Source organism: Lontra canadensis, unplaced genomic scaffold (genome assembly GCF_010015895.1).
Source record: "Lontra canadensis isolate GAN:19392208 unplaced genomic scaffold, GSC_riverotter_1.0 scaffold50, whole genome shotgun sequence".
NCBI classification, from domain to species: Eukaryota; Metazoa; Chordata; class Mammalia; order Carnivora; family Mustelidae; genus Lontra; species Lontra canadensis.
The window spans coordinates 8,144,816-8,433,173 of NW_022631044.1; the positions used below are offsets into that span (position 1 = coordinate 8,144,816).

At 37.1% G+C, this 288,358-nt stretch overlaps 2 protein-coding genes and 1 pseudogene across 12 annotated transcripts; 1 reads left to right on the forward strand and 2 right to left on the reverse strand.

Moving 5' to 3' along the window:
* The first annotated feature begins 19,956 nt into the window (after window positions 1-19,956).
* On the forward strand, window positions 19,957-122,200 carry VPS54 (VPS54 subunit of GARP complex). Of its 8 annotated transcripts, none has more exons than XM_032873788.1 (24): window positions 19,957-20,326; window positions 36,459-36,551; window positions 37,738-37,893; window positions 39,621-39,862; window positions 55,490-55,568; window positions 57,752-57,786; window positions 66,955-67,086; window positions 70,854-71,239; window positions 79,126-79,252; window positions 80,240-80,347; window positions 82,306-82,361; window positions 83,376-83,472; window positions 86,980-87,320; window positions 90,503-90,632; window positions 91,241-91,422; window positions 92,016-92,128; window positions 96,058-96,121; window positions 97,295-97,400; window positions 98,324-98,411; window positions 99,173-99,294; window positions 99,394-99,474; window positions 115,843-115,950; window positions 117,854-117,948; window positions 121,561-122,200. In XM_032873788.1, the coding sequence occupies exons 3-24, from the start codon at window positions 37,758-37,760 to the stop codon at window positions 121,664-121,666; spliced, it is 2,934 nt and encodes a 977-aa protein (XP_032729679.1). In that variant the 5' UTR covers window positions 19,957-20,326; window positions 36,459-36,551; window positions 37,738-37,757; the 3' UTR covers window positions 121,667-122,200. The 8 variants fall into 8 exon arrangements, 7 of the variants coding, with proteins under 7 accessions (XP_032729679.1, XP_032729682.1, XP_032729680.1 ...); XM_032873791.1 differs by having other exon boundaries at window positions 39,657-39,862; XM_032873789.1 differs by having other exon boundaries at window positions 36,515-36,551.
* On the reverse strand, window positions 33,665-33,791 carry LOC116877250 (annotated as a pseudogene).
* Window positions 122,201-122,975: 775 nt separating the features above from the next.
* Window positions 122,976-197,158, reverse strand: UGP2 (UDP-glucose pyrophosphorylase 2). Of its 4 annotated transcripts, none has more exons than XM_032873797.1 (10): window positions 196,956-197,158; window positions 179,866-179,993; window positions 178,926-179,033; window positions 134,490-134,675; window positions 133,142-133,275; window positions 131,218-131,515; window positions 129,924-130,121; window positions 129,136-129,378; window positions 125,743-125,847; window positions 122,976-124,030 (listed from the first exon to the last, which is right to left on the reverse strand). In XM_032873797.1, exons 2-10 carry the CDS (start codon window positions 179,977-179,979, stop codon window positions 123,923-123,925), a joined length of 1,494 nt encoding a protein of 497 aa, XP_032729688.1. In that variant the 5' UTR covers window positions 179,980-179,993; window positions 196,956-197,158; the 3' UTR covers window positions 122,976-123,922. The 4 variants fall into 4 exon arrangements, with proteins under 4 accessions (XP_032729688.1, XP_032729687.1, XP_032729689.1 ...); XM_032873796.1 differs by lacking the exon at window positions 196,956-197,158 and adding an exon at window positions 195,943-195,985; XM_032873798.1 differs by lacking the exon at window positions 196,956-197,158 and adding an exon at window positions 195,623-195,714.
* Between the last annotated feature and the right edge of the window lie 91,200 nt (window positions 197,159-288,358).

A 288,358-nucleotide genomic window follows, 5' to 3' on the forward strand; every position in this document is an offset into this window, starting at 1 on the left:
TTATTCATAATAGGACAAACCTGGAAACATTCCAAATATCCTTCAACTGTAATACCTCTACACCATGGAATACAACTCAGCGATTAAAATAAATGAACTATTGATACATCAAAATATGGATGAATATGGGTGCATTTGAGAGTGCATTATGCTGAGTGAAAGATGCCAGACTCAAAAGACTATGTATTATCTGATTCCATTTATGTGACATTCTGGAAAAGGCAACACTATAGGAACAGAGAACAGATTGGTGGTTGCCAAGGATTTGGGGGTGAGGAGGTAGGCTAACAAAGGGATAGCATGAGAGAATTTTCTGAATGATGGTGCTGTTCTGCCTCTTGATCATGTGATTATGCATTTGTCAAAATTTATAATGCTATGCACCAAAAGAGTAACTTTTATTGTATGCAAAAAATATTAAACTATCCCTTTGTTTTAAAATCATAACAAAATATTTAAATTAGGAGGAGCTAAGTATTTCAAAAGGATCCTATACATGGTTCCTCCAGATAGCAAGATTCCTATCGCATTAAAATATAATTAAATTTAGAGAATTCATGAGAATTTTGGACTATATCTATTGTATGCTGTATGAACACTGGCAATTTGTAGCCCATGGAGTCATAAGAATTGTATCTTTAGCCTTTGAAAAAATGAGACATTGGTCAAAGCCAATCTAGATAAGACAAAGTTACTTCTATGCAACTTCATCCCTACTATCTCATTCACGAAACACATGTTTATAATTATTTACAAATATTTGTTGGTGCTTACTGTATATAAGAAAGAAATGATAATGTAGAAAATACAGAGATAAATCATGAATCTTATGCTTCAGGTCTAGTAGGGGAGACAAACCACGTACTATATACCATTTACAAAGCAAAAAGGGACAGTGTGGCCTGAGGTGTGGAAGAGGGATGAAGGGTAAAGGCTTGCTTTTACATAATAGAGAGGTCAGAGACCACTTCTGAAATTTGGATATGTAGAATTGGGGGTAGAGAGGGTTGGAAAGGGCCCAAGGAAGGTAGACCAAGGAACAGAGAAAAACAAAACAAAAAGAAACTCAGAGCTTTTTTTTTTCTCCCCACAAATATGGGAAGTAGTTGTGAACACAGCAGCTATCATCTTCATCATCATCATGTGAACAGATTTGTCGTATTGACTGTTTTGCTCACCACGCTAATTTGCTGCCAGTCTTGTTATAATAGCTATTATTCTGTCCTTCCAGTGTATGCCTTCGAGTTCTTGTGTTCTAATCACTGGAAACTTGATTTTGTTGAGTTTGTCATTCAGTGTTAATATGTGTGATTACTCAGTTAAGAAAAAAAATACATCTTATTCCAGTGTTTTTCTTCACACTGCCCTTTGCAATTGTGAGTAGTTCCTCTTTAAAAATGCCACATGAGGGTGCCTGGGTGCCTCAAAGGGTTAAAGCCTCTGCCTTTGGCTCTGGTCATGATTCCAGGGTCCTAGGATTGAGCCCCACATCGGGATCTCTGCTCAGCAGGGAGCCTGCTTCCTCCTCTCTCTCTCTGCCTGCCTCTCTGCCTACTTGTGATCTTAATCTGTCAAATAAATAAATAAAATCTTAAAAAAAAAATGCCACATGAGGGACACTTGGGTGGCTCAGTGGGTTAAGCCTCTGCCTTCGGCTCAGGTCATGATCTCAGGGTCCTCGGATCCAGCCCCGCAGCAGGGAGCCTGCTTCCTCCTCTCTCTCTGCCTGCCTCTCTGCCTATTTGTGATCTCTGTCTGTCAAATAAATAAATAAAATCTTAAAAAAAAAAATAGAAAAAATGCTGCATGAAATCACTTATTTCTCTGGTATTTCCATTAGTATTAAACTTCATTTTAAATTCTCTCATTCCTATATCATTCAACCAGATAAAAAGGATGAACTGATCAATTTTCAGGTGCCCTCTGTAATTGCAATTTTCAGTACTTCAATCATGTCCCTTTATAGTCTTCATTTTTGCAGGTTAAATAATCATCCTGAGTCAGCTGCTACAGTGAAACTTGAAACCTGATCATTGAAGAAGCTTGCAATTTAGCAGAAAACAAGACACACCAGGATCTTTCACTTTAGCTACACCTTGACGATTCTGGTCTCTTTTTGAAAATGGGCTGACATGTCTGGTTAGTTTAGTTGTTATAATTCTTTCCTTCAACAAGTTTGTAAAGTGGTTATATTTTAAAGACTATTATACTTAACAACTCCTAGGTAGCTCACTATACCTTATGATATAATACTGCTTAACCATACATAATTTGTAGGAAAGAACATATGCTGGATAAATGAATTTTCTGGTGAAACCCTTATATCTTTCTCATGGCACAATTCAGAATTTTGAGTTGCTTCATTTCTGGAAATGATGCCTTATTGAGATGAGACACATGCTGCTAGTTGCTGTTTTGAATGCTCCTCTGACAACATCTTGTTACTGTTGTCATCATTTGTCTCTTTCTACTAAGGACAAATCCTCCCCTACCCTCGGCTCTGTGTGTATGTGTGTGTGTGTGTGTGTGTGTGTGTGTGTGTGTGTGTGTGTTTGACTGGAAATGGCAGTTAATGCCAGTTAATTGGGTCTGGTTAATTTGAGGTTTTACTGTTAGCAGACCCAATTACCTCAGCTCTAGAAACATCCGAAATAAATTCTCTTATTTTTCTTTCTCTTAGTCACTAGTCCTTCTAAACTGAATATTGTTCACAAACCATATCTTCAATCTATTTGTGAAGCCATGTTGTTAACAACTATCAAAAGCCCTTCAATTTGCCAGCTTAAGAGCTAGTGGTTCTGAATGCATAAGACCCCTTTGAGTATCAAGAGAGAACGCAGGCTATGGGAGATGAGGAATATATGGGATATGAGGGCAGATTTAACGATGAGTTACACAATCATAAGCCCTAGACAGCATGGAAAATGGGTACCATACCAAAAAGTCACCACTACCCGCATTAAGTCAAGGAATTTTTTTAAGTTTACCATGTGCAAGTCACTATACTAGAGCCAAGGAAAAGACAAACCATGCTGTAGTAGTCTAATGTGGAAACTAAGAGGTCCACTAATGGTTTGAACATGAGCTAGTATGTCAGAAATGTTATGTCCATGGTTCAAGAAGTAAATGACAGCTGAGAGGAGGAAGATGTCACTTCTGATTAAATGATAATGGAACATTTAGTAAAAGAGATGGTGATATCTGGGATGTTCTTGAAGAACAGATAAGTTTTGAATAGGCAGAGGAAAACCCAAGTCTGTTTCGGGGTAGTGAGGAAAAATGTATGAAGGTCAATAATGACAGAAAGGCTTAGGAAGGCAGGTGGGATCCAACTAGGAGAAACTTTTCCTTTGCCCATTTTTTTGTTTGTTTCTTAAATACCACATATGAGTGAAAAAATATATTTGTTTTTCTCTGACTGACTTATTTCCCTTAACATTATACTCTAACTCCATTCATATTGTTGCAAATTACAAGATTCATTCATTTTCATGGCTGGATAGTATTCCATTATGTATGTGTGTGTATACGTATATATACATATACACAATTATATATATATATATATATATATATATATGACATATAATACATATATAATACAATTATATATCTCTCACATCTTTTTTGTTTGTTGTTTGTTTATTGTTGTTTTTAAAGTAGGCTTCATGCCCAGTGTGGAGCCCAATGTGAGGTTTAAACTCATCACCCTGAGATCAAGACCTGAGCTGAGATCAAGGGGAGGAGGCTCAACTGACTGCACCACCCAGGCACCCCAACCCCCATCTTTATCCATTCATCTATCAATGGACACTTGGGCTGCTTCCATAATTTGGCTATTGTAAATTATGTTGCTGTAAACATAAGGCATTTACCCCAGAAATACAAAAACAGTGACTCAATGTGATACATCTTTCAGGATTATTTCAAAGCCAGAGAAACAGAGATGTGGTGAGAGAGAGTACCCTATTTCTCAGCTGACAAAAGGGAAAAACAGAGTCCATTTGCCATTACATTAGCAGTGCAAGAAACAAGTCAAATCCCTGAAGCGTGTGTGGTAAATGAAAGAGAATAAAAGGAAGTTGACCTCACACAAAGTAACAAATCTGGGTTTTCACTTGTAGGAGATGGGTGGTAGACATATGCTAGGTTTTCAGCCCCCGTTTATTTCCTCTTCTGAAATGGAGCCCAGTTTTGTTTTGTTTCTCTTTCGGAAGAATCACATCTTTTCTCATCCTTATTTTATATATTCTGGTTAAATGGACTCCATTACCTTCTGGTTTCAGAATTGGCTATGATTCCGGTCCAGGCAATTAGAGCCTCACACTGGTCACAGTGATCGAATGGATGCATCGTCACTCAGAGCCAGGAAGAGGCAATCTGGGATTTTTGCTCAGCCCAGAAATGTGCCTTGGCTTCTGCTGGTTTGAACATGGGAAGTTACAGAGTAGGAGCTGCTGGCAGCCATCTTCCTACTACCTCTCACCACTTGAAGCCCAAGATTGAAGCCAGATGACATGGAGGAGAGCAGGGGTCTTCACAGTAGGATATAAAGCCCATGAGGACAGGAAGCTTGGCTTTGTTTTAAAGTCTTTTTCACCGATGCATCACTCACATAACAGGTAGAGGTGGGGAGTGGGAAGGTACAAAACAAATGTTTGAGTAAAAAATTACTACATGGTGACTACGCATATTTACTTCTCCCAATCACTACCTGCTCTCTCCTTGTGACTATTAATTAGCACCATAGTTTCAAGTTTTTAAATTTTACATAAATGGAATTATATAATAACATTATTGTGTGTCTGCCTTCTGTCTCTCAACGTTCTTGTAAATGTCTTTGATGAACATAAACATGCATTTCTATTGGATATATATATATATATTTTTTTAAATATTTATTTAGTTAGTTAGTTGAGAGATAGAGAGAGTACAGGGTGGAGGAGCAGAGGGAGAGTGCTAAGGAGACTCCGGGCTGAGCGTGGAGGGTGATGCATGGCTCAATCTCATGACCCTGAGATCATGACCTGAGCTGAAACCAAGAATTGGACACATAACCAACTGTGCCACCCAGGTGCCCCTCTACTGGATATATTTTTAGGAGTAGAATTGCTAGGTTACAGAGTACACATATGTTTCACTTTAGAAGATACTGCCAAATTATGTTCTAAGGTAATTACTCCCAATTTTCTCTTCTCCCCTAGGATGTACCTGTTGCTCCATATCCTAGGCATTGGTATTTTCAGTCTTTTAAATGTGAATGTGCACTCTATGCATTTTTCTTTTTTCTTTTTTTTAAGATTTTATTTGTTTGACAGACAGAGATCACAAGTAGGCAGAGAGGCAGGCAGAGAGAGAGAGGGAGGGAGGAGGAAGCAGGCTCCCCACTAAGCAGAGAGCCCGATGCTGGGCTCGATCCCAGGACCCTGAGATCATGACCCGATCCCAGGACCCTGAGATCATGACCCGAGCCAAAGGCAGAGGCTTTAACCCACTGAGCCACCCAGGTGCCTCAAGTCTATGCATTTTTCTAACTAATGAGGCTGAATATCTTTTCTTATGGTTATTTGTATATCCTTTTCTGTAAAGTGCCTATTCAAGTGTCTGTCCACCTTTCTATTTAGTTAACAGTCTTTTCTTTTTTAATTTGTAGGAAGTTTAAATTTTTTAAATTTAGTTACTACACCAGTGCCATACAATATTATATTGTAGTATTATAACAAAACTTAGTAACTGATAGAATATGTCCTCCTACCATGTACTTTTTAAGTGTTGGGCTATTTTTGGTCCTTTGCATTTATGTATACATTTTAGAATCAGGTTACTACTTTTGTTCCTTGAACACTTTCCATACAGGAAAAAAAAAAAAAAAAAAAGAATCAGGTTACTACTTTCTGCAAGTACACCTGTTGGGATTTTCACTGGGATTGTATTGAATCTATAAATTGATTTGGTGGGATTGACATATTTACAACATTGAAACATCTAATCCACAAGCAATGTACATACTTCCATATATTTAGGTTATCTTCAATTTTTCTCAATAAAGTTCTCTAGCTTTCTGTGCAGGGGTGGGTCTTACAGTCTTTCATTAGATTTATTCCTAGGTATTTTTGATATTTTGTGCAATTTTAAGTAGTGATATTTCTTTTAAAATTTTGTTATATAGAAAAACTATCGAATTTTTATATAATGACTTAACATATTGGTTTTCTATTGCTGCCTAAGAAACTATCATAAACTTTAAAACATCTTAGAAAACAAGTTCATTATTTTACAGTTTCTATGAGGCAGTAGTCTAAATATGAGTTAGCTAGATCTTTCCTTAGGCTAAAATCAAGGTGCCTTCAGGGTCTCTGATCTCACTTCAGGACGAGGGTCCTCTTGCAAGCTCACTGATTATTGTTGCAATTCAGTTCCTTGTAGTTGTAGGACTGAGGTTCCTCTTTCATACCAGCTGGCTGTCATCTATCCACCACTTTTAGCTCCAAGAGGCCACTGCAATTTCCTGTCATGTAGCGCTCTCTGAAATATGGCATTTTGTTTCTTTAAAGCAGGAGACCATTTCTTTTGCTTCAAATATCTCTGACTTATGATATCTTTGACCTCTAAGCCCTCTTTTAAAAGAACTTACCTGATTATGTAAGGCCATCAGAATGATCTCCCTTTTACTTAACTCAGGTTCAACTGATCTTAATTATATCTGAAAAATTCCTTCACCTTTGCTATACACCATAACCTAATCAGGCAAGTGAAATCTCATCATATTCACAAGTCAACCCACACTTAAAGGGAGGGGATTACTTAGGGCATGTACAGCAGGGGGCTGAAATCTTGGGGGACAACTTAAAATTCTGCCTACCACATTTTGTATTCAGCAGCCTTAATGGTTAATTAATTCTACTAATATATCTGTACATTCATTGAGATTACCTTGATACACAGTTGTATTATCTAAATATAATAAGTTTTTTTTCTTCCCAACTTTTATATTGTTAAAATTTACTTTTCTTAGCTTATTGCATGGGCTAGAATGTCCAGTACAGTGCTAAAAAGAAGTAGTGAAGGTGGCCTTACTCTTTTGAATGAATAAATGGGTGACAACAAAGCTGGTGGCTGGGGTTGGGGGGCTGGGGATTAGTTCATGCTTGATCATTTGAGCCTCTAAATCTTACCTTGTCTGAAGTCATCCTTAACCATGGACTTTTTTAATGACATGATGGCAATAAATAGCAACAAATTATTCCCTCCTTTTTTTCCCCCAAGCTAGATTCTTTTTGTTATATTCAAGCTAAATTTTAAATATTAGATCTCCTGAGCCACAGAATAACATGAGCAAATAAATATTTGAGAGAAAAACAGTTACCATGCTCAGAGGAATTAATTTTTTTTTGGAAGAGCACTTACAGAATTCAAATATGTTCATGTATCTACCACATTAAAAAAAAAAAGATTTTATTTATTTATTTGACAGACAAAGATCACAAGTAGACAGAGAGGCGGGCGGCGGGGGGAAGCAGGCTCTCCACTGAGCAGAGAGCCTGATGCGGGGCTCAATCCAGGACCCTGAGATCATGACCCCAGCCGAAGGCAGAGGCTTTAACCACTGAGCCACCCAGGCACCCCATGTAGCTACCATATTAAGATAGTCCTCCCTCCACATCCACTTCTACCTACCACTTCATCTACCCATCTTTTTTTTTCTTTTTCCTCTTTCTTTCTTTTTTTTTTTTTTTTAAGATTTTATTATTTATTTATTTAACAGAGATCACAAGTAGGCAGAGAGGAGGCAGGCAGAGAGAGGCGGGGGTAGGGTGGGGGGCCCAGCAGAGAGCCCGATGCAGGGCTCAATCCCAGGACCCTGAGATCATGACCTGAGCCGAAGGCAGAGGCTTAACCCACTGAGCCACCCAGGTGCCCCTTTCTTTTTTTTTTTTTTTTAACAACTAAGCTTCTAGCACCTTTTGTTTTTCTCCATATTAACAGTCCTCAACTCATCACAGTCTGCTTCCAATGCTACCATCTACCAAACTTATCTTGCTAGGATCAGTAGTGGCCTTCATGCTGCCAAATCTAATGGACAACACATATCTTTTTTTTTTTTTTTAAGATTTTATTTATTTATTTGACAGACGGAGATCACAAGTAGTCAGAGAGGCAGGCAGACAGAGGGGGGGGGAAGCAGGCTCCCTGCTGAGCAGAGCCCAATGTGGGGCTCGATCCCAGGATCCTGAGATCATGACCTGAGCCGAAGGCAGAGGCTTTAACCCACGGAGCCACCCAGGTGCCCCTGGACAACATACATCTTATTTGCTATAATAAGCAAAGTCACTCCTAGCTTTAAAAAAAAAAAATTACTTCCTTTGTTTCTGTGACCCTGTAGTCTCCTGACTTCTTGTTATTTCTCTGGTTCCTTTTTCTAGTCTCCCTTGTTTGTTTTTCCTCCTCTCAGAGCCTAGTCGAGTTGACCAGAGAAAATTATCATGACCACCTGGAATCGAAGCAGCACTAACTGACACATATCAGTGAATCAGTGAGCTAGTTTAATCATAAAGACAAAGCTATTTATGCAAATGTTCTGTTTGCTCATTGATTTGATATATGGTGATATATGCTTGTTGTATGGATCTGTGGCCAGTTACATGCCCTTTTTCCTTTCCTTCCTTTTCTTTCTCTTTTCTTTTCCTCTCTATACTCTCAGAGATCTCATATACATCCAACCTTTCAATTATTAACTACATGTTGACAATCTTGGAATTTATATTTTCAGACCTCTCTTCTGAGTTCCTGACCCATCTATGTGTGTCTCCTTAATATTTCCAGATAGCTCCTACCTAGATACCCCTAGTGGGACACATCAATTATTGAACTTATGATGTCAAATCTTTTTATTCTCCAGTGTTTCCTACCTCAATAAATGTTTCCACCATCCCCTCAGTTGCTCATGTCAGGAGCCTAAGAATCATCTCTGACATCTACCCATTTCTTAGACCCTATGTCCAACCAATCATTGAGTACTTTCAATTATGTCTCCTAGGATACCTCTCAAACTGTCTACTGTTCTTTATCTTTAGCACTACCATCTTACCCCAACACCTGGACCACCTGGACACTATCTTAGTCAGCTCAGGCTGCTGTAACACAGTCAATAGACTGAGTAGCTCAAAAAACAGACTTTTATTTCTTGCAATTATGGAATTTGGGAAGTCCAAGATCAAGCTGCCAGCAGACTCAGCTCCTAGTGAGAGGCTTCTGGCCTCCAGATTGCTGCCTTCTTACTGTGTCCACACATGATAGAGAGAGAGTGACCTCTCTCTTCTTATAAGAACACTAATCCCATCATGGGGGCTACACCTCATGATCTCATCTAAACCTAATTGCTGCCTAAATGTCCTACCTCCAAATACTATCCCGTTGGGGGTTAAGTCTTCAACATATGAATTGGGGGCAGAGACATAAACATTCAATCCGTTAGAGATACCCAGCTGCTCTTGGTAACTTCTCTTGCTTACCTCCAGGAACTCATTCTCCACAGAGTGGTTAAACTCACGTTTTTGAAACCATGCTTATGTCATCTCCTTACTCAAAGCCCCATCATAGCTTGCAATAAACTTAAACTCCAACATGACCTATTACTCCCTCTATGATCTGGCTTTGTTCTACTTTTGTCTCATTGCCAGCCATAATGGCCTTTTCTCTGTTAACCTACTTCCTTTGTGCGTTCTTTCTGCTGGCTGTTTCTACCACCTGGAACTCCACATGACCATTATTCCCTTCTCTGGCCAATTCCTATTCATTTTTCACTTTAAATTCTGCTTCCTGGGGCAAGAACTCTCTGTTCACCTAATATTAAATTACACTCACCTTTACAGGCTCTCAGCTTCTTTTACCTTTCCTTAACACATATTTCAACTCTTGTTGAACAATTCCTATAATTATTTGCTTTATGTCTCTCTTGTGTACTCCCTCTCCACCCCAACCCAGGAAGTCAGTGGTATGAAAGCATGAACTGAATCAGTCTTGCTTCAGACTAGCATCTGGACCCAGAAGCATCCTTGATAAATATTCATTGAATGTGAATGGATGTCTGGATGTCTACTTGAGAATGAGGATGAGTGCAAGGGGTTAGGGAATATTGGTATAGAAATATTTTTCCTATATCTCCATTATACCACTTTTTAATTTTTTAATTTAAAATTTTTAAAATATTTTATTTATTTGAGAGAGAGAGAGAGAATGAGAATGAGCAGGGGAAAATGGCAGAGGGAGAGGGAGAGTCAGACTCCCCACTGAGTAGGGATCCTAGGACCCAAAGATCATGACCTGAGCTGAAAGCAGACACTTAACCAACTGAGCCACTTGGGCACCCACCTCTTCATTATGGTAAGAGATTCAGAATGAGAATATTGGGCCCACCATTAAAAGAAATTGTGATTTTGACCAAAATTAACCTCATTCTGGGGGCAAGTAATGAGTAACCGTGGTAGCCTCTACCATACTGAGGCAAAATGCAGGCAGCCCAGGCAGGCAGCAAAGAATCAACTGGAGAGGAGAGCAATTTCCCTCTGGATCCCATTTACCAGAGAGGTATGCTGACCACCTGGAATCCAAACACCACTCACTGGCATGCCTCAGTAAGCCAGTGTAATCATGACGACAAAGACATTTATACAAGCTTTTTCTTTGCTTGCTGATTTGATATATGTTTGTTATAGGGATCTATGGGGGAAAAATTGTCAGTAGTCTTTCAATTTGTAATAGACACAAGAATCCTTAGGTTTTGTGAATGTGTCCTTTATGCTCATTTTACCATTTCTTTTGCTGTGTATACTGAACTGCAAAGTAAAGTTAGGATAAACTTAGAAGAATGGAAATAGGCTTTTGCATATTCAAAAAGGAGGAGTACACAAAAATAAACTACACATTGTTTAAAATACTGCATTCTTTCAACCAAATATGGAAACTGTCTCTTGGATTTGTGAACTAGTAATGAGTACTTAAAATAATAAATTAATCTATAGTGTTATCAAGATTTTTTTTTTTTACAAGTAATGAGAACCTCCATATTTCATATGTTAGAGAAAGCCTTCACTTTTCTTTGGAAGAGAGAGGGAATATGATATGTTTTGGATTCAAATAATAAGCAATTCTAGTTAACATGATTTTTCACTTTTATGGTAATTTCTTGCTGTAGTGTTCCCACAGAATAGTGAGGGACAAAGAACATGGGATTAGAAGTCTTTAAAAACTGGCTTCTAATTTGAAATCAGTTGCCACCACTAAGCCATTATCTGTTTCAGCCCTTTGGACCTCTATTTCCTTGTCTGTCAAGTTATAGCCTCTTCTGTTCCAAAAATCTTTCATTTCCACTATGTTTTCCTTCTTTGAGTTTATTATTTTTGTTTTATATAGAACCTTAAAAGCATGGAAGGGAAAAATACTGTTCTGAATTAAAGTTAGATTTTTGGAAATAAGACTTCTAGATTAAAATCGGATTTTGATTGTGAACTTTTTACAACAATTCATAGATGAGAATAAGGTGAGAAAACACATATGTTTTACTTTCTTCTAGAATGGGAACCAAAAATACCAGAGAGTGGCATGAGAATTAAATGGCCATTCTAATATATTTTGGTATTCGAGGAAAGTCCATTATATAATTGCAACCCACTGTTATGTTGATTTTTTAAAAAGACTTACTTATTTGAGAGAGAGAGAGCATGAGCCAGGAAGAAGGAGAGAGAAAGAGAGAATCTCAAGGAGTCTCCCTGCTGAGTGAGGAGCCTGACACCGGGCACAATCTCACCGTCCATGAGTTCATGGCCTAAGCAGAAACCAACCAAGGGTCTGACACTTAACTGAGCCACCCAGGCACCCCTTATGTTGCTCTTTCACTTTGGATTATATTGTGAAATTGTCCTAGTTTCAGGATACCCAGTTTTTTTTCCCCTCTGTTTATTTTGCTTGTAAAATATTTGACTTGTCCCCCACTATTTAAAAATATTACATAGTAGGGGTGCCTAGGTTACTTAGTTAAGTGTCTAATTCTTGGTTTCAGCTCAGGTTGTGATCTCAGGGTCATGGAATTGAGCCCCACATCTGGCTCTGTGCTGAGCTTGGAGCCTGCTTGTGATTCTCTCTCTCTCTTTCTCTCTGCCTCTCCCCTGCTCCTGGTGTATGGGCATGTTCACAGGCTCTCTCAAATCAAATAAATATATAAATAAATAAATATTACATAGTGGTGTAAGAACTTCTATTCCTGCTGTTTAAGAGTTTCTTTCTGTGATGGCTGGTGTTGAGACACAAACTATTCCATGTAGAAGGTGGTTCTTGAGAGGCCAACTGTGGTTTCTGTTTCTCTGGAAATATACATGGCTTTTAAATTGCCCATAATTTTTCCAGAAAATTTTTAAATAAGATTTCTCCTTTTCCTAGAGAGGTTTTAAATGAATGGTTTTCCCCTAATAAATCTTTAACCATCTGTCCTTACAGTTCTACTTCATTATAGAATTGAATATTCTAAAAATAACTTCATATAGCTATTACTTAAAATATTCCAATTATAAAATAAACTAAGACTATCATCTTTATCATAAATCTAACAAATTAATGTGGCTTACAAAAATCTTGAGCCCTATAACATATCATGGAAAGTTGTTTTAAGACATTACGCTACTTGGTTATTAATTATGCTTAGTATATAGAAAAAGTGGTTTATGTTTATAAGCACTAGACTATATCTTTCATTCATTATGTCAACAAGTATTTATTGAGCTCTCAACTTGTCCCAGGCACCGTTCTGGACGTTGTGGGGTAAGGTGGTCAACAAAAGAGACAAAACACTCTGCCCTCATGAAGTTTACATTCCTGTGGGAGAAAGACAGACAACAAATAAATAAAATGTGGGGAAGGGGGTAGATGATAATAAAGACTAAGTAGAAAATTAAGGTAGAAAAGCATTTTGGGCATGGTGTTGCAGTGAGAAATATGGGTGTCATGGAATGTCTCCTTGAGAAGGTAAAATTTGAATAAAGACCTGAAGGAGGTGAGAGGGTTAGCCATTTGGACATCTGGGAGAAAAGCATTCCAGGCAGAGGGAAGAATAAATGTCAATGCTCTAAGGCAGGAGCATGCCTGGCATGTCTCAGGAGGAACCCAATATGACTAGAGGAGAGTAAGAAATGGGGAGAGCAGGAGGAGATAAAGTCAGAGAGGGAAGATTGGGATGACATCATCTAGGACCTTGTAAGGACTTTGTCTTTTACTATGAATGAGCTAGAACCACTTGAGAGTTTCAAGCAGAAGAATGATGTGATCTGGACCTATGTTTTAAAGGATAAAGCTGACTGTAATGTCGAGAAGAGGCTGGTGGGGGACAAAGACTAGGAGACTTTTGCAATAATCCAGGTAGGTAGGATCATTGTACTAAACACTATAGAACTCCAAGAAGTATCATTCACCCCACAGTTTCTGAATGGTGCTTCCTGTAATGAGCAGTACAGAGTGTAGCTAGGGGCCCTGTGGACAAGATTGCTTGTAGCAGGGTAGATGCGATGTGAGTGGGAAGAAACGTTTAGTCAAGATATATTTTGGAAGTAGAACTAATAGTATTTGCTGACATAGTAGATATGGGATATGAGTCAAGTATGATTTAAGGTCATCCATTAATTTCATGAATTCAGGTTAATTACGCCAACTACCATTTGCTAAGGGGAAGTAACTCACATTCATTTTTTAATTCAACAAACATTTGCTTAAAGTTTGTTATATAGTATATTGTCCCAGATTCTGCAGGGAAATGTTTTCATTTTTGTTTTTGCTTTTTTGAGCGGGGAGGGTCATACAGAGAGGGAGAGAGAGAATCTTAAGCAGGCTCCATGCCCAGTGCTGAGCCCCAGGTGGGGCTTGATCTCAGGACCCTGAGGTTGAACCTCAGAACCCTGAGGTTGTGACCTGAAATGAAATCAAGAGTCAGATACTTTATGAACTAAGCCACCCAGGAGCCCCTTGCAGGAATAGTTTCTATTTTATTTATTTATTTATTTTTAAAAAAGATTTAATTTTTATTTATTTATTTATTTGCCAGAGAGAGAAAGAGAGAGCACAAGCAGGGGGAGCAGACAGAGAGAGAAGCAGACTCCCACTGAGCAAGGAGCCTGATGTGGGACTTGATCGTAGGACCCCAGGTTCATGACCTGAGCCAAAAGCAGGCACTTAACTGACTGAGCCACCCAGGTGTCCTATTGCAGGAATAGTTTTTAAAGTACAAAAGCAGCAACAACAAAAAATCCTGTTCTGGAAATACTTATAACGTAGTTTGTTAGACAAGGACTCTATAGATAAAAGAACCAAAGGAAACGAGAGAAGAACCAAATACTGTATAAAGCAACATAAGAAAAAATATGACAATGGAACTAATAAAATGGGATATATATACAATTCTCTTCTAGGGAAATGGTCCAATTTGAAAATATTTTACATTTGTCAGGATATGCCTGTATTTCTGATTGCTATACTCCTCTAATCTATTCAACAACTTTTTCACTAGTTTCTAATAGCATCATGACTCATGTGTTTCCTATTCAAAATGCTGGACTAGATATGCTGTGTGGTTAACTCCTGTTCGGGGTGGAAGTGTAAAAAAGTCTTCATGTGTGAGCTAAGAATTATCTTTTTCATGTTCTCTTCTCTTGCTGATGTGTTAGATTGTATTGCTCACAGCTTGATTGAGAATTCAGTCTTACTTTGGTCCCTAGTTCCTATTAGCCCAATTTCTGACTTGCAAATTTTCACCACTTATCTTATTTGTATATGTATTTGTGCATATATATATATATATATATATATATATATATATATATATATAGTTATGAGGATTTTTGAGGTCTTGTGGTTTCTCATGGCTCACCTCCCCGCCTCATTCAAAGCCATGTCTTGCTGCTTCCTGCTCTGTGATATTCATTCACACAGCTTTCCTAAAAATAATGAGACAATGGAGAGTATAATAATGAGTATGATAGTTAACATTTTAAAGTATTGACTATGAGCTAGGTACTAAGTTATACCATTTAAGTACATTTTAAGTATAATCCTTACAACACATCTGTAAAATGGGTACCATCCTTATCCCCATAAGGAACTGAGCTTCAGAGAGCTTAACATGCCTGGGGCTACTCAGACAGAAAGTGACAGAGCTAGGATGGCAACTCAGTGCTCATGAATACTACTATGCCACAACATGTCCTTTTGTACCATATGCATATTGGACATTCAGAGGGAGAAAAAAGCCAATCCCAACAAAGTTCTCTAAACTCTCAAAGACTCTATGTCTAATAATTATCTTTGTAACGTCATGGATTTATCCTTAAAAATTTTGCCAAGTTCATGTTGGCAATAACACTTGCAATTAAGTCCTATTGATACTAAAGTTGGTTTTGCATGGCCCTAGATACACACACACACACACACACACACACACACACACTGGACGCAAGCTAAAGAAGTAACAGTTGAAAGTAGAAATGCCAATGGGACCTCTATTAGACCAAGATCAAACTAAAAAAGAGAGGAGAGAAAAAGAAGAAGAGTAACAGTGCTTACTGAGCTTTTCATGTTATCGGTTAATGTATTAAAATGCTTATTTAATCCTTACAACAACTCTATTATCATCCTCACTTTACATGGGAGAAAAATAAAATGTGAAGAGGTTATCACTCTTCCTTGGGAGATGAAGAAATAAAGGACTAGAAACTGAGATCAAAATCACATAGCTAAAGTGTCAAAGCTGAGTTGAAAACCCAGGGTCAGCTAAATTCCAAAGCCTGTGGAATTAATCACTGCAGGTGGTAGACAGATTCTAGGGTAGCCTCCTGGTACTTACATCTTTGTGTAATCCCCTCTCCTTGAGTGTGGGCAAACCTTGTGACTTGCTTCTAAACAATGAAACGTGGCAAAGATGATAGAGTATCACTCTTTCTTGCTAGCCGACTCACTTTAGAAAGTTTAGAGACACTCTTCTCTGGTTTGATAAAGGAAGCTGACATATTGAGAAAATTGACAAGACAATGAACTGCAGGTGGCCTCTAGGAGCTGAAGGCAGCTTCCAGCTAGCAAGAAGTCAGGGCTCTCAGTCCTACAACTGCAAGAAAAGGAATGTTGCTAACAACCTGAGTGACCTTGGAAGCAGATTGTCCATAGTCAAGCTTCCATATGAAAGCACAACCTGACTCATGCATTAATTGAAGACTTATGAGACCCTGAGTAGAAGACCAAGCTAAGCTGTGGGTAGACTCCTGACTCACAGAAAATGTAACACATTAAATATGTGTTATTTTAAACTGCTAAGTTTTACTAATTTTTACACAGCAATAGAAAACTAATACACCATGCTACCTTGGTTTTCTCTATGCTTGGAGCACAGTAAATTCTTAGTAAATGGTAGTTGCTATTATTATGATAATCAAAATGGAATTTGGATGATCTGAGTCAAAGAAAAATGTAACAGAGAAATTAAACAAAGTTAAAGAATTGTTTCCATTGTAATCAAGGCAACTGATTTAGGAGATATAGTTGATGGTATGTCAAAAACTTTTATATTACTCTCAACAATTATTGAGTGTATTATTATCACATGAAATATAAAATTTCTAGTGGTGTGCTTATATCCACATATAGCTTTAACATCTTACACCATATTCAAAGTAAATTAGAAAGTTTCCTACATTAAGATAGTCCTACATAGATATGAAGACTTAGCAAAACATAGTTTGGGGTTCTAATTATATTGTTATAAAGTGTGATTTTTAAACATTGTAACATTTTTAAATAGCTTAAATATGATGGAAAAAATAATTCATGGCATTGGATCAAAAAACAAAACTGTGATGAAACTACTATCAGGGTAATACTTTCGGTTCATGAATGCAGGTATATTCTGCTTATCAAGGATAATTTGTACTAAACACATGATATAATTATATGTATTTATAGAGTAGGTTAGAGAACTCAAGTGGGTTTCTATTTGATAGATTTAAAGTTTGCTATAGTGGGGAAAAAAGACAGGTTAGTGTTTATGTCTGACTAAATTGCAAAATTTTTCTGATTGTTTCTTCTATCAGTGCTCCCTTTCCCTTCTGTATTTATATCGGCATGTGAATGTATAGTTTCTGTCAAACAAGTCATTAAAGATGGTGTTCATTGATTGAATAGACACATTAATCTCACTACTGCTACCTGTACAAATATGCACTGAACATATAGTAAATATAAGCATAGATCTTCTATGGGAGTTACAGCATCAGAAAATTTGCCCATTCTCTCGCTAGTGAGAATATGTGACCCTAATGAGCATAACCATTCATAATTCTTAATAGGTTTAATAAATACTATGCCAAACATAGTGTTAATAATATGGTAGCTAATATCTTCTTCATATTTGCTTCTTTTGAGGGTAATCATGATTCTATCAGTTTTTCTTAATTTTCTGTAATCTGTTTTCTGGAAATGAACACTAATAATGGATCTATGCACATTTATTTGTTGTTGGGCTTTTCTAATGATTGACTCAATGAAATTAAGCTTTTTTTTTTTTTAAGATTTTATTTATTTGACAGAGATCACAAGTAGTCAGAGAGGCAGGCAGAGAGAGAGGGAAGTAGGCCCACTAGGACCCTGAGATCATGACCTGAGCTGAAGGCAGAGGCTCCAACCCACTGAGCCACCCAGGCTCCCCGAAATTAAGCATATCTAATGAAGTGATTCAAGAGTTAACAAATGAACATATTAATTAATTTGAAATTTATCTAACTTTAAATAACCTGTCCAGTTAACAGGGTTTTTTTTTGTTTTCTTTTCGGCAAACTTTATCATCAGCATTTACTTTTCTGTTTAGATTCATGATTATGAATTGTTCTGTGGCAAAGTAGAAGTAAACACCTTGTTAAATCCCTGAAAAAATTAAGCATTTCTTTCTATGGGATGTTATCTACAGATGGATAATGAGGAAAGCAAACCAGTCTGTCTTGTTCTAGTGTCTAGGAGATATCTCACGGTTATTATTTAATTCAAGTGCCAACTAGAGCAACCTGGAATCTTTTTTGGAACAAGGTGGGGTATTAATACAAATATTTTTTATTTTTAAAAATTTTTTTAAATTCCGAGACTTTTTTTTAAATTTTTTATTTCTTTTCAGCGTAACAGTATTCATTGTTTTTGCACTGCACCCAGTGCTCCATGCAATCTGTGCCCCCTCTAATACCCACCACCTGGCTCCCCCCCCCCCCCACCCCCCGCCCCTTCAAAACCCTCAGATTGTTTTTCAGAGTCCATAGTCTCTCATGGTTCACCTCAATACAAATATTTTTTAAAAGGCCAAACCACTATGTTTAAGACAGCTTTTGAGCTATTGTTGACTTCCTGTATCAGGTTCAAAATATGGGAAATTGATAAGCTAAATACATTTCTCAGTATAATCTGTAAATCAATTCTAGACTTAAATTGAAATTATTTTCTTTTCTGGCCTTGAATGAAATTTGGTGAAGCTTTCCTTAATATTTTCATAATAAAAACTCATCTGGTTTTATATGAGGTCAGGGATCTAGAAGGACTTCTTTATTACTTTGTAGTTAAATTTATTTCATACTGGGGGTTGATATCCTTCCTCTCCTTATAAAATTGTAGAGAATGGATTGAATTTAGAAAAACATAAGGTACGAATTTCCTTTCAACCATTTTTGTTGAATCTCTTTTGTCTTCTCTTCCCCAACTTTAGCTCTTTAGTGGGTAAAATATTTCACAAAGTTGTGTTTGCAATTTTTGAAGTGACTTCTTGGAAATGAAACGTGCATCAACTTTTTTTTTTTTTTTAAATCCCCAACTGTAAGAGCTACATTTTCACTTTTGATTTGTTTAAACAGACGAGTTTATAAATGCCTGAAACTTTGGTGGATATTTTCAGGCAAGGAATAGTTTCAAAATTGAGAGAAATCCTCCTAAAACTAAGACATAAGCACAAATGATTGAGAGCCCTTTTTTCTCTTTTTAAAAATATTCTAAGACATTTTTTTTGCAGATTGCTCTTTTATTGAATTAAAATTGCAAGCTCTCAAACACCAGGCTGAATTGTATTATTGTTAACAATCACAGTGAGAAGGTATTAATACACAAACACTTTAAGTATCTCAGTCCAAGAGCAGCAATAACCGGTTTACGTGCCAGGATAGTGTGATAGATGGTAGAAAGGCCTGGAACTAGGGGAAAATTTAAGAGAACGACTCGGTGGGGGAAGGTATCAACAGAGAGACAATACACTATTTTCAAAGTCCAGTGGCTTGTTGGGGAGGGGATGACCTTTAACCTTTTAAAGGACATTTATTTGGGAAACTCTGAACAGTATTCACTTTGAGGGGGCGAGAGGAGAGGTGGAATGTTGTGGAAGTATCTACTTTAATAGGTCCCGGGTGGGTTCAGGGACGTTTGGAGTCGGTTGGTCTGGGGGTGGGCTAAGGCCCCGCTGAGGGATCGCGGGCCAGTCCCAGGGCAGGCAGAAGGCGGCCTCTGGGTGCTCTTGAGAACTCGGGTGGGGGAAGGGTCGTGGGGAAAAGTAGAGTTCAGCGTGGGTTTCGGTCTTTGCGTATAGGACTATCAGAGGAGGCGCAGAGGAGTCGCGCGGGGGTATTTCCCGTTCCCGGGGAACGCCGGCTTGGCCCGTGGCGTCCGCGCCGTGGCCCCTCTCCCGAGGCGGCGAGCGCTCCCCCCCTGGCCCGGGCCGCGGCCCTCCCGCCCCGGCGGAGGCGCGCGGTGGATTGTGGGCTGGGGGCTGCGGCGGCCTCGCGGCGGCCTCCGGCGCTGTTTCCCGGACCTAGCCGGGCCGAGCCGCGCCGGCTGGGTGAGGGAAAGCAGTGGAGTAGGGAACAGAAGCGCTAGGGGTAGTGGTCGCGGCGCGGCGCGGCGGCGGCGGCGGCGGCGGCGGCGGCGGCGGCTCCTCTGGAGGCCGGGGATGTGGGAGAGGCGGTGGCAGCAGCGGCGGAGGCGGCGCTGCGGACCCGGGGGAAACTGCTGGCTGACAGGACACCCGGGAGAGACTTGAGGGAGCCGCCGCTGCCGCCTCTCACCCGCCGAGCAGAGCTGGGCTCGGGAGGGCGGCCCTGTGCTTCCCCGGCCGACGGGCCAGCCGGCGCTGGGCGGGGGCGGGGGCGGAAAGCCGGGCTCGGGCCCGACAGGGCTCCGGGCGGCGGCGGCCGCGGAGCAGCCTCGGTACGACGTGGAGGGCTGGAGGCGGCGGCGATGCACTAGGCCTCGCTCTGGGGCGGCTGCCCGGGACCCGCAGGTAGGTGTCGGGGCGGCCCCAACCGGCCCCCAGCGCTTCGCGGCCCACCCTCGTCCCGACCTCCGGTGGAGAGGGCTCGAGACCCCACCCCCTGTGTCTCCTCCCCGGCCCGAAGCGGACAGAGTTTCGGTCACAACTGACGGGCGCTGAAGCTTCCATTCCCCTGTCCGCCGCCTCCTCTTCCTTGTCGGTCCCGCTCTGGGATCAGGGCCCGCAGCTGTTCTCCTCACTTCCAGTCTGCGGCCGAAAACGCCGCTGTCCCCGGTCTCGCCCCTTTCTGGGATCCGGGCTTTGGAACTTCCATTACCGTCCTTGGATGCCGCCCCCAAACTTTGCATCCCCCGCCCCCCCACCCCCAGCCGGGCCCTTAACCCCCTTTTGAGCCTACTGGAATAATTTAAATGTAAAACAATAGTTTTTCTTGCTAAGGAAAAAAAGGAAGGCTACCCCCCCCCCCCCATAAAAACTCCATGTTTTTCAGTTTGACGATTTAGCTCGCAATAATTTGTTCGGTAATTAATTTTCTTCAGTTCTGTTTCTTTCCATCTGTGCATTGGTACAAAAGCAGGCCTCCCCTCCTCTCCCGTCGTTGACAAGGGAACTTTTGGCTACTCATTATAACTAACCACTTGGTCTGTCCGTGTGTAGAGTTCAGGATGGTGTTTTAGAATTTTGACTGACTGACCCGGCATTGCAAGTTTTGTTTTAATTCGCTTTTAACCGGCTTTATTTTTTGGCTTTTATTGAGTCAGGCTCCCCTTACTTTCGAGGAATTAAATTGTTTGGACTGTTTTGTTTTTTGTTTTTAATTGGCAAACCCCAGGGCAATCTTAATAGTAAATGCTGACAAGGCAAATGATATCACGATATAGTATGCCGAGAAATGCATTATTGTGGTAACTTAAACTGCAGATTTTGGTGGACATTCAGGTTGACTTTTATAAATCTGGAGAGTTTAATTGGAAAAGTACTTTGAATCAACCTAAACAGTTTTGGTGGAACAGATGGAATGATGGGATTTGTCTATATTAGTCTTGCAGTCAGAGTCTGATTTCCTAGAAACAGGTATTACTTGATGGTTCATAGTGGTCATCATTGCTCATGAAAGGTTTTGGTAAAAATGACCAATATATGCAAATTTTGGGTGATTGATAGTTGTGGCTTGGGGTATTAGATGTTTGCAGTTTTATTGTGATTTGGCTATTTTTAAATTATGCCCTGTTAACTTAAAAATTATTACACTACCAGGACAGACATTACAGGACCACTTTTAAAAGAAATGAAAAATATTGTAATGGTTTTCTTTGTGAAGAATGAATCACAGAATTATAAAGACTTTTCATGTTTTCTTGGTTTTACTGATGTATTTTAGTCTTGTAGAGGCATTGCTGTTCTAGCATTTGGCTTTCTGAAATGTTTTTCTTTGTTTTTAAATTATTGAAAGTTTGCTAGAAAAAGATGATTAAATTTTTGTATGTTTTCTGGAAAAGTTAAAATTTATTTCTGGATAGGTACTAAATTTTTATGTCAGAATTAAAATCAAATCTTATATAACTCATGAAATGGCAAACTTTGCAGAATTTGTTCTTAATCACATTCCTTTTCCTACCAATGAAAGTTGCTTAAAATTCTTTTTTCCTACTTTTAGTTTTTACAAACAACTTTGAGTAAAGCACACTCACTTAAAGTGTAAAATTAGGGGTGCCTGGGTGGCTTGGCCCAGTCGTTAAGAGTCTGTCTTCCCCTGAGGTCATGATTTCAGAGTCCTGGGATCAAGCCTGGGGCTGCCTGCTCATGGGGAGCCTGCTTCTCCCTCTCCCACTATCCCTGCTTGTGTTCCTTCTCTTGCTGTGTCTATCTCTGTCAAATAAATAAATAAAATATTAAAAAAAACTGTAAAATTAAATGATTTATAATATATATACAGAGTTGTAAAACTGTCATAGTCTAATTTTAGAACATTTTCATCATCCCAAAAAGAAACTTGCTCCTTGATAGTACTCCCCCACTCTCCCCACCCACCCTCGACCTGGGCAACCACTAATCTTTCCATCTTAATATTTTTCTGTTGTGATTCATGCATGTAAATGGTATCAGCTCATAGTTTTTTGAAGTGTTTCTTTTAAAATCAGCTTACATGTTTAAAATATTTTGAGTCAGAGAATAAGCAGATGATCTCTGGTGTTAATAATCCATGTTCTAAACAACTGACATTCTATTTGGTTATATTCAGCATAGATTAAAGTGTGGAGAAAGAAAGTTAGTGTGAATGATTTCAGTGATCTCAAGAGGTATTCTCATTAGCTGGGAGTCAAGTAAAAGTTTGAGTATCTTTGCCCTGGAATATTAGGATATCAGGATTAGAGAAGACCTTAAAGGTCATGAGCGTACTTCCTGCTTGATTCACAAAAAGGTGGCAGGAACCATATGAAGAATTCTGGAGTAGAAGCTTGAATCTAGGACTGTGGCTCAGGAACCACAGTGTGGCCATGTAAGGCAAGAAATGGGGATTTCTAATTAGAATTGTTAGGTTCTCTTATGTGTGCATGTGACTGACATTTTTCTAGCAGAGTTGGAAAAGAACTGGACGTTTCCCCATTCAGGATGGAGGGTTGTGGGGAGACTAATGTATCCACATAGATGAAATACATCTTAGAAAATTCTCTAAAAATGCTTTAATTTAAAGGAGGATGGTATATACTGTATATTATTTAGGCATATTCTTGTACTGTTACCATTTTATTCTTAAAAATTCATATTTTGAAAACGAAATTAATTTGAAAGCATTAAGATTAACAAGGCTGGTTGTTGGCCTCCTCTTTCAAAGATCCGTGGCCCTCATATCTAAACTCATGGTTCTCATTAGGGGTGAATTTGCCCTCCAAGGGATATCTGGCAGTGTCTAGAAATGCTTTTTCGTTGTCACAACTGAAGTTGGGGTGCCATTAGCCAGGAATGTTGCTAAACTTACAATGCACAGCATGCATTCTATGTCATCCCACCCACCCTATACAACAAAGAAGTATCCACCCAAATGTCATTGGTATTGTTTTAAACCTGTAGTTGCATTATTTCAGTGAGTGTCTGACCTATTGTTCTTAACTCCCACCAGGTGGGAAAATAAGTCTCACTGGGTGCTGTTTAGTATGTTAGATTAACCCTTTAGGTCCTCTAGCAACTCTCTTTTTGCAGTGGGAGGCAGTTAAGGGAAAAGTAGAAGGCAATCTAATTATGACACAACACAGGTATCTCCTAATCTGAAGAAAAAATTTTTTTTTCCTGAAAATGCAAAAGCCTTGTTTTACTACAGATTTGAACTGTTATTATATTTTGAATTGTTAGTTACTGGTAATAGTTTTTTGAATTTGAAATAGAAAAAGTTGTATTTTCTTTATGTAGACGTAATTTTTTTTTTTCCTGGTAGTTTCAACTACCAAAAAAGGAGAAAAGTAAGCTCTTTTAATTAACTACTTAGTAATGTATATTGTGAATGTCCAAAAAGATTCAGAGGTCATATATGAATCACATCTTTTTTTTCTCATTCTTGTGGGCCCCACTTTTGACTCATTTAATTTGTTTTTAAAAATTATTTATTTACTTATTTTCATTTAATTTGTTTTTAACAAGCTTAATTTGGTGATGAAAGAAGATAAGATTGACAGTTGGGATCACTTTTGCTATTTACCTGCTTTATTATCTTAGATAATTACTCAACCTTTCTGAGCCTTGATTTTCTCATCTATGAAGTAGGAATAGTGATAATTCTTATATAGTGATTATATAGTGATTGTGAGAATTAGATGAGGGTTATGTGTGTTTAGATGCTATGTCAAGTACAAGAATTAGTTACTACACCTAAAACTAATATAATGTTAAATGTCAGTTATACCTCAATAAAAGTTACTTGTTTCAGAAGAATCAAATTAGAATGGGATATAGAGGGTACCAAAGTCGGAAATATAGACAGTGAGGCAGAGAACAGTGACTGCTGATAGTATCTCTAGGGAGAAGAGAGAAATTCTAAAATATATTGATAACAAAATAGTAAAAGAACTAGTATGATCACCAAAATTTCCAAAAATTCCAAATTCTTTACTCTAGGAGCAAATTGACTTCCTTCAGCAGCGCCTGAAAGTATCACTGTTGTAGCACAGTATAATAACTGATTATAAGGGTGAAATTAACTTATCAAGAAAGGGTTACCTGTTTTCAAAATATGCTATTTGAAAAGTTATGAAAATATATAATTTCAGGATTAGAATTTTCAGCAGTGACTTATTTGTATAAAAAGTTTTAGTCTTTTCAAGAGTAAGCTATGGTTATCTGGATTAATTTCCTTGATGGGAATAATTCCTCTATTCATGTCTTATTTTATAATTACAGGGTATTCTACCACTAGTAATTGCTCTTCAGATGTGAGGATTTAACTGAATAAATAGAGTTTTAAAGCCTACTCACTATTTGTAAAATCTTAACCTCTTTCTAGATTTGTTTCTTTTTCTGTTATTTTTCAACATCTTTTTGCAAAAAAAGAAAGGCTTTGATTTTTCTACATGTCCAGTGGTCCATAGTTGTGCTCTAGTGTTTAGAGTTGAATTAACTAAAACACATGAAGTAAGTGGGGAAGAATGTAATCTCTTAGAATTTTGTTAACTGGTCAACTTCACAATCATACAAAATTAAGACTTGAGGTAACAGAACTTGAGCAAGCCAGTATTTTTACAGGGTAGCATGAGGTTAGAATAGTCAGAGACAATATTAAGAATAAGTCATGTAAGTGTGCCTGGGTGTCTCAGTGGGTTAAAGCCTCTGCCTTCGGCTCAGGTCATGATCCCATGGTCCTGGGATAGAGTCCTGCATCCCGCTCTCTGCTCAGCAGGGAGCCTGTTTCCCTTTCTTTCTGCCTGCCTCTCTGCCTTCTTGTGATCTGTCTCTCTGTCAAATAAATAAATAAAATCTTAAAAAAAAAAAAAAAGTAAGTCATGTAATGATATTGGTAGTTTTTTTGGTATTCGTTTTTTGTTTTTTTGTTTTTAAATATGGTGAACTTAAAAAAATGGGATTTGGGGGAATTTTCATGGCAAAAAGTGTTGTTGATTTGGGGAATTTTGTATTCAAATAGTTAGCTTTTTGACTTGAAGTTGTGTATTTGTATATGTATATTGTATGCATCATATTTTATGACATTTTATGGAGTGAATAAAGTAAAATTTTGAAGTCATGTATTATGTCAAGAAAGTTCTTGTTCTGTTGTTGTTGATGTTGTTGTTTCAGTTTGGCTAAACTGAGGGTAGATTGGGCCTAGGTTGTGGAGTTTTTGGACTTGATAGACTTGATATATACACCACGATCGAAGAATACTTAAGGAGAGTGACCTGATCAAATTTGAATTTTAAGAAAGATGATTTTAAAGTTGAGTGAGGTTAGGACCAAAGAAGTACTTTTGGTAGGAGAGTCTCACAGCAGAGGCTTGCCAGTGAAGGGGAGGCAAGAAGTAGCCTGAGGAGATAGAGTTTAGGGAAAGAACTTTTAATTTAGCACCTGAACCTTTTTTTTTTTTTTTTTTTTTTGGTGAAGATGGGGGAGGTCAGGGAATAATTAATACAACAGGGTCTCAGATGAAGTAGGAAGAGGTAAGATCAAGAACAACTGGTTGAGGGATTAACTCTAGACAAGAGTACACAACAGTATTATACCCCAGAGGTTAAGAATTGTGAGGATTTGGTATGTGTGGATATGGAGGGTAGAATCTTATATGAGAACTTTTTTTTCCTTTGGTATGGAGTAAAAAGACAATTACTTTTTGAGCATGGGATTGATGAAGGTAAACTTGGGGACGTGAGAAGAGTAATGAAGGTTTGTTATAAATACTGTGAGGATTGGGAAAGAGCAGGATAAATCAGTGAAAAGACTGCTGAGTAGTGCCTTATTTCAGATTAGAATTTATACATTTATAATCTGATGTTCTATATAAATTTTCTCTGATGTTCTGCAGCTAGGAACAAAGCAAAGATAGATTGAAGTTGGATGAGAGAGGAGAGAATTGAACATGCAGGGGAGACTGTTGAAGTAATTGATTAGCAAATAAATTTATAATCATTCATTCAAAGTTACTGGTATTGTATATGTCTTAAATATGTAAACTATCAGACATATTAAAATCCTTAACAAAAAGTAAATTTAAAATAAAATTTGTATAACCTACCCTACCTTAAAAATGTTAGAAGAAATTATATATTAATATATTCCTAAGAACAAAAATGACAGTGTTATTTATTTATTTGAGAGAGAGAGAACAAGAACATGCACGAGCAGCGGTACAGACAGAGGGAGACAGGAAGTATAGAGATTAGTTAAATACATTAAAAAAATTTAAAAGAAGTCAAGTCTTAAAAAAATCTTATCACAGTCAGATGATAATTATTGCTATATTTATTTTTAATATAAGATGAACAGAAATATTTGTTAGTGTAAATAATTGTTATAGGATCAGTAATTGATAAGGAGAAAAAGAAGACAGAAGAGAAGAAAATACTGGGTGCCTGAAATGGATGAGAGGCAGTATAGTGAAATAATTTAGATTTTGGTGTTTTAGAGAGGCAGTATAATATAGAGACAGAGGCATGGGATTTAGAATCAGAAGATCTGAGTGCAAATCCCATCTTCACAATTTATTAGCTAAATGTCTGAAACCAAATTACTCTTGAATCTGTTCTTCATCCTCATAATGAGGATCATTGATTCATCCGTTCACTGATTCATACAGACATGTTTTTCTAGACTGTTAGACCAACAGAATAATCTGAATGAAAGTAAGCAATTAAGAACCGTAGTGTTTAGTCAGATATTAGTGAAATGTGATCCTTTCTCTCTCTCTCTCTCTTTCTTTCTTTGTCTTCCCTCTCCCTTGCCATCCTTCCTTTTTTCACTGATAACATGTTTCCCACATTGGGTGGGAGTGTACCCAAGTCCCAGCTGATTCCACTCCCTGCCCCCTTCTCCTCTCTGTCCCTTCGCTCCCTGGAAGAGAATTAGAGAAGTAGTATGGAGTGCAAATTTTCTGTATTGCTTGTTCATTTTCTCACTGTTGCCTGACAAAGTCCTGTCTTTCTCAAGGTGGGGCATAAAAGTCCCCAGGTGTGATTGTTCTCTCTCTGCCTTCACCACCATACTGCCAATCCCCATGTATATCTAACTCTTCTTTCCCCTTCCATCTTCTCTCTCCAGTACCTTTTCTTTTTCCTTTTTTTTTTTTTAAAGATTTTATTTATGTATTTGACAGAGAGAAGCACAGCGAGAGAGGGAACACAAGCAGGAGAAGCAGGAAAGGGAGAAGCAGGCTTCCCGCTGAGCTGGGGTGGGGCTCCATCCCAGGACCCTGGCATCATGACCTGAGCCGATGGCAGACGCTTAACAACTGAGCCACCCAGGTGCCCCTTCTTGTTCCACTTTAATCTCACCCTTCAGTTGGTTTCTTGCTGTTTGCCTACAGATGTGCTCCGGTCTCCCATGGCCTAAAAAAATTCTTTCTCAACTCTTAGTCACTTTTCTTTCACCACCAAAGAGATGTTGATCTTGTTGCCTTTATTACTTCATCACTTACTTAATACTTAACATCTTGGAGTATGGCTTCTGCCCCAACCACTGTCCTAATACGTTCTAATTCAATATCCTTACTGAAGATAGTCGAGGTTACTTGACTACTGCATCATGTTGACACTGCTGTTCACACTTTCCTCCTGGACACTTCTCCCTTGCTTCTATTAGGATGGTATTTCTGATTTCTTTTTCCTATCCTTGTAAGTGCATTTGCCCTTCCTCTTTCTCTGAGCTCTCATTAGCCCTCTCTCTCTCTATTTCTTTTTCACACCTTTTCTTTGTAATATTATCTTCCTATGACTAGAAGTATTTTCTTTTATTCCTATAATGTAATTGGACTAGGAATAGCAATGGAAAATTAAGGGAGGCAGGATTCTGTACACTACAGGAAAGAATTATTTTCCTAAAGCAATTATAGTTGTTTTATAGTAAAAATCTGCATTTGAAGTAATCAGTTCTCCATTGTTAAAAGTTTTCAAATGAGGCAAAAAGCTCTTGTAGAAAGGGTTCATAAATTAGGTAGAGAGTGGAGCCAGATTATCTTTTAAAGTTCCCTCCAACTCAGAGATTGTAATTTTTATCTCATCCACTTTACTCCCATGGATTCAACTTTGACCTTTATCTAGATGTTTTCTAAATCATTACTTCTAGCCTCTTTGCCTTCTCTCCCTCCTCCTTTCTCTCTCGCGTAGTATTGTCATTAAACTTGCTTCTGTTCCAGGCCACATGTTTTCTAGTTTCAACATCATTTTCCAGTATTCTTTTTTCTCTCCTTTTACTAGCATGGCTTTGAGGACCACTGTTCTATACTTTGGCAACTTTTCTGATAGTAAATTATATCTGGCTGTATAAATTTGCTGCCTCCTCTCTCCAAAAACTAAGGGCACTCAAGCAGAGGACACTGATAGAGGAGGCTCAGGAACCTAAAGTTTAAATGTCCAAATGTTAATACTTAAGATATTTATAATAATAAATAGTGATAGTTGCAGTTTTTTATTGAATGTCTCCTGTGTGCCAAGTATTGTGCCACTAGTTTATATATAGGTTATGTAAGTTACATTTCATTTAAGTTTTACAATATTCCTATGAGAAAGATACTGTTGTCCCATTTACAAATGAGGAAATAGGAAGATAAGAAAGTTGTCAAAGTCATACAACTAATAAATAATAGCTGCCTAACTCATTTTATGGCCGGTTTCTTAAGTATATTATATATACTGTGTTATAAAAATGTAGAGAGTCTAGAATAACATTTTAGAAAGGTAATGTTATACAAACAAGATAATGTATTTTTGACTTTGTGTATTTTTAGATTATTTAAATGCATGAACTTACATAAGACATTGATTACCTCTTTTTCCATGATATTAGTTCCCTTGTTCATTCATTTATTGAACTTTCATGTGTTTTACCAATTGCTTAGACTCTGCTAACGGTAGTATAGGAGGGTGAATGAAATAAGTAACAAGTATTTTCAGTATAGTGGGGGAGACAGAAAATTAACAGGTAAATAATCAGTTAAAATTTGAGCAAGTACTATAAAGATCACAAACTAAAGTGCTAGTCATAGAGAATCAGGGTGTGTGTGTGTTGGATGGAGGGAGGGAAGGGGAGAGAATGTGCTTAGATATGGTGGTCAGGAAAGTTTTGTTATGCCACTAAGCAGATAATTAATGTTTTCTTGTATACCTTTTTATACATTATGTGTATATAGAGAGAGTGATATAAAGGTTTTATATCAAATGGGATTTTAGTATATATTCTGTTTTGTAATCCTATAATTGAAAGTATAGCCATTGTTTTTTTAATTTCCCTACCTATTCCACTCCAACTTCTTTTTTTTCTCTTTCAAGATTTTATTTAGATTCAAGTTAGTTCACATATAGTGTAGTATTATTTTCAGGAGTACAATTTAGTAATTCGTCAGTTGCTTGTAACACCAAGTGCTCATTACATCAAGTGTCTTCCTTAATGCCCATCACCCAATTACCCCATACCCCCCACCCACCTCCCCTCCAGCAACCTTCAGTTTGTCCCTATATTAAAGAATGTCTTATGGTTTGCCTCCCTCTCTGTCTTTATCTTCCCTTCCCTTCCCATTTGTTCATTTGTTTTTTTCTTAAATTCCACATGTGAGTGAAATCATATTTGTCTTTCTCTGACTGACTTATTTTGCTTAGTGTAATGCCCTCTAGTTCTGTCCATGTTACACATGGCAAGATTTCATTCTTTTTGATGGCTGAGTAATATTCCGTCATATATATGTACACATCTTCTTTATCCATTCATTTGTTGATGGACACTTGGGCTCTTCCCATGTTTTGATTATTGTGGACATTGCTGCTATAAACATTGGGGTGCATGTGCCCCTTCAAATCACTATTTTTTTATCCTTTGGATAAATACCTAGTAGTGCAATTGCTAGGTCATAGGATAGTTATGTTTTTAACTGTTTGAAGAACCTCCATACTGTTTTCCAGAGTGGCTGTACCAGTTTGCATTCCCACCAACAGTGTAAGAGGATTCCCCTTTCTCTGCATCATTGCCAACATCTGTTTTTTCCTGAGGGTTAATTTTAGCCAATCTGACCGGTGTGAGGTGGTGTCTCATTGTGGTTTTGATTTGTATTTCCTTGGTGCCAAGTGATATTGAGCATTTTTTCATGTGTTTGTTAGCCATTTGTATGTATTCTTTGAAGAAATGTCTGTTTATGTCTTCTGCCCATTTCTTAACTCATTTCTTAACTTTATTTTTGGGGTGTTGAGTTTGATAAGTTCTTTATAGATTTTGGATACTAGCACTTTATCTGATATGTCATTTGCAAATATTTTCTTCCATTCAGTAGGTTGACTTTTAGTTTTGTTGACTGTTTCCTTTGCTCTGCAGAAGCTTTTTATCTTGATGAAGTCCCAATGGTTCAAGTTGCTGTGGCTGAGGTCAGAGAGGTTGCTGCCTGTGTTCTCCTATAGGATTTTGATGGATTCTTATCTCACATTGAGGTCTTTCATTTTGAATTTATTTTTGTGTATGGTATAAGAAAGTGGTTCAGTTTCATTCTTCTACATGTTGCTGTCCACTTTTTCCAACACTTTATTAAAGAGACTGCCTTTTTTTCCATTGGACATTTTTTTCTGCTTTGTCAAAGATAATTGTGGGTTCCACTCCAACTTTTACAATCTGGCATCCAACTCCACTGTTGGACTTGACATTGTTTCTTATGTCACTGCTCAGTGACATCTGGTCACTGCCTAACTGCCAAATCTAAGTGATGGGTTTTTTTCCCATTTTATTTGTGATTTCTGAATTGATATTTCTCTCACCTTCTTAGATATTCCTTCTTTAGCACAAGCTTTTCTTTATATCGATCTTTCTTTCTTTTTTAAAGATCACATTTATTTATTTTAGAGAGGGAGCATGAGCAGGGGCAAGGGTAGAGGAAAGGGAGAGAGAGGATCCTAAGCAGATTCTGTGCACAGATCCCAACATGGGGCTTGACCCCACAACCCTGAGACCATGACCCCAGCCAAAATCTACAGTCAGATGCCTAATGGGGTCATCCAGGCACTCTGCCCCTCCTTTTTAAGGATTTATTTTTTATTTGAGAGAGAAAGAAAACGTGCAGGCTCATGCGCACAGTGGTGGTAGTTATGGTGGTGTTGGGGCAGAGGGGGATGGAGAGAAGCAGAACCCGACCCTGACATCATGACCTAAGCCAAAATCAAGGGTCAGGTGCTTAACTGACTGAGACACCCAGGTAACCCTATATCTTTTTTTCATTTCTTTCTTCAGAAATGTTCAAGTCCTCTTAGGTTCTGTCCTTGGCCCTCCAAGCTGATAATCTCCTAGAGTGATGGAGTAAAGTCTATAATGACTTACCAGTCTTGTGGATAAAGTCCAAAGTCCTTTTGTAAGTTTCCACCCAGTTTAAGGATTATTCTTGTTGTTTGTTTGTTTGTTTGTTTCTTTTTTTTTTTTTTTTAAGATTTTATTTATTTCACAGAGAGAGAGAGAGCAAGCAGGGGGAGTGGGAGAGGAAGAGGGAGAAGCAGGCTTCCCGCCGAGCAGGGAGCCTGATGCGATGCCGGGCTGGATCTCAGGACCCTGGGATCATGACCTGAGCCCAAGGCAGACACTTAACAACTGAGGCACCCAGGCGTCCTGGATTATTCTTTTATCTAAGGAAAAAAGGAAATGAACCTGTATTAATACTTATTTTAAGAATTGATACTAGCACCTTTAGTCAGTCCATATGTTCATTTCACAGATGGGCATCTTTATTTTAACTCGGTGGTTCTCCTCTGGGGTGATTTTATCCTCTCCCCTCTTTTCTTCCACCCCAGCATGCTTGGCTTTGTCTGGACACATTTTTGGTTGTCATAATTATGTGTGGGACAGGAGTGAAGGGTGTTGTTGACATCAAGTGGATAGAGGCCAGGGATACATCTGAAGATCCTACAGTGTGTAGGAGGAAAATATCCAATAGCAAAGAATTATTCAACTCAAAATGTCCATGGTGCCATGGTGGAGAAACCATGCTTTAACTGGATTTTAGCATTTCCTTTACTTATAATGTACATAATCCTTCACAGGGGTATTAGCACTACTTGTAACTTAGTCAACCAGTAGAAATTTCAAATATTTTCATGTCACATTTATTTGTTGCAGGTACCTTGAAATATTTTTGCTCATTTATTGCTTAGAAATTAAGATAGGTTTGCATTAATTTAGAAGCAAAAAAATTACTATATTGCATTTTAAAAAGTTTATCTCAGTATAGTTGTCATTTGTAATCTCTAATGTATTTTATGCAATATAAACATTATTCTGGGAAAGTGTCCGTAGACTCTACCAGATTGCCAAGGGGTCCACAGGACAATCTTAACCCCAGTCTAGAGGCTTAATTAGGTTGGATTAGGTATTTTGGGTGCGAGTGCTTCATAGGTGATAACGTTTATTTTACATCATCATTTCATGAATCACATAATATTAAGTTGTCATACTGTTATCAATGATACCAAGTTTGTTGACTTAATTAAGGTAGTGACAGTCAGATTTTATTTTTTTAAAAAAGATTTTATTTATTTATTTGACAGAGGGAGAGATCACAAATAAGCAGAGAGGCAGGCATAGAGAGAGGGGAAGCAGGCTCCCTGCTGAGCAGAGAGCCCGATGCGGGACTCGATCCCAGGACCCCGAGATCATAACCTGAGCCAAAGGCAGAGGCTTTAACCCACTGAGCCACCCAGGCACCCTGACAGTCAGATTTTAAAGATATACTTTCCTGTTTGCTTTGCTAAGGGGTTAACATCTGTGGGGTTAACACTGGTACCAGGTGAGTTTTCTCCTTCTGATCAATCTAATAACTTTAGCATACATCAGTGATTTTTGCCTGAATTGGTTTTTATGTTGGGGTTACAAAATGTGATTTTCTAATTCAATCATTCCTTCTACAATTATTACTGGCTTTCTTCTGTAGAGAAGAGATTTCCTTTCTTTATCCCACTCCTGTGCCCCCTTTTCCTCATCTCTTTCTTTTCCCCTATGTGCCACTCTAGATTTGCTAATTTTCATTTATCTAGTAGGTTATGCTCAAGTAGGTTTCTTTTCTTTTCTTTTCTTTTCTTTTCTTTTCTTTTCTTTTTTTTTTTGAGTCCTCAAATTGTCCCCCATGTGGCCAATGAGAGCCCCTTTAAGTTGATCCTTTGTCCTTCTTTCCAAATCCTTCTGGTCTGTCTGTAAGCACTTACTTGCTTTCTGACACAAGAGTTCCCAGGGCTCTGGCTCTGGACTCCGATATTTTTTCAATTAGCAATAATGGCGCCTCGGATAAACCTCATTGGCTACGATACTGCCACTGCGCAAAGCTGGACTCCGATATTTTTTCAATGAGCCATGGTTTCTTTGTGGGGAATGGCATAGTTTTTACTTGTTCCTTGAAAGCAGAGCATTCCTAAGAAGTCTTAGGAATGTAAAGTGTAGAGCTAAAATGGTGTAAAGTTGAAGAAACAGTTACCATTAATTTATGTGGAAAAATGTTTGTTTTAGGCTTTTACAGTATCTTAGGACATGTATTAATAATGGTTGTATAGAATAAATCAAGAAAAAGCACAGATACTCAGAGGCCCAGTTCAAAGGTACAGTGGTTTGTTGCTGAGATGCTGAGTGTGATTGAATCCAGGGAAGGAGCTAAGCATTGCTACCCTTGCTGCTTAGCGTGTGTGTGCTACCTCTGTAACGGCTTGTTGCAAATCAAACACTGAATGCAATTTTTGCTTCTTGCCTTTTTAAAGATAAGTTAAAATCCTCTTTGGATTTCTTTTGGTTAATGGAAACAGGTACTAATACAGGTTTTTAATAAAAGCAAAGTGGCATAATGCAAACTCTGAAAAAGCAGGGGATCCTTATGTTCAGAAACCAAAGTCTGAGCACTTGGTATGCTCCTTGCTTCTGGAATGACATTGTTTTAGGAACTTTTAATAGAGGCTTTTAACCTAACTTTTAACACAAAAAATACTTTGAGCTACAAGAAAGACAGTCACATGTTTCTGATTTTACTCATTGTTGCAAATTCTTCTGTAATGAATGTTTCTTTCTTTCGTTATCATCCTGTGCTGGTGCATGCTCTTATCTACTCACTTAAGGATTATTGGTAGCTTTCTCACTACCATCTCTCTTCTGATCTGTTCTACACACCACCCATTTCATTCATCTTTAAAGTATTTATTACATACTATTTGTGTGCCAGGAACTGCATTAGGCATATAGAATACAGAGGAAAATGGAACCATCAGGAAGTTCATGGTCTAATAGAGACCTATATAAAGACCAAAATTTCAGTATGATTATCGCAAAATAAAAATAGGGGAGCTTGGGTGGCTCAGTTGGGTTGAGCATTTGTCTTTGGCTCAGGTCATGATCCCAGGGTCTGGGATGGAGCCCTGTGTCTTTGGGCTCACTGGTCACTGGGGAGCCTGCTTCTCCCTCTCCCTCTGCCCATCCATCCCTCTGACCCCCAGCTTGTGCTGGTGTGTGCTCTCTTGCTCTCTTTCCCTCTCTCTCTCATAAATAAATAAAATCTTTAAGAAAATACATAAAGGTGTATTTGGTATGAAACGCCAAAGAACACTTCAAGAGAAGATATTGGTTGAGTATGGTATTGTTAGAATTATGAAAAGATTATCACGTGAAGAATGGTAAAGTGATTTATAGATTCTCATTGTAGGTGACTACTGATTACATGTCAAATTTGTTTCTAGATGTAGTTACAAGTGGAAGTATTAAAAGTCAGAGGTTATCTGCATTTAGTGCTTAGAGCTTGCCTTTTCTCTTATTCGTGTTTTTGTTTTAGTTTTTGCTATTTTTTTTTTCCTGAGTAGACAAACTTTCTTGTTAGGATGCTTCATCATTTCTGTTCTTTAGCTTTTCAATGAAAGATTATTTTTTTGCTGAAATTGTTTGGTTTAGAGGCCATGGAGATTTGCTGTATTTGTTTATGCATCCATGCCTTATGAATAAATCATAACATTTTATTACCAATGATTGCACATACAAAGTATCTTCACTGTACTTACATGGTCATTAATATGAAGTTTGGTTCTTACTGTGGGGAAATCTTAATGAATTTAGGGTGGTTGAAGGAAATGGAGAGTCAAATGGTTTAAAATTGGGACTCACCTACATAGGCAGTCTCTAATTTTACATAATCTCTTTATAGCTAGAGATTTCCCCTCATTTCATAAGAATTAGGAGAGGCATAGGAAAAAACAGAAAATCTGCATAGGTTTCCCAATTCAGATTCTTTAAGAAATAAACAAGGTGACCCCCACACCCCCATGCTGAAGGAATTTGTAGGAGTCTAGAAATGTTTTTCTGTAAGTCCCCATCTCCTCAAGGGTTTTTGGCTTCCTGCGATGGCACTTAGGATTTCTTCTTGCTGTTAAAACAACATGATGGTAAATAGAATAAATTGAAATAGTAGTGTACTATTGTTGGAATCAGTATTTAATTTCTCTGACCGCAAGCAATGGGCGTTCAACATAAGTAGATTTTCCAAATATTTGTAGTTTCCCTCTTTAAAATGTCAAAATGTTTTTAGCTTAGCCATTTTATTTGATGAAATTAATAAAAAAGTTAAACAGACTTAATGTCAAATTTAGAATTGTCTTTATTAAACAGTTAATATACAGGATTATGTATTAAACAATATTTCCTATCCTTTAGATATTTTTCTCTTTCAAATATATGATGCTTTTGTGCAGAAATAACCATACATTTAATGTGAAGGGATGTAAATGCAACAGGCGAACCAAGGCCCTGAGTAATTTGTCTGGCCATACTGTGTGTGTGTGTGTGTGTGTGTTTAAATAAAATATGAATTGTCAGTACTTCCCAATGCAAACATTTTACTCTAACCATGTCAGTTTCCATATCGTTTTATAATTATCCATGTCCCTTAACCTCTTTGTATGGTATTGTTTGCTTTCTGTTCAGGGACCTTGAGGAAGTTATTTATCTTTGTGCATTTTCTTAACAGCTTGTTTCTTATGGTCTCAGTGAGTGGTGTAATTGGATGTGTTTCCTTTGCATTAGGAGGACTGTGACAGATATTCAAAGAAGTCTGGGAAATGTAAGTTTTAGCTTTCTGCTAAACTTGCTAAGCTAGAGGGGAGTTAGAGTAGATGAACTTTTTGTTACCATTCTTAGCTTTATGTCTCTGCTCTTTATTTCTTACTCTTATTTTATTCACCAGATTTCCTTACCAGCCTCCCCCCACCTTTTTAAAAATTTCTTAAAACACATGTATTTTTATAAGCTACCTAGTCTGACAGGGCCTTGAGCTTAGACTAGGTGATATCTAAGTTCCCTTTCAGCTATAAACTTCTGTTTATTTATTTATTCCTTCAATGAAAAATGTTCATAGAATACCTGCTATTTGATATATATACTCTGCAATATATTATTATCTATCCTCCAATAAGAAAATAATACATGTTCGTCAGTATCCAGATTTTGTACTGCTTCATTTGTAAAGTTTTACATGACACTATAGCTCATATTATGTTGTTTTGCCCCACAAATTCTTTTAGGACTTACTAAAAAAATGTAACATAGGTTAACTTTTGTTTTCCTTAGTGTTTTGGTTGTTTTAATTACTTAATGTAATTGTAGGCACTTTGAAGAATCATACTTCTTTTATAATCATTTAATATAGTGATAGTCCACATAGTAATAATAATCATAATGTTAACTAACATTTATGAACACTAACTTTGAGATGAGCATTGTTTTAAGTGCTTCACATATATCCATTCCTTTTAATCTTACAAAACGTTTATGAAATGGGCTCTCGTATCCATTTTTACAGTTGAGGTAAGGCACATAAAGGTTAATTAAATTTCCTTAAGATTATACTGCTGGTAAGTGAAGAACCCAGTAAATGAGACTTCAAAAACCCATTCACTTATCCATTTTGGTATAATGCATAATTACTGTATACTTGTTGAATGAATGGATGTTTTCAACTTTAATATATATTGGTTACAGCTTTGGTATCTATTTTCCACTTTGGATAAAAGACTAAGGATATTTTACTTCGGAGAGAATACTTTTCAAACAAGAACATCAAACTTTCTTAGTAAACAATATTATGAGTCACTTTTACAGTTAATAATGAGTATTCAAATTGTGTACTTATTCCTTGAGGGATTTTGGATAAGGTGTCTTTTTCAAAGAAAATTTGAGGTATACATAATACTTAGAGAAATTTTGATTTGTGTTAAGTGTCTTAATTATTACTTGTTACTTATTTTCAGTTGAGTGGTGATTTTATGCAATGGCTTCAAGCCATAGTTCTTCACCAGTGCCTCAAGGAAGCAGCAGTGATGTTTTCTTTAAAAAAGAGGTAGATCCAACAAAACACATTCGACCTGTGCAGTCACTGCCAGATGTATGTCCCAAGGAACCCACAGGTAATGTCTTTTTTTTGCTGTTGTTGTGAGGATTTTTGTTGAGGATTTGTATTATTTTTAAATGAGTACTTAGATTCCATATACATTTGACACTTGAACAACATGGTTTTGAACTGCATGGGTCCCCTTATTTGCAGCCTTTTTTTTTTTTTTTATAAATACAGTACTATAAATGTATTTTCTCTTCCTTATGGGTTTGTTAGTAACATTTTCTTTCCCCTAGCTTACTTTCTTGTAAGAATGCAGTATATAATAACATACAGAATATGTGTTAATTTACTATTTATGTTATTGGAAGGGCTTCTGTTCAACAGTAGGCTATCAGTAACATCTGGGGAGAGTTGAAGTTATATGTGGATTTTTTACTTCTTGGGGAGGGGGTAGTCTGTATCCCTAATCCTTCTGTTGTTCAAGGGTCAGCTGTATCTGAAGGAATACATTTTATAGTGTTAAACTAAAGAGATAGTTTGGAAGTAAGTTGATTGGGAAATTGGAATATAGTTCTTTTCATGCATTTCCATAAAAGTAACTTGCTAAACTGGAAAAAAAAAAGCTTTGAAAATGAAACTACAGATACAAAGCTTTTTAGTTAGATGCAGTATAGTGAAGCCTCATTATTTGTGAATTCCATGTTTGCAAATTTGCTTACTCCCTAAAACTTATTCGTAACCCCAATGTCAATACTTGTAGGTACTTTTGTGGTCATTTTTAGCCATATGCAGAGGAATGAAAAATTTGAATTATCTGATGCAGATGTCCCTAGCAAAGATTGAACAAAATAACTCTGCTTTCTTGTTTTGGCTCTCATGCTCTAAACAAGTGTCCTTTCTGTGGTCTATTTAGTGCCACATTTTCTGCATTTTTGAGATTTTTATTGATGATTTTGCTGTTTAAAATGTCTCCCCAACATAGTGCCGAATGACTTTCTAGTGTTTCTAAGAACCAGAAGACTGCAATGTATGTGCCTTATGAAGAAATTTCATTTAGGTATGAACTATAGTGGTGTGAGCCATGAGTTCAGTATTAATGAATGAGCAGTGTATACTAAATAAGGTGTCTTCAAACAGAAACACACACAAAATAAGATTATGAATTGGTCAGTTGCTGAAAATGTTTTGACCAGGGGCTTGAAGGTACCTAACCCTGTATTTCCCCTAGAAGAATAATGGTTCAGTATTTGCTAATTGTTACAGTGACTTTATAGAGCAAAACTACTATGAATAACAAGAATTGACCATATGTTTTTATTTTCTCTATGGTTAATGCCACAGCAGCATTTCTGTCATCTATAAGCCAAACAAGGGTATTAGAACCTGGTGTGTCTGCCTTAATACAATAGAAAAAAAAGGTGTGTTTTTGAAAAATCTGGAGTATTAAAGGATAGAAGATGCACAATAGAAAGGAGGAAGAATTTTGATGTTGAAAAAGGAAAGAGAATTTTTACATTAAAGAAAGGAATTAATGAGAGACTTCCATTACCATCTATCCCACCCTGCAACTATAACTCTCAAATTTTGCATGTTCTTTATTTTGCATGTTTTTCCTTCTCTTGGCAATTGATGCTGAAAGCTGAAGGTTATTAATCAGATTGATTTTCATTAAAACGTTTTTTTACAGAAGAGTTTCTACTCTTTGTACAGTGTAGAAACTAAGCATTTTTATTTTTCTAGGATGTAGTTTCAAATGTAGAACTTAGTTTATCGAGTTTTCTTGTTTACTTTTTGCAGGTGATTCACATAGTTTATGTGTTGCCCCATCTCTAGTTACAGATCAACATAGATGGACTATATATCATTCCAAAGTAAACCTCCCAGCAGCATTAAATGATCCTAGATTAGCAAAAAGAGAATCTGACTTCTTCACAAAAACATGGGGATTGGACTTTGTGGACACTGAAGTCATACCTTCATTCTACCTCCCACAGATCAGCAAGGAACATTTTACAGTTTATCAACAGGAAATCTCTCAGGTAATACCTAATCAAAAGTAATAGAAAGATCTTTGATTTGACTTATTGTAGATTTTTGACCAATAATCTTTGATGAGGTTATAGTATTCTTTTCTGTCTATATACATTCTGCTGTCCTGGGTTGTATTTAATTCATTGCATATATATATATATATATATATATATATATATATATATATATATATATTTCTCTTACTGTAGTGATTTTTCAGAATTACACTTTACTAACAGTGCAGAGATTCATCATGAAATCCACCCTACCTACCAAGGACAAAACTGTTCAGTTAGGCCAATAAAACCCAGATGATTTGTGAGGTTTAAGAAGTGAGTGGAGTAGAACTGTTTCTATGTCTCTCATTTACCATAGAAAATTTAGTAGAGCATGCTAGCTCTAGCAGATAGTCTTAATATCTTTAGACATAATATGTTGCTCTAAACTCAGTTCTGAGCAAGAAGTGAATGTATTGCTTAGTTTAAGAAGGCTTGTTATTAATTTTTATTGAGTATTATCAATATAATTTTGGTTACCATTTTAGTCTTTAAAAAAACTCATTTTAAAAAACCTCTTTTTTAAAAGGATATTAAAATTTTTTCTTTACAGAGGTATAATTGGCATATAATAATTTCGGGTGTATAACAGAATGATTTGATATTTATATATATTGCAAAATGATCACCATAATGCTAGTTAACATCCTTGCCATACATACTTACAAAAAATTTTTTTCTTGTGATGAGGATTTTAAAAATCTATTCTCCTTGCAACCTTCAAATATTCAATGCAGTATTATTAACTATAGTGACCATGCTTTAGATTACATCTAGAAGTTTATATAGGGGATAATTATTTATATTTTTATAATATCCCTTTTTATACTTTTTTCATTAGCAGACCTAATTTGCATTTAGCTAACTTTGTTTCACTTGATTACTTTGTTCTTTTTATGATTTGGAAGTAGGCTAAATACAGTTATATTATTGGCGTTGATACTATGCAATATTTGGTTCATTTTTAGTACTATCTAATATTTTTGTACAGAACTTATAAATATTGTTTACTTTTATATCATGTATATTGTCATGCTGTCTAGAGTTTTTATGTTCCGTTTTCAGTAATCACATCTAACTGTCTGGATGTTGTTAAGTAGATGAGCTTTAATATACTTTCTCTTTGTTAGTTTCTAATCTTACTCCTTTTTGTTAGTTTCTAATCTTTATTCTAACCTTAGTTTCTAGTTCTAATCTTTATTCTTTTTGTTAGTTTCTAATCTTTATTCCGCATAACGTACAATTTAGGTTTTCCATTTGTCCATTTATTGATCAAATATGTACTGAATGCCTTCCATGTGCCAGGCACTGTCTAAACACTAGGGATACAGCAGAGGACAAAATATACCAGTTGCCTCCATTACAAAGCTTATATTTCTAGCAAGCAATAAACCCTAAAGCAACCACTAAAATAATAAAGAATTATAGCTAAAAAGCCAATAGAAGAGATTACAGGAAATAAAAAAAATTCTCACTCTACACAAAGGTAGAAAAAGGGTAAAAAAGAAGGAAAGATTAGATGGGTCTGAAAGAATAAACATCAGAATGGTCGACTTATACCTAACCCGATCAGTACATTAAATGTAAATGTTTAAGCATCCCAGTTACAAGGCAGAGATTGTGAGATTGGATGAAAAAGCAAGACCCAGCTGTATGCTACCTATAAGAAATGCACTTTGAATACAGAGACATAAAACACTTAAAAGTAAAAGGATAGAAAAAGATATACCAGGCTAACAACAAAAGAAAGCTGTATGACTATTTTAATATCACCTAAAATAGATTTCAGGCAAAAACTGTTACTAGAGATGAAGAAGGTGTTTTTTTTTAAAGATTATTTATTTATTTATTTAACAGACAGAGATCACAAATGGGCAGAGAGGCAGGCAGAGAGAGAGGGGGAAGCAGGCTCCCTGCTGAGCAGAGAGCCTGATGTGGGGCTCGATCCCAGGACCCTGAGATCATGACCTGAGCTGAAGGCAGAGGCTTGATCCACTGAGCCACCCAGGCGCCCCAAGAAGGTTATTTTGTAATGACGAAAGTATTAAGTTAATCAAGGAGCTATTGTATTTCTAAACATTTATGTTTGCAAAAACAGCATCAAAATGCATGAAGCAAAAACTGAGAACTTTCTGGGAAAATAGGTGAATTCACAATTATGGTTGGAGATTTTAATACTTGTCTCTCAATAAATGATAGAACAAGCAAATAGAAAACCAGTGAGTATATGGTAGACTTAACACAGCACTGTCAGTTAACCTGACTTAACTTGAAAGAACACATTGAAAGAACATTCCACCCAACACAGAAGAATACATTTTCTCCTGAAGTGTTCATGGAACATTTATCAAGATGGACCACAATCTGGGCCATTAAACAAGTGTTAATACATTTAAAAGGCTTCAAAGTATATACAAAATCATACAAAGTATATATTTTGACCACAACCGAATGAAAGTAGAAATTATTAACAGAAAGTGTGTAGGAAATCCACAAATATTTGGAAACCAAAGCTTACACTTCTAAATAAAATGTGGAAGGGAGGAACAAGATGGTGGAGGAATAGGAGACCTAAATTTTGTCTCGTCCCAAGGAATTCAGCTAGCTAGTTATCAAACCATTCTGAACACCTACAAACTCAGCAGGAGATTGAAGAGAAGAATAGCAATTCTATGAACAGAAAATCGACCACTTTCTGGAAGGTAGGAGTATAGAGAAGTGAATCCAAGGTGATAATACGGGTAGATAGACCATGGGGGGGGAATGGATCCTCCATAAGCCAGCTACTGGCAAGTGAGAGAGCAGTGGAGCACAAAATAAGAACTTTTAGAAGTCTGCTTTGCAGAGGGATGTTGCTCCAGTGGATAAGTAGGGGTGGAATCCTTGCTGGGACAGTATGGTCTCAGGACTCTTGGGGTCACAGAAAGACTGGGGGTGCCTGAGTGTGGCACAGCTCCCAGGTATTGGAATGGGGAAGCTGGTTGCAAAGATGGAGCCCAGGAGTGGGCTCTCAGCTTGGGGTTGCCATAAACTGTGATCCAAGGCAATGTTGGGCCATTATTCTTGGAGCAGGGACCTCACAAGTGACAGATCTGGGGAGACTCACCCCCTCCCCCCAGTGGGAGGGGCAGCATAGGAGCACGCTGGAGGAATCTGCTGGGTTTGGAGACTCCACACTGGGCTGTGTGCCAGAGATAGAAATGCTCGGTGACAGGCTGGGCGAGCTCAGAGTGTGGCTGGAGATTGGGGTGACAGGAGTGATTGACTGCTTTTTTTCTGAGGGCTCACTGAGGAGGGAGGCCCCCGAGCTCTTGGCTCCTCCAGACCGGAGATTGGGAGGCTGCCATATCATTCTCCTCCTCCAAAGCTGTACGGAAAGCTTTCAGGGAACAAAAACTACCAGGAGCAAAGCTGAGCAGATTGCTTAGCCTGGCCCCTGGCAAGGGTGGTGCCATTTTGCCTGGAGCAAAGAAGTTTGAGAATCACTGCAATAGGCCTCTCCCCCAGAAGATCAGCAAGAACATCCAGCCAAGACCAAGTTTACTGATCAATGAGAACTGCAAAACTCTAGTGCTAGGAGAATACAGCACGTAGGATTCATGGCTTTTTTCTCATGATTCTTTAGTCTTTCAAAGTTAAATTTTTAAAATTTTGTTTTCTTTTTTCTTTTTCTTTTTAGATTTTTCTTCTTTTTTTATTTTAACCAACATCTTATCAATACCTTTTTAAAAATCTTTTTTGATTTTCACTTTTATAGTCATATTCTGTCCCTTCATTGTATTTAATGTTATTTTTTGTATACGTGTAAGTTCTTCTTTCTTTAAAATTTTGACATACAGTTTCTTCTAACAGACCAAAATATACCCCAAATCTAGTGTATGGTTTTGTTCTAGTCTCCAGCCTGATCACATTTTCTCCTTTTCTTAAACAATTTTTTTCTTTTTTCAACCAGCTTATCTTATGAATTCCTTTTTAAAAATCTTTTTAATTTTCATCTTTACAGCCATCCCTTCATTGTATTTACCCATTTATATGCACACACACACACACACACACACACACGTTTTTCTTTCTTCAAAATTTTGGGAGGCCATTTCTTCTAACAGACCAAAATATGCCCTGAATCAAGTGTGAAGCCCTGTTCTATTCCAGACTAATCATATTTTTTCCCCCTTTCTTTCCCCCTGATTTTGGGTCCCTTCTGATTTATTTAGTGTATATTTTTCTGGGGTCGTTGTTACCCTTTTAGTATTTTGTTCTCGCATTCATCTGTTCTTCTCTAGACAAAATGACAAGGTGGACAAACTCACCTCAAAAAAAGAACAAGAGGCAATACCAATTGCTCGGGACCCAATCAGTATGGACAATAGTAAGATGTTGAAACTAGAGTTCAGAATAACGATTATAAAGATACTAGCTGGGCTTCAAAAAAGCATAGAAGATGCTAGGGAATCCCTTAATGGAGAAATAAAAGAACTAAAATCTTACCAAGTTGAAATAAAAAAAAAAAACTATTAATGAGGTGCAATAAAAAATGGAGTCTCTTACTGCTAGGATAGATGAGACATAAGAGGATTAATGATATAGAAGACCAAATGATGGAGAATAGGAAGCTGAGGAAAAGAGAGATAAACAACTACTGGATCAGTGGGGAGAATTTGAGAGATAAGCAATACCATAAGATGGAAAAATATTAGAATAATTGGGATCCCAGAAGAAGAAGAAAGAGAAATGGGGGCAGAAGGTATACTGGAGCAAATTATAGTAGAGTATTTCCCTAATATGGAAAAGGGAAGAAGCATCAAAATCCAGGAGGCACAGAGAAATCCCCTCAAAATTAATAAAAATAGGTCCACACCCCATCATCTAATAGTAAAACTTACAAGTCTCAGTGACAAAGAGAAAATCCTGAAAGCAGCTCGGGACAAGATTGACAGCAGACCTATCCACAGAGACATGGCAGGCCACAAAGGACTGGCATGACATATTCAGAGCACTAAATGAGAAAAATATGCAGCCAAGAATACTATATCCAGCTAGGTTGTCATTGAAAATAGAAGGAAAATAAAAAGCTTCCAGGACAAAGAAAAACTAAAGAATTTGCAAACACCAAACCAGCCCTACAGGAAATATTGAAAAAGGTCCCCCAAGCAAAGAGAGAGCCCAAAAGTAACATAGACCAGAAAGGAACAGAGACAATATACAGTAACAGTCACCTTACAGACAATACAGTGACACTAAATTCATATCTTTCAGTAATTTCCCTGAATAGAAATGGGCTAAATGCCCCAATCAAAAGACACAGGGTATCAGAATAGATTAAAAAAAAAAAAAAAAACAAAACCCAAGACCCATCGATATGCTGTCTGTAAGAAACTCATTTTAGACACAAAGACCCCTCCAGATTTAAAGTGAGGGGGTGGAAAACAATTTATGATACTAATGGACATCAAAAGGAAGCTGGGGTGGCAGTCCTTATATCAGATAAATTAGATTTTAAGCCAAAGACTGTAATAAGAGATGAGGAAGGACACTAGATCAAACTGAAAGGGTCTGTCCAACAAGAAGATCTAACAATTTTAAGTATCTATGCCCCTAACATGGGAGCAGCCAATTATATAAACCAATTAATAACAAAATCAAAGAAACACATCAACAATACAATAATAGTAGGGGACTTTAATACCCCCCCTCCCTGAAATGGACGGATCATCTAAGCAAAAGATCAACAAGGAAATAAAGGCTTTAAATGACACACTGGACCAGATGGACCACACAGATATAGTCAGAACATTCCATCCCAAAACAGCATAATACACATTCTTCTCTAGTGCACATGGAACATTTTCCAGAATAGATCACATCCTGGATCACAAATCAGGTCTCAGTCAGTACCAAAAGATTGGAATCATTCCCTGCATATTTTCGGACTGCAGTGCTTTGAAACTGGAACTCAGTCACAAGAGGAAAGTTGTAAAGAACTCAAATACATGGAGGCTAAAGAGCATCCCACTAAAGAATGAATGGGTCAACCAGGAAATTAAGAATTTTAAAAATTCATGGAAACAAATGAAAATGAAAACACAACTGTTCAAAATCTGTGGGACACAGCAAAGGCAGTCCTGAGAGGAAAATAAATAGTGGTATAAGCCTTTCTCAAGAAACAAGAAAGGTCTCAAGTACACAACCTAACTGTACACTTAAAGGAGTGGGAGAAAGAACAGCAAATAAAGCCTAAACCCAGGAGGAGAAGAGGAATAATAAAGATCAGAGTAGATATCAATGAAATAGAAACCAAAAGAACAGTAGAACAGATCAACTAAACTAGGAGTTGGTTCTTTGAAAGTATTAATAAGATTGATAATCCCCTGGTCAGACTTATCAAAAAGAAAAGAGAAAGGACCCAAATTAATAAAACCATGAATGAAAGAGGAGAGATCACAACCAACACCAAAGAAATACAAACAATTATAAGACCATATTATGAACAACTATACACCAGTAAATTAGACAGTCTGGAAGAAATGGGTGCATTCCTAGAGATGTGTAAACTACCAAAACTGAACCAGGAAAAAATAGAAAACCCAAACAGACCCATAACCAGTAAGGAGATTGAAGCAGTAATCAAAAATCTCCCAGCAAACAAGAGCCCAGGGCCAGACAGCTTCCCAGGGGAATTCTACCAAACATTTAAAGAAGAATTAATACCTGTCCTCCTGAAACTGTTCCAAAAAATAGAAATGGAAGAAAAACTTCCAAACTCATTTTATGAAGCCAGTATTACCTTGATCCCAAAACCAGGCAAAGACCCCTTCAAAAGGGAGAATTACAGACTAATATGCCTAATGAACATGGATGTAAAAATTCTCACCAAAATACTAGCTAATAGTATCTAGCAGTACATTAAAAGGATTATTCACCACAACCAAGTGGGATTTATTCCTGGGCTGCAAGGTTGGTTCAGCATCCGCAAATCAATCAGTGTGATACAATACATTAATAAAGAACAAGAACCATATGATACTCAATAGATGCAAAAAAAGCATTTGAGAAAGTACAGTATCCTTTCTTGGTCAAGATTCTTCACAGTATAGGCATGGAGATATGCCTATATCAATATCATCAAAGCCATGTATGGAAAAACCCATAGCGCATATCATTCTCAGTGGGGAAAAACTGAGAACTTTTCCCCTAAGGCCAGGAATGCGGCAGGGATGTCCACTATTACCACTGCTATTTAACATAGTACTAGAAGTCTTAGTTTCAGCAATCAGACAAGGAAAAGAAGTAAAAGGCATCCAAATCAGCAAAGAAGAAGTTAAACTCTCACTCTTTGCAGATGATATGATACTTAATGTGGAAAACCCGAAATACTCCATCCCAGAATTGCTAGAACTCATACAGGAATTCAGTAAAGTGTCAGGATATAAAATCAATGCACAGGAATCAGTTAAATGGCTATACATGACCAACAAGACAGAAGAAAGAGAAATTGAGGAGTCCATCCCATTTACAATGCTCCCAAAAATGTACAATACCTTGGAATAAATCTAATCAAAGAAAGAATCTGTACCCAGAAAACTATAGAATACTCCAAAAGAAATTGTGGAAGACTCAAAGAAATGGAAAAATGTTCCATGCTCATGGATTGAAGAACAAATATTATGAAAATAGCTATGCCACCTACAGCAATCTACACATTTAATGCAATCCCTGTCAAAATATTGTCAACCTTTTTCAGAGAAATGGAACAAATAATCCTAAAATTTATATGGAAGTAGAAAAGCCCCTGAATAGCCAGAGGAGTGTTGAAAAATAAAACTAAAGTTGGCAGCATCACAATTCCAGACTTCAAGCTCTATTACAAAGCTGTAATCATCAAGACAATATGGTCCTGGCACAAAAACAGACACATAGATCGATGGAACAGAATAGAGAGCCCAGAAATGGACCCTCAACTCTATGGTCAACTAATCTTCGACAAAGTAGGAATGAATGTCCAGTGGAAAAAAGACAGTCTCTTCAACAAATGGTGTTGGGAAAATTGGACAGCCACATGCAGAAGAATGAAACTGGACCACTTTCTTACACCACACACAATAATAGACTCAAAATGGATGAAAGACCACAGTGTGAGACAGGAATCCATCAAAATCCTTGAGGAGAACATAGGCAGCAACCTCTTTGATCTCAGCTACAGCAACTTCTAGAAACATCACCAAAGGCAAGGAAAGCAAGGGCAAAAATGAACTATTGGGACTTCATCAAGATCAAAAGCTCTTGCACAACAAAGGAAATAGTCAACAGAACTAAAAGATAACGGACAGAATGGGAGAAGATATTTGCAAATGACATATCAGATAAAAGGCTAGTATCCAAAATCTATAAAGAACTTATCAAACTCAATACCCAAAGAACAAATAATCCAGTCAAGAAATTGGCAGAAGAGGGACACCTGGGTGGCTCAGTTGGTTAAGCTGCTCTCTTCAGCTCAGGTCATAATCCCAGGGTCCTGGGATCGAGTCCCACATTGGGCTCCGTGCTCAGTGGGAAGCGTGCTTCTCTCTCTGCCTCTGCCTGCTTGTGCTCCCTCTCTCTCTTTCTCTCTGAAGAATAAATAAATAAATACAATCTTAAAAAAAAAAGGAAAAGAAAAAGAAACAGGCAGAAGACATGAGCAGGCATTTCTGCAAAAAAGACATCCAGATGGCCAACAGACACATGAAAAAGTGCTCAACATCACTTGGCATCAGGGAAATACAAATCAAAACCACAGTGAGGTACCAACTCACACTGGTCAGAGTGGTTAACATTAACCAGTCAGAAAACGACAGGTGTTGGCGAGGATGTGGAGGAAGGGGAACCCTCTTAACTGTTGGTAGGAATGAAAGCTGGTGCAGCCACTCTGGAAAACAGCATGGAGGTTCCTCAAAAAGTTGAAAATAGAGCTACCCTATGACCCAGCAATCACACTACTGTGTATTTACCCTAAAGATACAAATGTAGTGATCCGAAGGGGTACATGTACCCGAATGTTTATAGCAGCAATGTCCACAATAGCCATACTATGGAAAGAGCTTAGATGTCCATCAACAGATGAATGGATGAAAAAGTGGTGTCTGTGGGTGTGTGTACATATGTGTATGTATGTACACACACATATATAATGGAATACTGTGCAGCCATCAAGAAAACTGAAATCTTACCATTTGCATTGATGTGGATGGAACTAGAGGGTATTATGCTAAGCTAAATAGGTCTATTAGAGCAAGACAATTATCATATGATCTCACTGATATGAGGAATTTGAGAAACAAGACGGAGGCTCATAATGGAAGGGAGGGAAAAATGAAACAAGACAAAACCAGAGTTTGGGACAAATCATAAGAGACTCTTAATCTCAGGAAACAAACTGAAGGTTGCTGGAGAGGAAGGGGGTGGGAGGGATGAGGTGGCTGGGTGATGGACATTGGGGAGGGTATGTGCTATGGTGAGTGCTGTGAATTGTGTAAGACTGATGAATCACAGACCTGTACCCCTGAAAGAAATAATACATTATATGTTAGTTAAAAAAAAAAAAAATAAAATGCCGATCATAAAGCAAAAGGGAGGCACCTGGATGGTTCAGTCAGTTAAGTGTCTGACTCTTAATCTCAGCTCAGGTCTTTCAGGGTCATGGAGCCTACTCAAAAAAAAAAAAAAAAAAATTAGAACCATTTACCCTTGAACAACATGGGTTTGAACCATACAGATCTACTTATATACAGTTTTTTTCAGTAAATATAGTTACAGTACTGCAAATGTATTTGGCTTCCTTAAATATATTTTGTTTTCTCTTACTTTAAGAATAAGTATAGTATATAATATGTATAATATACAAAATATGTGTTAATTGACTGTTTATGTTACTGTTAAGGCTTCCAATCCATAGTAGAGTATTAGTAGTTAAGTGTTTGGGGAGTCAGAAGTTATTGTTGGATTTTTGATTGTGGCATATTTGTGTTCCTAACCCCCACATTTGAACTAAATGGAAATGAAAACATGACATACTGGGATTTGTGGCATGCTGCTCAAGCGGTACTTAAGGAATAATTTATAGCAGTAAATACATGTATTAGAAAAGAATAGTCTCAAGTCAGTGACCTCAACTTTTACCTTAAAAAGCTACAAAAAGGGGCGCCTGGGTGGCTCAGTGGCTTAAAGCCTCTGCCTTCGGCTCAGATCATGATCCCAGGGTCCTGGGTTTGAGCCCCTCATCAGGCTCTCTGCTCAGCAGGGAGTCTTCTTCCCTTCTTCTCTCTCTGCCTGCCTCTCTGCCTACTTGTGATCTCTCCCTGTCAAATAAATAAATAAAATCTTTAAAAAAAGCTACAAAAATAACATATATACCAAAATAAGCAGAAGAAACATCAAAGTTAAAATCAGTGAAATAGAAAATAGAGAAATAGAGAAAAATTGGTGAAACCTAAACCTGATTCTTTGATAAGATCAATAGAATTGACAATCTCTAGCAATACTGATTCAGGAAGAAAAGGGAAAAGACATAATCACCAATAACAAGAATGAAAGTGATGACATCACTACAGATTTTACAGAAATAAAAAGACTAATAATGAAATACTATCAACAACTTTATGCCAATAAATTCAGCAAGTTAGACGAACTGATGAATTCCTTGAAGATACAAATTACCAAATCTCTTTCAGGAGGAAATAGATAACTTGAATAGCCTTGTAGTTATTAAAGAAATTGATGTTAAGTAGCTTTCAAAGAAGAAAACTCAGGTCCCCGTGGCCTCACTATTGATTTCTACCAAATACTTAAGGAAAAAAACAATAGCATGTCCATACATATTCTTTCATGTGTTTATAAGAAGGTGAAGGACAGGGCCAGTACTAGGATGAGGCCATGAATTGCCTGAGGTGTAAAATGTGAAGAGCACCAAAATCTAAGAGTAGTGTTTGGGGAGTCAGAAGTTATTGTTGGATTTTTCTATTGTACTTAAATATTGTATCCAGGCTGCTTGCTTGCCTTACCCTATTGATAGCCCTGGTGGAATAACTAGAACTCTCGTATACTGTTGGTGGGAATTTAAAGTGGTAAAACCCTTTTGTAAAAACAGTTTAGTGATTTCTTAAAAAGTTAAAAATACTTCTGGTTCAGCATGTACGGAACTTGAAAAATGTCTACTCCAGTTCTCGAAAGAAAAAAATCTGAAGAAACTGAAAACAATTCAGAAGCTTTTTGAAGGTCACAGCACAGGGGCACAAACTCACTAAAAGACAATGATGTAACCACAGGTCTATGGAATGCTTCCCCTCCTCCCACATTTTACCGTCCTATCAATAGGGCACTGGTACAGTAATGGAATAAACTGAAAGAATTGCATGTCTTCAGCTTTATTTAAGAAATTTGTAAAAACAGGAAGGGAGACAAAGACAAGGACACGAGAGGAAATTTTAGCCTCTAACACCTGCAGCTATATCAAATAGTAAATATAGTCTAATTCCTAGCCAGATAAACATAAAACCTCACAATAAATACCTGTTTACCTCAGTTCCTTTTATCCAGTACTTCATATCTGGCTTGCAGCAAGAAAAATTACAATAAATACTAAAAACAAGAAGGAAAAAACCCCCACAGTTTAAAGAAAGCAAGTACTAGAATGAGACTCAGATGGCAACAATTTCGGAATTATCAGACTGGGAATTTAAAATGACTATGGTTAATATGCTAAGGACTGCAGTGGAAAAGGTAGTCAACATGCAAGAATAGATGGATAATGTAAGCAGAGATGGAAACTATAAGAATCAAAGGAAATGCTAGAAATAAACACTGGCAAATGAAGAATACTTTTGATGGCTTCATCAGTAGACTTGAAATGGCAGAGGAAAGAATCAGTGAGCTTAAGGATGTGTTGATAAAACTTACCAGAATGTGCGGGTCAGTCAAAGTATTGCTTAGAGAGAAATTTAACAGCATTGAATGTGTATATTAGAGAAAAAAATCTAAAATTAATAATCTAAGTTTTGCCACAGGAGACCAGAAGAACAAACTAAATCCAAAATAAGGAGAAGGTGAATCTGTTGTTGTGTACTGATGTTGTGTACTGAAACTAATGTAACATTGTATGTCAGCTATACAAAACAAAACAAAAAACAGAAGAAAAGAAATTAAAAAAATTAGACCAGAAATCAGTGAAATTGAGATCTCCTTTGAGAAGATCAATAAAATTGGTAACTGTCTAGCAAGGTCAGTTAAGGAAAAAAGAAGGCCTAAATTACTAGTATTAGAAATGAAAGAGGGAGAAGCGCCTAGGTGGCTCAGTGGGTTAAAGCCTCTGCCTTCAGCTCAGGTCACGATCCCAGGGTCGTGGTAGGGACCTAGGTAGGGAGCCTGCTTCCTCCTCGCTCTCTGCCTGCCCCTCTTGTCTACTTGTGATCTGTCTGTAAAATCAATAAAGAAATCTTAAAAAGAAAAAATGAAAGAGGGCACAGCACTAATGATCTCGTGAACATTAAAAAGATAATAAAAGAATATTATGAGCAACTCTAAGCACACAAATTCTGTAACCTAGATGAAAAAGATCAGTTCCTTGGAAGACACAATCTTCCAAATCTTGCACATGAGAAATAGACACTCTGAATAAAGCTATACTTATTAAAGAAACTGAATCAATAATAACCTTTCAAAATAGAAAACACCAGGGCCATGTGGGTTCACTGGTGAATTATGCCAACCATTTAGGCAAGAAGTTATACCAGTTCTTTATGATCTGTTCCAGAAAATAGAAGCAAAGGGGATACTTTCTTATTCTTAGGTAGCATTAACCTAATATTGAAATTAGACAAAGACATTATGAAAAAGGAAAATAATAGACTGCTGTTTCTCAAGAACATGGATGCAAAAATCCTTAACAAAGTATTGGAAAGTCAAACTTAATTATGTATGAAAAGAATTCTATACCATAACTAAGTTGGCTTTATTCCAGATATGCAGGGCTGATCCAATATTTAAAAAGCAATTTGTATAATCCATACACTGACAGGCTAAGGAAGAAAAATCGTATGTTCATATCAGTAGATAGAAGATTTTTGACAATACTCAGTACTCATTCATGTTAAAAACTCTAAGCAAACTAGAAATATAGGGACAGTTCAACTTGATAAAGAACATCTACAGAAATCCTACAACTGTGAGAAAATTGATGCTTTCCCACTAAGATCAGGAACAAGGTAAAAATGTCCCTACTTACCACTCCTTTGTACATCACACTGGAAGCCCTAACTTTGCAAGACAAGAAAAGGAAATAAAATATACACTAGGAAGGAAGAACTAAAACTGTCTTTATTCACAGATAATCATGATTATTTATGTAGAAAATCCCAAAGAATCAGAAAAGAAAGTCCTGGAACTAAAAAGCAATTATAACAAGATTGCAGGATACAAGATTACTATTATAAAAGGGAATTGCTTTCTTCTATGCTAGTGATGTACAGTTAGAATTTGAAATTAACTCCATACCATTTACATTAGCACCAAAGAATATGAAATACTTAGGTATAAATCTAACAAAATATGTGCAAGATCTTTATGAAGATAACTACAAAACTGATGAATTGCTGAAGATCTAAATAAATAGAGTCCATGTACGTAGATAGAAGACTCAGTATTGTCAACATGTCTGTTTTTCCCAGCTTGGTCTATAGATTCAATGCAATCCCAGTTAAAATTCCAAGAATTTGTTTTGTAGATATCAACAAACTGATTCCAAAATTTATATAGAAAGGGAAAATAGAATAGCCAACAAAGTATTGAACAGATTTGCAGGACTGACACTAATTGACTTTTAAGACTTACTGTGAAGTTATAGTAATATAGACAGTGTGGTATTGGTGAAAGAATAAACAGCATATGGATCAAAGTAACAAATTAGTTTAGAGATAGACCCATGCAAATACAGTCAACTGGTTTTTGACAAAGGTGCAGAAGTAATTTAGTAGTTTGTTTTTTTTTTTTTAAAGATTTTATTTATTTGTCAGAGAGAGGGAGAGAGAGCAAGCACAGGCAGACAGAATGGCAGGCAGAGGCAGAGGGAGAAGCAGGCTCCCTGCCGAGCAAGGAGCCTGATGCGGGACTCGATCCCAGGACGCTGGGATCATGACCTGAGCTGAAGGCAGCTGCTTAGCCAACTGAGCCGCCCAGGCGTCCCAATTTAGTAGTCTTTTGAGTAAATGGTACTGGAACAACGAGATACCTACCTGCCAAAAAAAGAAAAAAAAAATCTAGACACAGACTGCCCACACCTTTCATAGAAATTACCACAAAATGGATTGTAGATCTAAGTGTAAAATGCAAAATGGTAAAACTGGAAGATCATATAGGAGAAAATACACGACTTTTAGTTTGGTGATGATTTTTTAGATTATAGCATCAAAAGCCCAATTCATGAAACAAAAAATTGACAAGTTGGACTTTGTTAAAATTGAAAACTTCCACTCTGTGAAAGACAATACTAGAAGAATTATACAGGCTAGACACTGGGAGAAGATATTTGCAAAACACATGTATGATAAAGGATTGGTATCCAAAATACACAAATAACGCTTAAAACTCAATAAGAACAACACAACTAAAAAAATGGGAAAAGGACTTGAATGAACATTTTTCCAAAGATGTACAAATGACCAATAAGTATATGGGAAGATAGTCAACATCACTAGTAGTTGTAAGTATTAAGTTTTATGTTACATGTATTTTGGCATAATAAAAAAAATGCACAAAAGATCTGAACAGGCATCTCATGAAAGAAGACATACAGATGGCAGATAAGCATATGAAAAGATGCTTAACATTTTATGTCATTAGGGAATTGCAAATTAAAACAGCAATGGAATGCTGCTATGTATCTCAGAATTGCAAAAATTCAAAACACAGCACCAAATGCTGGCAAGAATATAGATGGATAGGAACTCTTATTCATTGTGGGTATGACTGTGAAATGGTACAGCCATGTTGGAAGACAGTCCTTTGGTTTCTGCCACAATTGCTATCAAAACTCTGAACACTACTAGCTCAGTGTTTTTTTTTTTCCCTTTCCATACTCCGTTTTCCCATGTGTCTTATTTATGGTATCTCTGAAAACATAGAATTGTTGTTAGTGATCCATCTACTCTGAAATCGGAGTAGGATTGGTTTCTCTTTCTTTCTTTCTTGACTTTGTCAGCTAATAACTTGTCTTTCTGTCTTAGGTGTATAAGTTTTCACATTTTCTTCTTTTAAAAAATTATTTTCAATTGATTTCTGTTATATAAATAAGGATTGTTTTATTTGCATTCCCACTTCATTCCAACTTATGGAGATTTTACTGTAATTATATAAAATGGGATGAGTATAAGCATATAGGTGTTCATAGAGCTTGTATTGGTTTATTAAGCATACTTATTTATGTTTAAGTTGAAGAGGCTAATGATTTCATGTTAAAAATTGTAGAACTAATTTGATATATTTTGTGAAATATTTTGATGCTTTGAATATTCATATTGCTACATAATATTGAATTTGTTATTTGTCTTATAGAGAGAGAAGATTCATGAGAGATGCAAGAATATTTGTCCTCCTAAAGATACCTTTGACAGGACTCTCTTACATACTCATGGTATGGAATATGTGCTATTTGTAGACAATATGAAGATAAATATGTGATAATTGTAGCATAGCATAAATATCAACAAACAAAATCTTAATTTGGGGACCTTGATGGCTGTTACACCTATAATTTAATTTTTAGTGGAATTTTTATAGCCTATTATCATAATTTTTCCAAAAGCTTCTAAGAGAAAAACCATGGGTCTCATTTTAGTGTTATCCTTCATTTCAGCAAATACTTATTTAACATCTGGGTGCTTGGTATTTTGCTTGTTCCTTAAAAATAGTTGAATAACAAAGAGCACTTGTCTTCAAGAAGCTGATAATCTTCTCAGTAGGGTTAAATAAGTAAGCCAACAATTGCAGCACTGTATATCAAGCAGTAAGTTCAGCATGGTAGGTTGGTATAGAGCTCCTAATTTGCTAAGCCTTAGAAAACTTACAGAATTAATGATCGCCTGTGTTTTAAACTAGCTGCTGAAGAGGTTTCTGTGGGGAAAGGCCTTCCAGGAAGAAGGAACAGCGGATGCAAAGCAACAGAGTCAAGAGAGAACAGAGCATGTTCAAAGAACTACAAGAGTTCAGTATGTTGGCTCTACTGGGAGTAAGAAGTGAGGCTGAAGAAGTAGGCAGAGGAGTCAGATCATGAAGAGCCTTCTATGCCATACTAAGGAATTTTTCTTTTCTAAAAGCAGCCCAGAGCCTCAGAATATTTTTAACCAGACATCAGATTTATGATTATACATTTCATTGTGAAAACAGTTGTGGAAAATAAATTTAAGGATGTTGATAAATGGGAGGCAAAGAGACAGTTGGAGGCTATTGCAGTAATACAAGTGAGAAATCATGTGGCCCAAATAACAGTTATAATGAAGACGGAGAGGAATTTAAACATTTGAGAGAGTTATTGAAGCACAAGTTTTGGTGGTCAGGCAGTTGTTGGTAATGGTAATGATCAGTTTGCACACTGAGAAGTTTCTGTGGATTTCACAATTTAGGATCTCTTACTTAGGGCATTCAGACTTAGAAGTGGTGGTTATAGAAAACAGTACTATATATTAAGGAGTGAGTACAAGAGAAAGAAATGGAGACTATCAGTGTGGATATGACTTGAGGATTTGAGGTATAGCGTATTGACTAGAGAGAACACAGTATAAGAATATTTTTGCATGGTCAACACTAGATGAGGCAGAAGATGCATTTGCAAACCTGAGAGTGAATGCTTCCTTAAATTTTGTACTGGAGGGCCTCCCTTGTGTCAGCCTGGTCCAGGCTGGGTTTTAACTTTATCTTTTTTGTTTTGTTTTGTTTTAATGAGAGAGAACGAAGCATATATACGGAGCATGTATATATGCAGAGAGAAAGAACTATTAGAAGGGAAGAGGTTGAAGATATGGGAAGAGGCAGGGTATTTGACGAGGCATGCTCATAGAGGAGGCCGGAGGGTATAGAGTCTGACCCAGGAAGGTTAGTTTTGGAAAGGAGGGTACATTCTCTGAGATTTAGTTGGGGAGATGAAGGTAAAGTAGGTTCATTTGCAGGTTTGTAGATACAAACTAAGATGTCTAAGAAGAAAATAGGGTATTAATATCTTAATATGTTATTAAAATCTTTTTTCATAAGAAATTCTGGTTGGGATGGTGAGTATTTTGGACAATAAAAGCACTATTCCTGTATTAGAATGCAATTCTTTTTTTTTTTTTTTTTTTTTAAGTTTTTATTTCTTTGACAGAGAGAGAGAGAGTGTAAGTGAGGGGAGCAGCAGGCAGAGGGAGAAGTGCAGGGCTGGATCCCAGGACTGTGGGATCATGACCTGAGCCGAAGGCTGATGCTTAACCGACTGAGCCACCCAGGTGTCCCAGAATTTAATTCATTTTTAAAAACTATATGCCAAACTTAATTTCACCAAACTTAATAAGATAGCACCAAGGTTTCTGTGTCCATTTAAAAAAGACTTGAAATATATTTAGCTTTCTTGCTCTCATACAATTGATTAAAAGTATTTGAAACACAGAATTTTTACAGTGCTTTATTTACTGCTAGGCATATAGGAAGTGCTTGATGTCTGTTAAGGGAATTTAAGTCTTTACTTAATTGTGATATAGTACAGAATCTGGTAAAAATATATTTTATAGAATAAAATGAAAACAAGTTTAAAAAATCAAGTATTTTCTCTTTTCCTTTTTTTCATAGATAAATCCAGGACAGATCTGGAGCAAGTACCTAAGGTAACAAAGCTTATAAATGAGAAAAGTTTTTAATATTTTTAATTTTTTATTATCTCTAATATTGTTAATTTTACCTTATCAGAAGCTTTCATTTGGGTTTTTTACATCTTAATCACTTTGCCTGTTCTGGGACTTTGTGTATCACTTTTCTTCTTTCTTTGGCCATCAGCAATTTCTTCTTTATTACTGAAATCTACAAATATGTTTAAGTCTCTCCATTCTGAAAAAGAACTTTATTGATGTTACTACCCCTTCAAATTATTAAGAGATATGTCCTTTGTGTGAAAATTTTTTTTTCAATTTTTTATTTTTTTTTGTATTTTTTAATTTTTATTTTTTATAAACATATAATAAATTTTTATCCCCAGGGGTACAGGTCTGTGAATTGCCAGGTTTACACACTTCACAGCACTCACCATAGCACATACCCTCCCCAATGTCCAGAACCCCATCCCCCCAACCCCTCTCCCCCCATCAACCCTCAGTTTGTTTTGTGAGATTAAGAGTCACTTATGGTTTGTCTCCCTCCCAATCCCATCTTGTTTCATTTACCCTTCTCCTACCCCTTTAACCCCCCATGTTGCATCTCCTCTCCCTCATATCAGGGAGATCATATGATAGTTGTCTTTCTCCGATTGACTTATTTCACTAAGCATGATACCCTCTAGTTCCATCCATGTCATCGCAAATGGCAAGATTTCATTTCTTTTGATGGCTACATAGTATTCCATTGTGTATATATACCACATCTTCTTTATCCATTCATCTGTTGATGGACATCTAGGTTCTTTCCATAGTTTGGCTATTGTAGACATTGCTGCTATAAACATTCGGGTGCACGTGCCCCTTCGGATCACTACGTTCGTATCTTTAGGGTAAATACCCAGCAGTGCAATTGCTGGGTCATAGGGTAGTTCTATTTTCAGCATTTTGCGGAACCTCCATGCTGTTTTCCAGAGTGGTTGCACCAGCTTGCATTCCCACCAACAGTGTAGGAGGGTTCCCCTTTCTCCGCATCCTCGCCAGCATCTGTCATTTCCGGACTTGTTAATTTTAGCCATTCTGACTGGTGTGAGGTGGTATCTCATTGTGGTTTTGATTTGTATTTCCCTGATGCCGAGTGATATGGAGCACTTTTTCATGTGTCTGTTGGCCATCTGGATGTCTTCTTTGCAGAAATGTCTGTTCATGTCTTCTGCCCATTTCTTGATTGGATTATTTGTTCTTTGGGTGTTGAGTTTGCTAAGTTCTTTATAGATTCTGGACACTAGCCCTTTATCTGATATGTCGTTTGCAAATATCTTCTCCCATTCTGTCAGTTGTCTTTTGGTTTTGTGAACTGTTTCCTTTGCTGTGCAAAAGCTTTTGATCTTGATAAAATCCCAGTAATTCATTTTTGCCCTTACTTCCCTTGCCTTTGGCGATGTTCCTAGGAAGATGTTGCTGCGGCTGAGGTCGAAGAGGTTGCTGCCTGTGTTCTCTTCAAGGATTTTGATGGATTCCTTTCTCACACTGAGGTCCTTCATCCATTTTTAGTCTATTTTCATTTGTGGTGTAAGGAAATGATCCAATTTCATTTTTCTGCATGTGGCTGTCCAATTTTCCCAACACCATTTATTGAAGAGGCTGTCTTTTTTCCATTGGACATTCTTTCCTGCTTTGTCGAAGATTAGTTGACCGTAGAGTTGAGGGTCTATTTCTGGGCTCTCTATTCTGTTCCATTGATCTATGTGTCTGTTTTTGTGCCAGTACCATGCTGTCTTGATGATGACAGCTTTGTAGTAGAGCTTGAAGTCTGGAATTGTGATGCCACCAACTTTGGCTTTCTTTTTCAATATGCCTTTGGCTATTCGAGGTCTTTTCTGGTTCCATATAAATTTTAGGATTATTTGTTCCATTTCTTTGAAAAAAATGGATGGTACTTTGATAGGAATTGCATTAAATGTGTAGATTGCTTTAGGTAGCATAGACATTTTTGCAATATTTATTCTTCCAATACAGGAGCATGGAACATTTTTGCATTTCTTTGTGTCTTCCTCAATTTCTTTCATGAGTACTTTATAGTTTTCTGTGTATAGATTCTTAGCCTCTTTGGTTAGGTTTGTTCCTAGGTATCTTATAGTTTTGGGTGCAATGGTAAATGGGATTGACTCCTTAATTTCTCTTTCTTCTGTCTTGTCGTTGGTGTAGAGAAATGCAGCTGATTTCTGTGCATTGATTTTATATCCTGACACTTTACTGAATTCCTGTACAAGTTCTAGCAGTTTTGGAGTGGAGTCTTTTGGGTTTTCCACATATAGTGTCATATCATCTGTGAAGAGTGATAGTTTGACTTCTTCTTTGCCGATTTGGATGCCTTTAATTTCCTTTTGTTGTCTGATTGCTGAGGCTAGGACTTCTAGTACTATGTTGAATAGCAGTGGTGATAATGGACATCCCTGCCGTGTTCCTGACCTTAGCGGAAAAGCTTTCAGTTTTTCTCCATTGAGAATGATATTTGCGGTGGTTTTTTCATAGATGGCTTTGATAATATTGAGGTATGTGCCCTCTATCCCTATACTTTGAAGAGTTTTGATCAGGAAGGGATGCTGTACTTTGTCAAATGCTTTTTCAGCATCTATGGAGAGTATCATATGGTTCTTGTTCTTTCTTTTATTAATGTGTTGTATCATATTGATTGATTTGCGGATGTTGAACCAACCTTGCAGCCCTGGAATAAATCCCACTTGGTCATGGTGAATAATCCTTTTAATGTACTGTTGAATCCTATTGGCTAGTATTTTGGTGAGAATTTTTGCATCTGTGTTCATCAAGGATATTGGTCTGTAGTTCTCCTTTTTGATGGGATCCTTGTCCGGTTTTGGGATCAAGGTGATGCTGGCCTCATAAAATGAGTTTGGAAGTTTTCCTTCCATTTCTATTTTTTTTTTTTGAACAGTTTCAGGAGAATAGGAATTAGTTCTTCTTTAAATGTTTGGTAGAATTCTCCCGGTAAGCCGTCTGGCCCTGGGCTTTTGTTTGGAGATTTTTGATGACTGTTTCAATCTCCTTACTGGTTATGGGTCTGTTCAGGCTTTCTATTTCTTCCTGGTTCAGTTGTGGTAGTTTATATGTCTCTAGGAATGCATCCATTTCTTCCAGATTGTCAAATTTGTTTGCGTAGAGTTGCTCATAGTATGTTCTTATAATTGTTTGTATTTCTTTGGTGTTAGTTGTGATCTCTCCTCTTTCATTCATGATTTTATTTATTTGGGTCCTTTCTCTTTTATTTTTGATAAGTGTGACCAGGGGTTTATTGATCTTATTAATTCTTTCAAAGAACCAGCTCCTAGTTTCGTTGATTTGTTCTATTGTTTTTTTGGTTTCTATTTCATTGATTTCTGCTCTGATCTTTATGATTTCTCTTCTCCTGCTGGGTTTAGGGTTTCTTTCTTGTTCTTTCTGCAGCTCCTTTAGGTGTAGGGTTAGGTTGTGTACCTGAGACCTTTCTTGTTTCTTGAGAAAGGCTTGTACCACTATATATTTTCCTCTCAGGACTGCCTTTGCTGTGTCCCACAGATTTTGAACTGTTGTGTTTTCATTATCATTTGTTTCCATGAATTTTTTCAATTCTTTAATTTCCTGGTTGACCCATTCATTCTTTAGAAGGATGCTGTTTAGTCTCCATGTATTTGGGTTCTTTCCAAATTTCCTCTTGTGATTGAGTTCTAGCTTCAGAGCATTGTGGTCTGAAAATATGCAGGGAATGATCCCAATCTTTTGATACCGGTTGAGACCTGATTTAGGACCAAGGATGTGATCTATTCTGGAGAATGTTCCATGTGCGCTCGAGAAGAATGTGTATTCTGTTGCTTTGGGATGAAATGTTCTGAATATATCTGTGATGTCCATCTGGTCCAGTGTGTCATTTAAGGCCTTTATTTCCTTGGTGATCTTTTGCTTGGATGAGCTGTCCATTTCAGTGAGGGGAGTGTTAAAGTCCCCTACTATTATTGTATTATTGTTGATGTGTTTCTTTGATTTTGTTATTAATTGGTTTATGATGAAGTTGGCTGCTCCCACGTTAGGGGCATAGTTATTTAAAATTATTAGATCTTCTTGTTGGACAGATCCTTTGAGTATGATATAGTGTCCTTCCTCATCTCTTATTATAGTCTTTGGATTAAAATCTAATTGATCTGATATAAGGATTGCCACTCCTGCTTTCTTCTGATGTCCATTAGCATGGTAAATTCTTTTCCACCCCCTCACCTTAAAACTGGAGGTGTCTTCGGGTTTAAAATGAGTTTCTTGTAGGCAACATATAGATGGGTTTTGTTTTTTTATCCATTCTGATACCCTGTGTCTTTTGATTGGGGCATTTAGCCCATTAACATTCAGGGTAACTATTGAGAGATATGAATTTAGTGCCATTGTATTGCCTGTAAGATGACTGTTATTGTATATTGTCTCTGTTCCTTTCTGATCTACTACTTTTAGGGTCTCTCTTTGCTTAGAGGACCCCTTTCAATATTTCCTGTAGAGCTGGCTTGGTGTTTGCAAATTCTTTCAGTTTTTGTTTGTCCTGGAAGCTTTTAATCTCTCCTTCTATTTTCAATGATAGCCTAGCTGGATATAGTATTCTTGGCTGCATGTTTTTCTTGTTTAGTGCTCTGAGTATATCATGCCAGTCCTTTCTGGCCTGCCAGGTCTCTGTGGATAAGTCTGCTGCCAATCTAATATTTTTACCATTGTATGTTACAGACTTCTTTTCCCGGGCTGCTTTCAGGATTTTCTCTTTGTCACTAAGACTTGTAAATTTTACTATTAGGTGACGGGGTGTGGACCTGTTCTTACTGATTTTGAGTGGGGTTCTCTGAACCTCCTGGATTTTGATGCTTGTTCCCTTTGCCATATTGGGGAAATTCTCTCCAATAATTCTCTCCAATATACCTTCTGCTCCCCTCTCTCTTTCTTCTTCTGGAATCCCAATTATTCTAATGTTGTTTCGTCTTATGGTGTCACTTATCTCTTGAATTCTGCCCTCGTGGTCCAGTAGCTGTTTGTCCCTCTTTTGCTCAGCTTTATTCTCTGTCATTTGGTCTTCTATATCGCTAATTCTTTCTTCTGCCTCATTTATCCTAGCAGTGAGAGCCTCCATTTTTTATTGCACCTCATTAATAGCTTTTTTGATTTCAACTTGGTTAGATTTTAGTTCTTTTATTTCTCCAGAAAGGGTTTTTATATCTCCCGAGAGGGTTTCTCTAATATCTTCCATGCCTTTTTCGAGCCCGGCTAGAACCTTGAGAATCGTCATTCTGAACTCTAGATCTGACATATTACCAATGTCTGTATTGATTAGGTCCCTAGCCTTTGGTACTGCCTCTTGTTCTTTTTTTTGTGGTGAATTTTTCCGCCTTGTCATTTTGTCCCGATAAGAGTATATGAAGGAGCAAGTAAAATACTAAAAGGATGGCAACAACCCTAGGAATATATGCTTTAACCAAATTAGAAGAGATCCGAAATCATGAGGGAGGAGAAAAGGGATAAAAAGAGGTTCAGAAAGGAAAAAAAAAAAAAAAAAGACACACACAAAAAAAGAAAACGATAAAAGAAGAAATATAAAAAAGAAAAAAAATATATATATATTAGATAAGCTAGTTAAAAAACGTTAAAAAAGAAAAGGGTAAAAGTTAAAACAAAATTGGTAGTAGAAGGGAAAAAAAAATTGAAAAAGAAAAAAAATTAAATTAACTGCAAGGCTAAAGAATCATGGGGAGAAAGCCATGAGTTCCGTGCTTTGCTTTCTCCTCCTCTGGAATTCCGCGGCTCTCCTTGGTATTGAAATTGCACTCCTCATAAGTGAACTTGCTCCTGGCTGGGTTTCTTGTTGATCTTCTGCGGGAGGGGCCTGTTGTAGTGATTCTCAAGTGTCTTTGCCCCAGGCGGAATTGCACCGCCCTTACCAGGGGCTGGGCTGAGTAATCCCCTCGGGTTTGCTTTCGGGAGCTTTTGTTCCCTGAGCGCTTTCCGTAGAGTTCCGGAGGATGGGAATGTAGATGGTGGCCTCCCGGTCTCTGGCCTGGAGGAGCCGAGAGCCTGGGGCCCCACTCCTAGTGTGCCCTCAGAGAACAGCGCCCAATTACTCCCGTCACCCTGGCCTCCGGCCGCGCTCCGAGCTGACCGAGCCTGCGACCGGTTCAAGGTAACCCCGAGCTGTGAGCTCACTCCTTGGCTCTGTCTCTGTAGCCGGCTTCCCTGTTCTAATACCTGTAAGCTCTGCGACACTCAGACACCCCCCATCCTTCTGTGACCCTGCGGGACCTGAGGCCATGCTGACCCCGCGTGGGCTTCACCCCGGTTAAGCCTCTGGAGCGATGTCCCTCAGCGGAACAGACTTTTAAAAGTCCTGATTTTGTGCTCCGTTGCTCCGCTGCTTGCCGGGAGCCGGCCCCTCCCCCCGCGGTCTATCTTCCTGTCGCTTTGGATTCGCTTCTCTGCCAGTCCTACCTTTCAGAAAGTGGTTGATTTTCTGTTTCTAGAATTGCTGTTCTTCTTCTCTTCGATCTCCCATTGGATTTGTAGGTGTTTGCAATCTTTAGATAAGCTATCTAGCTGATCTCCTGCTACCTGAAGTAGTCTCAGCCTGCTACGTCTCCGCCATCTTGACTCCTCTCCAACCAGAGCATTTCTGATGCGGTGTCCCCTGAACTCTCAATCCAGAGACCCCCGAGTAAAATAGGGCTTGTTCAAATGCCCTCAGAGAAAATGAGGACCAAACCCTGTGAGGAGCCCCAATATGTAATTGCCTGTACTTTCTCACCTACCAGCAAGTCCTGGGGAAGTTCCCAGAGCGCCCTCCTCAGCACTCAGCCAATAAGGCGGCTTCTCCGACACACCTCAGGAGGCAACAAGTTGCTGCAAAGCCCCCACGGTCTTCCCAGGGCGTCGGGGGAACCTGCTGGAAATACAGCTCTGGCTCTCTATCCTGGGGCAGTGAGACTCTGTGTGAAAATTTTAAAGAGATGTGTAATAGATGTTTTCTTCCCCCGTTCTGCTCTGGGGAAAGAGTCTATTGCATTAATTAGATTCTCAAAGAGGTCTATGATAACTGCTCTCTAAAGTGAGATGACACAGAGAAGACAACAGACAGAAGCAAAAAGGCAGTTGTTGTTTGATTCCTACAAAATAAAATTCAAACTCTATCATTTAAGACCCTTGATTATTCATTTCCTTCATAGTCACACTCAACTTTTGCTTACTAATCTTTACACATTCTTTACTTCAGTTTAACTATTTTGCTGGCTCTGTTCTTTACTTGCATCGTTACTTTAGTCTGGAAGACTTTTCCCTCAACTCCCCATATCTAATCCTTTCTTTATATTCTCTTACTTAAATGGCAACTTTACATGAATACATCTCTTCTCGGCTGAAGATAATTGGCCCCTTTGCTGCATTTCCTAGTATTTTATATAGACCTGTGCCTTCCTTTTAAAGGCATTTGTCACCCTTCTTGCAAGATATTTATGTGTATATTTTACCACATCCATTGGACTAAAAGTCCTTGGGATTAGGACCTATATAATTATCTTTGTTTCCACCTTAGTGCCTAGCATACAGGTTCCATCATCAGTAAATATTTATTGAATTAATCAATACTTTTAATTATACTAAAGCAGGGACTAAGAAATACACTCATGTCCCTAGTTAGATTTTCCCTATCACTTTATACTAATTTTTGGATATAGGTAAAATGGATCAGTAACTATAATAAAATAGAGCATAGAAATTAAGTAAGTTAAACCATGTTTCAGGCCTTATGCTAGGTACTGGAGATACAAAGATTAATTAGCTATAAATCCAGTCTTATAGGGATGTATGATCTCTAGGAGGTGATACATATATTTAATAAATAATTTTTGTGAAGTATGAGATACATAAATATATGTGGTATACATACTTATGTTCAGAGATGGAGTGACTCATGTGTTCAGAGATGGGGTAAGTGTTCATACAGAGATAACGTTTGCCCTTTTGATTTGGTTGTGTTCTCCAGGAAAATAGGAAGGCATTTCTAGGCAGAAAGCATGTACAAAGATAGTTAAGCACGAGAGGGTATGGAAGTTGAGTATTGTTAGAATGTAACTTGTAAATAGTGGGAGTGGCAAAATACAAATTGATGATGGAGTTCAAAGAAAATGAAGGGCCTTTGGGGCACCTGGGTGGCTCAGTCGGTTGAGTGTCTGCCTTCGGCTCAGGTCATGGTCCTGGGGTTCTAGGATCGAGCCCTGCATCGGACTGTCTGCTCAGCTGGAGAGCCTGCTTCTCCTCTTCCTTTGCCTGCCTCTCTCCCTGCTTGTGCTCTGTCTCTCTGTCAAATAAATAAATAAAATCTTAAAAAAAAAATGAAGTGCCTTTGATGCCCTTCTAAAGAGTTTGGTCCTTAGATCATGGGACTCCATTGAGAGATTTAAACAGAGAAGTTAATTCAGTGATACTTGCATTTTAAAAGTATATCTGACAGCAGTATAGGGGATGGATTGAGGAAGGACATGAGTAAATAGCCATTTACTGTAATCCAGAGATGATGAAGAGCTGCATTAATAAAATGCTATAGACGTAGAAGAGAGAGAGCATTCAAGTGTTATATAGAAAATATAATGTGTAGGACTTAGTGCCCAGATGGATATGGTATGTAAAGGAAAAAGAACGATCTTTTCATAAAATTGAATTTGTTCTGGTTTTAAAATTCAGTATATGTCTAATCTACAAAACTAATTTTGAAAGCATTTTAAGCAGGAGAAAGTAGAAAAATAAATATAGAGAACTTGATACTTGGCATTTTTAAAAAACTACTTCAGTGGGAAATAATACAGAAATTTTGATATAAGTAGGATATCTCCCTTTGGTGTGTGCCTGGTGGGACTGCATTAGTTAATTTGATTGCATGGTAATGGAATGATCGCCTCCATTGGTGAAGACAAAATACATTTTTCTATTTTTATGAGTATTTTTAGCTTGATGAAACACTATACATTTTTTATACAGATTTTTGTATAAATCAATGTATTACTTTTGCTGTTTATGCTTCAGATCTAAGTTAATCATCTTTAATGGTCTTAGGATGTTTGAAGGGATAATGGATATTAAAAAATGTTTATCTAATGAGGAAAATACATTTTTTAATAGATTTTTATGAAACCAGATTTTGCCTTGGACGATTCCTTAACTTTTAATTCAGTTTTACCATGGTCTCATTTTAATACTGCTGGTGGAAAAGGAAATCGTGATGCAGCTTCCTCAAAGTTGCTACAAGAAAAGGTAATTTCATTTTTACTTTTTTCCGTGTAGAAAACTTTATTCTGGTTAAGTGGTACCTTTTGTGTGGTTTCTGATTTAGTTATTTATTAAGGGCTATTTCTTTTAATTTTTTCATATTTTTTGTTACTGCCTTCAAATCTAACTGATAAAATAAGAGCATTTGATTCAGTGGAAAACAAGTTGTGCTGGTGAAAAAGAAGCTAATTGTTGGAGTGCTTCTTAATCTAAAATAGCAGTCGATGGAATTTCAGTTATCCCAAACAATATATTGACTAATTTTATATTCTTTATGATTTGAAGTATGGAAAACCAACTTTTGCTGTGGTACCATTTTTCCTTATTTCCACATCGTAGGGATGATTATTTTGGAGCAAAAATATGGTATTTGAAATATACAGTATTGTATTAAAAATTGCATTAAAGGGGGCCTGGGTGGCTCAGTGGGTTAAAGCCTCTGCCTTTGGCTCAGGTTGTGATCCCAGAGTCCTGGGGTCCTGGGATCAAGCCCTGCATCGGGCTCTCTGCTCAGCAGGGGGCCTGCTTCCCTTCCTCTCTGCCTGCCTCTCTGCCTATTTGTGATCTCTATCTGTCAAATAAATAAATACATAATCTTTAAAAAATTGCATTAAAAATACAATGCTGTAATTTTAGCTTTGCAAAGCCTAACCTTTTGCATGTTATTAGTCAGCAGTTTTTAAAAACTTTTACAATATTTTGTAATATGTTGAGAAGTCAATGTGTTACAGAGTTTTAAACATACCTTAACTCACATATCAAGAATCTTTTAAAACTAGAATAGGAAGTAAAGATTTTTTATTCCTGTTCTTTCTCAGCAGTTTAGAGCTTTTCTAAAACTGGTTTTAAACTGAGAAGAAAGCATTTTGTTTCAGGCTAGTGAGATCTCTTGGCATTCTGAAAACTTGTCTCAGGAAGACTATTCAATAAATGAGGTCTAGTAACTGAAGAAAAAACTAGTTTGGGGAGAAGAGGAGAAGAAATGTAGGGAAAGAATCATTGACTATTCCTTTTCCATAGTTGAAAATAAAAATGAAGTAATATTTCCTTTGGCAACATTTTTACCTATAAAGGTTTTCCTTGAGTAAGAACAAATTCATAAATCTGATGAAAATTATGGGTTTAGGGGCACAGACCTACTTGCAGATTGCTTTTTCACATTCCAATATATACCCTGTTAAAATAATACCTTAAAAGAAAAAAACAAAAGCCAATAAAAATCTCATCCTAGGGGCGCCTGGGTGGCTCAGTGGGTTGGGCCTCTGCTTTCGGCTCAGGTCCTGATCTCAGGGTCCTGAGATCGAGCACCGCACTGGGCTCTGTTTGGCGGGGATCCTGCTCCCCTCACCCCTACCGCCCCACCGCCTTGCCTCTCTGCCTACTTGTGATCTCTCTCTCTGTCAAATAAGTAAGTGAAATCTTTAAAAAAAGATCCTCAATACTAATCTTTCCTAATACTTTTAGGAAGACTAAAAATTGTTCTAGGAAATGAATTATGAAAATATTACGCTTTTTTTTTTTTTAAAGATTTTATTTATTTATTTGACAGAGAGATCACAAGCAGGCAGAGAGGCAGGCAGAAAGAGTGGGGGAAGCAGGCTCCTTGCTGAGCAGAGAGCCCCATGCAGGGCTTGATCCCAGGACCTGAGATCATGACCTGAGCCGAAGGCAGAGGCTTTAACCCACTAAGCCACCCAGGCTCCCGGAAAATATTACACTTTTGAAAAGAATGGATCAATGGAATATTGATAACTTGCAGAAATTTTTGAAGTTCAAGTGAAAGTCTTTTCATGGTAAATGTTTAGTTAAAGGATTAGAATTTGGTTTTTTGTTAAGTTGCAGAATCAGGTTTGTTATGTTTACATTCTGGGTCCTTATTCTACTCTCTTAGAAAAGGAATGGAAGAAATAATTCCAAGAGAACACTTTCATACTCACTATATGATTGATAAACAGCTGTTTTTATCTTGTGATTTTTAAAGAGAGGGGATGCTACAAAGAGGATTAGTTAATTTGTATCCCACTCTAGTGCTACCCAAAGTCCTGGCCTATGATGAAATAAGGAGCTTGCACTAGAATGTAAATCATTGCACTACTTCCTTTATTAAGAAGGTCTTTCTATGAAAAAATAATGCAGTGGGCTTAGTGATATAGTTGATTTACTTTCCAGCAAATACCTTATTTTATCATGGACCTGTTAAATAGTTAACAGACTGGCAGCAGCATATAAACCATATTTTCAATAGCAGTGTCCTGAAGGAGTTACATTCTCAAATTTCCTATTCTGAAAATTGAGTCCACTTTAGCTTACAAGGTACCCAAGTACCTTTGTCCCCATATTGCTTTTTGGGTAAATAAGTGAACAAGCCATGTTTAAGATGAAAAGAACAATACCAAAAGGGTATAATCTCAAGAGATTTAAACCATGGAAAAAATTCTTGTTTGTAACCTGTTGTATATTATAATAGATTACTGAAGGAGCCTTGTTGAAGATATGTGTTATCCTGCATGGTTTGAAGAAAATAGTCTTAGTGACCAAATACTATCTTCTAATCTTATGAGTCCTAAATGTTGAAAGTGCATTAACCCTTTAACACTGAATTCTCCTGAGATGTTGAGAGATAATGCCCAAAGTTTGAGCTATAGGTTGAAGAATCTAAAAGTTAAAAAGTGGGAGAGAAATGGAAAGATAATGTAGCCAAAAAAGGCATATGCAATTAGAAAGGAAGAAAAGGCAACTCAAGCTTTAGAAGTCCATATTTGAAATTAGAAAGCATTTTAATATATGTTGCTCTAGGAATTAATCTTGCTTGTGTTACAAATAAAATATATATGAACTCTTTTAAGGCATATGTCAAGCTTTTTAAGGGGAAAATATATTGGAAATAAATTTCCAATATATTGGAATTTTACAAATATGTGTGTGTGTGTGTATTTACAAATATATACTGAGTTTTACAAATTGGTTAAAGAATAATTTTTGAAATGCAAAATAAGCAGCCTTGAAAAAAAGTCCCAGTAAATTCTAGTATTTTCCATAATTTGTGACTGGATCATGAATCTGTCAGATTCTTTTGAGGCAGAGTGGTATGGTAGAAAGAGCTTCAGTTTTTGAGTCAGACAGGCTTAGGTTCAAATTTTAGTTTTCCCACTTACTAGCCATATGATCTTATTCAAATTATTTAATGTCTCTGAGCCTGTTTCCTCATCTGTAAAATAAGAATACTAATACCTGTATTCTAAGATTGTTAAAACTAGAAAATTATGTATATAAAATACGACTGCCTGGTACATAGAAAGAAGGAGTCAATAAATGGTAACTGTAATAAACTTCTAATCAGATGAGTGATGTGTGATGGTGTGGGGGTTAAGGAGATCATTCTGTCTCGGATCTGAGAACTTCTGAAACTACATTATAATCTCAGATGACTGTGGGGTACTCTTACTTTGTAGAAAGTAGTTGGTGTTTGGATGGCAGTAGTAGGAGCAGAGAAAGAAGGTAAATTGGCTACTTCTACTCTTTTGTCTTATATTTATTACTCTTTGGGTTGTTACCTTTCATCTCCCTTCCAGTTTATTTTGCCCAGTATCAAGAATCCCATAATCAAATAGTTCATATGATAGGATTTAAAATTGTTCAGACAATAGGATTTTAAAATAAAATTTAAAATTGTATCATTTTCAGAAAGTATTGGGATAGTCAAAGAAAGTAATCTTATAATACTCCGTGTTTTTTTTTTCTTCTTTCTTAAGCTGAGCCATTATCTGGATATTGTGGAAGTAAACATTGCTCACCAGATCTCTCTACGTTCTGAAGCATTTTTTCATGCAATGACCTCTCAACACGAATTGCAGGACTACCTCAAGAAAACTTCCCAGGCTGTAAAGATGCTTCGAGATAAGATTGCACAGATTGATAAAGTAATGTGTGAAGGATCACTACACATTTTAAGACTGGCACTTACCAGAAACAATTGTGTTAAAGTGTACAATAAACTCAAGTTAATGGCCACTGTACACCAGACTCAGCCTACAGTGCAGGTGTTGTTATCCACTTCTGAGTTTGTTGGAGCTTTGGACTTAATAGCAACAACACAGGAGGTTCTACAGCAGGAGCTTCAGGGCATTCACAGCTTCCGGTACGTCCTTTAAATAAGGGTTTAGAGATAATGTTAGCAGTTCTGAAAGGATAAATTTTAGTGTGTAATGTTAGCTGAGGAAGTGTGAATGTATGTAAGTTACATGAATATTTCTTCTTCCAGATTTATCTGTTTAGTAGTGTTATCATTGTGATATTTTAGTCTTAGTGAAACAAACGCTGTAAGCACCAGTATTTACAGAAACATTTGAATGGAGAAACAAAATTATATTTTTGATAGGTGGTACTAATGAAAGGCCAGTCATAACTTTGAAAATAACAATTTGAAAATGTTGAAATAGTTTTGTGTCAAGTTAGAAGATCAAGGTGCAGGAAGGAATGTCTAAAATTAAGTTCATTTTAAAAGTTCTTGAATAGGTTTTAAATTTGATAATTATTAAGTAGTTATTTAATAATGCAGTTACATATTTATATATAATATAATTATTTGCTAATTATTAAAATTAATTTCTAACTATCAGTGTTTATCACTGCAAAAAATTCCATATGGTGATGGAAAAGACCCAGTTTTTCCTGCATTCTTACATTTTGAAAATATTTTTAACCTTATGATTTTAGTTATTTCATGTGAGATGATGTCAAAATGTTTAATTTGTAGATAAACCAGATACAGGCCATCAAAATTTCATTCAGTTAAGCAGGCTTGCAGTGTCCTTGTAGAAGTCGCTCTGCTGGAAAACCCATCCAAACCTTACACTACTAAGTGACTATAAAGAAGTTGTATGGAAGATGTATTCTGTAACTTAATAGATACTTAATACAGTCTGGAAAAGTTAGCTTCAAAATAAATTTAACTGAGTTATAAATTCTTATTGACTAAGGATAAGTAATGGGAATATTTAGAATGAATTTTTTAAAAGGTGGCCCAAATTTAATGACATAAATGATTGATTGATTGATTCATTCATTCATTCATTCAAGACATGGTTACTGATTACCTTTACATGTCAGACACCAGGCAGATTATTGGGAATATTGCCATGAACAGAGCAGAGAGTGTTTTCACGATTTATTTGGCAGAATGAAGGAGACAGAAATGACTGGGTTGTCATCCTACAGTGCAATACTCTATGATGACGAATGTATAGATTGTTAGGGAGCTGTAACTTCAGGGGAGGAGCTTAATCTAGACTTGGATGTCTAGATTTTTAGTTTCCCTTTTAGCTCTGAAATTGTAAATATTCTGGTTTTTGAATGTCTGAATGGGATGTATTTTTATTTTTTACTTTTATTTTTTAAAAAATATTTTCTTTGAGAGAGAACACATGTGGTGGTCGGGGGAGAGGGACAGAGGGAGAGAAGCAGACCCCGAGCTGAGCAGGGAGCCTGAGGCAGTGTTCTATAGCAGGACCCTGAGATCATGCATGATTTAACCTGAAGACAGAGGCTTAACTGACTGAACCACCCAGGTGCCCCTATTTTTACTTTTTTAAAAGGTTTTATTAGTTGAGGGGCAGAAGAGGAGGGAGAGGGATAAACAGACTCTGCAGTGAGTGCAGAGCCCTACATGGGGCTCAGTCTCAGGACCCGGAGATCATAACCTGTGCTGAAACCGAGAGTCCAATGCTTAACTGACTGAGCCACCCAGGCACCCTTGAAGGTATTTTTAAATAAATACTAATTTTGTCACTTTCATTGGTCTTTCACTGTATAATGTCATGAATGTTGATAAATATTGGGAGCTCATTCTATACAGTGCTTTTATCCTCTGTATAGGACAGCGCTGAGAAATAAATGAAAGATTGGGGGCAGGTTGGTGGGGCAGTCAGTTAAGCATCTGCCTTCAGCTCAGGTCATAATCCCAGCATTCTGGGATCGAACCCTGCATTGGGCATAATCATTTTAATAACTAAGAACACAGTTAACATCACTGATGCTTATAAGTAGACAAGAGACCTACATTACACATTATCTTGTGATGTTGAGATAAGGACATTCAAATGCAAGTTTGATACAGAAGTTTTATTGTGGGCCTAACAAATATCTGAACCTTATCTTGCAGATTTTGAAATAGAGAATCTTCAGTTGCTTTGAAATTCAGGGATATAATGTTCTTTGCTTTCTTATTATAAAGGTTTATGTAGAAACTCAGTTTTCATCATTGTTGTTAACTTTTTTCCTTTCTATTTACTACCACCATTCTACAACCATCACCACTGTAAAACCTAAGAGCACTTTTTGAATGGTAGTCTGTACCATGTACTGTGCAAAGTATTTTGCATATGTTATTTGGCTCCGTCCACCCCCCAAAAACCTCTATAAGTAGTCTTATCCTTATTTTAATAGATAAGGAAATTGAAGCATAGAAAGTCTTACATAACTTGCTCCAAGTCATACAGCAAGTTACAAAACAGTAGAGTTGAGATTCAACCCAGGTCTCATCTGACCTGAGAGCTATGTATGCTTTTTAATATATTTGATTGAGGATATATGGAATCTCAAAAAAACCTCTCTGTATGTCAATGCTGATTTTATAGTGCGGTAGATGTTAACTTGTGGGCAGTTGGGTTATAAGTTCGCAGTTGAGTTATATGTCCATTGAGCCAGGACTTACCATGGTAGTTGATAACAATTAATGAAACTAGTTTGTTTTCTAGTCATAATAAGACTTTTTTTTCCTTTTTTTGGGAGGGTGGGGGAGAAAAGGTGGAAAACAGAGTTAATTATAAGTTCCAGCTTATTACATGGTTTCACTCATCAGAGGTCACCTTGGGATTCCATTTAAGGGATTTTTGTTATTGGAAGTTATAAAAAAGTAAGATATTCTTCGATCCTGGTATAATCTTCCATAATTTAGATCTTCACAACAGTATGGTAAGAAAACATCCACATTGTATGCTCTGGGATGAAGCCAAAAAGCAGATGTGCTGCTATTTGATGAAGCTAGTATTATAGTACAGTTAATTGATATATAAGTTGCTCTGATAAAAGCAGCACAGAGATTTTTGTAGTGAACATACAACTTACTAGAAGGTCTGAATTAATGTACACATTGAGACATATCAAAGTAGAAAGTCTTGGAACTGTCCTAATTTATGTAGTTAGATATATGAACCTATATACTTTTTCAGAATGTGGTATTTTAGTTACTTGTTGTTTCAGTAGATTTCTTTTATCACTCTAAATTACAGTATGTGATTATTAGTATACGTAATTTTAAACTTAGCACATTTTTGTTTATTAAATAATTTTGATATGGTTAATAATGTGCAGGCCATTATTATTGCAGCTATTACCAAAGTCACCAAGACTTAAAAAAGATAAATAGGTGAATCTTGTAGAACATTATAATTCTGGAAATTTTGTTTAAGAATTTGTTTAGACAAATCTTTATTTATTATTCTGATACTCAGACATCAGTAAGATACTGTCATCTAGATTGCCCACCATAATTCTTTGTTGGGATTTGTTGAAGACTATTCATACCCGAAGGTAGCATATACCTGAGTGTTAACCTTTGGTCTGTATTGAAACGGAACCAAAGATCTTCATAATAATCGGCTGAGAACCAAGCAACATTAAAGTTATGTGTAGCTTTATATCCTACTCTGTTGCTGCTTTTTAAAAAACTTACTGAAAGTTCAAACATACACAGAAACAGGAAATTACATGAAGAGAACTATATAAAGCTGGGTAAATTTGAGTTATCACATGTGAGTTACCAGCTCATGGCCAGCTTTGTCTTTTCTATACCCCCTACTCCTAGTTTATTTTGAAACAAATCCAAACATCATTCTACTTCTTTGGCAAATATTTCATTATGTATATTTGAAAGATAAAGATATTTTAAAATACAATATTCATATTTTTAAAAAGCTAGCCATTGTTCAAATCAAATTTTCATGTCTCAAATTTCTTTTTTTTATGTGTTTATTGAAATCAGGATCCAAATAATACCTATACATTGTGATTGATATTTCTCTGTGTTTTTTTTTTTTTTGGTTGATATATATATCAACATCTTTTGATATATACTTCCTCATTCTCATTTTCTCCCTTTCAAGAAATTGAGTTATGGGGCGCCTGGGTGGCTCAGTGGGTTAAAGATCAGGTCATGATCCCAGGGTCCTGGGATCCAGCTGGGCATCGGCATTGGCATTGGGCATCGGGCTCTCAGCTCAGCAGGGAGCCTGCTTCCCTTCCTCTCTCTCTGCCTGCCTCTCTGCCTACTTGTGATCTCTGTCTGTCAAATAAATAATAAATAAAATCTTTAAAGAAAAGAAATTGAGTTATTTATCTTACAAAGCTTTTCACAGTCTAGATTTTGCCAGCTGCATCTCCATGTTTAAGCACATTTTTCTTTTGCCTATATTTTCTGTAAACTGCTAGTTAGAATTAAAGGCTTGATTAGATTTAAGGTTTACTTTTTGGCAGGAGCACCTAATAAGTCACGGTGTGTATTTCAGCCAAGAGGCATATATCTAGGGGAGGTTAGTGGGGGGCGATATTAATTGGGTGATGGGCATTAGGAGGGCACTTGATGTAATGAGCAGACGGTGTTATATGCAACTGATGAGTCACTAAATTCTACTTTGAAACTAATAAAAAAAGATACTTTTATCTCAGCAAAAGAGATGATATTATTGTAACATTTCACTAGGCATTTATATTTAAGTAAAAGAAAAGATTCCAAATCCTAAAGAAAAGGCATATATCTGGTTGTTTCTCTTTTTATGATATTACCAGCCATTTGATGAACATTGCCTAGACTTATTATCTCATTATGGGTTACATGTAATAATGATATTCTAATTCTGTACTTCCTTAATCGTTTATGAATTTGGAATATTTCTATAAAGTTATATTTGTCCATAACAATTTGATAACACTTAAGGACAGTTCTTACAAGGCGAGGCAGGATGATGTTTTAGATTCCTTTTTTTTTAATTTGGCAGTTTTAAAATTAACGAATTGAAAATCTAGCATCTTCCAAAGGTAACTGATGATTTTTAAAAGTTATATTTTTATAAACATGAATTTATATATATTTGAAGTAAGTTTTTTTGCTATTTTTATTTTTGTCAGCGTTCAGATTATTCTGTCTTTTGTAGGCTCAAGTTCATTTTTGTGGTATTTTACATGATTCCAGGAGCTTTTGATTGGTAGTTTTCTTACTTTGTGTTATGATTAGATGTTCATATTCTTTTTCTGTCCCAGACTTGTAATCCACCATTTTCCTAAGGAGCACTAGTTTCTTTTAGTAGGAAATGGTATTTAAAAATTACAGTCTGGGTAGCAGATGTGTTCCTTGGTATTGGATTGGTCATTATCTTTAGGCCTTTGTAGTGGACAGAGCTAGAAAACAGGTTTCCTTTTTAAAGAAAAAATTTGAGTTCATATTGGTATTTCCATTTAAATTCAGGACCATAAAGTTTTTACTTCATTAATCTTATATATGTATACAGGCTTTTGAAAACTGCGGCTCCGAAGGACATTAAAACACAATTACTCATTTGCTTTATCCCACAATATACATAGAGTGCTCTCAGAACTAACAGTATTATTGCTACAAACATGGAGGATTTCTTCCTCTTCTTTTCCTTAAGCTATATCCCTGTGGAATAAGTGGATTAATTTCTATGTTTTAAAGTCACTTGAAATAATTCTTCTTTATATACATTTGCTGCTAACTTGATGTGCTGTTAAGTTCATTTGTTTCATTTGCTCTTAATATTTAAGGGTTGAAATTTTTAAATATAACGTTGTGCTAGAACTATGTTAAGTAGTTATGTGGTTCCAAAGTCAAATTTCTGAAACAAAGGATGGTCAAAGAAATTTAACTTCTCTCTGGTTCCTTCCTTCCTACCTACTCTATAGGTCACCATTTTAAAAAGTTTTAATTTACATTTATCCGTCATCCATCCAGCCATCTCTCTTTCTGTCCCTACTCTTAGATAAGCATTAGTATACTGTATTACTTTTCTCTTCCTTGCTATTTTCATCTTTACAGTACACCTGGGGATCACTCTATAGTCTGCCTTCTAAGTGGCAGCTGTCTCTGCAAGGGGGCAAGAATTGGTTCTTGAAGGGTGAAAAAAATTGGATGTTATAATGGCTTGTGGCCCTCCAAAGGGCCAAGGTACATAAACAGATATACACTCTATCTGTGATATTAAGTATATGTATGGGGTGATTAGGAATAAAAATATCTAAAAGAACTTCTGGGGGCAACAATGAAAAAAAAAGATTGAAAAACTGCTCTGTAGCAGTATATAGTATATTAATTGGTATTCTTCAGTTCTTTTAAAAGTATATAGTGTCTGTTACAGGATAGTTAACTAACTTCCATTGGTCAACATTTGTGTGGTTTCTATTCCCTTAGGGTTATGAACAGTGCTACAATGTAATGTGTGTTCTTTTTGTATTTTTATGAGTGTGTCTTTGATACAGATGCTGAGAAGTGAGATTCCAAGGTCAAAGGTTAATTGCCTATGTAATTTTGCTAGACAGAGCCAAATTTCCGTTATGGCAATGTTTTAGTTTGTACTAGTGTGTATGTTAGAAATTAGCTTATTGTAAGATGTTAGTGCCGTTTATGAGAATCTTATTAGTCTTCTAATTAGCTGTAAGAAATACAATTTTTATACTGCAAAATGCAAATTTATGTTATTTCACTTATCAGATGTTTTTCAAAATTATCACTATACTGCTTACCATATGCTGTTTGTATAAGAACAATGGATCTGTCTAAAAGGTCCTATGGTTTAAAAAGTTTTTTTTTTTAAATGTTTTTTTTAAAAAATGTGCTGTATCTGGTCTTACTAAAGACAGTTTCTGACATTTGTTTTTCAAGTTAACGGAGTAGATGTATCTTTAAATGCTTTTTATTCAATAATGTCTAAATTTAAGATAAAATTTAAATTTAGACATTTAAATATACATGTTTTAAAATTGCACCATAAGTAGAGCTTTAAAAAAATTTTTATAACGTATAAACAGATTTCTCATTGGCCTATTTTACTTAATTTTTGAACTACTTTGGACCAACTAGATTACCCATTGTTTTTATGAAGCTATTAGATTATATGGTGAAGATCCCTTCATATATGAAGGTAATGATCCCGAGGGCCCTCCAGAGCAGGGACTGCATGGATGGGATCCTTCTTGTCCTTTGGATACTGCATGCTTTCTCTAGGGAAAGTGTTCCAAATCCTGTTAGTCATATTTGCCTTTACCACCCCCACAACTTTGCCCATTTGATTAGAGTCCTTCTTACTCCAGTCCTACTAAGATCTATAAATATTAGAGGTAGATTAAAAAGAAATATTATATTTTATGAGGAAAAAGTTCCAAGAATAGACTGTTGCTTAGTATTTTTATATTTCTAATCTTGTGTTCTGATGACTTGATGACTTCCAGTATAATGACCTGAGGGAAATTGCACAGTAACTCACACTGTTCATAACAGAGATTGAATTGAGTCAGTCTGTCCCTATAGTCCTCATGTATTTATACCCATCCCAAGAGGGCCATAGTAGACACTTGTATTTGTGGAATAAATGAATGTCTGGGAGCTACTGACATTGCTATTCCACAAATGGTTAATTAGGAAAGGACTTTAGAATATCTGAATAGTTTGTCTGTGAAAAGCAGACAAAAAAGCAGTCATGAAATTTCTAGAACCATGTTCTCTGTGATACATTTAAGTGTTTGGAGGTTCAACATGTAAATAAAAAAGAGGATTTGGGAGATGATGTGAAACTATCGCAGTTATTTTTGTTAAGTTAAAAGATTCCATTTTACTGAAATACCACATTATTGCACAAATACTGTCAAATAGAAGAGTTTTTCCAACTAGTTTCCTTGATGGGTGGAGTGAATTGGGTTTTTAATGAATATATGTCACATTTTCCTCTTCCTTTGTAGGCATTTGGGATCACAACTTTGTGAGTTAGAAAAACTGATAGATAAAATGATGATTGCAGAATTTTCTACTTATTCTCACAGTGACTTAAACAGACCACTGGAAGATGATTGTCAAATTTTAGAAGAGGTATGTGCTTTGAACTCTGGATAAAATTGATGACATTGTTTACTGTTAACTCCTAATAATCTTAGTTTAGAACACATTCTTCTCTGATTATAGTCAGCAAAATTATCTTAAATTTCAAGCTGAGACTTCAGTGAAGTCCTTCACTTTATGTGACTTTAGCAAACACCATAATTGTTCATTATCCTGTGAAGTTAGAGAATAAGGTAATTTTATACCTTAATTAGATATTGGATTTAGGGGCGCCTGGCTGGCTTAGTGGGTTAAAGCCTCTGCCTTCGGTTCAGGTCATGATCTCAGGGTCCTGGGATCAAGCTCCACATTGGGCTCTCTGCCCCTTGGGGAGCCTGCTTCCTCCTCACTCTCTGCCTGCCTCTCTGCCTACTTGTGATCTCTGTCTGTCAAATAAATAAATAAAATCTTAAAAATTAAAAAAAAAAAGAAATTATATTTAAAATGAGGTCTTACATATCCAGGCTTCCCTTTTCTGCTGCCTTTTCAATGCTGATTATTGCCAAGAACTAGTAAAGAATCCAGAAGCCCTGATAGCAGCCTATTAAAGAGATTTTTGTGTGTGTTCATAGTTAATCCCCTACAAATAGTCCCGTCATCATTTTAGTCTTCTTGACCAACTAACTAAAAATCACAGGACTCATGGAGTGTTTATAGGTCATCAGGTTTTGAGAAGGATACTTTCTAGCTACTTGTTCGAAACTAGGCCAAAATGTACCTATATTGTTTTACCCCCAAACCAGCTGCATTTGATCACTGTAGTGCATTAGAATTGACCTGTTTTAAAATAGTGACTCCAGTAATCTGATGATAAGATTGCTGTGAAAAGGTTTTTTTAGGCTTCTAGAAAATACCATATACAGGGTAGAGGTCTAAGGATCAAATAATAAAATAAAACGTTTGATGTTGCATATTTCTGCTTCTGAGTGAGATTATTTTATATTTAAATTGTGAAATTCCATGTTTTTATTTTAATAGGAAAGACTTGTATCTCTTGTATTTGGACTTTTAAAACAAAGAAAACTTAATTTTTTAGAAATCTATAGTGAAGAAATGATTATTACAGCAAAGAATATCATTAAACAGGTAATTATACAAATTATACATTTTTATTTGATGTATTTTGGTCTAGACTTTTATTGTTTATTTTTACATGATCCTAGTGATAATATATGCAGTTATAATAGTAACATTTTCTTATTTATTTAAAAACTCAATATATGGAAAAATAGAAGAAAAAATAGTCTTACCAGCTGAAAGATTATCACTGTAAGGATATTTCTAAGTTAAAAAAAAAGACTGTTTCTAAGTGTAAATTGTTACTGATGTTTTTCTTTGTTGCTATCATACTGTATATATGATTTTGAATTGTACATATATTTCAGTTAGAATCATAAGAAGAATTTTCTCATATAAGCCCTTCAGAAAGATAATTTTTGATGGTTATATAAAATTCCATCAACATATTATGCCTTCCTCTCATGAATATTCAAGCTGTTTTCAGTTTGGTATTGTAGAACACTGTGACACACATCTTTGGTTTAAAGTTTTGTGTGGTTTTCCATAGTTAAGACGATTTTCTTATAGCTAATTCCTAGAAGGGGAATTATTGGTCAGAGTGAAAAGTACTTTTAAATTATTTGACAGAACTGAATTGCTTTCTAAAAAGAATTTACCAAATACACCCTCACCATCAATAGTTAAATGCTTATTTCCTCTGATCCTTATCTCAGAAATGATAATTGTAAACTAAAATCTTGTTTAAGTCTTTCCTCATCTTTGTTTTGCCTTTTTACTCACATATCATTAACAAAACTTCAGTTTTTCTAATTATGAAAAAGAACAATTTTAAATATATTTATTAGGCTTAACGATCATCATCATTAGGCTGAATGTACATTTCTGAGTTTTTAATATTTAAATAAAACAAGCCAAAAAAAAGATTATAATCACCCCATCTTTTACGTCTTTCAAACACTGATTAAAACACTTTATTTTAAAATTGTTACAATTTTCAAAAATTGTTGACAATAGCTAGAAGCACTAAATATATGCACATATTAGGATTCAGCAGTTCTGTTCCTAGGTATTTACCCAACAGAAATTCATAAGTTTACCAAAGACAGCATAGAATTTCATGGCAGCACTATTGGTAATAAAAAACTAGAAAAACCCAAATTCTTTTTTTTTTTTTAAACCCAAATTCTGTCATCAGTAGAAAAGTTAATAGAGTTGTGGTGTATTTATATGACTGAATACTATACAGTAATGAGAATGAAGTAATCACATGAAGCAACATGGGTGCATATCACAAACATGATGTGGAGCCAAAGAAACCAGACACAAAGGGGTATACACTATATGATTACACTTTTGTAAAATTTGAACATAGAACTAATCTGAGGTCTTAGAAATCAAAGTAGTAGTGTCTTTTGGGAGGAAGTAGTGAGTAGGAGGGAGCATGAGAGGGGCTTACTGGCTGTGTTCAATTTCATGATCTGAGTTCTCACTACACAAGTGTACTTCTTTATAAAAAATTGCTGAGCTATGAGCATAATTTGTGTAGTTTTCTGGATGTAGTACTTTGAAACAAATTGTTACAGGATTGCTGTGTTGTAATTCCTAGGATTCTCCTGAAGTCTAAGCATTTTTTAAAAGTTAAACTGTTGTGTATACTGCAGAAAACATAACCCCCAAATGAATTTCTTTCGGAATTTTAATATGGGGCTTATACCTTGTTCCTAAGAATTACAATTCTGGGTGTTTTGTTTGTTTGGTGTATGGTTTTGAATAGTTTTAAGTAGTAGGTGATTTTAATTAATACCATTCAAGCATACCCTGAAATATTATTTAATAGATTATGGATATATGTTTTTTAATACACCTTGAGGTATATATGAGACGCAAGAGAAGTCTGGTGAAGTAATGCTAACAGTCACTGAGGTCATTTTTTTTCATTGAGATCATGTTCAATATACAAATGAGCCATGTAGTACTTAGAATTCTAAAGAGACTAATCAAATTTTTTTTCTTAAATTTTGCAGTGTGTGATTAATAAAGTTTCACAAATAGAAGAAATTGACACAGATGTTGTTATGAAGTAAGTATAAATATTAGGTTGAGGGTTTATCAGGGTAAAGATGACACATTAGAATAATCTGAGGAGGATTTAGTTAAGGAATTATTTACTAAGGTATGTGCAGAGTGAGGGAAAATCACAAATGACAGTGCAGAACCTTTAAGGGATAAGGGATGAGAACAGTTAGTAGGATTTAGAAGGAGAACACTTAGTAGTTGGGGAAAAAAAGAAAAAAAAAAAAGATCTGTGGTACTTGAGGTGATCTTCAGTGTAGGAGGCAATCATCCTGAGACAACCTCTTAAGGAGGGAGATGGAGCTGTCAGTACCTTTGCTCCTTCCAGTCTTTTGTCAGGGGTTCTCATTGGCCAAGCCCTGCAGGTCGGCCTCCCAGGGCAAAGAGAGGATGGAGAGGATACAGTGTGGTTATGGAGGAGGGAAATTGAAGATAATCTGTCTCAGAGGAATAGCAGTGTTAAGTTTAAATTATTTAGCTATATAATTAAAACCCAGCTTCTAATCAGCTTTGAGAAATTTGAATACATGATTTTGAATTGTCTCATGCTTATCTATAATTTTTTGTTTTAACCTTTGAAATTCCTATTCTTTCGTTGTGAGAAGAGTAATGATATTTTGAAACTATGGATTTTATTTCATATAGATACCTAAACTTTATTAACTGGCCCAAGATATGAGTAGCAATATTGATAACTATGAAACTTCTCTGGGCCAAACTCCTAGAATAAGGATTGAGGAGTTTTAATTTCCACACGCTTACTTAGTGAAAACTCTGTTTCAGAATTAGTTAAAACAACTGTAACAGTGCAAGAGTCTCTAGTAGTCAGAAAACTTAAGTTATTGGGATTCTGTTAAAAACCCTATGGACATGGAGAGGCAGTTATTATTAATTTTCTTCTCTATGAAATTTTCTCAACTTAGAGAAATTCCTATATCTCACATATAGAACTATCTTCTGAGAATAAACTCCTAGCTACCCAAATACAGCCATTACTTTTGATTTTTTTTTTTTTTCCTAGGCTTGCAGATCAGATGAGAATGTTGAATTTTCCTCAGTGGTTTGATTTGCTAAAGGAGATTTTCTCTAAGTTTACAATTTTCCTACAAAGAGTTAAGGTAAGCCTATGTAATTATCACTTGGTCCAGAATACCCCTAAAAGTAAGTCTACTTTCTAGATATATAATATACATACAGAATCAAATTAGAAAAAAACACAAGTTCTTTGTTTTGTACTTTTTCTGAAGAGGCTTGGTTTCAAATAAGATTAGAAGTGCTTCAGAGTACTTTGATACTCTAATTTTAGATTTATTTTATATTTAAAAATATACTTACTTGGTATTAAATATTATACAGTAATATTTCCTCTTGTGATTTTGTGGTTCTTTAATCTCCCTAGATTATCTATAAGTACAATATTGTGAAACACTCAAAAATCTGTTCCAAAATACTTATTTTTTCTAGAAATATTTGATGTTGATATAATGGTATTTTTTAACATATACTTCATATTTAAATTGCTCTACTAATGTCCTTCATTGTAGGTTTTTATTTCACTTTTTAATCTGGGAGCCAATCAAGGGTTATACGTTACATTTAATTATTCTGTCTCTTCAGTCAAATCACTCAGTTTTAAGCCACTCAGTATAAGGAAAAGAACACTTCCACACAGCATTTTTCAGAAGAAAAGAGGTCGTTGACTAATACATTTTGGTTAGAATTACCAGCATGTCATAGCTGTGTTTTAATAAGACAGTCATTAAGAATTACTGATTGTAAAAGGCTATTTGTGAAGTTTTACATTTTTTAACTTATCAGATGTCAGTATTGTGTTACACGTGCTACTTAATAGTTAATATCCCTGGCATCTCCTGAGTATCCTGTTAAATGGTCTGGGGTACTTTGGTACTTATCTGTGACATGACTTTTCCTTATCAACATTGGAGTGATAATAAGTCATGTGTACGACCTTTCTCAGTGGGAGAATTTTTTAAAAACATGATTCACTGTACTTAATTTAGACTTGTGCCGAAATTTGTTGATCCCACGCATTGATAGCAATAGATAGCAAACCTGTATCCGTGAATTGCTCAATAACTAGGCCATATTTTCACTTTTTCCTATATTCCCAGCATGACTTCCTCATACCCAGTTCTAATATTGCATGTGCATGATGTATAATACTCTACTGCAAATAGTAGAATTGTCCAACTTTTTGCCAGTAATTTTTTAAAATTTAAGTATAATTAACATACAGTATTATATTAGTTTCAGATGTACCTTAGAATGATTCAGCAATTCTATACATTATTCAGCTCACCACAATAAGTGTACTCTTAATCTTCCTCACCTATTTCACCCATTCCCCTCCCCACCTTGCCGCTGGCAACCACCAGTTCTTTATATTTAAGAGTCTGGGGTTTTTTTTGTCTCTTTTTTCTTTGTTTCCTTTACTATATTCTACGCATGAGTGAAATCATATGGTATTTGTCTCTGACTGACTTCACATAGCATCATGCCCTCTAGATTCATCCATGTTGTTGCAGATGGGAAGATTTCACTCTTTTTTCTGGTCAAGTAATATTCCCCTGTCTGTCTGTCTGTGTGTGCGCGCGTGCGCGCACGCTCGCTGTACATTTTCTTTATCCCATCTATTTATGGATGGACACTTGGGTTGCTTCCATATCTTTTGCCAGTAATATTTTAATAGGTATTTCACTTTTAGGTTCTTTATCATTTAAGTTAATCCAAAATTTTATTTGATGTATGTGCAATATGTGATTTATCATAGTTATAATTTCTCATTTTCACATTTAGACCCCTTAAGCTAATACTTCTGTAAAACATCTTTGAAGATGATATATAACCTATAAATATGGTCCTTTTTTCTGTGATGAAAGTTTGTGATTCTGTAAGGGTATGATTTCACTGAAAAATATTGTTAATTACAAGCTGTTCATTTTTAATTGAGAATTTTAAATAACTGCAAATTGGAAATGCCCAGATGTCTAACAGTAGAAGAATGGTAAAGTAAATTATGCCTGGTATACTCCATATACCATGGAATATCATGCAACTGAGGATTTTTAATGTTGAGGAAAATGCATATAACATTAAGTGAAAAGGCAATATAGACCTGTTTACCTAGTATCATCTCAGCTATGTTAAAAAGATTTATTATCTCATCGTCTTCGCAGAATAAAGAGGTAGTTTGTCATTTTGGTAGTTATCTTTTGGCAGTATATTTTCATTTATTATTCTTTTTTTTTGTTTTTCCTAAATTTTCCTCAAAGAGATATATAACTTTTGTAGTCAGAAAAGGTTGTTTTGGGGGCACCTGGGTGGTGCAGTTGGTTGAGTGTCTGACTCTTGGTTTTGGTTCAGGTCATGATCTCGGGGTTGTGGGATTGAGCCCTACATCAAGCTCCACACAGTATGGAGTCTGCTTGGGATTCTCTCTCTCCCTTTCCCTCTGCCCCTCCCCCACACATGCACGTGCACTCTCTTTCTCTCTCTCTCTCAAATAAAATCTTTTAAAAAAATGGGGTGCCTGGGTGGCTCAGTGGATTTAAGTCTCTGCCTTTGGCTCAGGTCATGGTCTCAGGGTCCTTGGATTGAGCTTTGCATTGGGCTCTCTGCTTAGCAGGAACCTTCTTCCCCTTCTCTCTCTCTCTGCCTGCCTCTCTGCCTACTTGTGATTTCTGTCTGTCAAATAAATAAATAAAATCTTTTAAAAAAAAATCTTAAAAAAAGAGAAAAGTCTGTTTTGTTTTTTACTAGTGTTTACCACATTATAAGAACAAACTATTTGAAGTTAGTATTTCATTTACCAGTACACAAAGGTTCTAGTTTCTCCATATACTAACACTTGCTATTTTTCCTATTTTTGATAGTATCCATCCTAATGGGCATGAGGAGGTATCTCATTTTAGTTTTGATTTGCATTTTTCTAATGATTAGTGATATTGAGCATCTTTTCATGTACTTATTGGCCATTTGTATGTCTTCTTTGGAGAAATATTTTTTTGCCCATTTTCTAATCACATCTTTTTGTTGTTGAATTGTAGGAGTTCTTTATATATTCCAGCTGTGTAACCCCTTACCAGATATGTGATAGGCAAGTTTTGTTTAGTGTAAGCTATTTAAGATACTTAATAAATATGCAGTGTATTTTCAGGAGGTTTCTACTTATAAAATCAATTAAAATACGAAATCTATTCCTAAGCTTTAGAGAACCAACCCATTTCTCTTGAGTAGTTCTTTTTCACAAGTCACCTTTACTGTGTGGTAAAAGATTATTAGAAAAAAAATTTTTTTTGTAAGATCTATTTGAGAGAGAAAGAGGACAAGGGGAGCAGCAGAGAGAGAGGGAGAAGCAGGCTCCCCACAGTAGAGAGTCCAGCATGGGGCTCCATCCCAGGACCCTGAGGTCCTGACCAGAATTGAAGGCAGTTGCTTAACTCACTGAGCCACCAGGTGCCCCCAAAGATTGGCAAAAATTCTGATATGCATGAACTTGGCACTCGTTATAAGGTGTTCAAAAGTACATATGTAGAATTCACTTTTGGGAGCTTTAGGTACATGTTATTTTAAGTCCTTTAAAAATGTATCCTGTTTTCTTATAGGCAACATTAAATATCATTCACAGTGTTGTTCTCTCAGTTCTTGACAAAAACCGAAGGACCAGAGAATTGGAGGAGATTTCACAACAGAAGAATGTTACAAAAGACAGTTCACTGGACACAGAGGTGGCTTATTTAATCCATGAAGGCATGTTTATAAGTGATGCGTTCAATGAGAATGAATTAACACCTATAGCAATCGACACTACCTCTCAAAGAAATGCATCTCCAAATAGTGAGCCCTGCAGCAGTGATTCGGTATCTGAACCAGAATGTACTACTGATTCTTCATCCAGCAAAGAGCAGACATCATCATCTGCTACTCCAGGAGGTGTGGATATTATGTGAGTATGGTGACTGCTGCCGACTTTGCAAGATTTTGAGTCATCTTCTTAATGATTTCAGAAAGATTGTTTATTCAGTTTATTTTACCATATGAACTTTGGTATTGGAATTTAATTTAACAAAAATGAATTAATTTTATGAAACATATCTTTTTGAAAATGTATGGGATATAAGGAGGTGAGCATTGGAAGTCATCAAGAATTGCAGACTTTTAAGGCTGGAAAGGAACCATTTAATTAAATGCTTATTTCAGAGAGTTTAGTCAACTTTTTTAAACTACTAGGGGCAGAACTTGTTCTGGAAATCAGGTCAACATTACCTTGTTTATTTTTCTTTCTTCTGCTATGATAGCTTTGTATTTTGTAGATAGTGAAGTTGGATTTACAGGTTTTTTGGTCAGTTTTTTTGTGAATTTCCAAGTGAATCGCACCGTTTTTTCAAACATGACTTTTTAAAATGTCTTATTTTGAAATAATTTCAAATTTACAGAAAACTTGCCACATTGTACAAAAAAGTCGTATATCCCTCACCTTGATTCCTCATTTCTTAACAGTTTAACAAATTACCTTCTCTCTCCCTTCCTCCCTTTCTCTTTCTTGCTCCCTTCTCTCTTTCTTTGTCTCCCATGTTAATACTTTTTTCTGAATCATTTGGCAAAAGGTTGCAGACATGAAGTCCCATTATCTCCATATTCTTCAGTGTATATTTCCTAAAATACAAGAACAAGAATACTCTCCTAAAATAACTATAGTACACCAATTAGAATCAAGAAAACATTGTATTGCGGTGCCTGGGTGGTTCAGTCCGTTAAGCATCTGCATTTTGCTCAGGTCATGATCCTAGGGTCCTGGGATCAAGCCCCATGGACTTCCTGCTTAGTGGGGAGTCAGCTTCTCCTTCTCCCCCTCCCCACCGCTTGTGCTCTATCTCAAATAAATGAATCTTAAAAAAAAAAAAAACCAAAACATTGATACATTATTACCATCTAATCCATAGATCCCATTCAGAGTTCACCAGTTGTACCAATCATCTCCTGTATAGAATAAAACAAAGCCAAGCCAATAAAATCTTTCTGATCCAAGAGCATAGGTACATAGTTTGGATTTAGTTATTGTTAGGCATAGGAATTCAGTATGTACTTTTTTCATTTTTATAGAAGTCAGCTTATGTCCCAGGAGCTTATATAGGTTGCAGTTATACCATAAAATCAGCTGTAATACTGCCTGTCCCCACCAAAAAGAAAACCCTGAACTACATATTAATACAAATAGTTTTTCTCTGTTCAGGTTAATATTTCACATTTACTGGGTAAGGTGTAGTCTAAACTATCACAAAAGGTATAGAAACCTCTATAGCTTAAACGGTATAGAATTTTGTTTCTCTCACATAACACTTCAGAGGTAGGAGGTCCACAATGAAGAAGGTAGCCCTGCCATCCTCATTTTGTAGTTTCCATCTCTGTTTAAAGAGGCTATGTCTGCTTTTATCATCAAATCTGCATCCCCAGCAGCAGGATGGAGAAGACAAAGAGCTGGTACCCTCCTTACTTTTTTGTTTTAACTTTTTAATTGGATTATAATGCACATAGAGACCAATATATCAGTTGTATGTGTTCACCTCAGTTACCACAACGTGAATACACTGGTGTAATCATCATCCAAATTAAGAAATAGAACATTACCAGTTCTCTAGAAGCCCCTTTTGTGACTACATTTTCACTCTTTTACAATCCCATCGGCAATGTTTCTGTCTCTCCCCATCTTCATTCAGTCTTGGTATTGTCAATCTTTTACATGTTAGCCATTCTGATGGGTATGTTACAGGTATATTAGTTTGAGTTTTTTTTTCCCTGGTGATTAGAAAGAGATCACTTTTCATATATTCATTGGCTGTTTGGATATCCTCTTCTGTGAAGAGCCTATTCAACTTCTTTGCCCAATTCTCTACTGGTTTGTATTTTATTTCTTACTGATTTATTGATTCTTTATATAGTCTCAACGCAAGCCTGTTGTTGGTTTTCCAGATTATAAATATCTTCTCCTACTCTTATTGGGGTCTTTGATGAACGGAAGTTCCTAATTTTAACATAATCCATGATTCATTCTTTTCCTTTATGGTTTATGCTTTTTTTCCTTTCTTTGTCCTGTTTAAGAAATCTTTCTATGCCCTAAGGCTTTGATGATATTCTCTTATTTATCTTCTAGAAGCTTCATTGCTACCCTCATCACATTTAGATCTACAAGCCATCTGGAATTGATTTTTGTGTATAGTAGCATGAGTCTCTTTGCTGTTTATCCATATGATTATCTTTCTGAACTCACATTACATCTATATGAAGAGTCTAGTGCTATTTTGATACCAGTTCCCACAGAACTGTTCCTTGAGGACAGCAGTCTGTTGTGTTCCCTCCAGTACTTAGCACTTAAAAACAATAAATGCTTAGGAAATATTAGCTCAGTTGAACTGAATATTAACCATCATTCATAACTCGTAAGTAAGAAAAAAAAAAAGAGTGCCTATTTGTCAGGAAATAACATCCCTTCCTTCTCCTTCCTTCCTGGTGTGTCATCCTAGGCACCTGTGCACAATGTGCCACAGCTGCCACCTTGTACCTAACTGGAATTTTTTTTTTTTTTTTTTTGGCCTTGTAGTTTTTGCAGCCTGAAAAACTGCAAAACTTTTTGGCATTTGCAGTTTTAGCAGTTTTCCAATCAGAGTCTGAAATAAACTACATAAATACTACATGAGAGAAAGTTCCTTCCTTATTTTTTAAAAATATTTTTTATTTATTTATTTGACAGAGGGAGACACAGCGGGAGAGGGAACACAAGTAGGAGGAGTGGGAGTGGAAGAAGCAGGCTTCCTGTGGAGCAGGGAGCCTGATACGGGGCTCAATCCCAGGACCCTGGGATCATGACCAGAGCTAAAGGCAGATACTTAACGACTGAGCAACCCGCGCACCTCAGAAAATTATTTTCATACAAGATTAGGGTAAAATATTTGTATTATCTGAGCTTGTTTAACTAATGCTTCACCACACACACAAAAAAGTGTTTGCTACATCACAGAATTTTTTATCAGATGTGAATTTTACAGTTTTTTGGGTTTTTTTTTGGTATGTTACCCATCAAGGACAGTATACTCACAAGTTTCCCTGACTTAATCTCTTTATCATTTTCAGGGTCAATGAAGACATGAAATTAACTGATTTAGAGCTAGAAAAACTGGCAAATAATATCCAGGAGTTATTGTATAGTGCTTCAGATATATGTCATGACCGAGCTGTCAAATTTCTCATGTCAAGAGCAAAGGTTAGTTGATTGATAGAGCTTTACATATTTTATATCTATTATTTTGGAGATCTAGAATCATATTCTTGCTTATGTGTCTATGTTCCCCTTAATTCATATTATATTTTTAATAATAAGGTTAATGGTACTGATGTGGCCTATTAGGAAGATGTTGAAATATAAAATAATCCAAATAAAAGAAAGAGGATTTATTAGTCTTTAAAAAAAAAGATTGAAAGAATAATTTTGAGATTTAATGCCTTGATAATGAATTTGAAATTAATATGCAACTTTATATATGTACGTATATATGTGTATGTAACTAGCCGCCATATTAATAAAAATAGTTGAATTCCAATATTGTGAAAATTTTATAGTATGACCTGAATTTATTTGAGCTACTGTATTATAAAGGGGTCAGTGTAAAATTTAGACATTTTAAGCTCTTTATTTTCAATTTCTGAGACTGAAGTATTGAGAAACTTCATTAAAAATGATTTTAAGGTAATGATGAATTAACATTATTAAAATAATATAATTAACATATGTTAAACTAGGTTGGTTTTATAGTTTATTTGTATTTGGTGTTATACCTAATTGTCACGATCTTTGTTATCTTTAAAATTTAGGATGGTTTTCTTGAGAAGCTAAATTCCACGGAATTCATAACACTTTCTAGATTAATGGAAACATTCATTTTAGATACTGAACAGATCTGTGGAAGAAAAAGTATGTCATTACTTGGAGCACTTCAGAGCCAAGCTAATAAATTTGTAAACAGGTTTCATGAAGAGAGAAAAACTAAGCTCAGGTATTATTACCATGTTCAGTCTGTTCTTCAGTTTTTTTCCCTTTTCTTTACAAATCATGATTAATTGATTAGCTCACCAGAACCCCTGAAAAACTTTTTTCTTTTTTATTAAAGACAGATTCTTGACTTTTCAAAGTGGAATTAGAATCTTTATTTTCATTAAAGTGCTTATCAGAAAGATCCTCAATAGATTGACTTTTCCTTTCCCACTCAATGCGAGGTTAATTGTGTTTCACTACTCTTGTTGGTTAGCCTAAGAAATATAAAAAGAAAAATGTTTTCTGAAAATACTCATACCGAATGATTATGATATTATGAAGGATTTCAGTTTATTAAGGTGTACATTTATTTTAAAAATCTCAGTACTTTAACACCAGCTAGTGGCCATTACTGTGTAAAAAGTCAGTGTCTTGTATTTCATGAGCTTTACTTGAATTTAACTAAGAAACATGTAGTGTCTTTATTATTACTAAAAGATATGACAAGAAAAGTCTTATGCACTCACTCAGCTCTTCTTTTTCTTTTCAACCAAAGAAGATGGTGTTGAAATGTTAAAGTTTATCTTCCATTTTTTCCCCCTCCCTTTTGAATAGCCTCCTCTTAGACAATGAGCGCTGGAAGCAAGCTGATGTTCCTGCAGAATTTCAGGATCTTGTTGATTCTATATCAGATGGAAAGATTGCTTTACCTGAAAAAAAGTCAGGGGGTATGTGTATTCTTTCACATACTTTCTTCTGATTTTATATTGTTTATTCATTTTATAGGAATGTTTAACATTTCTTTAATTGACAATACCTCTTGAAAACCCTAGAACTAATAATGCCAGCTTAGTTAGTAATTGACTGGAAAAGTTATCTGTGGTAATTTGTAATAATAATTTCAGGCATTTATTGAATGTTAACCATATGCCATACACTGGGCCAGGTGCTTTTATATGCATTATTCCAGTTTATCCACACAACAATTTATGATGAAAATGCTATTGTTAACCTTATTTAGCAGTGAGGAGGCATAAGGCTTCTAGGGATTAAGAAATTTGTACAAGGGGCACCTGGGTAGCTCAGTGGGTTAAAGCTTCTGCCTTCAGCTCAGGTCATGATCCCAGGGTCCTGGGAACGAGCCCTGCATCAGGCTCTCTGCTCAGCAGGGAGCCTGCTTCCCTTCCTTTCTCTGCCTGCCTCTCTGCCTACCAGTGATCTCTGTCTGTCAAATAAATAAATAAAATCTTTAAAAAAAAAAATTTTGTACAAATGATGAGCTGAGATTTGAAACCGGTTTTGTATAACTTCATGGCTTTGTTTACTATACCATGTTGTTTAAAGACACGTATTCATTCACTGAACACTAGTAAGCTGCTACTGTGTGTTAGATATTGAGACAGATAACAGTTATAATACACCTTGCAAAGGGCTAAGTCTAGGGGTGCCTGGGTGGCTCAGTTGGTTAAGCGACTGCCTTTGGCTTGGGTTGTGATCCTGGGGTCCTGGGTTCAAGCTCTGTATCAGGCTCCTTGCTTGGTGGAGGGCCTGCTTCTCCCTCTCCTTCTATCTGCTATCCCACCTGCTTGTGCCTTCTGTCGGATAAATAAATAAAAAGCCTTTTTTTTTAAAAAGGGCTAAGTCTAATGAAAAAAAATGTGGATTAGCAATCACAAGTAATACAGTAGTGATAGGATAGAGAAAACCAAAATGTAAAGAACTCTAGAAAAAGAAAACTATAAAGGAGACTCAGAAGGAAGGGCCAGAAAGGTAGGAGGAAATCCAGAAGAATATGGAAGTAAAAAAAATTGATTTCAAGAACAGAATTGTTACTGGTATCAAATATGTCTGGGGTTTCATGTGAAAGAAATGCAATGGCTGGAAGATACTTTTGTATGCCAGTTAAATTGGAGCTGTCATGTGATAATAATGTAAATTTATATACACCTTATCCTGTAATACCAGATTTGAAATTATAAAATTGTCAAATAATTTTTTGAAAGTTTATTTTTTTAATTTTAGGTAGACTCCATGCCCAACATGGGGCTTGAACTCATGACCCTGAGATGAAGAGTCTCATGTTCTACTGACTGAGCCACCCAGGCTCTCCAATTATCAAATATTTTTAATGGAGGAGGCAGATGCATTTTCAAATTTTGTACATTTAATAAAAGTTTAATATTTTTACATAGAAATATTTTTAAATTGTGTATTTCACATTTACAGAAAATGCAACTGCACTACAAGAGAAAGACTAAGTAAAATACAAGTAGTGACCACTAGTTTGACACGTAGGAGATCATTTGCAATTTTAGTAATCCAGTAGAGTGACAGAGTCATATTGTAGTCAATACTAAGTAACTTGAAAGATGAGGACTGTTAAATGGAGCCTCTTTTTTTGACAGGTTTGGTTGTGAAGGGGGAGTAGGTGATGAAGTAGCTCTAGAGACCCAAGAGAGTAATTAGATTATTACTTTAATCCACTCAAGGAATTAAGAGTTTTAAGGTAGGGGAAACTGAATTATGTTTTTATGTTTAACAGAAAGAGGAAGAAGATTAAAGAGGAGTGACATGGACTAATTGTGAGGCAGGGCTCCTGAAATTAAGTCCAGAGTTGAGGTGAAAGGCTATCTCTTCTAACATGGTGACAAGAGTGGAGGGATTAAGGACAGGTGTAAAATAGAGTAATTCATATAGGGCAGAGAGAAGAATTGAATGAATTAAGTAGATTTCTGTTGCCTTGTAACTATTTTTTAGTAGGTGACAGTGTTGGGTGGTGGTTGCCAATCCTTTAATTATATATTAGCAAAGCAAAAATACTCAAGTAGCAAAGATTGAAATAAAACCAATTATTTTAAATCACAAGTTTAAAATGATAAGATTTAGTTCTCATTTACTCTTTCAGGCTACAGTTGATGACTTCCCACTTTGTGAGGTGCTCTACTAGATGTCTATAAGATGTTTTCTGTCCTTGAACAGTTCAAAGTCTTAAAATCCATGGTCATACAAACATAACAATTTTTGGATTAAAATGATAAATATAGAGTGATTGAATTAACGTGTGTGTGTGTGTGTGTGTGTGTGTGTGTGTGTGTGTGAAGTGAACTGTTTATTTACACTTTCTCTTTGGAGGATGCTGACAATAAGAGGTTTCTTTTATATACCCTACTTCAGTCCCAGTCTTTTTTTTCCTCTGAACAAGAAGAATGTACATGCTATTAGAAGTCCATCAACATTTTACTAGTTCTTACCAAGTTAAGGATTCTTGGTTATTATTCATTCATCCACCACCCATTAATGAGTTACTAGCTTTTGGCTAGGCATGGGGAAATGAAGGTTAATGGGTAGCAATTAATATTAACTGGATACTTACTTGATGAACGACAGTTTGTTCTAAGCACTTTACATTGTTATCCCATTTTCAGGTTCATGAACTAGATACCATTAGTATTCCTACCTAAAAAATACAGAAACTGAGACACAAACAGATTAGACAATTTGCGCAAGGTTACAGAGCTAGGAAGTGGTAGACGTGGGCTCCAAATTCAGGCCGACTGACTTTAGGACCCTCTACACTACTATGCTCTGGTGATTATCTCTGTGATATGGAGAATTGATTAAGACACAATCCCTGTCCTCAAAAATTTAATCTGATATACAGAATGAGTTATGTTTAGAAATTGCATCACACTGAATTTCTTTCCTTGATAGAAATGAGGAAGTAGATATTTAGTGTCAAGTTAAAGGGATTTGAAGCTTAGGGAAATATGATGACTTGCCCATGATAATCTAATTGATTTGGCTGATTCAGGACAAACAGTAATCCAGTCTACTGTTATTTTTACTTCAACATACTGAATTTTGTTTTATAATGATAAATGCCACATGCTGAAAATAAAATAATTTCTGGATTAAAATCTTGAAAATTAAAAACATATTATGTATAGGGACACCTGGGTGGCTGAGTTTGTTAAGCATCTGTCTTTGGCTTATGTCATGAACCCAGGGTCCTGGGATCGAGCTCCACCTTGGGCTCCCTGCTCAGAAGAGAGCCTACTTCTCCCTCTCCCTCTGCCTGCCTCTCTGCCTAATTGTGCTCTCTCTCTGCCAAATAAATAAATAAAATCTTAAAAAAAAAAAAAAAACTCCACTGAATATAGGAATTAGCTTGTATTCTGAGAATTATAATAATGACAAACAGTTGAAATTCTAGTTCTGCCTTTCCAGACTAATATTTTTTTCCTTTACTACTTACTGATCACCTACCATGTACCAGACCTAGGATAGGCAGTTCATAGTCATGATCTCTGTCATTAACAGCAATGAGGTGATAGATACTGTTATCCATGTTTGATGGATACAGATGTTGAGACCAAAAGAAGTTAATAGTTGACACGAGGTCATGCATCCAATAACTGACAGTACTGGAACTCAAATCCACATTTCTCTGATTCCAAACCCAGAAAATTTATTCTCTGCCAAATTGCTTCCCAAAAGTAGGTACTTATTTTCAGGAATAAGGTAGTCTCAGGCCTTACCAGGCCCTAAATTGGGCCCTAAGATCTTCTTCGTTTTTTTTCTAGTTGAAAGTTTTTCCTTTAATAATTTGTCTCATCTTGTTCCTATGGCTGTCTTGGTTATTTGTTTTACTCTCTAGCTACAGAAGAAAGGAAACCAGCGGAAGTTCTCATTGTCGAGGGACAACAGTATGCTGTCGTTGGGTGAGTAACACATTTTTCTTTATTGATTGAGTCAGTTGTTTAAAACATAGGTCTTCTAGTTCCTGCTTGATGTGAATTGGAAATTTTAGATTGACAATTTTAAATCTTACAAATAATTATGATTCTCTCCTTAACTACTCTTTATCTTGTTATTCTTGGTTGATGACGTTAGTCACCCTCTGGCTATCTGGCTTTCTGGCTCTTTAGGCAAAAAGACTGCTCCCAAAAAAAACAACTCCCTGGCTAAGAAGAGAATATTTTATCTTCTGAGAGAAGATTAGAAAAGATAAGCAGTGGACCTCTACCCAGTAAAGCAGACAATAGAAGTATGCATGGAGAGTAATATATGGTGAAAATTAAGCTGTTATAAGGGCTAGACACTTACTTTCTTGAATCACTACTTCCTGATATCCTTCAGATTTATAAAACATTATTTTACATGAATCACTCATTTCTGAGCATCTCGTTGAACTTGGATGTCCCATAATGAATGGCTCTATTCACCTTAATCTCAAACTTATTTAACCTCCCAGTAGTGTTTCTTTTCAATTTATGACATGTTCAGCTAATGAGCTGCTAACTTTCTCAGGAGAACCTTTTGTGACTTAGCAATAAACTTTTTAGGAGATACCATTGTTCTTTGAAGCCACAGTTTCTTTTTCATCTCACTAAGAAAATCAAGACTATGTTCCCATCATTAATTCAAGTTATGATTGAGCACCTACTATATAATCAGAAGCACTGGGTAGGCTTTTTGTCAGTGTTTTGGCAAGGAATGGGACACCTGCCTTATATATTTTTTTAGGGGGGGAGGGGCAGAAGAAGAGGGAGAGAGACAATCCCAAGCAGGCTCTACGCCCCAGCATACCTGCCTTATTGAAGAGACTTAATAGGAATGCCACACAGAGAGAGATGTGCCACCACACTTAAGGAAGTACTCATTCTTGGTACCATGCAGTGCTGACCCTGTAGTTGCATGACCCTGAAAATGAGTGCCTCCTTCATTTTGCACCCAAGGAATCTGTCTTGCCTCACTTTAGTCCCTACTCTGCTGCATTTATAGGTAAAACACATGCGTTCCTAGTTACCAAGGTCAGTATTGATTTTTACGTATTGAATCATTTTAACCTTCTTGTTTTGACTTCCTCTTGGGTCATCTTTCTTTTTTTACAGAACTGTATTGCTGTTGATAAGAATTATCCTTGAATATTGCCAGTGTGTAGACAATATCCCATCTGTTACTACTGACATGCTTACTCGTCTATCAGATTTATTGAAGGTGTGTATGATTTCACTCTGTGATGGAAAAGTAGTTGAAAGAATTAATTCATCGGGGTATGACCAGTCTTCAAACTAAGACATTTCAAGGTTAAGTTATCTTTAAGACATTAATTTTGAGACATTTAATTGTGGTTGAATCACAACATGTTACTGGAAGAAGGCCGCCTACTTCCTTCTCACTTTTAGTGATTCCTCATTATACCCATAGAGTTGTTAATGACATTGGAGACAGGAGATGATTTGTTCGTTAGGTGCTGAACATGACTGAGGCCACTTAGGTCAAAAAACCTGGACTGGTTTCAAATGTGCATGGAAGGAATTCACTGAACTTTACAAAATTCATCTCACTAAGGTTAGAGATTTTTCTTAAATCATTCTTTCAGAACCATTGATGTAAAATGAAAATATGGAGATAATCTTATTCAGCCATTTCATTTTAACAGGTATTTTTAACCTCTAGTATAAAGAAAATTAGACATTTTTTCCAAATGTCTAATCAGTTAATTCTGCCCCCAAATTGAGTTGTCATATTTTAGTTCAGAAAGATTTTGGTTACTCTTTTGAAAATAGGACCTTCCAGTATGAATGACTAAAACTGAAATTGTTTTTTTTATTAAAGTATAATTAACATATAGTATATTGTTTCACTGAAACTGAACTAGTTTTATGAATGCAGATTAAAGATTAACTTCTGAACAGTTGTTTTTAGAATTTCACTTTTTTCCCACTAGACTAAATATTAACATCATCCCTTTTTCTGTCATTACATAAATAGGTCCTAATTGCTCCTACTAGAAAATCCATTTGGTCCTTGAATGAGAGGAAAGAGGAATGTATTTTTAGAACTATAGACACATTACCAGCATATATAGAATAATTTTTAATAAATTGTTGGGCTTTTTTTTCTCCTTCCTTTGTTAGTACTTCAATTCAAGAAGTTGCCAGTTAGTTCTTGGAGCTGGTGCACTGCAAGTTGTTGGACTAAAAACAATAACTACAAAAAATTTGGGTATGGATTCTTGCTTTTAATTCACATGCTGAGATTTTACAGTGAGGTCACCATCCTCATTGTGTTTTTATTATACCTGATGTTCTTATGACTCTAATTAAAGGCTCTAAAAGTAGCAAATGTGCTTCATCTTCTATGTATTAACATAACTGAAAAAATTAACTTCTGGGGAACTGTTAGGAAGAATTTTGACTCTAACAAATACAAGTTATTTGGAAGTTGCACCACTATAGTAAATGTTAAGATGTAGTAAGTATGAGGTGCTTTGAGGTGAAAGGAATCTGAATGTCAGAAGAGAATCAGTTTTCCCCTTAGCTTCCTCATGTCAGTAATAGCAGCAACTTGAGTTCATTGGGAAAAGCAGCATGTTTGCTACATTATTCAGTACCAAATAATTTTTTAAAAATTTTTTTATTTATTTGAGACAGAGCACTGAAGCAGGAAGGGGCAGAGAGGGAGAGAGAAAGAATCTGAAGCAGACTCTGCACTGAGCACGGAGCCCAATGTGGGCTCAACCACGACCATGAGATCATGACCCGAGCCAAAACCAGGAGTCAGACACCCAACTGACTGAGTCAGCCAGGCGCTCCCCAAATCATTTTCTTAACCGAAGTGAAATAATGTTGCTTTCTGCTGTGTGTTCTTCATTGATGAAATAAACTGTAGGAAACTAATTGACATTTTTTGTTTAATTTGATATTTAAACTCAACTAATACTGTTTTTTGTTTCTCCCTGATATATTCACTTCCTGGATCTTCAGCTCTTTCTTCACGTTGTTTGCAGTTAATTGTGCACTACATTCCTGTGATCAGGGCTCATTTTGAAGCTCGACTGCAGCCTAAGCAGTATAGCATGCTTAGGCATTTTGATCATATCACTAAGGTACTTTTCCTTAGATTTTCTACTGGAGTTTCATAATTGCTAAGTATTTTTTAGATGTGTCCCAGGGACTTTAAAATATAGTGTTCTTTCTCATTACAGGACTACCATGACCACATTGCTGAAATATCAGCCAAGCTTGTAGCGATAATGGATAGCTTATTTGACAAGCTATTATCTAAGGTAAATGATTTATGGAAATTATTAGGCATTGTTTAAAGGCATTGTGCCTTTTCGCAGTTGTCTAACCAGTCAAATTCATCAGGGTTTAGAAAAACTCAATAAAATGTTCAGATTGCCCAAATAATGGATAATCATATCCTAAGGGGGCTGAAAGGGGACGGGAGGGAGATTATTTTAAGAATGAAAGAAACCCTATGCAGAAGTAATTTTATATGAGCTGCATCGACAAATATGTGCCTTCATCGAACTAGGTTTTTGTCTGAAAGTGTTCCAGAGACAGAATTGAGAGAAAAAAGATCAAAATAGAGATAAAAGTAAATAAATTATCTGTGGTAAGGTATGTTCTTTATTTTCCAGACTGCAATGGCAGAGTCTGAGGTGCTCTGTTATTTCCCTCATAGATAATCAGTTTTAGTATCTGTTTCCTATTTGCTTTCTATTCTGAATGGGTCATTAAAAGAAGCAATGGTTTTCAGTGAATCCTCTATTACACCGGAGGGTAACTTTAGAAAAATGTCACTTTATCAGACCTAGTCACTTTTGCCCCATCCCCTACTCTTTTCATTCCCTAAGTACAACACGTATCTTAGGAAGAAAGCAGAAATTTCATAACTTGGAAATTTGAAGGTTTATTTAGTTTATATGTGCATGCTTGAGAGTATATTTAGGGTAATCATCAACCCAGGCACTTTGGTATGCTTTTCTGCCACTTGCATTCTTCAGGATTCTGAAGGAATCCTGGCAGGAGCAACAAGCATGTGAAAATCATAAAAGTGCAAGGTGAAGCAGTGCCCATTCACAGAGATTAGGTGTGGGCTTGTATCTTTGAAGATGACAGTGAGGAAAGAGTCCTTGGAAAATAAGATTGCATTTGTTTAATCATTATCAAATGTTTTGGTCACAGGACCTCTTTATACTTAAAAATAATTGCAGATGCCAAAGAACTTTTATTCATGCAAATTTTACCTATCAGTAAGTACCATACTAGAAATTAAAACTAAGAAAAATTTAAAACACAAGAATACACAAACACATGGCCATCAGAACAATGACATTGTTGAAAGTCATTGAAAAATCTCCATTCTTTAAACATGAAAGAATGAGTGTGAAGAAGTAATAGTTTATTAGTATTATGAAAATGGTTTTTACTTCACAGATTCCCACAAAGAGTCTCTGACTCCCAGGTGTCCCCACACAACACTTTGAGAATGTTGGGTGTAGTTGATACATAACATAGATATTTTATGCTTTTAAGAAGCTTAAGGAATTTATAGTTGTATGCAGACATACCTATATTATGCTGTACCTGTTAAATTAGTTTCCAGTTTTGTATGGAGAAAAATGATTGTTTAGGAATTCTCTACTTTTTTAGATTAACATATAGTGTATTATTAGCCCCAGGGGTACATGTCTGTGAATCGCCAGGTTTACACACTTCACAGTACTCACCATAGCACATACCCTCCCGAATGTCCATAATCCAACCGCCCTCACCCTACCCTCCTTCCCCAGCAACCCTCCGTTTGTTTCCTGAGAATAAGAGTCTCTTATGGTTTGTCTCTCTCCCGATCCCATCTTGTTTCATTTATTCTTTTCCTACCCCACAAACTCCCCATGTTGCTTCTCGACTTCCTCATATCAGGGAGATCATATGATAGTTGTCTTTCTCCAATTGGCTTATTTCGGTAAGCACAATACCCTCTGGTTCCATTCACATCATCGCAAATGGCAAGATTTCATTTCTTTTGATGGCTGCATAGTATTCCATTGTATATATATACCACATCTTCTTTATCCATTCATCTGTTGATGGACATCTAGTTTGGCTATTGTGGACATTGCTGCTATAAACATTCGGGTTCACGTGCCCCTTCTGATCACTACATTTGTATCTTTAGGGTAAATACCCAGTAGTGTAATTGCTGGTTCGTAGGGTAGCTCTGTTTTCAACTTTTTGAGGAACCTTCAGGCTGTTTCCAGAGTGGTTGCACCACCTTGCTTACCACCAACAGTGTAGGAAGGTTCCCCTTTCTCTGCATCCTCGCCAGCACCTGTCATTTCCTGACTTGTTAATTTAATTTTATTTTTTTAAGATTTATTTATTTGACAGACAGAGATCACAAGTAGGCAGAGAGAGAGGAAGGGAAGCAGGCTCCCCACTGAGCAGAGAGCCCGATACAGGGCTCGATCCCAGGACCCTGGCATCATGACCTGAGCCGAAGGCAGAGGCTTTAACCCACTGAGCCGCCCAGGCACCCCTGACTTGTTAATTTTAACCATTCTGACTGGTGTGGGGTGGTAGGTATCTCATTGTGGTTTGATTTGTATTTCCCTGATGCCGAGTGATGTGGAGCAATTTTTCATGTGTCTGTTGGCCATCTGGATGTCTTCTTGGCAGAAATGTCTGTTCATGTCCTCTGCCCATTTCTTGATTGGATTATTCTTTAGGTGTTGAGTTTGATAAGTTCTTTATAGATTTTGGATACTAGCCCTTTATCTGATACATCGTTTGTAAATATCTTCTCCCATTCTGTCAGTTGTCTTTTGGTTTTGTTAACTGTTTCCTTTGCTGTGCAAAAGCTTTTGATCTTGATAAAGTCCCAATAGTTCATTTTTGCCCTTGCTTCCTTGCCTTTGGCGATGTTCCTAGGAAGAAGTTGCTGCGGCTGAGGTCGAAGAGATTGCTGCCTGTGTTCTCCTCAAGGATTTTGATGGATTCCTTTCTCACATTGAGGTCCTTTATCCATTTTGAGTCTATTTTTGTGTGTGGTGTAAGGAAATGGTCCAGTTTCATTTTTCTGCATGTGGCTGTTCAATTTTCCCCAACACCATTTGTTGAAGAGACTGTCTTTATTCCACTGGACATTCTTTCCTGCTATGTCAAAGATTAGTTGACCATAAAGTTGAGGGTCTATTTCTGGGCTCTCTATTCTTCCATTGATCTATGTGTCTGTTTTTGTGCTGGTACCATGCTGTCTTGATGATGACAGCTTTGTAATAGAGCTTGAAGTCTGGAATTGTGATGCCACCAACTTTAGCTTTCTTTTTCAGTATTCCTCTGGCTATTCGAGGTCTTTTCTGGTTCCATATAAATTTTAGGATTATTTGTTCTATTTCTTTGAAAAAAATGGATGGGATTTTGATAGGGATTGCATTAAATGTGTAGATCGCTTTAGGTAGCATACACATATTCACAGTATTTGCTCTTCCAGTCCGTGAGCATGGAACATTTTTCCATTTCTTTGTGTCTTCCTCAATTTCTTTCATGAGTACTTTATAGTTTTCTGAGTACAGATTCTTTGCCTCTTTGGTTAGGTTTATTCCTAGGTATCTTAATGGTTTTGGGTGCAATTGTAAATGGGATTGACTCCTTAATTTCTCTTTCTTCTGTCTTGTTGTTGGTGTAGAGAAATGCAGCTGATTTCTGTGCATTGATTTTATATCCTGACACTTTACTGAATTCCTGTATAAGTTCTAGCAGATTTGGAGTGGAGTCTTTTGGGTTTTCCACATATAGTATCATATCATCTGCGAAGAGTGATAGTTTGACTTCTTTGCTGATTTGGATGCCTTTAATTTCTTTTTGTTGTCTGATTGCTAAGTCTAGGACTTTTAGTACTGTGTTGAATACCAGTGGTGATAATGGACATCCCTGCCGTGTTCCTGATGTTACGGAAAAGCTCTCAGGTTTTCTCCATTGAGAGTGATATTTGCGGTGGGTTTTTCATAGATGGCTTTGATGATGTTAAGGTATGTATCCCTACACTTTGCAGAGTTTTGATCAGGAAAAGGTGCTGTACTTTGTCGAATGCTTTTTCAGCATCTATGGAGAGTATCATATGGTTCTTGTTCTTTCTTTTATTAATGTGTTGTATCACATTGATTGATTTGCGGATGTTGAACCAACGTTGCAGCCCTGGAATAAATCCCACTTGGTCGTGGTGAATAATCCTTTTAATGTACTGTTGGACCCTATTGGCTAGTATTTTGATGAGAATTTTTGCATCTGTGTTCATCAAGGATATTGGTCTGTAATTCTCTTTTTTGATGGTATCCTTGTCTGGTTTTGGAATCAAGGTAATGCTGGCCTCATAAAATGAGTTTGGAAGTTTTCCTTCCATTTCTATTTTTGGAACAGTTTCAGGAGAATAGGAATTAGTTCTTCTTTAAATGTTTGGTAGAATTCCCCTGGGAAGCTGTCCGGCCCTGGGCTCTTGTTTGTTGGGAGATTTTTGATGACTGCTTCAATCACCTTACTGGTTATGGGTCTGTTCAGATTTCTATTTCTTCCTGGTTCAGTTGTGGTAGTTTATATGTCTCTAGGAATGCATCCATTTCTTCCAGATTGTCAAATTTGCTGGTGTATAGTTGCTCATAATATGTTCTTATAATTGTTTGTATTTCTTTGGTGTTGGTTGTCATGTCTCCTCTTTCATTCATGATTTTATTTATTTGGGTCCTTTCTCTTTTCTTTTTGATAAGTCTGGCCAGGGGTTTATCAATCTTACTAATTCTTTCAAAGAACCAGCTCCTAGTTTCATTGATTTGTTCTATTGTTTTTTTGGTTTTTTTAAATTTCTATTTCATTGATTTCTGCTCTGATCTTTATTATTTCTCTTCTTCTGCTGGGTTTAGGCTTTATTTGCTGTTCTTTCTCCAGCTCCTTTAAGTGTAGGGTTAGGTTGTGTATTTGAGACATTTCTTGTTTCTTGAGAAAGGCTTGTACTGCTATATATTTTCCTCTCAGGACTGCCTTTGCTGTGTCCCACAGATTTTGAACTGTTGTGTTTTTATTATCATTTGTTTCCATGAATTTTTTTAATTCTTCTTTAATTTCCTGGTTGACCCATTCATTCTTTGGAAGGATGCTCTTTAGTCTCCATGTATTTGGGTTCTTTCCAAATTTCCTCCTGTGATTAAGTTCTCGCTTCAGAGCACTGTGGTCTGAAAATACTCAGGGAATGATCCTAATCTTTTGATACCGGTTGAGACCTGATTTATGACCCAGGATGTGATCTATTCTGGAGAATGTTCCATGTGCACTAGAGAAGAATGTATATTCTTTTGCTTTGGGATGGAATGTTCTGTATATATCTGTGATGTCCATCTGGTCCAGTGTGTCATTTAAGGCCTTTATTTCCTTGTTGATCTTTTGCTTGGATGATCTGTCCATTTCAGTGAGGGGAGTGTTAAAGTCCCCTACTATTGTATTATTGTCGATGTGTTTCTTTGATTTTGCTATTAATTGGTTTATGTAGTTGGCTGCTCCCATGTTAGGGGCAGAGATATTTAAAATTGTTAGATCTTCTTGTTGGACAGACCTTTTGAGGATGATATAGTGTCCTTCCTCATCTCTTATTATAGTCTTTGGCTTAAAATCTAATTGATCCTGATATAAGGATTGCCACCCCAACTTTCTTTTGATGTCCATTAACATGGTAAATTGTTTTCCACCCCCTCACTTTAAATCTGGAGGTGTCTTTGGGTCTAAAATGAGTTTCTTATAGACAGCATATAGATGGGTTTTGTTTTTTTATCCATTCTGATACCCTGTGTTTTTCGATTGGGGCATTTAGCTCATTTACATTCAGGGTATCTATTGAGAGATACGAATTTAGTGCCATTGTATTGCCTGTAAGGTGACTGTTACTGTATATTGTCTCTGTTCCTTTCTGATCTACTACTTTTAGGGTCTCTCTTTGCTTAGAGGACTCCTTTAAATATTTCCTGTAGAACTGGTTTGGTGTTTATGAATTCTTTTAGTTTTTGTTTGTTCTGGAAGCTTTTTATCTCTCCTTCTATTTTCAATGATAGCCTAGCTGGATATAGTATTCTTGGCTGCATGTTTTTCTCGTTTAGTGCTCTTAATATATCATGCCAGTCCTTTCTGGCCTGCCAGGTCTCTGTGGATAAGTCTGCTGCCAATCTAATATTTTTACCATTGTATGTTACAGACTTCTTTTCCCGGGCTGCTTTCAGGATTTTCTCTTTGTCGCCAAGACTTGTAACGTTTACTATTAGGTGACGGGGTGTGGACCTATTCTTACTGATTTTGAGTGGGGTTCTCTGTGCCTCCTGGATTTTGATTCTTGTTCTCTTTGCCATATTATGGAAATTCTCTACAATAATTCTCCAATATACCTTCTGCACCCCCTCTCTTTCTTCTTCTTCTGGAATCCCAATTGTTCTAATGTTGTTTCATCTTGTGGTATTACTTCTCTCTCGAATTCTCCCTTCATGGTCCAGTAATCATTTGTCTCTCTTTTGCTCAGCTTCTTTATTCTCTGTTATTTGGTCTTCTATATCACTAATTCTCTCTTCTAATTTATCCTATCAGTAAGAGCCTCCATTTTTGATTACACCTCATTAATAGCTTTTTTTATTTCAACTTGGTTAGATTTTAGTTTTTATTTTTCCAGAAATGGCTTTTATTTCTCCAGACAACGTTTCTCTAATATCTTCCATGCCTTTTTCAAGCCCGGCTAGCACCTTGAGAATTGTCATTCTGAACTCTAGATCTGACATACTACCTATGTCCATATTGATTAGGTCCCGGCCTTCGGTACTGTGTCTTCTTCTTTTTTTTGTGGTGAGTTTTTCCACCTTGTCATTTTATCCAGATAAGAATATATGAAGGAGCAAATAAAATATAAAAGGGTGGCAAAGACCCCAGTAAAATGTGCTTTGGCCAAATCAGAGGAGACCCCAAATCATGGGGGGAAGAAAGAGGGTAAAAACAAGTTCAGAAAAACAAAAAAAATTTAAAAGAGAAAAAAAAAATAAAGAAAAAATATAAAAAGGAAAAAAAATATATGTTAGATTGGTGGATAGAACAGGTTCACCCACTTAATTTTGGGAGTATTTTGATTTCTTAGAAGAAAGTGCCTCCCAAAATTTTAAAGAATGAAAAACATATATAAGCATAAACACGATGAAGGGATGGAATATGACTGTAAAGATGAAAAAAACCTTTTTTTTTAATTTCTAAAAAAGGAGTTGATAAGATAAATTGGTTGAAAGAATAAAGAAAAAGAAAGTGGAGAGAATTTGCTCAGTCTGGAAACTAGAATAAAACCGTGTGCTAGATTTAGGGCATATTTTGATCTATTAGAAGAAGTTATATCCCAAATTTTTTTAGAAGAAAAAAACCCTATGTGCATACAAAAAATAAAGTTAGATACCGTGAAGGATAAAATGTTACTATAATAATGAAGGTTCAAAAATTTTTTTTGAAAGGTATTAAGATAAACTAGTTAAAAAATGTTAAAGGAGGAAAGGGTAAAAGTTAAAAAAAATTTAGCAGAAGACAAAAATAAAATTTAAAAAATTAATTAACTTTGCAAGACTAAAGAATCATGGGGAGAAAGCCATGAATTCCATTCTTTGCTTTCTCTTCCTCTGGAATTTGGTGGTTCTCCTTGGTAAGTGAACTTGTTCGTTGCTGGATTTCTTGCTGATCTTCTTGGGGAGGGGCCTGTTGTAATGATTCTCAAGTGTCTTTGCCCGAGGCGGAATTGCACTACCTTTACCAGGGGCCTGGCTAAATAATCCGCTTGGGTTTGCTTTTGGGAGCTTTTGTTCCCTGAACGCTTTCCGTAGAGTTCTGGAGGATGGGAATGAAAATGGCGGCCTCCCAGTCTCTGGCCCAGAGGAGCCGAGAGCTGGAGCCCCACTCCTCAGTGCACCCTCGGAGAAAAGCGCTCAATTACTCCTGTCTCCCTGGCCTCTGGCTGCGCTCTGAGCTCACCCATTCTGTGATCAAGCGTCTCTGTTTCTGGCACACAGCCCTGCCTGGAGTCTCTGAACCCCGCAGATCCCTGAGCTCTTCCAGGGGAGTCTCCCCAGATCTTGTGGGGTCCCCCCTCACAGAGCAGTGACCTGTGGCATGGATCACGATTAGGTAACCCCGAGTTGAGGGCTCACTCCTCGGCTCCGTCTCGGTAGCCGGCTTCCCTACTCTAATACCTGTGAGCTCTGCGACTCTCAGACACCCCCGATCTTTCTGTGACCCCATGGCACCTGAGACCACGCTGTCCCCGCATGGGCTTCACCCCTGTTTAGCCTCTGGAGCGATGTCCCTCAGCGGAACAGACTTCTAAAAGTTTTGGTTTTGTGCTCCGTTGCTCCGCCGCTTGCCAGGAGCCTGCCCCTCCCACCGCGGTCTGTCTTCGTGTCACTTTGGATTCACTTCTCCGCCGGTCCTACATTTCAGAAAGTGGTCGATTGTCTGCTTCTAGAATTGCTGCTCCTCTTCTGTTTGATCTCCTGTTGGATTTGTAGGTGTTCGGAATGGTTTGATAAGCTATCTACCTGATCTCCTGCTACCTGATGTTGTCTCAGCCTGCTACTTCTCCGCCATCTTGACTCCTCCCGCAGGAATTCTCTATTTTTATGGTTGCCAAGTACAAACTAAATTCAAAAGCAGTACTGTTACCCCAGTTTTCCTTTTTGATACATGGCCTTCTTCTGTCTATCAGAAGTTAATAAATAATACACTGTGACTACTCTAAAGGAGTTTACCATCTATTACAGGAGGGGAGGTGGTCGGGGGATGGGTTAAATGGTTTATGGGGATTAAGGAGGGCACTTGTGATGAGCCACAGGTATCTATGTAAGTGATGAATCACTAAATTCTACACCTGAAACTAATATTAGACTGTATGTTAACTAATCGCATTTAAATAAAGATTTGAGAAAAGTGATGAGCTGATTTTTAAGGAAAGAAGTTTATCAGGGCGCCTGAGTGGCTCAGTCAGTTAAGCATCTGCCTTCATCATAGGTCAGGGTCCTGGAATCGAGTCTCGCATCAGGCTCCCTGCTTAGCAGGGAGTCTGCTTCTCCCTCTCCTGCCTGCTGCTCTGCCTACCTGTGCTCTCTATCTCTTTGTCAAATAAATAAATAAAATCTTTTAAAAAAAGAGAGAAAGGAAAGTTTATTATCCAACAAGGCAGAGGGCTGTAAATACCTGATAGTGTCAAATAAGGTAAATGTTAAATAGTGGAACTAGTAATAAGCTCTGGAGTATAATGAAGCAAAACCAAAAAAGTGCTAGTACTCAAATCCATGATTTATTCTGTGGGGGTTTTTTTTGTTGTTGTTTGGTTGGTTGGTTGGTTTACCAAGAAGTAGGACCGTGGCTTGAGTTTTTCCTGGGACAAATTTATTTATTTATTTATTTATTTATTCATTCATTCATTCATTCATTTATTTATAAAGAAAAAGAATTATTTAATGAGCTTTCCATGTATTTATCACCTGTATGTAACAGTCGCATTTTGCTTTTTTTGCTAAAATATTTTTTTATTTTTTTAAGATTTATTTATCTTAGCACTACTAGGGTGGGTGGAAGAACAGAAGGAGAGAATCTCAAGCAGACTTCCTGCTGTGCACAGAGCTGGATATGCAGGGCTTGATCTCACAACCCTAAATCATGACCTGAGCCAAAAATCAGGAGTTGGGTGCCTAACCTACTGAGCCACCTTGTTGCCCCATAAAATATTTTATAATAAAAGTGAGGCATATGATATTTCAGCCCTGAATAATTCAGTTATGTATGTCTAAAAACTGAAACTTTCTTACATATTCATGCTACCAAATCACACTTAACAAAATTAACAATAATTCCTTAATATCATCTAATGTTTATTCCTATTTAAAATTTATCAATTATCCCAAAATGCAAATAACTTGTTTAAACAAGGGTTTCTATAGTTTACATACAGCATTTAGTTATTATGTGTCTTAAGTCTTACAAACTTTAAATATACTCCTCCCCATTATTTTTAATGTCAGGAATGTGCCTAGTCTTTGCAACTTAGTATTTTCACTACTATATTCCTACTGAGACTTCTGTTACCTTGACCTATTACATTCTCCCAGTTAATAAGTCTCTGTTTGCCACTCCCTGCCCTAGTTGCTTTCATGGGTTACCCAGGAGTTTAGCTCTGTTTTTAATTCATCCTAGGATAGCAGACAGTGTTTGGTTTGGGTTAACCTCTTAATTTTAGCTTTTTATTTTCTTACCTGAAAATTTAATTTGGAGAAAGAAGGATAACACAGTAATATAGGCTGATTCTAAAAAGCTAATAAGTGATGGTACCATTGCTTGGATAGAATGAAACAAACATCTAATTATACTGGCTAAATTGATGTCCCAGCTGTATTTATTCCTGTATTCATTCATTCATTCAGGAAATTAAATTGAGTTAGGTAACTGGGATACATAAGGTGAAGAAGTCTTCACTATTGTCCCTCAAATAGTAAACTATCTAATAAGAAAAGTATATCAATAATTATAACAAAAGGTAGAATATGGAAAGAGCCTAAATAAGGAATCTGTTTTGTGCTATTAGAGCTTTTAATGCTTTGGAAGAGCTGGTTGCCAGCTGAGGAGGGAGATCTGGGAAAACTTTATGGATGAGGCATGCATGTAAGTCTTGCTTTTAAAGATAGGCATGGTTAGGGCAAACAAAGTTGAGGTAAAGAGGTGCTTTGAGGCAGCAGCATTGTAGGGAGGAATCATAAGGAGGAAGCTCAGTGTCAGGGATTTGGAGTCAGGTAGACCTAAGTTCATGTTTGTCCCAGATAAGCCATTAAAGCACCTTGGGCAAATTAATCTCCTTAAACCTCAGTTTCTGTCTTTAAATGGGGAAAATAATAGAGCCTTATGAAGTTGTAGTAAGGATTAATGAGATAATATTTATGTGGAGTGCTTTTCTTTTATCATATGTCTGGCTATAGCAAGTTTCTAGCAAATGTTGACTGCTAATGCTTTTGCTGTTGTCAAAATAACAGAGGTAAGTTATTCTATTTAGCTAATGTATTAGGGTGGTTGAACTGAGGAAGGGAAGATATGTTGGAGAGACAGTGAAGAGTTTTTGCTACCAGTGGAAAGCTGGTGGATTTAAGTCCAGCTTATGGAGGTATAATTTATGTTCAGTAAGATTTACCCTTTCTATATACGTAGTTTGCTAACTTTAACCTATGTGGTAGTAGAACTACCACAATCAAGATGTAGAACAGTTCCATCACTGTTAAACATTCTCTCAGGCGCTTTTGCGGTCACTTCTCTCCCCACATCCAAAACCTTGACAACCACTGTTCTGATTTTCATCTGCTGTTATAAAAATTTGTGTACACATCTATAGGTGGGTACATGTTCCATTTCTTTTGTGTAAATACCTTGGATTAGATTGATGGTTGTATAGAAGTATAAAACTTCATGATATCTTTATAAAAAACTGCCACATTTTTTTCATGTGTTTTACCAATTGCTTAGACTCTGCTAACGGTGGTATAGGAAGGTGAATGAAACATTCATACCATTTTTTCCCCTACTTGTGATATATGAGAGTTCTAGGGGCTCTTCATCCTCACCAGCACTTTCTATTGTATCTCTGTTTGTTTTTTAAAATTAGTACTCTAATAGGTCTGTATGGAGTGATAACTCATTGTGGTTTTAGTTTACATAATAACTTATATGTTGAGCATCTTTTCATGTATTGGTTTTCACCCGAGTCTTTTCTTTGGTAGCATGTTCAGACTTTTGGCTAATTTTTAAAAATTGTGTTATTGAGTTGTGAGAGTTCTCTGTATATTCTTGATACAAGTCCTTTATCAAATATGTGTTTCATAAGTATTTCCTTCCAGTCTGTCACTTACCTTTTCATTTTCTTAACAGTGTCATAGAAAGAACTGTTTTAAATTTTGATGAGTTCCAGTTTATCATTTTTTCTTTTATCATTCATGCTTCTTGTTGTCCTAAGAAATTTTTGTATAACCCACATAACAAAGATGATTCTGTGTTTTCTTCTGAAGGATTTATTACTTCAGATTTTATATGTATATTTGTTATCCATTTCTAGTTGATTTTTGTATATAGTGCAGAGTATGAGTCAGTGTTCTTTCTTCTGGATAGTTCCAGAGCCTTTTTTTGAAAAGACTGTCCTTTCTCCATTGGCACTTTTGTTGGAAAATCAATCGACTTTTTTCCTGTGGGTCTATTTTCGGACTCTCTATTCTGTTCCATTGGTCTGTAAGTCTGTTTTAGACCAATGCCATGTCTTAATGTCTTAACTGCTGTAGCATTATTAAAAGTCTTGAAATCAGGTTAAGTCCTTAGATGTTAAGCCTTCTCAGTGTTCCAACCCTTCTTCCAGTGGTAGCCAACCTCTGCTTTGATTGGTTTTTGATCCTGGGCTTAAAGGTATTTTTTTGTTTCTATTCCTCACAACCCTGGGAATAAAGAAATTGGTGCCCTTTCTCTGTGACTTTACGATTTTGCTTTAAGAGGAGGGTGTATGGAAGTGGGCAGTTCTTGTTCCTTTTCTCTAGTGGTGGCCAGTTACCTCCTGCTTGTCTGTGAGAATGATTCTGTGGTCTCCAGTTCTGACCCCAGTATTGTTTGTGAGGACCTTTCGGATGCCCATGGAGGAGAACTTGTGAGTGAGGGCATACTTCCCTTGTGGCCAGTGTTCTCATTTATTGTAAATATATAGTAGTCCATAATTGGCCCTTGGGAATTGGTTAAAATGTTGTTTTCTTTCTATTTGTTTCTGTGGTGGTCATCTGTTCTTCCTATGCTCTGCCACAGTGAGACAGTTCCTGTGTCCCATCTCTCCTCAGTGGGGCTTGTCACTTTTTGGAATTAGTTCCTTTGTTTCCTGGGACCTCTGTTGTCTGACGGGTTCAAGAAAAGTTTGGATTTTTTAAGTTATTACAGTTTTTTCTTGTGGTGAGTGTAGTAGAATATTCTTTTACAGCTTTCTAAATTTTAAATAGAAGTAGAACCCAAAAGTTTTTAAAATAACAAATCATAGGATTAGAATTGTACTTTAGTAGTTTTTATTGGATAGTACATAGAATGGATTTGAGGTAATACGGCATATCCTCTGTTTGGAATACTTTCACTTAATTTTTTTCATTTGAAGACTCAGCAGTCCAGGTGTGCTGCGCTACTCGGGAAGCCATCTCTGCTGTTGCCTAATTGTCCTCACCCATGTTTTTGGAGCATGCAGTGCCCACTTTCTGGAATACCAGCCAGCTTTTAGGCTGTCAGCTCCCTAGAGCGCTTGGTCTCTGACTCATCTTTGTACACTCCAGCTAGTGTAGCATCTGACACATTGTTCAGTCGTACACATTCACATACATACATACACACACTCATATACCTGTATACCTATGTACATACTTAAACACATATATGTACATATATATACCTATATACTTAATAATTACATATGTGTGTATATATGCAGATATATACACACATTTAAGAAAATATGTATCCAGAGTTTGTTATGTACCAGGCAGTTTTATTAAATGTTTGTTGACCTTATATCTGGACTCATTAAAATGTGACTACATTTTTTCAGGTGAGAAGTATTGAAGATCTCACCTTGGGCAGTGTTTCTCAGCTGAGACAGTTTTGTCCCCTGAGGACATTCAGAAGTGTTGGGAACATTTTTGGTCGTCACAGTTTGGGAAGTGGAACAATATTGGTAGCTAGTAAGTAGAGGTCAGGAATGCTACTGAACATTCTGTAATACACCGGATAGCCCTCCCAACAAAGAATAAGATAGCCCAAAATGTTGGTAGTTAGAGGATGAGAAACTCTGACCTAGAGTACTAACTTGCAAAATAATCTGAAAGTACATTGATGGCACTTAGTCACCAACTCAATACAAGGAACCAAGGATAAGGAGGAATAAAAACTGAGGTGAAGATTTCTAGTCTATGTGAGCAGGAGGATTATGAAACCAGCAGTAGTAATGGAAACAGGAAGGAGGAGCAGGTTTGAAAAAGTTCATGATAAACTCATTTATGGTATGGAACATTTAGGAGATGTGTGACTGAAATTTAATGAAGTGTTTCAGGACTAGAAATACATTAGAAGTTGTTAGATTGAGATTGATAAGCGAGAAAGGGGATAATGGAGAATTAAGAATAAAGAAGCTTTTGCACTTAGGAGACAGGATACAGAAGAGAGGAAAGTCAGGAAGGGAGGAAACTCAGGAAAACACTACATTATCTGAGGATCAAGGACAGAGCAATGAGGAAGGAGAACTAGGAAAGTCACTAAATTTGGAAGTTAGGATGCTTTAGTGATTTTTGCCGAAATTTCAGAAAATTATTAATAGTGGAGGCAGGTGGTTTGGGTAGTGGCTAGAACCAGATTTTAAGGGTTGAGAATTAAAAAGTACGGTATCAAGTTTCGGTGCCTGAAGAAATGATGGTGAAGGTAAAATGGAAAGAATAGTATCTTTAGGGCAGGCAGGGGTGGAGGAAGGTTTTGAGGCTTACCTAGAGCTGCCATAACAAATTACCAAAGACTGAGTGGCTTTAAAACCACAGAAATGTATTCTCTCATAATTCTGGAGGCAGAAGTCCTGAATCAAAGTGTTGTTAACCATGCTCCCTCTAAAGGCTCTAGCAAAGAGTATTTCCTGCCTCTTCCTGGCTTCTGGTGCTTGTCAGTTGCTGGCATTCTTTGGCTTGTTAATGTGTCATTCCAATTTCTGCCTCTGTCTTCACGTGGTCATTTTCCTTCTCTGCATCTGTGTCTAAATTTCCTTCTCCTTTCTTTTATAAAGACACCAGTCAGTGGATTTAGGGCCCGCTCTCATCTGGTATGACCTTTTAAGATTCTAAGTGAACATGAATTTTGGGGGGGGGGGATACTATTCATCCCAGTACAAGTGGTATTTAAGATATGGGGATGTTACCACAATGAGATAACTACTTCATACCCACTAAGATGCCTAAATAAAAAAGGCAGACAATAACTAGTGTTGGGTTGAGGATATGGAGAAATTGGATCCCTCATATACTGCTGAGTAGGACTGCAAAATGATACAGCTACTTTGGAAAAAACTTTTGTATTTTGTCAAAAGATTAAAGTTACTATATGACCCAGTAATTCCACTTCTGGGTATACACCCAAAAGAATTGAAAACCACTTGTCCACACAAAAACGAGTGTTCACGGCATTATTATTCATAATAGCCAAAAAGTGGAAAGAACCCAAATGTCCATCAGTTGATGATTGGATAGAATATACCAATGATTATGGTATATTCATACAGTAGAATGTCATGCAGCCCTAAAAAGGATGAAGTTTCAATGCATGTTAACAATGTGGATGAATCTTGAAAGCATTATACTAAGTGAAAGAAGCCAATCACAAAAAGCCACATATTGTGTGATTACATTTATGGATATTCATGGTTGCCAGGAGCTGAGGGGAGGGGTCAAGTGGAGTGACTGCTAATGGTTATGGGTTTCTTTTGAGGTGATGAGAATGTTCAGAAATTAATGATGATGGTTGTGCAACTCTGGGTTTATTAAAAACCAGCTAATTGAATACTTTAAACAGATGAACTTTTTATGGTATGTGAATCATATCTTAAAGCTGTTATTAACAAAAAAGATAAGGATGTTTTATATATTTCTAGGCTGGAGAAAGGTAAAATCTATGTGGTCACAAGTTTGCTTATTTTGGTCCCAGTCACATTGTGACTTCTGCATGGTCCTGCTAAGAGCAGTATATTGGAATTCATCCTTTTAATAAGCTATATAAGATTAATACATTAAATTATATAGCCCAGATTTGTCTTCTAAATAAAAATAATTTATAGTTTAAGTTGTGAATTGTAAAATATGAGCCAAAGATGGTTATCTGAATGATACTAGTATATTATCCCAATTGTAAGGATAGTAAAATGAATTTACTTAAGTTTAAATTTTCAGTATAAATTTTCATTCTGAAAAAGGCTTCCTCTACCATAGTTAAGATAAATATGATTACTAATTGGCCTACCTACAAAAGAAAAAGAAAATTTTAATTCTACCAGAGTCCTGTTGATTTGATATGATCATGTTGACACATTCTGAAAATCATGCTTAAAAAATAATCTGCTAATGTGGAGGGCCTACTTGAAAGATTCATCATTGTATATCGAGCCAGACTGGTAGCTAACATTTTTTGTATACTACTTTGTATCAAGCACTGTTTTGTGTTCTTTCAAGTCCTTAGAGCAAGGCCTTTGAAATACAGAGAAATGAAGTAACTTGCCCAGTATCACATAGCTAAGACTCTGAAGGTCTGGAATTTGTACCCAAACAGTCTGTCTTAAGAGAAGCAGCCTGTGTTCTTAGCCGCTAATTTTGCTGGATTCCTCAAAGTAGATTAGGATATTTAATGAAAAGTTCTTGAGATTTGCATGAGTGGCATAGATCATAGTTGAAGTGTAAGCTTCAACTCTATTAGAGTTAGGCATGTAAGGGCTGAAACATATGTCTGAGGGAATAGTGGGGACAATAAACAATCCAGAGGACATGAATATAATTCTCATTATTTTTCCCTGCCAGTATGAGGTGAAAGCTCCCGTTCCTTCTGCCTGTTTCAGGAATATTTGTAAGCAAATGGCAAAAATGCATGAAGCTATATTTGATCTTCTTCCAGAAGAACAAACACAAGTGAGTAGTAATTCCTAACACTACTTTTTTATATATAACATATGCATGCAGAATTGGAATGTTTTTACATACTTTTGGTACAGTTAAGCCTAGTTCTTATTCCAATATGATTATTTTTTTCAGCTGTTACATTGACCTGTGGAACATAGGTAAAAATTTCTTGATTTTAAAGTGCCCCTAGCTCCAACAGGCCAAAGCAATAACTGCTCTGCTCTATGTCAGCAGTTATAAGAAGCAGATTTTTCATTTGGCCATTGAGTATCAGAAATGCTGGATTCTACTTAGATCGTTCATTACATTATCAATTTGAAAATCAGAGTTGGCATTTTTCAACCGTAAAATATGTTGCTGTTATTATAATCCAAATGGGATAGTAGAAGAATTAGTGATGGAATTAATGAGATGATACACAAAGTAACTCAGTCAATATACTTCATTAATATTTGTTACATCAGTGTAAGTGATCAGTAGTAGGCATAACCAGAAAAATAGCAAAATGGGTAGTCTTTGGCACCTCTTACCTATGAAGTATCCACCTTTGTCCCGACTGTCCCCCTACAAGAGTGTGATCACACAGTTCTCTTCACTGTTCACCAACACTCCTACCTCACCCCCCACTTGCTTGGTTCCCCTTTCCTGGTACTTTAAAGATTTCAGTATTTCTTTTTTTTCCAATCTTCTTTATCCACCTTAGTTTGTTCCCTCTATACCAGGTTATCTCATTCAAGCCTAGTTGGAGAATGATAGTGTTAGAATACAAGCCTAGTTGTACGACTGATGAATTTTCCCAGGGATTTTTGGTATTCAGACAAGTTTGTTACTTGAGTTTGCCTCAAATTAGTTAGGTACATGGGAGTGGGATTGGGAGCAAAAGGTAGCTTTCTTAGTATCTCTTGCCTATTCTTTCTCCTACTGCTTTCCTTTCCCATACCACCTCAGACTTCCATCCTACAGTAGCTCTTACTGTTTTTCTTCATGTTTCCCTAGGTTTTCATTAATCATTCCAAACTCATGATGAAATATCATCCAAGTCCTTTGAGGCTCACTAAGAATTGAGAAGGAGCTATAATACATGGAGCACCCACTGGGTCTCTTTTTTCTTCCTCATTACTTCCTAGTCAAGCCATCCTTCTCATTGCAAGTGTAAGATCTCACATCTCTGACATTCTGACCTTGTGGATTTGTCATCTGAGTTCTAATTATGGCCAGGTCAGGGAGCTGGGCATACAGGTAGTCCATGTGTTTTTATCTACATCATCATTTAAAGGGAACTCTTGTCAGAGCTGGGTAAGAATTAGATTTTATGTCAATATTGAATACTAGTAGTTCCACAAAACTTCCATAGATGACTTTATATATATTTTTCCCTATTGAAAATCAGTGTTATTCAAAAAAATTGTTTCCAAAGATTAAATATATATAGCTTTAGGTCAGGTATTTCCCACAGAAGTTTCGAGCCATTACATCAAATATCTGCATACAGGGGCAACAAAATAATTTCTAGTAATTTTACCAGTTTAGAAGGATGAAAGTATCTTTGCCTCTTACCATTGTGACCTTTTTTTCCCTATCAAATTCATATTTAATATATTGCAGAATTCTCTATTTCTTTTTGCCTGTCATGGTTGAGCCCCTCTTATATATCCTAGAGGACTTCTAAGGGGCAGAAAAGCAGTGATAAAACATATCACTAAGGGGAAAACAAACTTTTATCCAAAAATGTAGAAAAATTATACTAAAATAGCAACTAAATACTGCAGAGGAGCTTCTTAAAAGTATATGCCAAAGCAAAGATTTTTAAAAAAATTTTTCTTCAAATAATACTGATTTGATACTGATAACTCAGATGCTTATGTCTTCTATTTCAGTAGAGCTTTAAGAAACCATTTTCTTTCTTTTCCAGATGTTATTTTTAAGAATTAATGCAAGTTATAAACTCCACTTGAAAAAGCAGTTATCTCATTTAAATGTGATAAATGATGGAGGACCTCAAAATGGGTATGTTTTCAAAATATTTTTACTGGGTGCTCCTGTGCTGGATTGCTTGATTGGTTTTTATTCATTATGCTGTCCTTTTCTACTGTATATCCTTTTCCACTATGACGGATCCCCACAATGGTAAAGTCAGCAACTTTTTGCCTTTTTTCTCTGTGGAGTGGATATCTGTATCTGCTGCCTATCTGTCTTTCTACATTAAAGTGTTTTATAAATGGTCCATTACTTAAAATGTCTGTTTTGAGGAACTGTGGGTCAGCACCTCCTTATGTTACCCAGTAGTCTCTCCCTATGCAGACAGGACTCAAAGTCCTACTTTGTAGTTGTGTGACCACTAAAAGGTCCACTTAACTTCTATTCATAAAATGAGAAAGATAAAATTTGTTTTAAAGTCTTCCAAAGGGTCACAAAAAATAAAGTATAAGTGTATATGTCCATTTTATTGTAAGCTGTTGAACGAAATATATGTATTATTGGTGAAATAGTGTAATTATGTAAGAGAAAACAAAATTTAGAATCAGAAAACTTGGGTTAAGTTCCACTGCTTACTAGCTGTGTGACTTTAGGTAAATCGCTTACACTCTCTGCACTTTAATTTTCTTAAATTTGAAAATAGAGATAATGGTAAAAAGTACCATCACAAGATTTTTGTGAGGAGCAACATAGATAAAGATATGGGGAAAAGATTATACAAAATGCAAAAGCACTGATCATGAAGCTACACCTTAATAGGATTTCCTTAGTGGTAGCTGTTCCATGGATTTTTGAGGAATAAGATATTTTATTCCCTGTTAAGTTTCAGGCTTAAACTTCAAACTTATAGGAACAAATGAAAAAAAGTATTTTGGAGTCAGAAATTGGTCCTGTACAATAAAACAAGTACACTGAATTGATTTTGCAAGAAATATTTGGAAGCTTCAGACTGCTGAATCTGTTAGCCATGCTGAATTTTTTGATGCAAAAATCTGATTCTCTCCTTGATTATTACCTTGTTCTTCTCTTTCTTTTTTTAAGAATTGTTATTTTCAAAAATTTCAAAGCCACAGAGAAGTTCAAGGACAGTTTATGAACACCAGATACCTCTCAAACTGTTTTTTAAAAACTAGTATTTTTAAGCCCCACTCCTCTCATACGTAACGTTTTCTTTTAGTCCCATAGCTAAATCTGGGTTGGTTGGTTTTTCTGACCAATAGTTCTGAAGCATCCAGGCTAACTCATTACCAATTATTTTCTTTGTTAATATAGCTATTTGGGGGTTGTACCACCTTAGTGATTTCACTGTCACATACTTTTAAAGACACTAATTCTGTGTAAGTCAGTTCATGCCTCTGAGTGATCCCTTGAAATATGGAATTCTCTGAAAATTAACCTCTAGACTCTAGCCAAAGACATAGCAAACTACCTGCTTAAAAGAAATTTTTGTTCTTGGGATGGCTTTCCCCTGCTCATGCTCTCTCAAATAAAATCTTAAAAAAAAAAAAAACAACAAAAAACCAAAAACCAACATTCCAAATGAAACTGAAGTGTCTCTTGACCCCATCTCCAGTCACATTCTCTTTGCCCCAACCCATAATCAATATTTTTAATAAATGTGGTCTGCATTCTTTGAGTCCTTCACATTATCTCTGTATCTTAAAAAAAAGTAGGTAGCACTGTTTTATAAACTTAATTTACTTATATGGGATATTGTATATACGCTGCTTACTTTTTTCTACTCAGCATTGTAACTGGTTTGATATGTAGGAGTTGTCTATTTTTTTTGACTGCTTTTTATTCTCCCACATGAAACAACCATATTTAATATAGTCATTTCTCCAAATGATAGATTCCTAGGTCATTACTTTTTTCTATTACAGCTATGCCACAGTGAAGATCTATATACATATCTAATAGTGTGACCATTTTGGGGGGGTATATATTATACAAGTTGATCAGAGCATATGTACATTCTCACTCTACTAGGTATTGCGAGAATATTCTCCAGAGTGGTTGTACAGTGCTGCCAACATTTGCTGTTAGATTTTTAAATGATTGCCAGTGGTATCTTGTTTTGATTTGCATTTCCTAATGTTTGGTCATCTTTTCATATATTTATTAGTCATCCAGGTGTTTTTATCTGACTTTTCCTATTCATTTTCTTTGCCCATCTTTCTCTTGGGTATTATTTTTCTTGTGTGGATTTTAGATTTTTGCTTAAGCCCTAATCAAACTAATCCTTTGTTAGTTATATATGTTGTAAATATTTTTTATGTTAAACAATTTTCAACTTCGATAAAACTCTGGAAATATTTTTAAGTGGAAATTTATGCTAATTTTATGCTTAGTTTTTAGTGTGAGGACCTTGCCTTAGAAAGGTTTTGTTCTTTTTTGAGCCATTGCTGTCAGTTTTAGTGTACTTAATTGACCATACTATCTATCACAAGTGTAATTTTGAATCTTTTAAAAATACCTGAATTAGATGTTTTAAATGAAAAATATGGTCCTTATTAAATTCTGCCATGTGATAAGAGGTAAAACATTACGTACATAAGTCCAAGGGCATTTTATAAATTGGACTGTAGTATAAACATTGAGGGCACTTCTAATACCTTTGTCGCATGTACTCTAGCAATCCAGAACTTATGTGTTCATTAAAATACTAAAGCTGGATTTCCTCTTCTCTTTTACAAACTACTAAATCAGGGTCTATTTATTCCTCGATGGGCCAGTCCCTATTTTATATGCATGGAGCTTTAGTATTTATTTATCCGAGTGTTGTTTCCTGGAATGTCCTTTTAAGTATGGACATTAATGTGACAGCTTTGGTACTCAAAAGTGTAAGACTTTGTTTTTTCATCTAGTGTTGCTGGATGTATCATGTTTTGTATCTAGTAATAACATATGCATGAATCTCAGCTTTCATTTAACTCCTTTGGATGTCACTCAAGAAACCTTATCTTTCTTTCACTTGATTTCTTTAGTCATATACATGTACAGTTGATCCTTGAACAATGCAGGGGTTGGGGGCACCCAATCCCCTTGCAGTAGAAAATCCACATGTAATTTTTGACTTTGCAAAAACCTAACTAATAATACCCACTGTTGACTGGAAGCCTTATCATTAACAACAACAGTTGATTAACACATATTTTGTATGTTATATACTGTGTTGTTGTAGTAAAGCTAGGGAAAAGGTTTTGAAAATCATAAAAGTACATTTCATGCTGTACCATGTCAAAAAAAATCTGTAAATAGACCTGTGCAGTTCAAACCCTGATGTTCAAGAGTCAACTGTATACTCTAGTGACAACTTACCAAAGAAACATCTTAATGTATTATTGTTCTATTTGATTTCATATTGTTTTAAGATAAATCTATTTTATTGGGCAGAATTATGAAACCAAGTCCAGTCTGCACTGGTTTATTCCTTTTCAAAATACTCATTGTTGAAAGAGAGCACTCTAACTATCTGATAGCAGAAATCCTGCTAAGAAATATACTGACATTTGGTCCCTAGGAAATCTGAATTTTAAATAATAGTCTTAGCAATTAGAGTAAGACTGACTGTATGAACACTGCTTCTTTAATTACGCAGTAGAAAGTGAGATTAAAAATATTTTTCTCTCCAATATCTAGGTTGGTCACAGCAGATGTAGCTTTTTACACTGGAAATCTTCAAGCCTTAAAAGGTCTTAAAGATTTGGACCTAAATATGTCCGAGATCTGGGAACAGAAGAGGTGATGACATACTGGAAGACTGGGTAGCTCATCTGACCGTGGGATGTGTGTATTTATGAAGAAAATGTGGATGCCTGTGACTCAAGAACTGAACCTCGAACCCAAAGTGAACTGGGATAGGGGAAGGGGAAAAGGAAAGTATCAGTGTTGGGAAACTGGGATTCAGTGGGATCTACAAGGAATGCCATTTTTATGCTTCCTTCAGTGAGGAGTAACTGATCAGGTGTCTATAACATTTTTCATTCTCTCTGGAAACAGACTCAGGTTTCTTTGGACCAAATCCAAAAGAACACATAGCTGTAACACAGCTGTAGTTGACTAGAATGCTCTGTATACTTTATATTAAAAAATGCTTTGCATTTCTTCCAGTGCAATGAAATTCATATGGTGTCCCACCTTATTTAATGATGGTACAATTTAAAATATTAAATCTTAGTCAACCTCTGTAGAAAGTTTTCTCTATGAAAGTAAAGCTGTTTGAAAAATTATTTTTTTACAGATCTTTCTATAAAAAATAAACATCTTTTGATTGCTTGGATTTAGAAATTCAATTTTTGTTTTAGTGACCAATGTCAAGTTTCAGGCCTTGGGTGTCACGTATTTAATCTTTCTACCACTGTATGTCAATTGGGTAAAGCCTTCCAGAGTAGTCTAAATACTTGAAAGTCTGATCACAGTAATAATTAAAGAATAAGATACTGGCATTTATTTATGCAACTACTAATTTAAATACTTTTCAGAAGTGGTATATGAAAGGCTGCAGTTTAATAGCTGTATTTTTATAAAAGTATCTATGAAGGATTGGTTTGTGGGGCTTTTTTTTCCTTTTTATTTCTAGCAAATGGTAAGAATACATTTTCATATATTCTCCCTATTTATGAGTTCTCATTTTAACGTTTAGATAACATAAGAAATATGGCCCCCTTGGGTTCTTGTTTTTAAAAAAAGTTACTTTTGACGTGTATTTGAACAAAGACCAGGAAGAAAACAGAACTTTTAAAATATAGGCTGCTGTGTTGGGTTTCAGAAATACAAGGTGACGAGTAAGTTATTTAAAGATTTTATAATACCTACCTTCAAAACTAGAATCAGTAGCACTCTACAAATGAAAGTGCCTGTGCCTCACCTCATACCAGGATCTTGCCTAACCCTGTCAGAGTGCCTAACCTTGTGGTGATTATGTACAATGAAATAGTCTTACTTTGTGCTCTTCCATTTCCTAAAAGGAAAGCCTGTTTTCTTTATCATTACTAAGGTATGTCATTGGTTCTTAAACTGTCTAAAATAAAGCTGTAAAAAATTACCAGACTTTATAAGGCAACTTTTTTTTTAATAGTATACAGGAAACTTTAAATTACAAGCAGCCTACTCAAAAACAAGTATGGAAAAATTAGAAAATGTAATTAATCTTTAGAGAAAAGCCACAAATTAAACTTTATCAGCAGGGCTGATTTGAAAGGTTATTCGTGAATATTTTCAGTCACACCAAGAATGCTTTGGGGAAAGGGAACTTTTTATAAAGTTATACCTCCACCCCATCATACTAGAGAACAAGGATGTAAAAGAAATACCCTACCTCTACCCACCCCCAAACTCTTGAGCTGGGAAAAGAAACATCACTTTATTTGTTTTAATAAATGGAGAGTCTGTGGAGAGCATGGCAGGCATCCCAGGCTTAGGACTAGATGAGAAGTACTAAATACCTTCAGGTTTAATTCCCATGGAAAGAATGATGTGGTTAAGTTTCTTAGAAAAGCAAAAACTAGATGTGTTAGGTAACTGGCCAGTGAGTACTTAAATATTTCAAGAGCAAATCTTCCAACTGGTCCAGTAACTGTTTTGCAAGAGTAAACCATTTTTCATCAACTATTTCATAAAGTTAGCAGTGAAAGTGTACATGTGCACATGGATTGCCTCACAGCTTTATTTTTGAAATCACAAGCAATTCAAAGTGACCATCACTGAGGCCTCAGTTAAAAGATGTTCCATTAGAGCTGCCCCAGTTTTAAGATTAAATAGTATTGCACTTTAAGATGAACTAACTTTCAGGGTCCTCTTCAAAGAAGAAAAATATTGCTTCCATCTGTGCTCTTCTTTGACTAAAAGCATATTGCAAAAAAAAACTCTACTTTAAAAATTAATACCGCAGGGTACAGTAACATAGTAAAGTACCTGCTGATTTTAGAATCCTAGAGAACATTTCATTATAAGAAACTGTTTAGCCCATAATTAGTATGAAGTGTACACAGTATTTTTCATTTCAGTGGTCCAAGATACGAAGGTTCCCTGATACAATCTTGTTCTCTAATACTGCTCCAGGTGGGATGTCGATTCGGTCACCGTGATTTGCAATGATGATAACTGTTCCCTATGTGACAGGGAAGACAAAACAGAAGAGAATATATTTAATACTGCAGCTGAAATGCAACTGATTTTCTTACAATTACCAAATTTATGTAGAACTCCATTTACAATGTAGCAGTTGTACATATAGCAATATTAAACATGAAAAATAATAGGTTAAGGAAAATTATATGTGTCCCTCTAGGAATCCTGGCAGTAGTTCTAGAGACCTTGCCTCTGTATCAGAGGTGGTACTAGAAATGAGAAGTTGGCCCTTTGAAAGAACTACCTACAAGGTCACCAGCATTATCTACCTTCATAAAGATACTGAGGTGCTTGGTTTATATTTACATACAGGTTTGGGTTTTTGTTTTTTAAAAATAGTTTACTAATACATTTTTCATGTCTTAAGTGAGACTGTACAGATGAGACAGTATTAGCAGTAAAGTTTCATGTACGTGTGTATATACACACATACTATCAGCAATAAAGTTATATACACACACACACACACACACATATATATATATATATATATATATATATATATATATACAGGTCTGTACGGTTGACCCTGGAACTCATGTTTGAATGGTCTGGGTCCCACTTACATGCACTTTTTTCAATAAATACAGAACAGTACTGTAAATGATTTTCTTAAAATTTTCTTATCTCTAGCTTCCTCTATTGTAAGAATACAGTATATAATATATATGACCTACAAAATATGTTAATCAACTGTTATTAGTAAGACTTTCAGTCAACAATAGGCTGTTATTAGTTACATTTCTGGGGAGTCAAAAGTTATACATGGGTTTTGACTATAGTGGTCACTCCTCCCAGCCCCCATGTTGTTCTAGGGTCAACTGTATATAAATATATATACACACACACACACACACACACACACACATTTTTTTGTTTTCTCAAGATCTTTATTTAAGGAGCTTTACTAAAGGAAGAATAGGAAAAAGCTGTTGTATCTTTGGTTTTGAGCTTTAATACTTATACCCATAGTCCTTCCTATTTCTTAGGCTAGAATGATACTCATCTGAGTACCCAAGTACTGTAGTATGTGAATAAATCTCTATACTGAAGACAACCGATTACTTTAAAAGAATAGATTATATTTAGGGGCGCCTGGGTGGCTCAAAGGACTAAGCCGCTGCCTTCGGCTCAGGTCATGATCTCAGGGCCCTGGGATCGAGCCCCACATTGGGCTCTCTGTGTAGTGGGGAGCCTGCTTCCCCCTCTCTCTCTGCCTGACTCTCTGCCTACTTGTGATCTCTCTCTCTGTCAAATAAATAAAATCTTTAAAAAATATATATATAATTAGTATAAGTGAAGTTATCATTTTTTCTACTTTCATTCAGATTCAAATAGTCGTCTTGGGTGAGCTAATGCTACTTTAATAGTGATTCTCTTTTACAGACTGTCATTTCAATAAAATAGTACCAGTTAAATTACTTGTGTTTGTGGAATATAGCATTCAAATGGAAAGCAAAGTTCCTATATACAACAATTATTATTGTATTTTAACTATGTTGTATATCTGTGGAAGATAGTATTAATGCTAAATATTGTGGTAAGCTATTTCATTTTAAAATGTATTTATGTCTTATAAACATCTGGTATAGATTAAGAAGTATTCTTTAAAATAAAGGTAAATTTAGGACTAGAAAATGAAACCTGTTTTGTAAAGCTGTAAAAACTATAATTTTCATCAGAACAACACACCTTTAGTGAAACGTTCTTGCCAAATGTCACATCTCCTGAAACTGTGAGGTGATCCAATTCAAGCATATCTGGTATACTTTCAAATCTCCTTAGATAATCCTGTACCTGAAAGAAACACATTGTTTCAAGAATGGGTTAACAAAAACAACAAGAAGAAACAGGGATTAACAAATAGTTTAACTGAACTGTGAAAACATTCTGTTTATGGCCAACCTCAGACCCTAGATGGGAAGAACCCATTTATTAAGCATTTGCTAGATGCTAGATGCTGTGCAGGAGAGACCAGGAAATATGAACACTGTCCCTATAGTCAAGCAATTTATACTACCACTAATCAGAACAGGCATTAATAAATAAAAAGATAAGCAACATGCTAAAAGCCCAATGAGTAGTTCAGATTATCTGGAGTTTAGTTGGAAAGAGATCATCACTGAAGCAAGCCAGACTGGAGCTGGGGTTTATGGGAATATTTCAAAAGTGGAATATTTCATGCACAGCAACAGCTCAGATTATCAGTACAAATGATGATTATGTTATTTCCTTTTATAGGGACTAGACATTATCTTATAGGGCCTTGTTTACTATTTTGCTAAGAAAATTAGAAGCAGTCTGAAAAGTTCCACTGACTTCTACCACAACCCACTTGCCTCCGAGCCCATTACTCTTCCTGCCTAGTACTGGGGTTGGACTCTTTACTCCAACTTAAGGCCAGTCCTCCTTCTGGCCTATTCAAGGATATTGTCCAGTGATTCTCCTTCTTTAGTGTTTTCTCTCTGATTACATCAATTCTAGTCAATGTGTAAACATCCCATAAATTCTCCCATCTTTAAAAACCAAACAAAACAAACTCTCAAATTTACATCCCTTTCTATATCCATGGCTGCAATTGTTTTGTTTTGTTTTTAGGGCAAAATTCTGAATTAGTTATCTACATATCTCTAATTTCTCCTATTCTCTTAAATCCCTTCCAGTCAGGCTCCAGAACATTTTTTAAAAATTTTTTATTTATTTACTTAGTTATTTGACAGACAGAGATCACAAGTAGGCAGAGAGGCAGGCAGAGAGAGAAGAAGGGGAAGCAGGCTCCCTGCTGAGCAGAGAGCCCCATTCAGGGGCTCGATCCCAGGACCCTGGGATCATGACCCGAGCCGAAGGCAGAGGCTTTAACACACTGAGCCACCCAGGTGCCCCTCAGGCTCCAGAACTTCTATATTGATAATCCTACTGATGAATTCTCATTGATCCTGAACCATTCATCTTACTTCAATCAACAGCAGCACTTGACATAGATGATCACTCCCTCTTTCTTGAGACATTTTCTTAATTTGGCTTTTAGGACTTACACATTGATGGTTTTCTACCACCAATTCCTCATCTGTAACTCCTTAGTGACTTTTGCTGCTTCCTCTACCTCATCCCCATCCTCTAAGCCTTGGACTATCTTGGGGGACAGTCCTTTTACCTCCTAAGTGATACCTATCTCATGGCTTTAAATACCAGTATGAACAGAGGACTCTCAACTTTACCTGTCTCCTCTGATCTAGAAACAGTCTAATAAATTTGAAGGTCTAATAAGTACAGTATCTCCAAAATTGAAATCCCCATCCTGTTCCCCTAAACCTACTTCCCCCATTCTCCATAAATGGCAGGAAATTCCACACTTCTTATTGCACAGCCTAAAAACCATGCAATCATCCTTAACCTTTTTTCTTTTGCACTCCCATCTCATCCAAGAGCAAATCCTATAGGTACAACTTTCAAAATATCTCAGAATGTCAACATATTTTCATTATTTTCACTGCCATCACCCTGGTCAAAGCCACCATTTCCTCTTGCCAGGATTCCTACAACAGCCGATTCCCTAATCTCTCTGAATCTACCCTAATTCAGCAGATTGGTCATTTCACCCCTTAGCTTGCAACTTCTTTGATGGTTTCTCCATCTGCCAGGAAAAGAAAAAGCCACCCACATTTCCAATATTCAGTTACAAAGTTCTACATATTAGGACTGTTTCCTGTCTGACCCAACTACTATCCCCATCTCTCACTTACTTACTCTGCCCCAGCCATATTGTGCTTTGTAAAGTCCCTAAAACATTTTCTTCCTCAGAGCAACTAGCCATGCCCACTTAGACCCCGGTTCTGAATTTGGGCAGCTAACGTTCTTATCTCCTGCAGAGTATTGAAGAGGCTACGAAGAGTGAGGGGGAAATGGAGGGAAGGGTGAGGCTAAGTGGAAAAATGGCTGGGGACCCTGGGTGGCTTGGCTGGTTAAGCATCTGCTTTCGGCTCAGGTCATGATCCTGGGAATGAGCCATGTCAGGCTCTCTACTCAGCAGGGAGTCTGCTTCTCCCTCTCCCTCTGCCTACTTGTGCTCTCTTTCTGTCAAATAATCTGTTTCTAAAGAAAAAAAAAAAGACAAGAAAGGGAAGAAAGAAAAATGGCTGGCAGTACCCTCTCATGATGTGGGAAGATGGTGGGTCTTTGTACCACTGGGATTTTCCCAGCTCAACCAGGCTGGTAAGAGGCACCCAAAACAGGGAGAGTCCTTAAAGTGCCTGATGTTATCCTGGAAATTGCAACACAGCCACAGGACCCAGAGTCATTCCCCATCAATATAAGAGGCAGTACATACCTCCCCACCAAGTGGCACGAACCCACAACCAGGATTAGAATAGACTTGGGCCTAGCAGGACTCCAGGCCAGCCACAAAGGCTTACTCTGTCACACTTCATTAGCCTCAGGATATCTGATGTGATGAAATGTTTTGAATTCCGCTTATCATGGTAGGGTGGGGTTTTCCTATCCTTGCCAAGAATGCTTTTCACCCCAGATACCCGCATGGTGCACTCAATTTCTCAGTGAGACCATCTCTGGCCATGCAGTGTAAAATTACACCAACACTACCCCCCCCACACACATTCCCTATTCCTGCTTGGTTTTTCTCCAAAGCATTTTCTACCACTTGACATACATTTGCTTATTATCATTTTCACCCTGCTAGAATACTCATAAAGGCAAGGATTTTAGTCCATTTTATTTACTGCTAACTCTGCAGCACCTGGAACACTGCCCAGCACATGGTAGGGGCTCAATATTTGTTAAAACGGAGTTAACATTCTCCCACTGATGAAAGCAGTGAATAGTTTTACAGGAGACATAAAGTAAAATGTCCCAAAGTTAAATGTTCTTTTCCACTCTTTACCAATCAGATTTCGAAAGTAAGTTACATCTTTATCTTTTATGGTTGATTCCCTTTAAAAGACCTCAGAGGAATTTAATAGGTCAGCAGCTGAGACTAATTAGACCCCAATTCACATCATTCCAACCTTTTTTATACTTACATATTTAAGAACTACAAATTCACATATATATCTATCTATAATTACATACCTTTGTAAAAGAGCTGCCTAATTTAACCAAGGGTACTGTAGGAAATTCCCGCTTTTCACTCATTGTCAAAGATCCTGCATTAAGGCTATAGAGGTTTGACATCACGAGCAAGAGATCTGATGTGGTTTTGACAGGTAGAAAGCGGCTCCTAGGAACATTAATACCTAGAGAGTTCTCAAAACTTTTTATGGCTGCCCCTACTGCAGTTTCTAACTGAATGACATTCAGGCCTCCATCCAAAGTCTGTAAGAAAGAAAAGGGGGCAGGGGGAGAGGAGAAATAGGTTTTAGCAACTTAGTTCCATGTGGGCTGGTTAATATTTGGGGAGTGGTCTCACAGATCCACTGAAGGAGACAGAAGTTTGAGAAGTGACATTTAGCAAGTACCTAAATGTCAGGTACTGGTACTTAGATGTACATGGTTTTTATTTCAGCATCGTAACGTCTCTGTTTAGTCATGTTCCCATTTTACAATAAAGAACCGATGGTTCACAGAAAATTCATGCAAGATGCCTGTGGCCAACACCTTTAAGTGTCAGAGCAACAAGCCCAAGGTAGGTTTTCTACTTTTGGGGCCCGTGCTCTTGCCACTAACTACCACAGCCTTGCGTCAAGAAAGAGCACCAAGGCTTGGTCCTGAAAGACAGGACCAGGAACTGGAGTGACTTACTAGGCAAAAAAGAAGGACCTGTGAATAGATGGGCCAGAGAGAGGGGGCAGTGGATCTATGTGTAGCCTACCTACTGTGATCTTAGGAATAAGGAGGCTAGGGCTGCACCTCCAGCTTACCTTTGGATTCACAATGATCTCCATATCAATAGCATTTTGCTCCTGCAGTCTTTTAACTGCTGCAAGAGAGATCCACAAGTTGTTTGTGTTAAATATTTTGAATTTTGACACAGACTTGAACTCGTCAACATGTGCTTTTGGCACTTGAGCGATTTCCACCAGTCTCAATTTGCCTTCATACTGGGTAAGTGTGCCACCCTAGAAAGGCAGAGAAGAGTGTGTAAGTACTCCACATCTCTCCCAGTCACAACCATACCACACTATTTCTAGTCTGTGAAAGTGTCAGAGAAAAGACACTGATGATAAAATCCCCCAGAAATAAAAAGTTTTGGCACTGATTCAATCTGTGATACACAGCAACATACTTTTAATGGTAGAGCCAAAGAAAATATTCAGGTTGTCATTTTATACTGTAAACCCACCCTCTTGTCCATAGTAAAAGCCCTGGGAGTACAGCAGAGTCTTCCTCGCTTTTCGAAGGTCTACAGGAACAGCCATTCCTCTCATTCCCAAACCACCATCCATCACTAAAAAACTAGTTCTACTCCCTCAGACTCTGCTCTGATTGACTCTGGGATAAGAAGAGAAAAAGGAAGACAGAGGCACAAATGGGTTAGAAGTGACCCCCTGAGTAGCCTCAGCTTAGAGATGTCTTTACAGTCATGAGGCCAGAGCAGTGTGTGGAGAGGGTGAAATTTATGCACGTGTCAGGGGGCATCGCAAGACACATAGAACCCAACAAAGAGACTAACCATTTTAGTATTGACACACTGCCCATTTCTCTCACTCCCTGTGGCTAAGTAGTAAAACCTTGTGTACCATTTCATGACCACTAAATATGCAAAGTTAAACATTTTTTTTTTTGGCAACTACAGAGATATTACAGTGATGAAAAAAAATACATATAAAAATGCACAGGTAGAAACAGAAATAGTAAATTTTCACTAAAAGGAAAAATGAAATAAATACTTTTAAGCACCAAACTAGAAGAATATCAAAGGTTTGAACAAAATATTTGAAAGTGTTTTGACTTACCCTATAAATATATGTGAAACTGTTTTCAGTTACAATAGTCCATATAGATTATTCAACAATACTGTTAAATCTCAATTTATTTCAGGGGGAACTTAAGGTACTTTACAGAATACTATCTCACTCTGTCTTAACAATAGATGAATGTGTTGTTTTGTTTACCACGGAAACTTACCAATTAAAAAAAAAAAAAGGATCTGAACTACATAACCTATGCAATGTGAAGATGTGAATCCCCAAACTGCTTCCTCTCAGTATTTACCTTTACATCTGCACGTGTTTTATTTGTGACTTCCATGACAAATTCACAGGGTTTTCCATTGGGTGGGTTCATTAGATGATTAAGAATATAAAGATCCACGGTGGCACCCAGATTATCTATGTTAGACACAAAAATATACTCTTTGCCTTCTCCTATAAGGGTGTCGAGCAAACCAGAGTTGTAGAAACTGGCGTAAATATCACCATGACCTGGAGGGTACCATGCTTCTGTATTTTCCCCTGAGTATGAGACATCCTTTGCTACAGGCAGTAGAGATTCTTTATTAATCCTTGGGTACCTTTAAAAAAAAAAAAAAGCACACACACACACACACAAAAAAACCAAGGTCTTTTTCAGTATCAAGACCTTCAAGTAAAACAGTACGTTTAAAGTTAAATAAAACTTCCCTCCTTTTCAGGCTATCAATAATAATTTAATCAGAGGTAAATCCATTTAAGATAATCTCTTATCTGTGTTGTCCAATAATCAGTTTCCTAGGTCATAATATTTGCTGCAAAAAAAATTTCCAGCATCATAAAGATGGGAGGACACCTAATACTTCTAGAGTCTTAATAGATTTTATGATACTATAAGAGGAAATACACATTAAATAAATTTCTCAAACTTCTTTGGTTATGGAATTATTCTTTTCCCTCCAACTCTGGAAAAATCTGCTCATTCTTACAAACATATATTCAGGGGTGGTGCTCTTTCTTTCCCAAAAGGTCAACAGCAGATTAGTGCTCTGGGACATTTGCTCCCCACCGCTAGTGAGAACAGGTGTGGGGACTGGCAGTGGGAGCAGGGGTAACAGAGGAGCCAGCACTAAGAGACCGAGCACCAACCAGAAGATGGATGCAGAGCACCTGCAACACGCTAAGTGTCCATGAAAAAACAGATTAAAACAACAAATGGTAAAACTTTCAGAATTACCTGTTCTGCACAAGCCCATATAGACTCATATTCATCCCTAGATGGAAAACTTTTATCCAAAGTCATCATCTGAGTCCCTTTCTACAGGCATATCTTGGAGATACTGCAGGTTCTGTTCCAGACCACAGCAATAAAGCAAATGTTGCAGTAAAGTGATTGAAGTAAATGTTTCGGTTTCCCAGTGCATATAAAAGTTATGTTTACACTATACTATAGTCTATTAAGTATGCAGTAGCATTGTGTCTAAAAAAATATACATACTCTAATTTAAAAAAATATTTCATTGCTCAAAAATGCTAACCATCATCTGGCTTTTTAGCAATTCGTAATCACTGATCACAGATCATCATAACAAATACAATAATAAAGAACACATTTGAAATACTGTGAGAATACCAAAATGCGTGACACAGACACAAAGTTAGCAAATGCTGTTGGAAAAGTGGCACCAATATCAACAGACTTATTTACTTAATGCAGGGGTCTAACAATCTTCAACTTGCGGGGAAAAAAAAGGCAGTATCTACAAAGCACAGTTGAAGTGCGATCAAACGAGGTATGCCTATTTTCCTTTCCTCAAAGTGGAACATTTTTTCCAGGATTTATTAAATTTCCCCCAAGCCTATATAGGATGTTGAATAAATTTCTTCCCATATGAAAGAAGATTATTAATACTGTAGAACATATAAAAATTTTCACAGACCCACATGGAGCCCAAATATGCCCTAAGAAAACAAAGACCATGTCATCCTCAAATATTCTGGACATGGAACAAGCAGATTCTCTCTTAGGAAGAATCAGAGAGTGATTATAACAATCACCTATCTACAAACAAGTGTTCAGCCTTTAAAGACACTGAAGATTTGCAAACATGAGTTTTTGGCACATGTGTATCTTGAGGCTGCTGTATTTAAACAAGACAAAGCAAACTTTGTTTCCTGGGAGTAACACTCTCCAGAATTTTTTTATTTTTATTTTTTACTTACTGTACCTGCTTTGATTAAAAGTGTAAATTTTCACACGACAGTGATTGTACTTCTGTAGTATTTTTTTTGTATCTTCATCCGTGTTGAAAGAGTTCATTAGAACAAGAGGAACATCTGTATTGTAGGTTTTGTTCAAATGCTAGGGAGGAAAATAGTAATCAGATTACCCAAGCCTACTTTTCTTTCACTTAAAAATGTAAAACTCATAATGGTTAATCACAAAGTATCCAAAACATCACCTATATGTAGCCAAATACAAATATTTAGCATAAGCTGGACATTTTGCTAAGCTACGGACTTGCTCATTAAATCACAATCCTATGAGACAGAAACTATTGTCTGCGATATACAAATGGCTGAACTAAGGGCCAGAGAGACAGCAGATCACCAGCAGAGCCGGGATGCCCCCCACAATCCAACTCTGGAGTTGTGTGCCCAGCCAGTGCCCTGTGGCCTTACTGGACAGGCAAATGCTGACGAAACATTTACTCTGTGTTCAGAGCACAGTGGGGAGGAAAGTACAAATGTTACCAAGACATGGTTCTCTAGTCTCAGGATTAATGTCAAGAACTGTGAATCACACCCCAACCGAAATCTTTTCAATCTCTGGGAAGAGTTAAGAGGCAACACAGAGTGAAGAAGAAAACAAGTTCTCAGAAGTCAAACAGTCCTTTGTTCACATAGGGAATCTTGGGCAAGTAATCAACCTCTCTGTGCCTTGGTTTCCTCATCCGTAAAATGGGGATGATAATATAAAGAGTACTTATCTTACAGAGTTGTTCAGAGGAACAAATGAGTCAATTCATGAAAAGAGTTCAGAATAATACTGTGTCCAGTACATGCTAGATGAATGTTAGTCACTGCTGCTGCTGGTGTTACTACTGTAGCTGCCAGCACTGTACTGGACACTAGACACGAAGAGATGAAGAAGACTGCCTCTGAAGAACTTATGGTCCACGATTAACGAATTTATCATAAGAGAGAAGGCAAGGACAGTTCTTAGCATCCATGGCTGCCAACCAGACGGGGTTAATAAAACCAGATCATCCCAGCTGTGATGAAGGCTGCCATCAGAAAGAGGCAGGAGAGTGGTGGGGCAATCAAAGGAGAATCCAAAAAGATCCAGAGATTTCAACAACCACATATGCTATTTAAAGATCAAAAGCTTCTATTTTACATCACCCTAAGGATGTGCCCTTGGGAAAACCAAACCTTTTTATACACTAATAAACTAAAGGTAGCAAGCTCCTTGACTAGCTCAAATCCACATCTGTTATTTTATAAGGTAACATTTATAATAACCTAAAACTGGTTTTAGTAGTTCATGAAAAAGGCTGAATGTAAGATACTCACTTCAATCTGCTGAACGGTCAGATCCAAAAAGGTATTTTCGTTCCTCACACCGATCAGACTTTTCGGGCCTTTGCAGCCCATGCTGGTTCCCAAACCTCCATTGAGTTTCACCACCACCAGCTTGTTCAGCACGGAAGATATATTGTCAGGTAAGCCTCTGGCCTTTATCTTTTCATAGGGTTGAATCTGAAATTTTAAAAATTTACAGAATTCAAATAGCTTTATGAGAAGTTAAATTCAGTCAATCACAGGGTTATTTCCATGTGTCCTTAAAGAATTCTGCTTTTCTCCACGGAAAGTTTCAACTACATTCCCTTTAATATCACAAGTCCTCCTGGTACAAAATCAAATACTTTATAGGCAACTGCTCTTGCACAAAGTAGTTCAGTAGTTCATTTACATTACAATGAAGGACAAGAAGGGGGAAAAGTTACAGTCTACAAATATTTGTCTGGCTGTTGAGGACATCTAAGTCACTTGGACTACATATAAAAATTTAGAATTCCCCATTTGCACTGGTATAGTAAATGGGGTACGCAAAACTCATTCTGGTGGTATATGGATCTACTTCAATTCTGGAAAAGTATATATACTTCTTCAAGGAGGCAGAAACCAAAACCTAAATGTTCCTTGCCTTTCTCCTCCATTCAAAAGTAAGTCTTCAGAGGAAGAAGTGGCATGCTGTTTTTATCATATTTCTAGGTATGTATCAAGGACAGAATTCCTTAAAAATTTAACTCTCAGGGATTACTGTATAGAAGGTCAAATTGGAAAATTGTGTTCTCACTGCTCCAAATAATATCGTGATGGGGTAGTAAAGGTAACAACTAAGGCTGAAGAGAATCCCTTCCTCCATGGACCCTCTCTATTTCTAGGAGCACAGAGCATTACTTTTCAACTTCTCCCTCCTAGGACAGGAACAACCATAGTGGGAGTCCAAATTCTTTTCTTCAAAGCAGAGGTACAAGCAAGTCTAAAGATCTTACAGCAAGAATGAAAGCTTTTGAAAAGATCACAATATATTCTCTAACCATTTATAGGGCTTTTTGTTGTTGTTGTTGTTGTTATCCTTTAATGGAATACATTATCAAATGTACTCTTCATTTATATCATCATGGTGTAGGACACGTAACAATTGAGGGGACTGAAGAAATACAACCATATAGTAAGTGCTCACTATGAGCTAAGCTGTTTTTGTTTTGCTGCCTATAGAGGCTGTGTGGATGGGTGGTGGATAAAGTCTGTAATTGGGAAAGGAGTTGATGCAATCACATTCCAGTGACTAGGCTGTGGAGACAAAAATCCATTTATGCTTAGTCAAACACACATACATGTCCTATGTCGACTCCTGACCATATGATTTCTGCTCTTCGCAGTTCTCCCTACACAAACTAGCCTGGGACTCTTCTTTCATCTACCCTGCAAGACACTCTGTTAACTGCCCACTGCAGATGAATGCACTTTTTGCTTGGTGTAAATGCTGAGAAATAAGCACTCTTCTCTAAGACTCTTCACTGATTACCACTTAATTATCACTCATTCTGAATTAGTTCCTAATGTGGTAGGACCGTCAATCTTCCTGGTAAGTGCCACTAAGCAGTCTTCAGCAGTCACTCATACTTTAAAGAGGGCTGGTGACAGGGAAGAGAGAGAGGAGGGGTCAGACTTGGGGGCACCATGGCCCTCAGTGGGTGCTGCCCAAGTACTGGGATGCTAACCACCAAGGAAAAGGATGATGGGGAGGCAGGAAAGAACACAGATTATACCGGTTGCTTCTCCAGAAGCTCTTAGTCCAGGTGACGACAACATATAGATGATAACAACTTGGGATACCCAACACACACACAAAGTGCCTGTGACCCAGTTGACTGGCATTCCTGGAAAGATGTTTTGATCCCACTGCCATGAACACCGTTTCTTCAGCATGTCAAAAAAACTGGTAATATTGCTTGAGAGAAAAAGTCCAATTTAAGTCCTATACTACAAGAAAAATAAGAGGAGATAACAGAGCTGGAACTTGTCGCCCTAATATAATATGGCAGTTTATAATCCTTTCATCAGCAGGGCTACTGAAATCAACCAGTCAGTAAAAGGAATGCCACTGTGATACAATGGCTTCAAATAGTCTATTATTAATTAGGAGAATTTTTTGGGCATGTTACATTTACTCAAAAGAGTTAGCAAATGGAACCAAACCAATTATTTTCCGATTATCTTTTAAAAGCCAAGAATTTCCATTTAGCAGTTACTTTTGACTTCCAAATAAGAATCCAGTATTTACAGAGGGCTCAAAAGGGTGTGAAAATTTAACTAAAACTCCCCAGAGTCCATGCATTCATTTTAGGTAAAATTATTAGTTCAGAAATATTTTTACCTATTTAATGCTTCCTTTAATATACCTTTAAAAACTAGAATACATAAAAGAATTTTTTTTCTACATATGGTGAGATAGGCCTACATTTCCCAATTTTACCTGAAAGATTTTCATTATGAAACACCATACATTCAAGTTTATAAAATACATACAGTCAGATAACCTAAATAAAAAAATACTGCCATAACTTAGAAGCCTCCTTGAGTCTGTTCCTGATCACATTCCTCTTCCACGCCAGTATAACCACATCTTGACATTTATACTTTAGTTTTATCACCTATGTATGTATCCATAATAATAATATTTTACTTAATTTTGTCTCTAAACTTTTGACTTGCTTCTTTAATTCAGTGTTATATTTAAGAATTCACATTAACGCATAAAGCTATAGTAATTACTTTTCACTGCCATATAGTATTCAATTTATATATCCATTAAAAGAAACAAAACTGTCATTACTCACAGATGATATGACTTTATATAAAGAAAATCCAAAGACCCTACAAAAAATTATTAGACTAATATGAACATAGCAACATTGAAGATACATGATCAATATTTTAAAAAACAACCACTTTTAGAATCCTTGGACTCTGCTAGTGGGAATGTAAAGTGGTGTGCAGCTGTTAAAGAAAAAAGTATGGTGGTTCCTAAAAAAATTTTAAATAGAATACCATAGATCTACCAAGTCCACCTATGGATATATATACCCCAAAGAACTGAAAGCAGGTTCTCAAAGACATGTTTATACACTCATCTTCACTGCAGCATTATTCACAATAGCCAAAAAGTGGAAGCGACCCAAATGTCCATCAACAGATGAATGAATAAAGCAAAATGTGGCATATACATACAATGGAGTATCACTCAACCTTAAAAAGGGAAAGAAAATCTGATGTGTACTACAACATGAATAAACCTTGAGAATATGTTAAAGTGAAATAAACCAGTCACATAAAAAAAAAAACAAAACCCCAAACCCAAATATTTCTATGATTCAACTTATATGAGGCACCTAGAATAGTAAGATTCATATGGACAGAAAGTAGAACAGTGGTTCCTAAGGACGGGGTAGGGAGGAATGAGGAGGTGTTTAATGGTTAACAGTTTTAGTTGTGCAAGATCAAAGAGTTCTGTGAATGTACTTAACGCTAATGAATTGTATGTTTGGAAATGCTTAAGGATGGTTTAAAAAGATGGAACTATTTCTACATATAATGAAGAATTAGGATTAAAAAGTTACCTTTCATTACACTGAAAAATAACAAATTCTTAGGAATAAATCTTAAAAAGATATGAGAGTTCTACACTGAATATAAAACATTTTTGAGAAAAGTTAAAAGACAAATTCAGGGATGTATTTATCATGTTTATAAACTAGAAGACTTACTAATGTAAAAATGTCAATTCTCTCAAACTTACCAATGCAAATAATCAATCAAGCAAATAATGTAAATTGGATTATATCTTAATTCTAACCTTTAAAGAAATGTTTGGTATACTAACATGCATAGCATTAAAGTGAGTTTTGGGAGCCATGTTTAATTTTTAGCTATTTAATTCCCTTTAGGGCATGCATCTTTAAGAAAAAACACTAACAGAAATTTTTCACTTCCTGTGAAGATGAATTAAAAACCAAAAATCATTTTGTGCCTAAAATTTCACCAAAAGGAAAAAAACCTCCAAAATCATACATATTTAAGATAAATAATCTCTGATTCACACACCATAAAGAATATAAAATTCATGAAAAGTATTTAAAGAAAAAGTTCATTTTGTTCACACCAAGCTTAAAAATATGCATTCTATTATAATACTTTAAGATCATTCCTTATGACTGAATCTATAGAGGCTACATAAATTTTTTCTTGTATTCTAAAACCCTATTCTAGGATAGTGAAAGAAGCTGTCAGGCCTCGTAACGATTTTAGTATTAAGCCATTTGACTTTCACCCAAATATATATCAAGTATACTTTTAGTTTTAATTCCAATCTCCCCAAGCTTGTTATCTTAAGAACCTGAGTTTAAATTTTAAATGTAATTCTGAATTACTTTTCAAATATTTGGTATGAAATAAAATGAAGTGATTCATACCTAACATCAAGTTCCCAAACTGAGTTAATAAAGACTTTTGGGCAGAAGCCCAGGCAACTCACAAGTAGAAAGACTTGTTTACCATCAAGTTGAGTGGCCAGAACGCTCTGTTTAGTGCCACATTTAGAACCCTCCACCCCATGCTGAGGAGTCACCGCACCTCTACAAATGTCAAGGAACCATGGTTTTCTGTGAGGTGCTTTCAGTAATACCACTCATCTTGCTATATCTGATCTTTAGTAGTTAATTAAAAACAGGCCTCGATGAAGAACTTGACTGTCAGCAAGAGGACTGAGCAGAACCATGGAGGGAAAGGGAAGAAGAGTCACAAGGTGTGAAGTAACAGTTGTGATGAGGGGAGAGGGATCCAGAATGGTTAGGCTGTATTACTACTTGAACCCTTCATTGGGCTTTTTTCACTTATGTTTCATGACTTATATCCACCCAACCCTCACAGAAACAGACACAGACACACACATGTGCAAAGAAAGGTACTATCGTTTGATTCTAGGAAGCCAGGACACTTTCTGTCTAAAGTTTCTTACTGGTTAAATTAGGCAGTAAGCCCTGCTTTCACTCACATAAACCACCTTATATGCCAACACAAGTCCTTTCTGTTGGTGGTGCTGTCTGTCCACACCCTCACCAGGGACCTCACCAAGCAATCCCACAGAGTTCAGTTTAGTTCCACAAACCAAGGGGATCTGTGTTAGAAACTAGTTGCTTGGCAACAGCTGAAGTTACCCCGGACACACCTAAGTCGCAGAGACATTTTTAGACCAGCCCCTCACTCTCCTCTTTTCAGCTGCCCCAGGAGAATGCACAAAGACATCTACTCATGCAAAGATGGGTGGTGTTCAGAGATGACAGGGGGTACCACTCACTGCCAGACTTGGCCTCAATGTTACTCTGACTCAACCACTTCAGTCAATCACTAGAGCAATCGTTAACGCTCTCAATACTGGTCACCCTCTTTCTCTTTCTCCCAGACACGAAGAGAATTCAGTGTTGTAAGAAGACCTGTACTGCAACTAAATACACAGTAGGGCAACCATGAAAGGTGAAGTGGAGCAAACCCCGTGAGGCTCCCTACAATAGATGCACACAGGAGGCTAGGCCACTAGTGCTCTCTCCTCCTGGGAGAAAAGAACTGGTCAAATACCCAACTTCCTCTGGGAGGTGAACAAAAGAAAGTAGTTGGCAATGTACTAATGAACATGACTTAAACAAGATTCTTCCCTGTAGGATGTCAATCTAGTTTTTCTGCAAAAACTGAAAGATTTTTAAGAAGACCTTTTAAAAACAGTCTACCATGATCTGTACCTTGCCAAGTCTGTTCACAACTTAGTTTCCAGTTAGAAGAAAAGCTGAATTCATCACACTGTCATGGACACGCTGTTCCCATTAGCAGTAGTATAACCCAGTTCTTGGTAGCATATTTGTGCTATTCCTGGAGGCAGTGCCAAATACCCAAAACAAGCTAACATACTGCCCTGTTACAGTTCACAAGGGTATGATTATTGCAATCTGAAAGATCTTTTTTTCAACAAAAGCAAGTTCTCCTGAAAGAAAATGAACTACATAAATACTTAAAGAAGTTTGAAATGATGTTCCATATGTACAGGAAATAGTCTAAGAACATAAACTTATTCACAAAACCCTTATTACCGCATGGTGTCTGTGTGCCACGTTCAATGCAAGGCATTTTCATATATCATCTCTTCATTTCACATTTCTAAAGATAATGATTAAAATCTGGGTCACCCAAAAGCTCCTACCCATTAATGACACACCTAAACCACAGATTTTTTTTTCGTCTAAAGAAGAACTGGCAAATCATATATGTTATCACATGGTCCACCAACAAACTCACCAACAGCCCCTCAGCCACCAAAATAAGCTCAACCCCTATTTCATAGGGCAAATTAAAACCATCATATATGGGAATGCTCTCAACTTCCTGCCACCAGATGCTCAGAACCTTCCTGTACCTCCATCTGTTTCTTCCCCCTCCTTCCTTCTGGTTACAGGAGGCTGACTTGGTAGGCAAGCTCTCTGCCAGTGCCCATGTCAGGAATCTATGTCACCAATCATCCAGTCTCTCTGGCAGCTTCTCCTCTCTATTCCCTCCCATTGACATGGACATATTCAACCTTTGTCATCTAAAAACCAAGAAAGAAAACAACAGTCCATTCACTCGCTCATCCTTTTCTACACCCACATCCCTTTCGTCTCCCTCTTCTTAGAGGCAGGGCTTCCTGAAAAAGTTGCTGCACTCACCTCTGCTACTTCACCTCCCATTCTTCACTCACCCACTGTAATCTCTAAGGCTCAAGGAATTGCTTCTAACAAGGTCATCCACATCCTCTTAACTGAAATCCTATCAGTGACATCAACTCTTCTCTTGGGGGGAGCCTGGGTGGCTCAGTGGGTTAAGCCTCTGCCTTCGGCTCAGGTCAGGATCTCAGGGTCCTGGGATCGAGCCCCGCATCGGGCTCTCTGCTCAGCAGGGAGCCTGCTTCCTCCTCTCTCTCTGTCTGCCGCTCTGCCTACTTGTGATCTCTGTCTGTCAAATAAATAAATAAAATCTTAAAAAAAAATTCTTCTCTTGGGTGCTCAGCTGTAGTTGATGTAATTGACCACACGTTCTATCCTGATATACTCTCTTCTTGACTTCTGAAACCCATTCTAGGTAGACCTCCTCTTCCAAGGCAATCTGTTCCAATCCCATGGCTTCATTCATTCACTCCCGTCTCTATGACACCAAGACATACCCAGCTGCTAAGCCAGGAGACTCTTCACATCTGATCAATGACCATGGCCTGTGAGTCTCATGAAACTGTCCCTGCTTCCAGTCAGCATCCTGCTCACTTCTCATCTATGTTATTGCAGTGGTTGCCTCTATGATCTCCTTACCTCCCTTCAATCCACCTTCACCTTGTAGGTAGCAATCTTTTAGAAAAGAACATTTGAATTTCTCTCCTTATTACATCATTCACAAAATAAAGCACTGATATGGCATGGCAGAGATTATTAGCTGCCTTCCCCACTGTCATTTTTGCCCTTCTACTTAAGAACCCTGATTTTCAGCTGGGCACACCACCATCCTAAATAAAAGATTACATTTCCCAGCCTCCCTTGCAATTATTTGTGCCCCAGTTGGATGAAGTGTAAGTGAAACATTTCCAGGAAGTCTCTGAGAGTGCCGTGGCATGCCCTTCTTCCTCCTTCCTGCTGTTTAGAATGAAAACATGCTGACTAGAGTTCATTCAAGCAGCCATCTGGGATCACAAAGAGATATGCTACAGACAGCAAGAGTGGCAAGACAGAGAAGCCCAGGTTCCTGATGACCACCATGCTGCCATACTAACTCTGGATTGCCTCTCTCTAGATTTGTTATTCTGAGTTTCACTATTAGATGTAGCTGACTCTAATCCTAACTGGAAGACATGGTTTGCAAAGTGCTTGATGATTTGGCCCTTTGTGCCTTGCACTGTCTCCTCTCCTATTCTCCCTGATATGCTGTGCTCCAGAAACACGGAGCGGTGGGCTCTCTAACACCTGGTATTTGTTGCGTGTAGGCCCCTACATTTATCCCCCTCATGCAGCTTCACTTAACCAATTCTCTTCCCTTTATCCCCTACATCTCAGTTCAGACCAGAGATTCTCAGGATTTATGAGCTATCAGGCAGGGACTCTCTTTCAGAAAAGTGCAAATATCAACCCCCCACCCCAGAAAACACAAAACTTGTTGCATATAATTTACCTCACTCTTGTGGACTTTCATTCACTGAATACAAAAATAATCTTTATAGGAGATGCTGTATTTCCCAATGAAAGTTAATATGCAAATAAAGCAAAAAATAAACTTTAACTCTCTCCACTGAATTTCAATGAGAAGAGATGGTGGGGTTTGGCTTGAGTAAGAAGCTGATGCTATGGTACAGTTTGAGAAAGTGATATGCATCCATCTTTAATTGCCATTATATTTTGACTTTTATTTTTTATGATCACAAGTACTGAAAACCTCAACTCTCTCCTAGGCAAGTTCTCACAGCTTGCTCTGTAAGCTGAATGGAAACACCTGACTTCTCCAAGACTCTGAGAACTCAGTGGCTCATAATATTTCCTTTGTCTTCAAGAGTCAATAAGGTCTGTCACATGGTACCATTCATGCTGCAATTACTGTAGTTTATTACAATGATTTGAATCAGGTCATAGAAGAAACAGCAGCTACATCATGTCCTTGCAATTTCAGATACTTCTCAGGGCAGCCAACTACTGGTTTTCATCCATTATGTGCCTGCTGGTGCCCTAAGAGAAGGATTACTGTGAATCCCTTCTGAAAATGTTTCTAAAATGATAACGTTTCCAAGAAACCAGGCAAAACTTGTGTTGGAAGAGAAATGTCTTGGTGCTCTGTGTACAGGTGATAACTGTGATGCTAACCAGCACTTCTGGTCTTGCTGCTGCAGAGGGTGAGTGCCACATACCACTTAGACTCCTCTTCTGCATCTCTGAGCTTTACATTGAAGATGGTGTGATCCTGCAGGAGTGATGCAGGTTTCACCAAAGATGACCTTATTGACTCTTTTTTTTTTTTTAAGATTATTTTTTTATTTATTTGACAGACAGAGATCACAAGTAGGCAGAGAGACAGGCAGAGAGAGAGAAGGAAGCAGGTTCCCTGACGAGCAGAGAGCCCGATGCGGGGCTCGATCCCAGGACCCCGGGATCATGACCTGAACTGAAAGCAGAGGCTTTAACCCACTGAGCCAACCAGGCGCCCCTGAATTACTCTTTCTGCTTCAAATCACAAACCAGCTTAATGATCTCCCAGCTATGGGTCTCACCCGAAGTGTCTCTCCAGTCATGTGCAATTTAAGAATAGTTTAAGACAGGGTCAAAAACTATAGCCTTTGGGGACAGTCAGGTCTGCCACCTGTTCTCATAAATTATTACTGGAAAACAGCTGCTCTCTTTGGTTTACAAATCTATGGCTGCTTTCATGCTACTGTGGCTAAGCTGAGTAATCATGACAGAGAATGCAGAGCCAACAAAGTCTAAGATATTTCCTATCTGGACATTTACAGAAAGGGTCTGCCAAACCCTGTTTTCAGACAGTTTTCTGAGGTGAGAAAAATACAAGTTTTAATAATATTTCTGCTTTTTAAAACTTTGCTTCTCCTAAAATGGCTCTATACTGCCTGACAACTTCTCAGGATGGCCAAAGAGGTAGGATCTCCTTTAGGCTATGCTGGCTCTGTACTTCTGCCAACAAGAACACTACCACATAACAATCCCCCAGGTCTGTGTATCTCCTCTTTGTCCAGAAAAGCAAAACAGGATACATTACTTGTAGCAGAACTCCAGCAATTTCCAAAACAAAAGAAAGAAATTCTAAGATTAAAAAAGTCTTTTACCACTTATATGAAGTAGTTAGAGTAGTTAATTTATAGAGACAGAAAACAAAATGGTGGTTGCCACGAGCTGGGGGAATGAGAGAATGGGTGTTACTGTTTAATGGGTACAGAATTTCAGTTTTCCAAGATGAAAAAGTTGTGGAGATTGGTTGCACAATCATGTGAATATACTCAACACTAATGAAGCTTAAAAGTGTTCACTAATGAACACTTAGAAGCTGTCAAGATAAAAATAAGATTTAAAAAATGATCAAGGTAAACAGTACATTTTATGTGTATTTTATAACTAAAGCATTGGAAATTTTTTTAAGTGTTTTATGTGGATGTCTATGTGCAGGCATCATAGACACATCAAGGTGTCTAAGGGCCACAGAGCAAAAATAGCACTTCCTTTATGACCCTCATACCCCCAGGAGGGGAACTAGCACAACCCCTACTTCTAGCTTCAAGAACTACCAGTTTCTATTATAGCAATTAGTATACCGTCTCCAAACTGTCCATTTAGTCTTCCATATGTATCCATGACTGTAAACTCCACAAGGACAGGAACTGCATGTGGTGCTCCCCCCACCATATCTGTCATCTTTAACTGTCAAGCTTATTGGTGGCACTCACATATTTGAGTATATAAGTGAATAAATGAATGGAGGAAATAGAGATTAATATTAATAAATTAAATGAAATCTGTTTTCTGAAATTCTGAAAAAAATTCTGAAATTTTTTTCTACTTGAATGCTAAGTTTAAAATGAAAGTCGTTTCACCACTAATTAGAAACCAGATTACAAACACCTATTATTTTAATTCAAGAAAAAAAGTACTGGATCAGCATACATTATATATAAGTTTGGTAAAGAAAACCTAAATCTAAGACTTTGCATAAAAAATGTTTGTAGGCCGTATTAGTGTAGTAATTATAAAACAATCCCTCTATGATAAGTAAGCAAATAGAATGAACAATCACATAATACACATTATAAACTAGGCCTGGAAAAGTACATTTCCTAAGAAAGTTCTTTTGTCTTCTTCTGCTTATAAATTATAAAAACGCAAGGAAAAATATCAAATCAAGGACATATTTTAATTCTGCAAACTATTAATAATATTAGCTCCTACATCTTTGAGGTTTTTAAAAATTATTTTGAATTATTCTAAAGTAAATATTACCTAAAACTGTGGACAGAAAAACATGAGGACAACTTTTCCAGTGGTAGAGGGAATCAGTTGTCCTATTCATACACTGAATCTTCATGTCCAAAGGCAAAGCATTTTAACAGTGGGTAAGCAAACAGGTCCTTTCAAAGAATAAGTCAGAAATCTTGGCACCAGCACTGTTCTCTAGACAATTACTCTCATCAGCACCAACCCAATAACTTATGCTCAGTATCCTTACAAATAGCCAATGGAAAAATTCAACCTAATACTCAAATAAATAAAAATTTAAAGATATTTTTCATCTCCATCAGCAAATATTTTTATAGCAATAATATTCAATGTTTTAATACCTGTAGTGAAACTGACAATAAAATGGATGCAGATTTTTACTCAGTATTTATTCAAAGGTCCTTCCCACTTCTGCCTGCCCCATCTAAAATAGTACCTCTACTGCTTATTCTCTGTACCCTTTCCCATCTTTATTTTTCTTCACGTCACGTATCACTATTGCAAATTACATTACATGTCATTTATGGTCCACTCCTCAACTAGCTTGTAAACTAGAAACTAGATGAGGTTGGGCTTTGTCAGTATGGTCTTCTAATATACAGCTGACACTCAAAAAATTTCTGTGGAACCAGTAAATTAATGCGAATGGGACCAAACTGGTATACTCTTTCTGGAAAGCAATTTGAAATATGTAACAAGAAACTTTAAAAAATTCATATCCTCTGAAAAACTGTTTCTTGTTATTCTTCCAAATAATTCAGAGATGCAAAGATGTACATATAGATATATTCATCACAGGAATTTTAAATTTAAATTCAATTAATTAACACATAGTGTATTAGTAGTTTCAGAGGCAGAGTTCAGTGATTCATCAGTTGCATATAATACCCAGGGCTCAATATATCACATACCCTCCTTAATGCCCACCACCCAGTTATCCCTTCCACCCAGTTGCTCCTCTCCAACGATCCTGTTTGTTTCCTAGAGTTAAGAATCTCTTATAGTTTGTCTCCCTCTCTGATTTCTTATTTTACTTTTTCCCTCCCTTCCCCTATGCTCCTCTGTTTTGTTTCTCAAACTCAATGTATGAGTGAAATCATAGGATAATTGTCTTTCTCTGACTGACTTATTTCGCTTAGCACAATACCCTCTAGTTTCACCCACATCATTGTAAATGTAAGATTTCATTTTTTTGATGGCTGAGTAATATTCCATTGTGTGTATGTGTGTGAGTGTGCATGCGCACGCATGTGTGTGCACGCGCGTGCACACATACACACTTCTTTATCCCTTCATCTGTAGATGGACGACTGGGCTCTTTCCATCATTTGGCTATAGTGGACATTGCTGCTATAAACATTGGGATGCATGTGCCTCTCCAGATTACTCTGTTTGTATCCTTTGGGTCGATACCTGATAGCCCCAATTCCTGAATCTTAGGGTAGCTCTATTGTTAACTTTTTGAGGAACCTTCATACTGTTTTCCAGAGTGGCTATACCAACTTGAATTTCCACCAGCAGTTTAAGAGGGTTCCCCTTTCTCAGAATCCTCACCAACATCTCTCATTTCCTGACTTACTAATTTTGGCCATTATGACCAGTCTGAGATGGTATCCCATTGTGGTCTTGATTTGTGTTTCTCTGATGTCAAGTGACGTTAAGCATTTTTGCATGGGTCTGTTGGTCATTTGTATGTCTTCTTTGAAGAAATGCCTGTTCATGTCTTCTTTTCATTTCTTGACTGGATTATTTGTTTTTTCAGAGTTGAGTTTGGTAAGTTCTTTATGGATCTCGGATACTAGCCCTTTATCTGATAAGACAGTTGCAAATACCTTCTCCCATTCTGAAGGTTGCCTTCTGGTTTTGTCAGTTGTTTCCTTTGCTGTGAAAAAGCTTTTTATCTTGATAAAGTCCTGATAGTTCATTTTTGAACTTGCCGTTAGAGAAGTGCCTAGCAAGAAGTTGCTGTGGCGGAAGTCAAAGACATTACCACTTATATTCTCCTCTAGGATTTTAATGGATTCCAATCTCACATTTAGGTCTTTCATTTTTAATTTATTTTTGTGTACAGTGTTAAGAGAATGGTCCAGTTTCATTCTTTTACATGTGACTGTCCAATTCTCCCAACATCTTTTGTTGAAGAGACTGTCTTTTTTCCACTGGATATTCTCTCCTGATTTGTTGAAGATTAGCTAACCATAGAGTTGAGGGTCTATTTCTGGGTTCTCTATACTGTTCCTTTGATCTATGTGTCTATTTTTGTGCCAGTACCCTACCGTCTTGATGATTACAGCTTTATAATATAGCTTGAAGTCCAGAACTGTGATGCCATCAGCTTTAGTTTTCTTTTTCAACTTTCCTTTGCTATTCAGTCTTTTCTGGTTCCATACAAATTTTAGGATTATTTGTTCCAGCTCTGTGAAAAAAGTTGATGGTATTTTGATAGGGATTACACTGAATGTGTAGATTCCTCTGGGTAGCACAGACATTTGAACAATATTTGTTCTTCCAATCCAGGGGCATGGAATGTTTTTCCATTTGTGTCTACAATTTCTTTCCTAAGTGTTCTATAGTTTTCAGAGTTCAGATCCTTTACCTCTTTGGTTAGGCTTATTCCTAGATATCTTATGGTTTTTGGATAATCGTAACTGGGATCAACTCCTTGATGTCTCTTTCTTCTGTCTCGTTAGTGTATAGAAATGCACTGATTTCTGTGCATTGGTTTTTATATCCTGCCACTTTGCTGAATTCCTATATGTGTTCTAGCAATTTTGGGGGTGGATCTTTTGGGTTTTCCACATAGAGAGTGATGTCATCTGTAAAAAGTGAGAGTTTGACTTCTTTGCTGATTTGGAAGCCTTTTATTTCTTCCCATTGTCTGACTGCTGAGGCTAGGACTTCTAGGACTATGTTGAACAACAGTGGTGAGAGTAGACATCCTGGTCGTGTTCCTGAACCTAAGAGGAAAAGCTGGGGTTTTCCATGTTGAGAGTGATATTCTCTATGGGTTTTTCATATTTGGCTTTTATGATACTGAGGTATGTTCCCTCTATCCCTACACAGTGGAGAGTTTTAATTAAGAAAGGACGATGTATTTTGTCAAATGCTTTTTCTCCATTTATTGAGAGGATCATATGATTCCTGTGCTTTCTTTCATCAATGCAGTGTATCACACTGATTGATTTACAGATGTTGATCCACCCTTGAATCCCAGGAATAAATCCCACTCGGTCATGGTGAATAATCCTTTTAATGTACTGCTGGATCCCACTGGCTAGTATCTTGGTGGGAATTTCTGCATCCATGTTCATCAACGATATTGGACAATAACTCTCCTTTTTAGGGAGGTGTTTGCCTGGTTTGGTGATCAAAGTAATACTGGCCTCATAGAAAGAGTTTGGAAGTTTTCCTTCTATTTCTTTCTTTCTTTTTTCTTTTTTTAAATAGCTTCAGAAGAATAAGTGTTAATTCTTCTTTAACAGTTTGGTAGAATTCTGCTGGGAGGCCATCCAGTCCTGAACTCTTGTTTCTTGGGAGATTTCTGATTACTAATTCAATTTCTTTGCTGGTTTGGGGCCTGTTCAGGTTTTCTATATTTTCCTGTTTCAGTTTTGGTAGCTCACCTGTTTCCAGGAATGCATCCATTACTTCCAGATTGCTTAACTGGTTGGCATAAAGTTGCTCATAATGTGTTCTTATAATTGTATTTTTTTGGTATTGGCTGTGATCTCTCCTCTTTCATTCATGATTTTATTTATTTGCGATCTTTCTCTTTTCTTTTTCATAAGTCTGGCTAGGGGTTTATTGATCTTATTAATTTTTTCAAAGAACCAGCTCCTAGTTTTGTTGATCTGTTCTACTGTTCTTTTGGTTTCTATTTCACTGATTTCTGCTCTAATCTTTATTATTTTTCCTCTCCTGTTGAACTTAGGCTTCATTTGATGTTTTTTCTCTAGCTCCATTAGGTATAAGATTAGGTTGTATATTTGAGGCTTGTTTCTTGAGAAAGTTTTGTATTGCTATGTACTTCCCTCTTAGGACCATCTTTGCTGCATCTCAAGGTTCTGAACAGTTGTATTTTCATTTTCATTTGTTTCCATGAATTTTTGTATTCTTTAATTTCTTGGTTGAGCCATTCATTCTCTAGTAGGATGCTCTTTAAACTCCATGTAGTTGAGTTCTTTCCAAATCTCCTCTTGTGATGGGAGTTCAAGTTTCAAAGCACTGTGGTCTGAAAATATGCAGGGAAAGATCCCAGTCTTTTGGTACCAGTTGAGACCTAATTTGTGATCCAGTATGTGATCCATTCTGGAGCATATTCCATGTGCACTAGAGAAGAATGTGTACTCTGTTGCTTTAGGATGGTATGCTCTGAATTTATCTTTGAAGTCCATCTGGTCCAATATCTCATTCAAAGCCCAGATCTTCTTGGATGATCTGTCCATTGCAATGAGTGGGATGTTAAAGTCCCCTACTATTATTGTATTATTATCAATGTGTTTTTTTAAATTTTATTAATTGCTTTATATAATTGCTGTTCCAAGTTAGGAGTATAAATAGTTACAATTGTTGCATCTTCTTGTTGGATAGACCCTTTAATTATGATATCATGTCCCTCTTCATCACTTAATACAGTCTTCGATTTAAAATCTAATTTGTCTAAGGATTGCTACCCCAGCTTTCTTTTGATACCCACAATCTGGAGGTGTCTTTGGGTCTAAAATGAGTCTCTTCTAGACAGCATATCAATGGGTCTTGTTTTTTTATCCAATCTGATCCTCTGTCTTTTGACTGAAGCATTTAGCCCATTTATATTCAGAGTAATTACTGAAATATATTAATTTAATGCCATTTTATCACCTGTAAAGTCACTGTTTCTGTATAGTGTCTCTGTTCCTTTCTGGTCATTGTTACTTTTGGGCTCAATCTTCACTCAACGGATCCCCTTTAATATTTCCTCTAGGGCTGGTTTAGTGATCACAAATTATTTTAGTTTCTGTTTGTCCTGGAAACTCTTTATTTCTCCTTCTATTCTGAATGATAGCCTTGACGGATAAAGTATTCTTGGCTGCATATTTCTCCTCATCTAGCACCTTGAATATATCGTGCCGGTCCTTTCTGGCCAGGTCTCTGTGGATTGGTCTCTTGCCAGACTTATGTTTCTACCCTTGTAGGTTAAGAACCTCTTGTCCTGAGCTGCTTTCAGGATTTTCTCTTTATCTCTGAAATCTGAAGTCTTCACTATTATGTGTCAAGGTGTTGACCCATTTTTATTGATTTTGAGGGGGTTCACTGCGCCTCCTGGACTTGACTGCCTGTTTCATTCCCCAGATCAGGGAAGTTCTTAAACCTTCTACGCTTCTCTCTCTTTCCTCTTCCTCTGGGACCCCAATTTTTCTAATACTGTTTTGCTTTGATATTTTGTTACTGACCTCTCAAATTCTCCCTTCATGATCCAGTAGTGTTTATCTTTCTTTTTCTCACCTTCTTTATTCTCCATCATTTTGTTTTCTCTATCATTGACTCTCTCTTCTGCCTCATTTATCCTAGCAGTTAGAGCCTCCATTTTTTAATTGCACCTCAGTAATAACCTTTTTTTAGTTCAACCTGATTTGATTTTAGTTCTTTTATTTATCCACTAAGGGATTCTCTAGTGTCTCCAATGCTTTTTTCCAAGCCCAGTTAGTACTTTCAAAATTGTTCTGAATTTTAGTTCTGATATCTTACTTATAAGCCATATTGATTAAATCCCTGCCTCCTCTTCTTTTAGTGTGAGTTCTTCTGTCTTGTCATTATGTCCAGAAAAAAACAAATGAAAGAGAGAAAATACAAAAATAGCAACAATGACACCAGAAATATATACTAAACAAATCAGAAGAAAACAGAAATCCCCTCTTTAAGAAAAGAGAGAGAATAAAATCAAAGAGAAGGTGAACAGAACAAAATAATAAACTAGATCCAGGGTGTGTTTTGGTTTGCTAAAACTAGATTCCAAAATAGGAAAGCAAGAAAAACTTTAACTTTATACACAAAAATAAAGTTGAATAAAATAAAAGGAAGCAAAAAATGAAAATATATATAAGATGTAAATGTAAAAACAAAAATTAAAAGAGACTTAAAGAATTGATAAAATAATAGCTGAAAAGGGAAAAAAAAAACTTTAAAAATTAAAGTTCAGAGAATGATAAGAAAAAAGCCATGATTGCTATACACTGTTTTTCCCAAGAGCTTGAGTTTTACAGTTCATTATGATGGGTAAACTTGGTATTAGCCAGATGTTCCTACTGGTCTTCTCAGGGAGGGGCCTGTTGTGCTGATTATCAGGTGCCTTTGCTTGGGTGTAACTGCACTGCCCTTGCCAGGGGGCAGGGCTCAGTGTAAGCAGCTCTGGATTGCTCCATATGGCTTTAGTTCCCTGAAGGCTTTCAGCACCAGTCTGGGGGATGAAAATGGCAGCATCTTCATCTCTAGCCCCAGAACTGAAAGTCTGCATCCCCCACTATTCAGTGCACCCTCACAGAAAATCAGTCAATTGCTCTTGTCTCACTGGTTTCCAGCTGAACTCTGTGTTCACCCAGCTTATGACTAAGCATTTTTTTTTATCTCAGGCAGGGGACCCCATTTTGAATCTCCAAACTTTATAGACTCCAAACTTTATAGATACCTGTGCTGCTCCTCCCAGAAAAGTTGAGGGTCTTGCCTTGGCTCTGTTGCTTGCTGGGCCCCTGCTCAGAGAGCAGTTGGCTGACCATGCAGTGGTTTGAGGTTTATGGCAACATCGAGCAGAAAGCCAGTGCCTGGACTTGCTATTTTTAGCTGCCTTCCTGACTCCAATGCCTGGGAACTCTGCCACACTCAAGCACCCCCTTCCTTTTTGTGACCCAGGGGTTCCTGTGACCATGCTGTCCCACCTGGGATTCCACCCTGCTTCCTGAGCACCTTTCAGGCAGACTTCTAACAGTTCTAATTTTTCAATCTGCTGCTTTTAATACTTTCTGGCACCTGGCTCACGGAGGCTCCCTCCCCTCTGGTTTATCTTCCAATATATCACCTCAGATTCACTTATCTGCACCTAAATTCACTTATCTGCACCATTTAGGTCATTTTTCTATTTGTAGTGTTGCAGCAATTCTTTTCTCAGATCTCCAGTTGATTTTGCAGGTGTTCAGAATGATAACTATCTAGCTGAATTCCAGGAACCAGATGAAATTAGGGTGCCCCACTCCTCCACCATCTTAACTCCTCCAGGATTTTTATCCTAGAGAAAATTAGCATCAACCTACACATCCAACTATAGGTCAATCTCCAGAAATAACACAAACTGATACAACTGTACAAACTCCCAATCCTCAGACTCCTGTCAACGGTTCCCATTAATATATTTTCTTCAAGTGATGAATTTGGGTCATTATTGCCCACCATCAAAAAAACTAAGAAAAAACACCTGATTTCCAAAGTGGAAAAAGCCTTGCTCAATGACAGATGGTCAAAGAACAAACCCTAATGGTGATCAGTCATCCTTCCTACTATTTCAGTTAAGCTTTGACAATCCAGTGCCAGCAACATTCTGCAAAGCTTCCCCAGCTCACTTAACTTTACATACACACACCCCTTTAGGTACCTACAGTTCTACACAGTATGAAAATGGGCACCTGATTCCTTTAATAGCTATGATAGTCCTCTGAGATGAAGCCAACCCCTCACATATATCTTGAGTTTAGCAGATAAAAAGTCTATAAACATGGATGGAGTTGCTGGTTAAATAAAATTCCCCATATACCCTAGGGCTTTCACTATGTGGATCTTCAATAAAACTCAAACAGAAGGGTACAGCTAATCATCTTCATTGTGGAGGACATTATATTGTTTATTCTCACTGGTTTGACAGAGTACCGACCTCCTGCAATCTTAAAGGTTAAAGAAGAAAGTTATACAATTTTAAAAATAGACAATTCTATAATCTTAATATAATTCTGTTTTTACTGTACCCAGGAAAGCACCTGATATCTACAAGGTACTTAATAAATATTTGTTGAATGTACAATAACAAACATTTACTGAGTCTTTATCAGAGTGCCTGGCATATGGTAAATATGCAAATAAATAGTAAAAAAAAAAAAAACCACATGCATTTTCAATAACCCTCACTAAAATCCCACTTTTATTGTGTCTACTTTATATGAGTAAGGAAATTGAGGCTTAATACAGCTAAATAACCTGTCCAATGTTATGTGACTACAAAGAAATGCAAGTGGGATTTAAAATCTGGCGTGTGTGTTCTTGACTTCACTGCCATTGCTGCTAAACTATGAGGAAAAGTGTTAATACACTGAAAGAGAATAAATTCAGTATACAAATGTAGTTGGTTTTGTAATGGTGGAATATATTAGCAATTGACACTGAGCATGAGGTAACTGCTCAGATACCTGTTGACTAAGCATATAATTGAGAATACTATAGCCCAAGATCACGAGAAGATATATTTTAAACCATCAAAGTTTGCTCAGTACACATCATCAACATATAGAAACTAAACAGCAAGAAGGTCAGTTAGCCCTAATAAAAGTGGCTAAAAACAAAACCAAAAAAATAGCAAAAATTAAAAGTACCGATTTCTGTAATGGTAACCAAGAACTTTAAGTAGTCTGAATTTCCTACGTAATTTCTAGTGTAACTTAACAGCCACCCCTTACCTGCCTCCTAAAAATAGATTCCAACTGCCTACCATCTCCTGTATTTTCTATCATCTTAGCTCAGCCAAACTGATCCCTCCTGACAGTGAAATGCAGACCTGCTCTGTACACAATGTAAGTATACCTTGTCTATCTACATCTCTCACTCATTTCCATTCTTACTCTCTAGCAGTACTATAAAAACTGTAGTTCATAGAGCACTTTCCACTCTCCACCTTATTCTCTCTCTCTCTTTTTTTAAAAGATTTTATTTCTTTATTTGACAGACAGAGATCACAAGTAGGCAGAGAGGCAGGCAGAGAGAAAGAGAGGGGAAGCAGGCTCCCCATGGAGCAGAGAGCCCGATGTGGGGGTTGATCCCATGACCCTGGGATCATGACCTGAGCCGAAGGCAGACGCTTTAACCCACTGAGCCACCCAGGCACCCCCACCTTGTTCTCTTAAACCTGAAATGTCCACCTGATTTTTGGGCAAACACTAACTTAAACTTCAAGCCTTGGTTCTAACATCACCTCTTCATCCCTAACTTCCCAACTCTCTAGATGCTCCTTTTCCTTTTATACTTGGTACAAATAACAGAAACCCATTTATTCAAAACATTCTGGAGAGGTTTAAAATTTTTAATTTAAAAAATAGTCTAAACATAGAATCATGAAAACGTTTTAAATACATCAATTTTTTGTTCATTCATTCACAAAGATCTTTTCCTTAGATATGGTATGGACTTGCTGACCAGAGGTATATCACCTTTTGTATAAAGCACACCAAAAATATACCATCTGTGATTTCCAGTTTCAGTACAAAGTGGAACAAAAACATAGTTCTCTGTAAAACAGTCTGCATGCAAAGATCATTCTAGATTTATGCAATTTTCTTAATCTTTCATCTCAGTCTCACCCACAACCTAATTTAACAACTGCTTTCCCCCAAAGCATTCAACTCAATTTTCATAAATAATTATTTTAAGCCCAATTCATTAGTTTATCAAAAAAATTAATTACATTACGCCATTAGAATATAACTAGTATGAACAAGTATGGGAATAAACAAACTATCTTTCAGTGAACAAGCTATTCCACTAATGAGAGAACAACTTACAATAGAGTAGAACCAAGTAGTCAAAGAAAACAGAGAATATCAGTTAATTTTTCTAGTTGGTTAGGTGGAAGCCAGTCACTTAAGTGTCTTCAGAACTACCCCCACGGCCATTATCCCACTGTACTATAAACATATCTTTGTGCCAACACTTCCCCACTAAACCAAAATTTCCAAACCAATTTGCTACTACATGCCTATGCTGTTGATTCCCTTAGCCCTCAAGGCAGCTGGGCAGAACCTGAGGTAGCTAAAGTGTCCCCTCCCAGCTAAACAACCTCTTGTATTTATCCCATTAATTTTCTATATATGTCACTATACAGGAGAGGTTGGGAAGCACTGTACAAACTTGTAAGCTCTCTAAAGAAGTAACTATATTTTTTTTTTACTTCCAATAATTAAAATAGCACATGTTTGAGAAATTTGTATAATAAAAGTAATGAATAGAAGACTTTAATAGCATCATATAGTACCACAGGTAAACAAACAAAAAAAGACTTCAGCCAGGGAGATGTGACTGCTAAAAGTAAGCCTGCCAAGAAAATAGCAATAAGAAGTTAATCTTTAAATTATCTCACTTAGGTATACATTTATACTTTCTCTCTCCCACTAGAATGAATTCAATGAGTGTTAGGCCCTTTTCTATCTTATTCACTTATATCCCAGTGCCTAGATCAATGCCCATCACACAGTAGCTCTTTAGGATTTGTTAAATGTTTGCTGGGAGAACCTCAAAGAGAAATGAAGGTACTTTAAGCTCGAAGGGAAGGAGTGAAATTTACTCAACAGTTCAACAGAATGGAAATGTGAGGGGAAAGTTATGCTTTAAAGACTTTCAAGTCTTTGACTGATGGCAACCGGTGATTGTTCTATAATACACCATAGTGGTTAAGAGTCTAAGCTTGGACAGAACTGGACCTAAATTCTGGGTTCAGCCTCTCATTCATTAGCTAAGTTGTGTGGATAACTTAATCTCTCTCATTCTCAAGGAGTTTTCCACTGTGAAACAAAGATAATAGTGAGCTCTCTGAGTTGTGTGAGGATCATGTAAAGAGCTGAGAACAATGGTTGGCATGTTATTGCTGCATAAATGTTTGCCATTATTATTTCTATGGCTATTATTTTAATATCACTATTATATTGTTGATAAGCACATAAAGAACACCAAATTCTGTGCTCTAGAGATTCTGTACTTTCTGAAGAGCTCCATTACTGTAACTAAAGGATATCAAAGAACCAGGCTGTTGGGCTATGTGGTTCACATCAGGGTTCTTCTTCTTGGGCAAATTACCAACTCTGAACTTCTGTTTCCTCTTCTGTAAAATGAGCATAATAATGGCCTGTCTTCCAGGTCAATTATTAATATTAAACGAGATCACAAACATAAAGGATTCAGTACACTATGTGACATATAAGCACCCAACACTGACGATAAATATTAGCCATAAAGAGCTGTGCGTATATAGGTTTTTATGAAATTTTTTTTTTAATGAAAAATGCCTAAAGCTTCAATTCATTAAAAAACAAAAACTTGAGGAATCAAGATGGTGGAGAAGTAGCAGGCTGAGACTACTTCAGGTAGTAGGAGATCAGCTAGATAGCTTATCTAAAGATTGCAAACACCTACAAATCCAACAGGAGATCGAAGAGAAGAAGAAGAACAATTCTAGAAACAGAAAATCAACCACTTTCTGAAAGGTAGGACTGGCGGAGAAATGAATCCAAAGCGACGGGAAGATAGACTGCGGGGGGAGGGGCCGGCTCCCGGAGAGTTGCGGAGCAATGGAGCACAAAATCAGGAATTTTAAAAGTCTGTTCCGCTGAGGGACATCGCTCCAGAGGCTTAACCGGGGTGAATCCCACGCAGGGTCAGAGTGGCCTCAGGTCCCGCAGGGTCACAGAAGGATCAGGGGTGTCTGAGTGTCGCAGAGCTTGCAGGTATTAGAACGGGGAATCCGGCTACAGAGACAGAGCCGGGGAGTGAGCTCACAGCTCGGGGTTACCTTGAACAGGTCGCAGGCTCGGTCAACTAGGAGCGTGGCCGGAGGCCGGGGTGACGGGAGTAATTGGGCGCTGTTCTCTGAGGGCGCACTGAGGAGTGGGGCCCTGGGCTCTCGGCTCCTCCGGGCCGGAGACCGGGAGGCCGCCATCTTCATTCTCATCCTCCGGAACTCTACGGAAAGCGCTCAGGGAACAAAAGCTCCCGAAATAAAACCCAAGCGGATTACTCAGCCCGGCCCCTGGTAAGGGCGGTAAAACTCCGCCTGGGGCAAAGACACTTGAGAATCACTACAACAGGCCCCTCCCCCAGAAGATCAACAAGAAATCCAGCCAGGACCAAGTTCACCTACCAAGGAGTGCAGTTTCAATACCAAGGAGAGCAGTGGAATTCCAGAGGAGGAGAAAGTAAAGCACGGAACTCATGGCTTTCTTCCGATTCTTTAGCCTTGCAGTTAATTTAATTTTTTTTTCTTTTTCAATTTTTTTTCTCTTCTTCTGCCAATTTTTTTTTAACTTTTACCCTTTTCTTTTTTAACGTTTTCAAGCTAGTTTATCTAATATATATGTGTGTGTATATATATATATATATATATCTTTTTTATATTCTTTATTTGTTCTCTTTTTTTAATTGTTGCTTTTTTTTTTTTTCTTTCTGAACCTCTTTTTATCCCTTTTCTCCCCCCTCATGATTTCGGATCTCTTCTAATTTGGTTAAAGCATATATTCCTGGGGTTGTTGCCACCCTTTTAGTATTTTACTTGCTCCTTCATATACTCTTATCGGGACAAAATGACAAGGCAGAAAAATTCACCACAAAAAAAAGAACAAGAGGCAGTACCAAAGGCTAGGGACCTAATCAATACAGACATTGGTAATATGTCAGATCTAGAGTTCAGAATGACGATTCTCAAGGTTCTAGCCGGGCTCGAAAAAGGCATGGAAGATATTAGAGAAACCCTCTCGGGAGATATAAAAGCCCTTTCTGGAGAAATAAAAGAACTAAAATCTAACCAAGTTGAAATCAAAAAAGCTATTAATGAGGTGCAATCAAAAATGGAGGCTCTCACTGCTAGGATAAATGAGGCAGAAGAAAGAATTAGCGATATAGAAGACCAAATGACAGAGAATAAAGCTGAGCAAAAGAGGGACAAACAGCTCCTGGACCACGAGGGCAGAATTCGAGAGATAAGTGACACCGTAAGACGAAACAACATTAGAATAATTGGGATTCCAGAAGAAGAAGAAAGAGAGAGGGGAGCAGAAGGTATATTGGAGAGAATTATTGGAGAGAATTTCCCCAATATGGCAAAGGGAACAAGCATCAAAATCCAGGAGGTTCAGAGAACCCCACTCAAAATCAGTAAGAACAGGTCCACACCCCGTCACCTAATAGTAAAATTTACAAGTCTTAGTGACAAAGAGAAAATCCTGAAAGCAGCCCGGGAGAAGAAGTCTGTAACATACAATGGTAAAAATATTAGATTGGCAACAGACTTATCCACAGAGACCTGGCAGGCCAGAAAGAGCTGGCATGATATATTCAGAGCACTAAATGAGAAAAACATGCAGCCAAGAATACTATATCCAGCTAGGCTATCACTGAAAATAGAAGGAGAGATTAAAAGCTTCCAGGACAAACAAAAACTGAAAGAATTTGCAAACACCAAACCAGCTCTACAGGAAATATTGAAAGGGGTCCTCTAAGCAAAGAGAGACCCTAAAAATAGTAGATCAGAAAGGAACAGAGACAACATACAATAACAGTCACCTTACAGGCAATACAATGGCACTAAATTCATATCTCTCAAGAGTTACCCTAAATGTTAATGGGCTAAATGCCCCAATCAAAAGACACAGGGTATCAGAATGGATAAAAAAACAAAACCCATCTATATGTTGCCTACAAGAAACTCATTTTAAACCCAAAGACACCTCCAGTTTTAAGGTGAGGGGGTGGAAAAGAATTTACCATGCTAATGGACATCAGAAGAAAGCAGGAGTGGCAATCCTTAGATCAATTAGATTTTAATCCAAAGACTATAATAAGAGATGAGGAAGGACACTATATCATACTCAAAGGATCTGTCCAACAAGAAGATCTAACAATTTTAAATAACTATGCCCCTAACGTGGGAGCAGCCAACTATATAAACCAATTAATAACAAAATCAAAGAAACACATCAACAATAATACAATAATAGTAGGGGACTTTAACACTCCCCTCACTGAAATGGACAGATCATCCAAGCAAAAGATCAACAAGGAAATAAAGGCCTTAAATGACACACTGGACCAGATGGACATCACAGATATATTCAGAACATTTCATCCAAAGCAACAAAATATACATTCTTCTCGAGTGCACATGGAACATTCTCCAGAATAGACCACATCCTCGGTCCTAAATCAGGTCACAACTGGTATCAAAAGATTGGGATCATTCCTTGCATATTTTCAGACCACAGTGCTCTGAAGCTAGAACTCAATCACAAGAGGAAATTTGGAAAGAACCCAAATACATGGAGACTAAACAGCATCCTTCTAAAGAATGAATGGGTCAACCAGGAAATTAAAGAAGAATTGAAAAAATTCATGGAAACAAATGATAATGAAAACACAACAGTTCAAAATCTGTGGGACACAGCAAAGGCAGTCCTGAGAGGAAAATATATAGCGGTACAAGCCTTTCTCAAGAAACAAGAAAGGTCTCAGGTACACAACCTAACCCTACACCTAAAGGAGCTGCAGAAAGAACAAGAAAGAAACCCTAAACCCAGCAGGAGAAGAGAAATCATAAAGATCAGAGCAGAAATCAATGAAATAGAAACCAAAAAAACAATAGAACAAATCAAGGAAACTAGGAGTTGGTTCTTTGAAAGAATTAATAAGATCAATAAACCCCTGGCCACACTTATCAAAAATAAAAGAGAAAGGACCCAAATAAATAAAATCATGAATGAAAGAGGAGAGATCACAACTAACACCAAAGAAATACAAACAATTATAAGAACATACTATGAGCAACTCTACGCAAACAAATTTGACAATCTGGAAGAAATGGATGCATTCCTAGAGACATATAAACTACCACAACTGAACCAGGAAGAAATAGAAAGCCTGAACAGACCCATAACCAGTAAGGAGATTGAAACAGTCATCAAAAATCTCCAAACAAAAGCCCAGGGCCAGACGGCTTACCGGGAGAATTCTACCAAACATTTAAAGAAGAACTAATTCCTATTCTCCTGAAACTGTTCCAAAAAAAAAAAAAAAAGAAATGGAAGGAAAACTTCCAAACTCATTTTATGAGGCCAGCATCACCTTGATCCCAAAACCGGACAAGGATCCCATCAAAAAGGAGAACTACAGACCAATATCCTTGATGAACACAGATGCAAAAATTCTCACCAAAATATTAGCCAATAGGATTCAACAGTACATTAAAAGGATTATTCACCACGACCAAGTGGGATTTATTCCAGGGCTGCAAGGTTGGTTCAACATCCGCAAATCAATCAATGTGATACAACACATTAATAAAAGAAAGAACAAGAACCATATGATACTCTCCATAGATGCTGAAAAAGCATTTGACAAAGTACAGCATCCCTTCCTGATCAAAACTCTTCAAAGTATAGGGATAGAGGGCACATACCTCAATATTATCAAAGCCATCTATGAAAAAACCACCGCAAATATCATTCTCAATGGAGAAAAACTGAAAGCTTTTCCACTAAGGTCAGGAACACGGCAGGGATGTCCATTATCACCACTGCTATTCAACATAGTACTAGAAGTCCTAGCCTCAGCAATCAGACAACAAAAGGAAATTAAAGGCATCCAAATCGGCAAAGAAGAAGTCAAACTATCACTCTTCGCAGATGATATGATACTATATGTGGAAAACCCAAAAGACTCCACTCCAAAACTGCTAGAACTTGTACAGGAATTCAGTAAAGTGTCAGGATATAAAATCAATGCACAGAAATCAGCTGCATTTCGCTACACCAACAACAAGACAGAAGAAAGAAATTAAGGAGTCAATCCCATTTACAACTGCACCCAAAACTATAAGATACCTAGGAATAAACCTAACCAAAGAGGCTAAGAATCTATACACAGAAAACTATAAAGTACTCATGAAAGAAATTGAGGAAGACATAAAGAAATGGAAAAATGTTCCATGCTCCTGGATGGGAAGAATAAATATTGTGAAAATGTCTATGCTACCTAAAGCAACCTACACATTTAATGCAATTCCTATCAAAGTACCATCCATTTTTTTCAAAGAAATGGAACAAATAATCCTAAAATTTATATGGAACCAGAAAAGACCTCAAATAGCCAAAGGAATAGCAAAAGAGAGCCAAAGTCGGTGGCATCACAATTCCAGATTTCAAGCTCTATTACAAAGCTGTCATCATCAAGACAGCATGGTACTGGCACAAAAACAGAAACATAGATCGATGGAACAGAATAGAGAGCCCAAAAATAGACCCTCAACTCTACGGTCAACTAATCTTCGACAAAGCAGGAAAGAATGTCCAATGGAAAAAAGACAGCCTCTTCAATAAATGGTGTTGGGAAAATTGGACAGCCACATGAAGAAAAATGAAACTGGACCATTTCCTTACACCACACATGAAAATAGACTAAAAATGGATGAAGGACCTCAATGTGAGAAAGGAATCCATCAAAATCCTTGAGGAGAACACAGGCAGCAACCTCTTCGACCTCAGCCGCAGCAACATCTTCCTAGGAACATCGCCAAAGGCAAGGGAAGCAAGGGCAAAAATGAACTATTGGGATTTTATCAAGATCAAAAGCTTTTGCACAGCAAAGGAAACAGTTAACAAAACCAAAAGACAACTGACAGAATGGAAGAAGATATTTGCAAACGACATATCAGATAAAGGGCTAGTGTCCAGAATCTATAAAGAACTTAGCAAACTCAACACCCAAAGAACAAATAATCCAATCAAGAAATGGGCAGAAGACATGAACAGACATTTCTGCAAAGAAGACATCCAGATGGCCAACAGACACATGAAAAAGTGCTCCATATCACTCGGCATCAGGGAAATACAAATCAAAACCACAATGAGATACCACCTCACACCAGTCAGAATGGCTAAAATGAACAAGTCAGGAAATGACAGATGCTGGCGAGGATGCGGAGAAAGGGGAACCCTCCTACACTGTTGGTGGGAATGCAAGCTGGTGCAACCACTCTGGAAAACAGCATGGAGGTTCCGCAAAATGCTGAAAATAGAACTACCCTATGACCCAGCAATTGCACTGCTGGGTATTTACCCTAAAGATACGAACGTAGTTATCCGAAGGGGCACGTGCACCCGAATGTTTATAGCAGCAATGTCTACAATAGCCAAACTATGGAAAGAACCTAGATGTCCATCAACAGATGAATGGATAAAGAAGATGTGGTATATATATACAATGGAATACTATGTAGCCATCAAAAGAAATGAAATCTTGCCATTTGCGATGACATGGATGGAACTAGAGGGTATCATGCTTAGTGAAATAAGTCAATCGGAGAAAGACAACTATCATATGATCTCCCTGATATGAGGGAGAGGAGATGCAACATGGGGGGTTAAGGGGGTAGGAGAAGAGTAAATGAAACAAGATGGGATTGGGAGGGAGACAAACCATAAGTGACTCTTAATCTCACGAAACAAACTGAGGGTTGCTGGGGGGAGGGGGGTTTGGTGAGGGGGAGGTGGGGTTATGGACATTGGGGAGGGTATGTGCTATGGTGAGTGCTGTGAAGTGTGTAAACCTGGTGATTCACAGACCTGTACCCCTGGGGATAAAAATATATGTTTATAAAAAATAAAATTAAATTAAAAACAAAAACAAAAAACTTGTGTGCCTAGGTGGCTCAGTCAGTTAAGTGTCTGCCTTTGGCTCAGGTCATGATCCCAGGGTCCTAGGGTAGAGTCCCACATTGGGCTCCCTGCTCAGCAGGAGCCTGCTTCTCCCTCTCCCTCTGCTGCTCACCCTTTCCCTGTCCCTAAATAAATAAAATCTTAAAAAAAAAAAAAAAAACCAACGACTTTTGGGTTGGCATTTCTTTATGTTCTTTTGAAAGAACAGAAAACTTTCCAATCTCCTGCAGGCTTTAGGACTATGTACACTGAAGACATTTATCTTAAACATACCCATCTATAAATAGAAATCTTTGTCTAATGGTTTAATTCCACCATTTTCCATATTTAGTCTAGTCATAGGTACCCCTCTGCCATTTCCATGTTTTCTTCTCAGCTATCTTTTTATTTATTTTTCTGTTATAAGCTTGGGATAAAAATTCCATCAGCACTTTCAGAAATTATTTTGTGCTTCTTTTGACTCAGCAGGAAGTTTAAAAATAGCATATAGATAACAAAACCCAGCTTGGATAGCTATATAATGTTTTTAGTTAAAAACACATTGTTTCTTTGCAACTTTTCTATAAATTAAACTAATCTAAAATTAAAAAGTTATTTAAAACATATATTATAAATCATTTTTCACTTACTCAATTCTTATGTATTTACTTATAACACTATTTTTTAGTTTTGCTATCTTTGCCTCTTAAAGTCCCATACCTACTGACCTCCCATTAAAAACTGTAGCAACTTCCAAAATGCTGAAGAGATGTGAAATGGTAATACTTTTATTACAGCTGTGTACTTTAAGCCCAATAAACTAAAGAGATGACAATATAAGAATTAGCAGAAGGGCACACAGGTGGCTCTGTCGTTAAGCATCTGCCTTTGGCTCAGGTCTTGATCCCAGGGTCCTAGGATCGAGTCCCACATTGGGCTCTCTGCTCAGCAGGAAGCCTGCTTCTCCCTCTCCCACTCCCCCTGCTTGTACTCCCTCTCTCACTGTGTCTCTCTCTGTCAAATAAATAAATAAAATCTTTAAAAGAAAAAAAAAGAATTAGCAGAAAACTCAAATGACAATAACAAAAAACAGGGCAGTTACAGATAGCAAGTGATCCCATGAAGTATGAGGTAATTATGAAGAGAAGGTGCCAACTAAAACTTACTGTAATCTACAATTTTTTATAGAAATTCTAGGAGGTCAATGCCTTATCCATTAGGCTACTGGGGCTTCTACAATTTTTTATAGAAATTCTAGTAAGTTCCAAGACTTTGGGGTATTTTTTTTAACTGCAAAGGGCAAAAGTAATATATACAGGCAGGAGGAACTAAGAGGGTGGTGTAGTAGGAGGACCCTAGGCTTCCCTTGTCACTCATACACAGCTAGATAACTATCAATTCATTCTGAGTACCCAAGAAATTGACGTGAGGACTGTAGAACAAACTGCACAACTAGCAGGAGGGAAAAGACCACATCAAGGAAGGTAGAAAGTATGGAGACATTGTTTGGGGAAGAATCAGACCTCAGGTGCTGCAGATGGGAGAGAGCCCTGGTTGAAGGGAAAGGCAAGAAAGTGGAATGCACAGGGGAATGCACAAGAACACTTCCTTAAAGCCATTGCCTAGGAAAACAAGAGGGGCAGATTTTCTAGTTTTTGTATTTTCCAATCAGTGGGGCTCAAAGAGTGTAGTTTTGGAGATTTGTGGCCTTGGCTGGGATAGCAACTTAAGGGCTCTGCCCTACTTCTGGAGAGAAGGCAGGCAAGCAACCCTGGGGCAAACTGTGTGATCTGAGGATCACACAGGATACATGATGGGAAGACTGTCCCCTCTTCTCAAAGTACATCTATGAGAGGTGGCACTGACTCCCTGGGGACAAAGCAGCCTGCAGATACCATTTCACTACCCTCCACCCAGCACAGGCACAGAGATAAGTGCTGAGGGTGGCTAAGACAGACACTGACTGTTTAGCCTGCTTTGCCACAAATCCCACACTTCTGCACTCTAGCACAATTACCCTTCTGGGTCAAACGTGCTTTGGTCCTAGCATGGCAAGACCTTCACCCAGAAGACCAATGCATGTCCCTGCCAACCAGGTGTACAGTTCTAAAAGCTGGCATGCTTGGCTGCAATAGAGCCCAAGGTGTACTGCATTGCTCCTGGCAGCAAGCAACCCCGAGAGAGACACTGCGAAAACAGCAATCTGAAAAATACCTGTGATGCACGAGGGGAGTTTATTCAATTATTTGCTCTTCCAGGAGGGTTTCCCTGAGAGCAACAAGCACAGACATCTTTCTCCACGGACAAAGGAGCTGAGTAACACCATTTTCCTCCCCTGCCACTCAGCATAAACCAACTTCAGTAAACAGCTCAGCACCAACACTGGCTGCCTAACCTGCTTACACTAGGTTCCATCCCCCGATGCTCTGCTGGTACTGCTTTTTTCAGGCAGGTGTGCCTAAGGACCAGTGCAGCTGGCCCTTTCCCCAGAAGACCTGCACAAACCCCTGCACACACCACAACTACCAACTACAGAGCTCTGCAAAGCTTCAGTTCTAGTGGGAGTAGCATCAGGTCTCATTTAAGAAGCAGACTAGAGCACAACTAGTTAAAACTTGACACACTCTGGCCAAGGTCCAAACACTGTCCACTACAGGCAAGAAGAGCCTCTGCAGATGATGGCCCTGAGGGATAGAGCAGCCAAAACACAGCAGCAGAGAGCATGCAGCACACATCAGAGACATTTCCTGAAGCACTAGGCCCTGCACGCTATACGACCTCTTCTTCATAAAGCCATTACTCACAGAAGCAGGAAACATAACAGGATTTCTAACACAGAGAAAAAGATACAGGCCTAGACAAAATACCAAGATGGAGGAATTCATCCCAAAAGAAAGAATTAGAAAAGATCACAGCCAGAGATCTAATTGAAACAGATATGTGCAATATGCCTGATGCAGATTTTAAAGCAACAATCATAAAGATATTCCTTGGGCTTGAGAAAAGCATGGAAGTTATCAGGGAAACCCTTACCACAGTGATTAAAGAGCTAAAACACCAAACAGGCAGAAATGAAAAATTCAGTATCTGAGATTTAAAACTAACTGGATATAATGACTACAAGAATGGAAAAAGCAGAGGAATGAATAAGTGATATAGAAGATAGAATTATGGAAAAGTACAGCTGAACAAAGGAGTTAAAGAAGAACGATAAATCACGAGAGTAGACTTAGGGAACTCAGTGATTTCATCAAATGTAATAATATTTGTAACAAAGTCCCAGAAGAAGAGAGAGAAAAGGGAGCAGAAGGTTTATTTGAGGAAATGATAGCTGAAAACTTCCCTAGTTTAGGGAAGCAAACAAATATCCAAATCCAGGAGGCATAGAGAACTCCCATCAAAATTAACAAAAGCAGGCCAACACTAAGACATATTGTAGTTAAATTTGCAAAATATAGTGATATAGAAAAAAATTTCTAAAAGCAGCAAGACAAAGGAAGTTCCTAACTCTCAAAGGAAGACCCATGAGTTTAGTAGCAGAATTCTCCACAGAAACTTGGCAAGCCAGAAGTATTCAATATGCTGAATGGGGAAAATCTGCAGCCAAGAATACTCTATCCAGCAAGGGTATCATCCAGAATGGAAGGAAAGATAAAGAATGACCTAGACAAACAAAAACAAAAAGAGTTCATGATGACTAAAGCAGCCCTACAAAAAATAATAAAGGGGACTCTTTGAGTGGGAAGGAAAGACCAAAAGTGACTAAGACTAAAAAGGAACAGAAAAATAATCTCCAAAAATGACAAAACAAGTAGTAAAATGGCAACAAATATATATCAATAATTACTCTGAATATAAATGGAGTAAAGGCTCCAAAAGACACAAGGTGTCAGAATGGATAAAAAAAATAAGACCCATCTACATGCTGCCTACAAGAGACTCATTTTAGACCTAAAGATACCTGCAGATTGAAAGTGAAGAGATAAAGAAACACTTATGCAAATGAACATCTAAAGAAAGCTAGAGTAGCAATACTTCTTTCAGAGAGACCAGATTTTAAACCAAAGGCTGTAACAAGAGACAAAGTCGGACACTATATCATAATAAAGGAGACTATCCGGCAAGAAGATCCAACAATTATAAATATTTATTCCCCCAACTTGGGAGCACCCAAATATATAAAACAATAATATAAAGAAGCTCACTGGTAACAATACAATAGTAGTAGGGGACTTTAAAACCTGACTTACATCAATGGACAGATCATCTAAGCAGACAGTCAACAAGAAAACAATGGCTTTGAATGATACACTGGACCAGATAAACTTAATAGATATATTCAGAACATCTCACCCTAAAGCAGCAGAATACACATTCTTTTCAAGTGCACATGGGAAACTGTCCTGAACAGATCACATACTAGGTCAAAAATCAGGCCTCAACCAGTACAAAAAGATTAGGATCATACCATACATCTTTTCTCACCACAATGCTGTGAACTTAGAAGTCAACCAGAAGAAAAAATCTGGAAAGACGACAAATATATGGAAGTTAAACAACATGCTACTAAAGAATGAATGGGTCAACCAGGAAATTAAAGAAGAAATTTTTAAAAAATACATGGAAACAAATGAAAGTGAAAACACAGTGGTCCAAAATCTCTGGGTTAAAACAAAATAGTCCTTAGAAGCAAGTATATAGTAATACAGGCCTACCTTAAGAAGAAATATCTCAAATAAACAAACTAACCCTTACAATAAAAGGAGCTAGAAAAAGAACAACAAATGAAGCCTCCAGCCAGCAGAAAGAAGGAAATAAGAAAGATTAGAGCAGATATAAATAGTACAGAAACTTTAAAAAAAAAAAACACACACACAAAAAAAACAAAAGAACAGATCAATGAAACCAGGAGCTGGTTCTTTGAAAAAATGAGTAAAATTGATAATCCCTAGCCAGACTTCTCAGAAAGAAAAGAGAAAGGAACCAAATAAAGAAAATTACAAATGAGAGAGAAGAAGTAACAACCAAAAATGAATACAATTATAAGAGAATACTATGAAAAATTATATACCAACAAATCGTACAATCTGGAAAAAATGAATACATTCCTAGAAACATATAAACTACCAAAACTAAAACAGGAAAAAATAGAAAACTTGAACAGACCGATAATCAGGAAAGAAATTCAATCTAATAAAAAATCTTCTAACCAACAAAAGTCCAGGGCCAAAGGGCTTCACAGGGGAATTCTGCCAAAAATTTAAAGAGCTAATACCTATTCTTCTCAAACTATTCCAAAAAAAGAAATGGAAGGAAAACTTCCAAACTCATTCTATGAAGCCAGTATCATCCTAATTCCAAAACCAGAGAAAGAGTCCACTAAAAACAGAGAACTACAGACCAATATCCCTGATGAACATGGATGCAAAAATTCTCAACAAGATACCGGCAAATTGAATCCAACAGTACATTAAAAGAAACATTCACCACGATCAAGTGGGATTTATTCCCAGGATGCAAGGGCAGTTCGATACTTCCAAATCAATCAACATAATACACATAAATAAAAGAAATGATAAGAACCATATGATCCTCTCAATAGATACAGAAAAAACATTTGACAAAGTACCACATCCATTCATGATAAAATCCCTCAAGAAAGTCGGGAGAGAGATCACATCTCAAAATCATAAAGGCCATATATGAAAAACCCACAGCTAATATCATCTTCAATGAGGAAACTGAGAGCTTTTCTCTACAGTCTGGAATAAGATAGGGATGTCCACTCTCACCACTGTTGTTCAACATAGTACTGGAAGTTCTAGCTGCAGCAATCAGACAACAAAAGAAAGAAAAGGCATCCAAATCAGCAAGGAAGAAGTCAAACTTTCAGTATTTGCAGATGACATGATACTCTATACAGAAAACCCAAAAAACTCCACCAAAAAAATTGCTAGAACTGATATACAGATTCAGTAAAGTCTCAAGATACAAAATTGATATACAGAAATCTGCTGCATTTCTACAAACCAGTAATGAAGCAGCAGAAAGAGAAACCAAGGAATCAATCCCATTTACAGTTGCACCAAAAAACTTAAGATAGCTTGGAATAATTTTAACCAAAGAGATGAAAGTCCTGTACTCTGAAAATCATAAAATACTGATGAAAGAAAATGAAGATGACACAACAAAATGGAAAGACATTCCATGCTCATGAATTGAAGAACAAATATTGTTAAAACGTCCATATTATCCAAAGCAGTCTACACATTTAATGCAATCCCTATCAAAGTATCAACAGTATTTTTCACAGAGCTAGAACAAATAATCCTGAAGTTTGTATGGAACCACAAAAGACGTGAAATAGACAAAGCAATCTTGAAAAACAAAGGCAAAGTTGGAGGCATCACAATTCCAGACTTCAAGTTATATTACAAAGTTGCAGTCATCAAGACAGTATGGTATCGGCATAAAAACAGACTCATGCATCAATGGAATAGAATAGATAACCCAGAAATGGGCCCCCAACTCCATGGTCAACTCATCTTCAACAAAGCAGGAGAGAATATCCAATGGAAAAAAGACGGTCTCTTCAACAAATAGTGCTGGGAAAATTGGACAACAACATGCAAAATGAAACTGGACTACTTTCTTATACCATACATAAAAATAAATTCCAAATGGATGAAAGACCTAAATGTAACACAGGAATCCATCAAAATCCTAGAGGCAGTAACCTTTTTCCATCAGCTGTATCAACTTCTTGCTAAATATGTCTCCAACAGGAAAGGAAACAAAACCAAAAATGAACTTTAGGACTTCCTCAAGATAAAAAGCTTCTGCACAGTGAAAGGCAACCTTCAGAATAGGAGAAGATATTTGCAAATGATATATCTGATAAAGGGTTAGTATCCTGAATATATAAAGAACTTATAAAACTCAACACCCCCAAAAAGGAACCCAGTTAAAAAATGTTGTTTTTTTTTTTTTTTTTTTGCAGAAGATATGAATAGACATTTTTCCAAAGAAGACATACAGATGGCTAACAGACACATGGAAAGATGGTCAACATCACTCACCATCAAGTAAATACAAATCCAAACTACAAGATCACCACACACCAGTCAGAATGGCTAAAATTAACAACACGGGAAACAACAGAGGTTGGTGAGGATGCAGAGATGCAGAGAAAGGGGAATTCTCTTAAACTGCTGGTGGGAATGCAAACTGTTACAGCCACTCTGGAAAACAGTATGGAGGTTCCTCAAAAAGTAAGAAATAGAACTACCCTATAACCCAGCAATTGTACTACTAGGTATTTACCTAAAGGATACAAAAATACTGATTTGAAGTATCAGTAAAGTACATGCACCCCAATATTTATAGCAGCATTATCAGTAATAGCCAAGTTATAGAAAGAGCCCAAATGCCCACTGACTGAGGAATGGACAAATAAGACCTGATGGTATGTATGTGTGTATACACACACGCACACCTCAACCATCAAAAAGAATGGAATACTACTCAGCCATCAAAAAGAATGAAATCTTGCCATTTGCAACAGGAGCAGGAAGTATTATGCTAAGTGAAATAAGTCCGTCATAGAAAGACAAATAACCATATGATTTCATTCATATATGGAATTTAAGAAACAAAACACATGATCATGGGAATGGGGGTTGCAGAGAAAGAGAGAAGCAAACCAGAAAACAGACTCTCAACTACAAAGAACAAGCTGAGTTTTACTGGAGGGGAGGTGAGCAGTGGATGGGTTAAGTGGGTGACAGGAGGGCACTTATGATGAGCACTGGGTATCATATATATAAGTAATGAATCACTAAATTCTATACCTGAAACTAATATTACACTGTATGTTAACTAACTGGAATTTTAAATAAAAACGTGAAAAAAGTAATATATGCAGATAATAAAAGAAAAATTCAAACACTACAAACAGGTGTATATTCATAACCCTTTTATAGAGGTCAGCTGAAGTCATAAACGTGATAGTTAACCTTGTGGTGCATTTGGCCCATATTCTTATCAGCAAAGTAGTTTTCAAAGAACTTCCCACTTCAGCATGGATTAGAAAAGACAAAGGTAGATGACCCAGGGAATTGGAAAAAAGTTCTAATATAAGAGATAAGAAGTTCAAAATCCAACCTAATCTGCTTAGGTGACTAGGACTGCTCTTTACTAAAATCAAACTTGTATGTTTCTTATATGGTAACCCTCCTGTTAATCTGTGGACAAAAAATGCTTCCAAGTAACTGATAACCACAAATTCCCTAAAAAATAAAACTGAAGCCTCTTAACATCATCCTGTTTATGCTATATACTAGCTTTAAACTCTGTAGTACTAAATAGCCGTAATTAAAGCAGTGTAGAGTATACTCCTATTTTAATTATGTAATTCACATTGCTGGAGCAGCACTGGAAGAATGAAGAAGGGAAGGGGAAAAGCCACAGTCTATAAAAATCTTTATAGAAGATTAAGGTATAGGTCTGGGTGGGTGAATAAAGGCTAAGAGAACGACCAGCTGAAGGTGAAACTAGGCTGACCTCTTCCTTGGGAGAAGTATGAATGAATGAAAAGGCAGTATATTAGAAAGATACATATTTGTTCAGATTGTGTATTTAAGGGAAGAGGTAAAGTGGGAACCAGAACCCTGCAAGGGTTTAAGAAGTAGTATATTTTAAAGTGGTGCAAAGAAATTGTTGGGGATGATGGAAAAGTTCTAATGTTCTATTTTGATGGTGCATTTACCAAAAATTCGTAACACTTAACACTAAAAAGAGTTAAGTTTATTATATGCAAATTATACCTCAATAAACCTGACATTCAAAAATAAAAGCCATTAACAGCTAAAATGCTGATTAACCTTATAAGGTTTACCAAAATTACCAAAAACCCTGCCAAAACAAGAATAAGCACCTAATTTTAATCTATTTGGGGTTTATGTTTTACAATGTTGAAAAATCTAAACAAACTGAGGTATATAGTGAAGCATGTTTTTTAAATTCTGTTCCAATCTTCCACCATTAATGTCTCTCTTCAATGAGAACTATAGCTTCTATCAGCTCTCCAGGGGAACCCCCTGGCTGAGAATCTCAGCCAATGAACAGGAGCTACAATAAAAGAGGCAGATAAAAAGACACAGCATCTGACTCTAGACTTGGGGAAACAGACATACCCACCATATGCTCCACAACCAGAAGATGAGCTGCTATAAGCCTATGATTTCTACTCCCCTATTATTCTCAAGGTTTTCCTCTTTAATTTTCCTCCTATCCTCAGAGAAGTCCTGCCTCAGGGTTACTCAGGAGACTATCTTAACACCAGGATGTCTTTCCTGAGCCCCCATGGAAGTTAGATTCTTCCACAGCACCCTATGAACTGCTTGCCAAACTGCTCTGTAGTTAGCCATTTCTGGGTCCATTTCCTCCACAAATTCGAGGCCAAAACGCTGAAGAGAGAAGAACACTTATTTTTATAGAGCCAGCTAGTGACTGGCAGAAGCCAAGAAGAGTTTCTTCAATTGAGATTCAAGAGTATTCTTCATTAAAAAGAGAGAGAGAATAAAGTTGTGTGTTAATGCTGGAAAAAGAGAGAGAGAAGTTCTTAATCTATACAGGTCATAAAACTTTTTGAAATCTGATGGAAACTAGGAAATCTATTCTGAAAAAAAAATTTTTATACAGTTTTACCTCTAATTTCAAGAATTCTAAAGAACTTAAATCCCTGCAAAGACCTCCCAGATGGAGATGCCTGGTATAAACATCCTGGTCTCATCTTGACTACACAGTGGGACAAGCAGAGAGTCTGCTGTCCACATCTCATCTAAAATAAGGAAAAAGAATTACAGTTGACCCTTAAACAATGTGAGAGGTGCGGCAGTCAAAAATCTGTATATTAACTTTTGATTACCGCAGAAGTTAACTACTAATAGACTACTCTTAAATGGAAGCCTTACCAATAATATAAATAGTAGATTAATATACATTTTGTATGTGCATTATATACTGTATTCTTATAAGAACGTAAGCTAGAGAAAAGAAAATAATAAGGAAGGGAAAATACATTTACAGTATTGTAAAAAACTCATGCATAACTGGACCCACACAGTTCGAAAGCATCTTTTTTTTTTTAAGATTTTATTTATTTGACAGAGATCACAAGTAGGCAGAGAGGCAGGCAGAGAGAGAGGAGGAAGAAGGCTCCCTGCTGAGCAGAGGGCCTGATGAGGGGCTCCATCCCAGGACCCTGAGATCATGACCTGAGCCGAAGGCCCACTGAGCCACCCAGGCGCCCAGTTCAAACGCATCTTATTCAAGGGTCAACATGGGTTTGAACTGTAAAATATCCCCAGGAAATTACAGGATAGAAAGGACTGTAGGTAGGATTGGTCTATCCATCTTGTAGGTTCAGGGCTATTATATAGTTAATAAATGTAAATTCCCTCACAGTTGTACCCCAGTTGAAGATGTGAGATAGAAGAACCTCACAGATATATTTTTTTCATCTGATTTTAAGACACAAAATGCCTACATAAAAGAAAACAAGTCTCTAATGGCTATACCATTAGCTAATTGCAGTTGGAAAATTTTCACCCAACAAGGGATGCTCAAAGCAAACCATCCTGTGTCACATCATGTCAAATCCTCATCCAAACTGCCTCTAGTAAGTCTTTCAATAAAGATGTGCAAACATTAGCTGCACAATATACTATGATTCATCTTCCAAAAAAAAAAAACCAAAACACTGTGTATTTTTACTCTGTACATATACACTAACTTTCTCAGAATGCCTTCCCATTTAAACATACACATTTTAATGTTTTTTACTGATAGACCAAGAAAAGCTCTGAGTTATTTTATGTAGCACAAAAAAAATCTGTTGAGGCTAAAATCATATTATATGATACTCTTCATGCCAATTCTCTGCTTAAAAAAAAAAAAAACGCTGACCCTATGTAACTCTTCCGCATTTACAAATAAATCCTCACCCTTTGGGGAACTTTAAAACAAGAACAATGACAAGTCAACCAGGGACTTTGTGTTCCTATCTAATGGAAAAAACTTCTTTAGAGAACATTTTTTTACATAAAGGAGAATGTACCCTATTATTACCAGAGATCACTGTCAGCCAGGTGATAATGTTAGGTTTTAAGTTCAAGTTCAAAAGAAACTACTGGCCACAGTACCTTCTTAAGCAGGCTCTGTACCTCCTTGTTTCTTTTATCTAGGTCCCATCCCTCTCTATCCAACATATAAATTCAAACATTAAGTTTGGTCAGGAACAAGATACAGCCTCTCTAGAAAACAATGAAATGGTCAAACGAAGCTGTACATGCTCACTGGTCCTTCCTTGTTCTAATCCAAATATTTACCTTAATACGTTTTATAAAACTTTCTTTTGGGACACCTGGGTAGCTCAGTCATTTAAACATCTGCCTTCAGCTCAGGTCACAATCCACATCAGGCTCCTTGTTCAGTAGGTGAGAGCCTGCTTCTCCCTCTCCCCCTGCCTGCTGCTTCCCCTGCTTGTGCTCTCTCTCACTATCTCTCTCTGTGTCAAATAAATAAAATCTTAAATAAATAAATAAAACTTTCTTTTGTTTATATAGCTAAATATCAAGTATACCTTGATTATAACATTTACATAATTAATAGTCACAAAATTGGAGCCTTAACTCCATAAACTGAATTCTTTTCTCTTACCCATAATTCAATAAAACATGGACTCCTTTTTTTTGTTTGTTTGTTTGTTTTTAAGTAGGCTCCATGCCCAATGTGGGGTTTGAACTTGGCCCTGAGATCAAGAGTCAGATGCTTTATCAATTGAGCTGGGCAGGCACCGGTGGACTCCATAGGCTTTCCAAAAAAAAACACGTATGTGCAGAACAAACTCGTGGTTGTGAAGGGGGAGGCTAGTGAGCAAAGTGGGGGAAGGAAATGGGAGATACAGTCTTCTAGTTACACAATGAGGAAGTTACAGTGAATATAGGCAATGGTATTATAGTACTGTATGAAATTTCTGGAGGCCAAAGAAGTAAAAAAAACTACTGAAGAACTTTTAAAAATAAGTATACTAAAATGGGGTCAGCAAAACTTTTCCATAAACGGCCAGGAAGGAAGTACATTGGGTTATATAAGCCACATGGTCTCAATTCCAACTATTCAACTGTCACGGTCACAGGACAGTATGTATAGACTGTGTTCCAATAAAACTTTATTTATAAAACAAGATGGCCAACTGGTAGTTGCCAACTCCTATATAAAAACAGAAATACTCTATTATAACAGTGTTTATGAGCACAGCTTTGATGCAAGGCTGACATGAGAAATCTTACTTGAAATAACTATTCTCCCACAATATTTTCTTTTCAGTAGGAGACTAAAGTATCACCCGTATTTAAAAGACAACACCTATGTGTACAGGGGTGCCTGGATGGCCTGTGTTTGCCTTTGGCTCAGCTCATGATCTCAGAGTCAAAGGATCCAGCCCCCAGCTCCCTGCTCATCAGGGAGTCTGCTTCTCCCTCACTCTCCTCTGTGCTCTCACTCACTCTCAAATAAATAAATACATACATACATACATACATACATACATAAATAAAATCTTAAAAAAACAAAACAAAACAAAAAAACCCAAAAAGCAAAAAACTGTGTGTACTAAAGAAAGGTATTCTTTGAGAGGAAAACTGATTCTGTATAATATCCATGACAAGAGACAGACAATCTCTTCACTACAGACAATGTGTAGTGAAGGAGATAGGGAGATAGGGAGTTGGAGGAATGTAGGGAAGCAAGGTGAACAACATTGTCCCATGATCTTCATTCTCAGAACTATTTGCAAAAGTTGTTAACATGCAAAGTATAACATTTGTGCCTTCAAGAAGCTCAGGACATAAAGGAGCAAACTTATCTTTTGCCTCAGAACTCTAAAACCTTCAACATTAAGGACACATGGGATTATAAACATTTTCTTAAAGATGCTTAAAACCAGGTTTCAGAATTTTTAATGAAGACTTAACACTATTATAAACAGAGAAAAGACTTCACGAAATCAAATTATATCCAGAATTCTATTTACTTATTCTTTTTCTGTACCAACTCTGAATTCCTATCAGTTACTATGGCTCACTACAGGCACACAGTCTCTTGAAAGTGTTTGTCAGAACTTTGTTGGAGATGGTACTACTGAACTGGAAAAATCCTTAGGTGGTTCTGAACCCTCCCTCCCTTCCTTCTTCACCCTGCAATCTGTACTACAAGAAACCCTTCTTAATATCACAATCCGCTCTCAAAATACACAAAGGTAGATTTCTCACTGGCAAAGCAGAACCTTGAATGTTAAAATATACTGAAAGTAACAAATCTGTGTGCCTTCCTTCAAGGTAGGCACTATCATCAAACGGTTATGTTTGTGTAGGAAAAAACAAAGAAGTCCAGGTATGCAAGCAAGAATTAACCATACCTTTACACCCAGGTTCATCATTAATTAGAAAAATGAAGTTATTTCAATGAGGAATAAATTCCTAGGAAAAAATTACAGTTACTTAAGAGGAGAGAAATACACTTGCCTAAATTTTTGTTTTACTTTTAGGCCTATTCCCAAACACTTTTAAAAATCTGACTGAATTTACAAATAGTTCCTTTTTAAAAGATTTTATTTATTTATTTGACACAAAGAAAGAGAGATCACAAGTAGGCAAAGAAGCAGAGGGGGAGGTGGAAGCAGGCTCCCTGATGAGCAGATATGGGGCTGAATCCTAGGACCCTGGATCCTGACCTGAGCCGAAGAAGGCAGAGGCTTAACCCACTGAGCCACCCAGGTACCCCATAAATAGTTCCTTTTTAAAAACCATTAAATTATCCAGAAGAATTCTCTTACTCTTTTTCCAGGAGAAGATATTATTAATTCTACACTTAAAATCAGAAAAATAAATCATAATTCATTTACTAAGGCCACGGAATCAAAGACCAAAGCAACACACACACACATACAAACACACAGTAACAAGCAAGCATTATAGGCAGGAAGAATTTTAGCTTCAACATAAACAATGAAAAACTCCTCAAGGTGAATGCTTAGGTGGGATTTTTTTTTTTCAATGAGCATGTAATTCATAATTTTAACAAGTTTAATCACTAAAAAGCATTTTCCACATACTGGAAATAAAAGTACTACTGACCAGGAACTGTATTTAAGATTTTCTCAGGAAAAAATACAAGAGACTCCATTAGCTTAGCCACCATAAATGGTATATAAATGAATGTGTGCAGTTATGTTCCAATAAACCTTTACAAATACAGTCAGTGGAGTAGCCTTCAGGCAGTACTCTGCCAAACCCCTGCTCTAAACAACATGGTTTTAAAACCAATATTAGATTACCTAAGATTATAGACATTTAAGAGATAAACTATCTATAAACAATTGCTCCACTCTACCAAGTCTCTTCTACCTTCAATGAAAAGTACTACAAAGCAGCAGACTACAAATGGGAAAGAGAAGAAAGGTCACTATGTTAACAAAACATATTCCCTAGACAATAACTGCATTTAGATCATCCATTCAACAAACATTTGCTCAGGACACAGGGTTCCCTGGCTTCAAGGTCTAGCAAGATGACAACACATGCATATAATCAACTACTATTCAAGCCAGCTAAGTGCCACATGATGGTGGAAAAAAACCACTGGTATCTGAAAAATGTTTCATGGTTTAACATGTTTCCACATATATTTCTTAATAAAGCCTCATAGCCACCCTGTAAAGTACATAAGTCACTTGGTATTATTCACATTTTACATAAAACTCCTAAGTAGTAAAACTAGGATTTGTACCTCTGATACTACTGCACTATACTTCTTCAGAGCAGCTTTATGGTAGGGGTCGAGGACAGAGATGAAGGCATTTGGCCTGAGACTCAAACAATGAACAGGATTCGATAGGTGAAGAGACCAAAGTATTCCAAGGAAATGACATACAAAGAAGTCTAGAAGCCAGGAAATACAACATGTGAAAAGCAGGCAGGGGAAATAGGGCTACAAAGATGGTTTCAAGGAATCCGAGGAGAGCTTTAAGTAGGCGACTTAGCATCTGTACAAGACACTAAAGGCTATGAGAAATCAGATGCTTTAGGAGACAGAAGAAAGAAAAGAACATAAATGAAGCTCTTACTGTGTGCTTGGTACTTTGCAAAAGAATTACCTCATATTCAGGGATGTCAAGTTATGAGGTAGTGATGGGATGCCTGGATGGCTCAGTCAGTTAAGCTGCCTTCAGCTCCAGTCATGATCTAAGGTTTTAGGGATTTGAGCCCCACATTGGGCTTCCTGCTCAGCAGAGAGTCTGCTTCGCCCTCTGCCCCTCCCCCTGCTTGTGCTTGTTTTCTCACTCTGTCTCTCTCTCTCTCTCTCTCTCAAATAAATAAAATCCCTAAGGAAAAAAAAAAGTTATGAGTTAGTGTCATAGGGAGACTAGACTTTCCTAAGTCCTCTGCAGGACTAAAAAGACGGGACTAACAGAAGGGAAAGCAGTAGGTTATCTCTGTAGTTTTGGCATGAGAGAAGAGAATGCAAAGCAATTCCTGTCTATGTCTCAAGTGATGGTTCTTACCCATAGTACCTCACCCCCAATTTAAACCCACGTTTCAGATTAGCTTAAATTTTCCTACATTTTATCTAAAACTTACCGAATCTTCTGGAGGTCTCTGGATTTTTCCCCAATCCACAGAAGGTCCCTTTTCTTGCAGAAATCTATGAAATAGCTTCCGAAATCCATCAAGGTCTTTTTTAGTGTGCTATTAAAATAGAAGTTCTTGTTACAACTAGCAGAATGCTTAGTATTTAATAAATATAAATACATATTATACATTTAAAACATCTTTCAATGAAATTCTTATACTATTAGAACATGAAGTAGAGCAGAGACTTTTCTAAATCCCCAACTTAAAAGTGAAGAAAAAAAGCTAACAGGAACCAGACTTAAAGAAATACAAGCAAATCATCCTCCAAATCTCCCACCAGTATCACATAAACTGAACACCATTAGGTCCATGGAAATTTCAACTGGTTCCTACATTTATTCATCAATATCTTTCACTGCCTCTTTAAATGAAAATTAATCTTTATCTAAAGAAAAAGGAATAAGACACAGCTAAACTCAAAACATTAAGTACAAACAAATTTGAAAATGAAAAGGATGATCTATTGATTTATAACCGAAAAGGAAAAATACCTGTCTATGCTGGGAAACCTCTATGATAGCTGACAAAGTAGCATGGTTCTATTAGAACTGGCTCTCTGGAAAAAGGCATGCAGCAGGATATATGGTTGATAAACTTCTCACAATTCTAACTGAATACTGGTATCCATTTTTCTACCCAATGATATTAGAATAGAACAACTAAAATTTTGTTCTGATTCTTAGACTTTAGAAACTTCCTAGAATTAAAAAAGAAAGGACAATAGTTTAACCATGGGTAAATGCTAAAAATCCTTAATTGTTAAGCAATCCTTACTTTTTTTATTGCTCTTATATTTTTGTGCTTATTTCAGGCTGGATGATTAATAGCAGCAATAGGAATTTAGTATATTGATGGATGGAAGCAAAAAACCCCGTGGAATCCTTACCTCAAACTCATGTGATGGTGCTGTGGTAAGTATTTTTTCTAGTTCCTTCTTCACAGATAATTCTAGCTCTTGTCGAATGACTTCTTGAAACTGAGAAGCACCATCTTGAGACATGGCTTTGCTAAGATCTTAAAAACATAAAAACACCAATAGAAAAATCAGACAGCCATTCAAACAGCTGGTAAGCTATAACTGATTTATTTCTAGTGCACCAGCAAATAAAAAGGGCTCAATCCTATGGTCTCATCACCTTCTCAAAGGATTTCAGTAGTATCAACTAATTAAGACTATATAACGACATGGCCTAAATTTGGTGCCTATATGCATTCCTGGTATATCTGAAACACTAATAAACACTTTTAGGAAGCAGAGGCATGTGGGAATAAAAGGATTAATCTTCACTTGTTCATATAGTTCCATTCCATCTCTACTAATGTTTCCATCTTAGCCATCAAAGCTGGAGAAAAATGAGAAAATTGGAATAATGTTAATAAGGGTCTATTTTACAGGACATGCCCTTATGGAAGTACTGCCTCATAAGAGAACCAAAGGGGGTTAGCAACTTCACAGAAGAAAACAAAAAACAAAAAACAAAAAACAACAAAAAAACCCTTCCCCCCCAGGCCAGATGAAAAAATTAAGGAATTCTTAATTTCCAGTTTTACATCCCTTCCTAAAGAATAACCTCTTAAGAGACACTGGCAATTCCCAGGCGCCTCTGTCTGTGGCATCAAAATTTTCACTTAAAAAGGACACAGGGCTGCTTCCTCGTTTCTTGTCCTCAATTTCAGCCAAGACTTTACAGGCTCATCTGTGTCAGACAAGACTATCGGGGCTTTTGGCATAGCTGGGAATCTCTCTGACAGGCAGATCTCACTAAAGATGACTCACTAAAGGTGACAGAAATACCTGATAGATGAAAACAAATTAAAATAGAAAAACATAGAAAAAGAAAACATCCTAGGCCTAAGTACCTTGGGAAGAAAATGCCAACATAGGTTGTTTTACATGCTTAGCTATCTAGATAGTAATTATGTTGTCTATTACTTATAAAATAAGGGATAATCAGACTATTGTTCACCTGTTCTTTTTCAATACCTAACTCAAACTTATTATATAAATGTAGTTTTGAAGCTTATGTTCAAACATTTTGTGTGATTAACTACTCCTACAAATGTTAATTTAGCAGAACAGTTCAATAAAACTAAAAATACTCACTCCCACATACATAAATTGTTTTTTAAGATTTATTTATTTTAGAGGTGAGATCGGGGGAGAGGTATAAGGGGAGGGAAAGGGAGAATCTCTGCATTTAAAAAAAAAAAAGATTTTATTTATTTATTTGTCAGTCAGGCAGAGAGACAGAGAGAGAGAGAGAGAGAGAGCGCACAAGCAGGAGGAGCATCAGACAGAGGGAGAGGGAGAAGCAGGCTCCCTGCCGAGCAAGGAGACTCATGCGGGACTCGAACCCATGAGCCTGGGATCATGACCTGAGCTCACGGCGTATGCTTAAACGACCGAACCACCAAGGTGCCCCAGAGAGGGAGAATCTCAAGAAGACTATATTCTGAGCGCAGATCCAACTTAGGGCTCAATCCCAGGACCCTGAGATCATCACCTGAGCTGAAACCGAGAGTCCCATGCTTAACTGACTGATCCAACCAAATGCCTCCAACATAAATTCTTTTATTTGTTATCTGGGCAGAAGAAAACATTTATACAGACAGAGTTAAAGCCAACATAATACTTTTAATATACTTGTAAGAGCAGAAATTAGTGAATTATGTAACTCTTAAAGCAGTTTATTTAATGTAGATAGCCTCTCCTCCCAAATACCTAAAATTGTTAACAAATGAGATATTTAACATCACTCTTCAAATCCATGTTCTGTCATACTGAAATCCAACAGAAAAAAAAAGAGGAAATTTGGTGACAGCATACAATCTAATTCTAAAATAGCCATTTTCTAACTGTGCTCTTTTTATAGGCATAAACCACAACACAACTAAGTTTATGACTCTAGTAAAACTTTTAAGTGACCCAAACAGTGGTCCATAAATAACTACTTTTAGCTAAGAAACACACCTGTGTGTTCCATAACCAACCTAAATGTATGTTTCCACTAGTAAGTAGCAACATTTCATTTGTAAAAATTCCTAACAATGGATGAGCACCTCTGCATAACTATGATAGATAGGTAACTAAAAAAATCCTGCAGAACATTTTAAACTAGAATTAACGTGACATCAACTATATGGTTCATCCCTTGGCTGACTTAACTATAATTTAAAATTTGTCACAGTTTAAGTACCCCCCACCCTGCTGCCCCATGTATACCTGAGATATTTCTCCCCCAATCTTTAAGCCAACTCCTATATTTAAGAAATAATTTAGAAGAAAAATCTACTAAATATACAACATCTAAATTAAGGAACACATGAATTTTTTGATTCTGTGTCACAGATGGATTAAAATAGATCAAGAACTTTATAATGATTTTTTTAAAAGTTTTGTTGGACTCAAAGACATCTACAGACTTGCTGCTTTGTTGAAGTTAGATTCTGAAAGCCAGCATTCCCAGTCACATTCCTAAAAGTTAGTGATGGGAACATTTAATTTATATTCTGGGCAAATGCCAAGATGAGATAACAATAAATGTAACTGCAAAGTTGAAAGATAATTATAGTAGCTGTTTGAGATTTGTCTACATGAGAACAGTAAAAAAAAACAAAAACAAAGATTGAACAAACAAAAAAAACCACCAAGCCTTAGAGACTTCCTCTACAGAACTGCCTATCATTCTATATGATTTAAGGTCAAAACACACAAAACCCATCTCACAATCCTCCCTATCAAGCCAAGCTAAGAAAGGCTGGCTGAAAAACAAATTTAATGTTACATGTGGTATTTGCCAGCTGTAGGAAGTTCAACCTTAGGATACAGATTCAAAAAAACCCAGACACAGATTCAAACTCAAGTTGTAATAAATATCCCTAACCTTTACTCTTCCCATTTCTTTGATATAGCACCAAATGCAAATACGGAACAATGTGTATTCTTCCCAGCCAATCTACAGATATGAACAGCTAATACAACAAAGAATGTTATAAAGAACCTATCACATCTTCCACCCTATCCCACTGCTGTTTCCTTCCCTTTTCTCTGAGCAGTGCTACTATGCAGCTTTGTTTTTTAGGGACTGAAGAAAAAAGAAGGCCTTTTAAGGATTAAAGTATATGCAAGAATAATAATTAATGCTTAATCAAGAAGGGTGTCTATCTTAAACACCTGACACAGATTGGGAGGCACCGAGCTAGAAACCATTTCCCTTAGTGGCGACCTCCTTATCCATCCTGAATTTCTTTCTTTTTTTTTTTTTTAAGATTTATTTATTTATTTGACAGACAGAGATCACAAGCAGGCAGAGAGGCAGGCAGAGAGAGAGAGGGAAGCAGGATCCCCGCCAAGCAGAAAGTCTGATGCGGGGCGCAGTCCCAGGACCTTGGGATCATGACCTGAGCCGAAGGCAGAGGCCCCAACCCACGGAGCCACCCAGTCGCCCCTCCATCCTGAATTTCTAATAAACGTCTGGAACTTCTGGTAGGAAAAGAAGTACAGACCTTTAAAGCTTTCTTGGACTTAATATTCTCAGGTTGCCATTCTGGCAATGACAATCAGGTTTCTCATGGAAGGTCAATTAAAGAACCCCCAGAATAATGCAAGATTCCTAACCTCCCAAAATGTTTTATTCCTTCTCACTTCCTAGCAGCAGAGAATTGCTCATCCTCAACCTTGGACAGAGAGTGGATTAGGAATAAACATTTCATTACCGGGGTGCCTGTGTGGCTTGGTCAATTAAGCGACCAACTCTTGGTGTTGGCTCAGGTCATGATATCAGGCTCATGAGATATCCGTACTGAGCATGGAGCCTGCTTAGAACTCCCTCTCTACCTCTCACTAAGCCCGGACTCCCTCAACCCCGGCTTGTGTGCATCCACATGCTAATTAATTAATTAATTAAAATGAAAAAGAAGAGCTACGAAATTAAAAAAATTTTCATTACCTTGGCCATAACTCAAAAAACATTTTTAGAGATGAGAGGGAATATTTTATCTACCCTCAACATTTTACAGGTGAGGAAACTGAGGCTGAAATAGTTAAATAAGTTATCCAAGGTCATAGAACCAGCAAATGCTGGCGCTAGGAAGCAAAGCCAATTTATCTGAGTGCCATCCCACCACAGTGAGGGGAAATACCTTGCTCATTTATTCCTCCTAGTCTGACTCTCTTTAATCTTTGGTACAAAATCCAAAAATAACACTCCAAAAGCATTTTTATCAGAATGTCTTCTTAGACCCAGTGGAATAGACAGGAAACTCCCTTCCACATGGGCTTACTAGGATTCTTCTGGTTGACTTAATTATAACTTAGTCCATTTGGGATAGAACTAGCAGTACTTCTTTTTTTTTTTTTTTTAAGAAGTTTTTCTGCCACCCCCATTTCCTAATACTTCCTTGTTCAGAAGGACTAAAATTTCAACATTGTTCAGAAGGACTAAAATTTCAACATAGGCTTTCTCCTATCCAACTGGAGCCAAAAAAAAAACAAAAAGGGAAGAATAAGATGATGAAAGAAAAAAAGGAAGAGGAAAGCAATAGAATCAAGAGATAGGAGATAATCTAACAAGTGATTGTTTACATTTAATTCAGGTATTTCATTTCATCCATTTCATCAACTAAGAGGTATATATAATATCCTTCCCTGACATCCTGATACTGGCACAAACAAAACAAGTTCACATTCTTCTTTTTTTCTTTAAGATTTTATTTATTTATTTGACAAAGAGAGAGAGAGAGAGATCACAAGTAGGGGAGCCAGCACGCAGAAAGAGAGGGAAAAGAAGGATCCCCACTGAGGAGGGAGCCCCATGCAGGGCTCGATCCCAGGACCCTGGGATCATGATCTGAGCTGAAAGCAGATGCTTAAATGACTGCCCCACAACTTCACATTCTAAAGGAGAAAGCTAGCTTCACAATGCACAGGCCATGGAAAGATTATAGAAAAAATACCAAGAGCAACAAAGAGGTTAGGCGCTCTCCCCAGGCCACCTCCCCACACACCACTAATTAGATTTATCAGTCCCAACCTTCCTTGGAAACTCACACTGAACAGCACTCTAAGTCAGAGTATTAGGGAGCTAACTTAACTTTAAACCAGGAAATGACTTGTGAGCCAAGTATAGTAGAGTCCCCACTCATCCTCAACAGATATGTTCCAAGACTCCCAATGGATGGTCTGAAACTGCAGATAGTACCAAACTCCATATAAACTATGTTTTTTTCCTATACCTATACAGCTATGATAAAGTTTAATCTATCATTTAGGCATAGTCCAAGATTAACAATAAGAAAATAGGATAATTGTACTGTATTAATATGTGAATGTGGTCTCAAAATATTGTGCTGTACTCAGCCTTCTTTTGACTTTGTGAGAAGATAAAATGCCTACATGATGAGATGAAGTGAGGTAAATGATAGAGGCATTGTGACACAGCATTAGGCTAGTGCGGGCATACTTCTTCTCATTGTACTTTGCAGATACTGCCCCCCCTTTTTTTTTTTTTACAAAATGAAGGTCTGTGGTAACCCTGCATTGAGCAAGTCTATCAGCACCATTTTTTCAATGACATTTGCTCACTTGTGTCTCTGTGTCACATTTTGGTATGCTCACAATATTTCAAACTTTTTCATTATTATCTTTGTTACGGTGATCTGTAACCAGTGATTACGACTTGCTGAAAATGCAGATGATGGTTAGCATTTTTCAGCAATAAAATATTTTTAATTCAGGTATGTATATTTTTTAGACATAATGCTATTGCACACTACAGTATAGTATAGTATAGTATAGTACAGTATAGTATAAACATAACTTTTAAATGTACCAGGAAACAAGGAAAAAACCTCATTTGACTCTCCCTTTATTGCAATATTTTCTTTATTGCCGTGGTCCAGAACTAAACCTGAAATCTCTCTCTGGTTTGCCTCTATTGACCTTCTGACAGTATGTCAGGAGGAGGATCATCTGCTTCTAGACCTCAGTTGAGGTAAGTGAAACAGCAGGTAAGAGGGGACTACTATAAGTTTAAAAACTCTAAGAATGTACTGGTAACTAGAAATATTCATGGATAAAGTTGAGGACATACACTGACTAGATTTATGACCAATTAAAGCTAACCATCCTCTTTTGGATTCTCACTGTAGTTGTTAAACTCAGTTATTTGTGACTATTCCCCCTAGAAAAGTTTTTCTTCTTTGGATTCCATTACCCAATATTATGCTACATCTTCTCCTACCTCTGTGACCAGGCCTCAATTTCCATAACTGACTCTTTCTTCTCCTATTCCCTGAATTTCCTAAGATTCTGTCCCCAGACCACTCTTCCCCTCAATTATGACCTTACCAGTCTCATTACTGATAATCCCCAAATACGTGCCTTGCATCCTGATCTTTTTTCCTGAGCTCCAGATTCACATTCCCTACAACCTTCTAGACATTTTCCACCTGGACACTCAAGTTGGGTACCTCAAACTCAACATGTCCAAATCATCTAAACCAAATACACCTCCCTGCTCTGCATGATATGAACATTCTCCTACTCAGTGCTAGGTGACCTGTAAACCTCAGCACAGTTGACTCTTTCCTTCCTTCCCTTCACATAACATCAATCTAATACTATATACTTCAACTGCCACAATTCCATTCATTGCTTTTCATTCCCACTGCTGCTACTGTAACTTCTCTCATTTCAATCTCCTGGTCATGATGACAGCAGTTTTCTAACCAGTCTGCCCATATGTCACTCTAATCTGGTGGTACCAAGCAGAATGGATTGGTCTCCCTAAACTGCAACCCCAATCATATCACTTCTTTTCTTCACTGATGGGATTTGTATTTGATGATAAACAAATACAAATTCCTTAACCAGAGTGGTCTTAAAAGCCAAACTGAAGTAACTTTTTGATTAGCCAAAGTTAATGAAAGGGCTAGAGCAGAATGCCTAAAGGCTGCAATTTCTTAGTTCATTTGTGATATCTTAATAGTGCTTCTAAAACTTCAATGTGCATACAAATCACCTGGAGGCCTTGTTAAAACATAGATTCCTGGGCAACCTCCCAGGATTCTAACTCTGGTAGGTCTGGTGGGGGGTAAATATGCATTTCTAATAAGTGAATGCTACCTGTATTGCTTTGAGTAGCTCTGATATAGATTATATTCCACTTATCTTAATACACTTGTAGCAGCCATGCACATCATTCTTTTCCCTAGACAATGCTATTCTGTCACCTATTGTCTGCCCTAAGGCCATGTGCTTTGGAGATGGCTCCAGGCCCAGATTGGTCTAAAGCCTTTCCAGAGATGGGTTTAAGCATGAAACATAATATGATTCTGATCAGTGAGTCATGAGGGTATAGTTTGCCAAAGAATTTAGGAGAAAGGTGCTCCTGACTGAAAAAAGACACATGGAAAAAATAGTATCTTTTCCACCCCTGGATATATGTGCCCAACCCTTCACCTCCAATTTCTTCTGCCATTTAGTGACCTTACGGGGAGCTAACCTAAGAATGAGAAAGCTAGGCTAAGAAAGCAGAGGAGAAGGAGGGAAAGACTGATACATTCTTTATATTCAATTAGCCAACTCTGGAACATTCCACTTCAAGATTCATGTGATGTAAGTTCCTCATTTTTTTAAGCCAACTATGTTTGTACTTTTCTGTTCCATGAAATTAAAAGCATCCTATTTATTGTAAGATCCTTCCAAAACACACATCTCAAGTGTCGTTCAACATATTGAGAGCAGGGTACACAGAAATGAGGAGGAAAAAATTAGAAATTAGTGGCCCAGCATGAATGCCAAAATCATGAGAAAGCATCTCAGACTCCAAGAAACTTCCCCAAGGGCTCAAACTCTGTGATCTTGAGTAGCTTCTGCTATTTTGGAGGTGGTCTGTGTTCTAGGTGGTAGCTTCTGAACATGCAAAGAGGCCCTTCTTTCTATCACAACTCCTTTAATGAAAGGGCTTTAATCACTCCTGCCTCTCTACTATACCAAACAGCCCCTAAAGTTTAACTCTTTGCTCAGATGTCTGTCTGCAAAATTTCAAAGGCACTAGCTATGAAAAATTTTTTCCCAACACCTACCTCAGCACCTGACACAGTGCAGACACCTGATAATATGTAAGTAAGAGATCAAGATTTATATTTTCATATTAGTGGCTTGAGCAGCCACTAATATATATCATTTGTCAGAATTCAGTTTAAATGTAATCTCCTCCTGGATATCTTTCTAAACCAAGCATGGTTGCCCACTACATGCTCACATGGTAAATTCTTCTACTTCACCTTTATAACACCATGCTTTTTAAAGTTTATTCAATGTCTATCTTTCCCAACAAGTTATAATCTCTGTAGAAATATATCATGTCTGTTTTGCTCAGGCTATATTCCCACTGCCTAACACAGAGCTTGAAACATAGTAAATATTCAAGTAATGTTTATTAAATAAATGAGTAAAAGCCTATTATGATACTGCTATGTGGTAGAAATACATTAAGAAGGTAGACTCCAGTCTAGTGAAGGTAGAGTCTGATAAGGCCAAACAAAAAGTATTCAAGAGCCAGGAATTATGGTCACGGGAAAGCACGGCTAAGCAAAATGTGGATTGTGTCTTGAGTTCTTGAAGTCCCTAAGACTTCTTAAAAAGAAGCTGATTTATCAGTCAGTTATCAGGTATGTTATCAAAGAAATTTCAAACTTATAGCCAATCTAGACAAAATGACCTCTACATTTCTTTCCAATTTTTATTATCTTATATAAATGTTAGCATAATGTTTTCACTAGCTTTAAAGATTAAATAAAATTGGGCAATTTAGATATTTAGATTTAGCTTATTTAGGATGAATATAGTCTAGGTCATTCAATCACAAGTAAAATCAATTAGTTGATTTTAAATCAATTAATTACTTCAGACTCCAAACCACAGTATGATTATTTACATGTACATAGTTTTTTTTTTTTAAAGATGTATTTGTTTTTAGAAAGAGAAAGCATGATCGAGGGGGTGCTGATAATCTCAAGCAGATTCCCTGCGGAGCATGGAGACTAAAGCAAGCCTCAGATCTCAGGACCCAGATATCATGACCCTGAGATCATGACCTGAGTTGAAACCAAGAGTCAGCCCCTTAACCCACTGAGCTACCCAGACACCCATACCTTTACAGATTTTTTAATGACTCAGTTTTCTATACATATTAATGCTTAATAAATGTTTTCTGGTAAAGATAAAAGGTACCAGTTTTCTAAGAACTGTTCTAGCACTGAATAAGCAGGGCTATTTGCTAAGCAAGATTTTTGCGAACGTAAAAAACTGTTTTTAACTGTTAGAATTTACACATAAACCAGATTTCTCATTAATGATTAAGAGTAACTCTGCTCTCATACAACAGAGTAGCTCTTAAAAATCTTAAGGGACAAATAAGAAAATACTGCTTCTGAAAAACAGAACTTTCAGAAGAGATGTGTCAACTTGTTAAATAATATTACCTTGCATTAAGTTTAACAGATACAAGAAGGCATGTGCCAAGAGACCTAGAACACTCATTTGTTGAGAGAAAGAAAAAGAGATACAATATAAACTCATCATCATCAAGCACAAAAAATTATTTGGCAGGCTTGCCCTGTAATTTGATGTATGTACATTTAGATAAAACTAGGATTCTAAGCTTGGAAAAGCTTTAAGGTCAGTGAGTCCTCTTCCCTTATCTTGAGATGAAACAGGGCCCCAGAGATGCTGACTTGTCTAAGGACACAGTAGCAGTGTCAAGCTGGAATCTAAACCCTGGTGCCCTGCTTCTCCTTCCTGCAGGAAGGTCTCCCCTTTCTTGGTTACAGTGCTTTTACATGGTTTGTCACCTCCAGGAGTATGCCTGAATGAAAACATGCAAAAATCAAACTATGTCTACAATGTGAGGTTATTAGGTGAGGTTAAAACTACATAAAGGAATAAGCATCCTTTTATGCTCGTCACCTTTTCCCTCTATACTGTTTGTTTTCTGGGCAATGAAAAATCGAAGAAAGTTTTTATGCACGCTCTAAATATTTTATTACCAAGGCCAAGCATTTTATCACTGACATAAGTGAACCTAAAACTGCATTTCGAACTGTGTTATTCCATTTTCCTGCACTCTTTTTCTCCAAGTTTTATTCTAGGCAGGGTTTAAACATAAATGAAACATCACATCAGCCTTTGCCAGGGCAGCAACCAGAGGAAAGCACACTCCAAACAAGTTGTCTGCAGACCTTTGTGGCCAAGGAGCAATGGAGTTATTGTTAAAGGGAATATCCCCTAGAATTGTATTTTCAACACTTTGGTGATTATTAAAAAGTGGACTCCGTGTAATATGACTATCTCATGTACATGATTACAATGAATAATTCTTTTTTTAAAGATACAAGTGAAATCACAGAGAAACGGAACTCTCTTGATTTGCATAGGAAAAATTAACAAATATCCAGAAAGGTTTTAGAAAACAAAACATTTTGTTGTTTATATAAGTTAACTAAGACAACATAGCCATCTTCTCCTTGGTTCTCAGAAATAACCCTTAATTGTCAAAATGGTTTGGGGGCACAATCGATTTCAACTGGCAATGACTGAGAAAAATAAACAGCGGGACTTTCGGCAGAGGCAGAAATTGAGCCCTAAAACAATTACTTTGCAACAAACTAAGGAGAGGTCTGCATCACCAATAACTGGGAAACAGCTTTGAAATGGAGTATTATCCCCTTTCTCACACCTAAGCCCTATCAAATGCATAGAGTTTAATTTTCTTTTAATGGCTTTGTTTTGATGGCTTGGCAAGCCAACTGTCAAAGACTATAAAAGTTATTAATAGAAAAATGCATGCCTGGTGGAAGAATGTTAGAAGCCTAAGACATATGGCTTCAATTAATTGTCATTGTGCCTGGAACAATCTATCAAATCACCCAAGACAAATTCGTCCACAATGCAAACACTATTATACCAAGTACAAAATACAATAGTTTAGAAAAGAAAACAGGGATACAAGTCTTTAGAAAAAGCTAACCTTTTAAAGAGATTCCAACCAATCAAATTGGTAGTTAAGTGAATCATACTTCCTCATTCACTAAATCCCAAATCCTAGAGGATCTCCCTCAAATTTTATTCTAATAATGCCGGGACTTTCTCCAGTGGCATAAATTCTGAATATCAAGAGAAATCACATTATAGAAACTTAGTACAGTCAACTCTTAATTTTTCATTTTTTACAAATAATCCAGAGTTAGTTAGACTTTTAAATATTTATTTGTATTAACTTTAGTAATGGCTATATCTGTCTTTCTGAGAACTCCTAGTACACACTGACACATAAAATTACCAAATACAATTTGGTGGAAAATAGAAAACCACAGTATGTTATTCTTTTACCTACAGCATTTTCGTTATTAGGCCAACTAATGTTCCTTATACAAATTAAGTATTTTATTTTATTATTTTAATTATTTTATTTTATTTTAAAATTTTTTAAAATTTATTTTAAAGTTATTTTAAAGTTACAATTCATAAATATTACAATTTTCTATGAAGAAAAAATAACACAAACAGAGAAAGGTCTCTGTGTAGCAATATCACAAGAAAACACTGTTCAAACTTAACACTTTAGTGTAATTTCCTTGTAAAAGTTATTTTTCAATTTATCTTCAGAATATTAAAATGGCACTTCCAAGAAGTATACCAGTTAAGATTTCTTATTTCTCTGATGTTCCCTATCAATTTCTTTTCTCAGTAGGCTTTCACAAATGAAAATCATCTTACTAGAAGAAACACCCAGTTATCAAGAACAAAGGCAATTTAACCATAGAGATTACAAAATCCATGGTGGAAAACAAAGTTTTCATCAGCTCAACTATTCTGAGTTTCTTTTAATTTTCCATTTATAACTCTGATTCTAATTTAACTAATTTCTCCTCCCTGTAGCAACATAATGAATCCCAAGCCATGTCTTCAAAAAATGAGGAGTGTGCCTTAGTCATTGCTTTGCCCCCTTTACTACTGTCTGAAATCCACGTCACAATCCTCCTGGGCTAAAAGCAACCTAGTCATCTAAATAATCAGCAAAAAGCTAAATTCAGTTTGAGGTTTTGAGAAGAAGCAGGCCCAGCCTCCATAATCAGGCCCCAGAATACATCTCATCCCTATATTCATCTGAGACCCCTCCAGTTAAAATTAGCTCAGCTAATCCTCCTTGGCTAGCTGCCATTTACCAAGCAGGAATCACCAAAAAAAAAAAAAAAAAAGTCATAAAAAGAGAATTCCAACAAATGGGAAAGTCAATGGGCCTCAAATATTTTTAAAGTGACACAGAGATACTCAAATGCCTTCCCCTAAAATACAAGAAAGTACATCAATTTAATATTAAGGGACATTTTTATATGATTTAGATAGATAATGGCCTATTAAAAACGGTTCAAAAAAAGTTCCTCTAATATTACAGTATAAGCACATAACATGATCGTAGTTGGCTAGATGACAGTATTTCCTGCACCATTTATAAATTTCAAATCATGTGGAGAGAGATTATCCCATGGCTCTCAGAAATTTTTATAAAAAGCTGAATCCCAAATGGCACCCATTGATAGAGCTGGCAAAACGTCACATCAGCTGAAGACCCCTAGTACCTCCAACTGTGACAGGGCGTCCCTTCTCCCTCAGCTAGTACTCACATTTATTTAAAATAATTGGGGCTCTGCAACAACCCCTGGAGTGAAGAAAACTAGCAAATGGGAAGTAATTTCACAGGTGTAGGCAGAAGGTAACCTGAGGGCAGAATACAACAGGTAGGCAATTATATCCTAGATCCAGGAAAGTAGAGTCTTCCTATAAGAAAGGTATTTAAGTGCCTGAGGAATATAGACTTAGGAGATGCCCAAAGCAAGCTAAACCTTCTTTTGGACAAGGCATATACACTGAGAGTGCCCCTGCCTATCAACATTAAGCAGTTTTAGTAACTGAATATTTCTACCTAATGACTTACTGGTCCCAGTGCTTGAGACTGGAGACACCCAGCTTTTCTACAAAGCGCTTTGCCTAGCTTTGGGAGAGATATAAGGCAAGTATAGCAACCCCAAATCTTGTCCAGGCAATCAAAAACACACAACACACAGGTATAATACCTAGATGTTCTGAATTTCAAATGCCCACTATAAGGGATACCCATGAAATTTCAATACAGTGTATTGCACATTGTAAGCACTCAAAAACTGTTTTTGTTGACTGGACTAAAACAAAAACTGTCACCAACCATGTATTCACATCACCATTCAAGCTTCCTCCCTCCTACCCCTGCACTTTTTTTTTTTCCCCCAAATATATCAACTCCCAAGTGCTAGGGGACCAAACACCAAACTTAGAATAGGAAAATAAAAACTGTCATATCTGCCTTGTTTCTATTTACTTCTGTTGATGACATGTGGTTATACTTATGGTGCCAATGCTATCTGTATGGCCACCATCATTTTAAGAAAGAAATGGAAAACTCACTGGCCATTTATATGTGACTAGGGCATTCACATAATTCATCTCATTTCAGCTTCTCAATAACCCTGTGGCAAAGCATTAGTACTCAATATTTAAATAAGTAGAAACTGAGGTTCAGAAAAGTTATGTATCTAAGATCGCCTGTTATCAGGATTCAAACCTAAATCCAAATGCTTCTCTCTTTGTAACATTTATGTAATCTAAGTGGTGTTATTTAAAAAAAAAAAAAAAAAAAACTGAAAATAAAAATGTAGGCTAACCTAAAAAATATATTAAAAATGCTGAGTTTCTCATTTGTCATCTGTGTCAAATTCTTTTGGAGCATCCACCACTTCAAGACACTGTATTTCCCCCAGAGATATAATTTTATCTTGGCCCACAGGAAATTGACAGTCTAGTTGGAGAAACAAGCCATTTGGGTAACTTTTTAATGTGAAAAGCAACAAAAGGTATTAGAAACGACAAGAATTTTAGACACATACATATATGAATTTCAATGCTTACCAGCTGTGAACTTTGGACAAGATATGTAAATTTCCTCAGCTGTAAGGGCATGAAAAAAATCTACCTCTTAGGGGCGCCTGGGTGGCTCAGTGGGTTAAAGCCTCTGCCTTTGGCTCAGATCATGATCCCAGGGTCCTGGGATCAAGCCCCACATCGAGCCCCACATCAGGCTCTCTGCTCAGTAGGAAGCCTTCTTCCCCCCATCTCTCTCTCTACCTGCCTCTCTGCCTACTTGTGATCTCTGTCAAATAAATAAATAAGATCTTTAAAAAAAAAATCTACCTCTTAGGGATTTTGTGAAGCTTTAATGAAACATGTGAAAACAGAGGCCTAGCATTTGTTAAATCTTTCTTCTATGGCATGAGCTAACTGTCCATGATTAGAAATATCAGTAAGTGATATAGCAAAGATTAAACAATTCGATCTGGTACAAAAAACATTCCAAGATAAAAACCCAAAACTTATACTTGAAAACTGATCTGTGGAGACAGCTGAATCATTAGCCAATTATACAATTAGGGTTATCAATTAGGGTTATCAACAGCAGCAGAGTTAATTGAACATACAGAGGGTTTACACCTAAGGACAAAATTCAAACAATGACAAACAGGAACATAATCATGTCAAATTTGGAGGGGAGGGGTATCATCTTTTTCTGCAAAACTGCTCATTTAAAAGGAAAACTACCAAGTGACTTATCCGGTTCTCCCTAGCATATTCTTGCCAAAAGAAGCTTTCCTGGTAATTTCGTTGTTGCTGTTACAAAACCAGCAAATTAACAGTTACCTCGTTTTTCCATTGACAAGACATTTCTTCAATCAGAATATAAAAAGCCTCTCTCACCGCAAAGAAGTTACAACATGAATTCGAAAGTCTAATGGCAAGTGACATTTCTGAGTGTAGTGCTAAAGGAGGCAGGCAAAAGTGTCCCATCTGTTTCCATATTAAGACAGGCAGTCAAATACTCAATCTATTATACAAAACTCAAAGAAGAGTTGATAAAATGATATAAAACGTACTAGGGCATTTTTATTCCTGGGGTCTCATAATGGCCATAACTGACCTTTTTTTTTTTTTTAAATACATCTGTTGAGAATCACATTAAGTGGTTGTGAACTTTCACTAGCTGTGTATTCATCAAGATAGCTGAAGCTTTTACACTGTTGGTCTGCAAGCAAAGGGTTTACTTGCATACAAGAAGCAAATCCTATGCCAAATATCAGTGAGTGACCGATTTAAGGGAGCACCAATTTCAGTGCGTACAACCAACACACACAGACAAACAAGCAATGTTAATGATTAACTCAGTTCAGAGGCATTCGCTAACCCTTTTTTAAGACATGTAAAATTTAGAGGGCAATTTCCAAGATTCAAAGAAACCTTAATAATCTTTCCAGATTTCAAAGAAGAAGAAAATAAACAGCAATGCAGCAAAGTCATTTCTCTTGCTGAAATGACCTCCAGCTTCTACAAGATACTCCCGGTTTCGCAATAACTGAATCTGAGACTCCAACCACGTACACACAAACGAAGTAGAAACAGAGAACACTAAAGCTTCCCCAACAGTCCTGGCAAAACCTACCTACCTTCTCTCAGCCCTCCCAGTTCCCCTTCCCGTTGTCGCACACATGGTTACCTTGACTTCCACCAGTTAAAGAGAACAGGGGTTAATCAGCAGGCAAAATCCTGTTTTATCATTATTTACAGCCACTACCCTAGCGAGCCAGAGTGCTACTAACCTGATTTCCGTGAGGCAGAACTAAACCCGGCAGAACACAGGAGTATAAATTATACGTATCCGAAATGCCAACCCAGCAGCTCAAATGTCAATTTAAGGAAAAGCGTTTCGCAAATGGTATCTCAAATGAACATTTCTACTTCCAAACCACCCACCTCCAGACTGAAGCAACACGGGAGGGAGAAAAAAAAAAAAAAAAAAAAAAAAAGGTGTCTTACCTTGTACATATCTCGTCATTTTAGGGATTAAAATACTCTGATGTGTGTGTGTATATATATATATATCTATATATATATAAATTTCTAGAGAAGCCACGCTATAGGGCAGGTCTCTCTTCCTCCCTTACTTTAACAACCGACGTGTTCTTTCTCCCCTTTCTATATTTAGTCCCTTAAGGGAGTAATTATTCAAAGCTATTAAAACTGCCTCAAAAAAAAAAAAAAAACCACAACCCCAAAAACAAACAAACAAAAACACAAACAGGAAAACCTCCTCCACTTCCAAAAAGAAAGGAACTTAGTGTGACTGAGTCTGCTTAGAACTCCTGTCTACACTGCGCTCCTGACACAAACCAGGGCCAACTGGAGACTCCCGGAAAAGGTAAAATCACACGAACTTAAATTTCATCAATGAAAGAGGAGGATCTACAACGGCTATTTCACCGCCTCCCCCCCCCCACCGGGTCCCCACGCCCTCCTGGGCTGGACGGCAGCAGACACTGGCCGGCCGCACCCCCCATTCCCTCCCCCTTGCTGCCGTCCAGCCTCGGGCCAGTTCCCCGGGAAACCGCGGTCAGCAGCTGCCAGCGCCCAAGCAGGATGCGGGAGGCGGGTGAGGTCGGCAAAGAGGGGCAATGCAACCATTTTTACTAGCCTGTAAACACCCTAGGACTAGGAGGCGGCAAGAATTCCGCGCGCCCGCCGGCGGACCGAGGCCTCCAGCTCGCCCCCTTCCAGCAGGGAGAGGCGAAATCCTGCCGTGGTTTGTTCTCGGGAGGGGCCGAAGGCCATATCGCCCCTCATGCGCAGCAAATATTAAGGGTCCATCCGCGAGGGGAGAACTCGCATGCCGCCCCAAGCCCGAGGCGTGCGGGACGGCCCAAATTGGGCCTCCCGGGCCACACAGCGGGTCGCGGAGAGGAGATTTACACATTTCCCAGAAAGAAACACACAGCCTAAGGGGTCTGGAGAAGCCCGTCCACGCCTCTCTCCAATCCGCCACCGACACCCACCTTCCGCTTCTTTTAGCAGCTGAGAAATTGGGGGCGTTTATGGCGCCCCGGGAAGAAGGATCGCAGGCTGAGAGAATGCCACCTCTGAGGCACCTCTCTCTCTTCCCCTTCTCCCCTCACACATGCACAACTTGAACTCCTCTCCCGCGGTCACAGCCCAGCTGCAGATCGCCTGCGCCCACCTGGCTACCAGCTTCTGACACCCCCAATCCCCTACTTTCTCCCAAACACCTCCCCTCCCCCCCATTTGGAGCAGCCCCCGTCAATGCGGAAATGTCCCCGCGGCTCATACAGACAAGAACAACTACCAGTCAGGAGCCGAGGCGAATGCAGGGCCTGACCAATGAGAGGCGCGGAGGTGGCAGAGGGCGGGACGTCTGCGGCCCGAGTGAGCAGCGCGGAGGTGGTCGCTGAGTGGGATCCTGTGGAGGCTATGCCTACGGCGGCGGGGAAGGGGTGTTTCACTAGTAAAATACCTAGTCTTCTGCAGATACTTCAGCAAGGGAGAGACCCTGAAGCACGAGCGGGTTTTTTTGTAGTCCATAAAAATATTCCGGCTTACCAGGGGTTGAAGATAGATATCTAAGCGGCGGATAGAGCCAGAACGCCCCAAGCCAACTACCTGAGCCAGCCCAGGCCCTTCTCAGGAGATGCAAATTTCTACTCACTACTCCTGGTCTAGGGAGGCTGAAGAGGCAGGAAGGACTAAGCAGTGGGATGTTTGGAAACCACTAACAGAAGAAGGGATTTAGGGCATCGAAAAAAGTGCCAGGTGAAGGCTCCGCCACTAGAACCACCACCCCCAGTACCTAATCCCGTAGAGATTTCTGCTGTGATAGGCATTCACTTTTCTGATCAAAGCGGAAATGGATGTTACCCCTCGAGATGCTTACCTTTAATATTCTTGAAGTTCAGAAGGAAGGAGATGTTAAAAGAACGCTGGCAGTGGTGTGGGAACGGCAAGAGGGCCAGCCCAGCGCCTGCTAAATCACACCTGGTATTGCCAACACCCCTAAGACTCAATGGGCGTATCTCAGACTTCCCTTCATGACTCAGTCAGCCTGCTTCAGGACAGATGAATTGAGAGTGCTCTCTTAGGGACCTCCAATAAACCACGTAATTCTAGGAGTTTGAAGCTCTGGACAACACAATCAAGGTAATAATCAAGGTAAAGCGAGAATTGTTTAGTGATTCCTCTCTAAACAAAGTTTAATTATTGCGTGCCACATAGTCATACGGAAACGTTATTAGGTAAGTAACAGAGAAAAGGCCAGTGATTTGTCATGGTAGAGGGTAACAGTCCTTGGTACTATATTTCTTATGTGAAATCCAAAAAGACTGACCTCTCAGCTATAAAACTAACTTCCCCAAATAAAACCAAAAAATGTCTAAAACCCAGATATCTAAATTTTAATGGAGACACAATCTTAGTCAGAATCTCTGCCTCCTTTGTGTGATGTAGAGAAATTCGAGCAGCATTAAATAGTATTTATCGATCAGCGTTAACACCAAAATAAGATGTCACCAAAACATTGGGCTCCATAGGTTGCTCAGCCTGCAAAAGATAAAGGGCAATGAAGAGTCTTTAATTTATACAAGGTTTTTTGTAAGTAAGATGATCCGTTATTTTCTACCTTTACAGAAGGTTAAGGGAGAGGAAGTGAGTTTTAATTGCAGCAAGAGCATTTCGTAATACGTAAGAACGACATTTTGATTTATGAGTGATTAAATATTGAGATATAGTACCAAAGGATGTTGTACATTTGCCACCTCAAGAAATCTCCAAAAAGTATCTGTCTTCAACGGTTAAGTCTGTAAGTGCCCAGAGACTGGCTCTTAGAGAAGTAGCACGCTAGAAGCTATATTCCCGGATGTTATTTTCAAATGGTGCCCTATAAAATGGAATTTCTTTATATAGTGATTTAAACTTAAGTTTTGAGCCCCCAAACATTTTGTAAAAGCCTCCCACTTCCTCAGAACCACTAGAAACAACCTCACTTGGCAGATAACATGGGGATAGGGAAAGAAGGTCATGGCAGTAAAGCACTTTCAATTCTGCTTAGAAGGCAATTGCCTATCTCTGTATTTATTTATATATCCTAATACCTGAAAAAGTCACTTTCTCTGGTGTGTGTGTGTGTGTGTATGTATTTAATCCTTTTTTTCATGATACGCTACTGTGGAATTTCCCTTCAAGTTGCATGATGTTGATATATCTATCATTAGAAATCTATAACATGGATAGATATATTTGCAGATTAAACCTTTGCAGAAACTTGGCGGGGGGGGGTCTAAAGGAGGATGACGATGGGGGCCTGGGAAGGACTGTGTATATAGGGGTAAGGTGGAATGAGATGGCTTTTTAGATTTAGTGCTTGGCACAGTGACTGGTATATAGCAAGCATTCAGTAAATGTGTACTGAATGACCAGTTTGGTGCCACCAGTAAATAAGATTTTTAAAATTTGAGGGGCACCTGGGTGGCTCAGTCAGTTAAGCATCTACCTTTGACTCAGGTCATGATCCTGGAGTCCCAGGATCAAGCCCTGCATTGGGTTCCCTGCTCAGCGAGGAGTCTGCTTCTCCCTCTCCCTCTGCCCCTACCCCCAACCCTGTTCATGTTCTCTCTCTTTCACTCTCTCTCTCAAATAAATGAATAAATATTTTTTTTAAAAGAGGTTTTAAAATTTAATTTCTATTTAGAGGTAATGAATTTTTAAGTTTTAGACATTTCTACCTAGAATGTGAACTTGGGCCAAAGTGTAAGACTAATACCAGCAAATGCAATGTCCTGATGACTTTACAGTAAGTTTTGCTAACTCACAACGTGAATACTATCCAATAAGATGTGGTTTAGAAATGGCTAAAGTATGAAATAAGTGTACAGACCAGCAATGTGTGTGGTCTTTTTTTTTTTTTTTCTTGTCTATCCTACTTCCATCCCCTACGCACAAGAAAATAAAGCAAGGCAGTTTTGGAGAACATGCCAGAGACATAAAAATTTTTGTGTCCTGCCGCAAGTGTTTAGCCAAGAAACCAGGCAACAATTATACACTAGACTGTTGCGCACATTCAATATTGGCTCCCATCTGTACCTATCTAAATTCTAGGCCACCCACGTGAAAAAGGAAAAAGGAACCACTGTTAGAAATTGCCTGTTACTGCCTAGATCTAACAATAGGGCATTTTTGAGTCAAGAGGTAACCAAATAGGGTTAACTGGAAAAAGATATCAAACAATATCTGCAAGACAAAGTACTAATGAATGAGTAGTCTAAAAACATGAATGGTGTTTCTAGTTACTTGAGGAAGAGAAAGACTTCATTCTTTCCTGTTGCCAACACCCTGTTAATGAATCAGGAAGTTTGTTGAAACAAGTTGTGAATTTAAATTATGACATATCCTTCCATTTATTCATAGTAAGATTTTTAAATTGCATTTGCAGATTATTTAAGTTTTCTATCACAACAGTAACAATCATTTTAAATAACTATGATGCTTTAAAAAACAGTTGTCTCACATTACAGATAATTATCTAAGAGTTGATTAGAGTTGATAAATCTTCTAAGTAGTTTTAAAAGTCATCAGGCCCAGAAGAATGCAGTTGAACTGCAACATGCATTATCTTGTTCTCATTTATCAATAATTCCCCTCTAGATTCTCCTTTGAAAGTTGCATAGAGGGCAAGTCCTTAACTGTGTTGTCTCCTGTTTCTCCTGTTCTGCAAGTTGCCCATAGGAGAGTGTTGGTGAGAAATGGTGATGCCTATGAAGTTGTAGCTCATTCATGTGCCAAACTGCATCTCCACATCCCACCTTGATGATAGAAGCAGAGGAGTCATTTCCTTTAATGAGTGGATAGCCATAAAACAACAAACAAACCCTATATTTTCTCAGGGTTTTTAATAAACATACATCATTATGTAATCATAATCCAAAATATAAAAAACTCACTAAAAAATAATATATCGCTTCTAAACCCATAAGATAAAATAAGCATTCTGCTTTTCTGTAGTGATATGTGTATAGATGATGAGGCTACTTATTGACATTGAAATCCCCATAGAGAAGAGCTGTGAAATAGAAAAGTATTCAGTTTAATCCTATTTTTTTCTTCCTCTTTCAACCATATTAAAGATTCCCTGTTGTGCATTCCATCAGATGTCTTTTGATGGTTTTCCAAACATCTCTGCCTCTGGTCTAGCTTATTAAATTTCCTGCCAGTGCCACCACTGGAAGGAAAGGATAAAGAACTTCTGTTCCCTAACTTAGTCTCAGGGAATTTATTTTAAGCATTTCACACCCACCACTCTAAGTACTAAAGAGAAGATCCTCAGGACTGTTTTAAATAATTGGGTAATTATATGTCATTAAGTGGGTAATATGATTAGGGAATAAAAAATAACAGTGTTTTCCCTTCTCTAGAGTGGAAAGGAGGAGGAATGTCATTTAGAGAAAAGACCCACAGGAAAAAATGAGGTGTATTAATGTTAAGTTCTAGTACCATTTTTAATTGGATTTTTTAAAAAAATTCCAATAAGGATGAAAATCTTTAAAAAAAAAAATCTAACGAGGGGCGCCTGGGTGGCTCAGTGGTTAAGCCTCTGCCTTCAGCTCAGATCATGATCTCAGGGTCCTGGGATCAAGTCCCACATCGGGCTCTCTGCTCAGTGGAGAACCTGCTTCCTCCTCTCTCTCTCTCTATCTCTCTGCCTACTTGTGATCTCTGTCAAATAAATAAATAAAATCTTCTTAAAAAATTTTTAAAAAAAATCTAACCAGTACCAAAATGTCCATAATGAATAGCGGTACTCCTCTGCCCTACTTCTCTTTACTGCATCTTTGCAAACCAGAGGTGACCATTTTTCTTCTAACAGTTATATATACCTGATAGCTATTTCTAAATGTTTATAGTGTCTTTTTTTTTTTTTTTTTTTTGGTTCCTGGATTTTAGCCAGTATGTTTGACTTCTTGTTATAACAGATATAGAATTTGCTCACTTAAAACCCTGGCCTTGTTTTCTCTTTTGTATTCATTTCCTAAACTTTGTAGAGCTATATTTCCCAGCCTTTTCCTTATCACAGCACAGAGAGAAAATAATATTTCTATGGCATCCTTAGAGGGACTCTGTGGGCATCATACTGGACTTTGGTGATAAGTTAATTGCTTTTTAAATAATAAAAGCATGAAAATAAAAAATAAGGGGCACCTGGGTGCCTCAGTGGGTTAAAGCCTCTACCTCAGGTCATGATCCCAGAGTCCTGGGATTGAGCCCCACGTCGGGGCTCTCTGCTCAGCAGGGAGCCTGCTTCCCTTTCTCTCTCTCTGCCTGCCAGGGTCAAGAGTTCAAGCCGCACACTGGAGGGAGAGATTACATAAAAAAATAAAATAAGTAAAATAAAAATAATAAATTGTAGGCAAAGGGAGATTTGAAGACAGAGAAGGAAAAAGACATGTGATAATGGAAGCAGGTGGAGAAAAGGCAACGTGATTCAAGGCCACGAGCTAAGCCACGAAGACAGCCCACAGAAGCTGGAAAAGCCAAGGAAATGATTTTCCCTTGGAGCCTCCAGATGTAGTGTGGCCCTTGCTGACACCTTGATTTCAGCCCAGAGAAACCCATATCAGACTTCAGCCTTCTAGAACTTTAAGAGAATAAATATATATTGTTATAAGCCACCCAGTTTGTGGTCATTTGTTTCAGCAATCAGAGGAAATGAACATAGTCACCATTCATGAGGAATGAAACTTTAAAAAACTTAAAACCATTTCTTTAGGACCCATTAAAAACACATAATGGGGGCACCTGGGTGGCTCAGTGGGTTAAAGCCTCTGCCTTCGGCTCAGGTCATTGTCCCAGTGTCCTGGGATCAAGCCCCACATCGGGCTCTCTACTCTGCAGGGAGCCTGCTTCCACCTCTCTCTCTGTCTGCCTCTCTGCCTACTTGTGATCTCTGTCTGTCAAATAAATAAATAAAATCTTAAAAAAAAAAAAGTATAATGGTTGAAATTCTATTCATGGAATCTGACAGCTCTTTTTACTGATAAACACAATGATGAAATTTGATGATAAGACAAGAGGATTTTTAATTCAGCTGAATTTTTATCTAGCAAATATTTTTAACTAATGATGAAGCTTTAATTTGTAAAATACACACATTTTTCGATCAGTAAGATGAAAACTAGTTTGGATGTCATTAAAAGAGCATATCAGCTGCAAACAATCAGAAGTATCTGATGTCTATAAAGTCAGAGTTTCAGAGCCACCAAAGTTGCACCATCCAGGAGCTCCATGCTGGCTGTGATGTGCTAAACACAGCCAAGGAGGTATTCTGCCATCTGGACATCTACTTCAGCAGCCAGCTGCTGAGCATACTGCTATTCACCTTGGATAAGTGGCCTGTGGAACTACTGGATGTTTTTCATCATCCAATTCACCTGTAGAGACTCTGTTCCTCTTGGGCCACCCTCTGATAAAGGCTGCTAGCAGCTGGAGGCAACCAACCCTGGGGGTCCCAACTACCTGCCCCAGGCCTTAAAGACTTGATGTCATACTTCACAGCTGTAAGCCATTCAAAGCATTGAATTAGAAAATTCTGGTCTATATTACCACTCCCACCACTGCTGGGCATGACACCAAGAAAATGAGAATTTGGAGCACAGAACAGTGCTGAGAGAGACAGGCCATTCTCAATTATTGACTTTCAACCAGAGTTTAACAAAGGAAACATTAGATGTTTGCAAACCTACTGAAGTCCTGGCTTTGCATGGATCTATATGATAACAAAAACTGAGATTATTGAAATAATAGAAGTAAACTTATTGAAGACTACTGTCTGGATTTGGAGCATCACAGATAGATTCAGAGACATTAAACTGTTTGGTATATTTTTAATACAGGCCAGCATGGGATGGAGACCAGATAAAGCCACAAATGGAGTACCAGGATAATGAAAGAAAAATAAGGATCCAGATAGACCAAAACTTTCTTTAAGCCACGTTAGCTTGAGGGTTTTACCAATTTCCTAGTGAGAAGGAATAAAACAATGCAAAAGTCACATGGGTAATTATTTGAAATTTTTGTATGCACATATATATATATATGTATGTATGTATTTTGGTATATATTGCATATATTCACATATTTATTAATCACATCCTTTCTTATTCTATAAAGAATTTGGGGCCAAGATGTATATATTCCTGATTAAGTTCATTGCTTAGTAAACTGGATATAATATAGTTCACTCTATAGTGGTAATTCTGTAGTTTAGTCATTCTCATCTAATCCCTTTTGTTGTCTTTAGATAGTCATATGAAAGAACCCCTACAGGTATTATTTTTTAAATGTCTTTTTCTCAACCTAGTGTGCCCAAATGATAAGAGTCTAGGATCCAAAGAGATTTGCTTGTTGTGTAGGTAGGTGTGCTAGATTAGGTGTCTTATACATTACATGATCAATCCCTAAAGCTGTAAATGCTGAAGTCCTTTGAGAAGAATCCATACAAAATATGTACCATCATCTAAGGTTTTTGTTTAATTTATTGGTATTTTTTCCATTTCAGGTACTCATATTGGTTTCTAAAGAGGCAGAAGAGTATACTGGGGAAAAAACAGACTTTGTTTCTTTTGAGTTTTTCTTTTGAGTTCCGCCACTTAGAGCCTGAAAAGCTTGGATAAATTATTTGGTTAGCTCTATGAGACAGTTTCCTCACCTAAAAATGAAAGTAACAACTGATAACCTGTCTGGAGTTATCATAAAGATCGTCTTACAAACTGTTGTCACAGAGTAGAGTGATAATGATGATTTTAGTCAATGATATCCTGTATTACCTTGATATGACATTAGTCTCAAGTTATTATTCCTTGTTATTACATATTAAATATCTATTTTCCCTACATAGATGGTAAGCTTTTTGAGCTTTTATCTATCTTATATCCCCAGAGTATATATATCACAGTGTTTGGCACTCAGAAGAATTTGTTGAATGAATTATTAAATAAGATCTTCATGAATGAATTTAAAAGCTATAGAGTGCTATATAGGTGTATATTGGATGTTCCTCATTATTTCTTTAGGAATCATGTTTTGGATGGCAAATGGTCAAAAATAAATTTACTTTTAGAACACTAAAGGAGGTATTTCAAAACAAATTCTATTGTGAGAGAGTGTTTGCATAGATGGCCACAGTTCCTTCCATCCCTGTGCACCACTCCTTTGCGATGTGACTTTTGTCACTCCTCCCATTAAGAGGTGGAGTCTTTTCCTCCCAACACACCTTGAGTCTCAGTTGGCCTAGTGACTTGTTTTGACCAATAGAATGAAGCAGAAGTGATATTATGTGACATCTAACCCTAGTCCCAAGAAGCTTTTCAGCTTTTAGTCTCCCCATTGGAATGCTACCCTGAGATCAATGTATGAAGAAGCCATTTGTAATCTATTGAAAAATGGCAGCCTATATGAAGTAGAGCTTTTCCAGTTGAGGGCCCCTAAACCAACCAGGACTAACTGTCAGTCATGTGTTAGAGCCCACCTTAGGCCTTCCAGCTCTAGTCAGACCACCTAATGTGTCAAACTCGCCACATAAATGACTCAGATAAGACCATAAAATAATCAGTCACCCAGCTGAGTGAAATCCAATACTGTGTATTATTTCACAGCACAGATGACTGATAGATTCATTAATATAGTGTCAAAGAAAAATAAAATCACACTCATTTACTTTTTGTTTACCCCAGAACTGCCCTTAATCTTTCCACACTGGACTGTATTTTTCAGCCCTCTCATTTCTCACCTCTAAACTCTATTCTCCAAACCCTTCTGAGGAAGAGATTTCTTCTGATCACTTTCCTGGTTAAATCAGTATCTCTAAGAGGCATCTGTGTGGCTCAGTTCATTAAGTGTCTAACTTTTGATTTTGGCTCAGGTCATGATCTCAGGTTTGTGAGATTAAGCACCACCTCAGGCTCCACACTGGGAGAGATTCTCTCTCCCTCTTCCCCCATCTTTATCTAAGAAAGAATGAAAAAGAAGAAAGAAAGAAGGAAAGAAAGAAAGAAAGAAAGAAGAAAGAGAGGAAGGAGGGAAGAAAGGAAAATAAAAAGAAGGAAGGAAGGAAGGAAGGAAAGAAGGAAGGAAGAAAGAAAGATAGCCTTAAACTTAGAGATCTGTCTTTCAGAGTATTTGAAATTCTTCAAGTGGAAAAATATAGGTTTTGATTCTTAAACATATTTTTAATATAATTTAAAATATATTGTTTTAAAGATACATTGGATACTTCCAAGGTTCCAAGGATATTTCTTACATTGTTTTATAGTAAAAATGAAGATATAACTCAAATGTCACTAACAGGGGAATAAATTATGTTAAATATATTTGGTTATATATATATATATCTTTCCATGTCGATATATATATATCGACATGGAAAGATATTCCTTGTATCCTAAGTGGGGAAAAATAATCAAGCTGAAAAATATATGTAGTAAGACCAGTTTTTACAAAGTTCCATTAAAAAAAAAAAGTTTGCTTACTTATTTGTTATCTAAGACTGGATAAAAATACACCAAAATGTTAATGGTTACCTCTGGGTGGTAAGATCATGGGTGACTCTTTTCTTTCTTTTTAAAATTATTTTTATGTACTATTACTTATACTATGAAGAGATATTTGTGTAATGAAAAATAAGTCAAGTTTAAAGTATATATTTACCTAACAAGAAAGAAAACCCATATTCCAACACCAGTATTCATCAACCTAGTCCCTTGTTTATGAATATGGAAAATAAGAATTACCGGATAATTGAGGAAAATCAATTGCACCAAAGAGAAGGCCAATGATAAAACAGAAAGCCTAAGTATGAAGGACATGAAGACTGAGTCAGAGAATTAAAGGTACTATAAATATAAAATAAGAACAAGCTATAGAAAAGTGACAATCAGAGTACAAGAGATAATGCTTTGGAGTTAAAAATGTAATCATTAGGGGCACCTGGGTGGCTCAGTGGGTTAAAGCCTCTGCCTTTGGCTCGGGTCATGATCCTGGGGTCCTGGGATTGAACCCTACATTGGGCTCTCTGCTCAGCAGAGAGCCTGCTTCCTCCTCTCTCTGCCTGCTTCTCTGCCTACTTGTGATCTCTGTCAAATAAATAAATAAAATCTTTTAAAAAATGTAATCATTAAAATCAAACCATTTGATAGAAGGGATGAAAGGTAAATTTCAAGGATTCCTGGAACATACAGCAAAGAACAAAAAAATAGAAAATATGAAAGAAAAATTATGACATGGTATATCAATCTAGACATTTCAGCATCCACCAATGTCCATTTGATTTAACTGTTGGAAGTGTCACAAACATAAAACTATTCTTTTTTCTAAATGCTATCTTCAGTCATGACTGTCAAATTGCCCTTTCCTGCCTCTTGACAACACTGGTCACTTTCGGCTTTCAAGACTCTAGTAGTTCAATTTGAAATTCCAATTTCATGTTCCATTTAAATCTCATCTCCTCATTCTCCAGTCATTTTGGTTCAGGCTTTACCTGTGACTCCAGCAACCTGGAAAGGAAAGTATGTCTGTATTTTCACTCTTCCCTCTCCTTCAAAAATACTCAACAGTTGAGGTTGTTGTTGGTCTCCCCTTCTTGTGAGAAGTGATTTTCAGTCATCATACCTCACTTAGTTTAGGAAGTAGGAAACACACTCCCCTGCTCCGTTTGGAAAAGTTGCTGCACTCTTGTTTACAATGCTGACAATTTCTTTTGTCACTCTCCTTCCTCAATCATCATATACCTGGGATAGATTGGGATGGGTGATTGGGGTACTGGTTGAGAGTAGCAAAGCTCTAATTATTGGACTTTTCTTTAAAATGAGAGATACTTAACACCTCTTGGCACTCAGCTTGAGATATTACCAACTCTAGGGCAATGGGATAAGTCCTAATTAAATCCTATGATGTGTCAAAAGGTTCCAGGGAAACAACAGAAAAATTCAAGGGCTAGAAATAATTAAATAAATGGTAAAAGAAAATGTGAAGAGAAACAAGTTTTCAGATGAAATATGTCTAGGAAAAACCAAACTGGATGACTCAAGCCATTTTCTTTTTCACATTCTTATGAAGTTTCAGAGCATGGATTCATTTGTTCAAAAAATATTCATTAAACACTACCATGAACTGGGCACTGGTAAGCTGCAGGTTTATAATAGTGAACCTAACAGAGAAGTATACTAAGTAGGGCTGACAAGCTACATACCAATAAATAAAACAATAATTAAATAATTACAGATTAAACAAAAAACTATGAGTGAAGTAGAGTGCTGTGATCCAGAATAACAAGGAACATTAATATGGTATCATGGTCAAGGAAAGCCTTTCTGAGAGGTAGCATTTAGACTTCTGCCCATGGAGGCTAAAATCCAACTGACACTGTGGACTCCAGAAGGTTACCTTATGTGTGGGTTAACCTGGAAGCCCTGAACATTTAAGCTAAAATCTGAAGGATTTAAAAAGAAAAAAAGCAACTATATAAAGACGATGGAGAATGTATGCTAGATAGCATAGCAAGTACAGAGGCTCTGAGATAGAAGGAACATTGTGTATTCTAGGAGACAATAGGAGGATGGAGTGAGGAAATAAGTGAGTGAAAAATAGAGACAAGAAATAATTTTGGAGAAACAGGAAGGAATCAGACACTTAGAGCTGGCTGTACAGGTTTTGGATTTATCCTAAATGCAATAAAAAGCAATCTAGTAATTTAAAACAGGGAATTGACATGATCTAATTAACATTTTTAAAGAGTATAGAATATATTTTGAAGGTGGAAATAACAAATTGGTGATGGATTCATAGAGGAGGGAGGAGTCATGAGGAGTGAACAAAAGGAAAGAGTCAAGGAGGACAATTTATCACAGGGCTATTTATTGAGGTGATAAAGGCTGAGGGAGATCCAGATTTAGAGAACCATTTTGGTCATGTTAAGTTTGAAATGCCTGGGAGACATACAAGAGAGATGTTAAGTAGATATTTAAAGATGTGAATCTGGAGCTCAGAAAGGAAGTCTAGCCTACTGATATAAATTTAGGAATTGTCAGCAGATAGTTTTTAAAGCCATGAGAATGGATAAGATCATGTAGGGAGAAGACATAGAGAATAGAACAGAGGTTACAGAAACTCTGGCATTTAGATGTTGTATAAAGAAAGGAAAACATGTGAAGGAGAATGAGCAAGAGGAGCCAATTATTCAAGAAAACCAGGATAATTGTGTGGTATAGAGCCCAGAGAGAAGAGTATCAGGAAAGGTCAATAATGAAAGCTCAGTTAAACTGAGGACAGAAAAGAGACTCCGCTGAGTAGAGATTGTCCGTTAACTTTACAAGAGCAGTAGAGTGATGGGAAGATTGAAGTAGGTCGAAGTTTGCCATTTATCTTCTCAACAACATTGATTTTTAGAAGACAATGAAGCAATACTTTCAAAGTTCTGAGAGAAAATGACTCTGAACCTATAATTCTATGAGCAAAACATTCAAGAATGAGGACAAATTAGGGAACTTTTCACCTTTGGGGGGTGATTCTATGCTTTTTCAGGGGGGAAAATGCCTAAGGAAATGTTCCAGCAAAATGAACTCAAGAGAACTCAAGACAGAAATGTGGGAATTTAATGATAGGTTACTTCAGGAACACAAGTATTTAGGCTCTCATGGTAATCAATAATAGTAGAACAGAAAGAAGGATCTAGAAGGATGTCTTTAAGAAAAAAGTATGTCCATTTTATGAAATAGTATGATTAAAAACATTAATAATCTCAATGATAGGGTGACATATGCTTCTCCTGTCTTCTTCCAGACAACTGGAATCTTTAGGAAAGGCAAAAAATTGTGTAAGCCATGGTCCAAAGATGAAACAAACTAAAATGTGACATTATTATGAGTAATCAGTAGACACATAAAAGGAGAGTCCCTTTGACATTATACCTAGAACATTATCCTTCAATAAGTGTGGATCTAGTAACATGGTTTATGACTCTCTTTTCATGAGTTTATTCATACTACTTATTTCAGCAATGAATAAGATTTAAAAAATGGTAATGCTGAAAAAGAAACCCCTCACTTTTCAGATTAAAATTAATGATAAAATGTGGAAGACTTGATTATTCTAACAGTAAATATAAATATTGACAATGTTACAGTAGTGATAGAGCTAACGGAAGTTGGTAAGTGGAGGAAAGTGAAAGGATGTCAAATATATTAATCTTACATCATAGAGGAGTCAAGAGACACCTTCTGAAGTGGGTAGATCAAGAATTAGAGGTGTGAGTATATTCTTTAAAGCAATAAAGTAATAAATAGAACTTAATATAATATAATAAAAATTTCAAAGAGGAGACCAAAGGAAGAAAAACGAAGAGTCATATAATTGAGCTAAATTCTTAATGTTCATTTTCAGTGTGGAGTCAATAAAAAAATGTCAGGAGTTAAACCAAAAAGTGGCAGTATGTATGTATTGTTTTCAATTATGAAGATAACTATCAGAAATACCAAAAACAGTGTGACATAGCTACATTTGGGGCATTTTTTTTTTCAAATTATGGGCATGAAATCAATTTAGTGTGTTACAACCTACATTAGAAAAAGAGGGAAAAAGGAAATATTAAATTGCATTGCACTAGTAAGGGTAAGTAAAATTGATGAAACTTTTCTTAACTTTGTGTGTATGTGTATCTGTGTGTAAAATGTAGTTGCCAGTTGGGTCCTGGTCAACAAAGTGCTCTAGGAAGTACATTTTTATCTTTCATTTTTCTACTCATCTGAATTTTTTTGATTCATTCATGTACTAATTTAAAATATATATCTTTAGTTTTGGGGTTTCTTTGTTTTTAATACATAAAAAATACAAACCCATAAGCTTCTGTAACATAAAGTGGTTTATTTCCTAACAAAAGCAAGTATTAGGCAATTTTTTTGAGAAACAAAATGATAGGCAATCTTCCATTACTTAAGAAAGGAAGAGTTAACAATAAGTTTTGAGGATTACTTAAGGCTCAAGGGAGGGAAGCCTGGGGCAGAGGCAAGAGTTTAAAGTGTTAGAAGTCTAGACAGTGAATTAAGTAAGAAGAAGGTAAAGGAAGAGAAATCAAAATATTAAAATATTGTCACACTATAAGCCAATGCTAAAGATGATTTTAAATGAGCAAATTATTTTATTGATTCTATATAATAGTGTTTTATTTAACAGTGAACAATATAATTGCTTACAATTTCTATGGTGGCTTTCAATTTTCCTCAGTTTGCCCTTTAAGAAATTTGAGACCATTTTTGAGTACCTGCTTACTCAGACCCTCCCTTTTCTAAAAGCTTCTATTCCACTGGGGTAAGACCTCTGTGGTCTTATGTACCTTGTGACCTGCCACCTGCTGCATATACCTAATTGGATCAAAGAAAGACTACTGACCCAGCCTGTACCAGTGAGATTTTCTCTCCTAGGAATTTGGAGTTGTAATTCAGAAATACTGATCATTTTGTGTTGGTCACTGATAAGAATATCAGTCTGGGGCAGCAATATTTGGCCCATCTGCATAGATACACAGAAAAGAACTCATCTGCCTAAAAAGTAAAGAATAAAGCATGGAGGAGAGGCCACTAGTTCATCAAATCAACAAATATTTAGGTACCTACTGTTCCAGGTACTGTTCTAGATATGAGGGACACAGCAGTGAATAAAACTGAATCTCTGCCCTTGCTAGTATATATTCTTGGGGAAAAGAGGCAGATGATGAACAAATACATATTTAATAAAATGTGAAGTAATAATAAATTCTATAAAGAAAAATAAAGGAGGGTAGGAGATAGAAAGTTTGAAGCTGGGATCAGGAAATAATTTGAGCAGAGACTTGGACCAGTTGGGGAAGGTAGCCAAAAATATATCTGAAGGAATTTCTTTCCAAGTTGAAGTTCTAGGACATGCAAAAACTTTAATTTGGGAACATCCTTGGGAAGTTCAGGAGACACAGTGGCAAGAAGAAAAGAAGATAGATCTACATCTTGATAAAGAGGAGATCTTAAAAACATCCAAAGAGAAAAGATTGATTACCCAATTCTTATATAAACGGGGTCAAGATGGCATCTCCGTATTGGTCCCTATATATTTTTTACTTATTCCCAGCAGGCTAGGACCTTTCAATCAAAGCCTGCTAGTGCCAATGCAAATTCTTACAATCCAGTTACTTTAAGTGCATCCTCAACAAAAAGATTTCTAATATTTAGTTCCTGCCTGCTAGTTGTACCCCATGAACTGCACCCAAGATCTTCTAGCCATAGATAAGACAAACTCTGTAGCTATAAGAGAATCCAAACTGCTATTGCCCTTCAGAGCTCTCTGACCCAGGGATTCCCTCCATGCTACTGAGTGACATATCCTAGACACATGAGCCCCTCTCCAGTTCCCCTCTCCTTGGAAGTTCCATTGTCCTTTTGCCCTTCTGAGTGTTAGCCCCAGGCAGCTATCTCTGCATAGTCTCTTGCTATGATTGGATTTCCCTTTCCTGTGGTCCTATCCAACTGCCACCTAGTAAACCTTATTTGCAATATTGTCATTCCTTGATCTGTCCTGAAATTCTTGAACTTACCACACCAATAGAACAAAATTAGATTGAAACTGACTTCTCAATTGCAACAATCAAAAGGCAATGGAATAATATATTCCAAATAGTAAAAACAAATAATTGGCAGCCTATAGTTTTATACCTATCTATACTATAACTTGAGAGACAAAAGTTGAGAATCCCTACTAAAGGATATAATTCATAATTAAATAAATTATGCCACAAGGAAGAAATGAGATACAAAAAAAAAAGGGGGAAAGAAAAGAGAAGAATAGCAATGGGGGCAGGCAAATACATGGGAAAATCTGAACAATTTTTAATTGTATAAAACAATGATAATAGTAACAACTCATGAGGGAATACAAAAACAAGATGCAGCTAAAATGCTAATGATAATAACATGTACAATGGAGTAAGGTAATCATAGAAAAACTATGTTAGGTCTTTTGTTTTATTCAAGATCAAGGAAGGTATATTTATCAATTTTAGACTTTAAGTACTCATATTAGAGATATCACTAATAATATATATAGAATTAGGGCACCTGGCTGGCTCAGTTTGTAGAGCACGCAACTCCTGATCTTGAGGTTGTGAGTTTGAACCCCACATTGGGTATAGAGATTACTTAAGAGAAAAATCTTAAGAAAAAAATAATACATGTAGGATGTATTACTCCAAAATGCAGTAGACAGAGGGAAAGATAAAGAAAATTTATTTAATACAATAGACATGAGCAAAAAAAAAAATGATTTTAAAAAGTAAAACCTAAAGACAATTTTTTAATTTAAAAGAGAAAATAAGCATGAAAAAGATGGTAGAAATAAATCCAAATATTTGTATTAGTGAATATTTAATAAATATCACTTGGACTAACTCACAAATTAAAAAATATAGATTATTAGATTAAGTTTAGATTATTAGATTAAGAAAAACAAATAAAATGTACCTGAATGGAATTTACAGGGAACACATCTAATGCGAGGACACAGAAATATTTAGGTAGGTAAAGGAAGAACTTCTACAGTAAGTGAACAGAAAAAAAGTTAAAAGATTGGAAGGGCATAAATAAAACTGTCATTATTTGCAGGTGATTTGTCTACATAGGAAAATCCAAAAGATTCCACCAACAAATCATCAGACTTAATCAGATAATTAGCCAAAGTGTCTGATATAAAATTAATACACAAAATTTAAATGCATTTTATATGCAACTAGGAAAATAACACTTTAAGAGATATTTTTTGTGATAGCAAGAAAAAAATTTAGAACATCCTTTGAATATTAGGCAAGATCTTATAGAGAATATTGTAAAACTTTAATGAAAAATACGTTGAGAAACATAATCATATTGTTGGATAGAAAAACTCAATATTATGAAGAGGACAAGTCTCCTAAAATTAATCTATCCATTCACATTAATTTCAATTGAAATTTTAGGTGAATTTTTTTCATTTTTTAAAATTTTAGCAACAGACAAAGAGCATGAGCCAGGGGAGGAGAAGGGAGAGAATCTCAAGCAGACTGCCTGCTGATTGGGGAGCCCCATGCAGGGCTCGATCCCAGGACCCTTAGATCATGACCTGAGCCAAAACCAAGAGTTGGACACTTAACTAACTGAGCCACCCAGATGCCCCTTAGGTGGATTTTTTTAACTTGACAAGTTCGATAGAATTTTATATAGAAATCAAAGGCTCAAGAATAGATGAGATGCAAAAAGAAGGGGGGAAGATTTGCTCTATTACATAAAAGTCTTCTTATAAATATATATTAAGTAAAGCCTATTGACAGTGGCCTAGCAACAACAACTTGACTAGTGGAACTAGAGTTAAGAAATATATATATATATATATATTAACTTGATTTATGCCAGATGAGTATTATAGATTACTGGAAAAGGATGAACATCAATAAATATTACAAGCCTTTGAACTGCTTATCTTCAATTTTCTTGTTAATTAGATATTAATGTCTGCATTGTTTACTATTAGTTAGATTTTTCTGTTAGTTGCAACTCAAAGATTTCATAACTGATATAGGTCCTAGGATCTCCTGGCCAAAGACATGTGATTAAAATAGCCCAATCAGAGTGGATCCTGTGACTTGCGGAGGAACAACAGGGAAGAAACTATGACTCTTCTACTAAACTTGAATCTGAATGAATGTGTGCCTGGGGTGTCTGGGGAGTACCACATAGCTCCTAAGAGTGAAGCCAACACAGTGGAAGGCAGAGTAGAGGATGAAGAGAAACTGAATCTGAATGATAGTTTGAATCCTTTAACTGAGATCCACCTTCTGCTATCTACTGATGGACTTTTCAATTATAGAAACCAATAAATCCTTTTTTTATTTGCTTTAGCTATTTAAAGTAGAATTTTCTGTCTTAGGGAGCCAAAATGATCTCACTAAAAATGGTAAACTCAACTCACTTTCTCTAAGAGTTTATGATAGAAACCATGATCAGACATGGAATTTTTTAAATGTTGTTGGCTATAAAGATGAATATAACTCATAAAGCCAATGTGTACCCAGCATATAGATAAGAAAACAAAAGCCATACACTGGTTTGATTGAAACATTTGGATCATAGTAATTAGATCTTTTGAAAATTCTATGAAAAACAAAGAGTCACCATGTTTTGTTCAATAAAACCAAAGCTGAGTGATTGAGAAGGAGACCATGATATAAAGTCAGAAGGAGGGCTTACTTTGTTAGCCAAGTAATAAAGATGCAAGAAATTATAGAAAATAAACTCTTGCCTCATCCTCTAGGTTTAGAGAAGCAATTTTACAAATATGCTATATAAGCTGATTTTAAAATTCTGGTATTTTGCTCACTAGGGAGTTTTGCTAGGATGGCAAAGAAAAGAGAATTAAGAGAAGTCTGAAAAATTATGAGATTAAATTTGTGTTTTAGAAGATCTTTCAAAATGAGAAATCTAAAACTCAAATAAATACCAGATTTGTGGATTTGTGACAAAGAAAATGATCTACAGAAGTAGTTATCAAAATTAATTTTAGCATTGGGAACTTTTTTTACATGAAATCTTACAGAGAATTTCAATATGTAAGTTAGACAAATATATTTGTTAGTATAGATTTTTTTAAGTTGAACTGTATAAGATTTACTTATTAAAGAGGAGAGGAAGGACGCTAATCTTGGAAGAATACTCTAAAATTTTAAAATCAAGAGTGATACATAACAGTTCCATTCTTATCATCATTAGCATTTGATTTATCTCTCTATTAGTTTTAGTTAAGCCGGAGTAAGATCAAATATTTCCAAATGGTAATTTTAGGGTACTTTTCAATTAAATTCAGAACTCTGAGAAAGAAAAGATAGATTTAAACATTTTTTTTACTTCAAGATTAAGCCACTAAGCCTATTAGTAGAATTATTTATCATAAATATGAACATTTAGAGAAGGAACTAAAAGTTACAAGTATTGCTTAAAATACTTATAATAGGATACAGTATTATGACACCATGTTTACTTATTAGTGTGTTGTTTTGTTGCATAAGTGGCTATTTTGCCTCAACAGAGAATTTGCCAAACTCATGCATTTGAACTTTTAACTGGTTTTTAGTTGAGCATGATGCTTGTGTGTTGTGGATTTCTGTTCATTTATATAATTTTATATCAGTAAATGTGACATAAAATATAAAAATACATTTTTAAAAAGAAGGAATAATGAAGGACCATAACTTTAAATTTAATTCACATTTTTAAAAATTTAATCCACATTTATAAGACGCTTAAGTGAGCCCACAAACATATTGGTAAGGAAATCACAAGGACTGTTCACAAAAATTACAGTTTTATTCCTGGGTGATGATAGAATTGCTCTTCCCTCATGACCTTGGAGTTAGCTGTGGCCTGGTGCCTTGCTTTTGCCAGTGAAATGTGAGCAGACTTAGCATGTATCATTTCTGGGCAGATGTAGTAAGAGCAAGTGCCATTGCACAATTCTTCATATTTCTTCCCCTGCCGCCATGATCAAAGAAGCACACTACTGAGAGGGAGTCTCCATCAACCTGGATTCCTGAGCAATGAGGAACAGAATCCCTTGCTAAACTGCAGTAGACATGTGTATAATCAGACACTATGGATAAGCCAAAGAAGCCAGTTAGCAGAATGAGGAGAGTAGGACAGAGCTGCAGAGAGAATGTAAGGTGCATGGGAGAAAAATAAGAGGGAGCAGCTGATCCCTAGAATTTCTTTGGTTCCAGGTCCTGTGGATTCTAATACTAAACTCTACATTATCCTCTGCAGCTTGATAGGACTCCTGATACTTGAAAAACAAAAAGCCTAAATAAAAAGTGTATTTCGACTTAGAAAGGTGTTCCCCAAATGCATATGCTGAAACAAAAGTTACGTGCATTTTAATATAAATTGCCAATTGTCACCCACTAGCAAGGTAGAGAGTGTTCTTTTCAGTGCTGTTGGCAAAACTGGTTATGCACATTAAAAAAACAAAACAAAGTAGGGATAAAAACTTTGCTAATGGGAAAAAAAGTTAAATGTATTAATCAGGACTTATTAGTAAGGCTGACTTTTTAACAGATTTTTCAAAATCATTTACTCCTTCTTTAGTAATTAAAAAAAATGTATTTGTTTTGCCAATTCATGTATTGGACCTTAAAGGTTTTTTGTGGGTGTGTATGAATTTTTTGTGTTGTAAAACTTATCACAAGTATTTGTCCAATTTGGTTTCTGTTTTCAGATTTTTATTATGTTGGTGGTTTATGTCAACTTTTAACTGTTATGTAGTAACACATATTTTTCTTTACGAAGTCCATCATTGTATCTAAGATGAAAAGTTTTTACCCAGCCAGAAATTGTTAAATATTCATGCTTTATTTTTCCCTTACTCTCCTTTTCTCACCTATATGATTCTCATTCATATTGTACAAAATTTATCATTTGAGGGACACCTGGGTGGCTCAGTCAGTTAAGCATCTGTCTTCATCTCAGGTCATGATCCCAGAGTCCTGAGATCAAGTCCTGCATAGGGCTCCCTGCTCAGTATGGGATCTGCTTCTCCCTCTGCCTCTGCTGCTTCCTCTGCTTGAGCTCTCTCACTCTTACTCTCACTCTCTCTCAAATAAAATCTTTAAAATTTGTCATTTGAAGCAAACTGTAAATGCTAAGGCAAATAATTAACATAAACAAATGATTATTTTCCCTTTCTTTCCTTTTTTTTTAGATTTATTTATTTATTTTAGAGAGAGCAGAGGAGGGGCAAAGGGAGACAGAGTGGGAGAGCATCTCAAGCAGACTCTCTGCTGACCACAAAGTCTGATGTGGGGCTCAATCTCATGATCCTGAGTTCATGACCTGAGCTGAAATCAAGAGTTGGACACTTAAACTGACTGAGCCCCTATTTTCTCTTGTAATAATAAGATTTTTTAACCTATAATTCCCATATATTTATACTTTATTTTGGTGTATTGCATAAAATTAAGATTAATTGATTTATTTTCCAAAATGGCTAGCCAATTATCCTGGCATTTTTATTGAATGATTCTTTTTTTCTCCCCCACTAATTTGCCATGCTCCTTTGTCTTCATTTTTCATCAAATATAATGAAGTTTTAATTTCAACTTATCTATTCTACATTGCACATTTATCTGTCTCTTTGTTCCAAGGTGGTTTTTGATAGAGTCAATTGAGTGTATCAAAATTTGGTTATCAAAATACCTCTTAAGTTTTGCTGATGTGTTTAGAAGGAAAAGTGTCTTGATATCTGTGGAATCTACAACTTACTTTTAATTAGTTCTGGAAAGAGAGAGAAAGCAAATATAGCAAAATGTTAACCCAGTGAATCTAGTTTCATTATACCAGTCTTAACTTTTATATAGGTTTGAAAAGTTATTTTTTTAAGGCAAAACTTTTTTATACTTTAATGAAATTTTAAAAATTAGGTGTAATTTATATACAATAAAATAGATTTGAAACTTTATAAAGTAAGTGTGTGTAGGGTTGTGGAATAGAGGGAGATTCAAGATGGCAGCATTCACAGATTCTGAACTTACCTCCTCCCATAAAGACAATAAATAAATCTACAGCTCCATGTGGAACAATTCCCTGTGATAAGGACTAGGAAGCTATCTGAAAAGCATCCCCACAACAAAAAGGCCATATTAAGGCAGGTAGGAGAGGAAGAGAAGTGGTCTTGTAAGAAACTCCACCCTAGGGCAGAGATCTGTAGTTGGGAAGGATCTCTTAATACAGAGCTTGTCTCTTCAGAGTGAGGGATTTGTGTCCAACATTCCTAACCCTTAGGAGCTGCACCAGAAAGAAGGTTTCCAAAGCATCTGGCCTTGAAAACCAACAGGGTTACTTCCAGGAGAACTATAGGGCCTTAGGAAATGGAAAATCTGCTCTTAAAGGGCTTGTCCATATCCACACTCACCCTGGGACCCTCCACAAAAGTAACAGTTTGAAAGGTGCATAGACTATATGCAAACGAGACTCATTTGTTAATCTTAAAGCATCTGCCAGAGAGGCAGGAAACTGTTGGGACTTTCCCCAGAGACTGAAGTCTTGGTGGGTGCCATTTTTGCATTCTTCTATTTTGTTGGTGCTAGTGTTGCACAATTTTCACACCTCCTTTCTAGCTTGCTAGCTCTGATGGAAGCTTCTGCCCCCAGAGCCACAGCCATGGCCCACTATGCCATACCCTGGCCTGGTGGTTCCAGCACCCCACTCCCATGTGCTATAGCCATGGCCTGTCCTGCCATAGTGGGAAGACACATCAAGGGATGCCCCTTGAGTGCCTGGCCCCTGTGTCTAGGCAATCATAATTCTGGCTCCACAGATATGAGAAATTAGAGATGGTCCTTGGCAGACAGCTGTTCCCAGGGCAGAGCACAAATAGACTGAAATACACCTCCAGGCTTCATGTGAAAAGGCATATTTTTTTTTCATTCCAAGGAGCTTCAGTCTGAGGGGCAGTCTTCAGGTTTGTCGCACATCCAGAGGCTACAGAGATTCACCCTGTGAACATGGGCAAGGAGACACCATATTATTGCCACCCTTTGGCTTTGCCACAGTTTGCTGATACCTCCCATAAAGAATCTTATATACATATTGAAAGCCATATTTTTGCAACAGTCACCAGGGAACTCCTTTAGATCTGGTGTGGAGGCCAGCAAAGTTTACAATTATGGAACCACAAGACTATACATATTTACATACCTTAAAATCTGTTGCCCAAGGATCTGGCTTACAGTTAGCCTGAAATTAGGTACTTTCTAAGACCTCTTCCTTTGGAACACTGATGGGCCTTGGCACACCCTTAGCAACTGGAGCCTATCAAGAACAAATAAGGCTATTTAGACATTATGAAGATTAGAAGCTAGGGCAAGATTGAGTGATAAAGTTCACCTCTTACATAAGGCCACTCCTTCAACACAGCAGCTGTTTCATGTAATACAGAGAAACAAACACAGAGTCAAGCAAAATGAGAAGACAGTGGAATATGTCCCAAAGAAGAGACTATGACAAAAGACCTTAATGAAAGGAGATAAATAATCTACCTGATAAAGAGTTTAAAGTAATGGTAGTAAAGACTCTCACTGATCTTGGGAGAAGAATGGATGAACATATTGAGAACTTCACCAAAAAGACAGAAAACATAATAAAGTACAGTGGTCACAGAGCTACAGAATACAATAACTAAACTAAAAAATACACGAAATTTTCAAAGCAGACTAAACAAAGTAGAAAAACAGATCAACGACCTGAAAGACAGGGCAGTGGAAATCTCCTAATCAGAACAGCTAGAAGAGAAAAGAATTTTTTAAAGTGAAGATAGCTTAAGGCACTCGTGGGACAATATCAAGCAGAATAACATTTGCATTACAGGGGTTAATCAAGAGAAGAGAGAGAAAGAGAAAGGAGTAGAAAACTTATTTGAAAAAATAATGGCTAAAAACCTCCCTAACCTGGGCAAGAAAACAGACATCCAGCTCCAGGAAACACAGAGTTTCCAAATAAGATGAATACAAACTGATCTACACCAAGACACATTATAATTATAATTCCAAAAATTATAATATTAAAAGTATCAAAAGAAAAACAACTTGTAACATATAAGGGAAACCCCTAAGACTATGAGCTGATTTTTCAGTGGCAACTTTGCAGGCCAGAAGTGGGCAGCTTGATATACTCAAATTGTTGAAAGGAAAAAATTTCCAACCAAGAATACTTTTCCTGGCAAGGTTATCATTCAGAACTGAAAGATAGATAAAGAGTTTTTCAAGCAACAAAAACAACAGTTGTTCATCACCACTAAACTGGTCTTACAGGAAATACTAAAGGTTATTGATTAAGATTGGGGGGGGAGGCACTACCAAGTAGCAAGAAAATATGGAGGTTAAGAGACAAAAGTAATAAAATTATAATAATTAGTTAAGGTATACAAAAAAATTTAAAAATGTAAAATATGACATCAAAAACAAAACAAACACAATTGGTGAGGGAGTAAGAATGAAGAGTTTTTAGAATGTACTCAAACTTAAGATGTTAACGACTTAAGATAGACTATTATATACAGAGACTAGCAAATATTAATAGACCTAAAGGGAGAAGTTGAAGCCAAGAATATACAATGAGGAAAAGACAATTTCTTCAATATGTGGTTTTGGGAAAAATGGATAGCCACATGCACTAGGCTGAAACTAGATCACTATCTTACACCATCCACAAAAATTAACTCAAAATAAAGACTTGAAAGTACAATCTGAATCAATATAATTCCTAGAAGAAAATATAGGCAGTAAGCTCCTTGATATTGATCTTAACAATGTTTTCCTTCTTTCTTTCTTTCTGTCTGACTCCAAAGGCAAGGGAGACAAACAAAAATAAACAACAGGACTACGTCAAACTAAAAAGTATCTGCACAACAAAGGAAACCAACAACAAAACAAAAAGGCAAGCTACTGAATGGGAGAAAATATTTGCAAATCATGTATCCAATAAGGGGTTAATATCCAAAATATATAAAGAACTCCTAACACAATAACAAAAACAACCTGACTAAAAAATGGGCAGAGGATCTGAATAGACATTTTCCCAAAGAACATATGTATGGCCAACAGGCACTTGAAAAGATGTTTAACATTACTAATCATCAGAGAAATGGAAATCAAAACCAGAATGAGTTATCAATTTCATGCCTGTCAGAATGGCTATTATCAAAAAGACAAGAAGTAAGTGTTGGAGAGGATGTGAAGAAAAGAGAGCTTTTGTACACTGTCGGTAGGATTGTAAATTAGTGCAGCTACTACAGAAAAATAGTATGGAGATTCCTCAAAAAAGTAAAAATAGAACTAACATACAGTTCAGCTATTCCACTTCTGGGTATTTATCCAAGAAATACAAACACACTAATTCAAAAAGCTACATGAAACCCATGTTCATTGCAGGATTATTAAAATAGTCAAGATAATGGAAACAAGTATCCATTGACAGATAAATGAATAAAGAAGATGGCAATATACATATATATATAGATGGATAGAAATAGAGATATAGACATGTAGTATATATATTGTACACACATATACACACACAACAGAATACTACTGCCATAATACAGCCATAAAAAAGGAAATCTTGGACAAACCATAAGTGACTCTTAACCTCACAAAACAAACTGAGGGTTGCTGGGGAGAGGGGGGTTGGGGGGGTGGGACTATGGACATTGGGGAGGTTATGTGCTATGGTAAGTGCTGTGAAGTGTGTAAACCTGGCGATTCACAGACCTGTACCCCTGGGGATAAAAATATATGTTTATAAAAAAATAAAATAAAATAAAAATTTAAAAAAAAAAGGAAAGCTTGCCATTTGCAGCAAATGGATGGACCTTGATGGTATTATGCTAAATGAAATAAGTCAGACAGAGAAAGGTATATACATCATTTGATTTATACACAGCATCTAAAAAACAAAACAGATACCTGGCTGGGTCAGCTGGTAGGGCATGTGACTTTAATCTCAAGGTTATGAGTTCAAACTCCACTTTAGGCATAGAGTTTACTTTAAAAAACCAAATTCATAGATACAGATGGGTAATTATAAGAGGGGAAGGAGGTTTAGGGGGTAGACAAAGTGGGTGAAGGAGTTCTGTCATAGGGTGATGCCTGGTAACTGGACTATGGTGGTGATCATTTTGTATGTATACAAATATCAAATTATAATGTTGTATGCCTGAAACAAATACCAATTTTATCTCGGAAGAAAAGAAAAGAAAAAATAGGGGAAAAAAGAGCAATACCTTTTAAGTGAGGTTTTTTTGTAATTTGGTTCCATGTTTAAGACAAACATATTGACATCAGATTTTCTAATGAATATTTTTTTAAAATTTATTTATTTGTCAGAGAGAGAGAGAGAGCGAGCACACAGGCAGGCAGAGTGGCAGGAAGAGGCAGAAGGAGAAGCAGGCTCCCTGCTGAGCAAGAGGCAGAAGGAGAAGCAGGCTCCCTGATGTGGAACTCGATCCCAGGATGCTGGGATCATGACCTGAGCCGAAGGCAGCTGCTTAACCAACTGAGCCATCCAGGCATCCCTCTAATGAATATATTTTATGCTATCTTTAAAAAGATTCAATTAAATTTAGTAGGTTTTTTTTGTTTTATTTTATACATTCCATGAAGTAAGTTAATAATAACAAAAGCAGATCTGATTGAATAATTTCCTCTATGACTCATTTTGAGAACCTGTGTGAAATAAGACTTAATTTAAATGAACATTTGATTTCTTCAAGGAATTGATTCCATGTACAATTGGAAAACCATAAGGTACCTGGAAATAAACCTAACCAAAGAGGTAAAAGACTAGTACTCTGAAAACTATAAACACTGATGAAAGAAATTAAAGATGGCACAAAGAAATTGAAAAACATTCTGTGCTCATGGATTGGAAGAGCAAATATTGTTATAATGTCCATACTACCCAAAGCAGTCTACACATTTAATGCAATCCCTATCAAAATAGCAACAGCATTTTTCACAGAGTTAGAACAAACAATCCTAAAATTTGTATGGGACCACAAAGATCCCAAACAACCAAAGCAATCTTGAAAAAGAAAAGCAAAGGTGGAGACATCACAATTCCAGAGTTTAAATTATATTACAAAGCTCTAGTGATCAAGATAGTATGGTACTGACACAAAAACAGACTCATAGATTAGTGGAACAGAATAGGAAACCCATATATTGCAACTATATAGTCAACTAATCTTAAAGCAGGAAAGAATATCCAGTGGAAAAAAGATTGTCTCAACAAATTGTGCTGGGGAAAATTGGACAACAACATGCAAAAGAATGAAATTGGACAATTTTTTAAAGTTTTATTTATCTTTATTATTATATATACAGATAGTGCAAGTGTTGGGGAGGGGAAAGGTGAGAGAGGGAGGAAGAGAATCTCAAGATGACTCCCTGCTGAGCACAGACCTGATGTGGGGCTCGATCTCACAACGCTGAGATCGTGACCTGAGCCAAAATCAATAGTTGGATGCCCAACCAATTGACCCACCAGGTGCCCCTGGACTACTTTCTTACACATTCAAAATGGATGATAGACCTAAATGTGAGACAGGAAACCACCAAAATCCTAGAGGAGAATACAGGCAGTAACCTCTGTGACATCAGCTGAGCAACTTCTTGCCAAGGTGAGAAGAAACAAAAGCAAAAATAAACTACTGGGAATTTATCAAGATAAAAACTTCTGCACAGTGAAGGAAATAATCAACAAAACTAAAAGGCAACCTTGAATGGGAGAAGATATTTGCAAATGACATATCTGATAAAGGATTAGTATCCTAAATATATAAAGAACATATAAAACTCAACACCCAAAAAAGCAAATAACCCAGTTAAATAATGGACAGAAGATATGAATGGACATTTTTGCCAAAAAAGACATACAGATGGTTAACACACACATGGAAAGATGGTCAACATCACTCACCACCAGGGAAATACAAATCAAAACTACAATGAGATTTCACTTGGCACCAGTCAGAATGGTTAAAATTAACAACATAGGAAATAATAGATGTTGGTGAGGATGCAGAGAAAGGGGAACACTCTTGCACTGTTCCTGGGAATGCAAACTGGTGCAACCACTTTGGAAAACAGTATGGAAATTCATGAAAATGTTGAAAATAGAACTACCTACCACCCAGCAATACACTCTAGGTATTTACCTAAAGGACACAAAAATACTGATTCAAAGGGATACATGCACCCTGATGTTTATAGCAGCATTATCAACAATATGCACACACACACCACACACACACATACACATACACACACCACACACACACACACACACACACACACAGAGCAGCATATTACTCAGCCATAAAAAAAGAATGAAATCATGCCATTTGCAATGATGTGGAGCTAGAAACCATTATGCTAAGTGAAATAAGTCAGTCAGAGAAAGAAAATACTGTTTGATATCACTCATGTGGAATTTAAGAAATGAAACAGATGAGCATAGCGGGGGAAAAAAGAGGTGCAAACCAGAAAACAGACTCTTAACTATAAAGAACAAACGGAGGGTTACTGGAGGGGAGGTGAGCAGGTGGACAGGTTAAATGGGTGTTGAGTATTTAAAGAGGCATTTGTTGTGATGAACAGGGTGTTATAGGTAAGTGATGAATCACTAAATTCTACACCTGAAACTATATCACACTGTATATTAACTGGAATTTAAAGATTTGTTTATTAATTTAGAAAGAGAGAAAGAGGGTGTGATAGAGCACAGAGGTGGCAAGGAGCAGAGGGAGAGGGAGAGACAGTCCAAAGCAGACTCCATGCTGAACATAGAGCCAGATGTTAGCTGGATCTCACAAATATTAGAGCATAACCTGAACTGAAACCAACAGTTAGGGACGCCTGGGTGGCTCAGTTGGTTGGACGACTGCCTTCGGCTCAGGTCATGATCCTGGAGTCCCGAGATCGAGTCCCGCATCGGGCTCCCGGCTCCGCAGGGAGTCTGCTTCTCTCTCTGACCTTCTCCTTGCTCATGCTCTCTCTCACTGTCTCTCTCTCAAATCAATAAATAAAAAAAATCTTTAAAAAAAAAAAAAAACCAACAGTTAGACATTTAACCAACTGTGCCACCCAGGTGCCCCTACTAACTAGAATATAAACAAAAACTTGAAAAAAGAAAAAAATTAATATTTGATTTTTTGAATCTGTTTTATGTTTTCAGTAGTAATGTGAAATCAAATTTAGTGTATGCACACTGAAACTCTATGTTTTAAAATAAACTTCTGAAGCTGAATTTTATTATGAAGATTTTGCAAACTCAAAGTTCTTTGTGTTACATAATAATATGTAAGTAGCATATAGCCCAGTGCTTTGTTAGCATTATTTATGACTGTTTATAGTCTAAAATTATTATCCTAACCACTCTTGTGTACTATGTTGACATCTTTTATATATAACTATTAATATTATTCTCCATAGTTTTCCTTTTAAATATCAAATTGATTGATTCAAATCCAAGCTTTCTTTTCTACTTCCTTTAATAAACTATTTAGTTGTTCCACAGTATATCCCAGGAATCATATTCCCTTTTCCCCTACACAAAAACGTCTTAGATTTTTATCTTATGTTAATTAGTTAAGCTGTTGGAAAGGATTTTACTGACCACCAAGGAAATACACTTATCTTTACTCCTAACTTCTTACCTAATATGTGTGTGTGTCTGCGGGGAGGGGATATGTGTGGTTTTTCCTGAAATCCTCATATTTTCAATTTTGCACTCTTTTCTCATACTGTTGGCCTTTGGATGGGGCCTTGGTTTTAGTTAATTTACAGCAATTGTTGCATTTTATATAATACAACAATTTTAAAAACAATTTAAGGCTGAGGTACCTGGGTAGCCCAGTCAGTTGAGCTTTTGATTTTGGCTCAGGTCATGAACTCAAAGTGGTGAGATTGAGCCCTGCATTTGGCTCCCAGCTCAGCGAGCAGTCTGCTTAAGATTCTCGCTTTCCATCTGCCCCCACCCCCAAATCATGGGCTACCCCCCAAAATAAATAAATCTTTAAAAAATAATAGCAATAAAGACAATTTAAGGCTACTGTCAAATCTAGCATTTGGAAACACAATAAACAGAGTTCTGCCTCCTGAGGGCTGTTGTGACCAAATCCTAACATGACTTTTTGTTGAGGTACTTCACTATAGTCCAGTTTCTATACTGTTGTCCCTAAAGTTGTTGCCAAAAAAAAAAACAAATCAAATCTTGTACCTTTGCTGCTTACAAAGCTTCCATGGCTTCCAGCCACCTACAGGTAACATTTGAAATCCCTTAGAACACAAAGAACCTTTCACCATCTGGCCCCATCTAACTTTTTTACCCTCATTTGCATTCCTCTTAATATGAACACAGGAGCTACAGCCATGTAGAACTGCTTATCAGTCTCAACAAATTACTTTTTATGTCAGTGTTCTCACTTGTTTGGTTACTTCTGTTCAGAATGTCCTGCCCTTCTCTCCCCATCTCCCCACCCCAATTCTTAGTATCTTTCAAAAGCCAACCAAAGTTCTCTTCCTCAGTGACAACATGTTCAGACTGCATGGCAGTCACTTCTTCCTCTAGTGAGGGAGAGTGACAGAGAAACAAAGAAACACATGGTCAAAAGACTATGAACTCATTAAGGACAAGGACTTCACCATTTATTCACCTATGTGTGCCCTAAATCTACCAGTCACACAGTAAATGAATGTTGAATTGCATTTTACTGAATAATATGGATTGAGTCTAATAATTGCACTTTCACTTTAAAGAATATTAACTACGTAGGTTTTCTCAGGTTACAGGTTCATAATATGCTTAAAAAACCACAGAATAGTTGCTAAAGTTTTACAAATAAATACATTCTTATAATTTTTAATAAATTTTAGTTAAATTTATATAGGCTTTCTGGTTTGTTTTTTTTACTTTAAGTACTTTGAGTAAGGTATAATTCATAGAACTTATGTAAATGTCTCAGGGTAATTTGAAAGTATATAAAGCATAGAAATACTATTGGAATGGATAGCCGAGATACAAATATTAAAGTATAGGAATGTGCCAAAAAGAAATTCTTCCCTGGAGAGAATACATGTTTTTTTGTAATGAGCAAAACCCTGACATATTTAATAAGGCATTGCAAAATCTGCCCCTCCCTCCCTCCCACCAGGGGAGGCAAAGTCAAAGTTTACACTGCACTTTGTTTAGAAACTTTGGAACCATGTGTTTAAAGAATGACAGAGGTTTGTCAAGACTTTCTGCCAAAGCACATCACAAGCTTAACATGTGTTTACTGCCTGCTCTCAAAAACTAGTCTCCATGAGCCAGCCAGCTGCTAGCTAGCATTAGGGATACCCTCTAGCTAGTGAGGCCTCAAACTGGGTCACATCTCCATTTCCCAAAGGAAGCTCTGGAAACTTTCTGGGGTCTTCTTTGTTTCTCATATAACTTGTTAGCTCAGTTCTATAAAATTCTGCAATTTTAACCTTAGAGCCATGACATTAAAATTTATAAATATGAAAATGCAGATATATATATGTATATATATATAAAGGATTTTTTAAAAGATTTTATTTATTTATTTATTTGCCAGAGAGAAAGACAGCAAGAGAGGGAACACAAGCAGAGGGAGTGGGAGAGGGAGAAGCAGGCTTTCTACCAAGCAGGGAGCCTGATGCAGGGCTCGATCCCTGGACCTGGGATCATAACCTGAACCTAGGGCAGATGCTTAACGACTGAGCCACCCAGGTGCCCCTGAAAATGCAGATATTAAAATGTTCTTAACTAAGTTAATAACCTTCCTGATAAACTTGCTTTTCCCAAATACTCTGTTACAATGCAGCCATCTTTGCAAATGCCTACCTCAAAAAGTTGAAGTCCTAACTATAACAGTGAACATTTATTGAGTACTCTTAATGTCTCAAGCACTATGCTTTTTATCTTTTGATTCTCATAGGAGTTTTTGGAAAGAAAATGGCTCAAATACATGTTCCTGCCCCCACCTTTCCTCCCCCTTTCTTCCCCTAATGCCTTACTGGAGCAACTCAGTAATTAAAAGCAGCCACCAGAGGCTCTTGTTGATTATCTGTGTTTCTGGGGGGCTGCCTTTAAGAGAGGGTAGATACTATGAGGTCTGTAACTTGGGAAAGCCAACTCCCTTTAGGAGGAAGATGACTGCCTGGGTAGATGTAGTCACTCTTCTTCTAAGTGTCTGAGAAAAGAGTATTTCTCTCCCCATTCTTGGAGAGCCAGAGTCAAAGAAGTCCTCTCCTACCTGTTTTAATGGAGTCCCAATTTGCCAGCTTGCCTGCTTCTGGCTAGAAAGTGTTTCTCAAAATGCTGTCCTTGGACTCCTCGGACCCATAGCAATGGCATCACCTAGGGGAACTTGTTAGAACTTGTTAGAAGTGCAAATTCTCATTAGAGGTCTATACATCAGAAACTCTGGGAGCAGGGTCCAGGAAGATGTGTTTTAATAAGCCCTCCAGGAGATTATGATACATACTCAAGTTTGAGAACCATGGGGCCAGGAGAGCAGAAAGTTTAATAGCTTCCACCTGCTGGAAACCCCAGCCACCTAACCTAGGAAGGTGCTGAGGAACTTGTATCCATCAATAAGGCATAGGAAGTTGCCATGCATTTAATGAACTCAGTAATTTGTGGGAGGTTTGTTTTCATTGATAGTGTTTCATTGAGTGAATAATAAAATATTTTATTTATGCTGGAATCCATCATTTCTTCATTCCCACTGTCAATCTCCTAATTCAAACATTCATTAAATGATTCTTTATTGCTTAGGCCATCCCTGTGGTCTCTAACTGTTCTCTTCATTTTCAGACTCTCCCCTACTGCTGCCAAAGGAATCTTCTGAAAGTCAACATTGATCATGTTCCCACTGTTAAAAGAAATTATAGAAGGAGGGAAGGAAGAAGAAAGGCTGAGAGGTAGGCAGTGACATATTACATAGGCCTTAGAGACCATTTTAAGGATTTTGGGTTTTATTCTAAGTGCAACGAAAAGTCCTATCTGGCTGATAGTTTTGACTTTCTAAGCTCAGAGTCTTTTACCCTAGAGTCCCTAGACCTTCGCATTAGACCCTTTTGATAACTATGTCTGTGAGAATCCAACCAAGTTTGCTAGGCCTTTCTCAAGCGCTGTGTCATAGCTGCTTGGGAGCATTTCACCCGCTGGCTAAGTTCTCTCAAACCTTGCCCCATCCATTGCCATTTTTGTCTTCTGTTTCTCTATAATCAACCATAAAGCTCTGAAAGGGAAGCAAATTTTATCTTCACCCTCTTAAGGTTCTTTTTGATTGGGCCTGAGAATTAAATTGACATAAGACTGATCAGCAGGAGAAAAGCATACCAATTTATTTAATACAAGTTTTGCATGACACGGGAAACTTCATAAGGAAAGAAGACCTAAACGAGTGGCCAGACTTACTTGCCTTTATATTAAGTTGAACAAAGAGAGGCAATTATGGAAAAATGACTATATGGGGAGGCTAAAGGAAGAGAAGAATTATTTTCACAAGGTTTGTATTGCATTCTCTTGGTCTTAACTTCCTGTCCTTGATGATAGTGTTATGTTCCTTGTGGTATAGGGAGGTCATCTTTCATATAGGAATTTCATCTCCTGCTTTCAAGAAAAAGAGGGAAAGTGAGAGTGTTTTTCTTATATTTGCTGTTGTTCAAGTGCCTTTAATTAAAAATATCAATATGCCAGAGTAGCATATTTTGGGGTGACATTTCTGAACTCCTTCAGTTCCTAGCATGCCTCCAGATGAGGCCATATAAGTTCACACACATATGGATAATATGCCATGACTTTGCAGGATGTAGTACTGAACTATTGTGCCAAAAAAATGTCAAGTAAAAGAAAAATGAACTAATGTTAAGAATCCCAAGATTTAACTCACAGGCTCACCTAGTTGCCTAGGGTGAAGGCATTTCAAGTATCTTACTTAACCAACACTGTTAATTTATACCATTGAGTATAATGAGAATTACAGGATGTAAGACAAGAAAGGGCCTCCATAGCTAGAGGCATAGTTACAGACTATAATTTCAGTGTAGGGGTTGGCAAACTTGTTGTAAGGGGCTAGACAGTAAATATGTTCAGCTTTGCGGGCCATACTGTCTCTGTCACCACTACTCAACTCTGACTTTGTAGGATGAAAGCAGCCCTACACAATATGCAAATGACTGGGCCTGGCTCTGCTCCAATACAATTTTATTGGTAGCAGATCAGATTTGGCCCATAGGCTGTAGTTTTCCAACCCCTGACTTGGTGTATAATTTCAGTCCTCATTGCTATTTGTTGTTTTGTTTTTTTCTCAGTTTTTTTTTTATTGAGATCTAATTTACATTGAATAAAATGTAACAGCTCTTAAGTGTACTTTTTGATGAGTTTTTGACAGTTGTATTCACCAATATAGTCATCATCCCAGTCAAGATGTAGAACATCTCCATTCCCCCAGAAAGTGCCTTCGTGCCTCTTTCCAGTCAGTCCCCACCACCACCCCGAGAGGTTAACTATTCCTCTGATTTTTATTCCTATAGATTAAGTTTACCTGTTCTTGAACTTCATGTAAATAAAATTATACAGTGTCTTTAAGTCTGACTATATGGCTTCTTTCATCCAACTACTTTGTGACATTCATCCATGTTGTTGAGGGTTTCAGTAGTTAATTCTTCATTGCTAAGCAGTATCTCATTGTATGAATATACCTGCTATTTGTTTCCTAGAACTGTCTTAAGAAATTACAACAAACTTCATAGTTTAGAACCACAAAAGTTGATTCTTTCACAGCTCTGGAGGTCATAAGCCTGAAGTCAAGTTGTTGGTAGAATCATGCTCCCTCCGAAGACTCTAGGGAATATTCCTTCCTGGCTTCTTCCAGCTTCTGGTGGCTCCTAGTGGTCCTTGGCTTGAGGCTGCACTTTATCTCTGGCTCTATCTTCACATGGCCTTTTCCTCTGTGTCTCTGTGTCTTTGTTCTTGTATGTCTCTTATATGGAGAGTGTCATTGGATTTAGTACCCACCTTAATGGAGGATGATCCCATCTTACGTAATTGTATCTGAAATGATCCTTTGTTTCCAAATAAGATCACATTCACAGGTTCCACGTGGACATATCTTTCTGGAAGCCACTATTCAACTCACCACAGTGTATCACAGTTTTATTTATCTAGTGAGCTAATAATGGATATTTATTCTTTTCCTTTTATCTTTCTTTTTTTATTTGTTTGTTTTTGGCTTTTCTTGGCTATTACAAATATCGCTGCTATAAATATTCTTGTATAAGGCTTTTTGTGGGTGTTTTCAACTTCATAGTTTTAAAATTCTGGTTCTAATTATCTTACTATAAGATGCAACTAATTTTCTTTTTAGTGATAATCACCCATAATAACATTAATTCTGACAGGAATTTCTGTAAGAATTGATCAACCTGCATACACCTGACTTTAAAATGTTGTATGAATAAAAATATAATACTGCCAAGAGATAAGACATAGAATTCTAATAAGTATCTTTATTTTTGTTTCTTAAGATACCATCAAGAAACAAATAAGTTTCAGATCAGGAAACATTGACTTGAACTCTTAAAATAGCAGAATATGTGACTAGAGCAAAAAACAAAAACAAAGAGAGCTTGACTCAATTCTGTCAAATCTTTTGTTTTGCCATGATAGTTTGCATAGTTGCTTGCGACTGTCACCCAAGCTAACCCTGATACATTTATGTCATTATGGGCATGGTTAACAGGGACCACTCCACCAGTACGGGATTAAATGCAGCTCCTTAATAAACAAACAAATAAAGCCATCTATCTGGGCTCCCACCTTTAAATTCTAATATGCCCAACCTTAACAGAACTACTGAGACATGTGGCTGGCTATTACTCTACAGCAAAAGCTTCCTGGAGAAGAGGGACCCTGTCTCATTCATCTGTACATCATTTAGCTCCAGGCCCAGCTCAATGCTTTCTTAACCTTGTAAGTGTTTCCTGAGTAAATAGTGCCTGTGGATAAAAAATAAGAAGGAAGATCCTGATAACTACTCTTCATAGTAGAGTAATTCCACTAATGCAGAACAGTTCCTGTTAATGAAATTTCTTAGAAATAGTTTTAATAAATGATTCATTTTTTAAAAATCTATTGGAAAGTCTCTAGGATTATTATTCATCACACTGGTAGTCTTTTTATTGAATATTTGCTTCATTTATTCAGCAATTCTAGGAACTGCTGATTGGCTACACTATTCATTTATAAAAGCAATTTAAACAGTACTCAGGCTCTGATGACACTTGGCAAGTGTAACAGAGAAAAACACAGAGTTCTTATTATACTTTTTAAAAAGACAGCTTAAAAATGATCCTATAAAATGGCTTGGAGTTTTTAAAATAGGAATACAATTATGCAATGTGCTCTTTTATTACCACATGTGTTTTGCAATGTCTATAAATCAAAAGTCTTATGTAACTTTTTTGAAAACTGCAGGATTATTTTGGAATATAATTTTTGGAAACTTTTGGGTGGATAAATTTGAAATTTTCACAAATATTAATTTTCTATTCTTTTACTGTATCCTGTTCCTTTAATTTGAATTTTAATAGGCCTACCTCTGAAATCAGAATTGACAGACTGCTATATTGAAATTGCAATTTCTTCATATTTGACACAATTATCCAAAGGATAAGGTTTAATATCATGAGAGACAGTCAAGACTATGACAACACAGCTAAATGCTATAGAGTGTAACTTATTATATATTTTTAAAAGATACATAAGTGCTACTTTCAACACTACAATTTCAAAATCAACTAGGCATTTTAAACCTATTTCATATGTAGAATTATTTGCCAGATTATATTATTATCCAGATATTTTTAACTTCCTCTATTAGTTTGGAAATATTTTCAGTTATAAGTAACATAATAACAGACTATTAGATCTTAAGCAGAGGGGTTTATTTGTCTAACATAAGAAGAAATCCAAAATTAGGTGTTTGCTGGCATTGGTTTAACTGTTCAATGTAGGGCTTAGGTTGGTTTCTTTATGATTCTCTTTGGCTTCTCTTCATAGTCATAAGCTGGATGCCACAGTTCCAAGCACCATAACCATTTTCAAAGGCAGAAAGCAGGGGACACTACTGAACAGAGCTTTCTTTAAAAAAAAAATTATTTTATATACAGAAAGAGAGTGTGTAATCAGGAAGAAGGACAGAGGGAGAAAGACAGAGAGAATCCTTCAGCACACTCCCTGCTAAGCATGAAGCCTGATTTTTGGGGAGGGCGTGCTCAATGCCAGGACCCTTGTATCATCACTTGAGCTGAAATCAAGAGTCAGAGCTTAACCAGCTGTGCCACTCAGGCGCCTCATGAACAGAGCTTTCTACTTGACTCTTTTTTACCAGGAAAGATACATCTTTTCTCAAATCACCTATTCAATAATTTTCCCCTTGCATTTTAATGACTATAATGGTGTCACATGACTATCCTTAGCTATAAAGGATGCTGGGAGAACCAGCATATACTTCCACCTCTGTATTTAGGGGGAGGCAGGGGAGAAGAGGTTGAGAATGACTTTAGGGTAACTGATGCCATCCTGTATATACTATGTGTGCAGTAACCATTTGTTGAATGAATTAACAAGTGATTGCAGTATTCAACAGAGCTAAAGGTCAGGTGTACACCTATCCTTTTATTTTTTTTCTATTAAATTTACATTTTCTTCTCCTCATTTGTTCAGGAACATTAGAAGAGGTTTTTAGTTATACTACCAATCAGCAAACATTTGTTAAGCATATGGAATACACTAGTACTTGCTCTGTAGTGGGGAAACAATTAGGAATGGCTAATTCCAAGACATTTATTGAAGACACTCTTCTGTTAACTCAAGAAATATTTATTGTGTGCCTACTGTGTGCCAGACATTATTCTACAGTTATGAGATATATCTGCAAACAAAGCAAAGAGCCCTGCCCTTGGGAAAGCCTACATTCTAACAAAGTATATTGACATTTTAATTGGATTTTGAAAGGTGAGTTGGATTTTCATAAATAAACCTAATTGAGAAGTATATTTCATTCAAAGGGAGCAACATGGACAAAGTTGGAAATGCGAATATGTGTGTCCTGTTTGGGGAGTATCCACTAGCTCCATGAATTGCAGAATACATGGTTGGGGCTGAAAAGGTAGGTTATTGTTAAGTTTTGAAGGGTTATGTCCAAGAAAATGTGAGTTTTGCCAGATAAAAACTAGTATCTCTCAAAGTTAGTGCCAAAGCTCTTAGATATTATCACTTGGAGGTTCTACAGACACCTTGAATTTATCATGTCCCAGATGGACTCATTAGACTTTTCTTGAAATGTACTCCTATTTTTCATAATATGCTTTTGTCTCTTATCATTTCTCACTTGGGCTATAGCCCTTATGTCCTGACTGTAGTCTCCTCTCTTTTAATCCATCCTTTTGGCAGCTTTAGAAAGTGATTTCCCTAAAACTTTTTTTTTTTTAAGATTTTATTTATTTATTTGACAGAGAGAGATCACAAGTAGGCAGAGAGGCAGGCAGAGAGAAAGGGGGAAGCAGGCTCCCTGCTAAGCAGAGAGCCCGATGTGGGGCTTAATCCCAGGACCCTGGGATCATGACCTGAGCAGAAGGCAGAGGCTTTAACCCACTGAGCCACCCAGGCACCCCATCCCTAAAAACTTTTGTGACTCAAAGATCAGACTATGAAATATATGTAGATTTGGTGAAGTGGGAGACAGGCTGGGGGATTATTATATTTGTATTAGTTTTCTATTGTTATTTAACAAATCACAAATTTTAGGGGCTTAACACACACATTTATCATTTCATAGTGAGAAGCCTGGCACAGGTTAGCTGGGTCCTCTGCTTAGGATCTCACAAGACTACAAAATGTCAACAGGACTGTGTTTTCATCTGGAGGCTCGATCAGGAAAGAATCTGCTTCCAACCTCACTCAGATTGTTGGCAAAATTCATTTATTTGCAGTTGTATGACTCAGAACCCCACTTCTTTCTGGCTAGTGGCTGGAGGCTGTCCTCAGCTCCTAGAGGCGCCTATAGTCCCTCACTGTGTGGACTTTCCCAACATGTCTGTGGACTTCATTAAACCAGCAAGGAGAACCCCTAGAGTGAGTTTGCTAGCAGGATAGTGCAATATGGTCATGGGAGCAACAGTCTATCACCTTTGCTAAATTCCATACATTATAAACAAGTTACAGACCTGCCCATTCTCAAATGGTTATAAAACCAGAGATGTGAAAACCAAGAAGCAAAGATTATGGGGAGCCACCTTATAGTCTGTTTGTCAAAACACTCTCAAAGTTCTCTCTATCCTCAGGATCTGCTTAGTGAGTACTATCTCTGGGAACAATCTTGGAAGTGAAGTTAAGTTTCTGCCAAAACAAACAGGCAAAAACCAACCACTCAAGGTATTTGTGAGTTAGTACTTTATGGAACATATAGAGACACTGCCTTTGGATATTTTTCTGGCTTCTCTCACTTCTGTTCTATTTCCCTAAAGTTGTTTTAAGGAATTCCTTCTCCTTCTAGCAGTTCAGCTTCTATAGCTTTCCACTCACAAATATGTCCAAACATATCTCTTCAGGGGCTCAATAGAACAAATTTAATTCGTGCTCTTTAGAAGGCAGGAGGGATTAAAATAGAAAAATTCTTTTTTCCCTTTATATCCAAATCTGATCCTGTTTTCCTTTCTTAAAAAGTCCTTTAATGTTTCTCTATTGTTGCACAATAGGAAAAAGAAATGTTGAATACCTCTGAATTCCCAAGTATGACCCTCCCTGATCTGGCTCCTGCTGGTTTCTGGCCATTCCCCACTTTGTACTGTAGGGCCAGTGTTTAAGGGAACTATTTTGCAGGCTGAGTCATCATTCAGGAACTTGACTTACACTGTTCTTTCTTCCTTGCTCCCCTTCTGTCATTACTTCCCCTAGACATCCATTCCATTTCCTCCATGTAGTTTTTCCTCTCTTTCTTTCTTTTGTACTTATAGTACCCGGTACAAACTGTTATTATTAACACATATTTATAACACTTCCATCATTTTTTTTACACACCTGTATTTTTTTTTTAAACACAAAACTGTAAACTTCTTGAAGAGGTTGTCCTATGGGAAGAGAAATACAGGTCAACACAGAAAGAGAGGTAATGGCTGGAGTACATATTTGAAGGTAATTAACATTTAAGATGGTATTTGAAAGCATGAGAGTGGATGAAATTATCCAGAAGAGAATAGAAGAGGACAGATCAAGGCAGTAGAAAACCTCTAATTAGGATGCTCAGTGGATTGTAAAACTAATCTTGTGTTTGCAGTTTCTCCTGGTCTTTTGGTACTATTTTATACATTGCTTTTTAAAAATTCCTTTTTCTCTTTACTACATTGAAGATCCAAATGTTAGAGAGTAGTTTGGAGTCCCACCAAAGTCTAAATAAAGTAGACCAAAAAATTCACTTAAAGAAAAATTATTTCTTATGAAGGAATTAAATTTTTTAAAACCTAAGATAAAATATTCTATTTTTAATAATTTGAACAACTCAAATGATTTTTCAGTATCCTGCCAGTTTCATTTCAGTAAATTCCTGTTCCAAATAGAATTTCTATTAAAGAACATAACATATAAGTTCACAGCTCTGTGACCCCAGGTATTTCATTGAAATGATGAGCCCTGAATGAATTAAGGGTCTTAATGTTGAGAGTTAAAAGTCCAATTTCTTCAGACTTTATATAATCACTCTTTGTAATAATTCAGCAAATACATTAAACCCCTATTATATGAACCTATTACTGACTGCCTTTGTTGCTTTGATTGCTTTCAAACAGATGGCTCCTATATATTTGTGAACTTCACCAATCCAGTGTAACGTCGTTTCCTGAGATTTTTTTTTATTTTAAAAGTCTTATCATTTAGATTTAAATTGTAAGAAAAGCTCATCTTAATTTTAATCTTAAATTTCTTTCTTATAGATCAGCTCTATTTCCAGCATTACTTCCTTCAAAATAAGTTTGTTGTTAAAATTATTTACCATATGACATGTAAGATAAATCATTGTGATAAAACTTTGAGAAGAAAAATCCCTACCATGGTTTAAAGTTTATTTATTAATTTCTTATTGCTAATATGTTTGAGGGAGGTTAGTAAAAGTCTTTTATATATTATTGAGAGTAGACTAGAGTTCTGTATTAATAATTTACAGTACACTGTACACTCTTGCTAGACAGTTCTCAAATTATTTTGAAATGAAGAGGAAGAGTCTATTCACCAGACTTCTTATGGTTCTGTTCCTCATAATGCTGGGAAGTGATGTGTTCCCCCCCACTTTTATTTCAAAAGGATTTCCCCAGAATAACACTCTGGTTTCATGCCCACCTGATTAGTAGCTGACATCCATGAATCCACAGATTATAATTGAGTAGAGTTAACCTATTAAAAAGTACATAAGTACATAAGCACTTTTGCACTGGATGGGATGGAAGCAGTATCAAGTTCTGTTCAAGGTGTGGTCTGGGGGCTGGGTTGGACAGACTAAGTAGGAAATATTAGCAAGTTCCTTTGGCTTTCAGCCCTAACCCTCATTCCCCATACAGCCTTCACAATAATAAAGGTAATATTTTTATTTTTAGCTGCCTAACTCCAATTGGAGTCACTAGGATGCTTTCTAGCTCTGAAATCCAATGATCCTAAATGGGATTCAGTGGGTTATTCACTGAAGAGCAATTTGGTCAAAAGTACATTTAATTCTTGATTGGAATTGTTAGTCCTGACAGCTTTCTTTCTATAAGGGAGAATAGAACTGCACAGATTTGGTATGACATGACTAGCTTTCCTTTTGCTCCTGTTTGCAGCCAGACTCATGCTGCCATGGCCTCTACATATGCTTTTGTCGTGTATGACAAGGAGATAGGCCCAAAGAAGAAGGGGTTAGTGGATGAAAGCTGTTCCACTGTGGCTCTGAAGAATTCTGCTAGGTCATTCTAGCTGCGCACCAACATTATTTTTCAAAGGTGGTATCTGGCTACCTTGCAGTTAGAAGGATAAGGGCACATACATGGAGTTGGGATGAGAGCATCTGGCTTGTTCTTGAGAACATTCCTATGCCCCCAGAAGCCTGGAATAGGAACTAAGAAAGATGCTTCTCCTTAATATTCTTAGGAAAATATGGTACCAGCCCTGCTCTGGGTATGAAAGGGAGAATTGAGGCAGATAAAATTTTATAGTTAGTCACAATCAAATACCAAGTCACAATCAAATTTTATAGTTAGTCACAATCAAATACCAAACACCAGTATCATCTAGGATAAACATGTTTTTTAACGAAAACTACCCACTCCAGAAAGGCAGCTAATTCAATTCAATGCCAATTTTTCTCATTCTGTCGCATGTAGTTTTCTGGTGGTAAGACACGTGAAGATAGAAGATTGAAAAAAACAATGTGAAATTAAATATAAAAGCATGGCATTTAATTGTTAGTGATATTAAAGTAGATGTCTACAACTAATCACTGAAATTATATATATTTGTGTTCAATAATTTATATTCCCAAAGGATGTCTAAAAATGCCTTCCCTATTCTTGGCACTGAATTTAGTATGTGGTGAGTTAGATAAAGGGAGAGCTCAAGCCTGAGCTATAAACTCCTCAGTAATATTAAAAGGTGAGCTACTGGGAAATAACTTACTTTTTTTTTCTTATTGTCTGCTACAGACTGAAGGTTTTTTTCCTGAGAAAATTCCTATATTGAAACTTAACCCTCAGTGTGATGGTATTGGAGGTGGGGTCCTTGAGAGATAATTATATCATGAAGGTGGAACTCTTATAAATGGGATTAGTGCCCTTGTAAAAGCAACATCAGAGAGCTCCCTCCCTACTTGCACCTGGTACAGACGCAGGGAAAAGGTGGCTGTCTGTGAATCAGGAAGCAGAATCTCACCAGACACTGAATTTGCCAGTGCCTTGATCTGGAACTTCCCAGACTCCAAAACTGTGAGAAATAAATTTCTGTTGTTTATAAGCCCAGTCTATGGTATTTTATGACAGCAGCCTGAACGGACTAAGATATTATCTGTTTTATAAACATAGTGAAACATAATAAAATAAATGTAATGTTTGAATAGTAATTTCTATATTAAGAGCTATTAAAAAGTATCCAGAATAATCATTTTAAACACCCAGAAAAATAAAGAGGTAGGGGCTGCAGCAGATGGTAAGTGCTGGCAAGTTATATAACTCATTACTCAAAGTTACTTTAGCAAAGAGCCAAATTTTTCAACTTTTGGTATGTTAGCTCTATATTACTCAACAATATAGTATGAAAAGATGATACTTTTCTGCTTTACACTATACCAATTCTGCCAAAAAGAAATATCATTCTATTTTTAGCATATATTCCATATGTTTATTGCTTGCAATAAGTGTGCAAATTTACTGCAGGCAATAAATCTGATCACCAAATTTATTATTTTTTTCAGTAAGTCAGAGACTCATTTTCCTTGTGTGTTTGAAATTGATAGGTCACACTCACAGCATTGTCGGCTATCTCCGGGTTGGTGTCTCTGACAAGGAATAAATGTCAGACTCTCATGAGCCATAGTTCCATTTAGGAATCAACTGACAAATTTCCATTGGCAGTTAATGATAAACATCACTAGTTTGGAAAACAAATACCAGTTGGCAGGGTTGGCCTCTTCTGACCCCTTTTTTGAAGTGTCTACGTTACTCCATATATAGATTTCAAGGTGTGGGTCTTCAAAATTTCAGGGTTTCTAGAAATGCTGTAAAAGATCTAACTACAAAGGAAAAACCTTGAGATTTTTTTGTGTCATGACCATGTAAAAAGGGTTCACTTCCTGAGCAGGTGCAAATATGAAACCTAGTGTTTCAGTTCATTAGAGTGTGGGTAGAATGCTCTATACTTACAGTAAGTCACTGAATCCCAGCGATCCTCGGTTATCTCAACTATAACTTGATAATGTTTGAGGTCACTTCCAAATCTAAGTCTGTTTCTAAGGTACTACCAACCCTCTATGGTTTACCAGCCTTTATATTCAGTTTCTGAATATAATACAATATAACAACAATACAATAACAACAATAATATACTGGTGACTTTCTTAATTAATTTACTCATAGCCTAGATTTCCTGGCCATTTCTGCTCACTTTTACCAAACTTGCTCTTTAGAAATGTAATTGATGGGGCACCTGGGTGGCTCAGTGGGTTAAAGCCTCTGCCTTCGGCTCAGGTCATGATCCCAGGGTCCTGGGATCGAGCCCTGCATCAAGCTCTCTGCTCAGTGGGGAGCCTGCTTCCTCCTCTCTCTCTCTGCCTGCCTCTCTGCCTGCTTGTGATCTGTCTGTCAAATAAATAAATAAAATCTTTAAAAAAAAAAAAAGAAATGTAATTGATTTACATAATAGGAAAAAAAATCCAGAAAAAGGGAGTTATTTGTATTGTCAGACTCTAAAGTAAGAAACAGTCTTAGTAGATATGTTAATTAAGCAAAGGTATAAAACACACTTTTGCTCACTTCTAAAACATTTCAGATCGTAGATGGATCTGGGAACACTAATGACCTACCAAAAGTCAAAATAAGTCATTCTAAGGTTAGTGTTATTTCAACTGAGAAATGTAACATTCTAGGGATATTAAATATAGTATTATTACCATATTTAGAAGAAAAATACCTTAGATTTTAATTCAATAACTAATTTTGATAGATGCAATATAATTACAAACCAAAATAAAGATATTTGTTCTTGCTTCATTAGTCTAACCATAGATTTCTTCTGGGATAAAGGAAAGATTTGGACATGAAAATGGCATTTTTAATATTTATTTCTCTCTCTCTTTACAAAGAAGCTTAATTTTACATGAATGTTTCAAAAACAGCATACTCATCTAAGGTCAAATATGTTACTTATTTTTAATTCTGTTCCTTGTGAAAACTCGATTGCAAAAGAATTATTTCATGGCTTCCTGCAAATAGGTAATAGATGATAATATTAAGACAAACTTAGAAGAGCTTAAGATGAGTAGACTTCAAATAAAATTTTAAATCTAATTGTGCTGTGACCACTTATTTCTTAGTTAACAGTTGGAATTTTTTTTTTCTTTGAAAAGGCATCTGAAATCAGGTGGACTATAAGAATTTTATAACTCACCACGGTTTGGCCTAAGGCATGTTGGCAGGGAGAGAGGACTGGCTGTTAAGTCTCGGTAGCAAGAGGAGTCTGGTGTTTTCTTGGCAAAGTAAATGTAGTTCTAATTCCTGCCTCTGAGCAGGGAAGAGAAATAGAATAGTGACCAGTGATGGCTCTATGAAATTTGCTCCTCTCCTTTAAAACCCAGCGCAAAAGTTATCACTTTCTGTGGAGAAAGCCTTCCATGGCTATCCCTTCATAGTGCTAGCTTCCTTTCATCACCTAAATTTTCTTTTCCTGACATCATAATTTGTAGGATAATTTTCTTTTTGTTATTGTTGTCTTAGTATTTTGTTAAATTACCTAAGAGAGGACAAAGGGCATAATTTTAATATGGCCTTCATAATCTTCCTTCTTAATCTCCACATCCTGGGAACTTTATTGATAGCTGGAACAACTGTTAAAAATTGCTTCATTGCAAATCTTTTAGAATTAGATTAATTATATTAATTAATTAGATTAATTATAGAAGCTGATCTGAATTGTCAAATATTTTAAGACTAATGCAACACTTTATTCCTCTCATGAGCATAACATTTACTTATCATGAACATTTATAACTGAAATCTGTTTAGTGCACACATAAAATGATCTGCAATTGGCATATGATTTGTTGAATTATAAATAGTTTCTTCTAAAGTGTTTGAGAATAACTTCTCTCTTAATTAGTTTAAATGTGACTACCCAGTCAGTTACTTTATTGAACTCTTTGAGAATAGGGAATAAGTACTTCCAAATCTATACCTACATAACTACATCTGTATTTTAAAGTTTTCATTAAGTCTTAAAATATTAGTTAACATACAGTATAATATTAGCTCCAGGTGTACAATTTAGTGATTCAACAGCTACATACAGCACTTACATACATTACATCCTAGAAGAAATGGCACAGACACTGTATTAGTTTGCTTAGGGAGACTATAACAAAGTCCCATTTAAACTGAGTGGCTTAAATAACAGAAATGTATTGTCTCACTGTTCTGGAGGCTACCAGCCTGGGACTGCAGTGTTGACAGAGTTGGTTCCTTCTGCAGTCTGTGAGGGAATGATATGCTCCAGACTTCTCTCTTTGGCTTATAGATGACTATCTCCTCCATGTCTCTTCACATTATTTACCTTCTATGCATATCTGTCTTCAAATTTCCTCTTCTTTTTTTTTTTTTTGAAGATTTTATTTATTTGTTTGACAAAGAGAGATCACAAGTAGGCAGAGAGGCAGACAGAGAGAGAGGAGGAAGCAGGCTCCCTGCTGAGGTGAGAGCCCGATGTGGGGTTTGATCCCAGGACCCTGGGATCATGACCTGAGCCAAAGGCAGAGGCTTTAACCCACTGAGCCACCCAGGTGCCCCTAAGTTTCCTCTTCTTATAAGTAGACGTGTCATATTAGTGTCCACCCTAATGACTTCATTTTAACTTGATTACCTCTGTGAAGACCCTACTCTAAATAAGGTCATATTCTGAGAGTCTAGGGGTTAGAACTTCAGCATATGAATTTGGGTAGGGGTGACACAATTCAATCCATAACAGATACTGAAAGACTAAGGTCTGAATTAATATTTGTGTGGCATGAGTGAATAAATTCTTTGTGCTCCAAAAAGTAAACTTTAATATAGTGTCTAGGTTAATGTCCAGGGTCTACCTTCAATGAGCTGTCTCTAGGAAAGTTTGCATTATGAAATATTAAACAGGTGAAAATAGCACTCAAAGAGTGAAATAGAGAGATAGTATATCAGTGAGATTGCTTTGACCAACAAGGAAAAATATTCTCAATTTAAATAGACTTAAGCAACAAAGATATTTGTTGTTACAAAGAACAAGAAATCCTGAGGTGAAGGAGATATGAGACTGTTTAATTCAGTGTCTGAAGGATCCTGAATTCTTTCCATTGTTTTCCTCTCTGAAGTATGTCGGTTTTGTACTTAGTTCAAAGCTCTCCTCATGGTCACCAGATGACAGCAGCAGGTCCATGTATACCTGACATGATAAGGTACAGCTTACAGAGAGAGGCTATTTCTTTCTTATGTCTCTTCTAAAAAGTAGAGAAATCATGACCAGAAGTCTTCTAGCTAACTTCTTCTCATGTTTCATTTCTCAGCACACCCATGTCTAGAAGAGTTACCATCAAGGGGATGAGGGGAATCATGATTGGCCTGGACTAGTCTTGAGAATGGGCCTGAGACCATTCTTTCCTGATGCACATGAACACAGAGAAGGGAGTAGGCTCTTTCAGTAAGAAGAAGGGGAAAAGGGATGTGCCATAGACAGCCAACAGTATCTGATAAGTCAAGTTTCATACCTCCTTCCCACACATAGAATCTTTAAAATGTCCATATCTACATGAGACACATTCATTATCTTCCCTGAGAAAGACAACCCAGAATCTAACTCAATAACCATATCCAGCTCCAAGGCCAAGAGCTCTCTGCCAGGTCTGGAAGGCTCCTTGGGATCCAGGGATTCATGGCTTAAACATACATTTTCCACTTCAAACATTTTCAATTTACAATAACAGAAAAAGAACAGGATAACTACACTCAAAACTCTCATTTGAAAAGGAAAGAGTGGGGGAAAAAAAGAAAAGAAAGGGAAAGGAAAGGAAAGAATGGGAAACAACACTCAGTGGACATTGGTCCATAGCTCATATCATATCCTATTAGAAAGGAAAGGACTGCCCATCCCAGCAGTTAGACAATCTGGTAGCCTCTGATTTTTGTTTTCTAGGAGAATCCATTGCCCTACATGGCCCTTGGTCCTGTCCTTTGAAAACATCTTCCTTTTTCATTGTCTTCTATGGCCACATTTGAGACAGATATTGAAAACGATGGATTTAGGTAGGGAAGTCCCATCTGTAATTCTATATTTGACAGAAATTAGCTGTCTTCGTCCAATGTCAATTATTTAACAAAAGATAATTAGGAGAAACTTTGACAACTAAGCTCAGCTCCTACTACTGCCTCCCATGTCCTTCTCTGCTTTCAGCCTAAGCTTTGCTCTTTTTTATAGGTTTTTAGTGAAAGCCATCATAAGTAGCCAACACATGCTAATATTCTCATTCTTACTATTATTTTCCCGAATACTAGAGTCTCAAAAGTCTGTCTCTAATATAAAGTGATAACTTAATGAAATGTTTTTCACCCACAGACAGGAGTGACAGTTTTCTCAGTCTGGAATAGTGAGATTCTCACTGTCCCCTGATCTATTACTTCCACTCATCCAATTCCACAATTTGGGGTTTGTTATTTGAAGCATCCTACATTTTGCTAGCAAATTCTTTTTTTTTTTTAAGATTTTATTTATTTATTTGACAGAAAGAACGAGCACAAGCAGAGGGAGCAACAGGCAGAGGGAGAGGGAAAAGCTGTCTCCCTACTGAGCAGGGAGTGAAATGTGGGGCTTGATCCCAGGACTTTGGGGTCATGACCTGAGCAGAAGACAGACGCTGCTTAACCGACTGAGACACCCAGGCACCCTGGTAGCAAATTCTTTATCAGTTCAGTTGTTTTCAAATTGAAACAACAGAATGCCCCAATTCATATTGTCTTAATGTGAATATTTGTTAGTTGATAAGAAGACTGAAAATAGTATGCTCTAACAATTAAATGACATTATCAAGGTCTCCTGTTTGGCTTTTTTGTCCCATTTTTCTGTTTTGTCTTTTTTCAGCATATTGACTTTGTCCTCAGGCTAGCTCCTCTCAGGATGCACTGGGTTCGTACAGTCTATCCTGCATGATAATGCCAAGTGGAAGAAACTAGGAACAGATATTAGCTAGACAACTAAACGTTCATTCTAAATGACTAGATAGAAGAATGCTGATGGTTAAGGCTAAGAAAGATAGCCAAATTGTACATGAGATTAGAAGTGAAGGTGGAGGAAAAAGTGGTGGGAAATTGCATCACTTAGAATGCTTTGACCTACAACTAACAGAAACCCAACTCAAAGTGGTGGCTTAAACAGAAAAGAACTTTTTGGTTCATACAATTAGAAGGAAGTTCAGAGGTAGACTGAGCTTCAGGTTTGGATGAAACTCAGTTCAACAATGTTATCAAGGACCCAGGATAATATAACAATTCTATCCTAAGGTGGTTTCCTCATGGTCACACGATGATAGTAACAATTGGAGCTACATGTTCTTTGTTTAAAAACAAAAAATACCATTTTTTCTAATGACTCCCACTGAAGAGTGAGAAAACATTTCCCAGAAACTTCCAAGCAATCTTCTTGGCATATCTCATTGGCTTAGATATACAGTCATGTGCCTATTCCTAAACCAGACTGTTTGTAAAGGAATGCCATATGCTGACTGGTTTAAGTATTGGTTCCTGACTAATTATAGGCAAGAAGGATCAGATTTTCTTGACTGAGTCAGATTTATCAGGGCCTGCCTTAGTTACTCAGGTCAATTCCTTAAACCATACAGCTGATGCAAAATGTCAGGAAGTGGGATGTTGAAGAGATGACTTCAGTGTCTACTGCACATGTGGAAACCAATACTGAGGGATAAAAGATAAACAGTGAAACAAAGCAACTCAGGATGGGCTTTGGCTGGAGTGTGCCTTGTTGGTATGATCTGGCCAGCTTGACCCCATGAGAAAGAAGCTTCAACAACAAATCTCTGATATTTTTTACCCAATATTTCTTCTGTATGTATGATTCAGCAGATGCTTGTAATTATACTTCTGTTCCCTTAAGTTCTTTCACAATCATTTCTCAAAAATTTAATTTCCTGCCATTTATGATATCTTAAAAATGCATCTTAAAAATGGAAATGTCACATACTCATATACTATGAAAGTACTAAGTATTTTTACAAAATGGAGAATTTTAAGAATTTTAAATTGTCAATAACATTTATAGAGTTTGGTGTAGCTATAGTTCTACACTAATCCTTGGAAGACTAAGCACTTCACGTTAAATAGAATTTCCATTTTTAAAGTCATTTTCAGGGGTGCCTGGGTGACTCAGTCAGTTCAAGTCTGACTCTTGATTTCAGCTCAGGTCATTGATCTCAGGGTCATTAGATTGTGCCCCATGTTGGGCTCCAAACTAGGTATGGAGCCTGTTTAATATTCTCTCTCTCCCTCTTCCTCTGCCTTCCTCCTCCCCTGCAAAAGTCATTTGCAGTTAGACCTGTGATCACCAGGGGCAGAGTGTTAAGAACATAGATTTGGGAGCATGTGTAGCGATCCTAGAATTTCGTTTTAGTCATCTTTGAAGATGTGTAGTTTTGTTTTTAAAAAAAAGAAACTCCAGACTCTCACAGTAAAAGACGTTTTATTTAAAAATTTTTTCATTGTCCTTTGAAATCGTTTTGGCATGATATTTATATTACAAAATTAAGAAGAGAGGAAGGTCCTTCTTGAGAAGCACATAGGCTTTTCCAGTGGTGGTTCTGCCTTTGTTTTCAGTGTTATTCAAACCTTTGGAGTGCTTTTTCTAAAACGTGAATCTGATCATGTTGCTCCTCTGATTAAAACCCATCAACAGCCACTCATAGCCCTCAGGTCTGATCCCAAACTCCTTAGCCCAGCCACAAAGACAATCAGGAGAGAACCCTATTTACCTTCCAATTTCCCTCTCTGACTCACCTCCCTACTCTTTATCTGTATTCCAACCATACTCAATGGTCTACTTACAGTATCCCACATCCACCAAACTCTTTCAAGCTCCTGCCAGGAGCACCCTTTTTCCTCATTTTGTTCTAATCAACTCTTTTCTTTACAGTTGCCCTTCCGTGATCATCTCTTCCAGTTTAGATGCCCTTCCTACTGAATATCCATATCACACTGAGCTGTCATCTGTCATTGTACTCTCCACAGCAAATTGTGTTGAAGACTCCTCTTTATTTGTTCCTTGTCCCCACTAGAGGGACCCATGTCTGGTATTTTTGCTGCAAATATTTCTGCCGCCAGCATTTTTGCCACAAGCCTTTTGCCACATTTTTGTTGCACAATTAACTGACTGTAAGGCAGTTTTGCCCTAGAACATAAAATAACAGGAAATAATAGAGGTACGTTTGTTTAAAAAAGAACATAATGAAACTTTTAAAATGAGTAACTAAAAAAGACATTATTGTGAAATGTAACATATTTAAATACATTTGAAATGTGTAGTGTATATTCATGGCAGTACTGTAAAAATAACTGAATTTATGTTGTAGATTGTACCTAAGCATTGTCTTCAAATTCTTTCATTCATAATATTGTACTTCTTTTTTTTTTTTTTTTTTGGCTCATTTCTTCATGTCCATGCTTAGCATTGCAATTTTTTGTTGTTGTTGTTAAACTTTCTTCCTTCATTAAGACAGGTATCAGTTTCCAAATACTAGGATGCATATTTGTACATGAAATTTGTCTTGCATTATGAAAACCTATATACTATTGTTTGTTCTGGATATATTATCACTGTCCATTGACAGAAGTTCCAAAGTTCCGTTGGAAATGTGGATTCAAACCTTTGCGACTGTCCAGACATTTATGAGGGCTAAGATTTATAGAATATAAAAATGGGAGTACTGCCCCAGTGGAAACATGAAATCATACTGTCAACCAGTTGATGAAACCAACAAACTGTCAAACTGAACTGTCAGCCAGTTACTTTTTTATCTTTCAAGGCAAATTTGCCTTACAGCTAATTACTTCTACAGCCAGTGTGTTTGTGGCAAAAATACTTGTGGCAAATATGTCTATGGTGAAGATGCTGATGGTACAAATACCTAGAAGGTCATTTCATCTTCACCTTGATTCTTCCCCCCAGAGCTCAGTAAAATAATTGGCAACTGGGGCACCTGGGTGGCTCAGTTGGTTAAGACTCTGACTTTTGATCTCAGCCCAGTGGGTGTGGAGCTCAGTGCAGGGCTTGAGATCAAGACCTGAGCTTTCACCATTTAAAAAAAAAACACCACAACTTGGCAACTATTATAACAATATTATTAGATATATTATTAGTAGATCATTAATTAATTAATAACTTTAACCATTTCAAATACTATTTAATTAATTATTAATAAATTATTGAATATATTATTGAAATTATTATTTAATAATATAAATTATATATTATGCATGATATATTCACATTATTGAAATTATTAAAATTATAACAACAATTAATAAATATTTTTGGATGAATTTTTTTCTTTTTTTCCTTACATTTCCTAATAATCACAATAGCTATCATTTATGAAGCAGTGTTTATGTGCAGGGGCTATCATAGATGTTTTATGTGTTTATCTCATTTAGTTTTCATGTGGGTAGGAATCACTATCCTCATTTTTACAGATGAGGAAATAGGCTTAGAAAAGCTCAGTGACTTAACTACAATCAAGTAACAGGCTGAGGTCAACTCTGTGTCTGTCAGGTTCTAAATGGTTTGTTTTTGTTTTTGTTTTTTGTTCCACACAACACATTATGGAGATCCTAGCTAATACCTGAAGTGGGAAGGTGCCAATCTCTGTGTTATTCCAGCAGATATTCAGGCAGTAAGTAATGCTCTAAAACAAAAAGCTACCATTTCCATGGTTTAGGGTTATTCTTATCTTCAGAGAAGAATCCCAGTCAGAAGTTAAAGGTATAGGAAACAGGATTCGGTCTTTCAGGAGTCAAGATCCAGACACAGATCCACTGCCCATCTAAGCAGCGTGGGGCTCGGCATAAGGCTCTACCCCAGCAATGAACTGGCATACTAAGGCAGGAATTGAGAGCCATGATATGTGGTAGTAAATGATGAATTCCAGTGACAGCCAGGACTACACAGGCCATCAGGCAATGAATCAAGAGAAAAAATGCGCTGAGCAGCTTCCTAGGTGAGGAAAGCACATCAAACAATTGCTAAATCAGTGTTTAGGAAGAGAAAGCTGCATTCTTTGTCCTAACTTAATGCTTCCTGAATTTAAAAAAAAAAAGAAAGAAAGAAAAGAAAATGTCTTTAATTACCAGTCTGTATTAATTTCTTTCATGCTTTAGTACGTATAAAGGAAAGCTAAGGAATATATACTTTAAAAAAAAAACAAAACCCTAATTACTTCTTACTTCCAGTAAAAAAGTACTTCCCCTTACTAAGAGGTCTTTTTTTTTCTTAAAAGTAGCCCAAAAGATTCAAGTTCTTCCTTTGTTGTTAGGTTTTACGTATATGTTCTCTTTTGATGACTTATTTCAAAAGCCCCATACACAAGGAGGGCCTTCTGTTACTTTAACTTCAGTCCAGCCTTACCTGCTCCAAGTCTCTATAGTCCTCTTCTTCCCACAGCAAAAGCTACTTGGTCATAACCATGAGCTCACCTCACCCTGCTGTCTAATCCAAACCTCGAGCACAAGAAATTTATGGGGTTGTAGCCTAATGCTATGAGATTCAGCACCAAGTCTCTGTCTTACCCTCCAAGGCCCACTTGTGCATCAGTTTGGTTAACTGAGTTTCTGCCTTGCTTCCCTGTGGCTCTTATCTAACTTAGCATCTTCAACAACCAGAGTCCTGTTTTGTTATTATCAATTTCTACTGTCACCCCTTCCCAGGGACTAGAGTCTGTTCCTGAACACCAGCCAGGTGGCTAAAGTTCTGTTACCTGCTGACAGGACTCCCTGATGCTGCCTTCTTGGACCTCCAAGGTGCTTTCCTTTCAGTTCTCTATTTCCTCCCTTTTGATACTCTTCGTGTCAGAACTCAGAACAACCTTCTTTCGGCATCCTGATAGAGGACCACCTACTCCCTACCTCTCCTATCAAACCCCACCTGGTCTGCTGGTGGGTTCAATTCTAGGTGCTGGTACTTCAGAAGCATCTCCTTCAGGAAGTAGTTAGCCTAACCATGTGTCTAGATTTTGCTTTGGTTAATAGAACTTCCTAGACTTCTGGCATTTGATGGAAATGAAGCACTCTAGAAATTTCAAGGTTAAACACTGTCTTAATATGGGAATATTGCCAAGTAGGAACCATGAATAGCAATATCAGGTCACAACACACATTTTACTTAAGAAAGATATTTTAACTTGAGACACTGTGTGAACGACTTCAGTCATTTCCAAACATTGCTATCTTGGGACCTGATGTAATCCCATTCACATATGGTTTGCATTATTCCATTTAAAGGGAAGGGAGAGTAACCATTTTCTTCAAATGGGAAAACACATGAAACTTGATTTGCATATTCTTTGGGGATAGAAAGAATTTTTTTAAATAAATTTTCAGCACCCTTCAATAATGAAAGCACAAGGAAAAATATTATTTCTTGACTGTGAAACAATATGACAGGTCCAGGCTAATTTTCTCTGCCTCTGTCATCTTGGCTTCCCACTAGCTGGGGTTCAGGATCTCTGCTGGCAGGTGTGATCCCACCACAGTTCCCAAATTGGTCTAGCTTGGAGGCTGGATTTGCTAAAAAACCTCAGTATTGGCTGGCCCATCCTTCACAAGCTGAATATCATGTCACCATCTTCAGGCTGACAGCAATCCCTATATATTCTTTCAAAAAAACATCTAATGTGCCAGTTCTGAGCCAGGCACTGGGTAGAAGCAGATCCACATTTTGTTTGACCTGAGCTTATATAATTTGAGGACACTCTCTAAGAAAAAGAATACTAAATTAGATATCAAAAACAGGTATGAAGGGGCACCTGGGGGTCTTAGTCAGTTTAGTATCCAACTCTTGGTTTTGACTCAGATCATGATCTTATGGGTCATGGGGTTGAGTCCCATGTTGGGCTTTGTGCTCAGAGGGAGTCTGCTTAGGATTCTCTCTCTCTCTCTCTCTCTTCCTTTGACCCTCCCTCTCCTCTAGAACAAGTAAATAAATCTTTTTTTAAAAAAGGTATGAAAATAAAGACATCATGACAGATGTAAGCTTCTAAAAGCTGATAAATACCACATAAGTTATAAAAATCTAGAAAAATAATATAGTAACTTTATGAACTTATTGTCTGACAAACTTCTGAAATACTTCTCCCCTATTTTTTCATTTGCATACTCTTTGGTAGTTTCCTCATACAACAATAATTTTTCCTGTAGAGGGGCACCTGGGTGGCTCAGTGGGTTAAAGCCTCTGCTTTCGGCTCAGGTCATGATCCCAGGGTCCTGGGTTTGAGCCCCGCATTGGGCTCTCTGCTCAGCAGGAAGCCTGCTTCCCCTCCTCTCTCTCTGCCTGCCTCTCTGCCTACTTGTGATCTCTGTCAAATAAATAAATAAAATCTTTTAAAAAAATTTTTCCTGTAGAAATAATGGGGAGTCCATTATTTCTATGGAGTCCATTATTTCTATGGAAATAGAAATGGTTGATCAAAAATAATTTTTTTAGGGGCGCCTGGGTGGCTCAGTGGGTTAAGCCGCTGCCTTCAGCTCAGGTCATGATCTCAGGGTCCTGGGATCGAGTCCCACATCGGGCTCTCTGCTCAGCAGGGAGTCTGTTTCCCTCTCTCTCTCTCTCTGCCTGCCTCTCCATCTACTTGTGATCTCTCTCTGTCAAATAAATAAATAAAATCTTAAAAAAAAAATTAAAAATAAATAAATAAATAAATAAATAAAATAAAAAAATAAAAAAAATAATTTTTTTATTATGTTATGTTAGTATCCATACAGTACCTCATTAGTTTTTGATGTAGTATGATGTAGTATTTTTGATGTAGTATGATGTAGTATTCCATGATTCATTGCGTATAACACCCAGTGCTCCATGCAATCTGTGCCCTCCTACCCATTACTGCGATCCCCTCAACCCTCCTTTCTAAAACCCTCAGTTTCTTTCCTGGAGTCCATAGTCTCTCATGGTTCATCTCCCACTCTGATTTCCCCCCTTTCCCCCCCTTCATTTTTCCCTTCCTTCTCCTAATGTCCTTCATGCTATTCCTTATGTTCCACAAAGAAGTGAAACCATATGATAATTGGCTTTCTCTGCTTGACTTATTTTACTTAGCATAATCTCCTCCAGTCCCATCCATGTTGATGCAAAAGTTGGGTATTCATCCTTTCTGATGGCTGAGTAATATTCCATTGTATATATGGACCACATCTTCTGTATCCATTCATCTGTTGAAGGGCATCTTGGCTCCTTCCACAGTTTGGCAATTGTGGACATTGCTGCTATGAACATCGGGGTGCATGTGGCCCTTCTTTTCACTACATCTGTATCTTTGGGGTAAATACCCAGTAGTGCAATTTCTGGGCCATAGGGTAGCTCTATTTTTAATTTTTTGAGGAGCCTCCACACTGTTTTCCAAAGTGGTCTCACCAACTTGCATTCCCACCAAAGAGGGTTCCCTTTTCTCCACAACTTCTCCAACATTTGTTGTTTCTTGCCTTGTCAATATTTGCCATTCTAACTGGTGTAAGGTGGTATCTCAGTGTGGTTTTGATTTGAATTTCCCTGATGGCTAATGATGATGAACATTTTTTCATGTGTCTGTTAGCCATTTATATGTCTTTTTTGGAGAAGTGTCTGTTCATGTCTTCTGCCATTTTTTGACTTGAAAGAAAGGAGACTTGAAAATGAGAGGGTAGCCAAGGGCGATAGAATATGTATACACCTAATCATCATTTGGGGGGCTTTTTGTTTGTCTTTTTTAAGATTTTATTTATTTATCTGAGAGTGAGCAAGAGAGAGAACACAAGCAGGGGGAGCAACAGGCAAAGGGAGAAGCAGGCTCCCCACTGAACAAGGAGACAGATGTGGGACTCAATCTTAGGACACTAGGACCATGATCTGAGCTGAAGGCAGACACTTAACCCACTGAGCTACCCAGGTATCCCTCTAATCATCATTTTTGAAACCCATTTGCAGAATGGTGTGACAGAAAGTTATAACAAAAAGAAAGATTTTTTTTTCCTTAAAAATAACAACAACAACAACAACAAACAAAATCAGATGATGCCTGGGTGGCTCAGTGGGTTAAAGCCTCTGCCTTCGGCTCAGGTCATGATCCCAGGGTCCTGGGATCAAGCCCTGCATTGGGCTCTCTGCTCAGTGGGGATCCTTCTTCCTGCCTCTCTGCCTGCTTGTGATCTCTGTCTGTCAAATAAATAAATAAAATCTTTAAAAAAAAATCAGTTGCACAACCGAACAACTGAGCTATGGTAGTTTTGTTTGTAAAAATAAAAATGCCCTTTAGATAATATACTGATTATAAGAAATAATGGTACAAATGAATAAAATAGGACTGTATCTATATTTAGCATTAGAAAGAAAGGAAGTCCTTAAAAGAATTCTAAGAGAAGCCCTAAAGATGTACTCCAAGTTGTGGCTACAAACAATTTTCACAGGCTTCCCACTACTGCTGAGTCGGCTAAGTATGGAAACATGTGTTTCTCTCAAGTGTAAAAATACAAAGTTAGACAACTTACTAAGAAGAATTCTCCTGTTTCTCATTACATCTGTTGATTGGACTCCTTACTGGAAAGAGCATTGGCTAATGTCCTGAGAGTCATACGCATTAATAACATAGCACTCATTTTTGTTTTTTCATAAAACTTGACTTTCCTGGAACATCGTGGTCTGGAAAATTATACCACTTGTTTGCACATGTGTCTTGAAGGACTGTGTAATTGTTCTGGTTATAAAATATTGCAGCATACACCTACAGGCTGAGAGAATCATGAGTTCTATCTAAGCTTAAAAGAGAAAGAGATAATATGATATTGGCACCCAATTTTACTAATCATACTGACTCAGTATCTTGGTTCCGTAGTTCAGCAGTTATTTATATGTGCTATAATTTTAATTGATAGAAGTTGGATTATGGTCAGTCCTCAAGTTTACCTTCAATTTTAGGTGTGCTGCTCTGATGTATGTTTGTTATAAGTATTTCTTTTAAAGTAGTCTATTCTGGAACAGCTCATGAAAATAAGTTATGTATTTGATTCTTCAAAATTTCAGTGCCCTTAATTAATAGATGAGGTATTATTTTTAAATAAGGCAAAATTACTTGGGTCTAAGATCAAAGCAAACTCTCTCCAATGAATGCATTATTTCACCTTTTTTTTTGTCCAATAGTTTTACCAATAGGTAGAGGTTTAGAGGAACTCCTCAGTCCATTTTTGTAGTCTGCTTGCTTAAACACACTTTTCTGTAGTGTGGGACTCTAGGTGGTCCTGGGCAAAATTACCTAGTAGGTAACGTTTGTCTTAGTTGCCTGCTTTTTCTTTACAGAAGACACCCTTGCCCTTAGTACCCCTTCTCAAGTACTCTATTCTTCTAAATTTTTGTTTTCAGTTCCTAGCAGCATGTTCTATAATGTTCTATAATTTCTTTTCCCAGTTTAGACTTACCTGGCTTGTGTTTATTTTTCTTAGGATCCCAGGATACACTACTTCATGTAATTTTTCTATCTTTCTTTCTTTCTTTTTTTTTACTTCATGTAATTAAAAAAAAAAAAAGCCATGGTGGATGTACTCATAGGAGAGGGCTAGGATAATCATGGATTAGGGATCTACTAGAAATGATGCCCTTTTACTCATTTATATTATCTTGATTGTTCATTCACTTGGTATATATTTATTGAGCATCTGTTATATGCCAGAAACTGTTCTAGGCACTAGAAATTTGTCAAGTTCCAAAAAATAAAATTCCATGTGCTTGTGGTGCTCACATTTGTACAACTTTAATCTCTTGAGAGTATGAGACATTCTTTTTCATATTGTAAGTTATTACATCAGTGCATGCAATTTGAATTTTTTTGAGACTTTTTCCTCTGATCATGCTTTATGTCATGTCTGTATTATTGAGGAAACACAAGCTCATGTCTTAGCTGTGGTTGTTTAAATGACCAATCAGTAACTTGCTTCTCCCCATATTGAAAACAAAATGAGAGGCCTACAGGTTAAAGTTCAGCATTTTCATGGAGGTGAGGATAAAAGTCATAATCTAATGAGGCTGTGATCACCATACACATTGGGCACCAGCTATATCATAAGCAAATTCTTGACTTTAAAATTTATTCAGGATTCCTGAAGGTTTGCATTAAAATGCTTATTTAGGTCCCTTCTTCAAAACTTCATAAAACCATCCTTCTAAAAGCACTCCATAATGGGATTGAATTTTTTTTATTCAAATATTTACTTTCTGCTTAATTGACATTTGCCTAGAGAAATAAAATGAAATGGGAACATAAAAATTTAGAATAAGGAATTTGTAGCAAACACATAGCTCTTTTTAAAAAATTTATCTGAAGCTAGGTCAATATAATTAACTTGTTTTCAAAACATGAATCTGTGCTACTGATGTGCACTCTGTTTTTACTAATAAAAATGTTTATATTGGTTAAAAATATAAATTAGGCATCTTGGGGCACATGGGTGGCTCAGCCAGTTAAGTGTCCAACTCTTGATTTCCGCTCACGTCATCATCTCAGGATGGTGAAATGGAGCCTGGCATTGGGCTCCACCCCCAGCATGGAGCCTGCTTAAGATTCTCTCTCTCCCTCTGATCCTTGATGCCCACTCCCCACTCCTTCTCTTGCACATGGCTGCACACTCTCTCTTGCTCTAAAAAAAAAAAAGTACATATTGTTACCATGATTATTCTGTCTTGATATATTCTTTTTTTAAAAAAGTCTTTGTCTTGCTACACAATCATATAAAAACCTAGTGTGAACAATTCAAGTTTCTCCAGATGACCTAAATCAAAACTTGTAAGGTTCAAAATAGGGGACAGAAAATGAATCTAAGATTCTAGGTGTTCCTTTGCTTTTGCTTCATTTGAGTGGAAGAGTGTATGTATCTGCAAGATGCCTAATTTTTTTTTAAAGATTTTATTTATTTATTTGACAGAGAGAGAGATCACAAGTGGGCAGAGAGGCAGACAGAGAGGGGGGGGGAGTAGGCTCCCCGCTGAGCAGAGAGCCCGATGTGGGGCTCGATCCCAGGACCCTGAGACCATGACCTGAGCCGAAGGCAGAGGCTTAACCCACTGAGCCACCCATGTGCCCCAAGATGCCTAATTTTAAGCAAAAAAAAAGGACAACAGAAGAATATTATAAACCTTTTTTAAAACATAGCACTCTAGGAAAATAAATTATTTGGAGGAGAGTAGCATTAAGAACTTTATAAATATTAAAATAGAATAGTAAATGTATATCATGTAATATTTATGGATTCTTAATTTATAAGTGCCAATTTAGTATCTTTTTAAAATACCAACTTAAAAAAATGACATTCTACCCTTCTTCAATAATGAATGAGCTCAGCTCCCTGTACTAAGAGGAGGGAGAAGCAATGAGTGTGAACTCATGCTAAGTAGCCAGCTTAGTTGTGCACAAAAGAAGCAGAGGGGGAGAAGTGAGGGAGGAAGAAATAACTCCTCCAGTATGAGAAAGAACCTAGAAAGGAAAAAGGAGATATTTTCTCCTCTGTGCCTAAGGAACACATTTTCACTAGTGCTGACTAGGAAGAATAAGAATATATTTAAATATTCTTTTCACGAATGAAAAAAAAAAAACAATTCAATGAAGTTAAATAGGAAATCTAAAAAACAGATTTTTCTTAAGAAATATTCTAAAGTGCTTTAAGGAGATAGTTTCATTTATTTAACAATAATTACCACCAATTAAACTTTCATAATCTAAGAACAGCCAGATCCTTTATAATTGTCTCATTTAATCATTACAACTTTGAGAGGCAGCATAATTATGTTCATAGTTTATATGACGAAACAGAGGCTTTCAGAGATTAAGATATCTCAAAACGTCAGGATTCATGGAGGTTTGCTTATTTTGAAGACTTTGTCCTAAATACAACATTGGTTCCTTATACAATTTCAACAGAGATTTGAATTAAAGTACTATAATGCAATTGCATATATGGTCTATGACTCTCAGTTTTTAAGAATACAGTAATCTTCACTCAGCATCAGGGAAATACAAATCAAAACCACAATGAGATATCACCTCACACCAGTCAGAATGGCTAAAATTAACAAGTCAGGAAATGACAGATGCTGGCGAGGATGCGGAGAAAGGGGAACCCTCCTACACTGTTGGTGGGAATGCAAGCTGGTGCAACCACTCTGGAAAACAGCATGGAGGTTCCTCAAAATGCTGAAAATAGAACTACCCTATGACCCAGCAATTGCACTACTGGGTATTTACCCTAAAGATACAAACGTAGTGATCCGAAGGGGCACGTGCACCCAAATGTTTATAGCAGCAATGTCTACAATAGCCAAACTTTGGAAAGAACCTACATGTCCATCAACAGATGAATGGATAAAGAAGATGTGGTATATATACACAATGGAATACTACGCAGCCATCAAAAGAAATGAAATCTTGCCATTTGCGACAATGTGGATGGAACTAGAGGGTATCATGCTTAGCGAAATAAGTCAATCGGAGAAAGACAACTATCACATGATCTCCCTGATATGAGGAAGTGGAGATGCAACATAGGGGGTTAGAGGGCTAGGAGAAGAATAAATGAAACAGATGGGATTGGGAGGGAGACAAACCATAAGTGACTCTTAATCTCACGAAACAAACTGAGGGTTGCTGGGGGGAGGGGGGTCGGGAGAGGGGCGTCGGGTTATGGACATTGGGGAGGGTATGTGCTACGGTAAGTGCTGTGAAGTGTATAAACCTGGTGATTCACAGACCTGTACCCCTGGGGATAAAAATACATTATATGTTTATAAAAAATAATAAATAAATAAAATTTAAATTAAAAAAATACAGTAATCTTAAAACATTTCAATTTGCTAAACTTTGTTTTGGGTAATTGGATCTAAATTTTGAGTTAATCGTTACTTCATTGTCTTTTCTTATTATAGCAAAATCTTTGTCAGGGAGGTACCTGGGTGGCTTAGTCAGTTAAGTGTCTGCCTTCATCTCAGGTCATGATCCCAAGGTCCTACATTGGGTTCCTTACTCAGCAGGGAGTCTGCTTCTCCCTCTCCCTCTGCTGCTCTCTCTGTCAAATAAATAAATAAATAAATAAATAAATAAACAAACAAACAAACAAACTTTTAAAAAAAGATCTTTGTCAGGGCTTCCCTCTAGAAGCTGCATTTTTAAAATGGAGATTTTTTCTTTTCAGGAGTTCGGATTTTAAAAAATTGTCTTTGAAGAGTCGTCGTTCATATATTTGTCACTTACATTTTTTCAGTCTATATGATTGGTATTATAGAAAGGAACGGAATTTTTTGAACCCACATTTTCTTATGCCTAAATTCTGTTATCAAATGCAGACACATTTCATTATTTTCAAAAGGAATTCCCTATGCTAGCCAATCTAAGACAAGGTTAGTTAGTCTCAGGCCAAAGTTTGTCCTTAGGATTTCTCTGTCTTCCTTTGAGTGCCCCTTCTAACTGCCTCAGAGATCCTTTCTGGGGCCTTCATGCTGATCCCTAGCTGCTTGGGTGACAACCCACTCTGCTTGATTCTTCCTTACTTCTGTTCATTCATTCATCGAATATTTATTGACCATAGATTTTGTCTCCGGTTGAGCACCAGATGCTGGATATATGATGATGAGGGAAAAGACATAGTCATTGACCCACTGGAGATAAAGAAAAAGGGATTTAGGTGCTAACCCAATACACAGAAGCTGGGCAAACAAAAGCAACACTGCAAATGTGAAATGGTGCTGGGGATTTGGTGTTAGGATTTGGCAGGGAAGTCAGGCCAGACTTTTGAAAGGAAACTACTCAGCTGTAGTTTGAAGGGTGAATTTACATGAGGAAGAGGTAAAGGAAGAGCTTCCTAGGCTAACTACCCAATTCTCTCTGCATTTCCCAGTTATCCTTTTACATGTACACACACACACACACACACACACACACACATTTTCACTCACAGTATGTCTGCAGATTGACTGCTCTGGGGTAGGTGCTAAAGGGGACCAGAGTATGGTGCTCCCTAATATTCCATTTTTGTATAAAGATTATTTTAAGCTGTGGGCATATGAGATTCAACAGATATAGAAAAAAAAAGTATGTCTCAGAACTTCCCTTATCTGACTACAAAGAGCAATTTCTGGGAAAGAAGGCTGCTGTAAATTCCTCTTCAGATTAGATCCATTCTCAGAAGGGAGAATGTGAATAAAACCTATCCCAGTCTTTTCTGCAATGAAGTTTTATTGCCCTAGAGAAGCTGGGAAGACCACTTATACCTATAAGGACAAACATTATCACAAATTCTCTATCTCCTCTTTTATTTTCTCATGAAAAATCACTATCTTTCAAAAAAAGAAATTTGGTTTCCCCTACCTGTCTTTTTCTCCTTCCTCTTCACCTATTAAGATGGTATATAAGCCCCAAATTTTATCCTCCCCTTTGAGTTACTCATCACAGAGTCTTCCTATCTGTATGAGCATTGTGCACATAAATAAACTGTGACTTTGCCTCCTGTTAATTCGTCTATTGTCACTTTATATTGCAGATCCACAGTCAGTGAACCTGAGAAGGTAGAGAAAGATTTTTTTCTCCTTCAGGGTCCAGAGAACACTTGTTCCAGAGAGCTATAGCTGGGGTACATAGGGCAGAATCCTGGGGCCTACCTGGAGTATCTCAACAGGATATGGGCAAGTGGCAATTTCACTCACTGGAACTATGGTTCCAGTAATAATGAACTAATGATTCATGTCAGGGACATGCCACTGCCTCCAAGAAGCCTACCTAGCTCCCCCAAGCAGAGTGATGGCTCCCATCTCTATTCCCCTCTTCTAATTTGTAACTGCTTCTATATTACACTTACTCCACAGATTCTTTTGTTCCTATTGTTTACATGTCTGTCTGCCTCCCAAGAAGGTTGTGTTTCTTGAAGACAGATGATATCTTACTGTTTTCCTAGACTGGCTAGAGCAAGCATTCGATAATGCTAAAGGAATGAATGAAATGACACTGCCATTGGAGTACCTGTCAAAAGTGAACGACATAAGGAATAAGATAGTTTTTACTGCTCCCAGGCAAAGTTAAATGTACCCTGTCCTTGGACCTTATGCTGATCTTCTCCCTACCTTCCACCCCTTGGATGTGCCTGGGATTAATTGGCATGTTTATACCTGGAGTATGATACCATCAGTAGGAACATATCCCTTACCAAATGAAAATCTTGGGTAAGAAGGGAGAGGAGTTAGGTAAGTTTTGACTAATGTATGCAAAGTATCTTGCACACTGCCTGGTATATGAAAGGAACTTAAATGTAACTCCCTATCCCTACCTTCTCTTTCTCTTCCCAAGTCACCCCACAGTTATCCTGTCCCAACATTTCTAGATACACATATTTGGTATATGTGATGGATGCTGCATAGATAGGTGTGTGTGGTGCCCATTTTATGAGCTGGTCATGGAATGCCTGTGGTCAGCAAACACCTGCATGACACTTTAGGGCCAGTCTAAGTCCTGGCCTTTAAATTGGGAGTAAGTATGGCAATGTTACAGGAAAGAAAGAGAGGGAGCCTATGGTGCTCCTCAGGGATGTAGCTCTGAAGTAATAATACAGGGAAATTGTACTGATTAAGCCAAATGACTCAAAGGGGAAACAGTCCACTTTTTTCAAACTAATTCTGTAACAGACCTGATTCTCCAGTTTTTCCAGTGTTGGCTCAGTTCCAACTATGTGTAGCGCTCCCATCAATTTATGAAGTGATTTGCTTTATGGAAAGAGGAATGTAAGATGACTACTTGGCCTGATTTTCAGGTCCCATATGTTGTTTGGTTTTTGTTGTGTTTTATTTTGCTGTTTTTAGGCTCCATCACACCTACCTAGCTATTTATTTTCTTCACCACTTGCATTCTGCCTGAAGTTAGTTAGCATAATAAATGTTGTTTTACAAGGTGTGCATACATTATCCATCCGTGCTAGGAAACAAAGAAAGATGTGTTGTCCTGAGAAGGCTGTTATTGTTAAACAAAACAGCAGGTGTCTTATATTAGACCTTGTGGACTGATTAAACCACTGTGATTTTCCTCCTGAAGTTGCCTTCTGTTTGTTATACCTTAGCCCCTACTCCTGATTAGGTCAAATATGTCCTTGGGAGTTCTGTGCTTAGAAGGAAAAATGTGTAATGGGAAAAATATCTTCTTCTTTATAATTGAGGATAATAATGTTCAGCCTGGCTCACCAGCAGGATATCCTTCTGTTAAAGGGCAGAATAGTCCTTCTATCTCTTCTTTCCAGATTGTATTCTGGCATCCATAGTTTCCCTTGACCCACAAGAGAACCCTTTCCACTAGCTTTTTTATGGCAACTGGAAGTTTCTCCTAGAGTAGAGTAATGGATGCAGCATTCATTTATTAAACAGAAGTGTGTTGGGCCAGGCCTCTTATTGGAAAGGTCATTGACTGCCAGTCACTCTTTGACACAACACATTTGTGATTTATACCAGACAGAAGAAATAGCTATGTGTAGCTGAAAACCCGAGTGCATGGGCATGGAGCTGGAAATAAGAATAAAAGACAAAATCCCCTAGACTGTTTGGCATCTAGAAGACAACTGTTGTAGGTAGTTGAGAGAAAGTTTGTGAGCAACATGAGGGCAGGTATTCTGTGTTATCTTTGTTAACCTAGAGCCCTAAGAAAATGATGAATTATTAATAATGCATGTCAAATATTAAGACAATATCTTGATTCTAAGAACCAGTTCTTGAAGTATTTCTGGAAAAAGAAATGAAAGGATAATTCAGGCATATAGGTTTTATTTATCATGAAACTGGATTAAGCTTTAAGGTCCCACACTCACACGTGGATTAGAAATTGAAGCTGAATAAGTTTTTTTCAACAGTGTTTTCTGTTCATCTGAGAAAGTGATTTGAAAGACTCTGGTAAAGCTGCCTCCCATTTTTGCACTCAAGAATGGAAAGCATTTACTATTTATTCCTCACAAGATGCTTAACCAACATCAAGCCCTATGGAAAGACACAAAATTGATCATGGTTTGTCCTCAAGTGGGAGGTCTACCACAATGCAACATGCTGCCTTTGAGGCTCCTGCAAAATCAGAAAATATGCCAGGACAAGCACATGCCTGACTTCTCAGAAATTTTATTTTGGCTCCTTCCCTACTTAAAGAATATAATTACCTAAGCACTCTTAAATCCTAACTTTTACTCTAGTAATGTGAATAAAATGTAAGGTTTGTTTGTTTTCAAAAGTATGTTTTATGGTTGGATGCTATAACAATTCATCCCCTACCACAAAGTAGACATTTATACAATGGGTACACATTTTGGAAAGCAGATCTAGTATTTTCTCAGTTTCTCTAGGTCTTCCAAACACTTGAGCCTAGTGATTCATGTAAATGTATTTTGTCACTTAGTCCTGAACCTGCTTATGAATTTTACTGTTATGTATCCTGAGAGTTTCTCTCTCTACCCTCAAAAGAGAGGTTTAATATCTATCTATATATATAGTATATATAGTATACATAGTATCTATCTAAATATTCTATAGTGTGTGTATATATATATACACACACTATAGAATATATGGTATCTATATATACTATACATATATTTCTTACATGTTTTTAAACAGTTTTATTGAGGTATAATTGTATATAATCACACATATTTAGAGTGTATAATTTGATAAATTCTGACAAATGTATACCCATAAAATTGTCATCAGTCAAGAAAATGATCATCTCTATCACCCCAGAAGTTTCCTCAGTATTTCCTCCCCTCTCCCCTTTTTATTCCCTCAACTCTAGGCTCCCACTGACATGCTTTCTATCACTACAGATTAATTTGCATTCATTCGAGCTTTATATAAACGGAATCATTTATATACACACTCTTTTTCGTTTGCTTTTTTCACTCAGCATAATTTCTTTGAGATTCACTCATGTTGTGTGCCTCGGTAGTGTATTCCTTTTATTGCCAAGTGATATTCCATAGTATGGATGTAACATAATTTGTCCATTCGCTCACCTGTTGATGGACATTTAGGTTATTTCCAGATTGGGATTTTACAAATAGAATGCTATGTATATTCAACTACAACTCCTTGTATGGATATATGCTTTCAATAAGGTAGATGGATATTTAACGTTTTAAGAAACTGCCAAACTATTTTCCAAAATGTCTATAACATTTTACATTCCCAACGGCAATGTATGAGGGTTCTAGTTGTTCCACACCCTCACTAATACTTGGTATGGTCAGTTTTTAAACTTTAGATATTCTAATAGATATTGTTTTAACTTGTGTTGTATTTGTAATTAGCATTTCCCTAATGACTGATGATGTTGAATATCTGCTCATGTACTTATTTATTATATGTATATCTTCTTTGGTGAAGTAGTTATTCACATCTTCTGTTCACATTACATTTGTGTTGGGTTACTTATATTCTCAAGTTTTGAGAGTTTTTTATATATTCTGGATACAAGTCTCTTCTCTGATGTGTGATTTGCAAATATTTTCTGTCTGTGACTTATCTTTTCATTTTCTTATCAGTATCTTCCCAAAAGTTCTTAATTTGATGAAGCCCAATCCATCAGTTATTTCTTTTATGGAGCAACCTGTATAGTTTTGTGTTTAATTTTTTAATCCCAGTTCCTGGGCCTCTTCCCTCAAGATCCTCATTCAGTAAGTCTGGAAATGGACTTGGGCATCTGAGTATATATAAAACTTTAAAGATGATTTTGGTGTGCAGCTATGACTAGACTACATAAAACAAGAGAAGTAGTGGGATGTTGTGTTTATTTATTTGAATGCTTATGTATTTGTTTAGTTATTTCCTTCTATTTTATCTTGTCACAGAAAGACTTTAAGATAGTTTACAAGGATCAAAGATAATGTAACTTGAGAGTAGGTGGAAGAAATAAAAGTAAGGTAGGACATAAACTGGCACCACTAATGACAGTGAAAATGAATGCTATAATGATCTGCACATTGCCTCTAACTTTTCCAGCAATTCAATGCATAGAAGATCAAACAAACTAATTGTTTAAGAGACATATTAATACAAAGACTAGAATGAATTTCTCCCATGGAACCTTATAAAGAGGGATGAACTGTTTCCTGGACAACAACAGCAAGTTTGAAGGGGCAATTTGTTATAGTAGTTCAGTATGAGCTGATCACATTATGATTAGATGCCATTTAGTAAAGCTGAACTTTAAGGGACCATTACAACAAAGAATAGGTAATCCAGCTCTCTGCTAATCTAAATCCATGCAAGAATATGCTTTAGACTATCTAGACTATGAAGAAGGGTGAACGATTTTTATTTCTTTCAGGCACTGATTCATGGTTTCTCTTAGAAAGGTTTTTGATAAATACTGCTTGAGAACTCAGAAGATGAGCCCAAGATTATATTCCATGCTTCTCTATGCTTCTTGTTGCATAGGTATATACCTCTACATTAAGGGAGATAATTGAGTGGGGGTTAATGTGTCTTTGCAAAGGCTGTTACCTAACAGAGCCATCTCATGTCTGTCAGATCAAGAGACTCACAAGCAGGGCCTAGAACCTATTGGAGGCTTTAAAGCATGGGACTGCCCTGACTTGTATTTTACAAATAGAGAGAGAGAGATTGTATTATTGAATTTGTAAAGTTTTGATTGTTTTTCTGTATTATTGAATTGAGCATTTAAGTGATTTCCTTAATTCTATTAATGTCATGAATTACATGATTGATTTTCAAATATTAGACCAACATTTCATCCCTGTCCTTCCAGACTAGATTAGAGTACCCTATCAAGTACTGCCATTGCAACTAACCTATTCCTTTTTAGCCTTTATAATAATCAACATTTATATAGTCCTATTTTAAATATCTACCTCTAGACTATAAACTTCTTGGGGACAGGGACTATATCTGCCTTGGTTACCGTATATTATCCTTGTCTAACAAATGCCCGACACTTAGTTCTTCCCACATATATTTGTTGAATGGATGAGCTGCCCTGGTCTAGTCCAGGACTCCTCCCTTTCAGTGAAGCAGCTCTTTCCATTTTCAACTTTTTACTCACCATGCCCTGCACCCAACACCACCCCAGTATGAGCCCCCAAGAGAATCTGGGCTAGGAGAGGAATCTGAATTACACATATAACATTGAATCAGAAAAACCAGGCCCTTTTGGTGACTCAACTTTTGTTTCTGACCAAAGCTCTTCCTCTAGGCTCTTCGTTTAGGAAGGATTTTCTCTCCAAGAGGACTCTTGGCCTTTGCTCCAAATACATGAGTCCCTTCCCAGCAAACATTCTTCATCCCTAGAATCAAGGTTGTGAAGAGGCAATTCCTGGAGGCTGTTAGTGTAGTGTTTGTGCCTTTTTCCCTTTCCAACCTATTTATAAACTTTGAATCCACATTTGGCCTTTTAAAATCACTTACCCTACTCCTGATCACCTGGTTATTGATAATTCAAAATCACTTAAATCTGAAAATCTTAAATATTCTTCAAAACTCAGTTGACATTTTGGTCTTCTAGGGTCACCCAGGCAACTTTCTCAGAGGCTGTAAGATCTGTGTGGAGATATAACTGCTGGCCCTCTGAAGGCAGACCACACCACATGCTCAGAGTCAGAGGTCGGGGGTCCCCTGCCTAGCCAGCAAACCCTATTATCAAATTACTATTTTTAATACTATTTGGAGCATATTTTTTATACTTTTCATATACTTATGAAAATAATTCTCATGTTATTTCTCCATTACAGAGTAGATAGGATTAATACTTACCACATGGAGCCAAAGTTAAATAATTCTCAGACTGACTGTCTAGTGGGCTTGGGATTTCCTTTTGGAATGACAAAACGTTTTGAAACTGGATAGAGGTGTTAGTTGCACAGCATTGTGAGTGTATATAAACATCACTGAATGGGACACTTTAAAAATGGTTAATTTTATGTTATGTGAATTTTACTTCAATTAAAAAAAATAATAACTAATTCTTAGGGAACATAGAATTTCTCTCACAAGAGTTTAGGAATTTCAGTTGGTCATCACTGAAGTCATAAAATTACTCAGAGATGTGGCCATCTGCCCTCCTCCCCCCAACCCCATATCATTTGAAGCCAGCTGGATTTCACCTACTACTCAGAGATTCCATTTTGGAAAACAACTTCTAGCAGCAAATTGTTGGCACAGAGGAATCACCATAATGGACAATGAAAATAACTCCTAATTTCTGAATATATCCTAATTAAGGATATTTTACTATCTAACTTCATTAATTTCCTAGAAATTCTACAAGTTGTTAGAAGCAGGATGGGGAGATTCCACAGAGCTCTGAGAAAGCAAAGATTGGAGAAAAATAAATCTTTTTCATATCTTAATCTTCTGGGTTGAGTTATAATCAAGCCCTTCTGGAACAGAGATGTGTCCATTGAAATGTAATAGTGGATATCAGCTTCCAATCTGCCTGGCATATTAAGCTCTCAAGCAGGACCACCTTCATGGTTACAGCCTCACAGGGGCTACATGCTATGGTTTAACGTTCTGTGGTCACCATCTTGAAGTTCGTAATACTTCCATGTTCAAGTTTGTGTTTTATAAATGAAGTCTGATGGGACAGTGAAGCCTGGAGCCTTTGTTCGTGCATAGTCCTACCTCCCACCAGATTCCCAGATGGATTCTCACCTACCATCCTATTCCCTGACTTTCAGAGCCAGATCCAACCTCCCCTTCACTGTCGCCACCCAGTAGTGGCTGCTGCAGGGCCCTATGGGGCCCTGGGTGCAGGTATAGAAAGATTGGGGTCAGATGGAAGTGGACCGTGCCATCCCCATCTTGAGCTGAAAGTGCCACAGTGTATTGGATGGGGAGCCTCTAGCTTACCCCTGATCCAGGAAGCCAGTGTATCTGGGAGTCTCTTGTCCACTGTTGGTTGTTGCCAGGAGGCTTGTGGGAAGGGAGACCTCCTCACCCTGACAGGGAGCAGGGCATTAGTCTAGTGGTTAGTGGTTGGATGGGGTGGGTGAGTACAATAACTCAACAGTTAGTGGGCCACATGGGGTTAGTCTCTCTCTCTCTCTCTCTCTCTCTCTATATATATATATATATATATATGTATATGAAACTAACCTTTACCTCTGGGTGCTGAACTAGGCACAAAACATTCCACATTACACTACCCCCAACTCCTACTACACATATAACCAATTACATTTCATATCCATTCTTTTGCAACTAAATGATATATAGGCCCCTTGCAAGAGACTGTGGGGTGAGCATAGCATAGTGGTAAGTACACCAGAAAATGTTCTTAGATATATATGGTCTTAGGCAGGTCACTTGACTTCTTTGTCTGAATTTTCCCATCTATGAAATTCTAATACAGGGCCAATAAACAAAACGTTTATGTACAGTATAAATGTTTTTTAAGTGCTTTCACATAATTCTCCCTCTTTTGATCCGTGCAAAACCTTAGAGAGGAGATTATTAATATTCCTGTTTTAGATGAGGAAACAAGGACTCAGAGATGAAATGATTTACCCAAGAGTAATTTCCAGCTAATGACAGTCAAAATTCCCAATTTTATTTTCATGTGTGTTCTACTCCCATCACAGCGGTCCCTTGTTTCAGGGATGAAATTCTTAAATCCTATGGAAAACGTATAATGTATATTTGTATTATTTTTATCATTAAACCAAGATGTCACAGAGTAGTGGTACTCAGTAAGAAGAACATTGCCATCTGATTTATGTAATTCTCCATTATTAAGGGATGACAGACCCTGAAATGGGTCTGCATCTTCCTTAAATTTTTATATTAACAAGGCAGCATGCAACAATTCAGAGACGTAGCATTTTTACACGGTGCTCCTTTATAATTCCAACCAAGCATAGTCAAGCAAGCTTACTTTAAAAAAAAAAAAATTAAAGGATGTATATACTATCCTCAGTGGAAATATGGGCAGGACAAGTTTTAAGTTATTAAATGTTTAAGACAAATCATTAAGATTCTGAATTCCAGTTCATTGATGCAAAATATGACTCCAAGCCAAAACAGAATGTTTGGGACAAAGCAGGGAGAAAATTTTCCCCCAGCTGAGATTCATATTACAACTAAGAGATTATCTCTTCCTTATTAAGCAAAACTGGTTGAAATCACCTTTTGATTGAATACTTAATCTATCTGAGGTTTTACTGTTTTTGTGGGAAATGCAATGAGAATTATCTGGTCTGTGACCTAAATCAGTGCATAGAAAACCCTTCTCTGAGGGAGATTTGCAAAGAAGAGGTAGGATATTTTGCTCTTTAGTTATTCGTTTTCTAGGTAATGAGTATGCAGACAAATCATTTCCCCTATTGTGTATATGTCTTGGGTTTCCTTAGTGGACATTAGTAATTTCTTGCACTATTTTAAGATGTCAGTTACTTAAAATAAATTGAAAACATTTGTTAAAGCCAAGATTAGGATATTGGCTTTTCAAACAACTTTGGAACTTCAGAGGTTTTGCCTTTGAAATCTTGGTGGTGAGAACAATTACATGAAATCAGAAAAAAAAAATTTAAACATTATGTTGGCATGGATACACATAGTTGGAAACTTGCTAAGATAAACTTTTATTGCTTTTAATTTTAGTTACTTACCTCTTGAATATTTTCTCTTTCTGATTCATTTTCCTAGTTGTAGCAGAAACTGCCAGATGTGCATCTAAACACTGCCCCACCCACTTCATCCATTATAAAAAAAGACACATGTCTGGCCAGCTATACAACATGTTCTTGCTCCTTCTGCTATTAGTTAAGGTCATGTGAGTAAGTTCACTTGAATGAAATTTGAGTACTCTTGGCTTGTAAAAACCTCCCACACATGCATCTCTAGGTTGGTAACCTCCCTCCAAGATGGTGTCCAATGATTCTTGACTCCTGGTATTTATGTCCCTGTGTAATCCCCTCCTTCACCGAATATAACTGACCTATATAACTAATAGGATATTGCAGAAATGATAGAATGTGATTTCCATGTCTATATCATAAAAGACATTGCAACTTTCATCTTGCCCCTTTTTAAAGTGATCTCTACACCCAATGTGGGGTTTGGACTCATGACCCTGAGATCAATAGCTGCAGCTCAACCAACTGAGCCAACTAGGCACTCTTCATCTTGCCCTTTTAGATCACTTTCTCTGAATGAAGCTAGCTGCCATGACATGAGGACATTCAAACAAACCTTCCTAGAGGTCTGTGTAGGAAGGAACTGAAACCACCTGGCCACAGCCACCATTAATTGAGCCATATTAGAAGCAAATACTTCAGCCCTAATCGAGCCTTCATATGGCTATAGCTACAACAGACATCTAACTGCAAACTCTGGATCAAAGACAGTGACCCAGAACTATTAGGCTAAGCTGCTTCCAAATTCCTGACCCACAGAAACTATGAGATAATAAATATTAAATTGAAGTTTTAAGCTGCTAAGTTTGTTTTGCAGCAATAGATGAGAGATGCATCCAACCAGCTGAATGACAATGCTCACCATCTTGGAAACTACTTGTTGAAGAGTTCAGATAATCATATTAAAAAATGGGCAGAAGATATGAACATACACTTCTCCAATGAAGACATACAAATGGCTATCAGACACATGAAAAAATGTTCATCATCACTAGCCATCAGGGAGATTCAAATTAAAACCACATTGAGATACCACCTTACACCAGTTAGAATGGCCAAAATTAACAAGACAGGAAACAACGTGTGTTGGAGAGGATGTGGAGAAAGGGGAACCCTCTTACACTGTTGGTGGGAATGCAAGTTGGTGCAGCCACTTTGGAGAACAGTGTGGAGATTCCTCAAGAAATTAAAAATAGAACTTCCCTATGATCCTGCAATTGCACTACTGGGTATTTACCCCAAAGATACAGATGTAGTGAAAAGAAGGACCATCTGTACCCCAATGTTTATAGCAATTGGGTTCTCTTACCAGTTCCTGGATGGTTTTTAAGACATTCATAACCATGTATGCTGTTGAGCTGAAACAAACATTGTTAAAAATTAAAATGGTTCTTTTTTTCCCTCCTATAATTTCCAAATCTTAATAAACCATCAGCCTACAATTTGTGGAAAGGAAACTCAAGCAGAGACATAGAGTGTGTCGCCTAAATTTTTTTTTCAAGCATCGTTTCAGTGTCTCATGGAAATGGGTTTATTAAGAGCCTTATCTGGGTTTCTCAGTTCAGACTACTGTCTACTCTCTAATAATATGATTTCTTTCCTTGCAATGAGTTTGACACTTCCATTGCCTCATAAGTTGCTCAAGAAGACCTCACATGTAGTAGTAAGAGATAGAACCAGAGATGGATTTTTGATGTCAGAAATCCACGTCCTGATTAACATGGTTACTTGTTAAAAGGCTGGATGGAAGAAGCAACCAGGCTTGATGATAGACTTTCTCTAGGAGGAAGAACATACAGATCACTGGAAATTAGCCAAGTCACTTTTAAAGAAGATGAATAAATTTAGGGGACTTGCCCTATGGATTTCAAGACATAAATTATTAGTTCTTAAGATAGTGTAGTATTGATGCTGGGTAGAGAAATAAGTCAATTGAACAAAATTAAAGTTCAAAAGTAGACACTGACACATATAGGTAATAGATACAAGACAGAAGAGGTATTGAAGGTGGCAGGAAAGGATGGATTTTTCAATAAATGATACATGATAAAAAATACCCATATGGGAAAATATTACATTAGCTCTCTATCCCCTACAATAATCAAAATAAATTTCTGGAGGAAATAAAGACCAAAAAGTCAGAGGCAAATTTAAAGCCTTTGAAAGATAATATAGGAAAATATCTTCATGGAAACAGAATATGGAAGGATTTCTTAAATAAAGAACAAAAAATTAATAGGAGAAGATTGAAATGTAAACTACAATGAAATGAAAAACAGCTGGGCGTGCCTGGGTGGCTCTGTTGGTTAAGTGTGGAACTCTTGATTTCAACTCAGGTCATGATCTAGGTGTTATGGAATTGAGCCCCATGCAGAGCTCTGCACTGGGTGTGGAAAGTGCTTAGGATTCTCTTTTTCCCTCTCCCCTCTGCCCCACCCCTGCCTCTCTACCTAAGGGGGGAAAAATCTTCTGATCATCAAAAGACATCATAAAAAGAATGCGAAGACAAGCCAAAAACTACAAGATATTTAAGATTTATATCTAGAATATATAAGAGCTGCTACAAATCAATAAGAAAATAACAAAATATTTAACAGATAAATGGGCAAGAGCCTTGAACAAACATTTCACCGAAGAAGAAACTTAAATGCCCTATAAACTCATGAAAGCATGTTCAGCATAATTAGTTATCAAGAAAATGCAATGAGATACCATTTCATGCCCATCAGGCTGACAAAAATTTAAAAATAGACAGTACCATATGTTGATGAGCATTTGTATTAATGGGAACTCAGCTGTGCTGGTGGGAATATTAATGAGCACAAAAACCTTTGAAAAAGTTTGGCACTACCTCATAAAGATGAATAGAGGCATACTTTACAACCCAGGAATTCCACTTCTATATATATATACCAAGAGTAACTCTTCCCCATGTTCATCAGGATATATACGGGAGAACATTCACAGAAGCATTGTTAATAATGACACTTATATTAGTAAAGGTTCTCCATAGAAACAGAACCAACAAGGTATGGAGGGAGAGAGAGAAAGATAGAAGGATGAGATTTATTTAAGAAATTGGCTCAGACCATTGCAGAGGCTTGGTGAGTCCAAAATCTGACGGGGAAGGCTAGCAAGCTGGAGACTCGGGAAAAAATTACGGTTCAAGTCCAAAGGCAGTCTGCTGGCAAACCAGAAAGAGTAAATGCTGCAGATGAAGTGGCAAGACAATCTGCTGACAGACTTCCCTCTTGCTCAGGGGAGGTCAGCCTTTTGTTTTATTCAGGTTTTCAACTGATTGAATCAGATCTGGAGAGTACTCTGCTTTACTCAAAGTTGACCAATTTAAATTTAAATCTCATCTGAAAACACCCATACAGAAACGTGCAAATATATAGGCACTGTGGCTCAGCCAAGTTAAAATTAACCATTACAGCCCAAAATTAGAAAAAAAAATCTAAATGTCCATCTAGGGTAGACTGGATAAATAAATTGTGGTTTATACATATAACAAATACTAAATTACCATTGTGGTAAGCACAATTCTAAATTGTCACCCCCATGATCTCCTTAAATTCTGTTCTAACAGAATTGACAAAGGTCATGGGATGTTACTCTGTTAGGTAACAGGGGAAGGTGATGGGATATTACCCCCCAATGTTTTTGTATGTGTGTGTGTGTGTCTGCATATATTTATGTATGTATGTGTACACACACACACACACACACACATACACACCCCTGTGTCTATGTATATATATATATTTAAGCAGACTCTCCTCTCCTGCTGGTGTTGGAGAAGCAAGCTGCCATGAGTTTTAAAGCTTCAAGAAAATGAATTCTGCCAATAGCCCCAATACACTTGGAAGCAGATCCTTCCCCCAGTTAAGCCTCTAAAGGAAAATGCAGGCTGGCTGACATCTGAACCACAGTCTTGTGAGACCCTGAGCAGAGAAGTTAAATCACGCCTGGACTTGTTGACCCTGTGGAAACTGTGAGATAATACATGTGTGGTGTTTTAAACCAGTATATTTGTGGTAATTTGGTAACAGCATATAAAACTATTGCAACTATACAGGAATAAAAATCAATAAACTAAGCTATATGTATCAATATAGATGAAACAACAGAAATAAGTCATAGAGAATACAGACAATAGGTTCCATTTGCATTATGATTGAAACCAATATATAATTTAGGGAGGCATACATAAAAAATAAAGTTTAAGAGAAAAGTAAAGGAAGAAAATCATAAAAGATGGGAGAGTAGGTTACTTCTGCAAGAGAGTACAGGACCCACATGGAACTCTAAGTTATTAACAATGTTCTATTTCATAACCAGAGTTCATAATATTAAAGATAATTTAATTTATAGAATGAACAAAGTACATTCCCATATTTATGATTCACCCTCCTGGCTCTCTAGCACAATCCAGGCTCCTTATTGGTGAACGGATTCGAGGTCAGATAAACCTAAATTCGAATCTTAATTCTATTACTTCTTTGCTGTATGATCTTAATTTAGAGCTATAAAATCAATATCCAGGCTCCAGACTTTCCAGATGAAAGGGCTATAATAAAGTAACAGCTGAAAAATCACTACGTGTTAATGAAAAAATAAATACAAAATTAACAATTTTGAGTTCTAGCTTACATATAAATACTATGGATATATTTTAATTAAAAAATGATAGTAATCAACCAACATTGTAGAGAGACTGGTACTCTTATGCTGATAGCATTGCAAATATATACAGTCTTTCAGGGGAGTAGGTTTAGCCCTATTTGAAATGTGAAGTGAGATATTAAAATATTGCTATTCTTTGACTCAGGATTTCTACTTCAAGAAATTAAAGGTTTTTAAGTAAATAATCTTAAAAAGTCAGAGCCAAGGGCGCCTGGGTGGCTCAGTGGGTTAAGCCTCTGCCTTCGGCTCAGGTCATGATCCCAGGGTCCTGGGATAGAGCCCCGCATTGGGCTCTCTGCTCCGCAAGGAGCCTGCCTCCACCTCTCTGCCTACCTCTCTGCCTACTTGTGATCTCTGTCTGTCAAATAAATAAATAAAATCTTAAAAAAAAAAAAAAGTCAGAGCCAAGCCAGTGTGTTCAATAGTGTTTAAGGCAGAGAGACTTATGAAAACAGAACTTGAAACAATTCAACTTGAATTGTTTCAAGTTCCTTATTTTTTTGTAAATTACCAAAGTAGAGCACATTGACAATAAAAATAACATGATAAATATATGCCTTGTGGACGTCTCAGTTGGTTGGGTGTCTGCCTTCAATGCAGGTCATGACCAGGGTCCTGGGATCCAGCTCCACGTTAGGCTCCCTGCTCAGTGTGAGCCTGCTTCTCCCTTTCTCTCTGCTCCTCTCCTTTGCTTGCTCTCTCTACTGTTCTCTCTTTCTCAAATAAATACACAAAATCTTTAAAAAAATTATTAAGAAAATATACCTTGTGTTGCTATATTAAACATCACATGAATAACCAGAACTAAACATGCATTCACATGCTGTCTAAATGATTAAAAATATCTACAGAAGCATTGAAAATAACAGAGATAGTTAAAACAATATAAATAATTGTGTTAGGTTGATGGGAATGTTCAATGAAGTGATTATTATTTTTAAAATAAGCAGGTACATATCTAACTGGAAGCATATATTTAATGATAGAATTTCAGGAAGTGTTATAGACAGATGGTGAAACTATTTGTGCAGGATGTGGGGGTGGGAAGGGGATATGGGGACCTAAAATCTCACCACATGGGAAGTTTCTATAATCAGAGAGCTTTCTCTGGATTGTTTAGGCTGTGGAACCAAAGGGGAGAATCGTACAGAAGATTTCTCAAGGGGAAAAATGTTGAAAGAACTATCCTTAGAAAAATGTGATCATAAATTAATTTTTCTTTAGGATGTAAGCTGCTTTCTTTTAGTTTGTGTCTCTTTCTCTCTCTCTCTCTTTTTTTTTTTCCTAAAGCAATTACAACTTAATGATTTACTTCAATATATGAGAGAGACTTCTGGGGTGAATCTGAATCCGTGTGCCTTGGTCAAACTAATTTCTTTCAGCACTGCAGTCTGAAAAGTGTCACAGTGAAAGAATATACTCACTCATGAAATGGTATCCAATTGCTTTGATGGCAGCAACTTTAAGGTCATTTTTGTTCTGAGTCTTAGTAATTTTACTAAATTGAATATTTTAACAAATTAAAACAAAACAAAACAACAACAAAAAAGAATGAAGTGCCATTCCCAACCATAGCCCAGCATAAAAGAAGGCCCCAGGGGCAAGAGGGAGGTTTTCCATGGCTATTACAGCTTTCAGTCTAGAGCACAGCTTAGAAACAAGAAAGAAGCCTCTTTTAATTTTTTAAATTTTATTTAATTTTATTTTTTTCAGTGTTCCAAAACTCATTGTTTATGCACCACACCCAGTGCTCCATGCAATACGTGCCCTCCATAATACCCACCACCAGGCTCACCCCACCCCTCATATCCCCCTCCAAAACCCTCAGTTTGTTTCTCAGAGTCCACAGTCTCTCACGGTTTGTCTCCCCCTCTGATTTCCCCCAACTCACTTCTCTTCTCCATCTCCCAGTGTCTTCCGTGTTTTTCCTTATGCTCCACAAGTAAGCGAAACCATATGATAATTGACTCTCTCTGCTTGACTTATTTCACTCAGCATAATCTCTTCCAGTCCTGTCCATGTTGATACAAATGTTGTACATTTATCCTTTCTGATGGAGGCATAATACTCCATTGTATATACGGACATATCTTCTTTATCCATTCGTCTGTTGAAGGGCATCTTGGTTCTTTCCACAGTTTGGTGACTGTGGCCATTGCTGCTATGAACATTGGGGTATAGGTGGCCCTTCTTTTCACTACATCTGTATCTTTGGGATATATACCCAGTAGTGCAATTGCAGGATCATAGGGTAGTTCTATTTTTAATTTCTTAAGGCATATCCACGCTGTTTTCCAAAGTGGCTGCACCAACTTGCATTCCCACCAACAGTGTAAGAGGGTTCCTCTTTCTCCACATCCTCTCCAACACTTGTTGTTTATTGTCTTGTTGATTTTGGCCATTCTAACTGGTGTAAGGTGGTATCTCAATGTGGTTTTTGATTTGAATCTCCCTGATGGCTAGTGATGATGAACATTTTTTTTCATGTGTCTGATAGCCATTTGTATGTCTTCTTTGAAGAAATGTCTGTTCATGTCTTCTTCCCATTTTTTGAAGTGATTATGTGTTTTGCATGTGTTGAGTTTGAGGAGTTCTTTATAGATCTTGGATATCAGCCCTTTGTAGTGTCATTTGTGAATATCTTCTCCCATTCTGTGGGTTGCCTCTTTGTTTTGTTGCATATTTCCTTTGCTGTGCAGAAGCTTTTGATCTTGATGAAGTCCCAAAAGTTCATTTTTGCTCTTGTATCCTTTGCCTTTGGAGACATGTCGTGAAAGAAGTTGTTGTGGCCCATGTTGAAGAGATTACTGCCTATGTTCTCCTCTAGGATTTTGATAGATTCCTGCCTCACGTTGAGGTCTTTTATCCATTTCGAGTTTATCTTTCTGTATGGTGTGAGAGAATGATCAAGTTTCATTCTTCTACACAAAGCTGTCCAATTTTCCCAGCACCGTTTATTGAAGAGACTGTCTTTTTTCCACTGTATATTTTTTCCTGCTTTGTCGAAGATTATTTGACCATAGAGTTGAGGGTCCATGTCTGGGCTCTCTACTCTGTTCCACTGGTCTATGTGTCTGTTTTTGTGCCAATACCATTCTGTCTTGGTGATTACAGCTTTGTAGTAAAGCTTGAAATCGGGCAACATGATGCCCCCTGTTTGTTTGTTTGATTGTTTGTTTTTCAACATTTCCTTAGCAATTCAGGGTCTCTTCTGTTTCCATACAAATTTTAGGATTGTTTGTTCCAGCTCTTTGAAAAATTCCGGTGGAATTTTGATCGGGAGGGCATTGAAAGCATAGATGGCTCTAGGCTTTCACAGACATTTTATAGACATTTTAACAATGTTTATTCTTCCGATCCATGAGCATGGAATGCTCTTCCATCTTTTTGTGTCTTCTTCAATTTCTTTCATGAGTGTTCTGTAGTTCTTCAAGTACAGATCCTTTACCTCTTTGGTTAGGTTTATTCCCAGGTATCTTATGGTTCTTGGTGCTATAGTAAATGGAATCAATTCTCTAATTTCCCTTTCTATATTTTCATTGTTAGTGTATAAGAAGCAACTGATTTCTGTACATTGATTTTGTATCCTGCCACATTACTGAATTGTTATATGAGTTCTAGTAGTTTGGGGGTGGAGTCTTTTGGGTTTTCCATATATATATGTATATATATATGACATATATATGTCATCTGCGAAGAAAGAGAGTTTGACTTCTTCATTGCCAATTTGAATATCTTTTATTTCTTTTTGTTGTCTGATTGCTTCGGCTAGGACTTTTTTTTTTTTTTCAGCATAACAGTATTCCTTGTTTTTGTACCACACCCAGTGCTCCATGCAATCCGTGCCCTCTCCAATACCCACCACCTGGTTCCCCCGACCTCCCACCCCCCACTGCTTCAAACCCCTCAGATTGTTTTTCAGAGTCCATAGTCTCTCATGGTTCACCTCCCCTTCCAATTTCCCCCAACTCCCTTCTCCTCTCTAACTCCCCTTGTCCTCCACGCTATTTGTTAGGCTCCACAAATAAGTGAAACCATATGATAATTGACTCTCTCTGCTTGACTTATTTCACTCAGCATAATCTCTTCCAGTCCCGTCCATGTTGATATAAAAGTTGGGTATTCATCCTTTCTGATGGAGGCATAATACTCCATAGTGATTATGGACCACATCTTCCTTATCCATTCGTCTGTTGAAGGGCATCTTGGTTCTTTCCACAGTTTGGCGACTGTGGCCGTTGCTGCTATAAACATTGGGGTACAGATGGCCCTTCTTTTCACTACATCTGTATCTTTGGGGTAAATACCCAGTAGTGCAATTGCAGAGTCATAGGGAAGCTCTATTTTTAATTTCTTGAGGAATCTCCACACTGTTCTCCAAAGTGGCTGCACCAACTTGCATTCCCACCAACAGTGTAAGAGGGTTCCCCTTTCTCCACATCCCCTCCAACACATGTTGTTTCCTGTCTTGCTAATTTTGGCCATTCTAACTGGTGTATCGGCTAGGACTTCTAATACTATGTTGAACAACAGTGGTGAGAGTGGACATCCTTGTTGTGTTCCTGATCTCAAAGGGAAGGCTGTCAGCTTTTCCCCATTGAGGATGATATTCACTCTGGGTTTTTCATAGATAGATTTTATGAAGTTGAGGAATGTTCCCTCTATCCCTATACTTTGAATCATTTTAATCAGGAACGGAGGCTGTATCTTGTCAAATACATTTTCTGCATCAATTGAGAGGACCATGTGGTTCTTCTCTCTTCTCTCATTGATTTGTTCTATCACATTGATTCACAAATGTTGAACCACCCTTGCATCCCCTGGATAAATCCCACCTGGTCATGGTGGATAATCTTAATGTACTGTTGGATCCTATTAGCTAGGATCTTGTTGAGAATCTTGGCATTCATATTCATCAGGGATATTGGTCTGAAATTCTCCTTTTTGGTGGGGTCTTTCCTGGTTTGAGGATCAGGGTAATGATCTTCATAAAAAGAGTTTGGAAGTTTTCTTTCTGTTTCTATCTTTTGAGACAGCTTCAGGAGAACAGGTATTATTTCTTCTTTGAATGTTTGGTAGAATTCCCCAGGGAAACCATCAGGTCCTGGGCTCTTGTTTTTTTGGAGGTTTTTGATCACTGCTTCAATCTCATTACTAGATATTGGTCTATTCATGTTGTCAGTTTCTTCCTGATTCACTTTTGAAAGTTTATAGGTTTCTAGGAATGCATCCATTTTGTCTAGGTTGCTTAACTTATTGGCATATAACTATTGATAATAATTTCCGATGATTCTTTCCTTGGTGTTAGTTGTGATCTCTCCCTTTTCATTCATAATTTTATTAATTTGGGCCATCTCTTTTTTCTTCTGGATTAGTTTGGCCAATGGCTTATTGATCTTATTGATTCTTTCAAAAAACCAGCTTTTAGTTTCGTTGATGTGTTCTACTGTATCCCTAGTTTCTATCTCATTGATCTCTGCTCTAATCTTGATTATTTCCCTTCTTGTGTGTGGTGTTGGCTTAATTTGTTGTTGATTCTCCAGTTCTTTAAGGTGTAAAGACAGCTGGTGTATTCTGGATTTTTCTATTTTTTTGAGGGAGGCTTAGATGGCTATGTACTTCCCCCTTAGGACTGCCTTTGCTGTATCCCATAGGTTTTGGACTGAAGTGTCTTCATTCTCATTGGTTTCCATGAATTGTTTAAGTTCTTCTTTGATTTTCTGGTTGATCCAAACATTCTTAAGCAAGGTGGTCTTTAGCTTTCAGGTGTTTGATTTCTTTCCAAACTTTTCCTTGTGGTTGAGCTCCAGTTTCAAAGCATTGTGATCTGAGAATATGCAGGGAATAATCTTCATCTTTTGGTATTGTTTGAGCCCTGATTTGTGACCCACTATGTTGTCTATTCTGGAGAAAGTTCCATGTGTGCTCGAGAAGAATGAGTATTCTGTTGTTTTCAGGTGGAATGTTCTGTATATATCTATGAGGTCCATCTGGTCCAATGTGTCATTTAATGTTCTTGTTTCTTTATTAATCTTCTGCTTGGATGATCTCTCTATTACTGAGAGTTGCATGTTAAGATCCCCTACTATTAATGTATTCATATCAATATGACTCTTTATCTTGATTAACAGTTGTCTTATGTAGTTGGCTTCTCCCATATTGGGGGCATAAATATTTACAATTGTTAGATCTTCTTGGTGGATAGACCCTTTAAGAATGATGTAGTGTCCTTCTTTATCTCTGACTACAGTCTTTAGTTTAAAATCTAATTTATCTGGTATGAGAATTGCTACCCCAGCTTTCTTTTGAGGCCCATTGGCATGAAAGATTCTTCTCCATCCCTTCACTTTCAGTCTGGATGTATCCTTAAGTTCCAAATGGGTCTTCTATAGACAACATATGGATGGGTCCTGTTGTTTTATCCAATCTGAAACCCTGTGCCTTTTTATGGGAGCGTTTGGCTATTCATGTTGAGAGTGATTATTGAAAGATATGTTTTTATTGACATCATGTTGCCTGTGAAGTCCTTGTTTCTATAGATTGTTTCTGTTCTATGACAGTCTTGGGTTCTTTCTTCTTTTATAGAACCCCTCTTAATATTTCTTGTAGTGCTGGCTTGGTGGTCACATATTCTTTTAAACCTTGCCTGTCTTGGAAGCTCTTTATCTCTCCATCCATTTTGAATGTCAACCTTGCTGGATAAAGTATTCTTGGCTGCATGTTCTTCTCATTTAGTGCCCTGAATATGTCTTGCCAGCCCTTCCTGGCTTGCCAGGTTTCTGTGGACAGGTCTGTGTTACTCTGATGGACCTTCCTCTGTATGTAAGGAATATCTTCCCCAGCTGCTCTCAAAAGCTCTTGTCTAAAATTATGATTCATCAGTCTTGCAATCAAGTGCCTTGAGGTCTTTCGAGATTCATTCATCTTGGGGGATGATCTTTCTACCTCTAGGACATGAATGCTGGTTCCATTCCCCAGATTGGGAAAATTTTCTTGGAGAATTTGTTCAACTCTATCTTCTAGTCTTTTTTTCTCCTCCCTCTCAGGGATCCCAATGATTCTGACGTTGGAATGTTTCATGGCATCATTTATTTCCCCAATTCTGTTTTCATGGCTTCTAAGCTGTTTGTTCCAGTCTTCCTCTTGATCATTTTTCTCTATCAGTTTGTCCTCTGGATCACTAATTCTATCTTCTGCCTCAGTTCCCCTAGCTGTTAGAGTATTTAGATTAGATTGGATCTCACTGGTAGCATTTTTAACTTCTTCCTGGGCAGCTTTCACTTCTGCCCTAATCAATTTCATGTCATCACTAATGGTTTTCTCCAACCTAGCCATTGCCTGGATAATTGTTACCCTGAATTCCCTTTCTGACATGCTATTTATGTCCATATCCAATAGCTCTGATGGAGAGGGTACAATCTCTGAATTTTTCCTCTGTCGGTTGTTCCTCCTTCTAGTCATTTTGGTGACTAGGGGATATGTGGCTGAGTATATCAACCACAATCCAGGCAAGGTGCACCCTGGAACACATCTGATCATTTGGAAGTCACCACCAAAAAGAAAGAAAAAAGAGAAAGAGAGAGACAGAAAAACACAGAAGACCCAGCTAGAATGGGCCCAAAAGGTAAGATTTATAAGGTATACAAATAAAAACAGGCAAACAAAAAGACCAACAAAAGTAGATGACAAGAAAAAAAAAAAAAAAAAAAGGAACCCAGCCAAAATGAACCCCAAGGATGAGAATTATATAATACCAGAACAAAAACAAATACACAGAAACACTGACAGAAGAAAAAGATGGGAGGGTGGTTATAAATCCTCAATGTGAGTGAGGAAGGTTATTTTGATTCTTCCTGGTGTATCTTGATATCTTTGTTAAAGGACTCAACTTTCCAGAGATAAAGGGAAATGAAAACTGGTTTATATATAGGGATAGTACTGATTAGGGAAGGAGGATTATTGAAGCTTATATTTATATGTATATTTTAAAAAATAAAGTAGAAAAGAAAAAGAAAAATACAGGTGTATGTATGCAAAAAGTTCAAATTAAAAGGTTATTATGGAATACGGTGTATTAAACCTCTAGTTGTAATGGTAAGTAGGTTAAAAAAATTAAAAAGAACAAGAATAGTGAGAATGAATTAAAAATAAAAGTTGTATCCATGAAATATACAGGTTTTATGGCAATACTGGGAGCTTAATATATTGTTTTCCCCTGATATTGGAGCTTTACAGTTTTATGGGGACTCTGTGGTTGTTGTCCTCTCATTCTTTTGGCTGGCTTTCTGGGGGAGGGGCCTGCCGCCTTGTTTTTCAGTCAGTCTTGCTTGGATTGAGTCCTCCTGCCTCCATCAAGGGGCTGGGCTCTGTAGAAACCAGTTTTTCAGGCTTTTGTTCTCTGGAGGTTTTTGTTCTTTGGTGGTTTTTCAGAGGTTTAGTGGAGAGCAGACTGCACCCAGACCTCTATCTCAGAGAGAAGCATCAGTCTGCCCCCCTTTGGGTGGTCCAGAACACACAGACTCCCCTCTTCAAACTCAGGCTGTGCACATCTCCCAAAGCCCCCCACTGTCCCTGCCCCCCATGCCAAAACCATGAGCGATAATGGTCCAGGGAGCCCGCTTCCTATGGCTGCCTTTGCTGGTACTGTTATCTGGGGTAGTTCCTTCAAGTCCAAGCTGGGAGTGTTCAGACTCTTGGGTAGTCCTAGAGACCATCAGCTAGCGCCCCCATGGAGCACTCTCAGGCATGGATGGCGAAGGCAGTTCAGAGCCTGGTTGCACAGGGAGTGCAGAGTGCAAAAGGCTGTGGTTCTAGAGAGCGCCCACCAGACTCCCTCATGCGGGGGTGGGAGTACAGCCAGCCAGAACGGTGGTGCAAGCCGTGCAACCCTGGGGGCTCCGGGACCAGGAACTAGAGGTTCTGCCACCATACACTCTCTCTGGCACTGGTAGTCACCAGTGTTAACTATCTTGGTTCTGTGGGCTTAGGCTCATGCCTGTGACCACCTGATTCCACCAGTTGCCCTTTAAGATCTTTTGCTCTTTTTGAGTGCTTTTAATTAGACTCCAAGTCAATGCTGGTCCCCAGTCACAGGGCACTTTCGTATTGGGGTATTACTTTCCAATGGGTTGCTTCTGGTGGCTCCCTCCCCCTTCTGTTTATCCTCTGATATCAGTCCCATCATTCTCAGTACACTTTACCTATCCACTGGCATCTTCTTCCCCCGTAGACATCCAGAAGTGTCTAATCCTACATCTCAGGCTAGTTTCATGGGTGTTCAGAGTGTTCTGGTAGATAATTAGCTCACTTTAGGGGACCCATTGAAACAGGGTCTCCTACTTCTCTGCCATCTTGCCCCTCCTCCCCTTTATTTATTTATTCTTTTTAAGTAGGCTCCACACCCAGCATGGAGCCCAACATGAGGCTTGATCTCAAACCCTGAGATCAAGACCTGAGCTGAGATCAAGAGTCGGATGCTTAGCCAACTGAGCCACCCAGGTGCCCCAGAAGCCTCCTTAATCTTAATCAATAAAGTGTAGGTGTTCTGCCTAGAGAGAAAGTGAATTCAGGTAGAAGTGTTATGCATTTAAGAGCACTATAACTTCAATAGATCACTTCTCTATCTCTCTTTCTCCAGTTACAGAATAAAATGAAAAATAACTTCCTCTCTCCACCATCTCTCTGTATCTTTGCCTTATCTCTGCCATTCATCCCATCTGAAGCATATTGTGACCATTGATTAGAGAACATGATATACAGTTCTCCTTGCCATCAAGTGGCTTATTATACCTTATTACACTCTAATCGAGACTACCTCTGCTGTTTGCATTGTGATCTGATTTCTACCCACATATTTTTTTAGAGAAAAGTTTTAAAATCACAGAGTGATGAGTAGTGAATGAATTTTTAACTGAACTTCCCATGATATTAAAATTGTAAGAAATATAAAAAGATCACATAGACAATTTTTACCTTTAAGCAGCTCGTGATTTACCAAAAAAAAAAAAAAAAGCTTTTAGTATCACAAGGGCTACGATGTAATCTCCCTAATAAGATCACTTGATAACAAGTTGCTCAACTGTGTACATGACCTTTCAAATGGAACTCCGTCTTAATGCTGTGAGCTGTCATGCAAGTATTCATAACTTGGGATTATATTTCATATACATTATTTGAGAAGTCTACATAATATCAACAAAATAATTTTCTAAATCTATTTTCTTATTTCCAGGTATATCTTGATATACTAAGGAAAAATACAACTGCAAAATCAACAGGTCGCTTTAGAATATAAAGTTTAGATAATGTCACAAACTATTCACAGAAATTAGTAAGTCTTTCCAGCAGCTGTTCTTCTACTTCCCCTGGTAGCATCAGGTGGCAAAGACAAGCAGTAACCAAATCCACTTAGCGTTAGGCATGACTCTGAAAGAACATTGATGACCTTACTAAAGTAATTGGTTGGGTCTGATGTTCTGAGGAATGATCAAATAGGGGAGCCATGTAACAGGCTGCACATACTATCCTCCCAGCAAGCTTCCTTTGGTATACTGCTTGAAATTTTGTTGGGATAACAGTTTGCTGGAAGGGAGAACAATTTAGGAGAAAAAGTACTGGAGCTGGACAGATCAAGATGCAAATTCTAGGCCTTCTGAATATTAGCCCCACTGAGGATTCCTCTGTAACATGAAAGCTACAAACAATATCAATTCCATAGGGTTATTTGAAGATCAAAAGAATGTAAGCAGCCTATTTAGCATAAAAATAAAAGCTCAAGAAATGTTAGTTTCCTTGCCCCATTCACCTGGGTCACCTTGGCCTTTCTTAGTAGATTTTCATTTTATTTTCAATTATAACATTCTTAGAGTCTTTAGAGTCCAGTTAATGAGGTACAATTGATAACATTGTGTTCTGTACTGTTAATGCAAGGACTGAGTATAGTTTCCCTGGTGTTTCTTGGTAATTATCCAGACATTCCATGAGGCATTCTGTGGCATTGTGCAGAACATACAATAAACAATAGATCAACATTTTTATGTCATCTTGTATGTGTCTTTTTTATTAGTTCTCGCTGCTCTGGAATTTTGTGTTGATAAGCTAAAGATAATCTCATTAAAATTTTGTAGGTAAAAGCCTCATCACAATAAGGCTGCATAAAATAAATTGAACAAAACCAAACTTTTAGTGCAAACTACGTCATTAGTAAGAGGATTTGGTCAGCCAGGTCACCATCGGCTCTGATATGACCAGACCCATAATGATCCTTTGGACCTATTTCATAATTGGAGTAGGAAGGCCAGACCTGTTTAACAAAACATTTGGTCCTCCCTATAATGCTCAGTGGCCATGATCTATAAGTTACAAGGCACTTTGAGGACTGCTAAACTGACAAACTGGAATAAAAACACTGAAATAGAAACTTTCCTCCCTGCTTCCTTACCTTCCCTCCTTCTTTTCTATTCTTTCTCTTTTTTGTTTCTTTCCATTTTATCTTTTTACAGGCTATTGACAAAAACACACATTATACATATGTTACATGCATGTTACACACATGTTACAAGATGAACTATTAGAGATCGAGGAGACTAATATCGCTGGATTTGTGATCAAGACATCCCTTTAGGTTTAGCCAAGAGTTAGAGATCATGACAGAGACAAACTCAGGCACACATTATCACAATCTCTAAAATATGCCTGAAATGTGATGAAAAATTCATCTACAGTTATTCTGTATTATTCGGCTTGCTTTCTTTTGTTAAAATTAATAATTTTTTATTAACCACCAGTGGTTGTATGATCAAGTTTTAATAACATCATTTATTTATTTTTCTGTTTGTCTGAACGTTCATCTGTATATAGGCATAGACAGATGTCTGAAATAATATTAACCTAAGTCTTAGTAATGGTTATGTTCTGAGTGGTAAAAAGTATTTATTGCTTTATTTGTTGTGCTTTTCTTAATTGCTTGATTTTTTTAAATGAATATGTATCATTTAAAAAAATCAAAGTTATTATTCTTTAATAAAATTGTCCAAAACAATGATTTTGCTACTTATGTGGCTTCTGGTTAAAAGTGACAAATAGGAAATGAAAAGTTATACTGTCAAGCCCTTAAATATTAAAAGAAAAAAAGTGTAAATATTATAATTACCCAGGTGAGCTAACAAAATTTAAGATGCAAAGTATGAAAGACAAAAATCACTCAAAGCAGGCAAACAAAGAAAATAAATAAACATTAAGTATAGTGAAATACAAAAACCCTTGATTCTCCTAAGGCCATTTCCTGCCCATGGAAGGATTCAATAAAATGTTAATTTGTAACTTGGTTATCAGAGATCCTGGGGAGAAAAACAACCTGTGGGGGTGGTGGGGAGAAAGAGTGGGTCTTGGGGGATTGAGACTGGTTCTTTAGTCCTTGATGGTTCCACAAAGGATGTCCCTATCAGTGCTTTGTCTCAGTGTTTTTGAAGGGTCAGTTTACAGCAAAGTAATAGGGGTTGCATGATATGAGAAACATTTTACTGATCATTAGAGTTGACCTTTGGCCAGAAAATACCAATTTTCTTCCCTGTGGACAGACAGTATCCAGAAATCTCTGATTTCCTAGACTGAGGCCTTGAACTTATAGAAATTGCGGTTCAAAGAGCATCACGTGCTGGAAGAGTCACTCCAAAGAGCTGCGGGTCACCAAATGGGAAGTACTGTTTGTCACACATTTACATTATAACTGCCAACAGAGAATAACCCTACCTTCCCATACAGAATATAGTCTGTGGCTTAAAAACAAAGTAGATGATACATGACAGGAGGGAAATACACTTAGATAGCAAGTTCACTAACTTAAGATATCTATTTATAAATTGGTTGTGAAGCCCAATCATTTATTGAAGAAAGATTTATGTCTTGATTCCTTCAAAGTAATAGAAGTCGTACAGTGAAATCAAAATGGATGCAAATCAAATGAAAACACCAATGACTTCATTCTAGGCATGCCTATTGTTCTTTTAAACGACAAGTGAAATTCAGAATGTTGGTGGGAATGGGGAGAAATTCAAACTTTCATACATTTCTAAAGGAAATAGGAGTTGGTAAAACCACTTTGGAAATCTGTTTGGCAGTATCTCCTGAAGTTAAACATACACATACCCTACGCCCCAGCCATTCTACTCTTAGGTGTATGTTTAACAGAAATGCATGTATATGTGCAGCAAAAGACAGACTTGAAAATATTTGTAGCAGCACTTTTTTGTAATAGCCTCAAAATGTCAGTGACCCAAATGCTAATGAATAGTAGAATGGATACATTGTAGTATAATATATTGTATAATGGAATACTGTGTAGAAATGAGAATGAAGAAACTACAACTGTGTACAACAATGTGAATGAAACTAATGAAAATAATGTTGATCAGCCAGACACAATGTAGGCCATCTGATAAATTATAAAAACAGGCAGAATGAAACTGTGACATTAGAAGTCAGAAGAGTGGTTACCCTCATGGTTAAAATTATGAAAGGAGCGTGAAAGGGTTTCTGGAGGCTGGTGCTACTTTATTTCTTGCTCAGGGTGCTAGTTAGATGCATGAGTTCAGTTTGTGAAAATTCACCAAGCTGCGCACTTATGACATAGGTACCTTTCTGTTTATCTGTTACACTTCCATAAGTTAAAAAAATTAAAATGTATAAATATTCTTTGTGACAGGTTTAAATTGTCCTCACTTATTACCACGTTTTTAGAAATGACTGTGATCAGTATTTGATGTTTGGGGAACATTTCATCTTTAACTATTTAACTATTAACTATTTGTACAGATTAAAAATTCAAATGCATGTATGCTTGAAAAATAACCATTTATTTCTAAATAACCATTTATTTCTAAAAGTGACATGATGAAACAAGTAGACAAAACTGAACTGCTTTCTCATTTGTCATAAGCATTCTGGCCTTTCTCATTTCCTACTTCTGGATTGAGCTGATCTCAAGCAAAGCTATATGTGTGGGGAAGGAGGTGGTAGTAATCTCAAGAATGATCAAGTGTCAATAGTAGTCATAATAATAATAATATCAATAATACTAATAGAACCTGAGTAATAGAAACACCATTTACTGAACCTTATGTTTGTAAGATCATAGATACACCACGTATTACAAATGAAACAGTGTGGGTAATATGATCATTTCTGTCAGTTGGGCTGAAAAGAGGTTTTCATTTGATATATTAAGGTTCACAGAGCTTTCAAACTCAAAGGCCAGGCCAGTAATGCAAATGAATAAGGTAGGCCCCATGAAAGGCAATGGGGCCTGGTGGTGGGATCTGGAAAAACTATAGAGCCCCTAACCCCTAACTGAGAACC

What these genes read in the sequence shown, in the direction of transcription:
- VPS54 (XM_032873788.1), top strand. Translation starts at nt 37,758, where the DNA reads ATGGCTTCAAGCCATAGTTCTTCACCAGTGCCTCAAGGAAGCAGCAGT. An exon ending in CAGGGCATTCACAGCTTCCG is followed by an intron (nt 71,240 to 79,125) that starts GTACGTCCTTTA and finishes CTTCCTTTGTAG; the next exon opens with GCATTTGGGATCACAACTTT. An exon ending in TTCCAGAAGAACAAACACAA is followed by an intron (nt 115,951 to 117,853) that starts GTGAGTAGTAAT and finishes TTTCTTTTCCAG; the next exon opens with ATGTTATTTTTAAGAATTAA.
- UGP2 (XM_032873796.1), bottom strand. An exon ending in CACCATCACATGAGTTTGAG is followed by an intron (nt 179,034 to 179,865) that starts GTAAGGATTCCA and finishes CTATTTTAATAG; the next exon opens with CACACTAAAAAAGACCTTGA. An exon ending in AAACACGTGCAGATGTAAAG is followed by an intron (nt 130,122 to 131,217) that starts GTAAATACTGAG and finishes CTGCCTTTCTAG; the next exon opens with GGTGGCACACTTACCCAGTA.